This window comes from Haliotis asinina, chromosome 9 (assembly GCF_037392515.1).
Source record: "Haliotis asinina isolate JCU_RB_2024 chromosome 9, JCU_Hal_asi_v2, whole genome shotgun sequence".
Lineage (NCBI taxonomy): Eukaryota > Metazoa > Mollusca > Gastropoda > Lepetellida > Haliotidae > Haliotis > Haliotis asinina.
Window position 1 is genome coordinate 5,041,466 of NC_090288.1, and position 287,201 is coordinate 5,328,666.

General features: G+C 39.8%; 4 protein-coding genes and 1 pseudogene across 4 annotated transcripts; 3 read left to right on the forward strand and 2 right to left on the reverse strand.

Moving 5' to 3' along the window:
- Positions 1–27,015: 27,015 nt before the first annotated feature.
- Positions 27,016–33,070, reverse strand: LOC137296513 (mucin-1-like). Its single transcript, XM_067828315.1, has 6 exons — positions 33,060–33,070; positions 32,284–32,352; positions 31,334–31,441; positions 30,764–30,868; positions 29,544–29,600; positions 27,016–27,547 (listed from the first exon to the last, which is right to left on the reverse strand). The coding sequence occupies exons 1-6, from the start codon at positions 33,068–33,070 to the stop codon at positions 27,016–27,018; spliced, it is 882 nt and encodes a 293-aa protein (XP_067684416.1).
- Positions 33,071–33,475: 405 nt separating this feature from the next.
- Positions 33,476–34,453, forward strand: LOC137296515 (uncharacterized; annotated as a pseudogene).
- Positions 34,454–36,489: 2,036 nt separating this feature from the next.
- LOC137296720 (tRNA (guanine(6)-N2)-methyltransferase THUMP3-like) lies at positions 36,490–58,343 on the reverse strand. The gene is made up of 9 exons (XM_067828550.1): positions 58,124–58,343; positions 55,483–55,560; positions 52,659–53,758; positions 51,728–51,797; positions 50,525–50,640; positions 48,564–48,651; positions 47,483–47,496; positions 45,923–46,046; positions 36,490–38,683 (listed from the first exon to the last, which is right to left on the reverse strand). The coding sequence occupies exons 1-9, from the start codon at positions 58,310–58,312 to the stop codon at positions 38,396–38,398; spliced, it is 2,067 nt and encodes a 688-aa protein (XP_067684651.1). The 5' UTR covers positions 58,313–58,343; the 3' UTR covers positions 36,490–38,395.
- An 819-nt stretch (positions 58,344–59,162) lies between these two features.
- LOC137296179 (ribitol-5-phosphate xylosyltransferase 1-like) lies at positions 59,163–237,778 on the forward strand. Its single transcript, XM_067827891.1, has 6 exons — positions 59,163–59,534; positions 143,541–143,729; positions 198,507–198,606; positions 232,239–232,544; positions 233,634–233,804; positions 235,005–237,778. The coding sequence occupies exons 1-6, from the start codon at positions 59,378–59,380 to the stop codon at positions 235,417–235,419; spliced, it is 1,338 nt and encodes a 445-aa protein (XP_067683992.1). The 5' UTR covers positions 59,163–59,377; the 3' UTR covers positions 235,420–237,778.
- Positions 237,779–246,126: 8,348 nt separating this feature from the next.
- On the forward strand, positions 246,127–282,117 carry LOC137296517 (cyclic nucleotide-binding domain-containing protein 2-like). The gene is made up of 17 exons (XM_067828318.1): positions 246,127–246,174; positions 247,275–247,354; positions 251,137–251,242; positions 253,594–253,682; positions 268,481–268,554; positions 270,131–270,291; positions 270,557–270,615; positions 271,678–271,755; positions 273,067–273,127; positions 273,727–273,811; positions 274,222–274,400; positions 275,289–275,429; positions 278,926–278,962; positions 279,872–279,966; positions 280,523–280,594; positions 281,509–281,643; positions 281,903–282,117. The coding sequence occupies exons 1-17, from the start codon at positions 246,127–246,129 to the stop codon at positions 282,068–282,070; spliced, it is 1,668 nt and encodes a 555-aa protein (XP_067684419.1). The 3' UTR covers positions 282,071–282,117.
- Positions 282,118–287,201: the final 5,084 nt, after the last annotated feature.

A 287,201-nucleotide genomic window follows, 5' to 3' on the forward strand; every position in this document is an offset into this window, starting at 1 on the left:
TGCTGAAAGTCTGTCTCCGGGTACCCCTCTCCCATTTACACATTAACATAAAAAGATTTCTTTCTAACAATCTGACAGCATGTTTTTCGTTGGATACAACCTCATAGCATGTGTGGCCAGGGGCTATGATCTCAAACATTCTTTAACATTGCTTGGTTAAACGTCTCCTGTCAACCTCACCCAATGACCCTCCTTTCTCCCACCCTCCCCACTCATCGATATAGCGTTCCCTGGCTTCGTCCCCGAGTCCCTCTCCCGATCCCCTGAGTGTTTTCACCCCGTTCTGGGCCCGCCCTGACCACGGCGAGACGCTCCCTGCCCCAGTCACCATCACCTATGTCGACTATTACCCTGTCTCAAGTGACGACGACAGTGACTACTGGGTCTATGAGGACGAGGACGACGACAGCTTCGTGGAGGATATTCATCCCGTGAGGAGGGCGTTGAGGAGAGTGGCTGCCTTCTTCAGGAGAGTATTCTCGTAGATTCCTCATCCATGTGTGTATGTGTGTGAGTGTGTGCGTGCGCGGGTGCGTGTGTGTGCGTGGATAGGGGTAAACGTGTATGTGCGATTGGATGAATGTGTGCAAGAGTACATGTTGTACGATTGGGTGTGCATGTTAGAGTATGCAATTTACGTGTGTATTTGAACACAGATAAGAGAGACAGTGGTATTGATATGTGTGTGTGTGTGTGTGTGTGTGTGTGAGAGAGAGAGAGAGAGAGAGAGAGAGAGATTTGTGATTTAGTGAGAGTGTGAACGGTTCGAGATGGTGTGTTTTGCATGTATGTTCGGATGTAAGTGTGTTGTATGAGATGGTGTGTTTTGGTGCTCGTCTACTATACCATTTCCCAGTTTTGGTCTCTTTTGGCTACACCCTTTTGGTTTATTTTTGGACAACCCCTTTCGATCACGTATGTTTTGGCTCACCCTTTGGCTGACATTTCTTTCTTTTATTTCTCTACTAATAAGAGGATTGATCTTCTCTTTTGGCCCCGATTTGGAGACTTTCTTTCAGCACTTGCCATTCTATTTCTTGAGATTATATGTCAATAAATATTAATGAATGGTATACACATGAGTCTGTCTTCATTCCTCCTTTGGATCAATTCTTAGCTAGGAGACAGCAACACAGCAGGAAGGGCAGCTAAAGTAAGTCTATTTTTGAGACATCTTGAAGTTGCCATAAGAGTAAACAAAATACACTTGAAGAAATTGAGGGGTCATTTGCTGTATCCTGCTGTGTTGCTGTCTTCTAGTCGAATGCATTACACCTTTTCTGTGATGGAAATCACAAAGTCTGTAATCGTGTTTGGCCATGACTACAAACCTGTTGTCGGAAGACTGGACATTTTACGACCACTTCACTTACTATACGTCACATGCACACGACATGAATAATCGAGAGTAGTCTCCCATTGCTCAGTCTGGCTGTAGAACCGTTCCCATGCCTTATGGATGTTAATTATACAGGCTCTGAGACTGAAAGAGGTAATTTGCTTCTTGTCTGCTACTTATGTTCAATCCAGGCAATAGTCATAATAATTAGTGACTTGTATGATACTTGGACCGGGTTGGTACCCTTTACTTCCAGGATAGATGTAGGCTATAATATCTGATCAAGAAAGACAAGTAGTGTTTGATAAGAACATGAATCAGATGTACAAGAACTGCCAGTTCGACCAGGTCTAGTCTCTACCAGGCGCGTAGCCTTTCAGATGAACGGACGAACGTCCAACTTGCTCGCGGCCTGTGCACAAAGGGAGACCACTCCTGTCAGCTTATTAGCGCGCGTTTATCAGCCAGCTGTGTCCAGGCGAAGTGCGCTACCGCCATGCTTAAGGTTACACAACACCAAATTTTTATCCACCGACTTCTATTGTAACCTTACCTACATTTAGTTAGCCAGGCTAGGAACAGCCAGTCCATGTGCACGCGGGTACAGCCTGGCATTTAAACTACAATAAAACACAATTTCTGTCCAACTTGACCGACTAACGTTCCAAGCACAGAAGCTGAACAGGTCAACCCCAGTTCCGCACCAAATGTCGCCTCCTAAAAAATATCTGTACACACATAAGCATAAGTCATGGTGATGAAAATGACAGCAGTAAATGCTTAAACTTGTTGTCAGTTATAATTACTGGATGGGTGTGCTTTTAAAAACAGAAACATCTTACCCTATTTCATCCAATCACAACTGTCATATGTCTCTGTCTCTTCTGTCGTTTTACATACGCTGCTCGCTCAGGGATCATGTCATTCTGATTTAGTGTAGTGGAACCCTAAACGTACACCACGAGCTTCATACCACAAGACGGTCCCCACCTCCGGTAAATGGCCATTGCCAGCACCTACCTACATTCACCAGTTTGCCAGTTAATACTCGGGGTTCAAACAAACGCAACATGCACTTCATTTTATCGCCGAAGGGGAACCATGACGACAGCTTTCAAAGCAGGATCTGCTTCCTTTCCTTCTGTCGTTTGCTTTTAACCGTCATTTAGTCCATTGTCCATCACAAGAAGTGGTCCCCTCAAGAAATTATGTCCTCTGTATTTCAGCTTCACGCAGATGATTTTAATCCCCAAGTACATCTGTCCATTATTACAGGTACTACACGCGTATAGACTACACATTCTGTGTCCAAGATAAACATATGTGAAAAGGAGAAAAGGGGAATCGGGAGACTTGCATTATACTGACTGAAAACGGAAACTTAACCTTCCTTAAAGGTGCTAATCTTTACATGGTTTCACAGAGTTAATAATGTGTTTTCAACATCTAACGGGTGCGGCGGTTTAGTGAACTACGGTATATCCAGCGTTGGAATATTAGGCATTGATGAAAAACCTTAAAATCGTCAGGAATTTTACCCCATGAGATGCCGCTATAGCTGGCTGTTTGACCTTGCCGAAAACATTCGATGACGCCTCGTTCTGACTTTGTCTCCATGTAGTTACCGTTGTCGTTGTCAACGGTCCCCTCTGTTTCCAACAGATTCACTTTCGCTCTTGCTCTCTATCGCTCTGCATTTCGTTGACTACAGCATCGTTTTGAGATCATCTACTGACAAGATGTTTACAAGGCTGCATAGTCAAGGTATTTAAGCAGACTGTTATTGCATTCTAAAGTGTGAAGAGCGTACATAAGTATTGAAAAGGGTCGTAGTTTGACAGTAACGGTGTGGATGCCCACTGGCCGCCATTTGCAATTTTGGGGAAATTTAGAAATGTTGATAATTTCAATGTCTTTCCTACCAGTAAAGTGAGAGCTGGTGGTGTTTATGTACGACGGAGGATGTTTCTAAATTGTTGTGGATGGTTTTAGCATATCTAAAGCGTCGGTTAGGCATATATGTTTTCTTTGAACATTTTTTTTCAGTTATGCAGAGTATAATAGCATTACTGGTAGATGGAATGCATGTTAAAAGAATGATCAATGCCCATTTTAATTCCTCTAAGGGATTTTCGCTTCCTGTACTTGTCCCCAAAGACGCTCAATTTTCTCGCTATCATCTCGTCGGCTCCAAAACTCTTTGGTTCCGCTGTACGTATATTTGGTGTGTCAGTAAATGCGGTGTTTGTGTTCTTTTCAGCACGGGAAGACATGGTCCGGTATCATGTCACTCCTGCTGCTAGTCTATGGCCGTCGCTGGATGAGGAATCCGACTGTGTATGTATTTTATCTACATGCCCCTCAGATTGGGCCGAAAAGCTGCCTTCTTTTGTCCTTGTGGAATTCCTCTCATGTACACCAGTGATATTATATATTTTATGGTGTGCTGAAAGTCTGTCTCCGGGTACCCCTCTCCCATTTACACATTAACATAAAAAGATTTCTTTCTAACAATCTGACAGCATGTTTTTCGTTGGATACAACCTCATAGCATGTGTGGCCAGGGGCTATGATCTCAAACATTCTTTAACATTGCTTGGTTAAACGTCTCCTGTCAACCTCACCCAATGACCCTCCTTTCTCCCACCCTCCCCACTCATCGATATAGCGTTCCCTGGCTTCGTCCCCGAGTCCCTCTCCCGATCCCCTGAGTGTTTTCACCCCGTTCTGGGCCCGCCCTGACCACGGCGAGACGCTCCCTGCCCCAGTCACCATCACCTATGTCGACTATTACCCTGTCTCAAGTGACGACGACAGTGACTACTGGGTCTATGAGGACGAGGACGACGACAGCTTCGTGGAGGATATTCATCCCGTGAGGAGGGCGTTGAGGAGAGTGGCTGCCTTCTTCAGGAGAGTATTCTCGTAGATTCCTCATCCATGTGTGTATGTGTGTGAGTGTGTGCGTGCGCGGGTGCGTGGATAGGGGTAAACGTGTATGTGCGATTGGATGAATGTGTGCAAGAGTACATGTTGTACGATTGGGTGTGCATGTTAGAGTATGCAATTTACGTGTGTATTTGAACACAGATAAGAGAGACAGTGGTATTGATATGTGTGTGTGTGTTTGTGTGTGTGTGTGTGTGTGAGAGAGAGAGAGAGAGAGAGAGAGATTTGTGATTTAGTGAGAGTGTGAACGGTTCGAGATGGTGTGTTTTGCATGTATGTTCGGATGTAAGTGTGTTGTATGAGATGGTGTGTTTTGGTGCTCGTCTACTATACCATTTCCCAGTTTTGGTCTCTTTTGGCTACACCCTTTTGGTTTATTTTTGGACAACCCCTTTCGATCACGTATGTTTTGGCTCACCCTTTGGCTGACATTTCTTTCTTTTATTTCTCTACTAATAAGAGGATTGATCTTCCCTTTTGGCCCCGATTTGGAGACTTTCTTTCAGCACTTGCCATTCTATTTCTTGAGATTATATGTCAATAAATATTAATGAATGGTATACACATGAGTCTGTCTTCATTCCTCCTTTGGATCAATTCTTAGCTAGGAGACAGCAACACAGCAGGAAGGGCAGCTAAAGTAAGTCTATTTTTGAGACATCTTGAAGTTGCCATAAGAGTAAACAAAATACACTTGAAGAAATTGAGGGGTCATTTGCTGTATCCTGCTGTGTTGCTGTCTTCTAGTCGAATGCATTACACCTTTTCTGTGATGGAAATCACAAAGTCTGTAATCGTGTTTGGCCATGACTACAAACCTGTTGTGGGAAGACTGGACATTTTACGACCACTTCACTTACTATACGTCACATGCACACGACATGAATAATCGAGAGTAGTCTCCCATTGCTCAGTCTGGCTGTAGAACCGTTCCCATGCCTTATGGATGTTAATTATACAGGCTCTGAGACTGAAAGAGGTAATTTGCTTCTTGTCTGCTACTTATGTTCAATCCAGGCAATAGTCATAATAATTAGTGACTTGTATGATACTTGGACCGGGTTGGTACCCTTTACTTCCAGGATAGATGTAGGCTATAATATCTGATCAAGAAAGACAAGTAGTGTTTGATAAGAACATGAATCAGATGTACAAGAACTGCCAGTTCGACCAGGTCTAGTCTCTACCAGGCGCGTAGCCTTTCAGATGAACGGACGAACGTCCAACTTGCTCGCGGCCTGTGCACAAAGGGAGACCACTCCTGTCAGCTTATTAGCGCGCGTTTATCAGCCAGCTGTGTCCAGGCGAAGTGCGCTACCGCCATGCTTAAGGTTACACAACACCAAATTTTTATCCACCGACTTCTATTGTAACCTTACCTACATTTAGTTAGCCAGGCTAGGAACAGCCAGTCCATGTGCACGCGGGTACAGCCTGGCATTTAAACTACAATAAAACACAATTTCTGTCCAACTTGTCCGACTAACGTTCCAAGCACAGAAGCTGAACAGGTCAACCCCAGTTCCGCACCAAATGTCGCCTCCTAAAAAATATCTGTACACACATAAGCATAAGTCATGGTGATGAAAATGACAGCAGTAAATGCTTAAACTTGTTGTCAGTTATAATTACTGGATGGGTGTGCTTTTAAAAACAGAAACATCTTACCCTATTTCATCCAATCACAACTGTCATATGTCTCTGTCTCTTCTGTCGTTTTACATACGCTGCTCGCTCAGGGATCATGTCATTCTGATTTAGTGTAGTGGAACCCTAAACGTACACCACGAGCTTCATACCACAAGACGGTCCCCACCTCCGGTAAATGGCCATTGCCAGCACCTACCTACATTCACCAGTTTGCCAGTTAATACTCGGGGTTCAAACAAACGCAACATGCACTTCATTTTATCGCCGAAGGGGAACCATGACGACAGCTTTCAAAGCAGGATCTGCTTCCTTTCCTTCTGTCGTTTGCTTTTAACCGTCATTTAGTCCATTGTCCATCACAAGAAGTGGTCCCCTCAAGAAATTATGTCCTCTGTATTTCAGCTTCACGCAGATGATTTTAATCCCCAAGTACATCTGTCCATTATTACAGGTACTACACGCGTATAGACTACACATTCTGTGTCCAAGATAAACATATGTGAAAAGGAGAAAAGGGGAATCGGGAGACTTGCATTATACTGACTGAAAACGGAAACTTAACCTTCCTTAAAGGTGCTAATCTTTACATGGTTTCACAGAGTTAATAATGTGTTTTCAACATCTAACGGGTGCGGCGGTTTAGTGAACTACGGTATATCCAGCGTTGGAATATTAGGCATTGATGAAAAACCTTAAAATCGTCAGGAATTTTACCCCATGAGATGCCGCTATAGCTGGCTGTTTGACCTTGCCGAAAACATTCGATGACGCCTCGTTCTGACTTTGTCTCCATGTAGTTACCGTTGTCGTTGTCAACGGTCCCTCTGTTTCCAACAGATTCACTTTCGCTCTTGCTCTCTATCGCTCTGCATTTCGTTGACTACAGCATCGTTTTGAGATCATCTACTGACAAGATGTTTACAAGGCTGCATAGTCAAGGTATTTAAGCAGACTGTTATTGCATTCTAAAGTGTGAAGAGCGTACATAAGTATTGAAAAGGGTCGTAGTTTGACAGTAACGGTGTGGATGCCCACTGGCCGCCATTTGCAATTTTGGGGAAATTTAGAAATGTTGATAATTTCAATGTCTTTCCTACCAGTAAAGTGAGAGCTGGTGGTGTTTATGTACGACGGAGGATGTTTCTAAATTGTTGTGGATGGTTTTAGCATATCTAAAGCGTCGGTTAGGCATATATGTTTTCTTTGAACATTTTTTTTCAGTTATGCAGAGTATAATAGCATTACTGGTAGATGGAATGCATGTTAAAAGAATGATCAATGCCCATTTTAATTCCTCTAAGGGATTTTCGCTTCCTGTACTTGTCCCCAAAGACGCTCAATTTTCTCGCTATCATCTCGTCGGCTCCAAAACTCTTTGGTTCCGCTGTACGTATATTTGGTGTGTCAGTAAATGCGGTGTTTGTGTTCTTTTCAGCACGGGAAGACATGGTCCGGTATCATGTCACTCCTGCTGCTAGTCTATGGCCGTCGCTGGATGAGGAATCCGACTGTGTATGTATTTTATCTACATGCCCCTCAGATTGGGCCGAAAAGCTGCCTTCTTTTGTCCTTGTGGAATTCCTCTCATGTACACCAGTGATATTATATATTTTATGGTGTGCTGAAAGTCTGTCTCCGGGTACCCCTCTCCCATTTACACATTAACATAAAAAGATTTCTTTCTAACAATCTGACAGCATGTTTTTCGTTGGATACAACCTCATAGCATGTGTGGCCAGGGGCTATGATCTCAAACATTCTTTAACATTGCTTGGTTAAACGTCTCCTGTCAACCTCACCCAATGACCCTCCTTTCTCCCACCCTCCCCACTCATCGATATAGCGTTCCCTGGCTTCGTCCCCGAGTCCCTCTCCCGATCCCCTGAGTGTTTTCACCCCGTTCTGGGCCCGCCCTGACCACGGCGAGACGCTCCCTGCCCCAGTCACCATCACCTATGTCGACTATTACCCTGTCTCAAGTGACGACGACAGTGACTACTGGGTCTATGAGGACGAGGACGACGACAGCTTCGTGGAGGATATTCATCCCGTGAGGAGGGCGTTGAGGAGAGTGGCTGCCTTCTTCAGGAGAGTATTCTCGTAGATTCCTCATCCATGTGTGTATGTGTGTGAGTGTGTGCGTGCGCGGGTGCGTGTGTGTGCGTGGATAGGGGTAAACGTGTATGTGCGATTGGATGAATGTGTGCAAGAGTACATGTTGTACGATTGGGTGTGCATGTTAGAGTATGCAATTTACGTGTGTATTTGAACACAGATAAGAGAGACAGTGGTATTGATATGTGTGTGTGTGTGTGTGTGTGTGTGTGTGTGAGAGAGAGAGAGAGAGAGAGAGAGAGAGAGATTTGTGATTTAGTGAGAGTGTGAACGGTTCGAGATGGTGTGTTTTGCATGTATGTTCGGATGTAAGTGTGTTGTATGAGATGGTGTGTTTTGGTGCTCGTCTACTATACCATTTCCCAGTTTTGGTCTCTTTTGGCTACACCCTTTTGGTTTATTTTTGGACAACCCCTTTCGATCACGTATGTTTTGGCTCACCCTTTGGCTGACATTTCTTTCTTTTATTTCTCTACTAATAAGAGGATTGATCTTCTCTTTTGGCCCCGATTTGGAGACTTTCTTTCAGCACTTGCCATTCTATTTCTTGAGATTATATGTCAATAAATATTAATGAATGGTATACACATGAGTCTGTCTTCATTCCTCCTTTGGATCAATTCTTAGCTAGGAGACAGCAACACAGCAGGAAGGGCAGCTAAAGTAAGTCTATTTTTGAGACATCTTGAAGTTGCCATAAGAGTAAACAAAATACACTTGAAGAAATTGAGGGGTCATTTGCTGTATCCTGCTGTGTTGCTGTCTTCTAGTCGAATGCATTACACCTTTTCTGTGATGGAAATCACAAAGTCTGTAATCGTGTTTGGCCATGACTACAAACCTGTTGTGGGAAGACTGGACATTTTACGACCACTTCACTTACTATACGTCACATGCACACGACATGAATAATCGAGAGTAGTCTCCCATTGCTCAGTCTGGCTGTAGAACCGTTCCCATGCCTTATGGATGTTAATTATACAGGCTCTGAGACTGAAAGAGGTAATTTGCTTCTTGTCTGCTACTTATGTTCAATCCAGGCAATAGTCATAATAATTAGTGACTTGTATGATACTTGGACCGGGTTGGTACCCTTTACTTCCAGGATAGATGTAGGCTATAATATCTGATCAAGAAAGACAAGTAGTGTTTGATAAGAACATGAATCAGATGTACAAGAACTGCCAGTTCGACCAGGTCTAGTCTCTACCAGGCGCGTAGCCTTTCAGATGAACGGACGAACGTCCAACTTGCTCGCGGCCTGTGCACAAAGGGAGACCACTCCTGTCAGCTTATTAGCGCGCGTTTATCAGCCAGCTGTGTCCAGGCGAAGTGCGCTACCGCCATGCTTAAGGTTACACAACACCAAATTTTTATCCACCGACTTCTATTGTAACCTTACCTACATTTAGTTAGCCAGGCTAGGAACAGCCAGTCCATGTGCACGCGGGTACAGCCTGGCATTTAAACTACAATAAAACACAATTTCTGTCCAACTTGTCCGACTAACGTTCCAAGCACAGAAGCTGAACAGGTCAACCCCAGTTCCGCACCAAATGTCGCCTCCTAAAAAATATCTGTACACACATAAGCATAAGTCATGGTGATGAAAATGACAGCAGTAAATGCTTAAACTTGTTGTCAGTTATAATTACTGGATGGGTGTGCTTTTAAAAACAGAAACATCTTACCCTATTTCATCCAATCACAACTGTCATATGTCTCTGTCTCTTCTGTCGTTTTACATACGCTGCTCGCTCAGGGATCATGTCATTCTGATTTAGTGTAGTGGAACCCTAAACGTACACCACGAGCTTCATACCACAAGACGGTCCCCACCTCCGGTAAATGGCCATTGCCAGCACCTACCTACATTCACCAGTTTGCCAGTTAATACTCGGGGTTCAAACAAACGCAACATGCACTTCATTTTATCGCCGAAGGGGAACCATGACGACAGCTTTCAAAGCAGGATCTGCTTCCTTTCCTTCTGTCGTTTGCTTTTAACCGTCATTTAGTCCATTGTCCATCACAAGAAGTGGTCCCCTCAAGAAATTATGTCCTCTGTATTTCAGCTTCACGCAGATGATTTTAATCCCCAAGTACATCTGTCCATTATTACAGGTACTACACGCGTATAGACTACACATTCTGTGTCCAAGATAAACATATGTGAAAAGGAGAAAAGGGGAATCGGGAGACTTGCATTATACTGACTGAAAACGGAAACTTAACCTTCCTTAAAGGTGCTAATCTTTACATGGTTTCACAGAGTTAATAATGTGTTTTCAACATCTAACGGGTGCGGCGGTTTAGTGAACTACGGTATATCCAGCGTTGGAATATTAGGCATTGATGAAAAACCTTAAAATCGTCAGGAATTTTACCCCATGAGATGCCGCTATAGCTGGCTGTTTGACCTTGCCGAAAACATTCGATGACGCCTCGTTCTGACTTTGTCTCCATGTAGTTACCGTTGTCGTTGTCAACGGTCCCCTCTGTTTCCAACAGATTCACTTTCGCTCTTGCTCTCTATCGCTCTGCATTTCGTTGACTACAGCATCGTTTTGAGATCATCTACTGACAAGATGTTTACAAGGCTGCATAGTCAAGGTATTTAAGCAGACTGTTATTGCATTCTAAAGTGTGAAGAGCGTACATAAGTATTGAAAAGGGTCGTAGTTTGACAGTAACGGTGTGGATGCCCACTGGCCGCCATTTGCAATTTTGGGGAAATTTAGAAATGTTGATAATTTCAATGTCTTTCCTACCAGTAAAGTGAGAGCTGGTGGTGTTTATGTACGACGGAGGATGTTTCTAAATTGTTGTGGATGGTTTTAGCATATCTAAAGCGTCGGTTAGGCATATATGTTTTCTTTGAACATTTTTTTTCAGTTATGCAGAGTATAATAGCATTACTGGTAGATGGAATGCATGTTAAAAGAATGATCAATGCCCATTTTAATTCCTCTAAGGGATTTTCGCTTCCTGTACTTGTCCCCAAAGACGCTCAATTTTCTCGCTATCATCTCGTCGGCTCCAAAACTCTTTGGTTCCGCTGTACGTATATTTGGTGTGTCAGTAAATGCGGTGTTTGTGTTCTTTTCAGCACGGGAAGACATGGTCCGGTATCATGTCACTCCTGCTGCTAGTCTATGGCCGTCGCTGGATGAGGAATCCGACTGTGTATGTATTTTATCTACATGCCCCTCAGATTGGGCCGAAAAGCTGCCTTCTTTTGTCCTTGTGGAATTCCTCTCATGTACACCAGTGATATTATATATTTTATGGTGTGCTGAAAGTCTGTCTCCGGGTACCCCTCTCCCATTTACACATTAACATAAAAAGATTTCTTTCTAACAATCTGACAGCATGTTTTTCGTTGGATACAACCTCATAGCATGTGTGGCCAGGGGCTATGATCTCAAACATTCTTTAACATTGCTTGGTTAAACGTCTCCTGTCAACCTCACCCAATGACCCTCCTTTCTCCCACCCTCCCCACTCATCGATATAGCGTTCCCTGGCTTCGTCCCCGAGTCCCTCTCCCGATCCCCTGAGTGTTTTCACCCCGTTCTGGGCCCGCCCTGACCACGGCGAGACGCTCCCTGCCCCAGTCACCATCACCTATGTCGACTATTACCCTGTCTCAAGTGACGACGACAGTGACTACTGGGTCTATGAGGACGAGGACGACGACAGCTTCGTGGAGGATATTCATCCCGTGAGGAGGGCGTTGAGGAGAGTGGCTGCCTTCTTCAGGAGAGTATTCTCGTAGATTCCTCATCCATGTGTGTATGTGTGTGAGTGTGTGCGTGCGCGGGTGCGTGTGTGTGCGTGGATAGGGGTAAACGTGTATGTGCGATTGGATGAATGTGTGCAAGAGTACATGTTGTACGATTGGGTGTGCATGTTAGAGTATGCAATTTACGTGTGTATTTGAACACAGATAAGAGAGACAGTGGTATTGATATGTGTGTGTGTGTTTGTGTGTGTGTGTGTGTGTGTGTGAGAGAGAGAGAGAGAGAGAGATTTGTGATTTAGTGAGAGTGTGAACGGTTCGAGATGGTGTGTTTTGCATGTATGTTCGGATGTAAGTGTGTTGTATGAGATGGTGTGTTTTGGTGCTCGTCTACTATACCATTTCCCAGTTTTGGTCTCTTTTGGCTACACCCTTTTGGTTTATTTTTGGACAACCCCTTTCGATCACGTATGTTTTGGCTCACCCTTTGGCTGACATTTCTTTCTTTATTTCTCTACTAATAAGAGGATTGATGTTCCCTTTTGGCCCCGATTTGGAGACTTTCTTTCAGCACTTGCCATTCTATTTCTTGAGATTATATGTCAATAAATATTAATGAATGGTATACACATGAGTCTGTCTTCATTCCTCCTTTGGATCAATTCTTAGCTAGGAGACAGCAACACAGCAGGAAGGGCAGCTAAAGTAAGTCTATTTTTGAGACATCGTGAAGTTGCCATAAGAGTAAACAAAATACACTTGAAGAAATTGAGGGGTCATTTGCTGTATCCTGCTGTGTTGCTGTCTTCTAGTCGAATGCATTACACCTTTTCTGTGATGGAAATCACAAAGTCTGTAATCGTGTTTGGCCATGACTACAAACCTGTTGTCGGAAGACTGGACATTTTACGACCACTTCACTTACTATACGTCACATGCACACGACATGAATAATCGAGAGTAGTCTCCCATTGCTCAGTCTGGCTGTATAACCGTTCCCATGTCTTATGGATGTTAATTATACAGGCTCTGAGACTGAAAGAGGTAATTTGCTTCTTGTCTGCTACTTACGTTCAATCCAGGCAATAGTCATAATAATTAGTGACTTGTATGATACTTGGACCGGGTTGGCACCCTTTACTTCCAGGATAGATGTAGGCTATAATATTTGATCAAGAAAGACAAGTAGTGTTTGATAAGAACATGAATCAGATGTACAAGAACTGCCAGTTCGACCAGGTCTAGTCTCCACCAGGCGCGTAGCCGTTCAGATGAACGGACGAACGTCCAACTTGCTCGCGACCTGTGCACAAAGGGAGACCACTCCTGTCAGCTTATTAGCGCGCGTTTATCAGCCAGCTGTGTCCAGGCGAAGTGCGCTACCGCCATGCTTAAGGTTACACAACACCAAATTTTTATCCACCGACTTCTATTGTAACCTTACCTACATTTAGTTAGCCAGGCTATGAACAGCCAGTCCATGTGCACGTGGGTACAGCCTGGCATGTAAACTACAATAAAACACAATAACAGTCCAACTTGTCCGACTAACGTTCCGAGCACAGAAGCTGAACAGGTCAACCCCAGTTCCGCACCAAATGTCGCCTCCTAAAAAATATCTGTACACACATAAGCATAAGTCATGGTGATGAAAATGACAGCAGTAAATGCTTAAACTTGTTGTCAGTTATAATTACTGGATGGATGTGCGTTTAAAAACAGAAACATCTTACCCTATTTCATCCAATCACAACTGTCATATGTCTCTGTCTCTTCTGTCGTTTTACATACGCTGCTCGCTCAGGGATCATGTCATTCTGATTTAGTGTAGTGGAACCCTAAACGTACACCATGAGCTTCATACCACAAGACGGTCCCCACCTCCATTGCCAGCACCTACCTACATTCACCAGTTTGCCAGTTAATACTCGGGGTTCAAACAAACGCAACATGCACTTCATTTTATCGCCGAAGGGGAACCATGACAACAGCTTTCAAAGCAGGATCTGCTTCCTTTCCTTCTGTCGTTTGCTTTTAACCGTCATTTAGTCCATTGTCCATCACAAGAAGTGGTCCCCTCAAGAAATTATGTCATCTGTATTTCAGCTTCACGCAGATGATTTTAATCCCCAAGTACATCTGTCCATTATTACAGGTACTACACGCGTATAGACTACAAATTCTGTGTCCAAAATAAACATATGTGAAAAGGAGAAAAGGGGAATCGGGAGACTTGCATTATACTGACTGAAAACGGAAACTTAACCTTCCTTAAAGGTGCTAATCTTTACATGGTTTCACAGAGTTAATAATGTGTTTTCAACATCTAACGGATGCGGCGGTTTAGTGAACTACGGTATATCCAGCGTTGGAATATTAGGCATTGATGAAAAACCTTAAAATCGTCAGGAATTTTACCCCATGAGATGCCGCTATAGCTGGCTGTTTGACCTTGCCGAAAACATTCGATGACGCCTCGTTCTGACTTTGTCTCCATGTAGTTACCGTTGTCGTTGCCAACGGTCCCCTCTGTTTCCAACAGATTCACTTTCGCTCTTGCTCCCTATCGCTCTGCATTTCGTTGACTACAGCATCGTTTTGAGATCATCTACTGACAAGATGTTTACAAGGCTGCATAGTCAAGGTATTTAAGCAGACTGTTATTGCATTCTAAAGTGTGAAGAGTGTACATAAGTATTGAAACGGGTCGTAGTTTGACAGTAACGGCGTGGATGCCATTTGCAATTTTTGGGGAAATTTAGAAATGTTGATAATTTCAATGTCTTTGAACATTTGTTTCAGTTATGCAGAGTATAATGACATTACTAGTAGATGGATTGCATGGTAGTCGAATGATTATTGTCCATTTTAATTCCTCCTTATTTCGGCCTCCAAAATATTTTGGTTCCACTGTACGTATATCTGGTGTGTCAGTAAATGCGGTGTTTGTGTTATTTTCAGCACGGGAAGACATGATTCGGTGTCATGTCACTCCTGCTGCTAGTCTATGGCCGTCGCTAGATGAGGAATCCGACCGTGTATGCAGAGCCCATCTACACCTGGTTCCTATACAAGTGAATACCTTGCTTCCTTTGTCCATGAGGCAGTAATCTATTACAGTGCACTAGACATTTTTTCCCGTTCTGCTATGGTGTCCGGAAAAAACCACCCCTCATACCCTCTCTTATGTACACATGCTGGGAGTATGACTATAAGTTGGACTACCTTTCGTGCTTTGTTGAACTGTAAAACCTCCTATAACATCCTCTAAAAGTCCCTCTTTTCTCCCACCCTCCCCACTGAACATGTAGCGTCCCCAGCCGACTTCACCTACCCCTTCACATGACTCCCTGAGTGTTTTCACTCCATTCTGGGAGCACCGTGAACATGGTGAGACGCTGCCCGCCGCAGTCATCATCACCTACGTCGACCACTATCCTGCCCCTAGTGACGACGACAGTGACTACTGGGTCTATGAAGACGAGGACGAGGACAGTTTCGTGGAGGAGAGAGAGATTCATCGTGTGAGGAAGGCGCAGAGGAGAGTGGGAGCTTTCTTTAGGAGAATCTTCTTGTAGATTGGTAATCCAGTGTGCGTGCGTGCGTGCGTGCGTGCGTGCGTGCGTGCGTGCTGCGTGCAGTTTAAAGTGTATACATGTGCGAGGGTGTGTTCAGTATGAAGGTTTGAGTGTGTGCCTGTGTTAGTGGTTGTATTAAGCATAACTGGATGTGTGTGTCAGATGTGTTTTGCGTTTCTGAATTGTGCATGGTTGAGAGATGTGTTTTGTATGTAGTTTGTGCTTGTGTGAGAGAGAGACTGAGAGAGATGCATGTTTGAATACGTGTATGTGAACTGTGATTGTGTGAGAGGCGTTTCGTATTGAATTATGGGTGGATGTGTGAAACATGTGTTTTGCATGTGTGACGTTTTCGTGACTGAGTGGTAAGATGAGTTTTGTCTGATTTCCCTTTCCTTTTCGGTCTGATTTGGCTACATATACGAGCTATATCTGGACACACCGTTTCGGTCTGTTAATCAGTGTTTTGGCATACCCTTTGGTTGACATTTCTTTATTCCTCTTTTGATTGTTCTTTCCTTTCGGTCCCGATTTTGATGCTTTGTTTTTGATACATATCATTCTATTTCTTGGTGAAGCCTTAATAAATATCAGTGAATGGTATACACACGAGTCTCTTGTTCTTACTTTAGTTGATTTATTAACGATTAGGTGATAGCAACACAGTGGTCTGTAGAGGCAGCTTGCCAAAGACTGGCATCGAGTTATCTTGAAAATGCAATACAGGAGAAAGTAGTTAACAAATTAACATGTTCAGAGACATTTGTCCCCGACCGCTGTGTTGCTGTATTCTAGTCCATTCTTCACAAACTGAATGTGCAATGGAAAACGAGCAACGCGAGTTTGTAGCTAGGAATATGCTGGCTTAGATGTCTCAGGTATATCATGTGCTAAATAAACACGCAGACCAGCTGCTTCTGCCTGAAGGTTAACTGGCGTTTACATGGCATTTAAGCATGGGATGTGAATGCATAAGGTGCCCATCTACTGTGTTGCTGTCTAGAAGGGTCTTTGGACATTTCTATATTTTCCCGAATCGTCTGTCGGTCATTTTCAGTCCAGATCGACAGAGTACTAAATGACTTGTGTGATGGTCGTTTATACACTCATTAATATTTACATACATATATACATTTTGAGAAAGCAGAAAAGGTTGGGGTGCTGGTTAAGAAATATAAACCATCGTACGCGGACTGCCAGTTTAACCCGGCCCAGTCTCCCTTTGAATGTTTAAACAGACAAAATTATAATTTCCCAATGTATATGCGTGCCAAATGATGAGTGAGTGAGTATGATTTAACTCTGCTTTAAGTGTTAGCGCGACTACAGCTGGACGGGGATGGTTGAAGTAGAAACCATATAATAGATCTGTTATATGGTCTCTGGTTGAAGGAACATCGAGGTGGGATCACGAGTTTCAAGCATGAAGGTTAAAGAAGCTGAGACCTCGGTATCTAAGTCTGTGCTTCCACCACCAAGTTACCCCACTAACTCCTCACCATAAATACTGCAGGTGAACATGTAATCTTTGTTTTATGCACAGACGTCTAGAATGATATACGTTCATTGTTGTAATAAACATGTTGCCAAGGAAACGGGCTTACCACCTTCCGTCTGAAATGAAGAAGAAAGCTTCAAAAGAAAGAGAAATTTGTTGTTGATTATCCCTGATAGTGCTAACGAATTTGTGTCGCATACGTGTTTAGGTGGGTGCACTTACGTGAGTTTAGGCGCGTTTTTAATGTAGTATTATGTGTGACCGCGTGGTTTGTGTGAGAGAATGTACGTTTGTATGATCCCATGTTGTTTATGTGAAAAAATGTATGTTTGTGTGAGCGGAAGAGTGTTTTTTATAGAATGTGTGTTTGAGTGAGAGGACGTAGTTTGGGTGAAAACGAAATGTCTGTGAGAGAAGATGTGATTTGATGTTCGTGTAATAAATGATTTCTGTCGTTGGACTGTCTTGGCCACACACTTTCCACCTCCGTCTGATTTCTTAGGCTGTGAACTTTTTGTGCTCATATTTGGCCCTGCCTTTTGGCATATTATCGTGGGTGAGATTTGTTAAAGGCGACTTAGATCATGATTGTTAGCTGAATCATTGCACGGAAAGCGGAAGGAGTTTTCAAGACAAGGAATTAGGGCAAATCGTGTGTCCTACATAATGTGGGAACGCAGAGAATTACCTTAGACGACGACCCCGACCCCACAACCCCCATCGAACCAATCGGGCACCACTCACCCCGTTTGTGTCCGCCAGTTCACGTACACGGATTTATACATAACAAAATGTCAGTGTAAATCATATCATTATCGTTTATTCCACAAACTGATAAATATAAAAAAAACATATGCACAGTATGCCCAGATCCTAAAATGCACTTTGGCACATTCATTACAAGCTCAAAAGGATATCACTGCTGATATCACGTTAAAATATCTAAAACGTCGCAATGACAAGATTCATTTAAGAAACTGTGGAATAATAAATCTTTGACATCATTTGTAACGAAAACTAATTGAAAACTACAAAACCATTGTTCCTGAACCTGAACAAAAACTTTATTTTCATATTTTAAGCACGTAGCATGCAACACTATTGGATAGAAAGTTGACGTGTATTATTTCTAAAATGTGACAACAGAAATATTACATACAACAATTATTTTGAAAACTACTGTGCGTCGAGGTCAGAAGTAGCCAGGTGTGTTGATTGTCTCTGGGCAATCAATTCTGAAACTGCGGTGGGAGGAGGCAGGGCGATGTATGACTGCCTAATTATCATGGTCTCCGCGGTTTCGAAGCGGAAATAGGCAGAACATGACTTGAATAAGACTCAACAGATATAGTTATCAGACTGTGTTAAAGAGGAAATCATCTTAACACGTAAATATGATCTTGTGTGAACCTGGTACCACAGTATCAATACATCAAGTACAAAATGTCAGTCTTACCTCAAGTGTTTGGTTGAGTATTCAAAATATCCGTGAACAAAGACCTAGTCTTTGGTGTTTTAGGAAGCTGGGTTACGGGCCCGGCAAACGGTGACCTATTTATCAGATACTTCTCTTCATTAAGATCGCTCTGGGGCCTATCCACGAAGCGTTCGTAACGTTACGACAAGTCGTAACTCTCCTCTCTATCACAGACTTACGAATGTCGTAGCGCCATGAAGGCTTTGTGGATCGGATCCCACGATCTTGTACATATTGTGCAACAAATAATTTAGATATTCCATCCTTTATACGTCAGATAGAATTTTGGCTGTCCGTGATTATGTAATAAATAAATCAAAAGCTCCCTTGATTACACCAGTTGAAATATTGTATCCATAATATAATTGATTTACATGAGATTTAATTGTTTACAATTATTCACAAAGTTTACTAGAAACCAACAAGTCTCGAATTCGAGTGATTAAGTGCATATGTCCCATGATACCCATCAAATAGTTCTGGAATTTAACTGTTTAAAGATATATAAGGTGTCTAGAGGAATCTCAACATTAGTCTGTATCACACAGTTTGCCATCAATACACGCTTTAGCTTCCATATTTTGTTGTTTTCCTTTCATGATCTTCAGACCTCAGAATCTTTTTCACTCTATCTATAGATTGAACACGTTGGGATTTTAATAATGTTTTATCATTTTATTATCATTTTCAAGTATCTTACCAAATGATAAGCTTACGGACATCAAGCAAGCACACTGCTGTATGATAAATATCTTGGTTTTCTGTTAAATACACACAACTGGCACACACATTAAATATATAAGTGTGCCTTCAAAAACACAATTGACTTTCGGTTATTTATAAGTGTACAATCTTATGCATTTTCGCAGCTACCTGTAATTGTACTGACAGCCGTGCTTAGATGTAATTCTTATTTATGTTTTGTCCACTTCAGAGCACAAGATAGAAGGACATGAACAGACATCAGAAGAATTAGTAGAATTAGTAGTGAGTGAGTGAGTGAGTTTAGTTTTACGTCGCGCTTAGCAATATTCCAGCTATATGGCGACGGTCTGTAAATAATCGAGTCTGGACCAGACAATCCAGTGATCAACAACATGAGCATCGATCTGCGCAATGGGGAACCGATGACGTGTGTCAACCAAGTCAGCTAGTCTGACCACCCGATCCCGTTAGTCGCCTCTTACGACAAGCATAGTCACCTTTTATGGCAAGCATGGGTTGCTGAAGGCCTATTCTACCCCGGGACCTTCACGGGTCAGTAGAATTAGTAGAATTAGTAGAATCAGTAGAATCAGTAGAATCAGTAGAATCACTGAGTGTCAGTGTGAAACCGAAAGTTACAGCTCAAACTTTCTTCTCCTCAAAGTACTTCACACCCTTTTTGAAGGTAAAAAAATACCCTGACATTGCAACAAAACCCACATTCAGAGGTTCAATATAGTTTAGAACTAATTCAGCACCCCTGTTCATGATTATGATTGTGTTCAGTGTAAAGCATACCATAATGTATTATTTCTGTTCATGGCTAGAGATTGGGATTAATTAATTCAGTTCATGATAAAAAGTATATCATTCAATATTTCTCTTCCAGATTACACAAAATACATGTATGTCGATTTATCGTCATGATTAGAGATTAAGATTAAATACTCCACTTAATGATTGACAGGAGATAATTCAAAAGGTCTTCTAATGACAAGATAAAATGCAGCAATGTCTCTGTTCATGATTAGAAATAGTGATCAAACAGTACAGTTCATGATAGACAGGATATGATTCAATATTTCTCTCAGTGAAGAGAGAGTTATTAAATCATTTAGTTCGTGATACAAAGAACATAATTCAATATTGTCCACTATTGGACATACCGGTATCCTGTCCATGATTACAAATAGTGATTAAACACATCAGCTCATGTTTAATAGGGCATAATTCTCTCCATGATCAGACAAAATGTACTACTAGTTCTCCTCGTGATCAGAGGTTGTGGTTAAATACTCAAGTTCATGAAAGACAGGTCATAATTCAATACTTCTCTCCATGATAAGACACAATACATTAATATTTTGGCTCACGAATACATATAGGCTTTAACTGCTTCTGTTCATGATAAACAGGAAACAAGATTTAATATTTCTAATCGATGATTGTTCAGGATAAATCATTATTTCCTGTCATGATGGGAGATAGTGAATACATTCTTCAGTTCATAATAAAGATGTCTTAATATAATATTTCTCTCTGTGATTACAGAAAGTATAAGCATATGATTAGGCTTAAAGCAATTCATTAGAGAAAAGCTGATCATAAATCTTTATGGCCATGATCAGACATGAAATGACTCAATACTTCTATTCACTCTTAACAGATATTTCCACGAAAGATCATAGAATGAATTTAATTTAGCTTCACTAAAGTATATGCTTTTACATATATATATGTAACAAATATTTCCGTAAAATTTATGTTATGTACCTTACACGTTTCAAACTCAATGACTACAAAATATGTCGATATTTCTCGTCATGATTAGACATTAAGATTAAATACTCCATTTCCTGATTGACACAATCTCTTCTCACAGTGGTTACTTGTCACATTTTTCTACGTAGGAAGATATGACAAGTAACCTCTGTGGGAAGAGAATGGATTGACAGGATATAATTCAACGGCTATTCCATTTAGTTATTATTCGTTGGTGTTAATTAGCTATTAGCAGTTATGCCTAACAAATCAGTTTTATTGACATGAAATGTACAGAGTTTTGTTTTTGCAAGATATTTTGTAACAAAGCTACATTGGACATATGTTATTGTCCTGAACACAACTCTTCTTATTTAGAAAGATACATTTAGGAATGTTACGTTAATTTTTATTCAGAACTCTTTAAAATTTAATTTACTGACACCAAAGATCAACAGTTGTGATAACCAATGTGTGCATTGTTTTTCAGTTTCATAACAAACACTTCATATTATTGTGCTTTCACTGAACACAATTCGTGCAATGTTATCAGTTAATAACAGTTTATGATTTTAAGTTGTCTCTGTTGATTGTTATTTACCGACATCAAACTTAGACAGTGTTGATAGCTAGTGGGTGCATTGGTTTTCAGTTTTCACTAGATAACAAAGATCCTTTGGATATATATTATTGATATACATTATTGTGCCTTCAGTGAACATCATTCTTCTTCATCTTATTTTCCCAGATTATGTTAGGAAATGATTATAATGATTAATATTAATGCACCATATATAATTGCATTTGTGAAAGCTCTTTTGTTTCACAGACAAATGCTTTTAGATTTAAGAAATGCTTTTTCACACTGTTTCTATCAGTAGTTTATATATATCACAGAAACATTATCAAATATTATATCTAATAAAGGTTTCACGGTTAGAACAGTTTCTTCTACAAAAAATACCAATGCATATTTCTTAAATGTTTCTCTTTTCGTTTGTTACGTGTTGTTACGTTTGCCTTCGTATTGTATTAATAAATTGTTTTTCATTTAATATATATATTGATAGATCAGAAAGTTCTGGCAATCTAAAACGTGCTATGAAAATGCCAAACCGTATTTCACGCAAAAAAACAACTCACGTTCATACAAGGGTTAGGTACAAACCTGACTTGCTTTGTGACTTCCTGTCTAACAGTCGTCCTGAAAACAAGGCCATTGCCAGTCGCCACCTCGCCACACCATCCTTCCATTGTGCTTTACCCACATATCTACACACGTGGACAACCTCTGACCTCTACGCACGTGACTTAAAGAGCTAATGATAGTGTTGCTGCCGTGATGTCGTGTTTCACCAAGGGTCTTAGCTGTGGCCAAAGCAGGCTCTGAATGGCCGGAGAAAACGGGAGAATGCCTGAAAATAATGACTGAAATCAGTCGTGACTTGAAGCAAGTTTTTAAAAAACGTGCATACATTTCAGTGTCTGGCAAGGCCTTGATTGACATCATGAGTGTCTATCGACAGACCTGGGATGTGGTGATAAATATCAACCAGGGCCTAGATCCTCTAAGCTCTCTCAGCACTAGATAGTCGTAAGTGTCATGCATTACAAAGGTCACATGCAACGTAAAACACAACTTTGCAGATTCTGTCATCTTTCGGTATGTACTTACCGAAACAAATCATAAAAAAGCCAATTCAATCTATAACGTCGGGGGAAAAACGCGATGAGCAGTGAGCAGTAATCTAATATTGGTTGTGCACATATGCAAGTATATAATCTACTAGTTACATGAAAAAGTCATGTTGATTGTGATAAGCAGATTGTCACAGAAAATTCAATGTCTGTTTCACTGACACCTATATGTCTGCCTGCCTGCCTGGCTGTCTGCTAATGACAATATGCAATGAACAACTTCAATCACTGACCACATGCAATTTGAAATCAACACCTATCGGGCTTTTAAGTTTTAAACAAAGCGACGGCTAAGCGTAGCGGCAAACGAACCAGTGGCCAATCACAAGGTGTCGTTACACATGAGTGCACATCCACCGGCCGACTGGGTTCGATATCACGGCTGCTTCGTTTCAAGGGAGGTACACCGAAGTATAAAGTATTGAACTTTTGATTTGCGATTATACGCTTTTAATTTTGTTTATTTGTTTGTTTGTTTGTCACAATCACCAAAGCAGTTTATATATCATGATCAAGTGATAACTGTGCTTTAATTATGTTTGATATTTTGGTTGCATGTGAACATTAACTTACGACTATCTTACGGCTAAGAGAGCTTCGAAAATCTATTCTCAGTTGCGTCTCAAGCGTTTTGTAGTAAGGTACAAAACGCTCATGCGCAGAGTTGCTGAAGACCATTTAAAACCCGCGGACCCGTGAAGGTCCCGGGGTAGAATAGGCCTTCAGCAACCCATGCTTGCCATAAAAGGCGACTCAGCTTGTCGTAAGAGGCGACTAACGGGATCGGGTGGTCAGGCTCGCTGACTTGGTTGACGCATGTCATCGGTTCCCATTTGCGCAGATCGATGCTCATGTTGTTGATCACTGGATTGTCTGGTCCAGACTCGATTATTTACAGACCGCCGCCATATAGCTGTAATATTGCTGAATGCGGCGTAAAACTAAACTCACTCACTCACTCACTTTAAAACCCGCGTGTTCATGGGTTTGTCTCTGTCTGATTTCGGTAACTGTCAGCTGATAAACTAACACAATCAGACACTAGAAACAGACTAGAAGGCACTGTCAAACTTCGGCATTTACGTTTCAGGTATCCGAATCATCGTTTTGTTGATTCACCTTGGCTTGGTCATCATGTAAATCAAAACAAACAGAACAACCAACGGCATTGAATAAACATGATGCAATGATTACTTTAGTGGTCGAAGATAGATTATTTATTTGATGTTATTTATCAACAGCAGGTGTACCTACCCGACGAATGCGTTTGCAGATGCCTGTTGTCTCCTTTGTTGAGGATTCCACTGGAAGTAAACAGATGATATTATTGATATGTTTCCTGAAACAGTACACCTGCAGCCCCTCAATCAACCTCGGGAAACAGAACGTTATACTAGAGGATGTGAAGTCTCACACTCTGAAAATGTATAAGCTTCACAGAAACAAACAACTACAGGACGAGTTCATGTTCATAACATTATATATTACATTACACTATATTAACTACTGAAATGTGATAGAGGCCCGACTGAGACCTGAATCCGTACTAAAACAGACTTACTCCATGGAGAATTATATAGCATTAGAGTTATGACTTGGCAAAAAGGAAGTGGTATGGTTCAGGGAGTGGGAGAATGAATGGAGAGTGTTTGACAGGTAGATGTTTTAGATAATATACCTACCATCCAAACACCACTCCATACAAAAAGTTATTTGGAACCCGTGAAGGTCCCGGGGTAGAATAGGATTTCAGCAACCCATGCTTGCCATAAAAGGCGACTCAGCTTGTCGTAAGAGGCGACAAACGGGATCGGGTGGTCAGGCTCGCTGGCTTGGTTGACGCGTGTCATCGGTTCCCATTTGCGCAGATCGATGCTCATGTTGTTGATCACTGGATTGTCTGGTCCAGATTCGATTATTTACAGACCGCCGCCATATAGCTGTAATATTGCTGAGTGCGGCGTAAAACTAAACTCACTCACTCACGTTATTTGGATTGTGGATATGCTTGAAGATTTTACGAGAGCTTCCGGCTTAGTATGTCAGCTCGTTTGTAGATTCATTCATGAACTCAAATTCATTACTAAGTCAATATCGTGCAACAAACTATTTCCTCTGTACGAACGTCTTACCCGAAAATGGATGGTATGAAACACACTCTGAAATAATCATCCTTCAAGTGTTCAGTGTCTGTAATAGTTTCTGACCAACAGCGTCAACAAGTATTACAGCCATTCTCAGTTAAAATGTACAATGACCATGTTCACAAAACTGCATTACTTTTAAGTAGAGTCATTTTAGAATATATTACTGAATATTCAGCACTCAGGCACAAACAATAACGGATCTTTACACTGTTGTATCCTGAAGTTACAATGAAGTTCACGTAACGACATCCAAGTCACAAACACCAGCTGCCTTTCAAAACTGCAATACACTCATGGTATTTTCAACAGAATAAGATAGACAGTTTTATGTGTCGTTTGTGTGGAACAGCACTGTGAACATCCGGGCGTGTAGTTTAGTATTTAAGATTTTGTATACTAGGCATGAAGGGAAATGCCTGTGTTAAAGTTTATACGCTTTTTCAATGATAGCGCAAAAACCAAATTGCTGCGTTTATATTGTCACATGTCTCTGTGATACTGTATCTTATGCAATAATCACACATGCTGAATCACAGTCATCTGTGTAACACCTCATTCTATTCTTGAGTAACGTAAATTACAAGGTTTCATTAAGTTTAACACAAAATCAACAACACCACACGACAAAAGGTGCAACTCTTAAATGTTTTTATTTAGAGGAGTTTTGTATCCCCCGCCACAACGAATTTGAGGGGATATAGAAAAAGAGTTCCGTAAGTCCGTCCGTGCGTCCGCCATCTTTCTCCGAAGCATATCTCCTAAACTATTCGTGACAGCTTAACCAATCTTGGTACACATGTCAAGCATGATCCTAAGATCACTTTGGGGGTTAAATCCAGACATGATTTTGTTTATTGCGGTTTCCATGGAAACTTGACCATGGCTGTGAAACTTCCAAACTATGCATGCTCGCTTCATTAAACTTGGTACACATGTCAAGGATGATCCCTAGATGTGCCTTTAGTGGACTGGATAAAGATATGAACTATATTTTGTTGTGGTTTCCATGGAAACATGACTTATAAGCTGTGGTTTTGAGGATGTTAACAACGCTGGAAATGGTTCTGTTTACATCTCTAAATCTAAATCTCTCCCACCTAAACCCAGGTTTGCTGCTTTGTCACTTGTTAAAAAACATATTTTCCAATATGCAGCTTACTTTATCCAACGGGGATTTATACAGAAACGATTAATGTAGAAACAATGAGAAGTAATGTACCTCACAGTTTCTGTAATTTACGTTACAAGGTAATGCGTGGAAGTCAAAGAAAGGTTTTCATGAAATGTGTCTGAATTATGAAAACTACTTAACTTGATTGATCAATATATTATTGTAATGCCACAAAAATGTAACTCGGAAACATTACACATGATGTGGCTAAACGGTAGAGTCATCCTTATCATTGGAAAACATCCTTTCCAGTTCAAGAAACTCCCGTTCACCAAAGTACACATTCAAATGATGTGCAGGAGTGGCCACTGCCTCCGATACGTGATTGCATACTAGGCATTTACACTTACACGGGATTTCTGAACATCTACTGAACAAAAAAAATATATTAAAAAGTCAATTACATCCTTAGCTTGAGTGTCCAGGATGAGGCCAGCATTGTTGCGTATTTAGTGATTTAATGTTTGAAAACATACACTGTTACGTTATCAGTTTAAAAGCATCAGGGCCAGCAACGATTCCTATTAGACTTATTTTATTGTGGCCGTCTTTTCTGTCTCTTTCTCATGCTTGATTTTAAATGTTCTTAAGTATAAAAGCTCACTTTGAAATTTTATTATGCCGGTTTATAAAGTTTACCTGTCTTTGTGTCATTATCTGGAAAAGAGCCATGGACGGCAATGTCTTTCTCCGACAGCTAGTGAGTTTGTAAGTGAGTGAGTGGGTTTAGTTTTACGCCGCACTCAGCAATATTCCAGCCATATGGTGGCGGCCTGTAAATAATCGAGTCGGGACTAGACAATCCATTGACCAACAGCATGAGCATCGATTTGTGCAACTGGGAAATGATGACATGTGACAACCAAGTTAGCGAACCTGACCTCCCGATCGCGTTAGTCGCCTCTTACGACAAGCATAGTCGCCGTTTATGGCAATCATGGGTTGCTGAAGGCCTATTCTACCCCGGAACTTCACGTTCACCGACAGCTAGAAAATCTATCCAAATGTAAAGGAACAACCAGTTTCCAATATTGTCTCAAATATGTGTGAATCATAGTGTGGCTACTGCAGTTTACCATAAACTTCTATTACATTTGAGGGTTATTGATTTCCTATAAATATCTCCTTCAGTTTAAGAAAAGAGGGGACTTAGTCCGGCAGCATTTATACAATTTAGCTCATTAGCTAATCAACATCGACGCTCCCCTTACCTTCGTTTTCTGATTCTTGTGACTTGTTGTCATCTCCTGCTGGAGTTGTTGCACGTGAGTTTTGGGCATCTGTTGCTGGTGTAGGTGCACGTGAGACGTTGCCATCTGCTGCTGGTGCGCGTGAGACGCTGTCGTCTGCTGCTTGTGCACGTGAAACGCTGTCGTCTGCTGCTGGTGCATGTGAGACGCTGCCATCTACTGCTGGTATCGTTACACGTGAGGTTTGGGCATCTGCTGCTGGTGTAGGTGCACGTGAGACGCTGTCGTCTGCTGCTGGTGCACGTGAGACGCTGTCGTCTGCCTCTGGTGCACGCGAGACGCTGTCGTCGACTGCTGGCATCGTTGCACGTGAGGTTTGAGCATCTGCTACCTGTGTTGTTCCATGTGTGATGCTGGTACTTGATGTTGGCGTGGTGGCAGGTGAGGAGTGGACACCGGATGTTTGTGTGGTGGCACGTGCATCTTCACATTTCAAGTCCTCACTCACGATGGAACGAAGTGACATCCTGCAGTAGGAGAACGTATTATAGACAACGGCTATGTCGTCAGTGATATACACTGTCATTACATGTAGGTCTGGAATTAGCAATGTGGCGCACAAGGATAATATACTCATGGTCACGAACAAGGGAACACCTAGCTGAAAGTACAAGTGTTCCTTTAATCTTTTCCAGGTTTCTTCACAAGTCTTGTTTTGCACTGCATGTGAAATTATGGAAAAGAATAAAAAAACATATATACTTTCAGGTGTTCCCTCATTAATTTCCATGAGTTTATATCGTAAATATGAGTCATTACATAAAAGCGCAAACACTATTTATTTTTTTATTATTATTTATTTATTCTAATTAACATCCAATGCACACACATGTAACAGTGGAATAAGTGTTCATCTATTTACCACCTTAACAAAACTAGCCGCCTCAGTGGTGTAGTGGTTAAACGTCCACCCGGAGAGCGGTATGTAACTAAATATGGTACTTGTTGGTCCCTGGCTGGCGCTCGGCACTAATGGGTAAGACAAGGACTGGTCGGCTCGAAGCTTGAGTGGGTCTTCATTCTTAACTGGTATCTCAGTGAGCTAGCACTATATACCAGCCTAAGTATGAGCTTGTGCAAACGGCCACACAGACACAGGCATGCATGTCGTCATGTGAGCGAAATATTTTTAAGAACGACGTTAAAAATCATTTCACCTCCCCTCACCCCAACAAAACTTTGCGTTGAAATCGGCAACCAAATGACCTCTAATATATGGGGCAGGTTCGAACTGAATGTCGGATAAACACCATAAAATCTTGACAGCTTATGCCAAAAATAACATTTAAAATCGGCATGCGTCTACGAATTTCTGATATCTATTTTCGTCGTTTTACATCACACACATATGTACTTTTTAACTGCACCCAACACAAGTACCTGTCTTGGAGAGACTCTGTCATGGCGGACCTAGATTCGGCTGGTTCTGAGGTGGTGGTCTGACTATCAGAGCTTGCGCTTTAAGGAAACAAGGAAACAAACATGATTGTCCCGACTGAACATGTTATTAAATTTAATTTGAAAGCAATAATTCTAATGATGCTGTGTGCACATACTGTACAACAAATGCTAAGGACCAAACCATTGACTGAGGATGACTACTTTGACCCTTAATAACAAGACTAGTATATAACTTTTTAATAAGATGTCTTTGGGAACGAGAAAGAACAATGTCAGTGTCACTTCCATCTGTTCTAACAGAAAGGCAGCTTCAAACCTGACGTTAGTCCGTTTGGCTCGAAAAACGGACCGATGAATTGCAATGTAACTCGAAAGCTAATAAGCATAACATACTCAGTGAAACGCTGATCATAATCAAAACATCACACCAACACTGTGAGGTTTTTGCAAAATGTATGTCCTAATAATTAAAATGTTGTTTAACTAAAATATTGACACAGTTCACTGTTTATTACGAGGGAGGAGTGCAGAGAAAGGGACAGCCAAGTGTTATTTATTCATTAACCTTTGCAGTGCTGTCTCCACGCTTTCTCGCACACCTATACCATAAATGGTTGTGCTTTAGAATAGGCACAAACATGATCCTTACAATTCGGCAAGGACTAGTACCAGCAAAGTGAGTTCATCTCAATACTGCATATCTGTCTTCTTCTCCTCTTGTAGTTATCACGACAATCATACACTTACTTGGATATGTCATTTCATTTAAACATCCATTTGATATTGCGAGAACCGAAGACGACAAAGCGATTGTCTCATGTTGTCGCTTTGTCGTTTCATGAAATCGCTTTCTCGCCTCCCAATGTTAAGGCGAGAACGCGATGGCCCTAATCAGCCATCATAGAATCAAGCTCTGTCCCAATGTAGTATGTTAATCCAGAACTAAATTATGACTTCTTTGATTGACGAGTTGTGTATCCATTAAAAAAGCCTATCCTCAGTCATTATCTCACATAGTGGCGGAGGGAAGTTCATTTTTTTAATTAGTCTTAGAACACTTACGATTCATAGAACACCAGCTCATTGTCCGGGGTGGTGGCTGTTCCCGGTTTCCTTGCACTGAAACCACATACCCCATACTGTATAAACTACATACCACATACTGTATAAACTACATACCACATACTGTATAAACCACATACCCCATACTGTATAAACTACATACCCCATACTGTATAAACTACATACCACATACTGTATAAACTACATACCACATACTGTATAAACTACATACCACATACTGTATAAACCACATACCACATACTGTATAAACCACATACCCCATACTGTATAAACCACATACCCCATACTGTATAAACTACATACCCCATACTGTATAAACCACATACCCCATACTGTATAAACTACATACCACATACTGTATAAACCACATACCCCATACTGTATAAACCACATACCACATACTGTATAAACTACACATCACATACTGTATAAACTACATACCACATACTGTATAAACCACATACCCCATACTGTATAAACCACATACCCCATACTGTATAAACTACATACCACATACTGTATAAACTACCTACCCCATACTGTATAAACCACATACCCCATACTGTATAAACTACATACCACATACTGTATAAACCACATACCACATACTGTATAAACCACATACCACATACTGTATAAACCACATACCACATACTGTATAAACTTTACAGAGCACACTAGACTGCTATCCCATGATAAGGATGAGGATGTAATGATTGTTTTGTGAAATGGCTAATTTGTTTTGGCATTGTTTTCATATGTTCACTTTGTCCTTAATATACATTGACCTTCTTTTGATGTTTTCGGAACTCCGGAGTTTGGCTTTTAGATTAAAAGAAAAACACCCCCCCCCCCAAAAAAAAAAAAACAACAACAACAAACAAACAAACAAACAAAACAAAACAAAACAAACTTTAATATCCTCGAAAATGCGAAAGGTCGTCTGGTGAAAATGATAGGGGCGAGTAATTCTAAATGAAAAATTATCTGATTTTGAAAATGTAAGGATTTATCTTCCATCCAAAGTCAAGGGCGCCAACCAGAACATCGAATGGCAGCTTGATCAGCTGAAAAGGTTCTAAAGAATGCCCACGTGATTTGTCGGTGTAACGTACGTCATTGCTTTGATTTGAATATTGTCACTGACTGACGTGACATGTATGGAGTCCACCTTATCTTACATTGAGCCTTTGACTAACCTCTCTGCAGCCTTCATGGCGAGGAGAGACTCTCTGTAGAAGGCCTGGATCTCCTGCTGGTTAAGGGCGGGGAGTTCCGGGGAGCTTGGAGGCTCGGGGGACTCGCTGAAAGTGAGGGAACGTTGTGACGCCAGATTCTGGTAATCTCTTGTTTTGTACGTATTGTAAGCCATTCTGGATGATGATGGCGGTGGTGACCTCAAAAAGACGAAGTTTCCCTTCAGAATCGATTTTCTATAGGTTGCCACAAACTTACTTAATCGTTACTTCCGACCCCGAAATTGAGCTAAACGTCATGCAAAATTCAGGCCACAAAAAGACACACACCCGTCCATGTCACACACCATGACGTCCATCCTTCAAACGGAATCCTTCTCACTCCAACCACCCCTCTCACAGACTATGACGCTCAATCTTCAAACAGACCACAGCTAGTCTTCACCCAAACCTATCATAGACCATGAGAGACACTACCCACCTTTTAAACAGACCACAGCTACTCTCCACCTACCCCCTTCACAGACCACCACGACCGTCCACCATTCAAACAGACAACCATACTCCACTCACCCCTGTTTCTCTGGGAGTGGCTCCGACGCACTGGCCCCTCCGCTGTGGGTGTCCTCTGGGGAGCTCACCGTCTCCACTGGGGGAAGCCCTGTCCCCGAGTAGTTTATTCTACACCAATGGACGTGTGAACGTGTGAACAACGGTTAAGCAGATGGGGATAGATCCATTACGCGTTCGTAGCACTCATCATTCGTAAGTCTAATATGAAGTATTTACCGATGATAGCTCGTAACATTACACACACTTTGTGAATTCCTACCATGCTGTTTGGGAAATTTAGAGACCCACCCCACCCACACATAGAAAGGGAATAAGAAATAATAATAACAACTTTTAAAAATCCATAAATCCTAAAAATCCTAACAGAATGTAAAAATATGTTTCGATTCAGTAATATTTTAGTCCTTAAACAACCTAGCCAAATATTTCAAATATTCAGTGCCCTAAAAATGTAATTAAAGGAGGAGCCAAAACATGAAATTTGTAGTCAAATAGTTCTCTTTGTACCAGTACAAATGATTTAAAACACTATACTGTCACTCGTTCTGGCATTTGGTGCATTTTCGTTTTTTTCAATGACAGGTTCGTAAGCAGATATTGACACCTTTTACTTCAATTACAATTTACAATTGTCACTTGAGTTTCAAATAAATATAATATAGTATAAAATGTCAAAAGGAGTGATAATTACAGCAGTCATCGGTGCATGTAAGGTTAAATATCTGCACTTGTAATAAGTTCAAGAAGGAAGTTCATGCATACGCATCAAAGAAAGTCAAGGAACACCCCAATATCCAATATCTATGTACTATATGAATCATAATATGAACTATCAAATGCATTAATATTGGAAGGTCTTACCGTTTTTGTTGGGAATATTTAGTGTTTCTTTGTCAGAAAGATAATTAAATCTTTACCCAACCCTTGGCAAGTAAACCAAGCACCCCTACCTCCTGATGCCGATGACCCTCCTGGGGTTGCCACGCCCATCCCTTGTAGGGGGCGGGGATCCGTCTTGTCTGTAGGTAAAACAATGTCAATCAGACCCTAATTATAAGTTGTCAAGTACATGTCATCAGTTTGTTCTTCATGTTGTATTCTGTATCAAGTGGACAAAATAAACAACGTGCAATTATCCAGTCAAGTGACGAATACAACGTGAAGACACCTACATTCTCCAGCTGGCGTCTTTATATTAGTCTGTACAACTGTATAATGAGTACTGAAGTTGTGTATGTATTTGAATATATACAATCAGGTGCGTAAATACATAAACAGGGACAGCAGTTATTTGATCTGGGTAAATATACTATATACATACGAATATACTTATCGTATGCAGGGTTGTGAAGTTGTCATTTGATCAGAAATATATTGGATCTGCCAGTTAAAGAGGTACACAGCAGTGCTGTGGATTTTAAGGGCATTTAACACTTCTTATAATGTTTGGTTCCAAGTAAAGTTTACCAAACGGAGGGACCTCAGTCCTGATCCACCAAACGGTGGTAGAGCTACGGCATTAGTGAGTCTTTGATAAACTATAGAGTCCCGACAGATAGTAACGTTACGAAAGCTTTGTGGATCTCCACTCAGCAGAGTTTCATGCCGATCAACTAGACATTAGCAACTGTATCTGTCAGAAATTTGTTTTTGTTAATAAGTAGTCATTGTTTACAGACGCTACAAACGAACCAGTTTGTATTTTTTAGGAAAAAAAATAACATACCCGTTATCCATTCCGTGGAATACAATTCCTCCTCGTCTTGTTGAATCTTTACTGGAAACAAACTCTACCCTCCAAGCGCTGTCTGCGTGAAGCAGAAAATGCTGTGAGTCTTCTGTGACGTCACAACTGTGTAATGCGTCACGGCATTTGTGATGACGTCATAGTCGTGTAAACGTCACATAATAAACTTATTCGGGTCTTCGCGATTTGCATTTGGCTGTCTCTAATCTAAGTGGCCTAACGAGTCACTTGGGTGAAATTTATTTAATCAGTTAGGCCTAGGGGTTGTTCGGGCGTTGACTAAGCCACTTGGCAGTGTCACGTGAATTATTTGAAATTTTTTGAAAATACATGTTTATTTGCTCTTGTGCATTTATATTTAGAAGTTATTACAGATTTTAGATTCCAGTTTGCTAATGTGTTTGTCCTCGTGCCGTGTTCATTTCCGGTCTTCTACCAAAGTTATACCTTTCAAGCACACATCTCCCGAAGAGGCTTTGACGGGCGAGATCAACTGTCCTCGTGAGCTGTACTATGCAAAGTGTCAGGTGAGACAAACCGCACCCCGTCTCTTAAGGGAGGAGATTCTTCAACAGCTAAAAGACGAGGGCTTGGTCGTCGACCGTCAGTCCAGCGAAGGAGTGGCTTTCTCTGTCCCTGAGGGGAGGGGGTTGGTGTTGTGGTTGGGGGTGATGGCTGGGGTTGGTACGTAGTTGTTCCCCGTGGCAAAGCGACCCGTGAAGGTCCCGGGGTGGAATAGACCTTCAGCAACCCATGCTTGCCATAAAAGGCGACTATGCTTGTCGTAAGAGGCGACTAACGGGATCGAGTGGTCAGACTCGCTAACTTGGTTGACACATGTCATCGGTTCCCAATTGCGCAGATCGATGCTCTCGTTGTTGATCACTGGACTGTCTGGTCCCGACTCGATTATTTACAGACCGCCACCATATGACTGGAATATTGCCGAGAGCGGCATAAAACTAAACTCACTCACTCCGTGGGGAAGCTCCCCGACGTCTGGAGCATAACCCAGTGCGATGCTTCTACACAGCTGAGAAGGGACAGAAGGCTGATCTTTTTCGACTGGACAGGTGAAATTTGAAAGAGGGGTCTAGCTTCATATCTCTTATTTACTTCAATTAAGGTTTGTCCAGCAAATCCAGAGGCTTTGTGTTGAGTTTATGTTATTTCCTTACAACACGTTTATTTCACACATGTGTGAGGAGACAACTGGACAGAGCAATGAAGCACAAACCTGTTAAGAACGAGAAGAAACGTCCCGATTCATGAAGAAGATGAGGGCGGAACATCAGCTCCAGATGAGGGAGGAGAAACTGAAGAAGCTGGAGGAAGAGAGGGGGGCGAGGAGGAAGAAGCCATTCACAAATTAGATCAGCCAGCCTGATAAACAAAGCGGTAGATGTTTGCATGTAGAGAACAGTGGTTGATGAAAATATGTCAAGAGCATTAACTACAAAAACGATAAGGGGTACAAAGCATAAGCAGCTGACCAAGCGATGCAAGAAGCCAGAAGAGGAAATAGGTTCCAATATACCTCATACGTTTGCAGTGTTTATATCATAAGAATATTTTAGTTTTTGCCAAATTGTGTCTGTAGACTGAACGTATGGAAATCATAAATGAACACCATGCAAAAATATGTATTTATATAATTTACCAACGGTGTACAATTTCTGCATAGCTGTAATTGCTGTCTTCTGAAAGTTTGTAATAAAATGGTTGAAAGTTCATATCGTGTCTGGTTATAATCTTTTGCACTTTTGACATGTGTTGTTTAAAGCTGCATCGCACGTACGCTTGACATCCCTTGCACGGAGTGAATGTTTTCGTTTTAGATATAAGGGGCGAGTAAGCCCGGTTTTACTCCGCTTTCAGCAATATACTCCAGCAACATAACGGTAGGGGAGAACAGTGCTGTAATGCACATATTGTACCCATGTGGGAATCGAACCCAGGTTTCATACACGTATTTGAACTTAGCATCACGCTCTTAATGACTGTTCGGGTCAAATCCTGTTGTGCTAACGTTTTAATGACGCCGTGTTCTAACTAGCGCGTCATTAACTTAATGAAAGTTCATGGGTATCATTAATGTGTCGCCAGCTCCCGTGGAAAAGTGACGGTGGCCACAGAATTTCGTTTGGATTTTCATTCTGAAGCCAAACGGTTCGACCTGTAATAAAATTAAATCTTTTAACAAGTATGTTACACAATGAGTGAAAAACAAACATCATTTTGATGATGTTGATTATGTTAGTTATATAATTATTTTCGCTCGCTGGCTTTCTTGCTCGTTGAACCCATGAAGACGGGGGTTACCAATGGTCTTCAGTAATCCATCCCTTACTGTAGTACAGGGCGATTAACAGGATCCGGTGGGCAGGCTCTCTCACTTGGTCGACGCGTCATCGAATCCTTCTTGGATAGATTGATTCTCATGCTGTAGATCACTGGATTGTTTGTTCCAGACTCGATTATATATAAGTCATATAGCTGGAATATTGCCGAGAACACCGTTAAACAACCAACAAACCAACTTTTGACGTCTTGGACGAGAAACGCACGACAAATGGCCTCACAAGTTGAGAATCTCAGTTCTCTTGACTCAAGAGATTGAAATCACGAAATACCTCTTGATGTGAGTTCTGCATAATAAATAGTGTAATCTAATCTTTACCGATTCCTGACACAGTTTCAGTATCATGTGCCTCATTTGCGTGTGATTTACTTTTTCTAACACGCGTGACTATACATTTTAGGAAAGTGTAAATAAGGATCAAAACATAAAATTTGTTTTCAGATTAACGTAAATTTCTGCAAAACGATGCAACACGTGCGTTGTTTGTTTACTAGCCATCACACTTTGTAACGTTAACACATCGTCTAAGAAAACAAAAATCATCGATTTGCAGAAATCAGTGTCACTGATTGACATTATAGTTTACAGCAATGAAAGCAATTAAACAGAGCAAGACGCCATAAAAGTTTTTGTCCACAACCAAACAACAACCTTTTTTCTGTTCGGAGATTTCACATCGCAAAAGACAGGAAGATGAATTTGGAATGTGTCATTATTTTTGAAAAATAATTGCACGCCACAGCTATGGAAGCAATTAAAGTTACAGAAATGCAGTTCACCGTGTAAGATCAGAAGTTCCTTTTTCCATCGTTTTCAGGACTTCATCGACCTATGGGCATTATTCGATTGGTACAAGGGAATTCAAATGTTTGAAGACATGTATGCGTTTGCATTAACATTTTGGACTGTAACTCTCCCAATGTCTTATCGTTATCGTGCAATTCACAGGTGGCTGAGGCATGGGGATAGTTTAGGTTTCTCACTTACAATTTTAAAACTCTAATTTCTTCAGAGGCCATATACACAAGGCTAAACTCTTCTGAGGTCACATACACAGGCGTTTATTCAGTGTCCATATATACAAGGCCAAACTTCTCTGAGGCCAAATACACTGACTATTATTTTTGAGAGTCCATGTACACAAGGCTACATTTTTCCCTGCAACTATCCAGCTTGCCGAATCACTGTAGAGTGAGCTGGAATCCTCTTTAACATATTTTCTTGGGTCTTAGAGACAGACTACATATAGTAGGTGTAGTAAAGCACTGAGTTCAAAGGTTAACCTTTGACATCACCAGGCTCCTCTCTTGGGCAGATAACATCTACACTGCTGAGGAGTTGCCAATGGGAGAGAAATTGAAAGCCCACAGATTTTTTTTGAAGTCTGCACTCTGGCTTTGAAGTGAGTCAAAACTTGTGATGGCAAGTATATATTAGTGACATGAAGCATTGGATTTGACAGGATTTCATTACAGTAAGCACGGTACATTGTGTTCTAAAAGGATCATGGTTGGAAACAACAGAATATTATGTAGAATGCCTATCAATAAGGATATTCTAAAGTCCCAAAGCAATTTTCGAAAATGACAGAGTATTGTGGAAATATAGGTATACCTGATATACTTTGACAGACTTTGTAAAATAATAATATGAATAACTAAGTAAGAATAAAGATTCAAAGGAACAAGTAGCAGAAATAACCTTTAATTTACGCTCTTTTTTTTAATTTTAAACATTCTGTCCACAAAGTAACATGCTCAAGAAAACAAAGCAGGCAAAATCAACTAACTGAAATGATTTCAATATATGTGACTATTCCAAACCTGGCGTCTTGAAACTAAAAATACTTGCAACAGAACATGTATGGTCAAATACAAATTAGACATGAAAAAACTTTCATATCTTCCCTGACAAACTACTTTGAGTGGCATAAAAGAAGTTGGGAAGTGCACTACTGACCAATTTTAGGGATAACAACTTCACTAATTTCTTGAGTTTGACCTTCTGATACAGTTTCTTGTACGAACTTCTTTTATTTTGTTATGGTGTCATATGTTCATGAATCTGTATCAAAACATCACACTAGTGAAATAAATGAAGTTGTTCTCCATAACATTTGTCAGTGTTGTATTTCCCTGACAATGTTCTGGATTCTTTCTTTTTCAGGTTAAATCAAATCATGCTTCAACTCCCCTGATAACAGCAGGCTGATTTCATGATGAACCACCAGGAAAATAACTTGTATTACACATCAGAATTACAGAAACACCAACAACCTATCAGAGTTATAATTACACAGCTGTCATTCATTCACAATGGACACAATCTGTCATTCAGTGTTTAGACTATGTTATACAGTGAGTGAGTGAGTGACACATGCTGTACCCATGTGGGGATACAAACCCACATCAAAAGTATCATGAGCAAACGCTTGCTATTCTATACAGAGTACGCAGAACACTGAAGTTTACAGATGGAAAATGAAGAAAAACCTTAGAAATGTGAAACCCTGTTGTTCAGGTCAGGGAATGATGTCAGTCTGTGATGTCATGAACACTGGATTATGTCATGTCATGTTTGCATGTGTGACACATGACATTAAAGGATCAATCACTACTGCAAATCATTAAAATACAAATGTATTGCAGATCATTACACTCTACCGTTCTTCCTTCATGGGTAATATGATACACCAAATTTATTGCTTGCTATTCCTTTAGACTAGTTGCAAATAGATGCAAAATTGATGATGCAGCTCAAAGCAACAAATACTCACTCACTCACTCACTCACTCATACTTCAGACATGGACAGAAGACACAGATCATACTATGAGTAGCACTGAGGGTAAAATACAGAAAACTTTCTTCCACACAGATTCATACAGTGTTATTGCCTGGTGTTTTACTTCAACATTTCCATAAGTGTGCATGCTGTTTGTCTTCACTGCCAATCTAATTAGCATCTGTGGTTTCAGCATCTTTAGGACTGTTTGCCTCCTTCAGAGAGCTGAATGTGTGTCGTACGACTGTGAATCCTTGACCTGAGCGGGGGTGAGTGGGCATGGCTGAACGGAAGTCCCTGCACTCCGCTGTCACCTCTTGGGTTGTGGAAGGAGTTGTCTCCCCCTTGACCACTGGGTTGAGTGTTCTGTTAAGAAGGTACACCCCTGCTGCCAGGCCACCCAGGTTGATGCTTAGAATCATGCGCCGTTGCCAGTAGTGACTAAGAGACTGGATTACCTGGAAAACATGGTCTCATTAGAATGCAGAGATTAGTACTTATAGCATAGTATTATATATTGAGCAAGTCACACTATATTTTCTTTCAAAATCGAAAAGTTTAATCAAGAATTGTCTGTTCATATACATATCCTATCTATGAATGAAAAACCATGTGAACTTATCTTGGTCTCCAGTCTCCATGTTGTACTCCTTCCTGGACATCTCGCAGTCCACCTGACTGTAGATGATTTGACCAATGTTCTGTTGCCAGAATTGCTGCTTTGAATTGCTCATTGATGTGCTGGGTCTGTGCTACGAATGACCACTGCCCTGCCACCTGATGATAGCGCAGATATAGGGAGGCATCTACGAATAAGTAATGCGTCATACTAATGACTGCAAAGAGACTCCTCTGCAAACATTCTGTTGTTTCAGCCACAATTGCAGGCAATGGTGGAGTGATGGTGGAAGTTGAACCAATACATTGGTATCTTCAGCATGTAGGTATGGTCATAGAAAATGTTGAATTGGGTAGAGTTGTAGTTGACCACTAAAAGTGAGTGAATGAGCTGATGTGAGAAGGCCCTGTAGCTCCTGCTATTGGCAAAGAGAACTCCCTTGAGATAATGCTTGGGGAACCCATCATTATATCTTCAACCATCTGTCCTGGCGCACAAACAATTTGCACTGCTCTGTGTTGAATATTGCTCCTATAAACTGCAGTCTCTCAACTGGTGTTAGTTACAACTTCTTTTTGTTCACTAACCATTATGATTATTATGAAGATAATGTCTAGAACATAACCCCAAAATGTAATTTTCTGAATAAAATTGATATTTTATACTTATCCTGACTCATGCTTAATTGCTTATCTCCTCTTCCTGGTGAAGGTAGTGGAACACCTGAAATCCCTTGAAGTTCTCTTCTAAAAGAAGTGGATGTAAAATTCACACTCATCCATGTATTACCTCCCTTGCCCTCCACATGGTCAGCTGACCGTCATGATACTTCACTCTCTCCTTTAATTGCCCGACACAAGAATACAAGAATTCAGCGTGTCTGTGAGGGGCAGCTGTGAGGGCTTTCGCCACGAGTCAGGATAAGTATAAAATATCAATTTTATTCAGAAAATTACATATTTTTACTTATCCTGACTCATGCTTAATTGCTTACAGAATCCGACGGAAACAGAGAGGGTTCAGATTCTGTTATCTGTTCCAAATTACGTCCAATAATTTCCCACCAAACGGGAACTTGTAACAGCGATAATTCGGTCCTGTTCTTCTCCTAGTCATTGTAGATTTTGGGGGGAATCACATCCAGTCGAACTTGTCTTCCATAGAAGACTATGTTGACTGGCACGTGATGACATCAAAAGTAACTAGTGTCCTGCTAGTTTCTGATGCAACTAAATGTCAAGATATAGCAATCAAGACTAGTTGCGACCCCTCTTCGTGTACAAGTATCTTCATTATGAGTACAGGGTCAAAATCACTCATGTTAGTCTGTTTAAGACGTGTGCATTGACTTTCCACCAAAATACTCCGCAGAGCGTCTGGCTTCCACAAGTCACGTGATAAATTGGGTGAGTTAAGTCAGCATCGTCGGGAAACTGTCAGTTGCTGAGCAACGACAAGTGGCCCAAACTGATGAATGCCAGAGACGTCCTCTGTGGCTATGTCTCGTAGATAATGGTTGGTAAACACCCTGTTTGACTTCCAAAAGCAGCCCTCCATTATAGTTCATAGAGAGCAATTCCCATGTAGCGCTAGTGTAGAGACCAAGGCTCTGACTTCGAGTGGGTTGGAGGCTCATGGTGGATCCAATCCTGCTGCTTTATATGCTCTAAGTATAACAGTTCTAATTCACACTGAGATAAAGTTGCAGGATACTTCCGTGAGTGTCTCAGTAGATATAGGGATAAACAGGCGCTGAACCATTGTCTTCCAGACTTGGTACATGCAATGTATATTTTCAATGCTCTGACTGGACATAATGATAAATCTTGTGTATCGTGAGGTCCTATGATTGAAGACAAGGCCAGTATACGAAACTGTCTGTCCGGTTAGCCTGGTAGTTGAAATCCCATCTTAGACTCAAATGAGCTATTTCTTGGTGACTTCTTTCAAACTTTGTTCGACTAAAGTCTTGAGCATGAATTTCTGACATTCTTGCAGCTGTAGCCTTCCGAATGTCATCTGTCTTGAAAGATCGTTGCGGCGTGTCCTGATGATCTTGTTGTTGAAACTTGGATGCTGACTTGAATGCCATAGATAACTTGTCAGAAAAGGTAGAGCTTGCGTGCGTGCATGCACCTCCTCTTCATCGTCAGATGTGAGTGCAGGTCTAGATGAATGCTCTTGCTGAGTGCAATCGTCTTTCCTCTTCCAATCGTCGCTAAATAAGTTCATCATCTGTCTTGTGAACTGTTGTATGAAAGCGCCTGCATGGAATACATGTGGTGCATGCATTGACGACTGTGTTCAAGAGTTGTCTACGATGCCCGAGATTGCAGTCAACATGCGACTGATGTCTTCACTCCGTATCATCAGCGGAGACTCGTAAACAAATTGACGTTCTTCCAAGGGCACTATCTCCTATCTGAATGATTTCTTTATCAACAAGGGATGATTCTGCGATGATCTTACAGATGAAGACTTCGAATTCGATGACTTCGTTTTCTTGGCCTGTGACGGCCCTGCCTCAACAGATGGTTTCTTCTGAGTTTTGGGAGGGGACTCGTCGACCCTGGACACAACCTCGGAGATACGGCTGGCATCTCGCTGGAATGAATCTCAGCATCAATAATTAAACAGTTACCCGATTAATTCACCAGATTAGGCATGGATAATGTGAGCCGACGTTGCTTATCTCTAGCACGTCTGTGAACAGACCATAAATATAATAAGAATTCTGCCTCAGACATATTTATGAAAACTTAAAAATGAGTATATGCAGAACATAAAGATTTACACGCCGTCCAGAGAACATGCAGGTCAACCGCCAACAGCCTTAACCTGCACTGAAAACACGATTTTATCAACTGAGACTAAGTCTCAGTTGATGAAATGCGTGTTAGAAAAAGGCACAATAATCACAAGTTTATGTAATGATAATAAACACATACAAGTCAAAAACTGCATACAACACAAATTTAGTTAGAAAAACCAAAAGAATGAAAAACTTATCACCGTATACGGGACCCCAGGTGCCTCCAGCCGCACGCATCAGGCAACCATGTGGAGGGCAAGAGAGGTAATACATGGGTGAGTGAATTTTACGTCCGCTTCTTTTAGAAAGGAACTTCAAGGGATTTCAGGTGTTCCACTTCCTTCGCCAGGAAGAAGAGATAAGCAATTATGTACATGCCTCACGCTGGTTGAGAATCTTGGCAGACACGTCAGTCCATGTACATGCCCCATGCTGGTTGAGAATCTTGGCAAGACACGTCAGTCCATGTACAAAACCCATGCTGGTTGAGAATCTTGGCAGACACGTCAGTCCATGAACATGCCTCATGCTGGTTGAAAATCTTGGCAAGACACGTCAGTCCATGTACATGCCTCATGCTGGTTGAGAATCTTGGCAAGACACGTCAGTCCATGTACATGCCCCATGCTGGTTGAGAATCTTGGCAAGACACGTCAGTCCATGTACATGCCTCATGCTGGTTGAGAATCTTGGCAAGACACGTTAGTCCATGTACATGCCCCACGCTGGTTGAGAATCTTGGCAAGACACGTCAGTCCATGTACATAACCCATGCTGGTTGAGAATCTTGGCAAGACACGTCAGTCCATGTACATAACCCATGCTGGTTGAGAATCTTGGCAGACATGTCAGTCCATGTACATGCCTCACGCTGGTTGAGAATCTTGGCAGACACGTCAGTCCATGAACATGCCTCATGCTGGTTGAGAATCTTGGCAAGACACGTCAGTCCATGTACATGCCTCACGCTGGTTGAGAATCTTGGCAGACACGTCAGTCCATGTACATGCCTCACGCTGGTTGAGAATCTTGGCAAGACACGTCAGTCCATGTACATGCCTCACGCTGGTTGAGAATCTTGGCAAGACACGTCAGTCCATGTACATGCCTCACGCTGGTTGAGAATCTTGGCAGACACGTCAGTCCATGTACATGCCTCACGCTGGTTTAGAATCTTGGCAGACACGTCAGTCCATGAACATGCCTCATGCTGGTTGAGAATCTTGGCAAGACACGTCAGTCCATGTACATGCCTCACGCTGGTTGAGAATCTTGGCAGACACGTCAGTCCATGTACATGCCTCACGCTGGTTGAGAATCTTGGCAGACACGTCAGTCCATGTACATGCCTCACGCTGGTTGAGAATCTTGGCAAGACACGTCAGTCCATGTACATGCCTCACGCTGGTTGAGAATCTTGGAAAGACACGTCAGTCCATGTACATGCCTCACGCTGGTTGAGAATCTTGGCAAGACACGTCAGTCCATGTACATGCCTCACGCTGGTTGAGAATCTTGGCAAGACATGTCAGACCATGTACATGCCTCACGCTGGTTGAGAATCTTGGCAGACACGTCAGTCCATGTACATGCCTCACGCTGGTTGAGAATCTTGGCAAGACACGTCATTCCATGTACATGCCTCACGCTGGTTAAGAATCTTGGCAAGACACGTCAGTCCATGTACATGCCTCACGCTGGTTGAGAATCTTGGCAGACACGTCAGTCCATGTACATGCCTCACGCTGGTTGAGAATCTTGGCAAGACACGTCAGTCCATGTACATGCCTCATGCTCGTTGAGAATCTTGGCAAGACACGTCAGTCCATGTACATAACCCATGCTGGTTGAGAATCTTGGCAAGACACGTCAGTCCATGTACATGCCCCATGCTGGTTGAGAATCTTGGCAGACACGTCAGTCCATGTACATGCCCCATGCTGGTTGAGAATCTTGGCAAGACACATCAGTCCATGTACATGCCTCACGCTGGTTGAGAATCTTGGAAAGACACGTCAGTCCATGTACATGCCTCACGCTGGTTGAGAATCTTGGCAGACACATCAGACCATGTACATGCCTCACGCTGGTTGAGAATCTTGGCAGACACGTCAGCCCATGTACATGCCTCACGCTAGTTGAGAATCTTGGCAAGACACGTCAGTCCATGTACATGCCTCACGCTGGTTGAGAATCTTGGCAAGACACATCAGTCCATGTACATGCCTCACGCTGGTTGAGAATCTTGGCAAGACACGTCAGTCCATGTACATAACCCATGCTGGTTGAGAATCTTGGCAAGACACATCAGTCCATGTACATGCCTCACGCTGGTTGAGAATCTTGGCAGACACGTCAGTCCATGTACATGCCTCACGCTGGTTGAGAATCTTGGCAAGACATGTCAGTCCATGTACATGCCTCACGCTCGTTGAGAATCTTGGCAAGACACGTCAGTCCATGTACATAACCCATGCTGGTTGAGAATCTTGGCAGACACGTCAGTCCATGTACATGCCTCACGCTGGTTGAGAATCTTAGCAAGACACGTCAGTCCATGTACATGCCTCACGCTGGTTGAGATTCTTGGCAAGACACGTCAGTCCATGTACATAACCCACGCTGGTTGAGAATCTTGGCAGACATGTCAGTCCATGTACATGCCTCACGCTGGTTGAGAATCTTCATGCAGTGAACCCAACACAAACGCGCTAAAGATTCTTGATGGCCATGAGTACCCAAATCCATATTCCTAGGCTGTCAGGATCTGAGGTGCTCAAAACTGTAGAAGATTGTTGGAGGTTTGTCACATAAGCATTCGCATGACATGAGTCCTAATGATGTGAATTTGAGGAATGGTGATGGCTCGAATCTGAACGAATGGCAAACATTTGTCGATCCTCCATAGATGAAAATCCCTTCAAATACGAAATATATTACTTTTAGGCTTCTGGTAGTCTGTCGTGCAGACCCTGAAGCAAATATATCCAAGAAACTGAAGAAAGCCCATGCAAGTTTAGAAAATGTGGCAAGACTAGATTCCCTTAGATTCAGAAAATGAAGAAAGTCTCGGCTCTGTTTCATTATGTTATTATTTCTTAACCATGAACTTTTATCAGTAAAATATGTTCATTTTAGAGACTAGTTCTTAGTCTAGAACATCTACATCTTCACTCCCCAATAAAAGGCAAAGATTTTCTTGTAAATAGGAGTTTGAAGAAGCATCCAGAAAATCACGCTGTTGCATTCAACTTTCTTCCATTCAGTGACAACGTCCTCAGTCAATGGCTTACAGCAGGAACAATGATTATCCTAGGAACAAAATCCCTGACAATCCACACATACTGTATAGGGATCAGCAACAAAAAAGATAGTCCTACACTTATCACAAACTCTCCTCTTCTTAGAGGAAGATGTTTCTTTCTTTCTCATCTTCTTGTCTGGAAAATTAGTTAACGAATTAGTGTCTGCACAACAAGAAGGAGAATAACCACTAAGAGATGGTCATCTGACTAGGCAGTGGAGCGTGATGCATGCCTCACGTGAGAAATGGCGAGATGCGTAGGAAGGAGGACAACATAGAGGGTGGGAGCTTGTACTCGAAGCTAAAAAAGTTTACAGATTTTTTCGTTTCCACTCATTTGTCGAATTAAAGAGAGAGAGAGTACAATACGTGAGACAGCATAAGTTAAAAAATAAAAAGATAATTATGAGTAAAACATGCAATGTCTTAAAGGTACAGGTCAATTGTTTAAATTTTTATTTCTATATTATACTTGCAACCACATTTGTATTTGTATGAGTAAGTGAGAGTCAGAAATGGTGTAAATATACCACCATTTAATATTTGATATTATTTAAGTGGTATTATCCAGTGCCAGGCTTAATCTTCAATACTGATTTGTCAGTTTTCGGGTTATGTCTTAGCATTTTGATTGATATGTAAGGAAAGCCCAAAGTTTACACAATAAATACCCTGGGGATTTCACGGTGATCAGACAAAATAACTCGGCAGGCCAGAGTTGTCTACCCTGTTTTCTAATGTTTTTAGCATTGACTTCAGTCCCATGTCTGATTTAAGTGGCATTTAGATGCTGGCATGATGGACAAGAACATCTGCCTGGATGGACAACTTCTCAGTTGCCAAAGATGCAGTGTTTATTGTGTAGATGCTAACACTGCTGTCAAGCATGATCAGTTTCCTGATAATAGTGTTAGCATCTACACCGAAACGTTGCATCTATTGCATTAAATAACATGTGTTACCCTGATCATGCACTTCTTGTCCTGGGTGAGGAGACATGCTCTACCATTCCCGGGACGACACACCCGGGCCATCTCAGTCAGGGCTTCTGGGTACAGCTTTGTGTTGTTGAATCTTGAACCCATCCTGAAACAGTCACACTGTATGTAGTCCAATGAAACATTTCCTGATACAGAGACAGAGAGACTGGGAAGGAGAGGAAAAGTGAGAAAGAGCAATGGATATTCTTGTGAACAATTTAATGCATGTTAGCAACATAACACTTGACAAGATGCTCAATGACATCACAGAACTATCAAAAACCTTGCACTAATCATGAAAGGGGATCTCTGAGCCAAATGATTGAATCTGATATTCGAAACTCCTTTCCAACTTTAAACTGAACAAAACCTACATCAGCAATCAAACAATGTGAAGTGACAGGCCTGAATCATACTTGACAGGACTGAAAAGTTTGAGCATCTTAAAAACATCATACACTGATTTCACGTTGTTTGTAGGTCTTGATTGATATCTCAAAAGAAATGACATGCTATATCTGAGGCTGGTCTTGGTGAAACTATTATTATCATACCACTCTGGAAGAATCAAAGAAGACAACGTCAGAAGCTTACGACCCACGCTCTCCGTTATATACTCATCTAGAAAAGTAGGGGAACTGTACTTTCAATGTACGATTGTCGAAATTGGGGGATATGTGGGATTGAATCAATGTTGATCCAATAATAATGGATGTTTTGAGAATGCATCCCCACATGGATTTCAAAGCAAAGCTCATCCCCCTTGTTAGGTGAGTGGAGTATGACATGAAAATTTCAGGTATACAATTTTCAGTCAGTAATTTGTGATTTGACCCTGAAAACCCTGACCATGCACAGATGCAAGAAAATTATTGGAAAAATGGTCTACAATATCAACCAGCTTATCTACTTATCAACCTGCCTGAAAAATGTGAAGATTAATAATGACACCCCTGCACATGTAGGAAGCTCCCACGTTCTGCATGTCCTTCCCATGCGTTGTGTTTGTGTGTGGTGATAACGAGAAATGATGCTGCATTGCACAAGATGAATGTCATTGTAACGTTCCTCAATGGGTTTTCTTTCTACCAGACTTCAAAGTTCAGGTTCCTCTACTTGTTTTGAAGAGTATACATCGAACTGAGCTACACTCATAATCACCAAACCATTCAATTTCATCAGCACTGTAAGCAGTAATTACATGCACTGATCTAAAAACACCAGTGGTGTTTCTTAGTGGTCTTTCTCACAAAAGTAAACAATATGCAGTAATCTATACCACCAATCCTGACATTTTCAACTACACACAACAATCTGACTGAAAGCACTGTGAAGCGAAAAAGGAGCAATCCAGTAAGATAAAGTAATTATTTTCTAGCTTTTATTAAAGCTATGGCAATCTAGAAAATTGCCATTTGATGCCATCTCACATTTAAAAAAACTATGCTGATATTTTTCTTTCTTCGATTCATGAACATCCATCTTGGCAGTTTACCAAGGCTGATAAAAGCGTCTTGAAAAGAACAAAAATTTTCAACTCACCTTTTGCCGAAGGGCTGCAAAAGAGAAAACAAGATAGAAGCTCAAATCAATGTGATTACTGTGCGACTTGAAGAGCGCCCCAAGCCAAAAAAACTCCTCACTAAAATCAATGGAAAGAAAAATTACCCTTTCGATTTAAATTCTAAAATGAACTCCGGAAGGGTAATTCCTTAATCAATAACAATTTGGTTTGGGTTGTATTCAATCATCCCGTGGAAATTTGAGATTTCTTATCTGGTAACTGCTCAGCCAGGACAGCAGCCTGTCTAATTATCTCGGCAATGATTAAGCAGGTCGGTAATTTCGTGTGTATGATGCCACTGAATCACTTGTCATCATTCATTTGGTATTGGTTATATTAACGAGGGTCTCAGTGTGATGATAAGGCCTCTACAGGACAAAACCTGCTGCCAATATGGCCATGATGAAACTCATCTCTAGTGCAGGGGGTTAATAATGTCTTGTGGCATGTATTGATTTTCAAAATCAAATTAGGCCTAAATCCATGTTTTGTTATGCATCTCTTTCACAGGTAAGAAAGTGTTGAATAACTATGCCATGACCAGTGGATATAGTGTGTTGGGATTTATAAAGTCAGAGTACAGTCACACACAGTGAGCCGGGTGGAAGCTGTGAGTAGTCTCCCTTGGCAGTTGCTCATCCATACAACAAAATCCCAACTGACAGTGTGCAAAAATCTGAAAAACACTTGAACTAACTACCCTCCCCTAGTGCTAGCTATTTTTTTATGATCCTCCCCATATCCTACTTGTTTCACTAAATGCAAATGTACTTCATGTTTTATAACAAAATGTGCATATTCTCATGACCCTAATAAATAACAGTCTTAGAAAAAACAAAGGACTGTACTAAAACCTTTATAGTAGAACAGACAACTACAGGTATTCCAGCAATTAATCCAATATTTGCTAGTACTTAGTCAAAAGACGTGGACTCTGTAAGTTTAGTAGCCCTACGAACTTTTTACTTGACACTGGAATTGGGCTAGTACTTAAAGTCACAGTCTGTTTCTATCTCTATTCATGGCTATAGCTATCTCACTGAAGAATGAACTTCCTACCAAGTCAGTTATGAAAACATCCACGCTGCCCTCTTTGAAGGGGAGGTAAGTCACATCCCAGTATCCAGCATCAACTGCAATTTGCTGTCTAAAAACCACAAACAGAAAATAAAAAACACATTTTCACATACGAATATGAATTTTGTATTTTTAACATCACTTGAATATTAACCACATTAAAAGTCTTGAAGTTTGCATAAACCTGAAGTTGAAAATCTTGTTCCATCCCTGAGTGCAATGGTGGGTGACAATAGACATCAGTTTCACTCACTGTACCCATGTGGAGAATTGAACCTGGGTCTTTGGCATCATGAGCAAAACGCTTTAACCACCGGACTACCCAGTGGCACATAACACTACTAACAGACAAGATACCAACAAGTGATAAAGTGATAAGAGGGACTAATAATGATAACTAATGATATTAATAGTTTATATAGCATCTAGTGTCCATCTGACCAGCTGCTCACTGGATGCTGCCTGCTAGGTGCTAGAGGGTTACAGTCACATGACTTTATCCCACCAGGTACCCATTTTCTGCAGTGTGAACAGAGGCATTATTGAACCAACTCTCCTGCTGAAGGTGAGACCTCATGTATCAAATGTCCTTCATTGTGGGGCAGACCAGAGTTTTGTCTGTGACAGAAGCTGCATGTCACAATCAACAAGTTTTCTTTCTGTTTCCATAGACATGAATTAAAACATTTCTCTTTTCAAGCTGAGGAATTGTTAACAATGCAATTAATATTTCTCATGCTACACTTTCTTGAAAACTTTGCTTGCACATCAGCAGGTATGAAATTGTCCGGATAAGCGAATTTTCGGATATCTGAACCAGGGGCCATATGTTAAAAAAAAAACCAAACACAGTAGGCATCAGACATAATCTTTATTGATTACATGTTAACAAATATCAGAGCATACATAAAATGTCTCATACCTTGTTCATGCAGTTATGCTCGCTTGAAGAAATCAGTCATAGCTTTTTGCACTACCGGCACAAGATCATCGACAGTAACAGCCACAGTTGCAACTTGTGCATAGGATCGTAGTGCATCGCGAAGTTCCGACAAGGCCATGTCTTTTTGTGGGTCCTCATATGATTGGATAATATTCACATGACAGTTAGCAACTGTTTTTTAGCTCACAGCTGTCCAGGCTTGCTTGATCATCCAGATTAATTAATTATAGTGACCAACAAATTGACACGCCTCAAATTAACTCTGTGTAACCTTGCTACTTAGAGGTAGTTAATCTTCTCACGCTTCAAAGACTGCCGACTTCTTTCATGTTACTGCACGCGAGGCCCTCGGTAAACGCGTGTGTAAACATACAGGTGGTCAGCCATCCAGATATACAAGACAAAAAATGCACATAATTTAGTGTTTTGTATGTGAAAATGACCGAACGGTTACAGAAACCAGATTTCCAGATAGGTGAATAATTTTACAACATTGTGGATTCGTTTTAAGGAATCTTTTCGTTCGGAAGGCGAGTTTTCCAGACATTTGAGGTTCGGATAAACAAGCATGACTGCATTTTTATTACTGCAGACCCAAGATGCTTGTAATCACAAGAAACATCTCTTGTTCTACCTCAGTGATGATCCTCACATGCATCACATGCTGTGTATTTTTTACCGAGTCGCCTTCCTCGGTTCAAGCTGTGCAAACCTCACAGGCTATGAGCACAGTGCAGCACAGGGAAACATAGTGAATCTTTTGAACTCTGATTTTACATTTTATTTATAATTGTGTTATTTTTCAACTTTATAAGTTGAATTTGCATCTTTGAGGATTTGTTACTGTAAATCCATACCCAAAGGAATCAGAAACTGCAAAGTTGTGTTTTGTGTGCATGTGACCTCTAACTTGAACTTGAGGATTAATGAGGACAAGTACCCCAGTACACTGTATATTTCCTGCTAAAACACAATGGACAATGTGCAAGTGCTTTCTTACTGATTGTCAGAGCTCAGTTCCTTGTTGAGAGCTGCCACATTCTGCACAGTGCGGTCGACAGCCAATGGGAATCTCTCCCCACTCAGATGGAACGCTTCAGGCCATCCTCGAGCAGCCTGTGATATAAACAGGACAACGCCACAATCAGCACAATGTGTCATTTAAAATCTATTTGAGATCATGGTCTGAGTACAGAGGTTGATAATTTCACAAAAAAATGGAACATATGTTTTGATAGTTCAGTGGGAGTCAACATTTGAAAAAACAAAATCTGAACAGGTGTTGAACCCCACTACTCTACAGACACACCAAATTTTTGGAAACGAAATTGTTAAGTAATCACCATAACAAGTTTCAGTTTTTAGTCATGTTGTACCACAAAGACGAAAATTTAAATAGCACAAAACAAAGAATATTTAGGCTAGGTCCACTAATTACATCACAAGCATCAAATTCAGTTATATTGCAAAGCCAGACCAATTGTATGTCTTGTTTTATGGATTTGTGTCCTCAGAAAACCTAAATGAAGGATGTAAAACAAAAATAAAACTAAAGTCACTAGTTCTTCTAAATACTAAGAGTATTTTACTTTTGGCAACTGGTGACATGTAAATGAGGCAAAAAAAAAACAATCAAAAACATTTTCTTGCAAGAAAAAAAAAAAAACCCAGAGGAATTCAGTTTCTGCGCAGACCATCAGATCTGTACAACAAGAAACAAAATTAATCTGGCCTTATATGGCTGTGAAAGAGTTCCTTTGGCTGCGATGACAACCATAATGAAAATAGGATTTCAACCTGTTCAACAAAGTGAGTGACATGGCTGTAGTTTTCAGTTTCATTGGTTCAATAAATTCTAAAGCGAGGGACAACAGATGACACACAATGAACATGGGAACCAGATACAATAATGACTGGGCAACATCATGAACATTATTTCAAACATGGCTGCTGTAGCAGCCATATTGAAAACAATTTGTACAAACTGGACTGTGTCCATGATTGTGACCATCTCAAATATCAATATTTCAGGCCTAAGGCCAAAATGTTGGGATGATATACTGAAATTCCAATGTCATATTCAATGCATGGCATCTGTGATGTCATAGACAATGCTATTGAGAGAATCAACATTTCAATCACAATGGATAAGAAATTTGTATCTCTATGGACACAACTATAAAGTGAATGTATTTCTACTTACCTGTATGGGGATACTGCCGCTGCCACACATTGGGTCACACACCACATCTCCAGGCTGGATCTTACACAGTCTGTAATACAGGATACAGTTAGGTCATTGGTTGACACATTTTAAATATTCAGGCCCAAGTGATAGTTTCCATTACTGAAATGGAACTGACACCTAAAGACTCTTTACGGGTATCTCATGAACATGAAATATATACATTTGAAACTGAAAACTGTACTTTGTGATTAAGTGTACATCTTCATGTCTTTTTGACGGAGTGGAGTGGAGTGTTTTGCTGTTTAACACAGCTCTCAGCAACATTCCAGTCATATGAAGGCAGTCTGTCTTACTACCTGATCCCATTAGTCACCTCTTACAAGAACGGGTTACAGAGGACCAATTTGGAGAGGTTTGGATAGGTTCAGAGAAGTTTGGATAGGTTCGGAGAGGTTCGGAGAGGTTTCGAGAGTCTTTTCACCGGACAAAATTGTTGGGACATGTTTATGCCCTGTTTGGAAGAAAACATGACCTAAAAAATTGTGTTGCTGACACAAGTTTGAGGAATGAAACCATGGAATAAGGGAATACTTATCTGGTACATTTGGTGGCAAGTTTTACTGACAGATGGCTTTCTACATTTGACATGAGGTTAGTTAATATGATGGTCTGGGCTGAACATTAGCAGGATTATGAAACATAGTCAATCAGACAATTTTTCCTTTCACTAATGAGTTTGGTTTTATACTGCTTTTAGCAATATTCCAGCAATATTACAATGGGGAACACCAGAAATGGGCTTCACATATTATACCTAAGTGGGGATTTACATCTGGGTCTTCCAAGTGATGAGCAAACACTTTAACCATTAAACTACCGCTTCCGCTGTATGATCGATTCCTGTGATGTGTGTATGTGTAAAGACAAGTGTTACAAACACCTCTACCTGAGCATGTTACAGGCGATGGTGGGTCTGAGAGTGGTGGCGCCAAATACTGTGATGTTCCTGTGATGGAGACTCCCCTTGGTGAGGCCTATACACACTGACATGTCCGTCCACTCAATATTCAGAATCACCTCCACATCAAAGTTCTTCATGTCAACGTTCCATCCGAAGTAGTTCTGCACAGCGCCACCGAAGTTGGCAGCAGCGCACATGGAGTCAAAGGTGTGACCCTCACCAGCCCGGTTACATGTCACACGGAATGATGGCATGAGTGGATTGTGGGGCACCAACTTTTCTCTGGGTTTCTTGGGGCTTGAGGTTTCGGGAGGTGTTTTCTGAGGACTAGATGGTGGGGAAGATGGCTTTTGGGCACTTGATTGAGGGGAAGATGGTTTTTGACCATCTACTTGTTCCTTCGTGCTGGGTGACAGGTTCTGATCAGAAGAGGATGAGGTAGCCTCACAAGACTGTACAGTTTTATCATCCACATCCTGTGTTTTCTTGTCACCTGATTCCACAGAAGGATCACAGGCTTTCATGTCATCACACACATCATTACTTTCCTTCTCCATACTATTTTCGCTAGACTTAGTATTCTTGTTTCCCAGGTTCATTTCGGAAACTCCTGAACTCAGATCTGCTTCTTGTACCGTTTTCACAACTATTTGTGACTGAGTACTCAACTCATTGATCCCAGACTTTTCAGTGTCTGAATCGGCATCATCAAACTGGCCATCTATTACTCCTTGAGTATGGCCGCCTTGACCGTCAACATACTGACCTTCATTGCTGATAAACTGAAGGTCGGGAGGTTTTCCAGCATCACCAGACTCCCCATTCTGCCTTTCGTCCTTCTTTCTCCAGTCTTTTCCTTTCTTTCCAAACTTGTCCTTCTTTCCAAACTTCCCACCCTTCTTCTTGGGCTGTTTCTTTGGCAGGTTTTCTCTGGAGGTGAGGTAGGGTTCCCCCATGTCTACAGTATCGCTGACAGGGGTGGACAGGATGGGATGCTGGAATGTATACACCTGCTTCCACACCTTCAGTCCCTGGTCCCAGTCCACGTCCCGTACCAACTCGCGCAACTTCCTCATACACTCCAGCTGCAACATAACAACATGTAACATGGACTACTTCCAGCTGAATTGATATCAGTTAGGACCATCCTGCCCCTATCAGCAATACAATAATTCAATATGTTTAATTCAATGTTATCGTACAAGTCATGTGGAACATGACATGTCATCGTATCTCAGTTGTAGCTCATGACGTTAATCAATGGACCATCTGGTCCAGACTTTATTGGGTGAGTGAGTCAGTTTTATGGTTATTTTAGCAATATTCCTGCAATATCACGGCGGTGGACATCAGAAAAGAGCTTCACTTATTGTACTCATGTCGGGAACTGAACATGCGTCCTCTGCATGGATAGTCATTAAACTATTAAACCAGTAGGTTACCTCACCACATCTCCAAATTCTATTGTTTACAGAAAGCTGTCACACAGCTGAAATACTGCTGCATGCAGCATTAAAGAAAAAACCCAAACAAACAAGCAAGCAAGCAAGCAAAAAGACCAACAAGAGTAATTTGCCTCATGATCCACCTATGCTGTAGATGACAATGAGACACACACATTCCTATTTATTATTCGTTTAAAAATACCAGATAATAAAACCTTTTGATATAACGATCAGAAGTAATATGTGAAATAATCTAATATTGGTATTTTTAGCTACAGCTTTCAAAACATGTTGAATGTACTTGTAACCTAGGGGCTAAGAGTAACACTTAGGTATATTAACATATCATTTTCACATATAGTAGTCGCAGCTGAGGGTTTCAAAGGTAATCCATTATGACACCAAAAAATGTCAAACTAAAGCAAATTTGATTTTCAACACGTCATATTATGGCATTTATTAAACATATTGTCAGCATTGGTAATCTAATCATACTTGAAGGAATTAACGATGGAATCAGCTGACAGCTCATTCACCCTTTTTGTCAAAATCAATATAAACATTACTGAAGAAAATTAGACTATAATGACGAAAACAGAATCTCAGATTGCAAACACAAGTTCATACATACTAGGAACAGATTTTATCACCAGACAAAGTAACAGCATCATCACTTCAGGAAATTCACCAGAGATTTTCTAGGTTAGATGATAAGATTACAAGTGTTTAAGGTGAGGAAGATCAAAATCATAGGAACAATTGATTATTTTGTTCAAGCAAATTCATAATGACACGGAACAACTGTAGTTTCCTTTGTAATTTGGCACAGCTGTATTTGCTGCAGAATTGATGTTACAGTTTGAAATTCAAGAAATAGATTTTAAAGAATAAAAAACAAATTTCATCTGCAATAATGTTTTACGTTGCCTCAAATTTATAGACCATTCCAGTTATCAATGGCCCACAGAGTGAAATTTATGGAACATGGAGCGAAAATTATGGTCTAGACTTGCCAAAAATGGACCATAAAAGTGCAGCTATGGGGCCAAAGGCTCTTGAGGAATAGTTCCTTCCTAATCACTGCTGACAAAGCAGCATGCATTCACATGTGTGGCTGTTTTTACCTGTTGTTTGCCAAATATTACAGTTTCATAGTGCTAGCTCTATGGGATACAAGCTACAATTTAACATGGACATCCCACTTGGACAAAGAGCACTGATGCCAAGCAGACCTGACCTTGTCTAATGTCAGACAGAATAATATGAAGTTAACCATGTGAATCCTGATGCAGCCAGGGGCTGATCCACCAATTTTCTGTTCAAGGTTTAATAAATACCATGCAGGAATGTCATGCCACACCCACCTTGTCCTCAGGAAAGTCAACATTCTTCCAGGTAGACATAAGCACTCTGATGTTGTCCACACACCCTAGTTCCAAACACTGCGAACAAACCAGATGTCAGTTTTCTATGATTCTAAAGTCCGCTTGAGTTCAAATAAGAACTATAAATAACTAAATAAATTGAACTAGGGATAAGTACACAAAACATAGATAAGACACATGGTCCTGAAACCTCTGTATCCAACCGGATACGAAATTTGACGTTTTATGATCCACTATGGAAAATGTTGTTTAAGAAGCCATCATGCCATATTGTTACACTTTCATGCTTCACACTAAGTGGTGACAATAGTCTGGTGGAAAGCTGAGCATCTCATCAGATATATTCACACATGTTCTATCATCGTGTTCAATGCAATAATGTAAACCTTCAGCCTCTTCCTCTCTACTGGTATTGTTTTTAGTGACATACAAGCTGCCTCACCATGCCATCACATCAATTCAAACCAACTTTATATTCATGCTTCTCCGCTAGCAGGAGACTACTAAGTTCTGCCTGGGACAAGTGATAAATGCTGAATCAATTCTCTATGTTTTAATTTTCTTGAAATGTTTCAACTGAAAATATAAAATGACACAAATTAAAGAGTGAGTGAGTGAGAGTGTTTTTACGCTGCTTTTACCAATATACCAGCAATATCATGGTGGGGAACTCCAGATATGGGCTTCAGACATTGCACCCATGTGCAGAGTATTCAGTGTGATGAGTGAACGGCTTAACCAGCATAAAGTGAACGAGACTCAGAACCAGACTTAATGACCAGTATGGGTAAGGCCTTAAAACTAACATCAGGGAAAGACATTAATCATGTTCAAGATAGCTTCTAATTTCCCTTCAAATTCATTATGGCAGGACTCAGAAACAAGAGATTTTACTATAGCATCAATCAACTTGAATTTCCATCTTTTCAAGCTTTTCCCTTCAGGAGACATGTTCTCTTGAATTGACTACTGTCTTTGAAAAGATAAATCAGCATCTTTTTCACTGTCAGGCTGATATCCATTCCCTGTGATCCAAACTTTCATTGTCTATCATAGAAACAATATATTGTGATAAGTATAGTATTTGGAGATCTCCAATATTGATCAGTGCCAAGAACTTGTGCTGTCAAATACTATGAACATGTTGATCTCATAATGATAGACATCATGGTGTCACGGCTTATCTGGGCATGCTCAGAGACTGATGATTGGCACCATGTCTGTGGCGAACGTCAACAAAAATTCCCAACTTGCAATTAAAACTGTCCATATGCATCAATTTATAACCACTGTTGTAGCTCTGTAAAGACAACTTGTATCTCAATGATAGCATAACCTAAAAAAAGCAGAAGAGGTACTGTTGCATTTGATACAATGTTTTAATAAATCTGAATCATGAGAAATTAGGACATTAACAAATTTCCAACTCGGCTTACTATTGATTTTCTCCAAGGGAACTCAGATTAGATTCCAAGATTTGTTTTTTAAATTAACCAGTTTAATACCATACTAGTGTACAAAAGAATAGGGTGAGTGAGTAACTAATCATTTAAGCTGCATCAGCAATTTTTAAGCTTGGAAGATTAGAGTAGGTTTTACGCCACTGTTAGCAATATTCCATCAAAATCACAGTGACGACACCAGACAGGAGCTTCACACATTGTACCCATGTGGAAAATCAAACCTGGACCTTCAGTATGACGAGCGACTGATTAAATCTCTGGGCTACCCAACCATCGTGAAACAAGCTTAGAGACATTAAGAAATGATTCAGATTTATGTAATAGCCACCTGTCAATGTGCAACTCATGTCCTCACATCAAAACTACATCAAATAAGAACTGCAGCTGAAAACAACACATTCTTGTCCAATGCACAGATTAGCTACATGCTGTCACCTGCATCTACTAATGGATTTGCCCAACAGAAAAGAAATTAATATCATTTATTTATGTTCTACAGTTGTAATTTTAAGCATACAGTTCTCCTGAAAGAACTGATGGGCTGTGCCCATTACATGCCATGGGGGTGCCTCCACACAGGTAACTTATCTCTAATTTGTTAATTTGTGATGTAGTTAAATGAAATGAAGTTCTTATGACAGTTAACCCAAGGAGCCTACTTTATTCATTCTGCCAGACCAATTTACAGCAATTAATTTGATTGACATCAATTAGCATATTGAAGTACAACTTGCCATTGATAGTTTGTATGTGTTCCTGATAACCATTTCCTGATACACTGCAAAATTTTGATAATTCACTGACTTGGGTCACTTACTAGTTACTGGTCAATGATGTAAACAACCGTTAAGTATCACACATCGGCGACCTCGGCTGAAAATGTGTTTACCACGAGAATAGGAAACCCGCGAGAATAGGAGACGGCCCTATAGAAAACAAAATTCAGTGCTCATGCCTTTGATGAACAATATAGCCAAATAGATTTGGACCTTCCAGTTCCATACGTAAATGGTCATATGCTGATGTGTGGCAGACAACGTCGGCTGATAACAATGTGACCTGTAAGACCTTCAAAACTTCAGAGTGTCACTCGTCGTCTGCTATATGACATTTTTCGTAAAGTTTTGCATGTGACCAAGGCAAACATAAAATCTCACTTTCTTGACATCATTCACTGGTACTATGGCCATGACTTTCCCTCTTGCAGCTCTTGCTGTTATTCCGAACTTTTCCTCCACTTCCTCTTTAGCTATTTGTTCGAAACCAGTTGCAACTGTCGCTTCTATTTCGCACATGTCAATGTTTTCATTTGCTCCCTCAATCACGTTTCCTATGGGGGCTGCCATCTTGTTGTCAGCCAGTTGTGGTAATTTCGTTACCACTGATTTCAATAGAAACGACCCCGAGACCATGTGAAATACTATTTGTACTTTTTGGACACGTACATTCCGTTTTGTAAGGCAGGATATTGTCAACTGAACAAGTCAGTCTTCTTTCTGTGCAGTGACGAATCTCTGTAATTCAAACAATCTAACATTCGTTGTATATTTTTTTCTTCTTGCTGCCGATAGTTAAGAGGTGGAACAGAAAATAATAATTAAACCAACAGATTATTAAATAATGGAGCATAGTCATTAAATGGTATGATGAAAATATATGACATATTTTTATAGAACGTTCTGTGAAAATTTATACATATCTTTCATATCAAATATCAGACATTTAATATTTAATATTAATATTAATATGATATACCTGTCATGAGCATATGTATACAAACGAAAATGGTAGACAAGGTTTTTAACAGCTCTTTTACAATTTGTAATTTTGTTTTCTGTATGTATATTCTCATGAAATCGTGAGCTGTAATATTTGTATACACTACTGTTCTGTTCAAGGGTGCATGTGAACTTCAAAGCATAATTATCTGCATTTCAATATTTGTAGACACTTTTAACCTAATGGCAAGTCTTTCGCCTAAGCCTCTGTGAAATGATTGTGAGATTAAATATTATGTATCGTAACACCTCACTGTAACCAGTACATACCCTGTTGTTTTCAATTAATTGATCATGGGGAACTTTTTATTTAACAACAGCATTATTACTGTCCAGCAGAAGCTCGTTCAAAGAGTAAGATTGAATGTTGTCACGCAAGTAGCTTCCGGTGGATCTCGCATCTGGTCATGTGACTTTCACGTTGTGTGTGTTTTGATGTGTAGGAGGATTGCTTCCGCCGAGTGCGACATGATCGGTCGATAGTTCGTGAGATTGGCAGAAGAAGGAAGCTTCATACACGAACTATGCCTGCCTGAGAGGTATATCATAAGTCAAGGCGCGAAATCAGGAATGTTTGAAAGTCAGGGGCCTACCTGGATTCTGTGAAAGTGTTCATGTGTACAATATGGCGTCATGAGATTTACGTTCAGAAAGATAGCGTATGCCGTTTTGGGGCTGTATTTTTTGGTAACGTGTTACACCGGATTTGTCCTATTTCGACGGAGACTATATGCAGCTTACACAAATAACAAGGAGCGGATTATTCTCGAAAAGATCCAGAGTTTGAGAGGTAAGACATATCATTATGTTGCCTGTCAAAATCATTTTTCAAATTTTAAATTAAATGCATGTTGTTTATGTCACTTTAACAGCGTTGACAGGTCGTTACGAACGACAGATGAGCCGCCCCATGTGATGACAGTACCAAATTTAGGCAATCATGATTAAATTTCAGATTTGATCGTCCTCCATGCTGTGATAATAGAGGCCTCAGACAGACTCTGTTATGAAAGACCCTAGACAGCCTCTAAGTACTGACGACACATTCCCATAGAGCACTGATTGCCCATCCCGCCTCCTCTTCTCTGACAGTTACACATTTCTTTTCATGCCTCACTGATTTCCTTTGTGGGTGACATTTCACAGTGTTAACTGACCATGTTATACGATAACTCAATATGCAAGTAATCCTTTACACTACAGTTTATGCCTGCCTCCCCATTGAAACTACTATACACAACATGTTTAGCATACAGATGTCGTAAAAGGATTTGTTACAAAGAAGTTGTAGGAAAAAGTGAACAGACACTTTTCTCATTGACTGCTGGAAGACTTGTTTATCAGATGTGACATGCATCCATGTTGTAATTAAGACTCACATGCTTATATCTTATGAAGGTTTTATATGGACACAGTTCTAAGTGCAAGGAATGTATGGCATAAGGAACAGTGTAACAAATATCCTCTTATCTATACAGAAATGTTTTAATGGGGTGTATCTTATCGCCTACATCTTTGCATGGTATGTCTTTCTTATTTATTTAATCTAATCAAGCAACTGGAGGCTTTGGGAGATATTTTTCTTTCTCTTTTTGAAACAGTTTAACGTTTATCATCTGTGAAGAAAGTTTTAGAAAGATGAGCTTATATATTGGATATGTGTGTAGGAGGTGACATGAATAGCACAGAACATCCATTTGCTGGATTTAGGAAATACTGCGTGAATCACAACTTCCTGTCTGTTTGGAGGGGTTTGTCATTGCAAGTCAGTTATGAGCATGTGTTTTTGAAATTATGAGAACAGAAACCAGACAACTGGCTTTGTTGAATCCAATGCATCAACAGGAATGATTACCTGAAGACAGATACTAGTCAGTTTTAACAAACAGCTTCCTCCTTCCAAGTTACTTGACCCTTTGCAGTGCAAGCACTTTACCAGGATTGCGTGCTGCTTTTTAGATAAGTGTAGGAACATACAAGCAACAGGAGGAAATCTAATCAGTGAAAGTTTCCATTACTGTTTACCTGCTAAATGGTTGTAACAATTCCTAATACTAATTGCTGGCCATTCATTATTCAGCAGATGTTTCTTTTCTCAAGTGAAGAAACAGTAAGCATGGTTATAACAAATTCAAAATTTTAGTTTGTTACAACCATACTTCATTCTCCACATTTTGAATCAAATATGAGGTCGTAGTCAAAATGGCCATTAAAAAAGTTAAAATGGTCACAATGCCCTAGTCAAAATGGCCATAGCAAAAAGTCAAAATGGTTCCACAAAAATGTTTCAGCAATCCCAGTCCAAGAAAGCAGATTATTATACCAGTCATCAGACTGTTTGTTATGCTTTAAAATTTAGTGTAATTATTCAATATTTGACTTTCAGTACCTGTTATTTCTATTCTTACAATGCGTATCAATTTATGGAACTGGTTTTAGTTGTGAATAGTCAGTGGCTATGTTGAATGAATGGCCAGTGCATTGATGACAAACTTGAATGTTGATGATTCATACTGACAGTGTGTTGTCCATAGCTTTGACATGTGTGAAATTGAGGCTGCCACCACCTCAAGTTGTACAAACTATACTTATCCAACTGTATCCTATTTGCAAAGATGTGAATCTCTATTCAGATCTCTTTCTTAATTTAGTGTCAGTCTCTGATCAACTAATACCACCACTAATCTACTGGACCATGGAAAATGGGTTTTGTATAAGGCCTTTATGTCAATAAACATATCAAGGAAAGTCAGGGGGTCTAAACTGTGGCTAAGGCAAGATACGAATGATACTGTTACAGACTTGTAGGTTGTTATAGTCCTTATTACATGGTGCTACTGATTTTGGCATGTATTGTTAAAGTTTGAAATATGCAAAGGGATAGAAGTTCACCTTGGACCTGTTTCACAAAGACAGACAGTATTTATTCAGGAAAGAGACCCTTGCCTATAATACAGTCAGATTGATGCGATGTTCAGTCGGCTCAAGCAGATTATACCCATCCCATTTTCAGCTCAGACATATTATGTTGATCCTTTCTCAGGGTGAACTGCATTATGTCATTGCTTTCTCATCTTTAACATTGTACAGTTGACATCCGATATTGCTCAGGGAGGGATGTCAGTTTAGAGGGAGTTTCTCGAAATTCAATCCGAAATTAAACTACACACAAAACAATTAACAAACACAGTAAGATGTATGTTTATATCAAATACCACCTGTGTTATAACAAATGATAACATTTCTAATAACATTTTAAAAAAAGTCAATCTTGGTGGTTTGGCAGGTGGTCGGAAGTTCTTGCTTTGGCAATGCTCCTGCTGAAATGAGATTTTCTCATTGTACTGTATTGTCTTCCTATTCCTAGTTCTAACACTGAATACTGGCCATGTTAGCTCTAGCATTATGGAGTCATCCCATTCTCAGTTCACACAGTTTATACTCATTTCATCCTCACCTCTGGCCTGAAATGAAGAAACTTGAGGTTTCCTGCATGCTTATGGCATTATATTACTTATCTTATAGAAAACTCTGTATTCTGAACTGTCGTCTAATGTAGTATCTAATTTGTTCAGTATTCTGTGACCTCAAGAATCCTGTACACATGCTTAATCTAATGGGCTACAAATAGTATTAATTCACCAATTTCAGTACTTGGATTGGCTCAGTATTAGAATTGTTAAATGCACGCAGTAGTCACCCAAACTGTCTGTTATACTACTGTTGTTATGATAACTGTTATGGATGTTTTACACTCATTCTTTGTCGTGTGATTCCATGGTTTTCAAAAAGCACATGTTCAATTCAGTCTTGAGCTTGCTGTGGCTTAGGCTAAAAGCTTTTAGTGTTTAAACTAACACCTGCATCTGAAATGTGTTCTTTGCAGCTAACACTCATGGATCTGACTGGCTTTAGGACCCGATTTAAAATGCGTGATCAGGGCTGGGTTGTCATTTTCTTTGTGACCTTACCAAGGATACCATGATGTTGCCATGATACACACTATGTAAGATATTCATTGGAAGAGTCTCTTCTTGATAAGTAGAAAATTGGCTATTAGCATTATATTCCTTGTATTAAAGCATATACTACCCGTCAAAAGTTTAGACTCACTTAGAGCACTCGTATGTTAAGTATATATATATGGTTACATCAAAGATGAATTTCTCCGCTAACTTTGGGGAACCAACAGCACACCTTAAGCCGATGATTGTATGACGATCGTGCATCAAATTGTCGAAGAGCATGTGCAGATATCATCCATGTGAACTGAACAGCTGCATTTTGGTGTAAAGTTTTGTTAAGAAATCACCAATTTTCGTCATGTATTGAATTCATGACAATAATCGTTTCAACATTACAAATTTGTTTTACTATGCATCAGTCCATGTGTAAACTGTACCGTAAAACAGTATAGAATATTTTCCAAAATCTAGTTTCGAACAGGTAACTTAATTGAGTGGCAGCATTTACACTAGTGAGTTGAAACTTTTGTTGGATAGTATGTATTTTGTTCACTTTGTTTAACTAATATCTGAACAATGCATCACCTTTCTTCTTTCCATCTCTTGTCCATTCTCCTTGTGCGTGACTCTCTCCCCTTCTTTTTCTCACACACACACTCTCTCTCTCAGTGGATTATTATTACCGTATTTGGTGAATAATTATTTTGCAAAGAATGGGTATGCCATATATTGATTGAAATGTGCAGGGAATCAAACCTGATCCATGGGCCTCATGAGCAAGTGCTTGTAGCAACAGCCTACACACTCTGTTCCATTTACCCAGCCTCAGTGGTAGGATCCTTCTGTGTTTATAGGGCTGTCACAGATTTCAAGTTGGTAAATGTCCATGTCCTGTTACTTTTTCCACCCATTCATCTGTCATGCTTATTTGAAATCGTATTAAATAACTGTTCCAAACACCATAAATCCCAGTGAGATCATTCATGTGGAACTAGCTGTCTGAAAATATAAAACAAACATTGCTTTGCGTACTCAAATCATTGAAAGTTTGTTTTCACGTCACAAGATTAAATTTGAAAGTTACTAAGTTTTCTATAATGTTCGAAAAAACATGCACGCTTGCAGCTGTTTACGTCATGCATCATGTATATTATCTAGAAGTGATGATGTTACTATTTCCAGAGCTTGGATCTCGGCACTTGGCAAATGTTATCAGGTGTACTTTCTGCTGCAGCATTTTAAGTCAAACATGCTGTGGGACCGATAAAATTTAATGACGTTGGCTGAAAACTGCCTTTCATGGAGAGGATATTGTGGGTTCTTAGGCAATGGTTGGCTTTTAATGAGAATAGGAAATAATTGAAATAATTGTTCAATACGAAGGTCACCTGAGAAGCTGGATATGTTTTTCTGAGCCAATTTTGGATTTGAGTGGCCAGATATTTTTACACAAGGTAATACAAGGAGACATCTGTTCACAGGGAGAGAAAATGTATTGAAGTTTCAGCGATGTTAGAACATCCACCTGAGTCAATATGGAACAGGTTTCTGTCTCTTGTAGAACCAGTTACAAGGGGCCGTAAGAACAACAAGAAATATTTACAGTATATTCCTGAAATAAGAATTCAGTTGACCTTTTTGGTGCAATTTCCAATCCTGTTTCAAACTTTCATATTTGACAGCTGAATGATAGATGTAGATCAGTAGAAAGTAGAATGAGTTAATCAGGCTATGCTGATTTTCTTTTCACCCCTGAGATTGAAGTGAAGGATTCTCATACAGATCCATATTTTACTCAGGTTATAGCACATTTCCCTACCATCTTTCTCACACAGCTGTAAGTTAATAAGTATGTTTCAATGTTCTAATAATAGTTTTTGCAGAAATGAAGGTGTGAAAGTAACAATTCATTCTGTACCTGTTAACAATGCACACTATCTGTTTCTACAAGTGAACAAAACTCCAGTCAGCAGTAACAATATATTGTAAGCTATGGTTGTGGTGAATAGGAATGGTTCACTCAAATAACTCATTGCAACTAAAATATGCAGTAAGTTCCTGTGTTCAATCTGGAATTTTCTGTTAAGCATGCGCTCAAATAACTCATTTGAAGTAAAATATAGTGCAAGTTGCTGTGTTAAATCTGGAATTTATTACTAAACGTGCACATTATAAACATAGTATACTGAATATGTACAAGAGTGGTGAAAGTTGCAAGAGGTGCCTTTGTGTGAGTCCATTTCACAAGACATTTCAACTAAAATGTTTAGCAAGTGACTAGGTTATATCTGGCATTTTGTCTTAAGCATGCTCATTAAAAAGCTGTGTACTGTAGTACCTGTGTGTGAGACTAATTTCGTGTGATCCTAAGGTTGAGCATGTGTACTGTAGTACCTGTGTGTGAGACTAATTTCGTGTGATCCTAAGGTTGAGCATGTGTACTGTAGTACCTGTGTGTGAGACTAATTTCGTGTGATCCTAAGGTTGAGCATGTGTACTGTAGTACCTGTGTGTGAGACTAATTTCGTGTGATCCTAAGGTTGAGCATGTGTACTGTAGTACCTGTGTGTGAGACTAATTTAGTGTGATCCTAAGGTTGAGCATGTGTACTGTAGTACCTGTGTGTGAGACTAATTTAGTGTGATCCTAAGGTTGAGCATGTGTATGCCCAGACATGAATTGTCACATGACAAATAGTGTTGTGCCTGTGTCAACATTTAAACAGCATTTGTAACCATTAAAACAATTGCTCAACTTTTTGTCCTATATTTCTTAGTTTGGAGCAGTTAAATGACTAGCTTCAAAGTGAGTCACACTTTGAAAGCTGTAACAATTGATGATAGTGCTATAAAACTTCTGTCTATTACCTGCCAAAACATTTTGTCATGAATTTGGACTGTCTGTGTAAATGACAGATGCTCAGACTGCCTTTATAGACAAATCCCTGTCTTTGCATTCTGTAGTTCATTAGTTGTCAGTTATGTGGTCATCTGACTTGTTTTCTGTGTTATCCCGAAGGGATTGTGGACTAGAATTGTTCTCTGTTCCTTGGCTGAACAACCTTTGCATGACATCAAAGTCAACTTGACAGGTCAGCCAGGGTGAATTGGTTGATGGTGTGTCTTCGTGCCATGTTCTTCTCCTTTTTTAAGCCCTGCACTTAGCAGTATTCCAACTATACGGTGGCTGTTGGTAAATAATCAAGTCTAGACCATACATTCCAGTGATCAAACATCATGAGCTGTGATTTATGTACTTGGGATTCAATGACATGTTTCAACCAAGTCATGAGGCCTGACCACCCTATCCTGTTAATGACCTCTTTCGACAAGCATCGGTTGCTGAAGACCAATTTTTTGTGCAGCAGCTTAGTATAGCCTGACAATATCAATCATTGGATTGTCTGATCCTGATTATTTGCTGTCACATATCTGGAATATTGCTGAATGTATCATTACACAACAAATGCATGCATACAATTGTTGAATGCGATAGAAGGGCCTGGATGTTCAAAGAACTTCAGGCTTTCATTTCAAACTTCACCCCGCAATATCTTTCTCACCAGACGATGGTGCTTTCGCTTGGTGTATGAATCTTGTCATGCACCCAGTGTTCGGATTTCTTAGATGAAGAAATATGTATGGTAATATTCTAGGGAGGAGAGCATCAGGCTACTTGGCAGCTTTACAATTATATTGGTCTTGAACATTGGTAGCAGATGTTTGTAAGGGCTGCTAAGTCTATAAACCATTACTCGGAAATTGAATATTAGCATTACTGCTGATCAGAACATTCAGACTCGAAGGCTGTGTACTTTAAGGCATGCAGCAATATGGTGCTAATGCCTCTCTGGGTCCTCACTTAAGGAATTAATTAATCAGCCAAAATGGCCAGTAGGTTAGTTCACTGTGCTTTGATGTTGAATTGTATCTTACGTCTGCTCATAGTCTGCACGGCCAGAGTTTCATGGCAGCACACAAGCTAGTGGCTGCCATGAAGAGGTAGTTTAAACTTTAAAGATATCTGTGCAATGTACAGGTGAACAGGGTCATGTTTCAACTGTGTTTATACGGCGTGCAGTTATGTTGGTGGACATGGAGTTAGTTCAGTAATGATCAGCCATACGTCTCTACCTCTCTGCAATGTTTCAACTGCATGACAGCAGCCATTGCAAATAATGGTGTCTAGATGAAACAAAAGTTGTTACCTTGTTGCAATGTGATGACTCTGTAGGATGCAGTCAAGGATGTAGCTTGGACTAGAATTTAAGGAAAATTGTACATTTTAGAAAGAATGTGATCACCATCATCATGAACGTAAAGCAGTTTTGAATTTGTCTTAAAAGAACATATGTTGTGAAATATTTTGTAAAATCTGTTGACATAGTGAGGGCCTTTTTCTGATTTATTTTAAAGTGTGAATAATCGCAGTAGTTAATGGCTGTATCTGGCTTAGTAGAATGGGCACTTTCCTTTCCTTCCTATATCGGAAAAGTAAATCTCTAAGAAATTATATGTCCAAGAACCAGTCCTTTAGTACAGAGCAGAAGATACCTTTAACAAAGAACACCCAACATCTTTGACATTTTATTTAAAACATGTTAAATATTTTGCCTGGTAAAATGAAGACATAGCTGGGACTTATCTGGACCATTTCAGAGTCTGCAACATGCTGTTATTAGTTTGCAGCAAATATGTGCTAAATACACACATTGGAATTGATAATATTCCCAGGTTGATACAGTAGTTTTCAATTTGATGCTCAGTCAGGTCAACTTGCAGTGATTGTGAGATCAGAAACTATGCATAGTCTTGAATGTTCTGTCACAGATAATTAAAGGTAATTGTTAGTATAAAATGTTAAAGCCATCTGAATATAGGAAACAGGTCTCAAATTTTAAACAAAATTACCAAATTTCCTTATCAAGGGCATTTACTTTAGAATTTCAGATAAATCTCAACCTTTGGTTGATCTGATATTTCTGCTGCCGTTTCACCTTTCTTATAATGAACAAATGTATCTAAGATATACATGAATGACATAATGATCTGATCAAGCAATTTCTTAGATAATCACTAGATGTTTCTTTGAAGGTTTAGTAAAGTTGTATCTGTTAATGGTTCCAGATAAATCTCAACCTTTTGGGTAATTTGATATTTCAACTCAATCATTAAGAACAATTATATGGAAGATGCACATGAAAGTTATATTGATCTTAAGCGAGGAGCGGTTTCTTAGATAATTACTTTGTTTAAGAGGTTGAAAAACCTGTATCTATTTTATTAATTATTCATCTTTCCTACTATTTGAGTACCCAGATAACTTCTGTCAATCAAGTGATAATTTAAAAACCTACTCAATGCACCTGGAACCTGGATGGAGCTAAACTAGTGCCAGTTAACCATTTTGCATTCTTGCATAATTTAATCAGGTACAATCGATCACCTGTGTGATCCAATGCTTCTGAACCACAGTCATGAACTTACAATGTGTGAAGCCCATTTCTGGTGTCACCCACTTGATATTGCTGGAATATTGCCAAAGCAGTGTAAAACTAAGCTCAGTCACTCATTTTCTTCACTTCCAGTTCAAGAGCAGATACACAATTTATTGTTTGAATTCAACAAAAGTCTTTGCGTCCAAGGAGTAGTGGCGTAGCCATAGGGTTAAAGTGTTTGCTGCTCATGCCAAAGACCCTTTTTGATTCCCTATATAGGTACATTGGGTAAAGTCAGATTGGGTGTCATTTGCTGTGATAATGCTGGAATATTGCCTTAAAATCTTACTCACTCATTTTGAATTCAAAACCAATAGAATTCAGGAAGGACATATTTTTATGGAAAATAGCAACCGCAAGGCTACCGCACTTCACTTAGTCAGTAAGCTTTTGCAATGCCAAGCTGTCCCACGCACCTCTTTATTTTGCAGTGATTCTGCTCACTGCTGACTGATCACTGATGAAAAAACACCAAATTTAGATTTTTTATGGGATCTATTTCCGTCTTCTTTTCTGCACAAAACCTGTCACATATCCTTCAAATATTGTTCAAACTGCAAGTTTGGGTTTTTTAACCTTTAACAGACTTTTTCGGACTTGACAACCCCATAGTGAGCAATTCATGACAGGGTTTGATAAAACTGCAATATCAGCAATATTTGCACCACATTTACTATAATCTTATGTTGATATTTTTTTAGGTTGAATTGGCGTCAAACTTATGGATATTTGAGTTTTCTTATGATTGTCAAGGAATTTTTAGTTTAGGTTACAGAAACACAGTCATTGCCCAAAACTTGTAAGTCTGTTAGTCCAATCTTGTCATTTGACATTATCTTATCGTATGGATTTTATTTGCAATGCTTACTGGACCAAAAGATATTTTCCAGACTGGACTGCATACCAGTTATCAAAGACACAGACTGGATTCACATATTTCTGACAAACAAGAAATCAATTTGTTGTGGCATGGGCGAACATTCCTATTGTCAAGTTCTATCGTAGTGCATTAGTATTGAGTTTATCTAGTCCTTTGTTGTGTTTTTTATTGAAGTTCATGCGAACATGTGTCACTTTTTGTAGACTGGGGACCGTGAGAATGTTGCGAAGATTTGTAATTATGTTTCTAATTGATTAATCAGGTGTAGAAAATTGATCATTTGTAGGGCAATCAGTTGTGCTAATGTACTCAAACAGAAATGTTGGATGTAGACACATGGTCATCAAGTTCACTACAGGGGAAGTCAATATTCACTGAATGGACGTCTGCCCAACACTGCTCACTTCTTTGGTGAAAGGCAGACACGCTCAGTACTCACTGACATTGTTATTTGTAAGGAAACTGTGGGATTATTTCCAACTACTATATATTTATGTACATCTGTTTCCTGGATATAATAATAATTGCACAAAACAGTTCGTGATTTCCAAATGAGTTGCATGCAACATCAAATCTAATACACCATCTTTTCCACAGATGATTACCAAAATAGATTAAATTACCGAACCAAAACTCCATGAGAGATTATGAATAGTTTGAGGTATATGTTTATTAAAAGGTCAGTCATGACTTTGAAAATATGCTGGATTGCTCTTTTGTGAGACAGTGTATTGGTTCTTTACTTCAAGGATGTGTAACATGTAACTCAACTACAAGACTGTTTGTTCAGAAATATGTTTTAGGTGTAGTAATCTTTGTGAATAAACCATACATGATGCTAGCAGAGTCATCTCTTTTACACAGGCTGGGTATGGGTCACAAACCTTCAGGTAACATTAGGATACACTGATAAGTTCGTTCGGCCATGATATGTAGGTAACTTTAAGCTTAACCACTAACCAAGGCTGCCTTATTTATCAGTAGAGGATGTAATATGTCCATGACACTATGCTCCAAAAGGCGACTATGCTTGTTATAAGAATCAAGTAACGAGATTAAGAGGTCAGGCTCGCAGCCTTGTTTGACATTGGTCATTGGTTTCCTGTTGTGCATTTCCATATTCATACTGTTGATCACTGGCTTGTTTGGTCCAGTCACTCGATTACAGACCGCTGCCATATAACTGGAATATTGCAGAGTGCTGCGTAAAGCTAAACTCACTCACTCACTCACTCTGAGATAAGGTCGCTTGTGTATGTGACAGTGAGTCCTAATTTTGCAACAGACATACAGTAAAACTTAGTATTACCTGGTACATACAGTTATTTTTGGTTTTGAAAGTCATGAAAATATTTTTTTGTGACATTATTTTATTGGTCAAATTTGGAGAAATCCATTTGCTGAATTCTGGGTACAATTACATTTTATATGCTGCAAATTTTTTCTACATAAAAACAGTCACAAAAACATTTCTGAATGCTGTTCATTGTACATTAAAATATTTGTATGTGTGGTATTTTTTGAGAGTCCTACAAATACAACATGAACTACTAATATCCTCAGATACCTGAGACAGAACATGGGCTTGAGTAACTCGCATTGTGAATTGCATTCCTTAATTTCAGACATATTAGTGTCAAAAGTGATATCTGATGTAATTTCCTATTTTAATTTTATCATAAATTTCGGATATTTTTCAAATGATAACTGATTAGCCCTTGTTTTCCTTGTGAGGGGTGTTGGGGCAGGGTACGCTCACCTTTTCATCACGCTCATGATGAAGCTGGAATTGTAAAAGTAACTCTGTCTTTTACATAGATTTAATTAGCTTGGTTTTGGTTTTGGGGGGTTAAACTACTGATTATGTGTTAAGAATGCCATGATAATGTTTGCACCATCTGTATTCACAACGATGGATATCAGTGAATGAGTGAGTGTGTGACTGAGTATAGTTTTACACCGTGTTAAGCAATATTCCAGCTGAAAGGACACCAGAAATGGACTTCACACATTGTACCTATGTGGAGAATCAAACCCTTGTGTTCACCATGAGGAGCAAACGCTTTAACCGCTAAGCTACTCCAGCGCCCTAAAGTGATGTCAAACATCTACATCACTTCTGGCTTTCGCCCCACATCAAGCTGACTCATAAAATATCATTTAGTCTGAAAAGAGATCTTATGTGAATGTAGAGGGTGACAGGTGCTGTTACTGAAACGCTGTTCAAAGAGGTGTTAAGCCAACTCATACAGTCAGCACCATCTTGACAGTACTTTAATCCGAACAGGTCTGTATGCAAGAAGGTGTGTTTAGGTATATGGTAGATTAATGGGGAACAAGCTGACAGTGCTGACTTTTATTGTGACGGCTTTGTTCCACTAGTTGTCCTTTTATTTGGGAATGTTCTGCCTCAAGTGATTTCTTACCATGTGGAGTTTGGACATGCTGTAGAATCCTAACCATGACAGAGTTGCAGCAGCTGGAGCGTATTGACTAGCTCCATCTTGTACAGCCTCCCAATCTTCATCAATAATAACTTGAATTTTATTAGTACCAAGATGGTTGTAAATCACGGGTAGAGATATAAAGCTGTCGATCAAGTCACCTGTGAGTAACGAGTATCATGGATTAGCTGACAGTGGGCTTTGTGAACATGTCAAGGTATTTCTGACCTGTCATTAATTTGAATTTTCAATCGAAATATTGTAACTGCTGTAAATGAAGGCAGGTTATTGAGTTCTGCATTGACACTTTCATTGGGGACATTCCAAATCTCTATGTTTTTCTGTCAATGTTATGACGAAGTTCTGTGATTATGGTTGCACAGAGTTATTTATATTTGTCCTATGTTTTAATTTCAAGATTAAAAACATAAGTCAAGGGATTATTGTTACAATGCTGATATGAAATCTTAAGGATCAAGGAGTCCTTTGATTCCAATACCACAGATGGAAACCTCAAAGAGTTACTTCAAAACACTGATACAGATACCCTGTAAAAAAATAATGATTTCATCATGGCCACAGTGGCAGCCATATTGAATATCTTGCGTGAATTTGCTTTTCCTTCCTATCATAACTGTTTAGTATTTACTGAAACTGAAATCACATGGATTGAAGCCACAAATGGTATGGAAGAAGACTTTTCACATTGCCATTCCACATCTTTGCATGGTGACCATAGTAGGAATGTCCTTGTGTCCTTTACTCCAATCATGCTGATTACATCCTCACAAGAGAGGGTAAATTTATGATGAGGGAAAAGCATGTTTTAGGAGGAGGTGCAAGGGTGGGTCCTGTGTTCAGTATGTGACTTATTTATGTGATTCCTTGTCATGTTATATGCTGGAAACATGCCAAATATTAACAATTTTGGCAAGTCCCCAAGTGCCAATATCTGACGCTATTTATTTTCTTTCTTTTATAGATTCTTTTTCAGAAACACTCGAGCTCTGTGATGCTGATACTTTGGAAATGCGATATCTGCAATGTGGTGTTATCAACACCTGCTTTGAGGTATTGGGTGCATTGAAAATGATAGCCTCTTACAGTGTGCTGTGGAGGCTGAGCACTTATGAAAGTATGCTTGCTTAAATCGTTATTTAGGTTTATTCAAAATTTGATTTTTGTTGCTGCAAAAAATACCCCCAAAATAAATCGAGTGAACTCCAGACCCTCAACACTGTGTTGCATTTTGTTTGATGCTCATCAAGGTTGTTACATGATTGATTAGGAATGTGGGTCCATTGCCCTCAATGGGTAACTTCAAAGAAATAGTAATTTGTTCCTCTGGCGTACTGTGGGATGAAATTATCGCGATATGTTCACCTCAAGGACTATTGGCATGGTGCTTGCAGAATGTAGTATTCTGACAAAAGTGCTCTTTCAGGGATTCACTAGCAGGGCAGTGTTACCATATCAGGCCTTTACCCTGCACTGCAAACATACAGGTACAGAGGAATCCCAAATACTTGTGTCTGTAAACTACAGGAGACTTGAACATCTTTTAAGTAGTGAAATAGTATACTGTCCCTGCACTACAAACATACGGGTACAGAAGAACCCCAAATACTATTGTCTGTATGCTACAGGAGCTCTTGAACATCTTGTAAAGTAATGAAATAGTATACTGTCATTGCACTACAAAAGTATAGGTACACAGGAGCTCCAGATACTACTTTTGTCATGCCAAGGATTTGCAGGAATAAAAATTGACAATATACTCAATGAAATAGATTAGCAGATCCACAGCAATACAGAAAATGTGCAAGTACATTTTTTTTATAAAGGCTGATAGTTATCTTGGTCTGCTACTATGATATCATTTGCTGTTTAAGTACTGTGATGATCATGATACACAAAACAATAGCAGTAACTGAACTGCAATAATATTATATAGTATTAATAATAGTTACGTTTTGGGGACCATCATGTTGTAGTGCAGGACCCCTGAAAATTTAGAGTAAGACTCCTAGAGATCCTCAAATACAGGACTCGGGGTAAATCCCTCTTATGCTACAGGAGTGGAACATCTTGTGAAGTATTGAAAAAGTATGGTCAGGGACCCTCATTTGAGGTCTCTGGGACTCATATTCCTAATTTTCAGGGGTCCTGGATTACAAAATGCAGTTTCCCAGATACTTAAACATCATTATTAATACGATGCTGTGGTATCATTGTAATTCGGTTACTGTTGTTGTACTGTGTATCATAACCATCACAATGCTACAGGAACTAAATTGCAAATGATATGAAAACCAGGCTAGTGCTGATGTATTGCTTCATTATCAAATTTTGTTACAAAAAGTATTTGTACATTTTCTGTGTCCATTTGGTGAGACTAATAAATTTTGTTGCGTCCACTATCAATGTTTCTGCATGCAGGACCAGGAATTACGTTGCATAACTCCCTGTATAGTGTTCTGTATGTGAAGCTGTAACATTTAGAACAGGAACATTATATTTCTTGAGAAATATCAAACTTGGTTCCGTGAATTTCTGCAATATATGCTTAATGTTATCATGCATAGTGCATACTGGATGCATGTAATGTTATATTTGGGGTATGCTGTCCGGGAGGAGTTAATGCATGTAATAACAGAACCAGAGTATTCTTTTTTTGATATGTACCTGGGAACATCCGTGTTAGAATTTATCTTCAGCAACCACTGCCCATTGCAAGAGGCAACTAACATAATTGCTGACACATGTCATCATATCCCAAATGTGTAGATCAGTGCTCATGCTGTTGGTCACTGGATTGTCTTGTCTAGCCTCGATTATTTAGACCGTGTGATATAGCTGGAATATTAATGAGTGTTGTGTTCAACAACAAATCAACCAACCAATTTGAAATATACTTCACATACTTCACAAACTGTCCTATAACGATGATAAGATTTGATTTGATTTACTCTGGAATTCTGGAAGAGCATTTTTTTGCAATGATTGATAGAGAATGTCTTATTGGGCATTATTATAATAACATTGTGATAAGACAACATGGTGAAGAAAAAGTATTGATGCATGGCATTAATCCTGGCTCTTCTGTAAGGCAAATAAATCCACTGAGGAATTCCTTTCTCGTTACTGACATGTTTTCATATGTTTTTGTCTATCCAGTTATTGCCATTAAGTTCTTATCGTGACAACAGGAATGTCCACATGGGGAGTTGAAGAAAGCACACTGACAAATCCTACTGTGTTTTCTCCTGTCTAATCTGTTGGCTAAGTTCCCGGCTCCTTCATCTAATAACTCTGCCTCACTACCATGACTCTGCTGGCTATGTTGGGGAAGTCAGGGATGGAGATCCACAACATTAATGGTCAACAACATGACCTATATATATTGATGGTGTTGGACAGAGTTTAAAATATTCTTTATCGACACAGCTTGTGGCCCATATTGAGGTCCTGTAGTCTCTGAGTGTTCTGCCTGATATATTTGAATCAGGTGACTTCTATAACTTTCAGCATAATCCATGCTTATTCCTGATCTTGATTACGGGTAGAGGTTTTGGTTTTGTGTGGTCTTGTCCATAAAACTTAGGTCACAAATGAAGTTAAGCACCTTTTATCAAGGAGAATCCTCAGATGGGAGGTTGCTTAGTAGCTTGACCCCTGAGAGTTTCCAAGAGGTTTACCTGTAACTTATCTAGACCTGACAAGAGTCCAATATATTTTTTGTCAGTTTTCGGGTTATGTCTTAGGATTTTGATTGATATGTAAGGAAAGCCCAAAGTTTACACAATAAATACCCTGGGGATTTCACGGTGATCAGACAAAATAACTCGGCAGGCCAGAGTTGTCTACCCTGTTTTCTAATGTTTTTAGCATTGACTTTAGTCCCATATCTGATTTAAGTGGCATTTAGATGCTGGCATGGTGGACAAGAACATCTGCCAGGATGGACAACTTCTCAGTTGCCAAAGATGCAGTGTTTATTGTGTAGATGCTAACACTGCTGTCAAGCATGATCAGTTTCCTGATAATAGTGTTAGCATCTACACCGAAACGTTGCATCTATTGCATTAAATAACATGTGTTACCCTGATCATGCACTTCTTGTCCTGGGTGAGGAGACATGCTCTACCATTCCCGGGACGACACACCCGGGCCATCTCAGTCAGGGCTTCTGGGTACAGCTTTGTGTTGTTGAATCTTGAACCCATCCTGAAACAGTCACACTGTATGTAGTCCAATGAAACATTTCCTGATACAGAGACAGAGAGACTGGGAAGGAGAGAAAAAGTGAGAAAGAGCAATGGATATTCTTGTGAACAATTTAATGCATGTTAGCAACATAACACTTGACAAGATGCTCAATGACATCACAGAACTATCAAAAACCTTGCACTAATCATGAAAGGGGATCTCTGAGCCAAATGATTGAATCTGATATTCGAAACTCCTTTCCAACTTTAAACTGAACAAAACCTACATCAGCAATCAAACAATGTGAAGTGACAGGCCTGAATCATACTTGACAGGACTGAAAAGTTTGAGCATCTTAAAAACATCATACACTGATTTCACGTTGTTTGTAGGTCTTGATTGATATCTCAAAAGAAATGACATGCTATATCTGAGGCTGGTCTTGGTGAAACTATTATTATCATACCACTCTGGAAGAATCAAAGAAGACAACGTCAGAAGCTTACGACCCACGCTCTCCGTTATATACTCATCTAGAAAAGTAGTTGATCAACTAATATTTTATGAACTAGGGCACACTTTCCCAATAAGATCACATTGTTAGGAATCCTGGATTAATTGCAGTGTATATCTACAGGGGAAAGTATAAACATTGTTTTACAAAATATGTATTTGAGACTTCATTGGTATAAGCAAATCACAAACATGTATGTGATATTAACATTTTATTCCCTGACAAGACGTTAAGAAACTGTCAACATATATGATCACATGGTTTTGGCTGTTCAAGCAGTGATAATGTGCAATTCTATACAAGGCTCAAGTGTGTTAGAAGATGGATTTAGCAGCTCAGACTGCACACTGACGCTCCTATTTGTAAAGTTTCAGAGGTCGAGGTTGCTGGCTATAAATATTATGGTATTTATGTATGAAAGTAATGTCCTGCCACCATCATGCCAAGTGTGTCATCACAGTCATGTAACTTAAAGAATTCCTTTGTTGCACTGACTGCCTATCATGGCGTTGCCTGACAACTTTGTCAACTCAGCAACTTCAAGCCCAGCGTGTCTATCCCTGCTCTTCACGATTTTGTGTAGATGATACGGTATACTGCTTAATTGTCCATACCACTTTCTGGGCTTGTGGTGGTATTGTGTGGATGGTATGCAAAACTGTTTTATTGTGCATATTATGTGAGCTCACAAAGAGGAAAGTGTGCTGTGGCAGAAGATTCAGTCGTGCTTGATGTCAGACTCACTGTGCTCTCGGTGTATGGTAATTCTGATGAATCAGCTGGAGTTTTTTTATCAGAAAATTAAAATCAATTCAGCATTAAGTTCTACTTAATAATATCATCTGCAAGTTATTATACTGCAGCTTTTTTTTAATTATAAATCAGATGATTATTTCTGTCTCATCCGAAAAAGTTGAGGTGTAATAAAAGATTATTCTGTACTTAGCTGACCTTTTTCGTGTAAATGTATGTGCTGACCTACTTATTTCAAACCACTTGAAGAAATTAATAATATCTATTCACATAAATCAATTCTGCTGTTGATAGCATTCCCATTAGCATGTGCAAGAAATATGATTGACGTTGCCGTAATATGAGAATATTTATGAATATGAGTTAGTGAGTTTACTTTATGCTGCTTTTACCAATATTCCAACAACAACACTATGTGCGCACCAGAAATAGCTTCACATATTGTACCCATGTGGGGAATCAAACCTGGATCTTCAGTGTAATGAGAGACCGCTTTAACCTCTAAGCTACCCAACTGCCCCTTATGAATATAAACATGGAATAATAGACATACATGAGTCATGTTTATTGTCCTTCTCAACACCTATTGTGACATTACACATGATGTCTCATGAGCACAGACACTGTTGTCAACTGTTTTCTCTTCGGTAATCAGATCATGCTTAAAATACATCAAAATGAGAACGATCGACATTGATTGAATTGTACAAAAGTGATTACTGTGGTAACAGATTACAGAACCATTAACCTTCTGGTCATGTTCTGTTGCTGATGCAGATTTGATTGTGGCATATTTCTGCTGATGAGGTGATGTGATGCTTGCTGGGCCTGTGAAGTTGATCTTGTTTGACCTTATCAAAGTCAAACGGGAGGCTTCTTTGTAGAGAGGCAATACTTGACATTTCCACACTTAGGTTGGCCAGTGTTGTCACCTTGTGATTTCCACAATATGGTGTAAGGTGTCTTCAGTCAAAAGAAGCCCTGACATTTAGATAGTTTTGTGGCCCTAATTGGTTGGTATTTGACACACATGAGGACCTAACATTCTAAATGTCTGTCTAGATGCTTGTAAAGTTTTAAGTATTTCAAGGTAGCAAAAAAAATGTATGTTGTTTTGTGACGAGGAGCATTTCTACTTTATCACTATGTGGTTGAAGGGTGATGAGGTGGCCTTGTGCCTAAAGCATAAGCTTATCACACCTACAGACTGAATTTGATTTCCCCCCATGGGTACATTGTGCGAAGCCTATATCTGGCATCCTCCAGTGATACAGCTGGAATGTTACTAGTGGCATAAACCCCAAATCACTCACTCACTGTATGGTTGAAGGGCTTTACTCTACCTGGGGAGCAGTGGGGTGGCACAGTGGTTAGAGTAGTAGCTCATTTGGCCAAAGGCTCTGTATCGATTCCCCATATGCATGCTGTGTAAAGCCCATTTGTGGTGTGATATTGATGGATTAATGATAGAAGTGGCATAAAGCCTTACTCATTTACTATGCAGAGTTGTGCCCCTTTGCATTACCATGATCTGCTGATTCAAAGTTTGAATACTGGAATGAGCTTGATTGTAGTCATCAAGTTTGTATATAGAGCTTTAGCCAGGGATTGCTGTGAGAGAGTACAGCATCATCTTGTTTATATTCCATCTTCATTATCATGGCATGCCAAGGTTAAGCACAAATTCCTTCCACATGTTCCTTGAGGTGCTTCACATCCTTTGGTTGGCTTTTAGTCATAATGAACTGATAATCTTATCCTGAGACTGAAGTTGGGTTATTGAGGGGTATCAGTTTGGCTTTTTTATGAGTGTTATGCTTCACAATATTGTTTTTGTAATGTGGATAAGCATTGCCCCTGATGGTAGTCGGATGTTAGTGCAAGCTGGGAAGAGTGATCAGCAAGTTTGAGGTGCCTAGCCAGAAAATATATGAACTTGATCAGCTGACTCAGTGATCAATAGTCTGAGTTCTTTATCCTTAATTTTTAAGTTAGGTCCAGTTTCCACATTGAGATAGATTGGTTTGGCCATCGTTGGTGATGAAGATTTTTGGCCATAGGGTGGGTGAGGTTTTCTTCAGTTTCATCACTGTATAAGCAATATCACGCTTGAGACATCAAGAACAGGCCTCAGACATTCTGGTGCCAGATTTTGTCAAAACTGGAAAGGGTTATGTTGGATTCCCAACCAAATGCCCTTTGCGTTCAAACTCATTTTCTTCAAAATTGTTATTTTTTTTAAAACTTTTATTTTGTAATACATCAGAGGTATATTAACATTGAATAAATGAAAAATGTGCAGACAAAAATGAAAACTTGTTTTCGTTGCTCTTCTTATAAGTTAAATACCAGTCCCATCTGGAAAATAATATTATTGAGTTCTGATTAATTTAACAAGAATTGCGAAACATTCAACTTTTTTTTTTTTGTGAAGATTTCACTGACATTTGTTGGGGACTTAGGGATCAGATGAACCCCTGAACATGTCGAGATGTCAACCACCACGTGCAGATGATTGAGCTTGTTAGTAACATTTTAATTGTTTTGTTTGATGGAGTTTGCCTCAGACAGTAAGATAACAATCAATATGGATACATTGTACCAGGATAAGGATTCCCACAACGGGGACGGCTTCTGATGTTAAGCTACACCATCACTCTTCATGTCAGATTCAGGTTAGGTAATGTTCTCCCAGAGACTACATCTACTAATGATGAATGGCTTCTAAATGGCCAAGGACAGTACTACAGGAACATTATTTATACTGAACCTCCAGAATACTTGAAATCCTATGCTTGGCATTAAGGTGAAAACCAGTTCAAAGATGTGTTTTCATATGGATGTGGATGAGTGGATCTTATGAAAGTTTTTCGATTGTATAGGCTTCCCTCTTTTTGTTTAATCTGAAGTGTAGCAGCTTGCAGTTGCTTTAGACAATATTTCAGTTATTAGGCAGAGTGCAAGTTTCAAGAGCAATGAAATGACATGGAAATTTTGTCATATCTATCTGCATAGTAATCCAGGTCATCTGCACAATGCTGTCTGGATTGTTCTGTCTTCAAGTTGTGGAAAATATGGAAATCATTGTCAAATCTGATGATTATGATATGGAGGAGTTCCTAATTCACATGGGATGGTGAGGTAGTGTGGTGGTTAATGCATTTGCTCGTCACAGAAGAAGAGGGTTTTGATTACACATAGGGTACAATGTGTAAGGTCCATTTCTGGTGTCTGTCATCATCATGTTGCTCAAAGTATGCTAAAAGCTGTGTAAAACCATACTGTCTGTAATTCAGAGTCATCTATTGAAGCCATCGTGTCATCAGATGTTAGTTCATTGTCAAGGTAGAATATACCAGCAACTTTGTATTGTGACCTTTTGTTGTTTAGCCTTGATCTTTACAAACTGTAGGAGACATGCATGATATTGGACGTATATACATCTGACCTTTGGTTCCCTGCCACTTGGACTCTTCTTGAATCCCCTAAAACCAAAGATGGTACCCTTGAGGAGGAGATGAAAGACAGGAGCATCTCTCCCTCAAGCAGAGACCATGTTCTCATGCATGCTTAGAGTTTGTGCTTCCAGTTGGAGATACTTGATGACAGTGAATATCCATTATATGTATTTTGTCCATTTTAGTGACCAATGACAAATTATACTGAGTGGTTGTGTATGTTCATATACAGGTACTGCACTGATATACAAAATACCAACAGTTAAGGAATACTTTCCATCCTTAGTTATTAGGCTCAGAACTTTCAGTGATCAGTGTATCCTACCAAGGCAAAGGGAAGCAACTCAGAAATGAACTTTTACCAATGTCACATACCCAACAACATTGTGAGAATGCAGGAAATTGTGACATGAAATCTTACACCATCCTTCTGGAGCTCTTATGTATTACCACACCCAGATAATGCGTAATATTTGTTAAAAGTATGGTTATAAGCCGCTTTGACAGCACTCATAAGAGATGTCCAATATGGTCTTCCCACATCTCACCCGTGAGGGAAATGGAACTTTTGTGGGGAGTTATTATCATTTAACCAACTTTTTGATACTTATCAATACATTTTGTAACAAAATCAAATCTTGTTAGAACGAATGAACTGGGAAGACCTAATCATGCAGCTTAATGGTTCTTCATCCTCTCTTAGGAGCTGTTTAAGTCATCCAGTGTTGCAGAGTTTGACTTTGTTGCAGCCAAGTTACATCTTCAGCCGACATCTTCAAAGAAAGTTTCTTACTTCAGATCTCACTGAAATTGTTTTCATAATTTGTTTTCATAATTGCATTTCCTGAACGTTTTAACCTTCAAATATTGACACCAACTTCTGATTTTGTACAGACCTTCAGATTTCATATCGAGGTAGTCAGCTTGTCTGGGATATGTTAGTTTGGTAAATATCAATTGTTTTTACATTTTTCCAATTACAAATACATCCTTTTGCAGATGTATGGCGACAATTTTTAATTTTTGATTTTAGATTGTTTAGGGCATGATTATAGTACCATGATGAATTCCACCTCAGTCTGTGTTGTCTGGATAGAGAACAAAGTCTGGGTTTTTTTAGAACTTAATCTGTTTTCTGTTTTTTTGTATTGAAGTTCTGATAAGATTTTATGCTCAGGTTTCCTGTTTGTATTAAAGTCCAAAACTGTTTTTGATCATATAAGTTTTTCCCACATTGAAAACATGTAACTGTGATTACACACTGGTTTCAACTTTCTTTGCAACACCAAGTTCAACATGTTATGTCTGAACGGATTACTATGTGATTGGTCAACATGTTTCGTTTGAATGTATCACTTTGTCATTGTCGAGTTTCAGAGAATTGTATCCTCTCTTTGCCATGATCTTGGCCTGTATGTAGAGTGTATAGAGCTCCTGTTCTGAAAGGTCAGGGTTCCAACCCAGATAAGTATATCTGGAGACATGAGAAGATGGCACTTGTTATTGACCTTAATGGTATAAAACACGGGCTTCGAGCCCATATGCTATGTCAGAGTGGGGTATCCATGTTGAACTGTGGTATGGTGTTTCATTGGATTTGTAATAGATTAGTTCTTGAACAGTACAAGCAGACACATAAACATTCATGCTCACAAGTGCAGGTGCATCATAAATTCAGTAATCTTGGAACTGAATGTTTAGTTCTCTCCCACCTCACCTCCTTACAAGTTGGTGAGTGAGTTAGTATAGTTTTATGCCACTTTTAGCAATATTCCAGCAATATCAGGAAGGGAACACCACAAATGTGCTTCACAGCACAAGTTGGTGACTTGGCCAAGTGGTTAATCCTTAGTTCAAGTCGCTTGTTGGTACAAAGCATCCAGCCCATATTTGTTGGCCGTTATCTTGTAATGATACTTTAACCATTCACTCTGTCAGGACTCCTTTCACAAAGCACATAGGTTTATGAATGTTAAAGAATGGGAGTTAAGGTTAACCATACTAAATATTGCTTCGTGAAAGAGACCCAGTATTGGAAGTCAAGAATGAAAGTCAGTTTTACTTTTACACTCCCAGTAGTCTCTCGTACAGACCCTGAAGCAAATATAACCAAGAAAGCCCATGCACGTCTAGAAAATGTGGCAAGTCTAGATTTCCACAGCTTGAAGAAGAAAGTCTCAGGGCTCCTTTTTATTTCATTTTAGTTTCTTTCACTATGGACATTTTTCAGTACAGTATGTTCATTTCAGAGACTATTTCCTTGTCTAGGCTCCTAGGATCCGTTTTACAAGTGTTCGTTTGGTAATTGTAACTCCCATTCTAAAAGGAAGACTGTCATGCTGTGATCACTTTGTAAAGCTGCCCCCTGGTCATGTCTCTGTATATGACAATCATGGTGTATTAACAGATTGTTTTTGTCCATATTCTATCGACACATTTATAGATACTGGCATGAATTAAGTACTCAAAAACTTTACAGCTGTTAAGATTACCATGGTAACGATGAAGAAAGAAATGCATTAAATGATCAGTCTGTTTTGTATTAAGCTCTGTGGATGAATTGCAGTATCATGCAGTATTTTTTTTATCTGTGCACATTCAGAAGAACTAATTTTGCTGTTAAATGACAGATAGATATCCTAGTGTTGTTGTGAAACTATAGACAGGACATAACAAGACACAGCTCACAGCTGAAATGTTTCTATTCCAGGAAAATTTGTAATCAAGAACTGACTCCTAGCTAAGAATAACTTCAAGCATCCCAGAACTCATCTTGATTGCAAAAACTGCTTACATACATTAACAGTTGAAGTATTTCTCTACATTTTGAACAATACCCTCTCCAATAAATAGCAGTGTTGACACTACCAGCTGACAACGACTCATTCTAACGAACAATGATTTTCGATCCCTGTAGATCTGACTCCTGTTAAATTGTGTTTTCCATTACTTCATAATGCAGATACCATGGCTGACTAAACCTGCCCTTGACTCTAATGCCTTCTGATTGTTATTGCGTGTTCAGAGCAGATCGGATAACATTCCTCAATGTCATTATCATTTTGATTAAATGCAATAAATTATTCAATATAAAAATCCCTCAATCTCTGATTGTGAAAATTTGAACCTGTATTGATCTTCACTCATGAGGTCAGGATGTTACACCGCTATTGAAATGAAAAGAATGAATGTTGCACTTCAACAGGACTTTGTAATTAATCTATCAATAAAACCCTGCTTTGATAATTATCATGCATATATGGATTTTGGTATTATATATTGCATGAAGCGAAGGCAATATTCTTCAAGAACGTTCTGATTGCTATATCACTGGTAATGATGGTAATTACATGGTGACAGGAATGTGGTTTGACAAAAACAGATGAATCAAGAATTATTGTGTACAATAGTACCGTTGAATGAGCTAGTCAATACACATTAGCTTGAATAATGACAAGGTATTGGAGAATGGGTGCAAAAAGTACCTTGTATCCTTTCAAAATTGGTTTTATGATGCATTACAATGTTGTTTTATTTGTCCTAACTTGGAAATGCATGAGCACAAACTTGGTGAACTCCCAATAATAGCAATGTTTCATCCAACAAAATAAAATGCAAAGTGCTCCGGCAACACATCCATAGAGAATCGATACATATTCTTGGTTACAAAATATCATACCCATAAATATCTCTTATAATATGACACGAAACAGATTATTAGTGTTGATATAGACAGCTAGACACTTACACTTCAAAGTTGAAAGGTGAAAAAAATTGATTTTTGTTGTTTTTCTGTGTTGGTGGTTTGTTTTTTGGCAGTAAAAGGCTCAATATTTATAGGTTCAATACTTGAAGGTTGAGTGAGTTCATCCTCTTCCAGTCTTAGCTATGTGTCCATAAAGTGTGCAGTATGTGTTAAATAGGTGTTTGTAGTGCTGGTACAGCATATGTAATACCTATATTGTAATGATAAAAATAATAATCTAATTTTTGCAGTGACAATCCAACTCTATACTGCTCTCTGCATATAGCATGTCCATATAGATCCGTACATCTGCCTCTCAGGTACCCATTTTAAACAGCTTGGTGGACTGAGAGAAGTGTGGAAGAAGTCTGTTGCACAGGGTATGAGTATGAACACAGTATGAGAACCAGGCTAGAAGTTGTTGGTATCTCCACTGGGATTCAAACCCAGGCCTTTGGCATGAAAGGCTAGCACGCTAAGCACTATACTACTGTGCTACACAATTAATGACATCTATGTGTAGTTGATCAGTGAAATAAGGAAATTTTGAATTGTCAGGAATTGGATATAATTATTAGTAATTCATCGCTGTGTTTTTGTCACATGCAGTTTATCTATTTATGGCTTGCATATAAATGTTCATGTAAATGTAGCTTGTTATGAATATTTAAGTATGCTATTGTAATGATGACATTTGTTGCTTGAAAGTTATATTCCGGGAAAAAATGCAATATTCACTTCATACACATTGAGCGTGACTTTGGGCTCTTTTCACTCTTGTGATAAGATTGTAAAAGTCAATTTTTGTGAATTATTGCAGAAGAATGGCAATAACATTAAACCACCTTGAAGGACTGATAATTAAGCTAATGTATAATCTATATACTCAAGTAAAAGTCAGCCATCTTTTCACTCTGCGTTTGCTCAAAAGAAAGGAAAATAACTCTATCTTCTTGTAATCCCTGCTTTAGTCCGTTTGGCTCAAAAGCGAACCAGTGAATTGCAGTCCAACGCCAGAACTAGTAAACATAAAATACTCGATGAAATGCTGATCATAATCAATACATCATACCAACTATGTGAGGGTTTTGCAGAATTTTTGTTTTTGTTTTTTGTTGTTAAAATATTGACGCAGTTTGCAGTTTGTTGTGATGGAGTGCAGAGACAGGGACAGCCAGAAAGGGTGAAGATGACACAGCTCAGGTTTATGATTAATAATATGTCGGCACTTGTGCTTCTCAGTCACCTGGCGGTCTGCTTTTGAGCCAAACAGCCAATCAACACAAGACCGTTGGTTCATGTGGAAGTAAGAACTGAGTTATCTAATGCATAGACCAACAGTTAGTCTCTGAAATGAACATATTTTACCGAAAAACGTTCATAGTGAAAAGTGGAAAAAAATAATATCATGAAATGGAGCCCAGACTAACAGCTGAAGCTAAGGAAATCTAGACATGCCACATTTTCTAGACTTGCATGGGCTTTCTTGGACGTGTGTACTTCAGGGTCTGTACGACAGACTGTCTAATGCAAAACTGTTTTTATCTATCACCAATGATTGATATTTAGAAATTACTACCACAGTCAAAACGATTGTAATACTTCAGTAGGTTGATGTATTATTGCTCCATTATTAATTCCCTTTCTTTCTTCCTACATTAACGTGTCAGGGTGTAGCTGGAATGCCAGGCACCTCTAAAACCATCTCTTTCACCTAATCAAGGTAGAACTGAACTGACAAATGACCAACAAATGAATGAGTTCAATAAAACATGTTCAAAATGGCAATGAAGGAAACAGGCCTATTAAAGAAAATGTGAGATTGGTAGACTGACAACTAGACACAGATATGATATCTAAAAAAAAATCTCATAGTTAAAACATACACTATAATGAAGAGGAGCCCTGAGACCTTCATTCTAAGCTGGAAATCTAGACTGGCCATGTCTTTTAGAAGTGTAAGTTTTCTGGGATATTTTCTTCATGGTCTGTATGACAGATTATGTGGTTCTATAATATTCAGTATTAAGGAGCCAGCATGTATGCTTGTTGCTTCATGTTTTCTGCAGTAGTATTTCATCATGCCTATGTTAGGACCAGAGAATAATGTGACCATTACTGTTTGTTGTTAGTTCCTTATTTCAAACTCTGCCCATTTCTGGTGTCTCCTGCCATGATATTGCTAGAATATTGCTAAAAGCGGGGTAAAACGTAACTTATTCACTATTATAAGCTCTGTGTAATGAATACCGTTTCACATTCTCTCATGATCTAGATGATGTGATAAGTGAAGTTCAGACTGTGGGTCCCCAGGTTCCGGATAAGTTGTACCAGATCGTCTGAACCGTACCCCCATCCTGCTGATCTGATACAGTATCTCACCACTGCAAGCCTTTCACTTGTGCTGAGAGAACCCTTTGGAGATATGCTCAAATGTTTCAAATAATTTTCCTTTTAGTAAGCGACCCTTGGGTTTGTGGACTTGGTTGTTGTCAGTGTGTCTTGTTCCCAGCCTGAGATAAAGTTACAACCAAGGACGGTCACATCCCCTGCAACCCAGGCTTATATGTTGAGTAGCTGGACTATTTCAATATTTATTCTATTTGCTGAGCTGCTATCTTGAACAGAACATGTCTGAGTGTCGCATTTCTGCCGACATCCATAAATTACACCATGCTTGATAGTGAGTAGGGTATCATTACACCTGCACCAAGTGGCGACTGGGCTTATCTTCCTCAGAGACCTATTGATTCCCTCCTGGTTCTTTACATACAATAATGTGTCTCTCGTCCTGTTGTTCCTAGATTATCTGTCCTCATGTCCTCTTTAAGTCCCCATTCATGTCCTCATGTAACGCTGTCACTTGTTAATGCATGCTGGGAAACATGTCCCCATCATGTAAGACAAGACTTTTCAATTTGATGTAAATCTGTAAAAATATGGAACACATGCATTTACTGGGTCGTCCAGTAATGGCAAACAGTGATAGGTGTGATTTTAATATGATCAAAGGGAGAATCTTGGGACTCAGTCACAGTGGGCGGGATGGAGAGAAGGAGGGCCTCCCCACCATCTTAGTCTCTGCAGCTGCTGTGATCTACAGGCTGTTTTATGGGAAGTGTGACTGATGTGGTCTGTTCTGATAGGTTTATGGGATGTTATTAAGTAATTCTCCAAAAACCGTTGGTAAGATGATGTTTCAATTTGCAAGGACCCAGTCAGTGTTAAAGGCAGCCACTGAAGTCGCTATAGTTCTAATGAAGATTGTAAAATGTCAAAGTGTGTTGATGTAAACTGATTGGCTGAAAATTGTTGGACTAGAGGTCAGAGAACTTGCAGTACAAATGAGTATTTTTCTAAAAGAATTTTCATATATTATGGCATCATATCAGATCAGCTGATGCATGCAAGTACTTTTCTTATTTGAAACTTCTGCTCACACTCGTTTCAACAAAAGTCCTAGAGACCTATACTTGTCCTAGCTGACCTATGAAGATTTGGGTCAGAACTGATCTTCAGGAACCATGCTTGTCATTAGAAGCGACTAACAGGATTGGGTGGTCAGATTCATTGACTTGGTTGACACATGTCAACGCTCATGCTGTTGATCACTGGATTGTCTGGTCCAGCTGGGTGAAAGAGACACAGTATTGGAAGTCAAGAATGAAACCTAGAGATGCTTATGCCATCAATCATTAGTTTGTTTGGTTTTGATTATTTACAGAACAAATAAGATCAAGTTGTTGAAGAACAAAGATCAAGTTGGAATACTGCTAACAGTTGTTAAGCAAGACATGAAACAAATTCAGTATTGCAGCGATATTTGATAGCTTAGTTACTCTGCAAAAAACCCATGAACATCTGTCTAAGAATAGGCCTTCAGCAACCCATGCTTGCCATAAAAGGCAACTATGCTTGTTGTAAGAGGCGACTAACAACATCTTCTGGTCAGACTCTCTGACTTGATTGACACATGTCAACGGTTCCCAATTGATTGATGCTCATGCTGTTGATCACTAGATTGTCTGGTCCAGACCCGATTATTTATATACTGCCACCATATAGCTGGAATATTGCTGGAAAACTAAACTCATTCACTTATTTCTATGCAAACTGCCTTTTCGCACTGATTGGTATTTAGTGTTGAGAAAGAGATAGTGTTACACTAGGTATCATGCTGGCCAGAAATGTTCATTATTTTTGTATCGCTGAGGCCAGTGTCTGCATCATGTTACATCCCTGGTGGTGCTGTCTGCCTGGATGGTATTTCAGTTCATACAAGCTTATTGTGACTTCTCATCTGACAGTGTTGTTTGTTAAACCTTCCTGACATCTTGAAACTGCCAGTTTGCTTAGCAAATATCTCGCCCTCTGGCCATTGTGTCTTACAGATATTTTAAGTCTGATAAACAAATGATTGAAGATGTAAAGGAAGATAACATTCTTTGGAATTGACTCAAATATTTTTTATTAAGTGTAGTTTTTCAGCATTTGTAACAATACTGAAAATGCAATATCACTCCAGGGGACACCTGAAACACGTATCCATGTGGAAATTGAACAAGGCACTTTGTTTGGTTGGTTGGTTTGTTGTTAAAGACTTGCAGACAGTGAATATTTTAGGCTGTAAAGATATATTTATGTATTTTTCAAATGTAACAACGATGATAAATGTCAGGATGGTTTGTCTGATAAATGTAAGACAGTTTTATAACATGTAACAGTTGTGACACTGCGTCCTCATCAGGGCCCACTTGTACAAAGCAGCCTTAGCACTACAATGATTGTAACTCCCATTCTCCAACATAGGCTTAAGATAGTTGTAGCGTTAAGATTGCTTTGTGCAAGTGGGCCCTGCTCATCTGTTAAAACAGGCCCCCTCACCCCGACTCCCTTGCACCGTTTTTTTGTGCCAAGCACCTGCTAAAAGAAACGTGTCGTAAGGATCCCTACTTGACTAAATCTATGTAAAACATAGTACCATCAGACGTTCATGTGTCCTTAATCACATATTTAGACAGTTTAACAAGTGCTGATGCCTTGGTGTTGCTTGTGATGTGAAGTAGTTTGTCTTATGATGGCTCCACACTCATGTCTCTGTGAGTCATGTATTTCTCACATTGATGTCTGCCTGGAAACCTCACAGTTAGCTATCATTTGTCACACATCATTGTGACCAACAGCAGACAATTGTCTAGAGTTGTATCATATGCTTATCATATGATTTTGTACGTTCCAGATTATGGGAACCATGCAGTCATTTCTTGTGCTAGATGCATTTGTTTGTCATAAGGGTATCTATAGGGGCAGGCAAGATAGTTCAACATCCTAATTGCTACAAGCAGACATTTATGACTTCCGAAATATGATTTGTCATATTGTCAGACTTTTAGATAAATGTTGGTTTTGCTTAATAGTTTTTGTGACCCATGATTATTATAAAGCAGGAAGTTGTCAGGGCTTGTTGAAGAGCTTCAACCGCAGAAAATAGTGGGAGATGCTGTCAGGATGCTTACTACTCTCGCTGTATCGTATGCCTGCTCTTTTGATGACTACTCTCACTATGTGTTATATTTACTCTTGGGATGCTTATTATCTTGATGTTATGGTCACTGTCCACATGCCTCTCACTTGATGTCATGGCCGTAACTGTCCACATGCCTCTCACTTGATGTTATGGCCACTGTCCACATGCCTCTCACTTGATGTTATGGCCACTGTCCACATGCCTCTCACTTGATGCTATGGCCACTGTCGACTTGCCTCTCACTTGATGTCATGGCCACTGTCGACTTGCCTCTCACTTGATGTTATGGCCACTGTCGACTTGCCTCTCACTTGACGTTATGGCCACTGTCGACTTGCCTCTCACTTGATGTTATGGCCACTGTCGACTTGCTTCTCACTTGATGTTATGGCCACTGTCGACTTGCCTCTCACTTGACGTTATGGCCACTGTCCACATGCCTCTCACTTGATGTTATGGCCACTGTCGACTTGCCTCTCACTTGATGTTATGGTCACTGTCCACATGCCTCTCACTTGATGTCATGGTCACTGTCCACATGCCTCTCACTTGATGTTATGGCCACTGTCGACTTGCCTCTCACTTGATGTTATGGCCACTGTCGACTTGCTTCTCACTTGATGTTATGGTCACTGTCCACATGCCTCTCACTTGATGTCATGGTCACTGTCCACATGCCTCTCACTTGATGTTATGGCCACTGTCCACATGCCTCTCACTTGATCTTATGGCCACTGTCGACTTGCTTCTCACTTGATGTTATGGTCACTGTCGACTTGCCTCTCACTTGATGTTATGGCCACTGTCGACTTGCCTCTCACTTGATGTTATGGCCACTGTCGACTTGCCTCTCACTTGACGTTATGGCCACTGTCGACTTGCCTCTCACTTGATGTTATGGCCACTGTCGACTTGCTTCTCACTTGATGTTATGGTCACTGTCCACATGCCTCTCACTTGATGTCATGGTCACTGTCCACATTCCTCTCACTTGATGTTATGGCCACTGTCCACATGCCTCTCACTTGATGTTATGGCCACTGTCCACATGCCTCTCACTTGATCTTATGGCCACTGTCGACTTGCCTCTCACTTGATGTCATGGCCACTGTCGACTTGACTCTCACTTGATGTTATGGCCACTGTCGACTTGCTTCTCACTTGATGTTGTGGTCACTGTCCACATGCCTCTCACTTGATGTCATGGTCACTGTCCACATGCCTCTCACTTGATGTTATGGCCACTGTCCACATGCCTCTCACTTGATGTTATGGCCACTGTCGACTTGCCTCTCACTTGATGTCATGGCCGCTGTCGACTTGCCTCTCATTTGATGTTATGGCCACTGTCGACTTGCTTCTCACTTGATGTTATGGTCACTGTCCACATGCCTCTCACTTGATGTCATGGCCACTGTCCACATGCCTCTCACTTGATGTCATGGTCACTGTCCACATTCCTCTCACTTGATGTCATGGTCACTGTGCACATGCCTCTCACTTGATGTTATGGCCACTGTCCACATGCCTCTCACTTGATCTTATGGCCACTGTCGACTTGCCTCTCACTTGATGTCATGGCCACTGTCGACTTGCCTCTCACTTGATGTTATGGCCACTGTCGACTTGCTTCTCACTTGATGTTGTGGTCACTGTCCACATGCCTCTCACTTGATGTCATGGTCACTGTCCACATGCCTCTCACTTGATGTTATGGCCACTGTCCACATGCCTCTCACTTGATCTTATGGCCACTGTCGACTTGCCTCTCACTTGATGTCATGGCCGCTGTCGACTTGCCTCTCACTTGATGTTATGGCCACTGTCGACTTGCTTCTCACTTGATGTTATGGTCACTGTCCACATGCCTCTCACTTGATGTTATGGCCACTGTCCACATGCCTCTCACTTGATGTTATGGTCACTGTCCACATGCCTCTCACTTGATGTTATGGCCACTGTCGACTTGCCTCTCACTTGATGTTATGGCCACTGTCTACTTGCCTCTCACTTGATGTCATGGTCACTGTGCACATGCCTCTCACTTGATGTTATGGCCACTGTCGACTTGCCTCTCACTTGATGTTATGGCCACTGTCGACTTGCCTCTCACTTGATGTTATGGCCACCGTCGACTTGCCTCTCACTTGATGTTATGGCCACTGTCGACTTGCCTCTCACTTGATGTTATGGCCACTGTTGACTTGCCTCTCACTTGATGTCATGGTCACTGTCCACATGCCTCTCACTTGATGTTATGGCCACTGTCGACTTGCCTCTCACTTGATGTTATGGCCACTGTCCACATGCCTCTCACTTGATGTTATGGCCACCGTCGACTTGCCTCTCACTTGATGTTATGGCCACTGTTGACTTGCCTCTCACTTGATGTCATGGCCACTGTCCACATGCCTCTCACTTGATGTTATGGCCACTGTTGACTTGCCTCTCACTTGATGTCATGGTCACTGTCCACATGCCTCTCACTTGATGTTATGGCCACTGTCGACTTGCCTCTCACTTGATGTTATGGCCACTGTCGACTTGCCTCTCACTTGATGTTATGGCCACCGTCGACTTGCCTCTCACTTGATGTTATGGCCACTGTCGACTTGCCTCTCACTTGATGTTATGGCCACTGTCTACTTGCCTCTCACTTGATGTCATGGTCACTGTCCACATGCCTCTCACTTGATGTTATGGCCACTGTCGACTTGCCTCTCACTTGATGTTATGGCCACTGTTGACTTGCCTCTCACTTGATGTTATGGCCACTGTCCACATGCCTCTCACTTGATGTTATGGCCACTGTCCACATGCCTCTCACTTGATGTCATGGTCACTGTCCACATGCCTCTCACTTGATGTCATGGTCACTGTCCACATGCCTCTCACTTGATGTTATGGTCACTGTCCACATGCCTCTCACTTGATGTTATGGCCACTGTCCACTTGCCTCTCACTTGATGTCATGGTCACTGTCCACTTGCCTCTCACTTGATGTTATGGCCACTGTCGACTTGCCTCTCACTTGATGTTATGGTCACTGTCCACATGCCTCTCACTTGATGTTATGGTCACTGTCGACTTGCCTCTCACTTGATGTTATGGTCACTGTCCACATGCCTCTCACTTGATGTTATGGTCACTGTCCACATGCCTCTCACTTGATGTTATGGCCACTGTCCACTTGCCTCTCACTTGATGTTATGGCCACTGTCGACTTGCCACTCACTTGATGTTATGGTCACTGTCCACATGCCTCTCACTTGATGTCATGGCCACTGTCCACATGCCTCTCACTTGATGTTATGGCCACTGTCCACATGCCTCTCACTTGATGTCATGGTCACTGTCCACATGCCTCTCACTTGATGTTATGGTCACTGTCCACATGCCTCTCACTTGATGTCATGGTCACTGTCCACATGCCTCTCACTTGATGTTATGGCCACTGTCCACTTGCCTCTCACTTGATGTTATGGCCACTGTCGACTTGCCACTCACTTGATGTTATGGTCACTGTCCACATGCCTCTCACTTGATGTCATGGCCACTGTCCACATGCCTCTCACTTGATGTTATGGCCACTGTCCACATGCCTCTCACTTGATGTCATGGTCACTGTCCACATGCCTCTCACTTGATGTCATGGTCACTGTCCACATGCCTCTCACTTGATGTTATGGCCACTGTCCACATGCCTCTCACTTGATGTCATGGTCACTGTCCACATGCCTCTCACTTGATGTCATGGCCACTGTCCACATGCCTCTCACTTGATGTTATGGCCACTGTCCACATGCCTCTCACTTGATGTCATGGTCACTGTCCACATGCCTCTCACTTGATGTTATGGTCACTGTCCACATGCCTCTCACTTGATGTTATGGCCACTGTCCACATGCCTCTCACTTGATGTCATGGTCACTGTCCACATGCCTCTCACTTGATGTTATGGCCACTGTCGACTTGCCTCTCACTTGATGTTATGGCCACTGTCCACATGCCTCTCACTTGATGTTATGGCCACTGTCGACTTGCCTCTCACTTGATGTTATGGCCACCGTCCACATGCCTCTCACTTGATGTCATGGTCACTGTCCACATGCCTCTCACTTGGTGTTATGGTCACTGTCGACTTGCCTCTCACTTGATGTTATGGCCACTGTCCACATGCCTCTCACTTGATGTCATGGCCACTGTCGACATGCCTCTCACTTGATGTTATGGCCACTGTCGACTTGCCTCTCACTTGATGTTATGGTCACTGTCCACATGCCTCTCACTTGATGTTATGGCCACTGTCCACATGCCTCTCACTTGATGTCATGGTCACTGTCCACATGCCTCTCACTTGGTGTTATGGTCACTGTCCACATGCCTCTCACTTGATGTTATGGCCACTGTCCACATGCCTCTCACTTGATGTCATGGTCACTGTCCACATGCCTCTCACTTGGTCTAATGGTCACTGTCCACATGCCTCTCACTTGATGTCATGGTCACTGTCCACATGCCTCTCACTTGATGTTATGGCCACTGTCGACTTGCCTCTCACTTGATGTTATGGCCACTGTCTACTTGCCTCTCACTTGATGTCATGGTCACTGTCCACATGCCTCTCACTTGAGGTTATGGTCACTGTCCACATGCCTCTCACTTGATGTCATGGCCACTGTCGACTTGCCTCTCACTTGATGTCATGGCCACTGTCGACATGCCTCTCACTTGATGTCATGGTCACTGTCCACATGCCTCTCACTTGATGTTATGGCCACTGTCCACATGCCTCTCACTTGATGTCATGGCCACTGTCGACTTGCCTCTCACTTGATGTCATGGCCACTGTCGACATGCCTCTCACTTGATGTCATGGTCACTGTCCACATGCCTCTCACTTGATGTTATGGCCACTGTCCACATGCCTCTCACTTGATGTCATGGTCACTGTCCACATGCCTCTCACTTGGTCTAATGGTCACTGTCCACATGCCTCTCACTTGATGTCATGGTCACTGTCCACATGCCTCTCACTTGATGTTATGGCCACTGTCGACTTGCCTCTCACTTGATGTTATGGCCACTGTCTACTTGCCTCTCACTTGATGTCATGGTCACTGTCCACATGCCTCTCACTTGAGGTTATGGTCACTGTCCACATGCCTCTCACTTGATGTCATGGCCACTGTCGACTTGCCTCTCACTTGATGTCATGGCCACTGTCGACATGCCTCTCACTTGATGTCATGGTCACTGTCCACATGCCTCTCACTTGATGTTATGGCCACTGTCCACATGCCTCTCACTTGATGTCATGGCCACTGTCGACTTGCCTCTCACTTGATGTCATGGCCACTGTCGACATGCCTCTCACTTGATGTCATGGTCACTGTCCACATGCCTCTCACTTGATGTCATGGTCACTGTCCACATGCCTCTCACTTGATGTCATGGTCACTGTCCACATGCCTCTCACTTGATGCCATGGTCACTGTCCACATGCCTCTCACTTGATGTCATGGTCACTGTCCACATGCCTCTCACTTGATGTCATGGTCACTGTCCACATGCCTCTCACTTGATGTTATGGCCACTGTCGACTTGCCTCTCACTTGATGTTATGGCCACTGTCTACTTGCCTCTCACTTGATGTCATGGTCACTGTCCACATGCCTCTCACTTGAGGTTATGGTCACTGTCCACATGCCTCTCACTTGATGTCATGGCCACTGTCGACTTGCCTCTCACTTGATGTCATGGCCACTGTCGACATGCCTCTCACTTGATGTCATGGTCACTGTCCACATGCCTCTCACTTGATGTTATGGCCACTGTCCACATGCCTCTCACTTGATGTCATGGCCACTGTCGACTTGCCTCTCACTTGATGTCATGGCCACTGTCGACATGCCTCTCACTTGATGTCATGGTCACTGTCCACATGCCTCTCACTTGATGTCATGGTCACTGTCCACATGCCTCTCACTTGATGTCATGGTCACTGTCCACATGCCTCTCACTTGATGTCATGGTCACTGTCCACATGCCTCTAACTTGGTGTTATTGCTACTATCTACATGCCTCTCACTTGATGTCATGGCCACTCTCAACATGCCTCTCACTATGTTATACTCACTGTCTGCATGCCTTGTACGTTGTGACAAGTGTACTCTCACTGTATGTTATGCCTACAATTGTTGTATATTATGCCTGATAGTGTTAAACCATATTTAACATGTGACAGAAAAGACTGAAGTACTGTTTGCAGATACACCTCCACTATTTGATAACATTCACAAGTGTTCGGTGAAAGGTGATGCAGTGTTATATTGTGTCAAGAATGGCATGATAAGATGGTTACATGTAGTGCATTATCAACTCAGAAAAGTGCCGCTATGTTAGGATTATCACATGCGTTATCAGTAAGGTCCTTGCCCAGTATACAGTTTCCACGGACGCAGCAGACTGGGATCCCCTTATGTTAGCATCGTGAGCTGATTGAAACTAAGAGGAGTCACAGCTTGTGAAGAAAGAAGAACCTTTTTGCAGCTCTCACATCTCATATCCATCAGATCACATAATGGACAGGATAATACTTTCCTCCACTAAGCAGGAGATAACTGCATTCATTATGGACTCAAGAGACTGGTCACTGTGTTCCAGGAAAGGTCAAAGAATGTGACTCTCAACATTCGCTGTTTGATGTCTTCCGGGATTGTCATCTCATGGACAGATGCAAATATCAAAATATATTTCTATTCTATTGACAATGTTGAATAGATGTAACATTGTGAAACCATAGACGATAATGTTTTTTTCTTTTCATGTTTTGAAGTTGATGGTGTATGAACCACAGTCTAAGAGCTGTGTCTTTGAAGAAATTGATATTTGATGAGGTCGATAAAGTCTGTCTGATTTCCTTTTTTGTCTTATTGTTTTTCAAGAAGGATATTATTTTCTCATGAGTTATGAAAATTCTATTATCCTTTAAGTTCCATTTTCATTATATTTGCATAATGATTTCTTTGAGTTTGGTACTTTTGGTTGATAATGGGAAATAAATTATTCTGCCAATATCTCTGTTTGGTTTTTCAGATGGTGAAAAGGTATACATGTGTGCTTACTGAATAAAAGAGCAAACACAATATGGTTGTGGTGACACTACATGAAAGTTTCCTCATAAAGTGAAGTAGAACTGAACTCATTCTCTTTTCCAAAGCATATACAAGAAATAGCAAGCCATTGTTAACTTATACGATCCTTGGTTTTGAATGATTATGCAGGCATGCAGATAACAAGGCGAGAACAAAATATGGGTCAGGTTGCAGAAAGCAGATTGTTTGTGTTCAATTTATCATGATAAGCATGTCTCATCGTCTGTATGGGTTTTTGTGGGTGCAGGTGCAGGATGTTGAACTGTTTGTTTTTGTGGGTGCAGGTGCAGGATGTTGAACTGTTTGTTTTTGTGGGTGCAGGTGCAGGATGTTGAACTGTTTGTTTTTGTGGGTGCAGGTGCAGGATGTTGAACTGTTTGTTTTTGTGGGTGCAGGTGCAGGATGTTGAACTGTTTGTTTTTGTGGGTGCAGGTGCAGGATGTTGAACTGTTTGTTTTTGTGGGTGCAGGTGCAGGATGTTGAACTGTTTGTTTTTGTGGGTGCAGGTGCAGGATGTTGAACTGTTTGTTTTTGTGGGTGCAGGTGCAGGATGTTGAACTGTTTGTTTTTGTGGGTGCAGGTGCAGGATGTTGAACTGTTTGTTTGGAGTGCAGGGTGGTGGAACCATATGGTGTCAGTTGTGAAGGAATAGCTGATCTGCTGTCCTATCTGTGAAGGGACATGGATCTCATCATCAAGTTCATGGTCACATGGAGTGGAAGGATCTGTTGAAGAGGTTTCAGAAATGTGAAGATGGGCTGCTTCTTGAAATGCTTTATGGACAAAGGAGATATCTTTGTAGTCAGTGTCATAAATGTTTGACCCCCCATGTAGGAACTTGACTGAGCATCATCTTCAGGAAAGTTCAGTGCTGTAGTGGACTATTGTTAGCTCAGTTTGCTGGAGTGCGTTTAGTTTACACACCAATATTCCTGCTATATTGAGGACGTCTGTAAATAGCTGAGTCTGGAATAGACAACCCAGTGATCAACAGCACGAACATTGATCTGCACAGTGGGAACCAATGACGTGTTAACCAAGTCATGACCCTGACCACCTGATCCTGTTAAGATGCCTCTTATGACAAGCATTGTCACATTTTGTAGCAAGCATGTGTTGCAGAAGACTTATTCTGCCCCGCATCTTCACATGTCTGCTAGATTAAGACTGTGGCTAGACGCAGACTTTGGACTAGCAGCAGACATCACACACTTTGTAAAGCTGTCAAGATTAACAGCAGGGAAAGGTTTGGTTTGTGAACTTTGTTTACACTTAATTCATGGTTCTAAATTCTACTTGGTTTAATTTTGTTGATGGCTTTCTGGTGTCATGTTATTGGTGCAAAAGCCATTGTGTGTCAGAGTTATGGCAAGAGATTTGAACATTTGTTTGCGGAAAGTCCCTGATCTATTTCAGATGTGAAAGACATCGAGTCTTGATGACAACTTAAATAGAAACATGGAAGGTTTGGCGTTTGATAAAGTTTGACCTTGGGTCTTGAAAAACGATGAACAAATTGTACAACGTTATCAGCCATCATATTGCTCCTCAACCTTGATAGGTCTCACACTGAGTTGAGAGGTGCATCTAGCATGTTCAGTCCTGAGAGGAGCTGTGAAGAGTTTGGGATCTCAATCACTTTCAGAACTAACTCCAGGCTGTGTGAGCAGTTGGACGATCACTTTCAAGTTGACAAAGGGAGATAAGTAGCAGCAGGGTGAATGAGTTTGACACATGTTGCACAGATACTGTGTTTTGCCTTATCTCTCATGTGCAGGTTTTGCTGGTTAACATTTATGAGCATTTCAGAAATCTTTGTCCTATTCCACAGTGATGATAGTGTTGTAAATGTGCTTCATTGTTGTGATTGTTTTTCACGTGTGTGCGTCTGTCCTGACGGGTGGTGTGATAAATATTCATGTTCGAACAGATAACATTGCTGAATGCAATAAACAAGATGTCCTTATCCATAAAGTTGTTTGTTTTCATATTTTTGAATTGATATGGTTTAAGATAGCCTTCTGTGTATTGTCCTTTATCAGACAAGGAGATTGTGGAGTATGTTCCAGATGTGATGGTCCTAAGAGATGACCATGTGTTATGAGTAGACAAACCCTCATCAACAGGTTCATTGTTAACAGTACTGATCACTAGATTGCCTATTCCAGACGTAATTATTTAGCTGAGAGTGTGATTATATACAGACACAAAATTTCTAACTTTTGCCTTTTGCCATCCTAAGTCTTTGTTGACACGTGCCATCCCAAGTCTTTGTTGACACGTGATTGTGGCCCACACCCAAATATTTAGCTGGAATATTGCTGAGTATGTCATTAAATAACAACCTACCAAACCTGTATTTCTTAAATACCGTATATTACCATGCATAAGCCGACCCCCTAACTTGACCTCCCAAATCAGTGTCAAAATGGTATGTTTCGTGCTTAAGCCAACCCCCCAGCATCAGACTTCTGCTAGTTACAGTCTTGGATGTGAAACGTAAGTATGGTCACGGTCAATCCACACCACAAGATATCTCGCAGTTACAGTCTTGGATGTAGAACGTAAGTATGCAAAGTGAGAATAATATCTAATAAAGATTACACTGACCACTATTCTAAAAATCTGTGTTTGTTTTCCGTTCAGTATCCGCAGAAATACCTTAAACCCGACAGAATTAGAATTATAAACTATTTTTCCCTATTATATTGGAAAAAATTCTGGTACATGTGCATCATCAACGGGTCCATATCATCAAGATGTCAAAGAGCAAAGTAACGATGTTTTGAGGAGATAATCAAGGTGAATAAACTGAAGACTACAATCAACAACAGTACTCATAGAAGTTGTCAAATGAACATTATAACTTACTATGTCCATCTTTTTTGAGCGATTGTGTGCCATTCTTCAAGTGACATCCCACCTTTCGACGCCTTGAACTTGATGCTCAGACACGATGTTTAATGATAAGAAATTTTTTGGTCAAAGGTCATACATAACCTAGCACGATATAAGCACTAAGGTCCGTAATGTATGTGCAGGTGTTGGTATCTGGTTTAACACGTTCAGAATAGGATGATTTTACTCAAAACTTTCATCTGAATCTATAAGTTTACAAAGGACATTATCCATTGCTGTTACCTGATTGGCTGCCATAGGTCATGTGTTTGATTTTGACCATTCATGTTCCTTATAGCAGACTGTGGCAAATAAGTTTCATTAGAAACTAGTTTTTATCCAATAAGATTGCTTCTTACAAATTGGGAAATACTCTTGGGAAGGTTGATGTTCAGAGCTTTCGAACGATACCCGTCATCAAGCGAATTTCCACCTCACATGTTGTTTGTACGGAATTTCAAAAACGGAGGTATTTGACCCAGTTGTATCCCGTTACCGAGCGGAATACCATGGATATTAGGCAAAAGATGACCATAGATATTATTTGAGAAATCTATAGTAGTAATTTTCCTATTACGTAAAAAAATGAAAGGGTGAAGGGAAACTTAGAAGTATCACATCGTGGCTCTCAGCTGGGGGATATAATGACATGTTACAAATGAATAGCTCTACTCCAATAATCGCCGACTTCTTGAAAGTGTTTTTGCAAACAACAAAACAACAACAATTGGCCCCCTATCACAACAACAGGAAGCAATCACCGTATGTGAAGTGACAGGGAACAGCTGATCCGCTTGGCACGTCAAATGGCAACCGGAGAGGATTAAGACTTTTTAAAAGTTAATATTGTGTGTAAATAGGTAGGTATGGAACTTAATAATGACTAAGGGCAAAATAATTTGAAATAATGAAATCTGTATACTTTGATCTGTATTTACTGATCATTTATAACAAAGTGGCTGTAATCGTCGTAAACTTCCTAGCAGGTGTACCACTAACCTGTAAGATCGTCCTCACAGGGCACTGACGACCAGAAAAATACTTTCATGAAATTGTGCCTCATAGATAAGCCAACCCCCTTCTACAGACAACATTCTTTTGTCCTCAAAATTCAGCTTAAACATACATAAGGTATATCTAACATAATCTTCTATGTCTGGCAGTAAAATGTACTCTTTTTGACATCTCTATGTGATACTTCAAACCCAGTGTTAGCATGACTTGCAATCCCGATGGTGTGACACAGACTTACGACAGTGTTGGACTGGGTTGACATTGCTGGAACCCAGTCCAGCATCACCCAGATAATTGTCACTTCAGTCCTTTAAACCAGATGGCTGAAATATTGTACAATTAGGCCATACCAATTTTATTTTTTGTTTTATGGATTTTTGTCCTCAGAAAACCTAAAGGCAAGAGGGAAAGCAAATAGAATAAAATCCCCAATCAAAGTAATATTTCTTTTAAATATTTAAAGTATTTTACCTTTTGCAATTTATGAAGAGTATATGGGGCAAAAACAAGTTTTCTTGTAAGTTTACTCTTTTGGCCATTAAAAACATAGGATGTTATACTCTGAGCGAGGAAAATAATTATATTTTTACTTATTCTTGAAAAATATGACTGATAGATCTGTAAAACAAGAAACGTGCAAGCATGTGAAGTTTCCATGACAGGTTTTCTGCAAGACAATGTATTGAAGGATAGTTTACAAATCAGTTTGAAATCATAACAATTAAATCATCAGATACATCTCAGTCATTGGGCCGATGGGGTAGCTTAGTGATTAAGTGTTCGTTCATCATGTCGAAAACCTGGATTTGATTCCCTGCATGGGTACAATGTGTGAAGCCCATTTCTTGTGTCAAGTGCCATGATATTGGTAGATTATTGCTAAAAGCAGCATGAAATCACTCACTCACTCACTCACTCACTCACTCACTCACTCACTCACTCACTCACTCACTCATCTCACTCATCTCACTCAGATTCCAGTATCTAGGACCTGTGAACATCTCGGTTAGAATTGGTCTTCAGCAACCCATGCTTATCGTAAGAGGTGACTTACAGGATTGGGTGGTCGGGCTCGCTGACTTGATTGGCACACATCCTTATATCCATCTTCTGTTGATCGATGTTTATGATGTTGATCACTGGATTTTCTGGTGCAAACTTTGATTATTTACCGCCATAAACAATCTCATTGTCTAGGCACCAGGCCTTTCACAGCCCTAGGACGGGAGGGTGTACCTTGATGTAGACTCTAGAGACGGCTGGCTACCACGACTACCACAGCTACCACAACAAGAGAAGCATGTGGATCATGGTATACTTGCCCAGAATGCATCTGGGTGCCAGGTCACCTCTGAGTTCACACTGTTTCACATGCATAACATAGAAAAGGCCAGGGATTAATAAAACAAATTATTTTTAAGGTGCTGTATATGTTTTGGTGATATTTGGATGAACCTATCTGGTGGAACGCCTGGTCTTAGACCATCTGTTATTATTTTGTACATATATAAGTAAGATCTCTGGGTTTCGATTCTTATAGCTTGTGTTTTGGGGAACAATGTCGTGATGGAGAATGGTGTTTTACTCATTCACAGGTGTGAATTTATAGCTGCCTTGTATAGCACAATTATGTGTAAATATAAGTAACTTGCATGTTTCAAAACCATGTATATTTATTGGTTGACAAAGTCTCTAAAAGAGACATGCATGAATTAGCAAGTTGAAAATACCTATTCATTCCGTGTTAGAAAAAAAATGAGACAATCTGTGACCAGCTTCTGTAAACAGTGTCTGATATGATTATATTGTTACTATGGCAACAAGCCATTTAGGTAATTTGTATTTAGTTATGACAAATCACCTTGAACATATGCATACAACATACAGTGGTATATATTCATGAAATTCATTGCAAAACAAAAGTTAAAGATTCATTCATCATCATTAAAATATAATATTCGCTACAAAACTGGAAGGGATAGGGCAGCTTAACGGTTAAAGTATATGCTTGTCATGCTGACGACTTGTGTTTGATTCCCCACATGGGTACATTGTGAGTCCATTGCCGTAATATTGCTGGAATATTGGTGAAAGTCATGTACAACCATACTCACAATTTCAAGGTTTGTTTTGGAGGCATTTAGCCAAGGAATGTTTTGGCATTTAAGATGAAGGCTGTACCGTTTTTTGAGGATGATATATTTAAGTAATAACTTCCAAGGAATTAAGGAATCATCCCTTAAATATTATGTTTCAGTTCCTGGTAAGCAACTTACAATATTAAGTCACTTAGGAGATATCGTCCATAACTGCCAGTGTCAAGGGGATTGTGGCCTGTATCATCCAGAGGGAAGTACAGTTGATTCATTAAATAAAACCTCCTTTGCCAAGACATAAAAATCTAGTTTTGAGATGTTACAGTTGCCAAAAGTGTCTCTCTGTCAAGTTGTGAAACAATTGTTCTGAAATCCTGTAGAAAACCTTCAACAAACAAGAAGTCCCAGTGAGCGATTGAAAACGTGAGCTCTGATATTGGTGGATATCGTCTGCACATTTACTGTTCACGTTGATCTATGTTTCCAATTGGATTAACATTTACTGATGTATTTGCATGCGTTAGGTACCATCATCTGACAGGACCGTTTAATTTTTTTCCAATATTTCAGTATTTTTTGGTAAGTGCGTCAAAACATACAGTTTTGTAGCAGTAGAAGCAGACCAATTTCTTCTCCTTCCATCCAGAAAATGATTTACTTTTATAGTAGCATCAACTGCAAGTTACTTTTTCCAGACATTCTGGAAACAATTTATGTAGGTGCATGTGTATATAGTTTTTATGTTTTTAAAATATGAAAGTTTCTTAGCGGAAACCTATTTTGTGTGAATACTACAGATGGAGCACACTTTTTCACACAGAACTGAAGATCTGTTTTATTTGTATATAGAGAGTAGGCAAGCTGCATAAAAAAGAAACTTAATGAAAGTGAAACCCAAACGCAGTGTTGATATGGTAACTATGACAGTTACCATACTTAATCATCTCACCCAAATTTGACTTAAAGTCATGACCTGTGACAACCCGTTACATCCAGTTATCTGTGTGCATTGTACAGAAATGACAAACACAGCATATCCGGCTTTACCCATCAAATTTGAGGCTGACTAAAACAATGAATTGTCTGCATTTGTTAGAATAAGTCTGAAATAGTCCAGAGCGTGACACTGTCTGGGTTTCATTTTAATTACTACTTTATCTCATTATATAAGTGTTCCATAGAGTGGTGGGAGTAGAAGAGTAAATCTACAAGCAAATGATGACGTCCTACATTTCACAACATTGCAGTCATACAGTGACTGTGGATGGGTAGGTGGTCCTCTTGTCTTTGGTGCCAGGTTTTGCTATGCAAAGTTGCTTCCTTTGGGCATGATTGAAACGTTTGACCTTTGGTGCAAATCCCTGTATGCCTACATTAAGCCCACCCACTCACTCACTCAGTCACTCACTCACCAACTCACTCACTGACCCATCCTGACTCACTCCGACACCACTGTGACTTTGTCATGACATTGACCACAAGTATGCCTAGCCCTTCCTCCATAAGTGTGCACAGATACAGCAAGAGCCAGTTGCCCAAGGATTATTTTGAAGTTACAATGGAGACTTGGAGAATATTGACTGTCAGTCAGTCTTTTTCTATGAAGCAATAACTTGAAAAACCAACAAGAGTTGTGAGGAGAGTGTCAGGATCGATTGTTGCCAGCGACTCAAGATGTAACTCTTATGTCATACTTCATTCTTAAATATGTGGTCTTCTGTGTCCTTTAGAAAGTTAAGACGAGTAAACAAGCCCATCAATCACAGTGGAAGACTTTTGATCCAAGTTAAAACTTGCACTCATGATGAATTGTTTCATATTCCCTGAACAGCGAACAGTTCACTGAGAGTACTTTATGAGTTCAAACATGCATAATTTTGCTTGAAAAGTCAAATTATTTTGTGAGTTAATTGTTCACTGCTTCAGTTCTGTTTGAATCTGCAATTTAGTGATGTTGGTGGGATATTTTGTTGACTTGGAGGTTATTTGGTTAGCCTTATGGTACAAGTGTTTGCTCGTTGCCTCAAAAGCAGAGGTTTGATTCAAGTGTTTTGTGAAGTTCATTCTTTTGTCATCTTTATGATATGGCTAGAATGTAGCTGGATGGCTCAAAGCAATAAATAATAAGCAATCATTCTCACTTTCAAATGTTTGACTTGAAGGTGATTTTTCTATTCTTCAGCATGTTATCACAGCAAGTCAGTGACATAAGGTTTACTATAATCCTCAGGACATGATAAAAATATTCATTTCTAATCCTGTTCCAGCTTGGTTACTCAAGCATTATGTATATTCCTTGTTTGGGTTGACGTCTGCTCTGTCCTGCAGCCAGCTATATCCAGAGCAGACAATCATTCCCCTCTTGGTTTGACTAGGAAAGGAACATACCATCCAACAGGTCTCTTGTAGAATGATTTACCTATGTCTGGTCTAGCATTATGCCAGCATCGTGTACATAACCTATTGGTCTGAAACTGGGAGTACCACAGAATCACACATGGGTTGTTCAGATTTGATAATATTGTCAATTGTGAGAGCTTGTGGAGTCTGGGAGGTTTATCTGTAACGATTCATAGCAACAGCCAAAGCAAGCCATGGCGACTCTTGATGTAATGTTATAATTCCGAGTCCAGCTTTCAGACAGGATATTTTGGTTGATAGATAACGTGGATGAATTTGAAACCTATGAGGCAGAAGGTAGAGGGATTTGTTTGTGTAGGGATTGTACAAGGTTGTCTTTATCCCTGCTAGCCATGCAGGGATGTAACCTTAATGGGATTTGGAAGGATCCTGATACGACACTGATATGGATAGAGCTGGGCTGTTGGTATTACCTGATCTGCTGGACGCGAGGAGAAGATACTGTATTTATGCTGGACTATACATACTTAGCGATAGATACTACAGCAAGGGCAATTTGTTAAATGACTGAGGAAGGTTGGAGACCTTATTGCAAGCTGGAACCTGAGCTGATTGCAAGCTGGAGACTGAGTTATTGAGGGTGGCTCCCGTATTATGTACAGACTTGCTCAGTGATTGAATAAAGCTTACTGCATCGTAGTTAATGTTGAGGTAATTATTTGAAAGGGTTGTATCAGAATGGGTTTTGTTTTGGACAGTGAATTGAAATGTCTTTTGTGCCCTGGTGAAGACATGTAGGATGAGATGTGGTTTATTATTGAACTGAAAACTACATTGAAAAGTATGAGATACAAAGTTTAGGAAAGAATGAAATTGATTACATAAACTTCAGTTTGAAAAGGATTTTTTGCCGAGTCAGTAGATTTTACACTCAGTTAATCTTCTGACAGGGTGAAATAAATATTGTTATATGATGGGTCCCTTTTCACAAATGATGGACACCACAATATTATATGCCAATAGATCATGACAGTTTTAGCAGAACGTTGGATCTGTAAAATGTCATGATGAAAAGTTAGCGTAGCCAAAATCATATCCCAGCCACCCCTTTCCCAGGCTTTCTTGTCACTAAGATGATTGTTAATCTTGTGTTGTTTCATTATGACAATCTTAGTACTAAGATGATTGTTAATCTTGTGTTGTTTCATTATGACAATCTAAGCACTAATATGGTTGTAGGTATAGTGTTGTTTTATCATAACAATCTTAGCACAAAGATGATTGTTAATCTAGTGTTGTTTCATTATGACAATCTTAGTACTAAGATGATTGTAAATATAGTGTAATTTTTTTGTAATAATCTTAGCACAAACGTGATTGTTAATCTAGTGTTGCTTTATTGTGACAATCTTAGCATGAAGGTAATCTTAACTCTAGAGTTATTTTATTGTAGCACCAAGATGATCATATAAATGTATCCCAATATTCTTTTCTTGTATAACGACAATGACAGCTTCAAGGTAATTGTAGGTCCAGTGTTATTTAATGTATAATGACAGCACAGAGATAACTGGAGGCCCAGCATTGATATTATTTAATGCATAATGACAATCACAGCACTAAGATGATTGTAGGCCCAGCATTACGTTAGTTGATTAGAACGAGTTAAGTGCTAAGTTGATATAAAGCTTGATATCATTTTGTGGGATTGTGACAAGCTGACAACAGAGGTGGGTCTGTGAGACATAAATTTGAATGGTTATTGCTGGATCAGACTCCCATGACACCAAATTACAGTCCAGCGTTAACAGAATGAACCCAATGGGGCTGGACATCCTTCCACACCATTACATGTCCACCTGACATATCTGTGATACTGGTAATCTTTAAGCATTGGATTTTTTCAGGTCCATTGATAGCAGTTCCTAAAATTACAGACCCGTGTAGGTTCGGGTTAGAATTGGTCTTCAGCGACCCCTGCTTGTCATGAGAGGCAACCAACAGAATCAGGTGGTCAGACTTTGTTGACACCTGACTTTGTATCCCAGTTGTTTAGATCGATGGTCTTGCTGTTGATCACTGGGTTGTATGTTGAAATAAACAAATGGTTTCAGTTGCATGACTTCTGCTTTGTAATCCCGAACACACAGTTACAGAGTTGAAGGTAAAATTTGAAGCATATGTATATCCATCTTGTTCATATTTCCTGAAAATTGTATGATTTGTGTTTGCAATATTTTGGGGATATTATCTCCGTGACTCCTGTTGCAGTGTTGGCACTTTGCTGTTGGTCAGTTTCCCAGAAGGATATTTCATTTACTGCCATGACTCTTCTTTTTATGTTATGTTATGTTATGTTTAGCATGTTGAATAATAGCTACAAACTGTTACACCTAGTGAAATAAGGTTTATTCTGATTATCACTGTTCCAGCATATGTGAGCGTATATTTATGTTTGTTCCATGTTTGGGGTGACGTCTGCTCTGTTCTTCAGCAGACTATATCCAAAGCAGACAATCATTTCCCTCTTTGTTTGATTAGAAAAGGAACATACCATCCAACAGGTCTCATGTAGAATGATTTATTTATGTCTGGTCTTACTATACATTATGACAGTATAATTCATACATAGTGAAAATTGGTTTTGTGTTTGTAGCTTCTTTTAAATATACTCTCCGTGACTGTTGTTTTAGGGTTAACACACAGATGTCGATAGACTTCCTACACGGATATTTCTTTTACTGACATTGCTCTTCTTTTTATGTTCTGTATATCAAATAATGTAATTCTATAAGGGCTCCATTGAAAAAAGTTGCATGACTGCTCTTCTTTTCATGATATATTCTGTATATTGAATAATTTAATTCTATTTATCATCCAGTGAAAAAAGTGACCTGACTCTTCTTTCTGTGTGATGTTTTGTATATCGATTAATTAATTTCAGTAAGACCTCAAGTGAAAACAGTAAGTATCTCTCCAAATCCTTCCCTAAACAAATTACTTCAGAATCCCAAGAACTTGAGAGTTGAGCCAGTTGTGTTTTTAAAGGAATATAATACCCAAGAAAAATCCAACAATCATCAATATGTGTAAAGCATGTTTGCTTTTGTTTTTCTTTTGGTTTTTAATATGAAACTTCTTTGCACAAACATTGAATTGATGCATAAGGGGAATATCTATCTGTATATCACAGCAAAGAATCATAGATACAAGGCCAGAGAAGCACTGCAAACACTGTGCTCAGCTCCTGTCTGGAGTATAATCACAACATCCATTACAGCAAAAAAATAATAAAATCATGCACTCTGGCATTTTGGCATGCATTATGCAAGTGATGAGCAAAACAATTTCGTACCCAGGAGAGATAGAGCTGAATAAATAATGTTGTATAAAATACTGACTTCAAAGGATTGATGTGCGTTCTAAGCATGAAACAGTAAATCGGACCCAACAAAACTAAGTCTTAACTTTGATACCAAAATGGGACAAAGCATACACAACATTGGGATAACGGTCATAGTCAAACACCTTAAGGATGGGATAAGCCAAATACCACAACTCTGGGACAAATCAAACTGAGAAATAAATCAAACACCTCATCAGTGGGATAAGCCAAATACTACAACAGTGGGATAAGTAAAATACCACATCAGTGGGATAAGCCAAATACCACATTAGTGGGATAAGTCAAATGCCACAGCACATGGACAAATCAACACCACAACAGCTGGAAAAGTCAAATACCCTAACAGTGGAATAAGCCAAACACCACAACAGTAAAATGCGTCAAAGGCCCCAACAGGTGGACAAGTCAACACCCAAACAGTGGGATAAGCCAAACATTACAACAGTTTGATGCATCAGATGCCACAACAGTGGGATAAGCCAAACACCACAACAGTGGGATAAGCCAAATGCCATAGCACTGGGCTAAATAAAACACCACAACAGCAGAATGTCAACCATCACAATAGTAGGACAAGACATTAAGAGAACCTAGCCACTGCATTGTAATACGTAGATAATGGCTAACCTATTATACCATCACTGTAATGGCTAACCTATTGTACCATCACTGTTGCTATATGTTTGCTCCTCCATAGATTTGACAAAATGTCAGTTTAATACCCAACTATTAATTATTGCATCCTCTTAGAGTCCAGATTGTTAAATATCATAATATACAACTTGTGCACAGATATTCAGTTTGTAATTGAGTCAGGTAAATTTTCACAAATGTACAGAATATATTTTAAGCAGTTATATCAAGCAGCCCTATGGTGAAGGATTGTGACGAATAATGTTAATTTATGATTGCATTGTTTGAATAATGAATTACACGGGAAACTAGTATTGATCCTATATCATCAGATAGCTATGGTCCATTAAGCTAAACTAATAATTAAACAAAAAATATTCATATACTTCATGCTGAATTAATTATTTTATCTTTGGATGTATTCATTTTGTGAGAAGCTGTTACATATATAACTGGCTTACTGGAACAGCAGAGACATTAGTCAATATTATCAGTGTTTGTAACATTTGTACTACTTGCATCTATTCCTTTTATATACTGAACATTCTACAATGATGTGCAAAAAAGCTTTCTAAGGTAATATGGTGAAAGGTGAATGGATTCTGCCTGTTTCTATGGATGAGAGTTATTTTATGCAGTTAATAGAAAATATTGACTCCTCATTTGTGTTGAGCAGTCCTGTGGAGATTTCAATATTTTTTGTATGTATTCGATCAGTTTGCTTAAAAGTGTTAGAAATAATGAGGCTACTTTCTCACGTAGTCCCAGGCTGAGCACCACATTTCTCTGAAAGAAAAAGGGACTTTGCTGTGGGGAAAGAGAACTTGTAATGGACTTGTTTCTGGTTTGCATGTAATGCAAACACTTTTCTACTTTCTTTTATTTTGTTTCCAATTAAAGTGTGAATACTAACAAGCAAAACTGTTCTTAGTCGGATGAAGGAGGTATTTCCAGAGGAGACTTGCACATTAAAGACGTTAAGGCGTCTTAAAGAGAATTTTGTTTTCGTGTGTGGGCTTACTAGTCTTTCAACAAGTATATTCAAGTTTGACTGCACCAAACACCATCTCATATCTGTTTCATTTGAATTTTTCAGTATTTAAAAAAAAATGTGTATGCCTTTGTGAAAACAGATCTTAGTTTGAAGTGAGATGCTGGATGACAATTCTACACCATGATCACGAGCACCAGCAGATTTCCCAATGAGACTTATCTTGTCACCACAGCATCAAAGGAGCTTGAAAACAAGCTTTTTTCACAACATATACCAGTGAATTTTTTAAAGTCTGCCTTATCTTACTCTTCTATATTGTATTCCTTCCTATTGAATATTCAATTATTAGGCACATAATTGAGATTAGTTGATCAGAATAGCTCACAACACCTTCATATATTAATGTCTACAATATTTGAGTGTGTATTGTGCACACTTCCCCAAAACCTATCTCTGAAGAAGGAAGTGCATTATACATACAGTATATGAACTGTGGTATAATTTCTCCCATTGCTGTCATCATCATATACACATACAGTGCTCCCGGTGGTTTTGAAAATTGCCGGTGGCTTATGCCAACAAAGTCTGAAAATTCTGGCTGAACCAGTTTTTATCTGAAGAGAAAGTAATCAGTTTTTATAACGAAATACTGTCAATGAATGTGTTGCAGGGTGTTCTGTGTGTTGCTTGTTGTTTGAGAATATGTTCATTAGACCTATATTAAATATACAATTATTGATTCGATGCCATGCTGAGGCAATCACTGAATCAGAAAATGATTTCAAGCGGTCCAACTACATTCAATAAATGTGTTCAGAACGTCATTAAATAAATTGAATAAACTGATGAATAAAATCAACAACAGCATTCATAAAATTTGTCAAATGTACATAAAAATTACTCAGTCCATCCTTTTGTGCAATTGTGTTATGTAAGGCTAGTCACTGACAAGTGACATCTCCGCTTTCGCCACCTCAGTCTTTACGCTTAGACATGATGTTTAATGAAGAAAACGTGCATGAAGTATATTTGTCACAGGTCATAATGCAGCATGATACGTCCAGTAGGTTCCATAATTTACATATTGATAGCGATTTCTTGCATAATGTGTTCAAAATGCCATTATTTTACACAAAACGTTCGTCTAAATCTAAAAGTTTTCGTTTACGTGGACTGCGTTATACAGTAGTATGATTGGCTGCCTTAGGTCACGTCCCTGATATCGGCCAGTCACAGTCCCAATAGCAGACTGTGTCGAAAACTCGTCATTAGAAACCAATTTTTATCCAATAAAATCGCTTCTTCTGTGAAAATACTCTCGCCAAGGGTACAGTCATATAGTTGATAATTGCAGATTTCGAACGATACCCGCCATCAAGCGAATTGCCTTGCATGGTAATTCATATGAAGCTGAGGTATTTCCACTATTGTGTCATGTTAGTGAGTGGAAAGCTTCTGATAATGGAAAATGGGCAACTATATATACTATTTATGATATCTTTTAATGATAATTTTCTGATTATGTAAATATGACAAAACAAAAGAAAAGACACAGGGATGTTATGACATGTCACAACTGGAAAAAACATTGACATATTTTTCCATACCCTTAACCACTGGATTAGATGGTTGACTTTTATTTTGCATCTTAATTTTTCCGGAAAAGAACCCTCTCAGTGTCCGCTGTTCCTTTTCAGTCCTGGAAGCCATTTTTTTCTCTACGCAAGCAATGATCTCCACTTGCTACGGCTAAAAATGATAACGGGGCGTGGCAGTGTGCAACTGTCTGTATCAGCCAATCACATGGCATGTCTTGATCTGCATATGCGCAATGAGCTAAAGTCTATATCCAGATGTGCCAAGATCTCAATTTTTATCGGTAAAAAAAACCAGGTAGTTACCAGAGAACGGGAACACTACACATGACACTGGAATTGCCATGCCAGCAAATCAAATTATATGTACTGCTTACTCATTTAGTGTCACTATCTGATTGTAAAAAGTGTTCATTGTATACCTTGATGTATTTTATTAATCTTTTTTAATACGTTTATGCAAAATGTCAATCAATATGGCTAACATAGTCTGCAATCATTTGTCTAGATTCCCTAAGGTCTGAGAACAGTTTTGGATTATATGTTTTATTTTGTATTCATGTATTTGACAGGGATCGAAATTATTAGTGCCATCCCACTGATGGCGCATCTAAAATTGAAGAGGCACAGTTAAATTCTTACCAGCGTGCCTTTATGACATACTTGATGTTTTCGAAAGTGCATTAAAGCATGCTTTCACCATATTGTCTTTTCATGGTTTAAAGTGACATTATGAACAATGACTTATGATAAATATACAGGTCAGCCAGCCAGCAAATGATCAATGTCTTTTCAAAGTTTGAGGTCAATAAACAAACAAAAATACCTACCTACTATTGTTTTATTACTCATGATTTATTAGTGAATATTACAACTTCAAACTACAAATTTCATTCCCAGATATATTTGAGAAAAGGTAGCTCTATTTCTGGGTCTAAATGTTAGTCTAGGTGATAGTCTAGTACTGAATGAAACATTCACGTTTGACAGCAAGAACTGAATTATAAAATGTCTTGTGTAAACTGATCATTTCGTCATGTGGGGCTGTTTGGTATAAAGCAATATACTCAAAATTGCATACTTTGCACTCAAAATAAAACCAATAAGCTGGAGAAGTGTTTTCTTGTGATTTCATGTGTGTGTAAATTGGTGCAATAGTATGAGAACAGGAGTTCTTGTTTCATCAAACCACCATCAGGACCTGTCAACGATTTCAATACCGTTGTCAGTGGGAGTGATATCCCATCAAACACCCCCAGTAACTAGAGGAAGGAGAATTTTGTCACACTAAACTGCTTCAATAAGGGATGTAATGACTTCTTGGTCACAGAAGGCGACATCATTAGGATAGCAAATCCAGTTTTCATGAGCTCACACTGCTTCAACCTCATTAATACCTGCACTACCTGACTGTATGAGAGCCAGATGAGGGCTTAATGATACATACACCTGATATGCTGGTGTTGTATCATGATACAAGAGTTGTCACATCATATATATTATGGTGGTTGGATGGTGGTTTTATTGCATTCGTGTTGCAGCTTCATGCTGGAGAAAGACTGAAGTTAGGCAGATATGGAAGAGTTTCTGTCCTTGGAAAGACGCTAGCAGTCTTTCAGGGATATACTGTCAAGTATAGGCCTTCAGTTAGGTGCTTAGTCCACTTTGTGATGATGGTGAGGTAGCCTAATGGTTAAGGCATCTGTTCTTCATGCCAAAGACTTGGGTTCAGTTCACCACATCCGTACAGTGTGTGAAGCCCATCTCTGGTGTCCCCCTTCCATGATATTTGCTGGAGTATTGCTGAAAGCAGCAGAAAATAAAAACTCGCACACTTTGTGACTTTGCATCATTTATATGTATTAGTTACTAGGGCTGTTAAGATATACTCACATATTTGATGAATCAAACTATAGCCCTTCATGAATACAATTTGTTATTCGTGGTCACCAGAAACGAAGATGAATTAATACTTACAATTGTTTATCTGAGCATGTTTTACTTGAATGCTATTACAAAGAAACATGCAAGAATGGAATATATAATAGCTTTGCAGTAGTGCAAGTCATGTTAGTTTGCAATGGCTGCACATGGTTCTGTGGACTACAACTATTAGTCTACTGTATACCAAATTTGATGTCAGATCACTGGTTATTACTATGACAAATTAACATTCAACATGGGGTTCCATATTGTGCGTCAATCACTTAACTGCAATATGATATTCATGAATTATTATTCGTATTCATTACCCAATATTTGTGATTCACGTCATATTCACTGCATTGTGTATTCGGTGCAGCCCTAGCAGTAACTGAGTTTGAATCCCAGATCTGTTCTAATTATATATCTGGGTTTGTCAGCACCGTACCTGTCCTTGTGGGTTTCACCAGTGTGGTAATCATCACCTGCATCACTTTCCTTCTGCATCATTCATATTCACTGGGAAATAACTGAAATACCATTCAGGTGATGGATAGTGATTTAGTGACCAGTATGTGATAATGAAGTACCACAGGCCCAAATGACATGTCTCTTTGTGATTTAATATGGTGACAACTTAACTTCTAATAAAGAATACCATTTAGGTGTGTTAAGGTAGCCAATTTGTTAAACTGTTCGCTTGTCACACATGATACCCCAGTTGGATTCCCCACATGGATGCAATATGTGAAGCCCATTTTCCTGTGTCCCTCCTTATTGCTGGAAAATTGCTAAAAGTGGTATTTAAGGATACTCACTAATATTCCAGTGAAAAGTGGTAACCTTTATGAATAGGATACTATCATATACAGCTTGCCTGGTACATAGACATATAAAACTGACTTTGATATCATACCATTTAGAAAACATAGAAAGTTGTATTTGAAGATCCCGTCTCAAACTGGCTACAACCATTTTCTATAGACGACTGTTCCCTATCAACTATTGAACACAACTGCTAATTTCTGGAGACCAGTGCACCATTAGCTATTGATCAGAGCAGGCACACAGTGTCTTGACTCGTTCTTTGTAACTTTTTTAGCTTGAGCAAACCTATTTGAAATGTCTGTTAGTCAAAAGATCATGAATATTTAATGGCAGTCGTCAAAAGTTTAGCCTGAGAGACATTCTGTTATGACTACTTTTGAGGCAATTCACTTGTTCAGATATTGTGAACGCCATCCCATACAATGTATTTCTGTCCAAGTCTTTAGTTTCCACTTATGATACAGAATCATACGAGGCAATACTGCTCCCAGTTTCCCAAGAGTGGTGTTGTCTGGACCGTCTATTGCTAACAGACCCCACTGTTACCAAACAAGGACATCTAGTATTGAATGGATTGAGTCCACAGACAGATTAGCACTATTGATGGGCACAAAAAAGGACCATTTGGAACAATCTGATGGATGAAACACACTTCGAGATGAAGCAGTTTGTATGCAGGTGAAGATTAACGGACAACTAGGGATGTCGGAAAGAAATGTTAAAAAATGTTAATACCTCAAAATTAAACGACAATACCTTTTTGGGAGGTATTTTTGAATTGTGTTGAAGAAGAAGCATTATGGAGGGGTTAGTTTCTCAGTTTTGAAGTATTCTGAATGTTTTCTTGAAATGCAAACACCAGCACTGTTAATATATAAATATTTCAAGGAGGAATTTCTGGCATTATTGTCCCCGCTGAATAGCAATGTTATTACCTACGTTCGTTTGGATTCTTGTTAATGTGATACCTCATGAACTGTTGTACCCAATGTTTTCAGATTTGATGACAGCCAATGTTGGGAGATTACACAGGCACCTGTTGATTTGGGTGACCCTGACCTTATTTTCAAGGTTACAACAATTTTTTGAACACTTTTCAAACTCTTTTCATCCTGATATCTCATGCACTGTTGTACCCAGTGTCTTCAATTTTGTGAACAGCCTACATTTCAGGCATCTTGTGAGTGACTAAGCTGTGAATAGCTTGTTCTTTAGTGGCAGAGGACATTGCCATATTAAAGGCAAACACTTGTTCTGTGTTCAGATGAATGTTGTTACCAGACAATGGCTTAGTAATGTATGAACTTGCAAACCTAAGGTGGAAATTGTATTATGTGGAGATAAGTTATGAAAAGCAAAAAGATACATTACATGATGTACCGGTATGTTAGTTTCTGCCTTTAAGTTAACTCAAAGAGTGAAAAACCTATCTGCAGTTGTACCAAGGCACATATGAAGCCAAGGTATCTTGGTGCTACAATGTTTGCTGATTAGTCTCCATTTGACTTTACAGGAGCCTTGTTTTGAAGGCTGTGTTTCAAGGGTTGTCACCACCATACATAGGCCGGTTGACACTTGGGATGGTAAATGTCTGAGACAAGACTAAGGCTTAGTCTCTGAATATATATGATTTTTATTGTAGCAAATAAACCCACACAAACTAAAAAGGATCCCCAGATAGACCAGAGATTCAACAGTGAGCACCTGAGAAATGTGGACTTGCTTCTTGGGCTTTACCATTGCATGGAGGGCTTGTCTATAGTGGAAATACTGCAGTTCTGAAGCCATGAGACAGACTAGTCTCAGATTTGCTTTACTTACTGATGTCCTGTCATGATAAACCAAAGTTTTGGACATAACTGGAATACTATTCAAAAATGGCTTAAACCTGCTCAGTCATCTGTTGCCTACTACTGCTGTCATGACTTATCATGTCAGTACAGTCCAAAAATAAAACTTTTTTGGAGCCTTGGCAATCTTGCTTGTGTCAGACTTACATCAATCTGAAACATACCTTTAGAAAAAGGTGCTTAAAAGACCAAATTCAAATGGCTTTTCCCGCATTCGTAACAAATCAAAGCTCTGACATGTCACTAAATCTCTCGGCCTGATTTCTGAAGACATCTTAATGAGTTTCCAACCACAAAGGTACTTAACTTGGAGAAGTATTTACACATTGAATACTTTGGAAAAGTTTTAAATGTCATCTGTCTCTGTAACTCTATTCTCTGCTACGGTGCCCATAATGGAAGACCAGCAGTGGATGAGTGTTTGACAAACTCACAGCAGATGGAGATGTTTCCGAAGGCTGATGACAATGACAGAAGGCAAATCTCACTGAAAGCAGGAAGATTTATCTAGGATCCAGGATTGGTTTGGAACAATATCGACAATATGTGCCAAGTCCATCACCAGTCTGATCTGAAGGTTGGAATGAGTTTATTTTAAGAAGTGGGATGTAGCATTATCTGCCAAGAAAATTACGTCCTTGTTGTAGATCAGATGTGTAACTTCACTTCTATTGTTGCTAGTGATTAGGGAGCATGTATGTCTATTTTTCCAAAATTGCATGGACGATTAGTTTCATTCTGTCACAGTATTTTGGAAACAGTTTGAACATATTTTACAGAAGTCCAGAATTTTAGTGTACATTTATGAACAGGGTTCAGTTTAAACAATTTCTTTTTGTGTGTGTAATGCCACACTGAACAATTTTCATGAATGTTACTGCAGGCTGTAAATATTAGAGTCTGACCCAGGCATCAAGTGAGTGATACTGAAAGCAATGAGATCAGACAAGTAATCAGCATTGTCACTGAACCCGACCATTAGAGCCAATGGTCGCCTCTCATGACCATGTAGGTTGTTGGGGACCGAATATAGAATACCAGGGTGCTGGTGAGAGCCAGGAAGACATGTAATCCTCATCTGAAGAGAAGCAATGGCGTAATAGAAGAACCTCTGCTTGCCTAAGCTGCTTTTCATTATGTAACTGTATAATGTATCACACTAGGATAATTGGTAAACTCATGAAGACATTCTGCTGTGCCCTTAGGAGTTAAGTTACATTAAGATAAGGGAGTTGTGTGTGTAATATTGTAGCCATCTGTGCCTTTGTATGAACTGAGATCAGTCACTCACTCACTCACTCAGTCACTCCAATCTACAAATTCATTCCATCATTGTCCCACTCAACCACATAGATTATCTTTGACTAACATGTTTGATTGCATGTTGCTCTGATCCAAGCCATGTAGTGTTGTGCATGATATTGACCACAAGTGTTCCTTACCCTACCTCCATTATATAAAGTCTGCACAGATACAGCAAGAGCCATTGCTTGATCAGCAAGATTCGTTAACTCAGCGGAATATTTTTCATCTCTTAAAAAGCCCTTCAACATAAAAGCTTCAAGAAGAAGTAAGGTCATATATTTCCAGACAGTGAAATACATAGATGATATTTTGTGGATTCGGTCTTTTTTCTGAGCTATGGTAGTCATGTTGTGTGCCAACCCTGGCTTCATTCATTGGGTTTCTGCTCATCACTGACATCTTTAATTCATTTTGTGGCTGTTGGGGAGACAGGTACTCTCAACCTTATGAAATTAGGTGTACTCCTTGCCCAGGAAAAAATCTGGGTTAACCATAGTAGATTTGATCAGGACATATTTGGGCTGCTAATCTGGGAGATAGCTTTGGAGGATGGCTGCAGATTAATACTCAGCAACTTAACTTCAGGATGAATTATGTTATGGCCTGTTGGTATGTTACAGGTTATGCATATGTACAAATAGACTAATGCTTACTCTCTGAAAGAATATAATTTTGATAGTAACAAACAAACCCATTTTAATTGAAAAGGATCCCCAGGGAGACCAGAGTCTCAGAAATCTAGACTTCCTTCATTTAAGGTTTCAGCATTGCAGAGACAGCTAGACAGTAGGCAAAATAATGTGGTTCAGGAACTGTGAGATATGTTACTGACTATGGTTATGTAACAGTCTTAGTTCTGTTACAGACTGTTGATATATTACACACTGTGGGTATGTTACACACTATCAGTATGTTACACTGTGGATATATTATACTCTGTGGATATGTTACACACTGGAGATATGTTACACACTAGATATCTTACGCACTATGGGTATGTTATACCCTGTTGTTATGTTACACACTGTAGATAAGCTTCACACTGGGTATGTTACACTGTAAATATATTACACACTGGGTATGTTACACCCTGTTGATATGTTACACACTGAGTATGTTACACACTGTTGATATGTTACACACTGTGAGTATATATGTTACACACCTTAGATATGTAAGACACCATGGTTATGTTACAGGCTGTTGATATGTTACACACTGTGAGTATGTTACTCACTGCGGGCATGTTACACACTGCAGGTATTTTACACACAGGGTATTTTACACACTGTAGATAGGTTGCACACTGTAGACGTATTACACATTGTTGATATGTGAAGCAGTTTAGATCTGTTACACACTGTGGTTGTGTAACACACAGTGGGTATGTTACACTCTGTTGATATTTTACACACTGTGGGTATGTTACTGGTTTTGATATGTTACTAACCATGGGTATGTTCCTGACTGTACAGTCTGTGAAGAGACTTAGTGCACAGCTGTTCTGCAGTAGCTTTGACCCTATAGGTTGATATTAAGGAAACCACTGCCCAAACAGTGTTGTTAGTGTTTATCAATGATAGTGGCCCCTCTGTATACTTAAGTATACATGTAGTTCAGTTATTTCTGTAAATCACCAGAATATGAATAAAATATGCAGTTGTTAAAAATACAACTTTCAGTTTACATGACTTCTGAAATAGATGTCTTAATGACACCATGTGGTCTTAAAATGAGTTATTCTAGATTTACCCTGCTTTTGTTATATTTCAGCAATATCATGGTGGGGACACCAGGTGTTCGCACATTGTACCCATTTGGGATATTGAACCTGGGTCTTCAGCATCATGAACAAACACTTTAACCACTGGGCTATGTAGGTCTGAGATATCAGTGATGTAAAGTGATATCACATGCATGTCTTTGGCGTTTCACAAACTGTTTATCCTCAAAGAGATCATCTTTGATATGGTAGATCAATGTTGCCAGGTACTCAATGATTTTAACGATTCTTTAAAACTGTCATTTCTGAAACCAGCTGTAAATAAATGTATTATGAGACAAAATATTCTGTTTTCCCAAATATTTAAAGAAGAAGCTTGTATCAATATGGATTATAATGTCAATATCCTACTTTCAAAGACATTATAAAAACTTGCACAAAGTTCCATAGCAAGCATAAAATTTCTGATGAAAATGATTAAGATGAAAACATAATGGGTTTGGTTCAATAGTCAATGTAAATATTAAAGACATGTACGATAAAAGTTTGTAATGAAGACAAATGAATTTCACAGAGTTTAAGGACAACTATTTGTTTTTTGATCATAACAAGTTGTTGATGGTCATTCCTCTGTCTTAAATGAGATGGCGGTGGGGTAGTGTCGTGGTCAAACCATGCACTCATCACACTGAATACCCAGGTTTAATTACCCACATAGGAACAATGTGTGAAGCCAATTTTTGATGTACTCTGGAACAACAAATAAGCTGAACTATGTTACTCCATCTTCACTTCTGTTAGGATTTCAAGAAAAATTACATAATGATAGATCCCATTTAACTATTTGTCATTTTACTGTGTACTATTGACATATGAAGGGTTACAGTTGTGACACCAGCTGGTGTATGCGTCATGGATTTTCAGTCATCTGTATGTAACGCCAGCAACCATTTGCTGTTTTAAGAAATATGTATCTCAATTATTTTGCAATTATTTGTAAAACATTTGGTAACATTTTAAAAAACATCAACAGAAACATAATCAAAATGTATTGCCTTTATTGCCAAATGTTATGTTTTTGAGCTTTTAGAGCTATTCTATTTTGACAGAAAACCATGCCTGTATCATCCATTGTATATTTTGTGTAATACAGTATCATCACCTGTAGGAAATGAAAAAAGTACAATAATACTATTCTACATACCTCTGGCCTGGAATAAACTTTGTTCCTGTCTATAATAGGGTTGGACAGTGTGGTGGTTGAGACATTGGCTTGTCATGCTGAAGGTCAGGTTTGACTCCCCACGTGAGTTCAATATGTGAAGCCCATTTCTGGTGTTTCCCACCATGATATTGCTGGAGTATTGCTAATAGCATTGTAAAACTAAACACACTCATACTTTCGTAAGTACCCTTACAATGCTGTACACTTGTATAGAAGCAAGAACTAACATTGCCCTAAGCTATTGTTTGTTTAGAGAATTCTAGGGGGATATGTTTTGTTTCAGTTTTGTTTCAGTTTATGGATTTGACTGACTGACTGAAAATATAAATGACCTGTGATGTTTCAATCATGGTTTATCATTGTATACAGTTTCCTGTTACTGAAGACCTGTATATGAATGAATGAGTATAGTTTCACACAATCTCGATATCGCCATAGTATATGTTCTGATAAATTGACACTGTACCTTTGATGTATCTATATCTTTGCCAGATAATTTTATTACCTCCCGTGGCTGGTGTTTTGTCCAATCAGGTGTCAGTGCTGGGAAGTTGAACGTACCAATCACATGCCAAAACAGTTTCCTACAAAAATAACATTTTTAAGGTACACAAATTCGGTTTCATTTTGAAGTATCGGTTGTATCAAACTGTAAGTCTTAAATGTGTGGTGTCAAACAAAGGGTATTAAGATGTAAATCTGCTTTTGTTTAACCATCAAAGCCACAGAACAGATAAATAACCCTGTCCACTCAGGTTTAAAAAATGAAACTGTTTATAATAAAATGATTGAACCCCATTTAAATGGATCTTTTTCAGTAAAACTTGAATGTGAAACTTTTAGTTAAAGTATTTGAGCCAACAATAGACAATGGGCCTTGTTTAAAACATTAAATTCTTTTATCCTAGCAATCAACCCCAGTAAACTAAGGAAACTTTGAACATGGAACATTTTATTGTGATGCTGACTGAAGAGTGAAAGGTCTGTACAATCCATTAAGACCATCTCACAGTGGATTTTTCAGATTTTTCAATACTCATGGAGGTAAGCCATCGTTGTAAGATAAGGCACCCAACAGTTAGGAAGTCGGTCAGTACCAGTGTCACTCTTTAGTGGATTAATAACCATGCCACTCAGCACTCAGTGACTGACACTCACTTACAATGGACAGCTGTGTTCTGGAGATTAAGGCCACTGAGGCGTTCTGCATTTGGGGTTCTAGTAGAACCACAACCTTTTCAATCATGGAATGCTTCGTCCTGTCTTTGCAGCCCTGGCAGCTGAAAGATTGTGCCAATCATGATTAAATATTTGCATTGCTCTTTCTCAGAGATCAGTCATTCCCAAAATGAGTGAAAATGTGCATTTCTTTTCACAAATTGTTGGTGTAGTTGTCACGTTATGGCGTTGTCTGAAATATAACCAAAGATTCCTCATTAGAAGAGGTAATCACTGATTCTTCTTAGCATGAAGATTTGGACGTTTAATGAAAACGACCGTTTACTCCCCCAAACTTGATTTCTTTTCAAAGGCCCTTGGCAGGACGCCTGTTTGCCGATGAGAGTTTAGATCAACTGTCACCCTGGTCGGTTATGCTTTCTTGATTAAGAACCTGATTGAACGTACCAGATTTAGAGACATCCTTTGAAAAGGCCCCGTAGTGCTGGGATGTTTGTAGTGGGAACAATCACATCAAACCGTGGCTGACAATCGATTCAGACTATGTGCCCTACACATATTATACAAGTTGTTTATACGGGTCTGCATGAGCCAAAAGCTAGGGAAAAGAAGTTGAATGTAAACATTTCAAATTGCACTGTATTGATAGAGAGTCAGTCCGAGAAATTGGAAAGGTTGTTAGGATGACTGTGCTTAACAGCTACTATTAAAAACTTTCCAACTTTGTTTTACTGTCAACATACATGCTCTACCAGTCTTCTCATCTGTCAGTTTCTTCAAAATGGACTGACGTATTTGTAAGACAATTTATGTTTTCTTAAATCTGGTTTTCCCCAATAATCATGAATTGTAGCTTGGAAGATAGAGGACTGAGTTCAGTTTTACAATACAATATATCAGTTCTGTTAATTTGGGAAACACAATTTACCCAAATGTCAGACAAACCTGGACCTTTGTTGTGACAAGCAAACACTGTAATTTGTTGTTTATATTTGCCCCTGTAACCCATAGGTAAGCAGACCCATTCTTCAGACTGCTTTTTGGGTCTTCACAGTTCGGCATATCTGTGGTTATAAGTGGCAGCTATCTCAGACAGAGTCAGAATACAGTATATTCTCCGTAATTCCTATTTGGATTTATTGGATACTTTAGGAATTATGTTTTCCACAACTAGACCCAGATGTAAAATGGTCTGTTTGTCAGGCATCTGCTGGTGACACCTGTAAGACTCTTAACCTTTGACCCAGATGTTTTACATATGCAAGCTTTGTTATTCTTTCCCACACATGCTTTCAGGATCATTGCAGATCCATAATTATTCCTATTTGGATTTAATGTTTTGCACAACCAGACCAACATGGAATATTGTCTGACATCTACTGGTGATCTGTCATTATGATGTTATATTGTCATCTGTTCCTTCAGCTTGTGATGGGATCGGAAATGATCTGAAAACGTTATGTGGGAAAGAATAAAGTGGGTTAAATCCACAAAATATCTTGGCTGTCATAACAACTTCTACATGCAGCTAAAAGACACTTATGAACCTGTTTTGAGACACGCTTCTGGTTTCCCTGATGTCAGTGTTGTGGTTAAATTGCCTCCCTCACTCATGTATGCAGCTATACTTGTTTAGTCATATACTGCCATATTGACTTGTAACAACGGTAATTTGGATAAAATTGCAGTAGTCATAGATCTATTCCGCCTGAAGACTTATACTTGCATAGAGACTTGACAACACCCTTCTGTAGCCATGGTGGCTGATTATTGCTAATGACTACCAGTAAACACCATACACTTACTTCAGTTTTTGGAAGAATCAGAAATAATTGATGCTTTACTGAACGTGTTAGAACATTGATGATGAATTAGAATCATAGCTTTTAGCCAATTGTGAAAGAGAAGTTTAAGTTATTCTGGAAAGAAAGTATTTGACTGTTAGAAAGAGTTACTGGTAGATGAAGGGAGGCCATGACCTTTCTTGTTGTTGCTTGGTGGGTTGGATCCTAAATGCTGATCCGTGAGTCTCGGCTTCATCAAGTTCCAACAGCAGTTGCCAAATTAGAATTTGAATTTTTTATGACCGCTATTCATATGCATGTACAGATATGATCATCTGCCTGTTGCCATCTGATGCTTTGCACAAATGTTGCTGTGAAATATGCAGGAGCCTCGAACCAGTGAAGTTGAAACACCATAGTTGGCAGCCTATGACATCATCAACCAAACAGGGTTGCCTGGCAACATGTTTTCCAGTATCTGACTTACTATGAGCATGCATATTCAGATGATATAATTATTACATTTTGAAGGTTTTTCCGTGATAGTGAGTGAGTTGAGTTTTACACCACACAGAACATTCCAGCTATATGCGGGCGATCTGTAAATATTTGATCCTGAACCAGATTATCCAGTGATCAACAGCATGATCATCAATCTTGCTCTGTTTGGAACCATAGAAGTGTGTCAACCTAGTCAGCAAGTCTGACCACCCACTCCCGTTAATCACCTCTTGGATTACTGAAGATCAGTTCTAACGCGGACCACCCACTCCCGTTAATCACCTCTTGGATTACTGAAGATCAGTTCTAACGCGGATCTTCACAGGCCTGTGGTAGTGGTAGATACTTTACAGATAAATGGTATGTTGATTCTATGGTAGTGAGGTAGGATAAATATTCCTGTGTTTGTGATAGGTATGATAAAACTCTGTGTGCTTGTCATACTTGTGGTTGTGATAGACTGGCTGGTGACTTTGTACTTCAAGGTTTCTATACAAGTTTCCTTCCACAGACAGTAGTTTCACTTGATGAAATATCAGGAGAATGTTAGATGATACTGTATTGGACCGAATATTGTGTTCCTCTAATGAAAAGGATCACTCATTTAACCTGAGATGGGATGTTCAATTATTTTCGTGATATTTGCCATAGAATATTGTATGACTGATCTGATTTGTTGGGAAGGATCAAGCACAGGGACACTGTTGTGATGGAGCAGTATATCACAGATTGACACACAGACAGTAATATGAGTTTGAGGTTGAGGAGGTGTGGTTCCTTGATTCAGCTGTAAGTACTAAAGAACATGTTTACAACAGGAGCGCTGGATTCAGAGACAAGGTCTTCCAACTTCAATTTCTCCTCCTTGATCTGAACCAGTAAAAGAATTTTAAAATGTTTATTGGAAAATAACACTGAAGGTGATCGAGATAAGTTTTACGCCTCACTGAGCAATATTCCAGTATCTGTAAATATTCGAGCCTGGAACAGACAATCCAGTGATCAACAGCATGATCACCTATCTTTGCAATTTGGAACCGATGACATGGGTCCACCAATGGGTCCCTCGCAGTCCAATCCTCTTAGTCGCCTCTTACAACATACCTAGCATGTCTTCCTGGAGACCAATACTTTAACTTTGACCTTCACTGGTCAACGCTGATGGCGAGACCTGCAAAATGTTGGTATTGGAACAAACAACTGTTTAATGTCTTGTGACAACTTAGTAAAGCGTGTATCAAATAACATTTAAGTAATATACCCTACAAAAGAAGTTAAGTAGAAATGTAAATCATTACAGTTTAATATTGATTGCTTTCATTAATTTACAAAGTTAGAAAGTCTTGACTTTCCAAGTAATTTAATGGGAAGAATACTATAAATATGATTAGTTTTTGTTGCAACATGTAGAAGATTTCCAGGCCCATGGTTGCAGTACATGTTGAGTTTTAAAGGAAGAGCAAATAAAACTGAAAGCAATCCATTTGGTTTAAATGTCTGGCCCTATATCAGTAAAACACTTTGAAGGTACTCTGAGGAATGCGTGATGGTGGCTCTCTGAGGAATACACTCCTCCTTCGTTGGCGAAGTACTTGATGGAGTATTCCCTCTCTGCAGGAACTCTTGCATCATGGAGAATCAAGATTGCACACGAAAAAAAAATACCGTCCAGATAATCTGGCGCCGAAATGATCGCCCTGTGATTTGGCATGTGATGAAAATTTGCCAGGATGCACAATGCAGTGGGGATGTTTGGGAGACGCAGTCTGATGGTTTAAACACATGCACATTTGCAGGTACCAGCTGTTTTCATGCAGAAGAGCTGCTAACGGAGTGATGTTGGTTTTAGCTATTTTACACCCATTGCAGAAAGGTTGATGGAACGTGAGATATGATGAACAGGTTTTGATGTGTATCAGATGGAGAATTGCATGCTTATCTTCAACTTCAGGATTGTTAGTGAATTTTGTAAATGAAACGAGAATGATTATAGTTTTTTGTTTCTGAAGGAAAATGATTTTTAAGTGGGAGAATGAGTAGGAAACAAGTATTGATTCATGAGTTATGGGGAATGTTTTTTTAGAAAGTTTGACGGTTTTGACATTTTTAGTGGATGATTGTTGCTGTCTCCTATGCCATTATTGTCTGTTGTTTCTGATATATATTGTCCAAATGGACTGAATGGGAAATAAAGTGTTGTGATAACAGGTTGTGTCAAATGGAATGTTGGAATATTAAGCACCTTGGTTGGTATAAGATTTTATCAAGCAGCATGAGATGGTAAGACAATAGCAGTCTTATGGGAAAAAAAATGAATACAAGTGCCTTGAGTAAGCAATAGTTGTGTAGATACATGCACGATATAGTTATTCTGTTATAATGATGTGAATGCTATGTGTTTACATTTAAGACATTGCAGTGACTTTATCATTCATCTAAAGTCGTGTATACAGAACGAAACTTTTGTATTTTTCCTACACTTCCTACTCTTCGCCTTACCCCTTGTAGGTGAAGGGACAGTGGACTAGCCAGAGCCTAAATCTTTGAACCTCTCTTGGCGCTAAGATATTCATAAGTGCTCTGCATTAAAATTATGACTATCTTAAGAGAGCTTTGAAAATCTAGGCCCTGGTTGGTTTAGGTGTTCGTTTCCCCACATGGGCACAGTGTGAGCAAAGGTCATTTCTGGTGTCCCCAGCTGTGATATTGCTGGAATATTGCTAAAAGCGTAATAAAAACTAAACTAACTCACTCACTCACTCACTCACTCACTCACTCACTCACTCACTCACTCACTCGTCTTTTGAAGCATCACTCAGTGTAACATTCCACTGGCATCAGAACTGCAGGCTCAGGGAAAACAAATGTATGGATAGGTTTTGTGTGTCAAGGAATTTAATAACCATCATCCCAGTACCCGTTTGCATTTAAACCGTGTTTCTCGAAGTCAACACTTGGTTGCTTCTTCATGCCCCATCATCATCATCTGGTTTGTTTGGTTCTAGGTGCATATCTCTTTGGATTCAGTGAGATAATGTTCTGTTATTATGATGATGTTGCTTCAGAAATGATTTCTGTTAGGATTTTTGCATATTCAAACAGCATTGAAACATTATCTGTAGAAGAAATGTACCTGGTAGTTTTGGAAGATTATGAAAGTGATTTCCAGTGATGATGATGATGATGATGATGATGATGATGATGATGATGACGACTGAGTTGACGGAAGTGATGATATTCCACTTTTGTGCATCAAGATTATATAATTGTGCAAGGCATTTATCAGTTGATCTGTTCCTTGTGAGACTTCCCATGGGGATTGTCGTCTGAACACATTCCCAGTGCACTCTGGTGGTGGTAACTGTGAACTAATGAGCAGCAAGTACTTACAGTGGGTCGTCGCTTGACTGATTGAGTGTCATTGTGCCCAGTCTCTGGAAACCATTCACTGCCAGACAAATACTTGCTGTGCTATTTCATGCTGCTTTAGTGTTCATTGTAACGTAATACAGACAACCAAAACCTTTCCACTTTCGTAAGACATCTGTGTTAAAGTTAACTGTACAGTTGTGACTGTATCATAAGTGCGTGTGTTTGATGCTGCATTCAGTAGTGTTACACCTGTATGACATGGTCTGCATACAATCAAATCTGGGCCAGACAATCCACTGATTGACATTTTGAGATATGATGACTGAGCTTATGTTTATGAATCAGTATCAGATATTGATGATACCAGGTATTTGTGAACAGTATTCCAGTAATTGATTGAATAAACATGTTTTTCTCTAACTTGTTATTTTTTTCCTTCTGTTTTTGCAAGCCAGTTTAGAGTGTATATTGGTTGGGTGTTACCACAAATTTACCAGTGTTTCAACTGTATGACTGCAGCCTGCATATAAGTTTGAGTTTCGATCAAACCAGTGTCTGATATCATGAGAAAACCCTACCTTAAGTTTCTGTAAAATTATCTTTTGCAATATGCAAAATATTTTGTTTTCCATGTACTGATGGACGTAAGCCATTCTGATAGGGATAGTCGACATGATGGCCTCAAGTTTAATTGAGTAAACAATATGTCAAAATTAATATAAATAGCCTACCTACCTACCTTATATTTCAGAGAATTTGAAACCAAAACAGTTCTTTTTATTTGCCCTTATCTGACAAGATTGGTGAACGTTTTCATTGGTCATGTGCATTTAAGCATAATTTTGGCAACTCTTTCACATAATTTCTCTGGTGTATACTACACCAAGACCTCAGTGAAACTTGTAAAAGTTTTTTTGAGGTAGACATACTGATGTCAAATTTGACACATAAATGGCAAAAAAGGAAGTTGTTCATCACTATTCACTGCTTTTAATCAATTTGATCTGCTATTTTAGGTGAAAAATTGACATGCCTGTGTTTGTAACTGTTGCCACAGGTAGTAAGATTAGATTCAGCTCTCCACTGACAGTTGGCATCATCCATTCAACATTGAGTCATAGAGGTATGCTTATGGACAGAATCATTTAGTGAATTCTGAGTTGAGAAGACGATTCCAATGATTTGGAAATAGTTTTTGTTACTTTCATAATTATCACTCATGTATTCAGTTGAATTATCACAGGACAGTTTTAATTTCATGTAATTTGAAGCCTACATAAGTAAGCCCAGTAGTCTTTGCCAGCTTGCAATGATTAAAATCTTGCAAATTGTTCTCATGTGTGTACTTAGGAATATATTTAGATTTAAGCATCAGCCTGAAGCAGCAGCTGTCAAATAAATAATCTCTGGTCCACATTTTACTGGATTTGAAGAGGGATTTTGAGGGGGATACTGTAAAATTGTTATTTTTGGACCCTCACAATTTTATGGTCACCATATGAATTTAGTGAAGGAAATATAAGAGATTTGTCCAGAGGGAACAAGTTCCTTGTTTGTAAGGGAATCAAGGATAAAATCTTACAGCCTTGGGTAAAATGTTTTTGAACTTTTCTCACAAATTTTCATTGATTTACCCCATTTTGTAAGAGAAATATTAAATCAAATTTGGCTTTGTGACATTTTTGTTCATGTGGAATTTGTTTTTGGAAAAGGATAACTGAGTTATTTGAGTCAACTTTTTAATCACTGATCCAGTTCATTATAATTTCCAGTTCCAATTATCATTGGAAATGGATTATCAGTCCATTATTAACTTACTGTTTTTTTCTATTTGAGCATTTATAGCTATTTCATATGTAAATAGTTTTCCATGCTGAATCATGAATATATTCATCTCACAATTTTGTAGGATGTCCTTGTCTTAGAATTTTTTTAATATTTATTAAAATAATGGATGAAAAATGAGGACTTTAGGAATGCTTGCTGGTATTTCTTGGTGTGAACTGAACAATTCTATTTCAGGTGTTGTTTAACAATGTGTAGGTCAGTCTCTCATTGATACTAAGCAGAGTTTAGTTTTACACTGCACTCAGTAATATTCCAGCTATAAGGCAGCATTCTGTTCAAATTAGAATCTGGACCCAACAATCCAATGATCAACAGCATAAGCATCAATCTACACAAGAAGGATACAATGATTTACGACAACCAAGTGAGGAAGCCTGACCATGCAATCCCATGAGTTACCTATTACAACAAACATGGGTTGCAAGCTAAAAGTCATTGATTTGTAAAATCATTACTATATATTTCCTGCTGACAGGTCAGATTGTTGCATGCATAAAAACTATCCAGCAACACAGATACTATATTTTCCAGACAACTAAATCGTAATTCATTTCTTTGTTATTTGGTGCGAATGAAATCACCAGTAGATCATTTCAAAACTGACTGCTATTTCCGGTGCTGTATATGAGACAAATACTCATGGTAGTTTTAATCCCTCCATGTAAGACAATGCCTAGCAAAAATTAAAACTGAAAGGCAAATAATCTTGTCTGTGATGTTTAATTGCAAATTTGACATTCATTACTGACAAAGTTGTCTGCTCTTGTTCGTTCACATGAAGTTGTATAATGCTTTGTTCTTACCTAGTGACAAAATGTTTGATGAAAGTGTAATTCACAGATAAGCAGACCCCCTTCCAGCAGACTGCCTTTTTGGGTCCTCAAAATTTGGCTTATTTACAGTGATGTATGGTAGCACTAATTTGTAATTATTGTTTTCTGATAGATCACATCATCAGTAAATCTGTAAATTAAATGTTATCTTGTTCAGCAGTCGCCAAAGTAGAGAATTTATTGCAGTGCAACAGGAAGAGAAGAATTGTAAAAATTATACTTTTGTGCTAATATGACACGATGACGAGTGATTTCGTTAATGGCCATATAAAGCATATATTTTCCTCTGTAGATAATAAAGCTCAAGCTGAGTAGAATGCAAAGAACCCACTTAATTTTGCAACAGGAATGTTAGATATTTTTAGAAGATGCATCATTATATCAATCTCAGAGAAAGTGACATGCTGTAAATGTTGACAAAAGACATCTTATAGCCATTAACTTGTCATACAAAATGTCTGTCAGCTCGTAATGTGCCATGTACATCTCCAGTTAATTCTGCCTTATATAATGGTATTTGATTTGGTTTTAGAACTGCTTAACAGTTACCATGTAGAGATCCAGCTAGGCTGTCGGATATGGAGATATCAACTGTTGGTGCTCCCAAATGAGACTTGCATCTTGAGCACACCCATGAAGATCCGGCAAAGAATTAATCTTGAGTAACTTGTGCTTGTCTTTAGAGGTGACTAACGGGATCTGGTGGTCAGGCTTGCTGACTTTGTTGACACATGTCATCAGTTTCCAGTTGTGCAGATAGATGCTCATACAGTTGATCACTGGATTGTCTGGTTCAGACTTGATTATTTACAGACTGCTGTCATATAAGTAGAACATTGCTCAGTGTGGCATAAATGCACTTTCCCACAGTATCAGAGATAACATAGTAAGCACTAATCATTGTATTGTTCAGAGGTATCTGTCTTCAAAGTAAAATATTCCAATTGCTCTCCTGGAATTCATGATAATGCATGATCTTCCTAGATCTTCAAGTAGTGAGGTCATAAACATGCTAACAGTGTACAAGTGATAAGCTCCAAACAGCCCATTTAATGCTTGTTCTTTCCTTCAAGGAACTTTGAGTTGTGACTAGCCAATTTCGACTGGCTGATTGAGTAACTTACCACATCCGTTCATCAGAAATGCTCTGGTTCTGTTCAAGTCACTGGTCCAAGACTGACAATCAGCGATTGAAATTTCATTTTGAACTAAGCTTTTGCTCATCACAGCGAAAACCCAGGTTCGATCCCCCACATTGGTATAATGTATGAAGCCCATTTTTGGTGACTCCACTGCTGTGATATTTTCTTGGAATATTGCTAAAAGTGCTTGAAAACCTCACTCACCCACTCTGTCAATGTAGATGTGCTTGGTTAAGTTAGAGTACAGTGGTCATTGCCTGCTTTTAATGTTTGTCTTCAGTGTGGATTTAGGTTGATGGCAGACGTTTCCCTCATTACTGCTTACTGAAGCAGCTCCAACTGTGACTTCCACTCTGAATTAGATTACAGTATGTCTTCAGTCTGATTTTAGTCTTTGGAGACCATTAAACAGAGTATGCAGGCTTGTAGAGAACACAATTGGTCTGTCATACAACCGGATAGTGATGTCCAGACTGTTGAATAATATCCAGTCATCTTTCATAGACAAATCGATGTTTCTTATACCTCATCTGAATATTGTTGTGCTGTAAGTGTCGTCAGTTGTGGCATGGAAGATTCACACTGTGCATATAGCTTGCGATGTGTTTGTTAGACAATGTCCATGTTTTATTCCTGAACATAGTGTACATATAGCATGATGTGTGGCTTTTGTCTGCTTGTTATGAAGACATGGGTTTAATATCCCACATGGGTACTATATATGAAGCCCATTCCTGGTGTTCCCGCCGTAATACTGCTGGAATGTGGCTTTTGGTGGCGTAAAATCATACTCACATACTCTTGTGCAATGACATTGAAAGCTGTCTCTTGGACGATGCACATGAAGCTTTATATAGAACAACAGACAATTTTCAACAGCTACACATTGCGACAGTGTCCAATCAGTGATTGGGAGAGGTGATATTTGACAGTTAGACATTGTGACAATGTCCAATCAGTGATTGGGAGAAGGTGATATTTGACAGTTACACATTGTGACAATGTCCAATCAGTGGCTGATAAATCAAAGATATTTGACAGGTACTCATACTGACAAGATGTAAAGAGTGACTAGAATATGGTGATATTTGACAGTTACTCAACATGACGTTGTCCTATCACTAACATTTATATGACAATATCATTTGACAGTTGCACAATGACAGTGTCAAATCACTGACTTTTGCATGGCAATATTATTTGACAGTTACACACGCTGATGCGCTTATCAATCTGTCCTTCCTGATCTTTCGTTTAGACATCTCTAATCTCCATGTTTCTTGGAGCCGCTAATGGTCAACAGGCCTTGTAGGTATTGATTGTCACTTCTGCCTCACTAACTGTCTGATATGACCTGATTTGGCCACTCTGGACATACTAACCTGGTCGTCAGCGGTCAATGAAACAGGCGTGCAACATTCACCTATAATTGTATTGTGTTTTGCAAATTGAACTGGACTGGTCCAAAAGCAAGATTGATGCCTCTGTGCCTTGCTGATTGAAAATCAAGGAATTCATTCCGTCACCCACTGCCTTGTTAGTTTTTCCTTCAGGAACATTGATTTTGAGTTTGCTCGTGTTTAGAGATTTCATCAAACCTGGAGCGTTTTTCACAAGTTTCGGAGGTCATGAACGGTCATTACAGAAGATGCGGGAATGATGTTGGGATGTTTCAGGCAGTGCCAGTTGGAGACACGGCACACAAAGTCTTTATGTTTTCTACATCTGCTAATTTCCAACTTGCAGAAAGGAAAATTCTTTTTTTCTGGTATGCTCATTAATTAATTGAGAAGCCATGCATTGTAATCCTCTGTGCGAAAACTTCTCAATTTTATTCATGAGTTGGTACTCAGGGTATTAATTTGTCAGGAAAGTTGTCATGCTGAAAAGGATATGTTTGTTTAATGAAAATCAATACTTACTTTTTTACTGCTGATAACAAACTTCTCAGAGTTTCATAGTAGGTTTTATGCTGTTCTAGCTGTCATTAATACGGTTTACAGTCTCCTAAGACTTGTACAATCGCTGCCAACCTGAGTATGAGGCTGCAAGAAATCTGAACACTTGCAGAAGGCTAAGAGTCTTTTCGAATCGTTTTTCTTGCTGAAATCTTCCAGATCAGAATCAAACTTGTACAAGCTATACTTTACTTAATGGACTGGTGGTATAAGAAGAAAGGTTTAATAGTGGGAGAACAGCAATAAATGCTGCTCATGGATGTGTTTCATGTTTGCCTCTGATATGTCTTCAGTACACCTCATGCCATGGACGCTTCAATGTAATGATTTGAAATGATGTTATGAATTACTAAATTTTCGAACATGTATGTTGCTCTTTGTAACCATGTGGTCCCTTGTGAGTTCCCCATTTTATATAAGTATGTTTTATCTGAAAATGAAGAAGTGTGTTTACCTCTTCTTCCAGCTGATATAAAATTTAATCCTTTAACAGTAAGAGTAATAACTTCTTTTTTTAAGAAAGGAAAGGAAGAAAGAAAACAAAAATTCATAGTGTCATTTTGGGCTTTCTTGTTTGGTTTGTAGAAATATTTTGTTTGTGTTCCCAACTTCAAATGAACAGCAGATATCCAAAAACTTTTTATTCCCACTCACTCACTCACTCACTCACTCACTCACTCACTCACTCACTCACTCACTCACTCACTCACTCACTCACTCACCAGTTTAGGAACTCAATGCAATTGGGATGATGATAGCCTTGTTTTAGAAAATGAGCTTATGGTTTAGAAAAAAAAATAGGATTAATTTCTTGCTTCATCAGGTTATGTGATATGAGAAAGGTTGATTAAAGAGTAAATAGTGTTATGTATGTGATTACTGGCATCTAGTAAGAACCCACGAAGATGGTGTGTCAGTGCTGGCACCAGGCATTGATTATGGGGAAATGTAGCACGACCCCTGGCTCTCCTGATGACCACACTAAAGGCCAAAGGTATCCAACAAATGATCTTGCAATCAAGCAGTTGGGGATCTGTGGCTGATGATGGTGGGATGGGCCATGTTTAATATGCTGCAAGTACTCTGGTAGTTGCAATCTGATACTCTGGTAGTTGCAGTCTGGTAGGACAGTAGTTGTTTCCAAAACACATTAAGTACTTAGGGGTACAGAAGGTCTTCGTTATGTTACAAGTACAAGGGTAGAGTAGGTCTCTGATACGCTACAAGTACAAAGTTACAAGGATACTTGGTGTAGAGTAAGTATAATTGAATAGAGTAGGTATACTTGGGGTAGATTAGGTATACTCAGGGTAGAGTAAGCATACTTTGGGTAGAGAAGGTATACTTGGGGTTGAGTAGGTTTCTGTGGTAGGTGCTTCTTTCTAGCTGACATTGTGACAAGTTTAACAAAGACAGATGAGCAGTGCAAATTATCACAGATTGTCTAAATAGTTGAAGGGATGTATCACCTACAAGCTGATATGTTGTATGCTACTTCCAGGAAGCTTTACTTTTATTATTCTCTATGACAATTCATAAATTGCGTCAACAATTTAATAAAGAGTCAAGAAGGCAAATTGTGTTCATTATGATACAGCTGACTTATCCAGTTCAGTGACAACGAATGAGTCATGATGATTTGGCTGAACTTTCTTGGTATCATCAAGTGTTCAGCATTACAGCAGTGTCCATTTTGTGCTGATTAGAAAATCAAAGAAATGATTTGTTCATATATGTTGCTTCTATTCAAATTTAGTGATATTGTCAAGGACACATTGATTAGCTTCATAGGCAGGATACAGAGAAGGAAAGAAACTAGGGCATGCTGGAGCCTTTGCTTCCAGATTACGCGTGATCCGTGATGGTGTAATACCTTTACAAGACCACGAATCTCACTAATGAAATTGTATCATCAATTCAATCTGCGTGTCGGTAGAGCTCCTTGCAGAGTCGTTAGTCAAGTGGAAAATGGGAGAAATTAAGGAGCTCATTACTGCTTGAATGGACAATCCACCATTTTAACCCATTTTTTTCATTGTCATCAGTCTGAGGTGGCCATCTTCCTCGGCAGTGACAATGGGACGGAAATGTAAAATTGAAAATGTGCTGGAATCTTGATTTTTATTTGAATTCAATATTCATGTAAAGTTTGAAACTGCATAAAATGTACGGCTTCTGGTTTTAACAGCTATCGTATTTTTTCTGAATCAATACTGTTAAACTTTAAATGTTCCACTGATGCTTCCCTGCAACTATTGATCATCATTCCCATAGAAAATGAAAGCGTTTCATGGATGATCAGTTTTTCTTTGAATGGTCTGAGCAGTTTTCCATCGAAAGTTGACTTGAAAGCTTCAGAATTAATTTTGTCTATTGTCGCACAATATAGTGAGTGTGTTTACCAAATTGAATCCTAAGTAGCAGTGAAGGCTTAGAATCCTCTCATCCAAGACTGATAAGGTTTGAAATATATAAACTTTCATGACTTTTGCAAATATGCAATTCAGTGCCAGAGACTAAGCAATCTCGATTGTGAGATAAAGCCAATTCTATTGCGCGCAAGGCCAAATAGCTGTGAAAATGATATGAATGGAATCAGTGATGACACCTTGTGTTCCCGAGAGATTGAGCATGTACTGGTCTTATAGTAACACCTGTCACCCACCTTTTGATTTTATAAAGTATGTGTTGGTGGTTTTGAGGGCTCTTTTTCAACTAGGTGTTTGCTATTTTATGTTGCCATGGATACAAACAATACACAAACAATAACTTTTTCTGCACAGTCAGATTGCAATTTGCAGGGTGTGAAAAGTGTTGGCTGATGTATTTCATCCAAGGATCAAGGTGGTGTGTCCTTTTTAAGATGTATGAAGCCCACTTCTGGTGTCCCCCAAAGTGATATTGCTGGAATAGGTTGCATACTCACTCCACTCCGCTCCACTCCTCTCCACACCGCTTTGCTCCACTCCACTCCACTCCATTCTGCTCCTCACCACTCCGCTCCACTCCTCTCCTCTCCACTCCGCTCCTCTCCTCTCCACTCCGCTCCACACCGCTCAACTCACTCCCTCACTCCCTCACTTGCTTACTTACTTACTTACTTATTTCCCTTTATCAGATAAGAGCCTAAGAAAGGATCCCCTGATTTTCAACCTGTGTTTGGAACACTTTAATGTTCAAGGTTGCTGATGTTTATGAGTGTGTCAGTGGTTAGGTACTTGAAATGTGAAGTAGGAAATGACAAAAGTTAACTGTGAATACTGTCATTTACTTCATTTCAACTAACAATCACATTAAAGCCGAAAACAATCTTTAACTGATGTAAAACTTTATAACCATTTTGAAATTTGTATTTCACGTTTTGAAAATTAATTTTTTAAAACATCCTCTTCTGATTGTTGCAAGGGGGACTTAAGTTAGAACAGTACCTATGACTTCGTACTCTGCTATGCCTTGCAGTCATGGTCAGTAGAATGAAAGGCTGGACTGACCTTAAAGAGATATTGAAAGGTTATATGAGAAATAAAGAACCAAAAGCAGAGTGAAGATTTTGGTAGGTTGATGGTTGGTAATGAAATGATCCTCAGAAAGGGAGATTGGAGCATAAATTAACCATCAGGAAGATCAAAGAATTATTTTTTTGCAGAAATTGATTATGTTTGTATTTGAGCACAGTGTGGACTGTCTGATTGATTTCTTAGATCACCTGAACATTTGTGGATGAAAAAGGTTAGCACCAATAAAGTGTGGAAAATTGCTTGATTTTTTCAAAAAGTTGGTTTGTTTTTGTTTAACATGGGTCAATAGAGATGTTTGTTCCTGTGTTGCTGCAATATGTGATGATTATGATGCCTTTCAATAATGTGCTGCATATTTTGCATATCTGTATATATTTTATACCACAGTTCAAAGATTAATGGGAGAAGTAAATGATTTACTTTGGCTGTTTCTTTGGAAATGAAGAGAAAAGACATGGAAAGCAAAGCGTAAAATGTACGTTTTGCACTCCAACAGAATATTTCTGGCTGAAGTAAATGGTACATATTCTTTGACAAAACCTGTCATCAGTTGCCATGGTAACCTTTGATCATAGCATTAGTGGCATGAGAGCTCATTTTCTGTATGTTTGGGAATATGGAGAATTGGTTGAAAGGGGAGCCTGGTTATTCTGTCCACAGTGAGCTCAATTTCCGTTTATCACCACGGAAGGTGATATTTTGAGGTGAATAATTCACATTAAAGAAATGTTTAAGGGCTACATATGGCTGCAGGATGATTTCATAATCGAGTTCAGATTATAGGTCATTAGATACTGTTCTGCTCACACACCTCATGATTGCAATATCATACAGTTATTTTCCATTGCCATTGAAGTGGGTACAAGTGTTCCATTATCAAGGACACTGCGGTTTGCCTTGCAGAGTTGTGCTCCTTCCATATGCCAGGTTACTGTTGTATAAAGTGATCATAATGCTAAGCTGACTGTAACTCCCATACCTTAGCATAAGCATATTCAGGTTGGTTGGGTAGCCTAGTAGTGAAAGTGTTTCTCTTATGCCGAACACCTGGGTTCAATTCCTCACATGGGTACGATGTGTGACACCCTTTTCTGGTGTCCCCTGCGGTGATATTGCTGGAATATTATTAAATGTGGCGTAAAACCACACTCGCTCACTCAGAGCAGTCCTAGCACTAAGGTGGCCCTAATGTCCTTACCTTAGCCTTAAGTCTTTGGTAGTCCCAGCGCTGAAGCTGTTTTGTACAGTGGCATCCAGGCATCTAGTTATGGGTTCATATCTTGGTTTGACAAATTTGTCAGATTCACATAAGTTGTAACTGTGTCAGACCTTCATTACTCCAGGCTTTCCTCCCATATCAAGCTGGTGAAACGTAACATACATGGAATGCTGTTGAAATGGTGTTAAATCTAGACTTCCAGTTGTTAGATATCCTTTATTGTGGAAGCTGTGTGGGCAAGTTGGATTGGACTGTTGATGTTGTGTGCTGGTTTCCACACTCATACAGTGTGGGTTTGAATCCCTGATTGGACCCATCTCCAAGTACAAAAATCTCTACCTTATAGAGAAAGTTGAATCTTAAATGTGACATATGTAGTTTTGGTAATGTGTTTCACAACCATATACGTAAGTGTTGAAATAAATTTTGAGGTATGAAATCAAAGAGTTGGAAGTGTTGATTGGAGCACAGGACACACATATGTTTCTGTTTGGACCTATTGCATGACATCCAACACAACAGATGAGATGGCTTTTTGATGGAAATAACTTCAAATCTGAGAATGTTTATCTGTAATTGTGTCAGACTGAAGATGTTTAAATCATATGTAAGAATTATTTCATCGCTATCTAGCTGGAGACTGCAAGGTGCCTTGCCTAGGTGTTTGGTTCATCTCCAGTTTGGTCTTGAGAACATTGAGAGAGAAAGAGAGAGAATGGTCAATAGACATTTCCAGTTCATATGTAGTATTGCTTACGTGTGTGTTAAGGGAATGTTAAATCTATATGGTTCCAGCATTACTGGCAATGATGAAGTTAGTTATTGCTGTGAAGGTACTTTCCCAGCCATTATGTGTCCCTCTGGCTAGATTGCAGCCCACAATCTTCTGTGAACACCAGAATGTGCAGGATACATTGTTTAGATGACCTTTCCAGTGATGATCATTGCTGATACAGATGATTAGACACCTGACGACACAACTGTCTGGATGGAGAAGTGGTAATGTTGAAAATTTATATGGTTCACTTCATTCAGAAGAAGAAAATTTGGTGGACAAATTAGCTGTCTTCACTGAAAAAAATCTATTCTAAGTTTAGTAACAGGTTAGATTAGCGCACGTGGTCTTGTAGACACAAGTAAAATGGGCATTGATCAAAAAGGACGTCTGGTAAGATGTAGGGTCCTTGCCATCCGTCTGCTTCAGGAGGGTAGGAGGCCACGTGGAAAGATGACAGTGTTTGCCGATTATTGGAACGGAAATCTAACTTAATTGATTAGAGATATTGAGAAGATCAATAGATTTTCAGTCACACTCATTCAAGTGAATAATGCAAATTAACTTCTATTACTGTCAAGCAATTGCAGTAAAAGCATTGATTCTTGTTCAGGGTATGCAGCATTAGTTTCCTTTACACCTTTCCAATTGAGGCCCCACAATTTGCCTTTGTGATGAGGCCTTGTGTTTGCTCAGGGATGGATTAAGAAGACGCTATTCATGGCTGTTGACGACAGGATTAATTTGTTGCCGACTGCTCAAGATAGCTCTTCAGCTGAAGCGTTGTGGACGTCAGGCTCTATTCTGTAAATGTGGCTGAGTTTCTGGAAGGCACAACAGCAGAATGAGCTGCCCTCTTGTAATGGAATTAACTTGCCCTAAAGCTGGCTACTATTTCCTTGCTTTGGATTTTCACCCATAAAAGTTCATTAAACACTGCCTTTAGTTTTTCTGGCTTCTGTCTACAGTTACTTCTGTGAGCCATCAGCTGTTTGGCTGCATTGAGGCTGGTGTCTGATACTTGGACTTGTCAAACTTTTGAAGGAGCTCAAGTGAAATGCTATTGGGCACATTCACAAGAAAATCTGTAAGTTCAGGGATCACCATCGGGTGAGGCAGGAATTGATTCTTGACAGAACCAATCAAATTGCAGTTACATGCTCTCGGCTTATTGTTTTTCCCTTTCTAGTTCAGTTTCATCTTTCATGAGTCGTGAGATTCTACACAATAACATATGCTATTATCATGTTATTTCAACTTACGTGACATGCCCTAAGGGTTCCGTAACAAAGATGTGATATTTTTTCTAACCTTGTCAAGGTGTACAAACAAAACTCTGGGAGCTATTTCAGAGAGGCCTATTGGGCATCCATTGACTTCCTCATCTGAAACAACGGAGTGACAGAAATCCATTAGATCCTATCATTGTTTCCTTCTGTAGGTGTACGAGGTCAGGCTGTGCTTTAGGCACATCCTTTAACTTTACGCCATGGTCGCAGTCAATAACTGAGACTGATATTTATCACTGCATTGTCGTGAAATGTTGGGAAGTGTATCGATGCTTGAAGGCCTGTTTTGTTGGGATAAAGCATATTGATACACTGTCGGGAGAAACTTCACAGAAAACACTTCAGATCCCTATCTTCTTATGTTCGTGTGTCAGATTGTTGTGTTGTCCTCATCATGATTTTAATGTCAACATGTCCTGTGTTTCATCAATGATTTATGACTTTCCTGGTGTCAGGGATAATATCTTCACTTATGCTCCATGAGGAATCAATCTGATAGGTCCCTCTGCTTGTGGAAAGGTTTGCTATAATGATGAGAATAGATCGGGATTGGTGACAAGGAACAAGTCATAGTTGCTGTCACTAGTATGGCCAAAGGAGACAATTTAGGACCGTCATCACCAGGTAGTCACCCAAGGAAGACAACTCACCACTGTGTGACTACATAAGGGAGGCAACTCACAGTTTACAATCAAGTGTATGACTACCCAAGGGAGGCAACTCACCACTGTCATCAACTTTGTGACCACATAAGGGAGGGGACTCACAGTTTGCCCTCATCTCTGAGCAGCAACCCCCACGTCACTCACAGCTGTCATCGCTGAGCAGCAACCCCAAGGGAGGCAACATAAGGGAGGCAACTCACAGTTTACAATCAAGTGTATGACTACCCAAGGGAGGCAACTCACCACTGTCATCAACTTTGTGACCACATAAGGGAGGGGACTCACAGTTTGCCCTCATCTCTGAGCAGCAACCAAGTCACCAAAGTCACATCTGTCATTGCCTGGCCCAAACACCTAATAAAAACAGTTGTGTGGTATCAGATGTCGTGGCAACTCGTGCTGTTACATGCTGTCCTCACCTTCCAGTAGACAGTTGGTCATTTCAATCACCTACATTGGTACAATGTGTGAAGCCCATTTCTGGTGATATTGCTGGAAAATTGTTAAAAATTGGTGTAAAACCATACACACTCACTAAATGCCAGTCTTAAAACTGTCTTCATTTGTTTTACCACATATTGAACTCTCTGTTTTAAGTATCATATTATCTTTTGTCAGAGAGGCATGCATAAAAATTCCCTGTTCTTGGTTCCCCACCAAGGGAACTTCCCATTGGATAATTCTTTATCTGGGCCTAGATTTTCAAAGCTCTCTCACTGCTAAGACAGTTGTAAGTGCCATGCATTAACATGAACTTAAGCCTGTCTTAGTGTTTAAGGCTTCGAAAATCTAGGCCAAGGAACATACCGCACACTGACAGTTCCTAACAATGACACCTACCCTGATCTTCTTTGACAAAAAAATATTATCTGGCTGAGTGCCTTCCTTCCATCTACATAGATCTGGCATTTCATTCTGTTGTTTGGCTTTTTGGGTTCTTTTTGGGTTCTTTTTGCTCCAGTCCAAAGGTTAAGTGAACACCTTAGAAAAGTTGAAAGAAAGACATGTTTCTTTACAAGTAACAAGTTCCAATTTCTTTTTATAAGAAACTGGTACATTTACTGTGACTGGTACATTTACTGTCATGAAGCATCACAGCCCTACTCAGCATGTTCAATGGGCAGCTGTCACACGTGGTGACACCCAGTGATTGTTACTATCATAAAATATTTCTAATATCCCCTTATAACTCCTGATATCCTGAAAAGAATTTGATTGTGTTAAATAGACAACTATAAGTACATGTGTGGAAATGTCTAAATAGCCATCTGCTCTGCGCAGGTAGATACATTCAATCGATGTGTTGACAAATTGCAAGCAAACTTCTTGTCATTGCTGAGAAATTGCAAGCTATTGAGTATTGCTTTAGGGACCTTGTCAAACCCTGGAATTGTTGTTTAACAACAGCCTTGTGTGACACAATATAAAGATGTTACCATGGTGATCATTTTCAACCAGATTGTCAAATGTAGTGTATGAATGGCTTTAATCAAACTTGCTAGGACTGGTATTTTTAGTATTGAGTTTCTGCTCAGTGGCCCTATTTAAATGGAGCCAAAGACCGCTGCAAGTTGTCTGAATCCTGTGTCTTGCAAACTGTCCCTAGGGAAGCTTTAGTTACCTCTGCCCACATATTCAAAAGAGTTAAATTAACAGAAATTAATGCTGGTGGGTAGTTCCTTAGGTTCGAACATTTTTTGCACAAGCTTTGAGGGAAATATAGCAGACTGTGTTGTGTGATGATGACTTCTTTCACTCTCAAGCTGAAATGGTACTCTATCAAAGTGAACTTACAGTTAAGTGTTGACAAGATTGTACTGTCGATTGTACAATGTATTAAAATTTTGTTTCTTGGGTAATGTGTTACGAATCTGAGTAAACAAAATAGCTTGACATGTTTTCTTGCACCTGTACTGAAAATTAACATTCATCCTTCTTCATGTACATGTATAATATATTATAACAGTGTATGACAATAGTGCTTGTCTATTGAAAGTTGATATTCCATTGTATTTCCCCAATAGATTTTTTTGTTGTTTGCCAATTGTTTTATGCTGCTTTGGTCACAAAGCAGGCATAATATACATATTATATACTGAAAGTTAGATGCAAATAGTTGCATTTTTTTTTAAACCACAGGAATCAGTTGATAATTCCTGCATTTTATCAATTTATTCACATTCATTAGAATTTCATACCATGGAATACCAGAAAATGGACATTTAATCTGACCCTTCCTGATCGTGCATGTTGTGAAACTTGAGGTTGGAATTGTTTTTCAGTAACCCATACTTGTTGTAAGAGGCGATTATCGGAATCCAGTTTTCAGGCTTGCTGACTTGGTTGGCACATGTCATTGCATCTCCATCACAAAGATCAGTGCACATGTCGTTGATCACTGGATTGTTTGGGCCACACTTGATTATTTAGAAACTGCCACCATAGAGCTGGATCATTGCTGAGTGCAGTGTTAAACAGCCATCCAGTCTCAATAATGTTCAACTGAGGTTTGTTATTTTATGGAGTTGGCAATGAGTTATTGCTTCGTTTAACCTGACATGCGATGTTGTGAAGCTTGAGTCAGTGTAGAAGCAATATGTTGTTTTCCGGAGAGGATGGAGCCTTGCAATTACAACACTCTTGTATGAGAATTATTACAGGTCATTTTGACTCTGAATCACACTAATAATTATGTCTATTTTTGTCTTTTCAGATATTTCTGATGATGAAAATTGGAATCCATGGGGTGAAGAGTTTGAAAATGAAAACAGTTTTATTCAACACCATGAACCCCCTAAAATTTTGTGGGAGATGGAGCATTCTCTTGGCCGGAGTCCTTTAGACAGCAAAGACAACAGCACGGAAGAGTTCATTGTTGAAGTATGGGGTAAAGCAGCAATTGGTGAGTTGGGTCAAGTTGAGTATTGGCTTGGATGGTTCATGTAAGCTTGAACGATTTTGAGTCTTGTTCGTTGTAGGCCATTTACAGTTTTTACATGTCTTGGGAGTATAAGGCCATAATGATGTCTTTGAATTGGATTTCTGACTCAGACCTAATATCTATGTGTAGATCATATACACTTCAGCATGAATCTGTATTATATCCTGGGTGAACTTTGACCAACCAATGAAATTGAAGATGGTTTCATGCATTTTGAACTGAGACTGCTTCAAATTCCCAATTTACATTCTTTTGTACAAACACCCCTTTGGGTGACCTGAGAACCAACAAAACATATATGTTATCCATGATATAATGGCACAGCTTTATTATTTGTCATTTAGAGCTTCCTGATGATGTTTGTTTTTGAGAAGAACTTCAGATATTCTTACTTGAATTCTCTACTCTCTAAACTGAAATTTTCCAAACCATGATGCTGATTACATAGCTTGAAAGTTCACTGACCCCAAAAGGAGCTGTCACATATCATCATGCAGTGGTCACAAGTAGCCATGCATTGCTGCAGTATTGCTGATGCAGCTTAAATCAACATTTGCTCACTCACTCCTAGATACAGGTGAGCTATGCAGCCAAGCGTCACCCTTTTTCTTTCCCGCCCTTAATACATGATGTACATATTCCTGATACATCCACAAACTGTATATGCAATGGGATGAGATGTATGCAAGGCTTCTTGTGCAAGTTAAAGATTATATCAACTTTATGCACAGCCTTTAGTTGTGTATGCAGACAAGATTATAGGCTTTTGAAGGCAACTTTCTCCATTTCTGTTCTTAGAAGATGTGACAGATGAAAAAGTGAGTTACACTGTGATATACATTGTTTGTTTGATGTTGGATTGTTCAATATCCTTGCTCAAACATTTGTTTGCTCAGTGGATATGAAATAATCCAGCTAGGTTTTGTCAATTGATACATTCTACATTTATGCATCAAAGGAATGATGACTTGCTTGGGGATGTGTGAAAACTATCTCCATTGGCGTTGACATCTACATTGTAGAAATTTAGAAAATTGGTAAGGTAGTGAAATACAAAGGTTCTCATTGGGAATGATTTTTGGGATGATGGTGTGATTCTGCAATGGAATATTGCATGTCCATGTATGTCACAAGTGACACAAGTTTCATAGATGGTGACACAGCCCAGTCATATCAGGTGCAGAGTTGTCTCCCTTGTATGTGTTTTGATTCCAGTTTGACGACGTCCGCTGGTGATGTCATCAGTAGCATACCCCAGCATACCAAAGTTTCAGTTAGCCATGCATGAAATTTTGCAAATGCTTTAAGCACTAGGCTACTCCACCATCCTATTGTGATGGATAACCATAAGTCACTTGGTTATTCCGTCAAACCAGTGTTTGACCAAACTGTTTAAAGTGAGTGAGCGTAGCTTTACACCACATTCAGCAGTATTAGAGCTATGTTGCATCTGATGGTAAATAATCAAGTCTGGACCAGAGAGTTAGTGATCAACAGCATCAGCCTTGATCTATGCAGTTGGGAGACAATGACATTTGTCAACCAAGTCAGAGAACCTGACCACCCGGTCATTTTAGTCATCTCTTACACAAAACATGGGTTACTGAGGACCAATTCTAACCTGGATGTTCATTGGTCGCTATGACTATAAGACTCATTTCCATCTCACCCTTTTCACTGCATGTGCTGTTAACTAGAAAGGCTGCCAGCCGCTTCAATATGATGATAGTCATGGTGACCCAATCTCTCCCATCTTGGTTACCTGCCGTCCAGGATATAATTGAAAGAACATCATTACTAAGACGGATATCCCCATGCATGGCATTTTCCATCTGATGTAATCTGTTTGAAAGATGACATATCATTTTTGACTCTCTTTCAAGAATAAGAACATTCAAGTCAGCTAGTTATTGGAAATTCTCCATAATTTAAAGCATCCAAGATTTTTTGTATATTTGCCATTTGATACCTGTTCTTTTAATTAATTTTGTGGTTACTGAGTGCACCATTTACAGTAATTACAGTATTTCATTAATTGACCAAAAAGTACATGACTTTCTAATTTCATGCTTCATTGGAACTATTTTGAACAAAGCTTCCATTCAATCAGAAGAAGTATGTTTTCAGATCATTTTGTCTTTTTCTAACTGATCAGCAGGATGATTTAATTTTCTGAGCAAATAAGTCATTATTGCTTTGACTTCTTTGCTTCATATCAAATTCTGAGCATCAAGTTGAGACAGATGTTCGAAGTCAGGGCAGTATTTTCAGAAGAGTGGCTTCGGTAATTGAAAGTTTTCCAGGTTAGATTTATCATTCCATTTAAAAGATCAAATTCATTATATCTTTCTGTTTGGAACAAGTAGGTCAATAGCAACAGATTGTTCCAGGAGTAATTGAGAAAAGACCTTCAGACCTAAAAGGCTTCAAACAAAATGAAAATATTGAACAAGAGGTTATTTATCTGTCTGTCGAGTCAGCAGGTCTGGAGAAAAAGAACTAGTTCAGAATATCATTCAGTTTGGTTCTTGGAGGATGTATGTTTGAGGTTTAATTAAATCTATTGGCATCCTTAACTGGCATGTGGTTCATCTTGGGGTGGACTGAACAGAAGGCCTGAAGCCAGACAGACATACAGTTGGTCATTTTAAAGGCGGCTTTGTACCAAATGAATTATTCCATCTTATGCAGGGAGACTTTGGGGTTTTCACTGCCCGACTGCCTCAATGGGGCAACAGGGCGCAGAACTCAAGAAAGAAACAAATCTATAGGAGAAAATGTTATGGGTTTTTATTCTTTTTTTCATATCGAGGGTAATGTCAGATCTGAAACGTGTTGAATGGTGGAGGCAAAGTTTGCTGAACTAGATGATAGATATCAGGTGACAAAATGGCTTGTGAATAATGAATTAAGAAATATTTGGTTGCTATTACTTATTCTGTTCCTCTTGGTAAGGTCTTGATTTACATAACGTATATCAGATGACAGTCATTGTTTGGAGAACCCCATCAGGCCCTGCATGAATGACATAGTTTTAAGTTTGAACTCGAAACAAATGAAGGATATATTAATGAACAGACACAAGTACTACTGTAAGAGTTCCTCCCGTTCACCCATCCCAAATAATGTCTGCAAATTAATATATTCTTAATGAAATCTAACACAACATTTACTGGAGAACTCACAAAAATACCTATAAACCAAAACATTAATTACAATATATAGGGTCAAACCACATAGCGGTACCTCTGTTACTCTGCATGCAGTAGCAAGAAATGGAACAGAAGGAACTGTTTTGCAGTATTACACCTACAGTCAACTCATTGTTGAGTAAAGCAACTCTGCTTGGCCAAGGAGTGTTTCTGCTTGAAGTTTGCTATACATCTAAAAATTGAGTCCCTCTGTGGTTCAGTAGATAGAGCATTTGCCCGGAGATGGCCAGAAGTTGTGGGGTTCAACTGAGTCATGTCAATTAATTTGGCAGTCAGTATGCTGAGTCTGAGCTGAATTCCCTGTTAGAATTGTCGAGGGGTATCACTGACACAAAGACACACGTTTGCATGCAGGGCACACCCACACACAGGCATGCACGCTCCCGCAGGCACACACAAATGCACACATGCACAAATTCACAATAACATGCATATCACTTTATCTGTCATCACAAAGCCTAAAAAATTTTGGGGGTAGTGGGTTCTATTCCCCACATGGGGTCATTGTGTGAAGCCCATTTCTTGTGTTCCCTGCCATGATATTGCTGGAATATTGCTAAAAGCTGAGTAAAATCAACCTCACTCACTAAAACTTTTGTGTCTACCAGCACAGACTTGACTTTTGACACTGTTTTCAGTATATTTTACAGACATTGATTAACTAGCTTATTAGTCTGCAAAGACTTTTACAAAACTCTGGACTCAGGCTAGTGACTGAAGTTGAAGACTACTATATTAACGAAATAAACTTGGACGTCATTTCAGTCTGACTTTCAAAACATAGTCCCACCAGTTCCTCAATTCGGACCCACTTATTGTGGTTTCAAAACCACTAGTATTGTGTTTGAAGTGTAAATAACAAGCGCCACACTCACCACAAATAGCTTGTCCAAGATGTTACCTAGGTGTAGCCTCCCGAGACTAAGCCTTGATCATTGCTGCTTGGAATCTATCAGACCAAGACAGACCTGCTTCAGAGATCTCCACTCGATACCCTCACCCTGAGAGGAAAAGTCAGCTAAGGGGTCACACCACCAATGAATTTGTCTTTAAGGGATCCTTTAATTTGGTGGATTTGTTAGAAATGGTTGTGACGCCTAGAGTCTTCTCTGAGGAGAGTGTCTGTGAATGTAATCACATCTCGGAATGGTTGCTACAAGGGACGACAGATTTAACTCATGTCGACATTCCCAATATGCAGCTCAAAATTGGTTCATGTAAAAGTCGGGTGGCAGCGGTTGTCCTCTTCAAAGTACACAGTATATAGGAAGGTTTTAGGGAATGTTTCACATAGCCCGGTGGATCTTGATCTATCTAGTGATTTAGCTTGGCAAGTCTGAGCCTTAATTGATTGTCCTCACTTGACCCATATGTTCAGAAGAACACTTGAAGCCCGATTTAAGTTAAATTGCGAACAGCAAGCGACTCAAATATGTTTAAAATCTAGAAAGGTAGTTTGAATAGAAGCTGTTCATGAATGTAGTTCTCTTAACAAAGTTTCTGATAAAAAAAATTTCAGCTTTCAAACATGATAAAACAGGTGAGGTGGCATATATATGTTTTTGTTGAATTTAAAGAAGAAAAAAAAAAGATAAAAAAATGTGAAATGTATTCAGTGCTATATGCCATAAAAAAATTTCTTAAGGTTTAAAGCATGAACATGATTAAGCTTGAAAACCAAAGTTCAATAATCATGGCAGAGTGCACTGGAACATAACTGCTGAAAGGATGTGTCAGATTTCTACTAGACACGGTATCAAGTCTCTGTCATAGACACTGTGGATGCCTCAAAAACAGAAATCCCATCCATCTTGTGTATTTATGCTGGTGATAAGTAGGTGGAAAATTCAAATCAATGTTTAGAATCCATAAGAAAACTATACATTACTGTTATGCTGATCCATCAGACCATGTACAAGATGTTGACGTCAAATCAAACAAACGCAGTGTGATTGACACTTATGTTATTTTTCAGTTGATGGCTGACAATGTCAGACCACAAAAGCTGAAGTGCCCACTTAATGTGAATTTACCATACTCAGGAATTTGGAGTAGTCAGGATCAGGAAATCCGTCAACCAATCATTTTAAATTAAATAAAAGTGCATCCAATGAACACTGCCTGTAAATTTTGTAAATGGCTAGGCATAGCTGGTCAGGTGGCCACTCCAAATGGAGTGGTTTAATCTGGGTTAATATTAGTCTTGCATGTCAGATACATCCATCTTGACTGGTCTATCATGTAAGCGACAGCTCCGATGTTCTTCATAGCAGCCCCTTGGAGATACTTGGTCCAAATGAGTCTAGCAATTAGTTATATTCCCTTCTGGCAAGCCCCAATTAGGCTGGTAGTTATAGAATCTGGCCTTCCATTCAAGGAGATTGATAATGGTTGTTTTTTTTGTCATGCAGAACTGGCTATCACTATTAGGAGAAGTGGAAGTAGGGGATATAATCAGATCTTAAGATGATTGCATACCCCAAGGCAATTTTGTGACCCTCAGTTTCAGAGGTGGGTCTTACAACTTGTACATGAAATAATCATGGGCCAAAGAGTCTTATTTTATGGAGTGGAGCTTGAATGCTCATATAAACAGTTAATTATCTCCTTATGGCACATGCTATTAGAATGAAGTCATGTTATATATAGAAAACAAGAAACTGTTTTTTTACTGTTTTGCACAGGGATTATGTTGGGGTGTTGAGAGCTTCTAATTTGGTCACCATTGTTTAGATTGGTTGTCTATTGCACAATTGGTTGTGAAATTTGTAAAATGTTGATTTGTTGTATTTTGGTTTCCAGTTGTTTCTTGTGTTTAATGCCAACTCCACAGTTTTCCAGCTATATGACCAGACAATCCAGTGATCAACAGCATGTGTCAACCAAGTCAGTGAGTATGACCACCTGTTCCTTTATGACAAGCATGGGTTGCTGAAGACTGAAGGATTGCAAGGATTGCTTCTAAGGATTGCATTTTTGTACAGAATGGCAAATCGTCATGGCTTGGCAGCTTCTTCAACTAGTATAATCATAGGTATTAATCAGCAAACCTAATCAAACCCTTAGATGAATGGAAATGTTTTTGTAGAGATGTCTTGATCTGAGATCTTTTCTACATAGGATGACTTCGTTGGGATGGCCTAGTGATTAATGTGTTTGCTGATAGATAGTGGATAGATCATCTGCTGGGAAAGAAATCATGCTGACACATGTACGTCGTCATGCAATAAGAGACTAAACCCTCTTTCATCTCATCATTGGGGTGGTGGGGTAGCATTGTGGTTAGTGCCCTTGCTCGTCATGCTGAAGACCTGGGTTTGATTCTTCTCATAGACACAATGTGTGCAGCATATTTTCTGGGGTCCACTACTGTGATATTGCTGGAATAGTAATAAAAGCGGTGTAAAACTATAGTCAATCAATCAAGAAAAGTATGGTCACAGGATGTCTGTGTTGTCAACCATTTTCAACATGGAGGCTTCAAGTGGTGCTGGAAGAAGTCACTTTTGTGTGGTCTGCTGTCGCTGCTTCATTACAAAGCATTATGATCACATATTTGCTAGGATCGCTTGAACCTAACCCGAAACTTTGCTGGAACAATACACCGAAGCTATCTCTTCAGAGAGAATTGAATGTCAGTAACAATCCAATGTTTTACTACTTGTGGCAGAAAACTTTAAATTTTGTATGTGTGTAATGCTGACTGAAGAGTGAGTGAGTGAGTGAATTTTGCTTTATGCTGCACTCAGTAATATTCGAACTTTTGTAACTCTCCCAGATTTTCGAAGCTCTCTTAGCACAAAGATAGTCGTAAGTGTCGTATATTAACATTAATGTACAACTGTCTTAACCCTAGGAGACCTTGGAAATTCTAGGCTCATGTCTTCACAGGTATGCAGTCCGAAGAATCAGTTGAGGATTAAAGAACAGATGGATGATTCATGGTGTCTACTAGAGTAGACAACAATGAGATTGTTTGGCTCGTTATTTTCCAGTATTGAAGCATCCGAACAGATATGAAGTTATGGCAACTTCTTTAACATGAACCTCTTGTACTTCTTGATGGATCTTACTCCATATTCTCTGATGATGGAAGGTGACATTCATAAATTTAGACCTTACTTGTGTCACATCTAAATGCCATTCAAAAACTTTATATGACCTTGAAGTATTGTGTTTTTTGCAAATCAGTGAGGAAGATGATATTGCATCTGTAACCAATGATGTGTTGATGAGTGAAATGAGTTTCAAGAAAGTTCAATTACCACATTTTGTTTGGTTTTTCATTGCCATCAAAATATTCACTTCTCAATCAGAATTCTGAACATTCAACCACTGAAAAGAATACTCTTGTTGAGATATTCCCAAGAATAAAGTAAAATATTAATATTATTTTTAAAAAATAATGTTTCATACATAACTTGAAGTTTACTTTGATGTCCTGGTGAAATGAAATTAAAGTAGGAAGAGAAATAATTTGTACTGATGTCAAATCGTGTGTGGTCATAATATCATTGTAATGATGTTTGCTTGTTTCTAGGGTTGACAAAGACATTTATCACAGCCATTCATGATATCTTCCAGATGTGTTTATCTGTCAGTATTTAAATCTTTTAGGAATGCTATAGATTTCTCTTTTAATCTCTTGAGATTGATAGCGTATTTATGTACTCAGGAAATATTGACAGCAACTGATATACTATTTTCAGGAAGACTAATTGTAAATGAGCATCAGACATTGGTTCCCAAATGACGTATGATATTGATTGTGCAGTTTTAATTTATTGTCATTTATCGTTGGTAAGTGCGTGTTGCAAGAAGCAGAGTTAGGTTGTTTGGTTGCAGACTAGAATGTGCCAGACAGGTGGGCAGAGGGGATACAAGGTTCTCACATGGCCTGGCCGAAACAGTAGGGTTTATAATCCCGGTCATATGTCCAGATTAAACAAACAGTCAAGCTCAAGTGTTTTGCCAAAACAAATACTGCGTGTATCAAGGGTCATGTTCCTAGTAGTGATAGACCAGTGACATTTGGCAGGCTTGGGTCTTGTTCTGTTGAATGTGATGAAGGAGTCATGCTCAAGGTGATGACAAATGACCATGAAATTACCATTGTGTTTTTATTTCACAGAAAATATATATCTCTGATTTTACTTCATGAGTGGTTTGCCAAATATGCCAATACTTTTGGGACAGCAAAGCATGTTCATGTTCTCAGGAGCACAATCAGATAACCTAGTGGTTGAAGTGTTTGTTCATGAGATGGAAGATCTGGGTTCAGTCCCAGTCACTCACTCACTCTGTCATTGACTCACTCCATCCAACCATCAATTAGTTCATTCTCTCTTATTCAGCCAATAACATTATCTTTGACAAGCGTGTTTGATCACATGTTGCTCCCGATCCAACCCATTCAGTGTTGTTCATGATATTGACCACTAATATGCCATGTCCTTACTCACTCACTCATCTCACTCATCAAATAACATACCAGTGCCTGTTACTTGTTACTTCTGACATGTTTTTATATTCAGAACAATGGAATATCAACCCATACAGACCACTATGCCGCTTGTTTAAGGAAATGGCCACAACTGATGCAGGCCAGGTGCCAAACCAGCATTTATTTCACGCCACGGACAGAATGCAGATAATGTTGGACCTTCTTTTGTGACTTCATAGAACAATGCTATGACATCATCAGCTTACATATTCCAACCATGTTTCCCCCAAGAGTTTTTTAGCGTGATTGTCTGCAGCATTATAGCTTGCGGAACAAAAACAGTTCTGTGAAAGAAACAAGTTGTTCCCTGAATATTGAGATGGCCTTGAGAAGGTCAAACCGTGTCTCAACACAGTGGGCTGGAAGACTAGTGCAAATTGAAATAGATGGTGGTGTTCCCATATCACAACAGAGTTGCCCAGCACCTGTGTCAAGACTCATTCACTAACCACTTCCTTACAGTTAGTTTCTCATCTCTGTGTGTGCCTACCACTGCTTTTCAGCTGTACCAGTTTGCTGTGTTTGATGGGCTTAAAATGTTTTCTTCGGTCCTTGGATTTTGCTGTTGCATTGAACTGAATATAATCTTATTTAAGGAGTACACCTCTTGATGAGTTTCTTTGTATTACATTCCCCAGTTTTCTTTTCTTTCTCTCTGGTGGGATAGATGCCACATAATTTGTTCATCTTGTCATGAGCCTAATTTGGAATTTTTGCGTCTTCAATTTCATTTTCACAGTCTGGTGATTGACATCATGAGCTTCAATCTACACAACATGCATCAACTTAGCTGGTTTGACCACCTGTACTCCCCAATTACGACAAGCGCATGTGACTGAATACTCATTCTTCCTTGGTTCGTCTTGTGTTGGAAGATCTAGAATTGACCATCCACAATCCAGAGATTGATGTCTAGGGCTGCAACGATCCCCCCAGATCTCCATTGTATTTGATTTTGATATTGTATTTGATATTGGACTCTCAATTCCATCATTTCCTGTTCCATTCTTCATACAAGTGAAAACATCAGGCTTCGTTTAACTCTCAGAGTTTAAGTGGACCAGCCTTTTTGGCAGGAAATTTATCATCAGAGTCATGATGTCTACTAATGGCAATGCTCATTGGATAATTATGTTTTGCCTTATTTTAGCACTTGAAACTGCTTGAGCTTGATTAAAAATGATGTTCTGGTGCTGAAATAGATATTCAAACATCAAAATAGTGATAATGGTTATTAAAATTCGTAAATTAAGATGTCAGATTCAGTTGTTGATGAACCAAATCAATTCATTCCAGCCCTATCAATATCCTGAGCATCGATCATTGTGTGCCATCCAGTCAACAGTATTACTGAAAATGACAACCCAATACACATAATAGGTGTTTCTAACAATTAGCAACTAACATTTCCCTTCTGTTTTCATTTCTGTAATCTGAATTACTGATTCTTTAGGAGAAGATGCATCTTTTCCATTTTCAAAACCAAACAAACTTGTTCTGACAGTTTACATCCCGATACTTTTGGGCTTGTGTTTTTCACTCATGGTTAGTGGTACTATCAACTGTCTGAGGTTTGCCATATTAGGCAGTTTTTATACAGTATTCTGGGCACTACATCTCACCAACAGCTACGAACAAGACATTAATGATTCACCTGTCACTGAAAAATGTAAAGGGAAAACAAAGCCAGATAACTAATGACAACAGGGACTTCATGTGGAAATAAAGGTGTTTGCGTAACAGTTTCCGTTTTGTTGATAGCCATGAAAAAAAACATCTTACTCCTAAAGTATTAGACATTTTGCAGGGAGAAGATGAAAGAGGAGGGGGCATTAGGTGAAATAATGAATAATTATTCTCCCATTTTTTTTAACAAGGGATGGTCGCAGGGCAGCATGCTTTCTCTGCGAATGACCCCCAAATGCCAGCGATGTTGGTGTAAGTCGTTTTCCAGAACGGCCAATTGTTCCATTTTGTTGGTCTAGACAGACATAGCATGAGATGCCAACATAACTGATAGCTATTGTCAGTGGTGCATTGTTCTCACTGCACTGCATTTGACTGTGGCATTAATTTTGTAAACAAAACTCAATTCTGCTTAGCCAGATTAGGGAAAAAAAATAATTTAAAGGCAGACAGATTATGAGAGTAAAAAAATTTGCAATTTATGTTCTATTCTTTGAATGTAATTTATCTGCTGTTTCCTGGCCATCCAGGTGATAAATTTATTAACCGAAGATGTATTGAAGTTTCTGTTGATTATGCTGTTTATTGGTTACACCCTTGAGAATGCTCTTGAAAATAAGTCATTCTCAGGATCAATATTTTGGAGTCACTCATTATACAAGAGGAAAGTTAGTAAAATATATTGAATATTCAACTTCCAAGAGTGCAGTTCATTTGCATCTGAAATAAACCATTCCAGCCCATAACATGTTGGTTGACTCATATTTGCCATTTTCTCTAAATAAAACACCTAAATGTGTCTCCTAGGTGTTTAGCTATTTTTTTAAAAAATTTTTTTGACTCATCACAAGTGTAAGAAAAAGAAAAAATCCCAAGCCATTTTAATGAAGTTGTCATGATTGTAAAGAAAGCTGTATTTCATTGTTGCCTGATGCAGTACATGATCTCCATGTTTCAGTGTCAGATTTCTGTGGACATATTTGTTGTCCTGCCTTCCCACTTTATCTTCAGCAGCCTTGCTCAGGTTGCAATATGACCTTGTCACAAGTGACAGTTTCTCAGTGGATCAAGATTTTGAACTCACCCTGATATAGAAAAACACCTCATTATAAAACCTCCACCCTTACAATAGGATTGAACTTTTGCCCCTCCCGAACAATTTGTCAAGGACAATCTCCTATCAGTTTGTTCCAATTGCTGTAAATTGTCCACACACCCCTATTTTAATAGTCTGGTATCGTTGACCATTATTTCTGCATTAATCAATCTAATCAAGTCTCACTACGAATATTTCTCTGAACTTTTGACCACACCTCAAAAGACTTGGTGTTTGTCTTGGCCAAGATGAGGATAGGGATCAGGGGGTATTTAGTGGAAAACCTCTTAAAATAAAAATTAATTACACTTTATTGACAATGTTTCAAAGAATTCAGGTTTCATGGTCTTGAAGCAATTACAAAATTTGGTGATAACGCTGGTTTCAAAGCCAGTCTCAAATCAACTTTCAAGATTAACCATTTAAGATAGGGAGTATCAGAAAGATGGACACCCCCATCTTGAACCTCGACTATTGTTTGTATTTTGGTTGAGGGATCCTATTCACCTCAACAAAGGTCAGTTGTCCTCATGTTGTCTTCACTTAATTCTTCCTGGGATAAAAAGAGAAATCTTGCTTTGATGTGGCGAGTAATAAAACAACTCAGACAAAGTTTATGAGTCTCTGTAACTTGGCTGCCCTTTATGTAGACAGTAGACATGGGGTTAAGATGATGAGGAGCCTCTGGTCGTCATACTGCTGTTGTTTTACAGGGAAGGTGAATGGTAGAATGATAGGTTGTCCAGGCAACAGCTTCTAAGTTGCACATTAACCTGTAATCAGTGTTGAAATAGTACCACAGTCTGATACACAAGTCAGGGCGGTGCTCTTTGCCACCTTCTTTTACTGATATGTTGCTTCTTGATGAAGCATGAAATTGTCCCGCCTGTGTATTTGGCTTTGCTAGGATCTACCGGTATGTTAATGGAACTTAGCAATACCAAAATGACTTTGCTTGATAAGTATAAATATGTATGGCCGTGGGTGTTTTTGTCATATGTGTAGAAATGAAGCAAAAATCATGTTAAAACAACTCACTGATTTTCTGTCTTAGTGAAGGTATGAAGTGTAAATGATATTTAAACCACCGATCGTGTTTCTGTCTAATGTAAAGTATGAATGATGATTAAATAACTGGTTTTAAGTTGTCATTTTATTATTATAGGATATTTTTATAGCTCACATATCCATACAATTAGTACATGCTCAAGACGCTGGGTTATTTTTTTCAAGTATTATTATATGAGGTGTAAATATATGTTATATTGATTTATGTTCCATCTGAATATATGAGGCTGGTTTTGTTTCTGTCATAACTGTAGAAGTCAAGAGTATACACAACAGGCTGTCTAAGTGTAGATTTTAGTTGTAAATGATGTTTATATGGCTGGTTGGGATGTAGTCTTAAGTGTACATGTTCAGTGTAAATGTCATTTAAGTGACTGCTTGTGCTTCTGTCTCAAGTCCGAATGTTGTGCATAAATGATGTGAATATGGGTGGTGGTTGTCTTAAGTCGTCGTTGTCGTTGTCGTCGTCAGCGTCATCGTCGTTGCCGTCATCATCATCTCCTGCATTGGGAGGTTGTTGTTGTGATATTTACAAATATGGACAGTGGATGCACATTTACATGTTTTCAAAAAAGACTCATTAGTGATTAAAGAGTGTGTTTGATTATTAATTACATAACAGAGGGAAACATGTATATGTGACCATGAATATGTTCATATGTTTATGGCATCTGCATAATGATTTACACTGTTCATGATTGTGAATTGAAAGATAAGGACATAACCCTGCACAGCTATTTGTTGTACCTGACAACTTAGAGACATCCATGGCCCTTGGTCATATAAGAGAAGACAGTGAGTGTAATGACATCAAAGATGTGTAAAAGCTCCAAGCCCCTCACTCCAGTGCTAGACTAACAATAGCAATCATTGGCCTCTCTCTCGGTTATCAGATAAATGTTTCTCTTCCACATTTCTGTAGCATCACACAGGCAATGGCCCACCTAATGTTCATTCTCAATTATGAAAAATAAGACAATTTTAGAACTATCTGATATCCTAGACCATAACCAAGCCAACGTTATTAGCATCGGCCAAGATAATATCAGCATAGTCTCCATTACGTCTTTGTTATTATTGGTACAAACTGTAAATATCCTGTAAGTTCCACACAGTCAACTGTAGATATCATCCAAATGTGATAGATGGAGAAGATCCCTCAGAACTCCAGGATTAATGGCTTTTGTCCGTATTCCAGTATTTTCATATTGCATCTCCCTTTATCATGTATCTTTTATTTCTTATGTCAGCTGTAAAAATGTTCTTGATTCTTCTTTTCATCACAAACCAGGACAAGATAAAATTGAAATTGACAAAATAATGCAATTCTCTTCTGTTTTGAAATCTGAGAGTGTTGAGGAAATTCGCCATGGATTTCTTCAAAGAAACACTTTGTGGATATGTTGGCTAAAAGAGACTGATGTCAGATTTCAACTTTGAACAACTTTCCTGGGATTAGGTTATTTGTAAAAGCTTCATCACTTTGACGGAGACAGTTTGCATCCAAATAAAGCAGTTACAAACTCCTAGGGTCTGGGGAATACTAAATGGAATGTTCTGTCTTTAAGCATGTGGAACCATGAGTCTACTACGTAGGCTATTGGATAGAGCACCTGCCTGGAAAGGGGATCATTGGTAGTTTGATGCCTGTCATCCAAAAAGATTTTGTTTGATGGATTTTCTTATTGCCTTGACTGGCATTAAAGGGGAGAAATCAAGGACTGATTGGGTAAGTGTACCTGTGGGTGACATATCTCTGTGGGCAGTCTGGACTAATGACAGTCATCAACAAGCACACACACGTGACTGTTTATGTCCAATAATCTCAAACGTGATGTTATATCCCATTTCACCTCTCCTGTATGCATGTGACATTTAATAATTTGTCAGTATGATTCAGATTTATCATGTGAATGAATAGAAAGTAAAACTCCAGACGTCTGCTTTCCTCTATCCATGGAAGCGAAAGATGTGTCCAGAATCTCTGATTTCATCTGACTGTCTTGTCTTGTGGACTTGTGGCCCTATAGACATCATCAATATGAAGCCAAAATTCATCAATATTATCTATATGAAGTGTTGCTTTGATTGCTAAATGCTTGTCTGGGAGAGTATCCGTCCTATGAGCTTGTAGTGGATATGGATGTAAGCCAATCACAACTTGAGAGACTTTGAAGTGAGGACAAGATAGAGGGTGCTGTAGCCATGGAGTGAGGATATATGACGCTCTTTTTTTTTTTGATTACATCTTCTTTAGTCTTTGTAGTCTTCACCATGAGGGTTTTAGTGATACTTTGTCTTCAGTAACCAGTGGTTGTCGTATATTGGCGACTAACAGGATCGGATGGTCAGGCTTGCTGACTTGGTTGTTCCCAGATGCATAGATCGATGTTCATGATGTCAGTGACTAGATTGACTGGTCCAAGATTTGATTATTTATAGGCCATGGATATGGAGCTGCGGCTTGTTTCACAAGCTCGTGAGCCTAATATCTTGTACGTTTTCTCATTTGTACCTTATATACTGTAAGATAGGAGGTATGAATGCAATGAGAAATGTTACGAGATGTTAGGCTTATGAGAGCTTTGTGAATCAGAGCCTTGGAATATTGCTGAGTGTGGTGTTGAACAATAAACTTTAGTGTTTAAAGATGTTTGAGAGCCATTTGTTGACCATTTGTCAGCTGCATACTAAGCAAGTGCATAGAGTTAATATATATCTGCGCTGACGTGAAAGGGTAACATGAGGATAAAGTGGGATTAATGAGAGAGACGTCAATTAAGTACAGTAAGGTTGTACTGAATGGGCTGGATGTGTTCACAAGGCTGACTGTAGTAACACCAATGATAAGGCAATCAACCTGTCCATTCACAGCTAATGATGAGATTACACCATTGTAGAACACAGGCAGGGTGAGAGAGCAAGTGCAAGTGTCACATACAGTCAGCAGACTGCACAGGCAAACAAATTCTCATTGGATGAGTTTTATATTTAAATGTACATAGTCATTGCTTTGTTTCATACTGTTTTATAATGGACCCAATATTATTTTCTTGATCATTTTACCTACAAATAGGTACAGACTTCTCTCAGTGTCTTCCATATCCTGCAATTACCTGAAGTCCCAAGACATATATATATGTGGCTGAAATTTGAAAAGTAGCTTTCTGTTACCAATTTCTGATTCAAACTTTTGCACAATTGAAAAACAAGTGCTGTCAGCCTCAGAATTCCAATAAACAACGGTCATATGTGTGAAAATGTGTTTTTGTTATAAGCTTTATGACTACATTCTTTAGCATGTGGCAGTGCTTAAAATGCATTTATTTATATCTGTCAGTTCATTATGAGCAAATGGTAGGGGGACCTTCTTGTTAAGGCATCATCAAGCCCATAGTGTTTCCCACTATGTTATATAATTATTTCTGGAATACTGCTTGAAACGACACTCACTCACTCATTCACTCACTCACTCACTCACTCACTCACTCACTCACTCACTCACTCACTCACTCACTCACTCACTCACTCACTATGAACGTAGTTCACAGTATGTCCACAGCTAAGACATTGGCAAACAGTAATCCTTGTGATTCACTGAGTGACTAAATGTTAACTCAAGCCCATAGTTGTAAAGTAAGCTGTGGGGATATGTTGTTCAGTGTTCAATAGTACACGACAGTGTAACTCATCTGGCTGTAGGCATTCTTAGTGATGACATTTTGAAATAATAACCACACAAGATATTGATTGGAAGATGGTATAATTGGAAAAAAGATACAATATCTTTATAATATGACAACGGATGAGCAGAGTTTGAAATTCAGTCCACCAGGTCTAGACTGATTGTATGGCAGGCTGCAGTTTTTTTATCACTGGGGTGAAAAACAAGATCGCGTGATTAGCATGTACTTCCATCTGCAGCTGTTTTCAGTTTCAACAGCAGAACTTGTTAACTGTTACATATTTCTTGATGAAATTAGGTATGCAGATGGTGTACAGGTATACAGGCACATTGGTGCCTCTTAGTGCTCATTCTCATTTGGAACTCCAAAACTATTGGTTAAATCTGGATTAAATTTGCCATACAGATCAGTCAAGTTGTAAATTGATACACTGTTTCCTTCACTGAACTAAAGGCAACAAATGGCAGTCAACCAACAGTGGGATATAACTGGCTATAACATGTATGAATTGCAGGATAGTGAGGGGGATTTGTCAGGTATTTTACTTGTGTTACACTACCTTTGTTACCAGCTCCTGGCACCTGTTGGGTATTCAGCAGTATTAAAGCTTTATAGCAGTGGTCTGTAAATATTACAATCTGGACCAGACAATCTGCTGATTGACATCAGGAGCATCAATCTGTGCTTTAGTCGGTTGGTTTGCTGCCCTCAGCAATATTTCAGCTATATGGCAACAGTATGTAAATAATCAAGTCAGGATCAGACAGTACAGTGATCAACTGCATGAGCTTTGATCTGCACAAGTGGGAACCAGTGACATGTCATTCAAGTCAGTGAGTCTGACCACTGAACCCTAATAGTTGCTTCTTACAACAAGCATAGTCGCCTTTTGTGGCAAGCATGGGTTTCTGAAGACCCATTCTACTGGACGCATATTCACAGGGTGCATTGGTTTACCGAATGGAGGGTTACTCAGAGATCCCTTCTCTGTCAACTGGTCGTGCAGTGAACAATCAAGTGCTGCATTCCATGATAAACTACTTGCATCTTGCTCTGCTGAGTGGGAAGGTAGATACATTCATCATCAGATATATTTATTCATTTTCCTTCATATTTCATTTACTACTGACTTCATCAATAATTAAAATAGATATTGATTTTCTGTTACCACTCTGTGTAAAATAATTGATTATGATATGGAATATCTGATTAAGAGGACATCAAGTCGGGAATGCAATCACACCTTGTGTTGACTTTCTGTGTTCAGTGGCTATTTTCTCACAGGAGCTGTCAATTCTTACCTGGCCAATTCCTCATCTTCTATTGACATTCTGGAGGCACCTCACATCTCTTATGTTGCCTGATTTCAAAGAACCTTTTGATAGATTGCTGTTTAAGTGTTAGCAGTGACAGCCATTAAATGATGAAGTGACTTGCACCTTACCAACATAAGCTAATTTATCGATCATAATCACATGTACGACTCAATGTTGATTTCTCTATTGAGCCTCCACATCAAAGGATCAACTTTAGCCAGCATTTGATCATGATCTTATTGGCAACTTGAGTATTTCTCACTGCCACTGGCTTATCGCTTAATGCTTTCCAAATTTTTTTTAACACCTACACCACATTTTCTAATTCAGCATGTCCTCTGGGATCACTTTCACAGTAGTCAAGATTGGTTTTCCTTTTAAGTGTTGCTTAACCTTGCCTTTAAAAATACAAGAAGATGTGAAACATTGTGAGATTGGTGAATTATTCAGAAAGGTAACAAAATCTGGATTAGGTGATAGAAAATTGCATCTGCATATGTTTGCATGTTTTTTGTTGTTTAAGATATTGGAATTTGCTGTGAAGGACCTCCTCTGGGGTGTGACTTTGCCTTCATTACCTATAACCATCAGAATTGTGAAACATTAGTCAGAACATTAGCAATTCCTGTAAATTTCCATTAAATATGTATTTGACATTTTCGAAATGTAATTTTAAAGTTCTCAGAGGGGCTGGCTCACAGCCAACAGATAAGATGTTGCTTCTGAAAGCCTGAGTTTGATGCGTCAATTTTCGGGATTCTTTGCTTTTGTAACATCAACAAGATTTAAAAGCAAGTTTGTGAAATATTGTAACACCTTATTAGATGGAAGTTTCTGAAAGATGCAGCAAGATCATTACTAAATAATCAGCATGAGAAATGTCATTTGTATTCATGATTAGAGCAGTAAAGTTGCAATACTACCCTGGAGGACAGCCAACTGGCCCAGATTGTGGACCTTTAGCGATGGTCATTACTGATGGAAGAAATACAGTGTATGATTATCTCACATATTAAACACCCTTTAGACTTTCATAAAGGTACTAGGCTGCTTCTGCAATAGTTAATTTGAATAATTAACTCTTAACCATTCTATATGAGTTCCAGTTACCATTCCTGATGGGAATTCAAACCAGAAGACAAGGGGACATGAATTCCACTTTCCTGATGAACGACTAATCTTTCGTTCCGAACTGTTTCTTATGAGACTGTTTTTCATCTCATGAATGGATATATTTTTACATCCAGCAGAAAATGGAAATATCAAAGTCTCAAACCAAACTAATATTTGGATGTTAGCTCATTATGAAAAATATAAAAGTATGCTTCTTTGAAATGATGACTTGGCTCCTGTTGTTAAAACACAGTAAGTGTGCTGATGAATATTTGCTGATTATGGGGTGATGTTGTCTCTCATTTATCATTTCTAGAATATTCTTAACTTATGTTAATGTTGATGTTCTGAAGTATTTGGCATACATTTGAATTCTTGCCCTGAAATGTTTGAATCAATTACTAGATGTTTGCTGACAGCTTTTATGGGTTTGACATTAAAAGTCTTGGAAGAACTTTGTGATATGCTGGAGTCATATTCAGAATCTGGAACCTGATGTTTTTGGTGTTTGTTAGCTTTGTTGTCCTGTGCTGCCACATTAACTGCATAGTAGCTAGTTGTCTGGAAACTATTATTGCTGGGTATATAATGTACAGCGTTATGAAGTGGCCATCACACGTGGGTACATGTCCCAACTAGTTGTCAGAAAATGTTGCATATGGGCATACATCCAGCAAGTTGTCAGGAACCGTTACGGATAGGTATATATTCCTGCATGCTAGAAGGAAACTATTATGAATGGAGGTATACCCAACTAGTTATCAGGAGGCCATTACAGATGGATATATACCCAACTAATTATCAGGAAGCGATTACAGATGGATATATATCCAACTAGTGTCACGAAGCTATTACAGATGTGTATATATTTCAGTATGTTGTGAGGAAGCCTTCACAGATAGGTATATTTTCCGATTTGTTGTGAGGAAGCTGTTACAAATAGATATATATTCCAGTGTGTTGTGAGGAATCCATTCCGGATAGGTATATATTCCAATATGTTGTCAGGAAGTCATCACAGCTTTTTGTAAATTTCTGCTGGATGTCTGGAAGCAGTTAAGGCTGGGTATATAATCCAGTTTGTTGCCTATTAGCCATCCCATGCGGACATATCAAGCTGTGATGACTTCAGGACAACTAGCTGTAATATGTACCTGTAAATATATATAAGTGAATGAAAAATAGGTTGAGGTTTTGATGTTTTCTCAAATTTGCCAAGATTGACTTTGGACTATGCAGGTAAAGTCTTAGAGTCCAGTGAACACTTCAGATGTTACAGGCATCTGTGAATATCTGAGTGTGATTAGACTTTTGTGATGGTCAGATTTGATTGGAATGTTGCACAAGGATGTATCACTGGGATCAATAGTTGATAGGATGATAGTATTAGTTGTTGAATGCTTATTGGGTATTGCCACTTTTGTTTTGCTATCAGTGGTTTATGGGACAAATTAAGGTTGTGATCAATGGTTCATTTGTCATTACTTGCGCTGTTTCCAAGCTATCATCATTTTTCGACCTTTTTCTGATAAATCTCATCACACATTCTGGTAAGATTCACTTCCATTAGTCTTTACCTTTCAGATTTCTGGTTTGGGACATGTTTGGTAAAGTAGGAGGGTTAGAAATTAATTGTCATTTTCTCTAATCCATGAAATAATCATTGAGGTAGATGTTATGTATGAAATGGACAAGGTGGTAGTCACCTTGTATTATCTGAGTGAGTGAGTATGGTTTTTGCACCAACTTTGTGAAATTCCACCAATATCATGGCAGGCGACACCAGTTATGGGCTAAACACATTGTACCCATGCAGGGAATCAAACTCGGGCCTTTGGTGTAACAAGCGAACACCGTAGTATCCACTCACTCACTCACTCATGCACTCTCACTCACTCACTCACTCATTCACTCATGTCATCATGTCCTAATTGCGTAGATCGATGCTCATGATGCTGACCACGAGACTGTCTGCGCCAGGTTCTGTTATTTACAGGCTACCTCCATATAGCAGGAATATTGTCAAGTATGGTGTCAACAACAAGTCAACCAAGCAGTCAGTCAGTTACAACTGCCTAAATACACCATTATATTTCTGGTGCCTTATGTTATTAATATATTTATTAACTGGTGAATATTCTTCACTGTATTCCCGCGGGCTCCCTTGAAAGAGACATTCCCTTTGGGAACATATTCCTGTCTCTGTGTGATACACTGGTACAGTAAACAGGAAACCACAAATAGAAAACTGATTAATCGGCAAACACTATGATCTCAATAATTAATTTGAGAGATTAATCAAAAAGCAACTGCCAGCAAGGTCATGCATGAAATTCATGTCTGCTGACAGAGGGGTCTCCGAAGCTGAAAATTAATTTTGTTTACTGTTTGGACAGTGTAGACATGAGCCAAAAACTGACCTGCTGATGGATTGTGAGCTGAACAGCCACAGATCTCATTCTGCACCTCCTTCAAGGAATGATTTCTAATTGCTTTTTGTAACGACATCACCATTTTGTCATTTCTGTATTTCGTGAGCAGTTACTTGTGTGCATTTACATCTGTAGTTTAATTAATTTTACTTATGTGCTGTGTTTACGCTTAGTTAAATATTTAGATTGAAGCCTTTGTCTTCAGTGATGAAGAAATTGAAGTTGTTATGAATGATAAGAAAGCTGAAAATGAGGAATGATTTATGAGATGAATAACAAAGTAGCATCACAAGAAACTTTTACCTGACATTTAACTGATTCTGAAGACTGTAACCATTCTCCAATCACGCTAGACAGTGTTTTAAGTGTACCAGTGATTCATGAATAAAATTGCCTCATCAAAATCCCCCATTCCATGATTCCAGATAGATGAATATGTTTCAGAAGTTCCTATAATAAATGTAGCCGTTGGATCTGCCGTGGAATCATGTTTTGAGAAGCCATTTTTAAACCTAAGACTGATTGGCAATGTAGCACCATGTAATTTGATTGCTTTCTAATGTCATTCCCAACATTTGATATCCATCCACATCTAGAATCTCATTTGTCAGGGTTGAGGAAATACCACGTGTTACTCGCTTTCCCCGCTGTATTTATTATGATGCCATACATGCAGATTTTTTTCATTCTGTACTTGTAAATAATCTGAATATATTTTTATTATTGATATAATTGGAGAATACTTTCCACTTGGAAATGATAGAGCATCACCCATACACTTACCTACATATATCAGTACTTATCCAGAGTTACTCATGCTTACCCACACTTAACCATGCTTGCCCACTCTCATCCATGCTTACCCACACTCATCCATGCTTACCCACACTTAAGCTTGCCCACTCTCATCCATGCTTACCCACACTTAAGCTTGCCCACTCTCATCCATGCTTACCCACACTTAAGCTTGCCCACTCTCACCCATGCTTAGCCACACTTAACCATGCTTGCCCACTCTCATCCATGCTTACCCACACTTAAGCTTGCCCACTCTCATCCATGCTTACCCACACTTAACCATGCTTACCCACTCTCACCCATGCTTACCCACACTTAACCATGCTTACCCACTCTCACCCATGCTTACCCACACTTAACCATGCTTACCCACTCTCACCCATGCTTAGCCACACTTAACCATGCTTGCCCACTCTCACCCATGCTTACCCACACTTAACCATGCTTACCCACTCTCACCCATGCTTACCCACACTTAACCATGCTTACCCACTCTCACCCATGCTTACCCACACTTAACCATGCTTGCCCACTCTCACCCATGCTTACCCACACTTAACCATGCTTGCCCACTCTCACCCATGCTTACCCACACTTAACCATGCTTACCTACTCTCACCCATGCTTACCCACACTTAACCATGCTTGCCCACTCTCACCCATGCTTACCCACACTTAACCATGCTTACCCACTCTCACCCATGCTTACCCACACTTAACCATGCTTACCCACTCTCACCCATGCTTACCCACACTTAACCATGCTTGCCCACTCTCACCCATGCTTACCCACACTTAAGCTTGCCCACACTCGGCCATGCTTACCTACTCTCAACCATGCTTACCCACTCACCCGCGCTTGCTTACCCACTCTCAACCATGCTAACCTTACACTCAGCCATGCTTATCCACGCTCAACTAAGCTTACCCACACTCAACCAAGCTTACCCACACTCAACCATGCTTACCCACACTCAACCAAGCCTACCCACACTCAACTAAGCTTCCCCACAATCAGTCATGCTTACCCACTTTCAACCATGTTTACTAATACTCACTTGCACTTGTTCATGCATACCTGGTCTTATCTACATTAGCTTACACTCTCCCATCCACACTGAACTACACTTACCTAGAAATTAGTTATCCATGCCTACCAACTTACCAACTTTCATACACTCTCACCTATGCTTTGAGATATACCCATGTTTACAGATAACTCATGCATACATACGTGAACCTGTTTACCCTTATGCTCTCCTATCCACACACGTCCATGTTTACCCTCCAACATGGACCAACACTCATTTGTCTCACCAGGATTTATCCCTGCTCCCCCACTCCATCCCTCTCTCAACCCAGCACTCGCAATACATCTGTGACCAATCACCTGTCCACAATGAGAGGCACCAAGATAGATGAGACACAGGTACAACACATATTAACTTCAATCTATAATGGGAACATTTCAGTAAATGTCCTCTCTTCAGAACCAATACATTACTGTGGACATGATCTTGTTATTCTGACAGTCCATGGTGTCTATTCAGTTGCTCAAAATAAACAGTGGTAGCAATATTTCCCTATTGTTTTGACAGTTGTTTCGTTATGATGTATAAATCACTGGCTATATTTCCTAGGACCTGACTGTTAACAACACCATGTCTGGCCCAATGATACTTCCTTGCATTTCACGTGTGCCAGTCGTTTCTCAAGAGCATTGATCACCATGGCCTTTATAACCATAATTATTGGTAGTTATTATAGCGTGTGATATGGTTGAGCATTGCAATTCCTCCATGGACGTGTTGCGTATTAGCCTTCCTGTGGACTACATATCTACTTCATCACCTTATTCGGCCATCTTACTTTGGCTGGGATTCTGCTGCAGAATTTGTTCGTCTGACGGGCTAAAATAAACTTACTGTCAATATTGGGGGACATATGTCTGTAGAGATGTCATGCAGACATTCATAATTCAGCTGGTGTATAAATATTGAGATAAAATTACTGCTGACATTTATGATATTGTAGACAATTTATGTGAAGAATTGTACTGTAGACATGTAATTTAGGTTTAAGAGACGATGTAGATTCAATTTCTGTGAACATTTGTAATTTATGTATTTACTTATACCTAAATGCAGTCAAACCCTATTGAAGGTTGTCTCAATGTAAAAGCTTGGTCCTTGCGTATTACTGGTATTTATTTTGCAGTCAATCTCTATTGTTATGTGGACGTCATCATAAACATGTTTGTGTCAGCAGGTTACAGACCATGTAAGGGTTTGAATTAGTCTTCAGCAGCTAATGCTTATTGTAAGATGAGATTAACAAGATCGCTTGGTCAAGCTTACTGTCTTCCTTCATACATGTCATCGTATTGTGTGCATTTACATCTGTAGTTTAATTAATTTTACTTATGTGCTGTGTTTACGCTTAGTTAAATATTTAGATTGAAGCCTTTGTCTTCAGTGATGAAGAAATTGAAGTTGTTATGAATGATAAGAAAGCTGAAAATGAGGAATGATTTATGAGATGAATAACAAAGTAGCATCACAAGAAACTTTTACCTGACATTTAACTGATTCTGAAGACTGTAACCATTCTCCAATCACGCTAGACAGTGTTTTAAGTGTACCAGTGATTCATGAATAAAATTGCCTCATCAAAATCCCCCATTCCATGATTCCAGATAGATGAATATGTTTCAGAAGTTCCTATAATAAATGTAGCCGTTGGATCTGCCGTGGAATCATGTTTTGAGAAGCCATTTTTAAACCTAAGACTGATTGGCAATGTAGCACCATGTAATTTGATTGCTTTCTAATGTCATTCCCAACATTTGATATCCATCCACATCTAGAATCTCATTTGTCAGGGTTGAGGAAATACCACGTGTTACTCGCTTTCCCCGCTGTATTTATTATGATGCCATACATGCAGATTTTTTTCATTCTGTACTTGTAAATAATCTGAATATATTTTTATTATTGATATAATTGGAGAATACTTTCCACTTGGAAATGATAGAGCATCACCCATACACTTACCTACATATATCAGTACTTATCCAGAGTTACTCATGCTTACCCACACTTAACCATGCTTGCCCACTCTCATCCATGCTTACCCACACTCATCCATGCTTACCCACACTTAAGCTTGCCCACTCTCATCCATGCTTACCCACACTTAAGCTTGCCCACTCTCATCCATGCTTACCCACACTTAAGCTTGCCCACTCTCACCCATGCTTAGCCACACTTAACCATGCTTGCCCACTCTCATCCATGCTTACCCACACTTAAGCTTGCCCACTCTCATCCATGCTTACCCACACTTAACCATGCTTACCCACTCTCACCCATGCTTACCCACACTTAACCATGCTTACCCACTCTCACCCATGCTTACCCACACTTAACCATGCTTACCCACTCTCACCCATGCTTAGCCACACTTAACCATGCTTGCCCACTCTCACCCATGCTTACCCACACTTAACCATGCTTGCCCACTCTCACCCATGCTTACCCACACTTAACCATGCTTACCCACTCTCACCCATGCTTACCCACACTTAACCATGCTTGCCCACTCTCACCCATGCTTACCCACACTTAACCATGCTTGCCCACTCTCACCCATGCTTACCCACACTTAACCATGCTTACCTACTCTCACCCATGCTTACCCACACTTAACCATGCTTGCCCACTCTCACCCATGCTTACCCACACTTAACCATGCTTACCCACTCTCACCCATGCTTACCCACACTTAACCATGCTTACCCACTCTCACCCATGCTTACCCACACTTAACCATGCTTGCCCACTCTCACCCATGCTTACCCACACTTAAGCTTGCCCACACTCGGCCATGCTTACCTACTCTCAACCATGCTTACCCACTCACCCGCGCTTGCTTACCCACTCTCAACCATGCTAACCTTACACTCAGCCATGCTTATCCACGCTCAACTAAGCTTACCCACACTCAACCAAGCTTACCCACACTCAACCATGCTTACCCACACTCAACCAAGCCTACCCACACTCAACTAAGCTTCCCCACAATCAGTCATGCTTACCCACTTTCAACCATGTTTACTAATACTCACTTGCACTTGTTCATGCATACCTGGTCTTATCTACATTAGCTTACACTCTCCCATCCACACTGAACTACACTTACCTAGAAATTAGTTATCCATGCCTACCAACTTACCAACTTTCATACACTCTCACCTATGCTTTGAGATATACCCATGTTTACAGATAACTCATGCATACATACGTGAACCTGTTTACCCTTATGCTCTCCTATCCACACACGTCCATGTTTACCCTCCAACATGGACCAACACTCATTTGTCTCACCAGGATTTATCCCTGCTCCCCCACTCCATCCCTCTCTCAACCCAGCACTCGCAATACATCTGTGACCAATCACCTGTCCACAATGAGAGGCACCAAGATAGATGAGACACAGGTACAACACATATTAACTTCAATCTATAATGGGAACATTTCAGTAAATGTCCTCTCTTCAGAACCAATACATTACTGTGGACATGATCTTGTTATTCTGACAGTCCATGGTGTCTATTCAGTTGCTCAAAATAAACAGTGGTAGCAATATTTCCCTATTGTTTTGACAGTTGTTTCGTTATGATGTATAAATCACTGGCTATATTTCCTAGGACCTGACTGTTAACAACACCATGTCTGGCCCAATGATACTTCCTTGCATTTCACGTGTGCCAGTCATTTCTCAAGAGCATTGATCACCATGGCCTTTATAACCATAATTATTGGTAGTTATTATAGCGTGTGATATGGTTGAGCATTGCAATTCCTCCATGGACGTGTTGCGTATTAGCCTTCCTGTGGACTACATATCTACTTCATCACCTTATTCGGCCATCTTACTTTGGCTGGGATTCTGCTGCAGAATTTGTTCGTCTGACGGGCTAAAATAAACTTACTGTCAATATTGGGGGACATATGTCTGTAGAGATGTCATGCAGACATTCATAATTCAGCTGGTGTATAAATATTGAGATAAAATTACTGCTGACATTTATGATATTGTAGACAATTTATGTGAAGAATTGTACTGTAGACATGTAATTTAGGTTTAAGAGACGATGTAGATTCAATTTCTGTGAACATTTGTAATTTATGTATTTACTTATACCTAAATGCAGTCAAACCCTATTGAAGGTTGTCTCAATGTAAAAGCTTGGTCCTTGCGTATTACTGGTATTTATTTTGCAGTCAATCTCTATTGTTATGTGGACGTCATCATAAACATGTTTGTGTCAGCAGGTTACAGACCATGTAAGGGTTTGAATTAGTCTTCAGCAGCTAATGCTTATTGTAAGATGAGATTAACAAGATCGCTTGGTCAAGCTTACTGTCTTCCTTCATACATGTCATCGTATCCAAGTTGCGCAGATCAATGCTCATGTCGTTGATTACTGGATTGTCTGGTCAAGATTCAGTTATTTACAGACGACCACCACATAGATGCAATATTGTTGAGTGTGGCTGGAAACTAAACTCACTTACACACTCACCCACTCACCTACTCTCACTCACTCACTCACTCACTCGCATGAGAAAGTGAGAAAAAGAGATACAGTGTAAAACTTTCTCATAGTGCTACACTTGCACAGATATGATTATACTCGAGCTATAATCATTTCAGACATCTGATATTTGTGTACAGGATATATTATCTGGATGGATATTGAGTAAGTAAATGAGGAAGAAGTCAGTGGTTAAGGATTTACGTGTCATGCAGCTGACATTCTTGTGTACGATCACCAGACTTTTCAACCAGGTGTTCCACAGAATGGCCCATGATGACAGTTCTGTCATGTTGATAGTTGGATATTTGGGCAGTGGGTGAGCCTAGTGGTTAAACTGTTCACTTGTCTCACTGAAGACCTGGGTTTGATTCCTCTCATGGGTACCATTTCTGGTGTCCCCCATTGGAATATTGCTGTAAGCGCTGTAAAACCGAACTCAGTCAGTCAGTAGGCCACTCATGTCACGGGTGTCAAAATGACCTTCACTAATTTCCAGACTTTTGTACATGAGTTAGTATTACCTAAGTATTCACTGACTAAGGCTGCTTAGCTCTGCAAGCCCACTCATATACAACAGGTATACATGGATACCTCACGTACATATAGTGTCACAGAGACTCCAAGCAGTCGACCCCCAGAATAGTCACAATGTCTACACATTGTCTTCCACATCATGCCCTCATGCTCTCATGCTCTCATGCTCCCATGCCCTCATGATGAAGCATAATAGTCTCTGCTAATTGTTCTTTACCCTCTACTTCCCTATTCTCATCGTGGGCATCAGTGCACACAAACTGGTACAGTCGACTTGTGTGCAGGTAAGCGTATCACTGTCAAAACAAACTTCTATTATTCCTTGTAGATATTTTTCCCTGTAGGCATTAGTAGACCAAACCATCGTATGTGACGGCTGATGTTGCTGACTTTGTAAATGAGTGTTTTCCTGCCACTGTTAATTGACTGTTTCTTTAGAACGCATCATCTTTGGCTGTTTGAAAAGCTCATCCGTCATTTTGAAAATGTAGTTTGGAAAGATTCAGTTTCAGACTCCTTAAATATTATGAAAGCAAAATGCCTGCATTGAAGCAAGATATGGAAGCGGTTATACAGGATGTGAAATACATTGAATACTTGTGTTTGTTGACTAGAATCCTCCTCCGGGGATGAGCACTGTGTAGCCCCGCCATCTTGTTCCAGTTGTGTGTTGCAGCTGCAGTGCAGGTTCTTCATCCTGGTAGTCCTTCCATTCATCCATCTGTCAGCAAGTCATACTCCTCACTTAGCACATATTCAATCTTGAAATCTTAGAAATTGCAGCATTTATTCTGTCATAAAAAAGTCAGAAAATGTAAGAAAAATTACAATTTTGCATAAACGCTGTATTTGATGTAACTGTAGTGAACATCCAACCGAAAGTTTGATGTCTGCTTTAAGAAGTTACAAATAGTCATGAGAAATTCAGAGAAGTGTTTATTCATTATGGTGGCTGAAATAGAAGCTTGTCCTTGACCACCCCCTACAAAAATATTTGTTGCATGTAGTCACATTGCAGAACCTTGATCCCTCATCCATGGGCAAATATTTACAGGCTCCTTCTTTAATGTTTTTGTACATTTCTATTTATGTTCCTATTTTTCTGTGTATGAATCCAACTGCCATGATTTTATCATTAGGCAAATTCACCAGGTGAGAATGAATACCCAGTGCCAGTTTCGAAAGTCATGAAATATAGCATGTTATGTTTGGGATTACACTTTCTCAGTGAAGTGTAGATTCTAGTAATTTTCGTGGGTTGAGTCCCTTCTGGGATTCAAGCCCACACATACTAATCACCAGCACACAAAACTTGCTGTTTTTCCCACCGTGGTTTCCACCATGAGGTGAAAGGTAACAAGCCTGATGAAACCAAATTCATATGTTACCAAGTAGGATTATATTTAGTTACAAGGTCCAGAAATATAGTAGTATTTTCACTATCCCCCTTTGATCATTTTAGCATATGAGGTATAATGGTCATAGCAGTATGGAACCTTCTTCCCTATTCCACAAAGACATCTTTAGAAGTTTGTTCTCTTTTGTAAGTCTATAGCATCTGGAGTTTCAATGGTTTAGATTCAAGGGTCATTGAACTTATTATCAGCAGTTCTTATAATGTGTCTGTTTATTCTGCCATTGCAATGAAAAACTGAAAAATTAGATTCTTTTTTATCAAAATGAGCTATCTAATTATGTTAGTTACTTCAGAATTGACATCCCTAGTCACACAAAAACCTGTCTCAGAAAAAGTGATCAATCAGCATCCTACCATCACTTCTTGCAACAATGGCTAGCGATAACCCATGGGAACAAGTACATTTCAAACTGAAATAAGAGGTATCAAATCTACAATGAGTACCTCAACTTTGTAGGTTTGTCTCCTAATTCAAAGATATTGCTGGGTCTGTCCTCTGTCCAGCTGGTACTCACAGTTTCCAAATTATGGACATTGGTATTGACTGCCCAATCTGGAAGCTATAATAGATAGACTTTAACTTTTAAAATACCAAATTACTATCAGCCAAATGCAGCTAATTGCTTACTTTTATTGGCCAACAAAATAAATAAAAAACACCAAATGGCTTGTTTCCATGTGTTTTTACAAGAAAAAAATTCTACACCAACAAAATCTTGGAAATGTAATTTAGACTGCCTGTAGCAATTTTTTCTCTGCCGGGATGGAATAAAACCGTAACATGTGGAACAACGCCACTTTCTTTGATGTAATTTGTTTGGCATTTCACAACACAAAAACTTTCTTCCTTCATTTCCTGACAGTTTGTGTGATCTTCAAGCCAAATTCTCTGCCAACACAAACTGTGTATTCCCCAGGGGTTCCTGGTGAGAACTCTTAGCATATATTGGGTGTATTCATATGCATCCGATGTGTGCAGCAGGAAATTAGCCCTGAATTATTAATGTATCAATTTTCAAACCTTGTATGTATCAGTTTGAAATGGAACTGAAATTGTAAGCTATAGATTTGCCCAAACAAATAACAGTCTCTCTGGGGAGAATTGCATTTTTGATATATAAGCATTTTCTTTTTTGTTTTGCATGGGAATAATTTTGTAGCTATTTGTTAGATTTGAAGATGAAGGGTTGCATTGTGCATATGTGTTTGGGTTATGTCTGTGCAGATATAACTGCCACTGCAATATCATAGATAGAATTATTTGTAACTCCACTGAGAAAAGCCTTCATTCTGCCAAAGATGTAATCAAGTGTGCCTCTTGTTGATCACCATATTTGGGCCCCATTACACAGAGCCTGGTTGCAAGGAGTCTCTGACAACCTTAGGGAATGACCTTGTGAATGGAGTATGTCACTGGGGGCCTGTTGAGGCCAATCAGTTTTGGAAATTTATTTAATTTGGGGAATTTGATGTAATGACTTTGCCATGTCCTTTTACCTTTTCTGGCAGGATTCAATAACTTGAAGACAAGCATACACACATGGCAGTCCACAGAAGCAGAGACTGGCCAGAAACAGCAATCAATGGCGGTAAATGCGTCATTTTGTGACCAAATTGTCAAAACCTGAAATTGTGTTTATAGTGAATCAGGAAAAATTATTCCAGCAATTAGAGACAGGGTCATATGTCTCTGATGAGAAGAAATTAAATGAATTCCTGCTGTCAGATCACATTTGACATTCCTCTGGTTGTTTAGCCAGTTTGGCTTTTGATGCACTCAACGGGAACGTATTAAACAATGTCCTTGAGTGTATATTCTATGTTTATATTATATGTTCAGATTTTTTAATCGTTCATTCCTTCTTTCTGTGTTATCTTTATGGTTATGATTATTATCAGCTTTGTTTTCATTTATATGAAAGGTCAAGGTCAACTTTGTTGAAAAAGTTTATGGCACACAAGGAAGGTCTAAGGTCAATTTTACCAGAAAACTAATCTCACTTGAAAGCTTGTTACACTTGATGAAAATGTAAGAATGCATGTGTCTGCACAAATCTGAACTTGTATAGAGTAGGTCAAGTAGGTCAAAGGTCATGGTCAGCTTTCAACCTATGTAAATCATTGTTCATTATCTCTGTCAGTTTCTGAGGCATAGTTATATATTTATTTGTCTTGCAAAGGTCAAGGTCATTCTTGATATTGTGTAACAACCTGTGAGGGTCTGGATTAGAATATTGGCCTTCAGTAAGCCAGGTCTTCAGATGCGACTAATGGGATTGGCTGGTTTCGCTGGCTGCCTTGGTAGACACATGTCATCAGTCCCCATTTGTGCAGATTGATGCTGATGCTGTTGACCACTGGTTTATCTGGTCCAGACTCAATAATTTACAGACCAGTGCTATATAGCTGGAATGTTGCTGAGTGTGGCATAAAGTTTACTCTCTCATTGTGTAAAATGGTTGTGCCATTTATGACCAGTTGCACTGTGTGACCCGTACTTGGTAATGTGGAGAAGTTGTCCTGATCAATGCAGAGTGGAAGTAACGTTTCTGGACTGGAAGAACATGGTGGTACATTAAGACTTTAAGCTTTGAAGAAATGGTGGAGACAAGCCAGCAGCAGTTTTTGTTACCTCCATTGCTTAGCTGATAAAGCATCTACTCTTTGAACAGAAGGTGGCTGGTTTAAAAAGGCAATAAAGCAAGAATTCATCAGCTTGGTGTCACTCTCTTTCTGAAATTGGTATCCATATAGCATGTAGCATGGTAACTCATTGCGCTAGCTCTGTAAAACCACCAATATTCCTGATTAGTACAAGCATATGCTATGTGTAAACATAATGACACATGAGGTATGGTGGGGTAGCAGAGCAGTCTAAGTGAACTTAGTCCCAGTATATTTCGTTACACTACACCACTGAGTCTAACAAAACCTAGTAGAAGGTTGCGTCAGGTAACCTTTGAGCTACATATAACCGTCCAATCAAACACGAGACGGTTAAATAGATTTAACCAATCAGACAACGGCTACCATTTAGGGATCGGAGGGATTTTCAAAATATTCAGGTTACCGACACAGATCTCTCCACAAACAAAAATCTGTTTTTAACACAGTTGTTTGACCAGCTGTATATACGCTTTGGGGATTCTGTTGACATGGTTACCATTAGCCAATATTTCCGCAATATGACATCCTTGAATATTGCCAAAAACACTATTTTCAGGGACTGTTTACTCACTGTTGTCATGGTTGTAACGTGCGCCGTGTGCATCACTCGGAAGGGATCGTACACTAAATAGCATTCGGAATCGTTCGGGTACGAACCTTTTCGATATAAAAATTTCAAAAGGTATGTGCGAATGTACACTTTCGTGATTTGATAAGCTGTGTTCTCATAGGCCAATCTCAAAGGTTACCTGACGTGACCTCCCATAAGGTTTTGTTAGACTCAGTGGTGGAGTGTAACGAAAAGTACTGAGGATAAGTTTACTTAGACTGGGTAGCAGAGGGGCAAAATCGTTTGCTGGTCATGCTGAAGATCTGGGTTCGATTGCTTAGATGGGTACATTGTGTGAAGTCCATATCAGGTGTACAGAGCTGTGATATTGCTGGAATATTGAGTAATGTAATTAAAGAAGAAAAGGTGACATTTCCTTGTGGACTATCACGTTGACCATTACATAGACTCACTCACTTACGAATGAATGAATGAATGAATGAATCAATCAATCAATCAATGTATCAATGAATCAATGAATATATGAATGAATGTCGCTATAACTCTCAAAAGTACCATATAACCTTAGCACCTCACCTCACATCAGCCCTGGACACAAGCCAGTGAGATCAGTGAAAACATCCCATCTCCACTGAGACACATTCTGTACAAATATTCAAACTTATCTGCAAGAAAATATGCTGGGTGTATGAACCATGAATCATATATTTGTAATGAGCCCTTGGAGACACATGTGAATATTATGGATATATCAAATTGGCTACGTACATAAAACTGCCAGGTTGGGAGGTCAGTCAGATTGCCTGAAACACAATACACCAGTGCTGTCACATAACTTTAGTTATAAATCTTTTACATTTATAGACCCAAATCTGCAATTAAAATTTCATAATGCTAGAATATACTGTAAATCATGAAATTAATGCGTCATGAATTTAATGCGAGTCCAAAGGTCTTGTCTAAAATGCGTCATGAAATTAATGCGAGCTCAGGAAGCTGTGTTGATCAGAAAATGCGACACCCTGATTCTTTGTTGTTCATTTTCTTTTCATTTCTTATTACCACACACTAGATACCTGAATTGAACTTGTTAAGCATTGAATGGAATGGAGCTGACGATGTTTTGATTACGCTGCCATGTTTGATCACGTGATTGCTTGCTACTACTTGTCTTATGACAACAATTGATGGTGAATTCAAGGTGGCCATGAAGAACCAATTTATTAATTGGTATGCCAACAAAGTGTCAGACAATTTCACAGGTTCCAAAAAGGACTTGTGGATTTACGAATAAGTGTGATGAAGCCTCTACATGCCAAATGGATGGAGGCCGCGATTGCAAAGGTGAGCAAAGATCGCTAAATGATCCTGCGTGGCTGGAGAATGTCCGGTCTGGCTGATGTGCCTCAATGACTTTGAACAATTGACAGTGATTATTGTAACCAGTGATAACTGACTTGCGATACCCGTAATGAGGAAGTGACCTGTGTTGTCTGGTGTAGTGTCAACACTTCTGCTTAGTGACAAAATTTGCCGATGAATAATTTCAATAGGTATTAAGTAGTGTCAATGAAAGGAAGAGCTTTCCATTTATTCAAAAGTACACCCCCAGACTGAAATGCGTCATTTTAATAATGCGACACATGTACAGACACATTTTTCGCATTAATAAAATGTTCGCATTAATTTCATGATTTACAGTATTTCTTTTGGTTAAATAATGGTTTCCAATACATGTACTATATTTTCTGATCATTTCATGAAAATTCATGTGTTGGTGAATGGGTTTGTTTAACTAAATCACATTCAGATGACTGGGAAACATATGCACAGCTGATTGCTATTTCCATCTCTGTATACGAGAGAAACACACATGGTAATCTTAATTGCTGCATATAATACAGTATCTCCTACAGACAGTTTTGGTCCACACAATTCAGCTCATCTATGGCAATATACACGACTAGCATGAGATACTGTTCGGGTCATTATAGCTGTGGAGAGGTGCAGGGAGGGCTGATGTGTTCCACACAACTGATATGAGACATTGTGTGGTTCTGCAGTGGTCAGTGAAGCTGTATGTAGATCTGATAAGGGGTACTGTGAGGTCCTGCAGAAGTCGTTAAAGTTGTAGAGATCTGTAGAAGTGTAGAGAAGGCTGATGCTGTCAGAACATCTGATAACAGATATCACAAGGGATTTCAGTGGTCATTGGAGCTTTACGTACGGCTGTTGAGGTTCAGAGAAAGCTGATGTGTTCTAAACAACTGATAACAGACATCATAAGGGATTTTAGAGGCTGTATGTGGCCAATATTTGATGCTCTTGGCACCAATGAGATTTGAACTGTGGTCTCACCGTCTCTCAGTATTCCCAAATGCAGTGCTGGTTAGCTTCACTTTGTTGTAATTATTACACAGCAGAGAAACTTGCAGTAATCCATGTGTCTTAACAGCTTAACAGTACAGACAACGTTGCAGAAAAAATCTAAAAACTCTGGCAAACTGACATTTATTACAATTTAGCATCATACAGAGAAATATACCGTCTAGCATTCTTCAGTGGGCACAATATTCATTTATACAGTTAGGAACACGACTCAGACTGAAAGGTTAAAATTACTTTAACATTTTGTGGTGTTAGTGTCTTGTAGAGCAAGATACCTTCTGACATTAACTACCATATATTACCACAGATGAGATGAATTTTAAGGACCAAGCAACCTGTAGACAGGGGTCTGCTTATCTACTGGTTACATGTTTGTTGAAATTAGTTTCAGGTGGTAAAATCACATTATATCGCTTGACACAAATGATAGGAGAAAATATGTTTGTCAGTGAAAACGTCATATATGCAATTAAACACCAGTAGACATGATTATGTCCCTTTTAGGAGGGAAGGAGTCAGTGGGGAAACCTACTGGTTAAACATTTGGCATATGGATTCATGTCTACACTTTCAGTTTTACAAGTCTTGCATGGCTTATAGAATCTGACAAAGCATCTTTCATTTTGATGAAAGTTCATGGTTGTGTAGCCTAGTGGTTTATGCTTTTGATTCTCCATGTGAGTACAATGTGTGAAGCTCATTTCTGGTGTCTCCTGACATGATATTGCTAAATGCAACATAAAACTAAACTCTTTGAGTCATTACCAATGTTGGAAAGACAACTACTTCTTGTACACGAAAAGGCACTCTGATGATGAGTGAGTGAGGCTTTATGAAGTTTCTCCTACACAGAGCAGATGAATGCACAAGTCAAGGGACCAATTTCTTTAGTCTAGCTCCAGAGAGCACATGTTTCGAATAAAGGGATTATTCATCAAAGCAATCTGAACCCTAAACACCATTACTCTTTGCCAAAACATCAGTGTGTATGAGATGACGTTGAGCAAGAGTCCTGCTCTGCAGCCGTCTAAGGCATCAGGCATCCAAACTATGTGCAGGGGTGTTCAATGTCTTGTAAACTCTAAACATTTGGATGTTTTAAATATTTTTACTCATTTTTTTTTTAAATATAATTAAATTTGTACAAAATAAGTATACTATGGTAGTGGAATTGTACACATTACGTGTCCATTTACGCCTTTAGGGTGCAGCTCTCCAAACATGTATGTAGTAATTTCAACTAACCGTGGGAAACAAATAGGGGAACTCATTATCTTCAGAATTGGGATTATTATTTCTTAAATCATATGTTCTTAAAAAGAGGTAAATTTTTATGGATATACAACTTGTTTATTCTGTATAGGCAACATTTCAACAAAGGCTCTGGAGATGATGTCGAGCAAGTTCTGTATATTACCATGCATAAGCTGAATTTTGAGGACCAAAAAATGCTGTCTGTAATTTCACCAAAGTATTTTTCCGGTCGTCAGTGCCCTGTCAGGACAATCTTACAGGTTAGCGGTACCTGCTAGGAAGTTTATGACGATTACAGCCACTTAGTTATAAATGATCAATAAAATACAAATCGAAGGATACAGCTTTCATTATTTCAAATTATTTTGCCCTTAGTCAGTATTAAGTTCCGTACCTACCTATTTACTCACAATGTTAATTTTAAGAAGTTATAACCCTGTCACCATATGACACCATAGTATGCCTCAGCCCTTCTTGACATGAGAATCTGTGTCAGAATGTCACCTATGTAGAATACAGTAGTTATATATCCATAGAAAGTTCCTGATTCTTCATCCCTCAACGTCAAGAATGCCAATCAAAGAACTTAATTTTCGTAATTTCAGAGATGTTTTATCATTGAATTGTGACATGGCAGTCAATGCATTAATGTCTAACTTAAACTGTTTTATCCTTTTACCGTATTCAGGTCCTGTTGTCAGTGAAATAAGGCTTGATTTACAAAACCCTCACATTTATTAAAGCTATTTTCTTAAGAATGAGGACGATTTTTATGGATATGCAACTTCTTTATTCTGTAAAGGAGACATTTCAACTAAGATTCTTAACTTGTCAAGCAAGTAGTATGACATCATAAATAAAGACACACTTAACTCCAGTTTTGGAATTTGTTACTGACTGTTGCTGCAGACATAGGTCAAATATTGGCTTCTCAACAGATTGACATCAATCCCTGTAATCCCATAATTCTGTTTGTATTCCTCATTGTTTGATGTTCTGCCTGCAGACAAACTACACATGAATAAGATATTCTCTTGTATTCACAAAGTAATCATGCACCGATAATAGGTCATGTTGTGGTGTTTTTAATACAGACAAGTTGCTTTCCTATTCTCTTTTGTTGCAGTTAGTTGATAGGAATCCATGACTTCTTCAGTAATAATGCTTCCCTTGCCACTATTATTTCTGTATATGATTCAATATAATTGAAAACCTCTCCCTGTTTCGTTTGCCTTTGGCAGCATAGATCTTGTGACTATGGTGTTTGGATATTTTTAAGAGGGTAAATGTACAGCATTCTTGTCCTGTCATTTAGACTGAGATTTGCTTTATTAATTTCCTGTTTCATGTAAACATTCATTTCTTGCAGCAGCTATCAAAGGAAGATGATGCATCTGCTGCCATTTATCTGCTGTTCTCCTTACAACTAGCTGAAGTTATTGCTGATAACAATTCCAACTACAAATTACCTAATTTCAATACTGTAGATACGCAAATCTTTGAGGAACATCAGACAATGAAATGTTAGCACTGTTCATGAGAAACAGTGTTTGTTTAGCTTCTTCTCAAGGATAATTTGAATCCTTGGTCAGAACTGGAGAGGCAAGTAATAGAATGTAAAAACAAGTCTAGAACTGTTTTTGATAAATGGACACAAAATTTTCCCTGATTGTAAGAAATCTTGGCCAAGAGCACAGTCCTTAGACAGTTCGGAATTGCAGCCAACATTGCAAATATCCCACGTCTAAGGATGATGTTCATCAAACTGTTTCCCAATTCAGTGACTGATGTAAGTGCGGTTTGCTTCCCGCTATATAGTCCCTTGTGATTTGTACATATCACTTTGACATCATGGTTTGGTTCATGAGATGCTGTCCCCATTTCGCATCTCCCGAAATCATTTATTTTGATGATGGAGTCAAAATAATTAATAACTGTCACTGATAGTGTCGTCAACAAAGTGATGTGTCCCAATACATGACTCACACAGCTCTTTACTGACCCAAGTGGTGATGGCTATTGCTGATGCTCCTCATTTGGCTGTTATTGGTGCTTTTGTTGTTGTTCATGTCGTTGCTCCTATCCTCTGCTTATGTGTAGCTTATTAACAATAAATACTTTCAGTAGATCCTCCTTTCGATCAGGATTCTACTGTTGATATGTACCATCTTGCATATTCAGAGGTAACATTGCATCCATGAGCAACTGTGGACAACCAGACTTATATGACAGTGCAACAAGGAGTCTCAGATATCTTTCAGCAAATTTCTGCAATATATTGTGTTGGTAGTTTAGGTGATACTTTCCACATGGTTGCTATTGATTTGGATTCAAAACCTGCACTTCTTTACATTCTTGTCTCAATGAAAACAAAACGGTTCCATCATCTTTTCCTAAGAGGGTAACAAACGTCTTGTTAGGTGATGATCTGACAAGTGATGTCAAGTGATGTTTATAAACCAACTTTGGATGTAATTAATCCAGAACAATAATCAGTTTGTTAGTTCATTTAATGCAACAATGTGATTTTGTTTTACTCCAGTTGCACATTTAGCCGCTAACTCACTCATTCTTTCTGTTTCTCATTTACTCACGCACTCATTCACCCATCCAGTGACCCAACCAAAAAATCAGTCAGTCACTTACCCACCCACGCCACTGAAGCTTATGTTATACCTAGGTGTAAAAGAACCCAACAATGGATTATCACAGGAACACTACATTTAAAGATCAGATTTCCAGTGGGAGCCATAACTGGGTTTATAATGATGCATGATCCTTTCACTGCACCAATTGTATGCTGAGTCCATCCTTTCACTGCACCAATTGTATGCCGAGTCCATCCTTTCACAACTTCTTCATGTTCTGCTTTTTCTCATCCAGTTTGGATTCCTGACATAACTTCACCTTTGTGATAAATATTTACAGGTCATATGAATTATGATGTATCACACAGAATAGAAACATGTGTTTGTATTTTGATGCGAATTTGCTTGCTAACACTGATACATACAGTGGCTGCTTCGTGTTGTAAGACAAACACCTCGAGTATCCCACAGAATACCATGATATATTCAACGCACTACCATGATATATCCAACACATTGCCATGATTTATCCCAGAATACCATCATATATCTTAATTACCATGAAATATCCCACACAATGCATTATATTTCCCATACAACAAAATTATATATCCCACACAATACCATGATATATCCCATGTATCACCATGACATATGCCCAATACAATACTGTGATATATCCCACAGAATACCATGATAATCCCACACATTATCATGATATATCCTTCAATATCACCATGATATATCCAACACAATACCATGATATATCTCACACAAAACCATGATATTTCCCACAGAATACAATGATATGTCTCATATATCACCATGAAGACATTATAGACATTTGCCCTCTCTCCCAGTCCTAGTTGTCAAACAAATGCTCTGTGAAGGAACAGGGTCCAAGCTGAGGCTGATATTTTTTGCTCCACTATTGATTCCCAACTTGAGAACATTCTCTTGTGGCAATGCAAGGAGATTCAAGAACTGATTTGGGTGGTTTTAGGTGAATTTGTATTCTTAAGGATTTGTCATTGATAGTGTTGAAATCCTCTCAGTTTTTGTTATATTCTGTGGATTTGTGTCGGTAATTTTCAGTTCTAGACAAGATCCTGGTGACCAGCTATTATGTTTTGTCATTAGTGTGTCAGGTGGGATTGATGACTTCTTTGTGTTTGTGAACATGTTAATTCACTTATCGTATAGATGTTAACAGACAAGCAAAGATTTGAGGCATGGTGAGTTCAGGTTTTATGTGGTCATGTTTCGGTTTAAGTGTTACAAACATCCTTAGATACGTTACAACATGAGAGCAGGCAAAACCAAGGGAGCAGTGAAACCATTGGTTGTTATCATGGGAGCTGAACCTGAGTAACCAGGTGGTACCTCAAGCAGAATCTTTGTTTTGTGATTTTGCTATAGCTCTTAGTCAGTTTTGGTCATTGTTAGTGATGACAAGCACTTGAACTGAATTGTCTTCATGAGTTTAAGTATAAAACACTCTGTAAGAAAGGATTCTCTGTAAACACTATCGATACTTAGTGACAAAAATCAAACATAAAACACTATGAGGGTGCCTAGGAGAAAGTATTCTCTGTTAGCTTTGTGCCTCTTTGTACTGGGGGTGGTGGGGTAGCCTAGAGGTTGAAGTATTCTCTGTTAGCTTTGTGCCTCTTTGTACTGGGGGTGGTGGGGTAGCCTAGGGGTTGAAGTATTCTCTGTTAGCTTTGTGCCTCTTTGTACTGGGGGTGGTGGGGTAGCCTAGAGGTTGAAGTATTCTCTGTTAGCTTTGTGCCTCTTTGTACTGGGGGTGGTGGGGTAGCCTAGAGGTTGAAGTATTCTCTGTTAGCTTTGTGCCTCTTTGTACTGGGGGTGGTGGGGTAGCCTAGAGGTTAAAGTATTCTCTGTTAGCTTTGTGCCTCTTTGTACTGGGGGTGGTGGGGTAGCCTAGAGGTTGAAGTATTCTCTGTTAGCTTTGTGCCTCTTTGTACTGGGGGTGGTGGGGTAGCCTAGAGGTTGAAGTATTCTCTGTTAGCTTTGTGCCTCTTTGTACTGGGGGTGGTGGGGTAGCCTAGAGGTTGAAGTATTCTCTGTTAGCTTTGTGCCTCTTTGTACTGGGGGTGGTGGGGTAGCCTAGAGGTTGAAGTATTCTCTGTTAGCTTTGTGCCTCTTTGTACTGGGGGTGGTGGGGTAGCCTAGAGGTTGAAGTATTCTCTGTTAGCTTTGTGCCTCTTTGTACTGGGGGTGGTGGGGTAGCCTAGAGGTTGAAGTATTCTCTGTTAGCTTTGTGCCTCTTTGTACTGGGGGTGGTGGGGTAGCCTAGAGGTTGAAGTATTCACTCATCACGCTGAAGACCACATGGTTGCAGTGCGGGAAGCCCATTTCTTGTGTCCCTCCATGTTATTGCAGGAAAAATTCTAAAAGTTATTCTAAAATAGAAAGTCTGTTTTGATAAGTACTCCACTTCATAGTATGCACAAAGTGTTTAAGCAAGAAAGTCATTTTGTAGACATTGAGGAAAGATATCTATGCATATGCATTGAAATATGGTTACAGTAACTGAATGGGTGTTGCTTTAATGATTGAACTCTGAAATAGTAGAAATATAAGACAAGACCTTTCAAGATATTTGATTACCAACTTCAACAGATTCAAATAAATGACTAAAATATGTTTTCAAGACACAAACAGTTTAAAACTTATATTATTTCACAACGTTATATTTTTATGAGAAAAGGTTTGATGTTGTCCAGAGGAGATGTACATGTCTCTTCCTCAGATGTGTTAGCTTCCATTTGAATGTAATGTATGTGTAAATTGAATTTGTCCAGCCAGAAGGTGTAGGGATGACAAGGTGTTGGCGATGGGGCCTTTCATGTTGACAGGACCAAGTCGGAGTGCTCAAGGAGTGTTAGTGTAATGACATGTACTTCCATTCGCATTACAAAAACACAATCGCAACAAACCACACCATGCATTTAAATCTGTCATTAAACATTCATTCGGTTCTAACAGGCATGGGAGCTTTTATTTGCCAAATGCATCTTCATCTTGGGAGTGTTATACTATGATATATTGATTCATGGCTCTTTGGCTTTTTGTGGAAGCACAATCAGAGGCTGGGTGGATGTGCTATCACCTCTCGTTCGTTCTTCTTGTACTTAATAGTGGCAGATTGCTGCTTCAAAGAGTCAGAAATCACAAGTGGGGACATTAAAGTTTTCTCTCATGAAATCCGGAGCTGTTGAGCTGCTTTGAATTAGAAGTCTGTGACGGAAAGTCACCAAGGTGTCATTGTAAGAGCATTTGATGGATGCACTCTGCATGGTTTGGAGCTGTGTCATGGAGCCTGATGTGGAGTTGTGATATGGAGCCCCAATGTGGAGCTCTGATATGGAGCCATAGTATGGACCTGTGACATGGAGCCCCAGTGTGGAGCTATGATATGGAGCCATAGTATGGACCTGTGACATGGAGCCCCAGTATGGAGCTATGATATGGAGCCGTTGTATGTACCTGTGACTTGGAGCCCCAATGTGACATGGAACCCCGCTTTTCCATATGTGCTGCATGAAGTGTCATCAGCATTAAAACAGTATGCAGAGTTTGATCCATGACGTTCAGTTCAGGCTGTTTATTGCTCTGATTTTGCATTTGTCTGAAGGATTTTATGAAACTGCATTCTGACCAACATATAAATTAAGAAATCAAGTTCTTTGGAATTGAGATTAAGCTGATGAGTAAAGTATTGTCTACAAATTACAAGTGAATAGAGCTAACAAACAAGAATGTGATCATGCATGTAATAGTTACTATGTTTATCATATTTATAGTTTCATATACAGTCATCAATACACAGTTGTCTTTTGTGTATGCAAGGATGTCCTTCCTGTACATCTGTGTACATGTGCAGATGTGTTGCCATGGTAATCTTACTCACCTTACAATAAGCAGTCTTAAGTTTTTCTGAGTTATTCATTTTAGGAATCGTATAAGTGTAGGTTTGTATGTAGTTTTAAAGTGCATCACCCACACTGACGTGGAGGAAGTCATCTTCATATATTGTGTGTAGTGTCTTCTGTGTAGTGTACCATCCAGTCGGTAAAGATAATGACCTCAATCAAGTCTGGTTTAATGGACAGCCTGTATAGACCTTTCATCTGCATGTAATTGTCTTCAAGTATATTGTATACAGGTGACCTTAATGGCCATGTCCCAGCAAGTATGTAATGTATGACGATGTGTACTTTAAGTATACTGTATAGAGGTGTCCTTATTTACAGCCTAACAGCCTCTCTATAATATATGATGACTTTTAGCAAGTCTGATTTAATGGGCAGCCTGTCTTGACCTTTCATCTACATATCAGTTTCTTTTTCTATATTGTAGTGAAGTTTCCTCAATTACAGCCTAACAGCCTCTCTGTAATATATGATGACAAGTAGGAAGTGTGGTTTGCACCATCACAGGAACATGTAACTGCCATCCAATCTGTTTTAGACAACATGATGGATTTTGATGACAGGTGCTCTCTGTCAGGCAAATGTATAAGAGAGAACTGATTTACGTTTACACTTTCAGTTATTTGAATCTTGCATTGAATACAGAATCTGAAAAGGCATCTTTTATTTATAAAATTCACACTGGGGAGGTAGGATAGCCTTGTGGTTAAATTATCTGCTTGTTTCGCTGAAGACCTGGGTTTGATTCCCCTCGTGGGTACAATATGTGAAGCCCGTTTCTAGGGTCCCCTGCAGGAATATTGCTAAACTCACTAAACTAAACTCACAATAAAAGTTCATAACTTTTATTGATGTTCGTAACTTTTATTGAAGTCTAATATTTATGATATGAGACATGAAGTATGAGTATGAAGACTGATCACATGTAGGTAAAAAGTGACATATAGTCGACTTTGATACTTTATCCCCTCTACACGCATACAAAGGATTTGTTCAGTCAGGTCACTTCTAATATGATTCTTCTTTTGTTATATAGTTAGTCTGTAAAGGCAAAACATTTTGAGTGTACTGCTTGTCAAAATTAACTAGTGTATGGATCAGATATATCAACATCATAATTATGGTTTTAAAAAAGACCATGGTTGATGAAAACACATCTTTCCAAAAAGTATCAACTTTATATTTGAGCATGATGATAAATTAGACTGCAGTGTTGACCCAAATAACTGCACATGATAAGGCGCGTGTCATGGAGATCTGAGCAGAAGTGTGGTTTAACATGCAATCCTTCCACTTGAGATTGACAGTGTCATAATTCCTTCACTGGCCTTCGCCGCCAGCTGTCTTCAGAATATCTCCAAGGGAAAGAAGGAACGCTGAATGTCCACGGATGCTGGTATTGTGTCATTGTATTTTCAGCTTTCGCAGTTCTCCTGTTCATCTCCAGAAACCCTGGTGGATTCTATTCTCCACATGGGCACAATGGATGATTCTCCACATGGGCACAATGGATGAAGACCAGGCCTGGTGTCCTCGCCCTGATATTGCTGGAATATTGCTAAAAGTGCTGTTAAACTCACTCATCACCAGAAACACTTTAAAAACAGTTACATGGAAATGAACTATGAATTTGACGTATGGTATCAGTTAAGGTCATCAAGTTTCTGATATGGGCTTTGTTGTCACATCTAACATGGATGGCAATTTTCCGCGAATCCACAGAAATCTGCAGGTGTAAATGCAAATCAGTTGATCCTGGACCCGGTTGGGGGCCTACAGCCCCATGACCCTTAGCTAATTTTCAGCAGAAATCGTTTATCTTCATGTGAGTTGGGTGGGCTAAGTGTTCTATAGGGTTACGGTTGTCTTCCGTTCATTATTTAATCTACTATGAACAGATCTGTTTAAAAATGGTGCTTGATACACTGCTGGATTGACAATCACTAATGCATTCATTAGAGGAATTCCTGGTACCTGTTGCCAATGACCAGTGGTGGTCCTCAGAGGTCCCTTTATGGATTCGGTCGTCAGTTTCTGTCACCTGGTCATGGATTGCTGTGTGTTTCTGATATTAGTGTTGTGACTGGTCCAGACAATATATTTTACAAGCTATCAGCAAGCAGCTGGAGTTTGCTGAATGAGTTATTATGTCATGCACATGTGACACATGTCTGGGATTTGGTTTAAGAGTGACTTGAGGTGCCTCTCCTATCAACAGAAAGCCTGAAATAAGCACAAGTGGAAGGGTTGCCAAGTGGTTGAAACATTCACTTGTCACACTGTAAACCAGGTTCAGTTCCTAATATGGGTGCAATGTGGGAAAAACATTTCTGTTGTGTCCAGCTTGGTGTGGCTAGAATATTGCGAAAAGTATCACAAAAGCGTACTCACTAACTCACACCTCCAGCAAATTGGCTGGTGTTCGTTTCTTCTTTCAGTCAATCTTCCTCCAGGAACTTTGGCTGAACTGCCACTAGCATCTTTGTAACCAATAGTCTGAGTTCAGGGTGACTCAGCTGCAGTATTGGAGTGTTTGTTTTCCACTGCTCTTATTGCAGTGTTGCTCTTCTCTGCCCTGTGGGAGGTTGAGCCACCACGGCAGGACATTACCTTCCACACAGGTATCTTCTCTTAAGCAAATATCACAATTTCCTGTCATTACTTGCTCTAGTGCTATTTCCACCCAACTCTCAGATTCTGTGTGACTCCAATTTCAGTTTCAAATGCGGTGTGGTTCTTGCGCACTTCACAAAGGCCAGATTGATCCAGAAATAACGATGGTATAACAACTGATCTTTTTATGTGACCACTTTTCCCGAAAGTAGCTATTACAGTTCCTCACCTTCAGGAGTAATTAGTGTGTTCATGAGTATTACGTATACACTGCTTTTAGCAATATTCCTGCAATAATGTGGCAGGGAACGCCAGAAATGGGATCACACATTGTACCCATGTGGGAATGGAACATGGATCTTCCGCATGACGAGGGAACGCTATAACCACAAGGCTACCCACTGACCCCCAAGGAGTAATTAATCCAGGACCTGCTCTGTCCCTCCCATTGTTCATGAACCCACATGCCCAATGAGACTTTCTTGTTAAAGAACTCCACTTCCCTCTTCCCTCATCACAAACCTGCGTTACTTCTAATGGATGATCAAGTACAGTTTGTGTGGCATCTGTAGAGGTTTGTAGTTTAATGGTTCCGAAATTGACTTCCCTTTTGATTCAGCAGAGCCATGAGATGAATTTTCCTTCATTTCTACCTGGGTGTTTTACATAACCTTTGTCATTTGTGGTAAGCACCCTGGTTCCTAAAGGAAGATAATTTGCCTGCAGGGCCAGGGAGGGAGCTACTCTAACTGCGTCATGACTTATTGATGCCAACTTGGTCAGTTTTTAGGGCCAGGGACTCAAGTTGGAGGACCCAATGGCTTCCTTCTCCTTTGATCTTGTTATTAGCTTTCGCCACTGATTTCTCAAGCCTGGTCATCAAGTGACAATTTGTCAGATTTCGGAGTTGCTTCAGGGCAGAAAGGGTTGTGTTCACCTACTGACCTTTTGAGCCAACAACATTTTCTTTGCCTTAACTGATTTGGATGAATTCCTTTTACTTCCCTCGGGTCATTGCAGTCAGGAAGGGCCCATCACTGCACATATGTATGATAAGTACACATGAAATGAGCTACTCCTATTCTAGCTCTAGCTCCTGTTCAATAATACAATGCTGAATTAATTCTGAAAGAAAATTCAGTGGATAACATGATGTAGATGGTGACATTTATGTCATAATCTGAAAATAATTGCAAGAAGTAGAAACAAGCCTCAGTTATGGAAATGTCATGGTGGTCCACTGGTTAATGTTGTCATGCAGAAGGTCAGTGTTTGATATTGCTGGAATATTGCTATAAGTTGCAGAAACCCCAGCTGCAACTGACACTTGAAGATAGAAACTTGTATCAAGTTAAAGTAAAGTCAAGTTTCTTTCACTCAGTATTTCCATTACAGGAAAACAAAGATGGATGAGAAATAACCAGTATCACAAGTGTCTTTTTAGGCTTACAACATGTAGGGCATGTTCCTGTTTTGGACAGTACTATCATATGTAGTCAGTTGAACACTACATGCCTTGCCTGGGCATGTTTTATTTGACATTCAACTTTCACAAACTGCTGTTTCTGTCAAAAGTTGATAATGTTTCCTTGCACATGCTGACTGACTTATCCAGATTGTGCAAATGTTTCTTTTATTTAAGAGGGCAGTGGACTGTAGCCTAATTGTCAAAGCATTCACATGTAATACCTAAGACCTGGGTTCGATTCCCACCTGGGTACACTGTGTGAAGCCCATTTCTGATGCCCATGCTGTGATATTGCTTGAATATTACTAAAAGCAGTACAAAACTCGCTCACTCACTCACTCTTTTTATTAGAGATTTTCTATGATTATTGTTTTGCAGTTTTTTGTCCTCTAAAGCCTCATTAAGATTTCATTTTGTGGCTAGATGTCAAATTAGTCTTGTAGAGGGTTTTACAAGGATGTATGACACTGCATGTAAGGCGGGTTGAGAATGAACCTTCTTTATCACCAATTTTGAAAAGAAATGTCTTGAATGAAAGAATTCTGATTGATTTATTCGTGTTAAAAGGACCTCCTTACCACTTAACAAATTGAATTTTGTCATGCACCAAAATATTCAAGGCTTCAAGTAATGTGTTAAAAATGTGGATCTTGAGAAAAATGTATTTTGTGAGTTACATAGTCATGTTTATTTGCTGTGTCAATCGTCAGCCATGCTCAAGAGTTCTTTTCCCAGTGGGACCAGCAGCAGAATTCCGACATTGATTCCAGGGTATCATACACCGGCTCCCAGTAATGAAGAAGTAAGACAAATCTGTATGTTTACTCTAGCACCGGCTTCCAGTAGACAGTCTGACCATAAGTAAAACGCAAACAACTTTTAATCGTTACAGTAGTGTCACCACAGAGAAATGGTCTACAAGATATTGGATGAAGTGGAGACAATTACCGACAGTTTGGGAATCTAGTGCTTGCGCATTGAGCATCAATATTTGTCAGAGGTTTTAAAGGGAAGGATCAACATAGTAGACATTTCCTGATTGGACGGACATTCTGCAACCAGCGTTGAGTAACAGTCAGATATGAATGGAGGAGGGTGTCATCAGTGTTATGAGTAAGAGACTGAATTTAGATGCATTAACGCAGAGTTGAGGTGCTGATGTGTTTCTGTGTTTGGTATTGCCGCTGTGTTAAGGTCTGATGAGTTGAGGTCAATAAGAGAACTATACACTTATCACAGCACTGTAAGCACTCATGGTAGGTTTTGCTTAAAAGGTTTTCGGTATTGCCAACTTATGATTTATGGATTTGGAAATAATAGTTCCCAGAAGCAAGTTGTGGAAGAGAGTGACAGAGCGATTCTTGTCAAACATGCTCGAGATCTTTCTGTAGTCTTCATGTTGTTAGTCTGATATTGTCTATCTTATGCAAGCTGTACATATTTGCCAGATCAACATGTAGTAAGTCTGTAACATTCTATGTTAAGTGATGATGATCTGATAGATCTGGTTTGTGGTTGCGCTGTGCTTCTGTTTCTTGTCACATAGCAAAATATAGTGGTTATCAGACAGTTGTGCTTGTTTCAGCTGAGTCTGCAATGTGTGGTACCAGTAAAGATACTGGTAAGAATATGTCATCAGCAACCTATGCTTATTGTGAGAGGCAACTGATGGGATCAGGTGGTGAGACTCGATGACTTGATTGACACATGTCGTTGTGTCAAGATTAGATTATTTACAGACCGCAGTAGTTGGAATATTGCTTATTGTGACATAAAACAGCACACCAACCAACCAGCTGATATGCACAGGTCATCACTAATGTTTGCTTGACACTGCAGGTCTCTTATACTATGACTGGCATTGTTTCGTAGCGGTGTAGTCATAACCCTTCCCTATTACAATAAACACCCTGGTCCTATTCCTCATAGGAAGAAATGTCAGAAGACTGTTATGTATCACCTACCCCACCACCCCTTTAGTATAGATAAGTAAAAACTTTGTGTGGGTTTAGTGCTCACCCAGAAACCATGCATCTGAATTAGTCACAGGAAGCTCCAATTAAACTTCGGATCAAAACATTCATGAAAGAACATTTAAGGAAATAACATGCATTTAGTTTTTAACACAATGATAGTTGAAAAAGATTTCTCTCAATCAACTGAGTATTAATGCTTAGACAAATGTTGTGTGGACAGTCACGGTTTCCAAGTCTTTAACCCACTTTTTGCCAGGTGAGCTTCAGGTCCTAAGCCCACTTTTACGTGTGACTAAAACCAGATTTGATCAGGATTCAATGCAGCATCACTTGAAGTAATCCCTCTCCGTATTCTTCACTCAAGGTGGGGCAGGCTTGGGCAGATGGCATCTGCTCATTACCATGGCAACATAATTCTTTAAAGCTTCCTTTTGGATAGAAGCACATCTTGAGCCTGTGATAAAGAAAAGCCTTTGAGAATGACTTTACAAGTACTGTCTTCTGTGAAAACCGAATTAGATCAACTTGATTCATCAAAACTGTAACTACTCATGCAATGAAACTGGGCATTATTGCAAGTGATTCTTCCATCTGTGGACTAACAGCAAACTCCCAAGGTTATCTAAACAGCAGTTGGAAATGATTCATATTTTCTGCATAGGAGAGAAAAGATCCATTTAAGTGTGAAATGTGTACTCGAAAAGGCTCAGCATGATCGAAGACCTTGTCAGATGGTATTTGACATTCTACAGTTGAATGAGATATAAACCCGTCAGGGACATAATTTGTGCAAAAACATGCTTCAGGGTTTAAACCCTTCAAATGATGGCATTGTTTGGTTGCGAATTACGAAGAGAAATTGGTAGTTTTGTTGCCCTTGCCATAGCTTGACAAGAAACATCTTGTTAAGTGTGTCATCACTTGACAAACATGAGCTTGTTAGGTGTTTCGTTTGCCAAGTATTGTCTTTTTTGTCATCACTTGGCAAGTATTGTTTTGTTTGTTTGTCATCACTTGCCAGGTATGTATTGTCTTGTTTGTCATGTGCGAAGTATTGTCCTGTTTGTTTGTCATCACTTGCCCAGTAATGTCTTGTTTGTCGTCACATACCAAGTATTGTCCTGTTTGTTTGTTATCACGCACCAACTATTGTTTTGTTCATTATCACTTGACAAGTATTGTCTTCTTTGTCTGAATACTTGCCTAAGTATTGTCTTGTTTGCTATCACTTGCCAAGTATTGTCTTGTTTGTTTGTCATCACATGCCAAGTAGGTCTTGTTTGCTGTGGTATCACTAAGTAAGGATGATGCAAGTATGATCTTGTCACCTGTGGCATCGCTGTGGAGGTGCCCTTACTTACCAAACAAGACAATGTTTTTCTTTAATGTCATTTCTGGACAAGTATCAGGTCTTGTTTCCTGTTATGACCTGAAAAAGAACATTAATTCACTGTGTCAATTTCCATGAGATATCAACTAAGGCCATACTGGAAACAGTTCCAAAATATGTTCATTGCTGGAGACAGTAGATCATGATGGTCTAAAGGTCTGAAATTATTTGATTGTAAACACTGTATAGTCCTGGTGCTAATGGAGACAGTCAGTAGGCAAGGGTAGGGATTGAGGCATCAAGTACAAAGATTGAACCATTTGTATGAAAGATTTCCAAATTGTGAAACTGAAGGCAATTAGTTTGTGAGCCAGAGATACCTTAATCTTGTCAATGTTGACATGATGCTTGCATGTCCTGAAAGCAAGAAATATGACAGTCTGTTTGCTTTAGAGCAGCTGCATTTTTGTATGGATATCGAAAAAATGCTTCCATAAGAAAATATTTAACAGTAGTGTTCTTCAGTAGTGTTCAAGTGTTACAATTCAAATTAAATATCTATCATCAGTTAATGAGCGGGTATGGTTTTACACCTCTTTGAGTAATATTTCAGAATTATCATGGAAGGGGACACAGACAGAAATTGGTTTCACACATTGTATCCATGTAGGGAATTGAACCTTAGACTTTGGTGTGATTAGCGAATGCTTTCGCAACTCGGCCACCTCACTGCCCCTCTGTCATCAGTGGTAGTGCAGTGTTGGAACTAAAAGCAAGGACACACAAAGGAAGCTTGAAAGAGACAGTGACCTGCATGTTTTAGTTTATAAAGAATTGTCTTGAGAAACAAAAAAACAAAACAATTGTGGTTGAATTAAAATGTGCTGGAATGTCATAATTCATGCAGACTTGGCTCCAGAATCTGACAGCATTTATATTTATAGCTATATGTATAAGACATGCTACATTTGTGAGCTGAATGTCTCATGTGTGTCGCTGTTGCCTGAGAGTCCCAGTCTCTGGCTATTGATTGGAGGGCAAATAAAACAACAGTGATGTAGAACAAAGACAGTAAATGGCCTGCGTTGGCATTATTACACAGACTACTGTGGCATAAATGTGATAATAATGTTCCTAATTCCATGTCAACATCCAGAGTAGGTTCCACACCAACAACACAGGGAACAGCGGATTTAGAATGTGTTGACATGGACACAGACAGTAGGGCAAGAGGGGATGCAGTACATGGAGACAGGGGTGGGGCAATAGATGATGCAGTATATGGAGACGAGGGTGGGGCAATGGGGAATTCAGGAGTTGGGGCAATAGACGATGCAGTATATAGTGACAGTGATAGTACCGGATGCAATACATGTTGTCATGGAAACAGGGTGGGCACGCAGTACTTAGAGTACTTGGAGATGAGTGGGGCAGAGGAAGATGCAGTACATTGAGGTTGGGGAAGAATATGTTGCAATATATGGAAGCCGGAGTTGGAAGAATCATCACTTCTTTCTTCTCCTGACCTTTTTACTACACAACATTTTCAGGCTGAATGTATTTGGTGATAGGCAGTCAATAGAAGGGGTCTATTAGACACCATGTCTTTTGAGGTGAGCAGTTATGGGTCATTTTATGGGATGCTGGATCAATTGTGGCTCCGTTCGTAAGTGTTTATTGCATAAGAGTGGCGTGATGTGCTGAAACACTTCACCTATCCATTAGATTCAAAGTACACCTAATATTTGATCAAAGTGGCGAGTGTTAATAGCCTCATTACTTCTTCCTGTTTCTTTCCCAGAGTCCAGAGAGACTGGAGCTAAATCAAGTGCAGAGTCATGTCACTGTCAGCTCCAAATCATTCGCTGAAAAGTCAGCTAAATTTGTCGCTACTCTCTTCTTATTTGATTGCATCCTTCAAAGATCTCTGTTTGACTTTCTTTGACTGACGTTATTTCCTTGTGAATTTACAGCACAGTATTGAAGACTGTGTCTTGAACAGTTCTATTTATAACTTCTCCCTGGAGTGAATGCTTCCTAATTAAAAGAATATGTTATAATTCTTCTTTGATTGGCTCTGTCTTTTCTTTGATGCCTCGGACATGGAAGGACAATAATGATCTTAAAATGATTGTGCCCTCTGTCTCCTTTCTGTGATGCAATATCTGCAAGAAAACCACCGATTTAAGATCAAAGATAGTTGAGCACAATGTAGCAGGCGTCCAGAACACTTTTTATTCATTACATGAAACATCTCTGTTATAATACTACCAATGGCATGAACATTTCCCTAAGTTTTCAATGAGCATTGTCAACTTCTAAGACATGATGAATCTGGTTTATTTCAGGGAATGAACTTTCGAAATCATCAAAAACATTTTGTTCTATCTCTTTTATAAGAAATCTCTCTTGGTATTCATTTTCAAACATCTGATTGATCATCTAGGTATGTTAAATTGAATTTGAAATCCAACATTAATGTGAATGTCTTTACAGAGATAAATGCAGTTTGTTCTGTTTTTCTGTTTGACTAGATTAAAGACTATGCATTTCATAAAAGCAACTTTCTTTTTCTTTTGGCTTCTTTGCCAGATTTTATGTCTAATGATTGATATTTTGATGATTATCTGATGTTAGATCTAAGAAACACAATGCAGCATGCTGTTAGAGGGAAAGAAATGCATTGTACCAATTTTACAATATTCGAGAAAAACAAAATTTAACATGTAGTGTGTGATTTTCAAGCATTTTTCTCAGTAATACTATTAGCCCTCAGGAAAGCTACCATATATTTTATTCGTTTTATTATGTATTTAGATTATAATGTTAAATTAAAAGGTTTGACTCAAATTGTTACATTAAGTCAATTCTCGCACCCTGTACCGACCCAACATTATTTCAAACAAACCCATAAAATTGGATCACTTGTAATGCTTTTGACATTCTTCTTGTGATTGAAACTAGTTTAGTAAACAATTGTTTACATTCCATATCAGTGTTCTCTGCTTGAAGCTGTTTACCATGAAGTTTCAATATATCAGTTTCTAGTGATGCAAGTCATAAGGGACAATAAGTCTTTTTATTGCATCAACAGGAAGGTAAACTGATTGCATATGTGCCACTGTATATGATAATTAGACCAACATATTGTCATAAATGTGTGACATTGTGTCCTATTATTAACATGTTTTTGTGCTGTGGAACAGCATGGTGGCTGTGACCCCATGTACCTCCTCTTGCTCTGTGTAAACAGCATGGTGGCTGTGACCCCATGTACCTCCTCTTGCACTGTGTAAACAGCATGGTGGCTATGACATGTACCTCCTCTTGCACGGTGTAAACAGCATGGTGGCTATGACATGTACCTCCTCTTGCACTGTGTAAACAGCATGGTGGCTATGACCCCATGTACCTGGGACCTCTTGCTCTGTGTAAACAGCATGATGGCTGTGACCCCATGTACCTCCTCTTGCACTGTGTAAACAGCATAGTGGCTATGACCCCATGTACCTCCTCTTGCACAGTGTAAACAGCATGATGGCTGTTACCTCATGTACCTCTTCTTGCACAGTGTAAACAGCATGGTGGCTGTGACCTCATGTACCTCTTCTTGCACGGTGTAAACAGCATGATGGCTATAACCCCATGTACCTCCTCTTGCTCTGTGTAAACAGCATGGTGGCTATGACCTCATGTACCTCCTCTTGTACTGTGTAAACAGCATTCCTGGAGGTGTGTTTGTGATGTTATATTTATATCCTACTACATCTATGCCAGCCAATATACTTCGGGTGCTTAAATGTGTTAGTGAACTGATACAACACAATAGATCTTGGTAAACTTTGATTCTTTACAAATCACAGTATCAACAAGAAGCAAAGTTGATATTCTGATGTTGTTAGGTTCGGCTCGGTATATAAATTGTGGCTTAGGGCTCTTTTCATAGCTGGATTGTGGAGCCAGATGGACCCATTGTTTGTGACATATATAAGGGCTCCATTCATAGCTGGATTGTGGAACCAGATGGAACCATTGTTTGTGACATATATAAGGTCTCCATTCATAGCTGGATTGTGGAACCAGATGGACCCATTGTTTGTGTCACAGGGTTTCTTTCATAGCTGGAAAGTGATTCCAACAGGACCTCTGGTTGTGACTTTGGACACCATAGCTGTATTATGAATTCTGAATGACCCATTGATCCACTAGGCCCATTAGCTACGACATAGGAATCATTTCATACCTTGATTATGGATCCATTTGGGCATAGTGGTTTTGATTTAGAACTCCTTTAATGTCATGATTCTATCCAGTGGGTTGGTTTTGACTTAAAGTGCATTCAAATCTTGACTGTGGGTCCAGCAGGACCCTGTGGTTGTGACTTTGGACTCGTTTGATACTTTGACTTGAGATCCGTCTGGACCCAGTGCTTGTGACTAACGACATGTATCTGTGTTGCAGGCATCTACCTGTGGGAACACATCCTGGGAGGACTCATTGAGAAGAAGATGGGAGGAGTATGGAGCTATGGAGTCAAAAAGATTCACAGCATCAAGTTCAGGTAAGACTGCCCAAATCAGTACAATATCAGGTGGAATTGTGATTGGAGATTTCACAGATTTGGACTGTGGTATATCCCGCCATCTGCCCAGGTCAGAGAGGGACTTTTGGTCGCAACATACAGTAAAACTTGGCAGTCTCCCTCATTTGTCTTTCTGTGGTTGAATTTGTTTTGAATGTGTTTGTCTGTGTTTGGAGTAACCTACCTGATTTGTCATGTTGGTTCCTTCAACTTAATTCAACACTCCTGTGTATAGTCCCTTTACAAAATACATATTCTGTGAGTTAGTTCAACAGAATTATTCACAAAGATTCCTGAATTTCCTCAGTCATTAAACAGAATTCAACTAAAACTTTCTTGGAAACAACCTTGTTACCATTCCATCTTTTATCTGTTGGTTCAACACAATTTGACACAAAGACTGTGGAATAAGTCCATGATTTTCTTAAGTCAGTTCAACAGAATTAAACTCCAAGCATCTTCATAACCCTTCAAAAAGTCCAAATATTTTCATTCAGCTAAACAGAATTCCACACACACAAAGGCTGTTGAATACAACCACTGAAACCTAGCCCCTCTTAGGTCAGCCACTTCTACACAATTCCTCACACAGACTCTCAACGTCTCCTGGTGTTACCTAGCCCATGCTGTGTCAGATAGTTCTACACAATTCCTCACACAGACTGTCCACGTCTCCTGGTGTTACCTAGCCCATGTTGTGTCAGATAGTTCTACACATTTCCTCACACAGACTGTCCACGTCTACTGGTGTTACTTAGCCCATGTTGTGTCAGATAGTTCTACATAATTCCTCACACAGATTGTCCACGTCTCCTGGTGTTACCTAGCCCATGTTGTGTCAGATAGTTCTACACAATTCCTCACACAGACTGTCCACGTCTCCTGGTGTTACCTAGCCCATGTTGTGTCAGATAGTTCTACACAATTCCTCACACAGACTGTCCGCGTCTCCTGGTGTTACCTAGCCCATGTTGTGTCAGATAGTTCTACACAATTCCTCACACAGACTGTCCGCGTCTCCTGGTGTTACCTAGCCCATGTTGTGTCAGATAGTTCTACACAATTCCTCACACAGATTGTCCACGTCTCCTGGTGTTACCTAGCCCATGTTGTGTCAGATAGTTCAACCCCAAGTCACTGTTGCATGTGTAATAAATTGTTCGTTGAGGAATATCATAATGAAGACGGATCATGTTCATTGAGTATGGAATTCATCTTTCGGCTACAACAGCCAGGGGAATATTATCTTCAGGATTTGCAACTCATGAATCTCTAAGTTGAGGCAGCTTAGTAATGTTTTTGTTGAACCTCAATATATCTTACATAATTCCTGGGTGAGAACAATATGAATGGCCATCGATGGAGTAACAGGTTAACACAAGAACGTTATTTCAGATGATGAATGCTTCTGCCTGTCCATGGCATAATCAAATAAAGATAAATCTCTGCTTGATTACTGCGCTCCACCGAGAAATTGATTCATTAGCAGACGATTTGCAAGTCATGAGATGATCACCTGGAATGCCAATTATCAAATATGTCAGCATTTTCATTTTTGGCTTCCCTTCTCTGGATCAGTAGTGAAATGAACAGGAGCGAGTGAGTGACAAATGAGAATGATATGTACAAGACGAGGCCAGACACGCGACATCAATCACCAACTGAAACAAACCTATTTTGGAAAGCTGAGATTGGTGCTCTTCAGGTCAGAACAAGGGTTTGACAAGGAAACGTACTTAATTTGACATCAGTACCAATCGCGATGTTGATTGAATAATCTTCTTAAAGGTGATTAAGGCTACCATCTCTGCCCAATTTGTAAGTATTTAGAAATAGATTTAATTACAGATACGTTTGTAGCAAACACCCCAATTATGGTAAAGATATTGGATAAAAAAAAGACTGGAATATGCTAACCTTGTAATTGCTTTTTTGGCTTTTGGGCGAGGCTGAATAGAGATTAAAAACATGTTTTTATGGAAGGGACCATAGAGAGACAAGAAAAGTTTTTATTATGTTTTCTAACATTACAGATTTTATGGTATTTTTTCACAAAAGTGATTTTGGTCAAATTTCAAGTAGGGCAATGTTGAGTTTTTGACAAATGAATGTGTGTAAAATTGAATTGTAATAATATATGTTATGACTTTCTTATGAATATACAAAATGGATAAGAATTCCTGTTAGTTATGTTTTGACCATCACTGACGTCTTGTTGATACAGTTTCTGCCTTGAGAACACAAGGTTTGTGGTTCAGTTCGAGGTTGCATTATACCAAAAGACATTAAAGATGGTATTAGCTGAAACCCTACCTGTTGCAAGGTATAAAGATGATAAAACATGTAGCTGACTTAGAGTCAGAATGGGATATCTATGTTAAACTGTGGCATGGCACTTCAAAGGAACCCATTATAGAATTGGCCATAGTTCAAGCTGATACAAACAGCCACACATTTCGCCACTACCCATATTTCATAATGTCAGTAATGGTTATCATAAAATAAACCTGGAAAAGGAATGGACCAGGAATATTTCGTTTAAATTATTGTGTGAAATCAACTTCTTATTTTACGCAACAACATAACCCAGAAACATCCATAATCCTTGACTATTTTTGTGCAGCATATTTGTAGTGAAAGACATTGGAAACATGTCTGTTTAGCAAAGTCCATAAGAAATGAGGAGAATCTGCCAACAGGTGCTTGATTAAATATGGTTTCCTGGTAGCATCAACAGTGTCTTGAACACTGCATGTTATTGCAGCGTTAAATAAGGCTTGACAAAACATTATCGAAATGTCGTGTAAATACACCTCCTGAAGGTGTTTTTATAAAAGTCTTGGCAGTCCTCCTAAACTTACTGTAATTTAAATAAATAGATGATAATGGCGTACACAAAAAAAGTCAAGTGTCAAGTTTCTCATTTACTTCTTTATTGTCTTGGGAAAAAAATGCAACTGTCTGATTTCTGTATTCCCTGCTGAAATAAAAACCATGCTTGAAGTGAATAGTGATCGTGGCAGAATGTATTATGAAGATGGTGCAGTCTAGATAAGAATTCTAAGATTATTTGAAGGGTGACTTTGAAAAACCTCACATGATGATTCAAGTAATGGACATGAATTTGATCGATTCTGAGGAAATACATTCATCACTTGTCAGACTGTTAGCATGTCACAGATAGAAAAAGTTGTATTTTTTGTGTAGGATATGAAAAATGACATAAGAATGTAAATATCAAAGAATATTATAGGTAGGATCTTCATCATGTTCTTTTGGTCAGCTCCATGCAAGAGGAACAATATCCTTGGCTGATGCTCTCTTCCTCTCATTAGGAAAGTTGTAATGCAGTCAGTCGCTGTTGTTATTATCAGGAAAACAAGAGAAAGTGTCAACATTGTAACATTATCAGACACTATTTTTGTGAATCTATGACTCTATGAACATGGTGCTATAGTCAAAATTAAAATACTGCCAGACATCATGATCATGATCACAAGAACAGTGAAGAATCATCAAAATGTAATATCAGACACTTATCATTTTTGTGAATCCTTGGTGATAAGAACAGGGAACAATTGTTGGAAAATTAAAACATCATTTGACACTTTTTCTCTGATTTCATGATCACAATGAATATTGTTTTATGCCACTTTTAGCCATATTCCAGCAAAATCACAACAGGTGACACCAGAAATGGCCAGATTGTGCATGTATGGGAAATCAAAAGTGAACATGTGGTTTGACAAGGCATTGAAGGCTGCCCCATCCCCCCTATCACAGAATGATGAAGTAATGGTTGCTGAAAACAGTAGTCTGGACTTGGCAATGACTCTTCTTGTAACTGAAAGAACTAGAACAGAAGTAAAAGTTAAAAGTATTGCTGTCTCCAAATTGCTGTTGCAAGTTATCATCAAATAAAAGTTCTTGATTTAAAAACATGTTCCAGCACTAATATACTTCAGGAATCTAGCAACAATTATGGAAATCATTGTTTGAAGATGTTGAAATAAGTGTATGGAACGTGACAAGGTCTTGCAACCATTTCTTCACCTAAGGCTCTGAGTTGCTCATACTTTCAACCACTGGTTTGTCATCACTTCTGGTTTAATCATCAAGATTGCTGCAACTACACCAAGTCCACTAGATGACCCAACTGTACCTTTTGTCTTCCATTGCCTGAGTAGCCACAATGTTGTAATAACAGCAGCATTAAGACCTGAACAGTTGAGAAGTGAATGATGTTTTTAATGCCAAGCTGCAAACTTCCATTTTGGCTCGTCTTTATTTAATACACTGGCATCACTATTACATCACCAAGCCAAAAGTTCGCTGTCTGTAGCACTTTGAGGCAGTTTCATCTCATTATGAAGGAAAACCTGGCAAGGTTCACTTCTTGTTGGATGACTGTTTCAGATCACGATTGCACCTCAACCACGTAATGAACATGGCTTTCATCAAGATGAGGCCAGTTTTATTGTTTTAAACCCAAACTGATGCAAAACAGGATAAAAATTCAATCATCTTTCACACTTGAATATCTCATCTACTGGGAAACAGGTTCAACACAGTAAACGTTCAAGATTCAAGGACCCATCACAAGAACATTTTTAAGTATGGTTTGTAGTGATTCAATCTTGGCTGTGCGGATAACCCTTCCCCTTAAAGTGAACACCCGATGTCATCACTGAGTGAGTGACTTTAATTTTATGCCATTTTTGGCAATAATCCAGCAATATCACAGCAGCCGACACCAGAAATGAGCTTCACAGATGGTACCAGTGTGGGGGATTGAACCCGGGTCTTCAGAGTGATTAGCGGACACTTTAGCCACTAGGCTACCCCTCCACCCTGTGTCATCACAGATGGTAGCAGTGTGGGGGATTGAACCCGGGTCTTCAGAGTGATTAGCGGACACTTTAACCACTAGGCTACCCCTCCACCCTGTGTCATCACAGATGGTAGCAGTGTGGGGGATTGAACCCGGGTCTTCAGAGTGATTAGCGGACACTTTAACCACTAGGCTACCCCTCCACCCTGTGTCATCACAGATGGTAGCAGTGTGGGGGATTGAACCCGGGTCTTCAGAGTGAGGGGATTGAACCCGGGTTTTCAGAATGATTAGCGGACACTTTAGACTGGTACAGCCTGGTATTGACATTCTATTTTATCTCATATCTGAATAACATCTCAAAGGTGCCTTGAGAGAATAAGACTTCTTTTGCTTATCTTCCCATTAATGAAGATAGTGAATAGAGAGCATATAAATCATAGATAATATTCTGTTCACCAAAATGCTATTCTGTTTCTGGGCCGTTCAGGTGAGTGGCATAGGTTTGCTGTGGATTAGATGTCCACAATGGCAGTTATGTATGGACAGTATGGGCAGAGCATAAGGAACCCTCTGGAAGCAGCATTTTCTTTGTGCATTGGAGCTGGTAGAGTCATTTCAATATTAGAGGTAGTACTGTTGACATCTTTCTATCTGATGTCCATCTTTACAGTCTGTGACTAAATCTGTTGACTGATTGACAGTTACCTACATTTATAGTGCACACAAGAAAAATTTATGGTTGTAATCAGCTGGTTTTGTTTGGACTCGGACACTTGTACAAAGGGATATAAAAAAAAATGTTTAATTATTGCCATGAATTTATTGAGAAATTGTGTTTAAAATTACAGTGTAACATCAGTGGTCCTTATCTAGTCAATGAACCAGAAACTACTTACTTCACTTTATTCACTCTTCTGGTAGCTGATCCTAAACACGAGTAACCCCAGGCTTGCAGAAAATTGAGCCATGCAGTGTTATCAAGTTTATGCAATGGAAGGGTTGCACTGCCCAACAGAGTCAAGAGGAGATGAAATCTGTTTATTGGGAAGATAGCCCATCTTATGATACCTTTGTAAGATGGAAAAGGAATTTTCAAACCAATCATACGTCCCTGACAGATGAGCCAATATGTGGACTCCCATTTTGACAATACTAGTGAGGTTATTGAGGAGGTAGAGTGTTGGTTTTCCATGAAATTAGGGGGGTTAGTTTAAAGGTCTGCACACGGCCAAGGAATGTTGGGAGAAACGTGTCACTCTGGATGGTGTTTATGTAGAGAAGTCTTAAGGACAAGAAATCCAACTAAAGTTTCTACCCTGAAAACTTCTTGGTGATAATTAGAACTTTTTGATACCTCCATGTATATTTTAGTCTAAATGTGTGTAATGAACTACACTTACTGAACTAATTACAATCTGGAACAGAAATCATAGACTCTACCTTGTTGATTTAGCCATAAAAATCTGGGAAAAAATTTAACCGTCTTTTGCGTGAGACTATGGTGTGTGTACACAGCTAAGACCATGAACAGGCTGTCTCTCTCTGTCCTCAAAGTCAGTTGCCATTTCCAGGTACAGTTTGTTTAGAACATTTTGGAGACTGCACACAAAACAGTCTGTCTCAAGGCTGGTTATTGGCATGAGGAACATGACATGAAGATCAGGACAATGGTGACCCGTCCCCACTTGCACTGTCCGTCTGCTGGAGGACACTTGCACGATGTTCTCATAACAATAACTCATGATGATGCTTTGTCTGCTGCACCTACTTTCTGTTCATGAAATGTTCTTCATCGGAAGAGATGATTTCTGCAGAGGAAAAGACTCAATATTTTCTTTATAACAAGAAATGATCAGTCTGCTCTAATTGTCAGTGGATCTGTGTAAATCTTTCCTGGGCACACACTGTCTGGAGCAAGATAGAGTGGGAGCTGTCAGTTTTGTCTCCGGGGCTGGTCAGGAGTAGTTTCTGACTGAACGAAGGAGGATGTCGACTGGTCAATACAGACTATCCCTAAGTGTACAGGGTGAGCAGTCACAGGTGTTGTGGTAGCGTCAACTCATGTCACGCGCATTTCCTTCACGATTGCTTTAAATTGCCAGCCTCAACTTCCGTCCTAAGTGAATTGACAGCTTCTCAGACTGATTTTTTATGCTGATTTAAAACGTAAAATACCTATGTTTTCTTACAGACTTTGGGTGTTATTTCTCAATCATAAATGATTTTGAGTTTAGTTTTATGCAGCTTTCAGTATTTCAGTATTCTTCCATAAAGCTGACACCAGAAATGTGTTTTGCACATTGTACCCATGTGGAAAATAGAACCCAGGTGTTTGGTATGATAAGCAAGTGTTATAACCATTAGGCCACCCCACCACCCCTTTTTGAATCTGAAGGTATTTTCTTGTGACTTTAAATCACTGAGTTTTGTTCAAATGATATTGGGTCAGCTTTCTACTTTGCAAAAGTTGACAAGCAAGGGACTTGTAAATACAAGTGTAGAAAAGTACCTATACAATGTCTCTCACAGTTTTTAAGCATGTTTTTTTTTAACCGTCTTCAGTTCACTAATCAAGTTTATTGTGTGTATAATAAGGATTGAAGTGAGAGAAAAAATGTTTCAGATTCGTAATTCCACTTTCCTACTAGCAGTGTTTTCAACGTCAGAAATGTTGCTCACATGTAAAGAGGAATCAGCCTAAAGTAGCTGCATCTTGTAACACAGATTAAATAGAATTGAGGAAGAAAATCTTTAAAATCTGGATGTGAAGGGTGAACATTTGTCACATAGCGTGGATGCTATATCCAGCATAAAACCTACATTCTCGTCTCCTTCAGATGAAAATGTGACAATCATGTTAGTTGTGGTGGCTCTCTGAATTTAGATACGTCCCAGTGTCAAGCTTTAATTCCCTTGCTTTTTTTAAACCATTCTTTTTCATTATTGTGGCCACATTATCATGATGGATCCCGATGACTGTCAATGTTAGCAGAACCTACTGGTTCTATGGCTGTCGAGTAAATTGGAAACGTCAAACTTACTGCCGATTGCCAAGTCTGGCCCTTCTATTTGATGGTCCCATTTGGAGAAAATATTCAGTGTCAGCTCATGAATGTTATTAGGAAACACTTGTAGTGGATGTATGTATTAATTTTTTGCATGACATGTTCGAGAATATTCTGTTTATTTTTGTCTGTCATGTCATCTTCGTCCACACAAGAAGTGTAGCAGAGTTGTACAATTTACTGCTTTTGAATTTGGTCATGTCTGCATTTGGAGTGTTGATATTGAATTTTGGATTGAAGTGGAAAAATGTCAATGTGAGGCGTAGATGGACCTTAAGTGACTGGTCTGATGATGTACAGATTTGTTAATCAACTGTTATAATGTGTGACTGAGTGATTCAGAGCTCAACTGAAACATAGTACAACTTAATACAACATATGTAACAAGTACAACAAAAACTTGAACAGTATAGAACATCATAACATAATGCAACACAGTACAACAACAAAAAATAGTACAACACAGTACAACAAGACTGAGTAATACAGTGCAGTGCAACAAAGCTTAATACAACACAACACAGTGCAACAAGACTTAATACAGAACAGTGCAGTGCAACAAAGCTTAATACAATACAACACAGTGCAACAAGACTTCATACAGTGCAGTGCAACAAAGCCTACTGCAGCACAACACAGTACAACAAAATATAGTACAACACAGTACAACAAAACAAGATGTAGCATGATAAAACAGTACACCGAAACATAATACAACACAATTACACCCAGTAGAAATACAGGTGTGTAACAAAACCATAAACTAGAACACAGTAAGAGCACAAAAGCTAAGGGCTCAGCAACACAGTAAGACAAAATAGTGCTCAGGACAGAACAACCCATCACAATACAAAGAGTATAAAGAGTATTATCTAGCTTCATGTAAGAATGTCGAGTTTTGATTGGTCCGCGTGACTCTGATAAAATACCATGTACATCCATCACGATCCTCGAGCGGGAGTATGAAAGTCGTGTACTCCCGCTACAAAAGTCATATCACCCCGCTACGCCTCAGTGACGACGCAAAGTGAGGAAAGCGTGCATCGACAAGCCTTTAGTAACGTGCGGTGCATTGAGGTCAAACGATCAGCTGGTGTCAACATGGCAGCAAGTCGATTTGATGAGTGTTGTTTTGTTTTGATTTAGTGAAAACATTCAGCTAGATAAATGCGTTATCACATCATGTCTCGGGAAATACGGGATTTTATCCAACCTTATACAACCTTACTTGGGACCGATAAAACCCTGTATTTCCCTCGACGCGATGTGATATCTTATAGTACAACACAACACAGAGCACAGTGAAAGGACACCTGGTCAACACTACACAAACACGAGAATGATAGTAGAACACAAGATAGTAGAAAGTACAGCACAAGACAGTAGAAAGACAGTACAATACAAGACAGTAGAAATACTGCAGAACACAAGACAGTATCATGCAAGACAGTAGAGAAGAGTACAACTCAGGATAGTAAAAGGCACTAGAGAGTAAAAAGACAGCATAATGATGACAACAATATGGAACACTACAGTACAACACCAGGACGTTCAAGATGGGGAATTTATTGAAGCCTTTGCACAGTCTCACAGTGACAGGATGCAGGTGTGAGAACATCATGGCCTTGTATCTGTGATGGTTTTGCAACCTGAACTCACGTACAAACAGGATCAGGTTAGTTCTTTCTTATCATAGGTATCACAGTCATGTTTTATGGGTCAGAATTATTTTAGGTTTACAAATACAGAGCTGTAAGAAGAAGACTTTTTAACACTTCTTCTGAACGTGTTTTCTGTTTGAATTGCTGTCGTAAATAATACTAACATGCTATAGCTCAGATTTGGTTCTTTTTGTGAGCAGAGACTGAATGGACTGGCACTGGGCCCTGAATCTGTTAACATCCAGATTTATGGTGTGATAAAGTTTAGCAATTGTGGTTTTTATGGCAAAGAATGCCAATCTTGTGTGTTTCAACATCACTTGTGTATCAGTCTTGGAGATGTTTAGCTGTGTAATAGCCACTTCAGGCCTTCATGTCCAGTGACGTTTTAGCCTGATAAATCACAGCGTAATTCTCAGCAAGGCTGTTTCAGCTGATTCTGCGAAGAATTCCTGTTACCATGTCAAATTTACACTCTTGGTGACTTATTATATCTGACTTGCTTATAAGCTATGTACTTAAGTATGTTTCAGAAGAAAAACCATTGCAGGAACAGTAATATCAGAATTCCGTTTTTTGTCCTAATCAATACTGAAGACATTGTGCTCTAGACAATGCATCAAAGTAACGTGTCTCGGCTTCTTTGTAAATTTGTCATCCAAATTGAGCCCATTATCATTCATAACGGTGCTTTATCAACACTAACTGACAATTGGGGGAAGAAATGTACAGGAACATCAAATAGCATGGCCACTTATGAATTGAATCATGTGATGCCGTGTTGGAAGATGGTAATACGTTTGTAAGAACCTGATAAATTCTAATTTAAGAAAGCATCAGCTGAAAAAACGCTTCACAGACTGAAAGGCGGATTATCATCAAAGAAGTAGTTGATAAGGGAGTTTAATGATGGGGTTTCCATAACCCAGGAAGACTTTGGTGTGAGGAAGTATTATGCCACAGGGTAGGGTTGGTTTCATCAGCTTAATCGCTCCGTCAGTGACAGTGATAGGTGATGACTTAACATTCATCTCATCATGTACCAGAGATTGATAGCAGCATCCCAAGGCATCAAGGCCTCGGGCGAATGTCAGCCATTGCTGTTTAGTTTAACACCGTTTCGTTGGTGAGGTTTATCATCTAAAGGCCAGGTTTATCACTTACCATTGATCACACAAAGGGCTCCAGTGGGGTGTGCATGTGACATAAAAAGCATATCTTCATCAACCTGATGGTCACACCGAGGTTCCAGTAGGCAGAGATGAAAGAAGCATGTCTTCACCAATCTGATGGTCACACCGAGGTTCCAGTAGGCAGAGATGGAAGAAATATCTCTTCACCTATCTGATGGTCACACCGAGGTTCCAGTAGGCAGAGATGAAAGAAGCATGTCTTCACCAATCTGATGGTCACACCGAGGTTCCAGTAGGCAGAGATGGAAGAAATATCTCTTCACCAATCTGATGGTCACACCGAGGTTCCAGTAGGCAGAGATGGAAGAAATATCTCTTCACCAATCTGATGGTCATATAGAGGTTCCAGTAGGCAGAGATGAAAGAAGCATGTCTTCACCAATCTGATGGTCACACCGAGGTTCCAGTAGGCAGAGATGAAAGAAGCATGTCTTCACCAATCTGATGGTCACACCGAGGTTCCAGTAGGCAGAGACGGAAGAAACATGTCTTCACCAATCTGATGGTCATATAGAGGTTCCAGTAGGCAGAGATGAAAGAAGCATGTCTTCACCAATCTGATGGTCACACCGAGGTTCCAGTAGGCAGATATGGAAGAAGCGTGTCTTCACCAATCCGATGGTCACACAGAGGTTCCAGTAGGCAGAGACGGAAGAAACATGTCTTCACCAATCTGATGGTCATATAGAGGTTCCAGTAGGCAGAGATGAAAGAAGCATGTCTTCACCAATCTGATGGTCACACCGAGGTTCCAGTAGGCAGATATGGAAGAAGCGTGTCTTCACCAATCCGATGGTCACACAGAGGTTCCAGTAGGCAGAGACGGAAGAAACATGTCTTCACCAATCTGATGGTCATATAGAGGTTCCAGTAGGCAGAGATGGAAGAAGCATGTCTTCACCAATCTGATGGTCACATAGAGGTTCCAGTAGGCAGAGATGGAAGAAACATCTCCTCACCAATCTGATGGTCACACCAATGTTATAGCCAAGTGTGAAGAGAAAGTCCATAAAAACGTAATATCTCCATATGGGTTCCATAAAGGAGAGAAGTAAGATGAAAGTCTAATTGACCAAATGATCACACAGGAGTTGAAGAGGTTCGGGGTGATTAGGAAATATAACTATCATGTCAGATCTTTGTTGGCTGTGAAGGTGGCTATGAGGAGATAAAGCTGGTATTTGAAGCAATTAGTCACACTGGGGATTTGCTGTGTAAGGTCAAGTTATGAACATACTGTTTGATTGATGATGATGACTTGTTCCCCATTGTAGGCCAAGTCATCAGTCTGTACTCTTTGTGCAACAACCATGATGATGTTTGTAAAGGCAAATTCTATATGCATGCACAGGGTGACCTGCACAGGTATGGATGTACCAACCAATGTTATCTCCACAGGCATGTTACAGATGCATCTCCCAATGTGTGATCACAACAGGCATGCACCAGGTTAACCTCTCAATGTGTGATCGCCACCGGCTTGTTACAGATGCACGTCACAATGTATGATCACCACAGGCATGTTTCAGATGCACCTCCCAATACGTTATCACCACAGGCATGCTACAATCAGGTGCATGTCTTAATGTGTGATCTCTTCAGGCATGCACAAGATGCACTTCCCAATGTATGATCACAACAGGCATGTTACAGGTGCACCACACAATGTGTGATTGCCACAGGTACAGATCCTCTAGCTAGCCAGTATCGACTTCCTGTAAGGAAAGCCTTGTGTGAAATTGATACTGTCTTTATTATATTAGTATAATCAGACCATTGCAGTTTAATGGATGAGTATTATGGTCTTTGAATGACTTTATTCAATTTAACAGGACTGTATTTTCGGCTGACGAGACAAGCATTTATAACGTTGGGTTAATTGGACGATCATTGTATCAGCTTATGATATTTCCATCTGATTTATTTTCATCTGAAACAAACACTGTCCAAATTAAGTTCCAAGATGAGTTTGCATCTGTTTTAACGATATTTATCAATTAAGGTTTGGGACTAAGATTGAAGTAATTGGAAACTTTTCAGCAGAGGAAGTAAGTGAATATAATAGATTGAAGTCATTCGATGTGTCTGTTCAGTACAGCTTCAATGAATTGACTATGAGGCAAATGCAAAATATTTTACAAATATGGGGCGATGAGATAGCCTAATGGTTAAATCATTTGCTCATGACAGTGAAGGCTGGGTTTGATTCCCCATTGTGTGAAGGCCATTTCTGAATGATTATGAATATACAGTAACAAATATCAAATATATGATTTTTTTTATCAATACTTTTTTTTAATCTCAAGAAATTAAAATAACAGCCATGGAATGTAATTGATTAAGTTGAAGCATTAAAACAATGTTTACCATGAAGTAAAAAGAGCAATACACTGGAAACAATGCCACGTACATGCCTGAAGGACCCTAGGCAAAAAAGTACAAGTGACACTTTTTTGTGGCTTGGATATATTCCATTTTGTCTATCTCACTGTGATAAACAACAAACTAGTTCCATATTAGCTCTCTCATTATAAAACAGGTGGACACAAATATTTGATTCTAGTGACTATGAGTATTGAATTGAATTTGTGAAAGGTTACAGTTCAGTTTACTGAATATGCGAGTGACTTGTAACAGTACAAGTGATAGTCCTACAAAACACTGCCTCTGTCTTCTGTCAGCATTTCAGGCTAGATTATGGCAGGCAGATCTTACGCTGCTATCCACTGGAGGGATTTACCTGGAACAGATCTGAGAAGAATTCCCCTTGCAAGCCAAGAGTCCAAATCACCAATTATGACATTCACTGCCAAGTCTATCATGGGAGATTGAAATTCATGACATTCTGCTTTTTATGTTGATAGAGAGTCAAGTTTGATGTGCTTCTAACTTGCTTGTGTTTAATGGTATGATCAGATATGGAATAAAACTGTATATTTCCAGCTCAAGTACTGTTCAGCATTTACAGGTATGTATATAAGTGTAATAGGAAAACATTACAATGAAAAATGCACATGATTCTGATCTATATTTAGTCATGCAATTCAGGGGATAGGAGTTTTGCTGATGTGACATTGTTGATGTGAAATTGTTCGTATCGACCAGGAAGCCTAATTTTGTTTTGGATTATTGCAGCTTTCCAACAGGGAAATATCAGTAAGTAAGTAGGTAAAAGAAATCAGACATATTTTCTCAGAAAGTCATCCGTCTTACTGATTCCATCAGTGGCGTCATGGATCTTGTCTGATTTATAGAATGGATGATATTAGCCTGATGAAAGGGTCAAGTAGATCGACACACAGGACATTGTGTCACTGCAGTTCTCAGAGCAGTTCCAGGATAAATTTTGGGGTCAATTCAATTCAGAGGTCTGTTATGTGTAGTGTCATAGAAACAACTAGAATGGGGATTTGGTGGCCACAATGGTACATAAACTGACATTGAGTTTTCATCTTAAAAGTTACCAAACTCATTTAGAGTCAGACAGACAGTACCCTAGTGGAAATGGTTGCCATTGTGTTCAAGGTCATTAATCCTGTTGCAGACGGCTATGATGTTGCTGTGACATTGCTAACTGTCTGTAAGGCTGTTAATCGTGTTGCTGACCACTGTGATATGGCAGTGTTATGGACAGTTCGTGTAGGTCTCATTCACTCAGAGGCCTTGGTCTTCTGTTTGGCTGTTCAAGGTCATGATGTTGCCAACCACTGTGATATGGCAGAGATATTGATAACTGGTGTAGAACTCATTTACTCACTGGTTTAACTTGTTCCTCTCCTCCATGGCAGAGCAATACAAGAACACAACAAGGCTATTAACAGTGTTATTGTTCTCAGAACAATCAAACCTTGTATGATAATTTGTATCAGTTCATCTCAAAATCTCTCCTGTCACAGAACACTTCTGATATACAGTTGGAATGAATCAAACTGGATAGGGTCCTGCTGTTACGTTTTCGCACATAGAAATTGAATCTCGTCACCCAAAATATTTTCTTAATTTGAAATCTTGGTTGTTACGTGATGACAGGGTATTTAAAGCATGGAGTCTGATTCCAGAAAGCAGTTTTAGTAATACAGTCTATGTTAAAGTATGGCTGCTAGCACTGAGCTCACTTCATGAAACAGGACCCAAGAGATAAAACAGTGACATCTTAAATTATTCTGCAGTGCCTTTCCTACTGAGGATTATGATTCATGAAACCACCCATTATGTGACATTAACATACCCTTTCTTTTGCTGGACTGTGTTCAACATTTAGTGCTGTACACCTTATCTTTAACACATAAAGTGTTGTATGATTTCAGCTGTCACAGGTGTGTCTACATGTAAAGATTCAGGTTAGAACGGGTCTTCAGGAACCTTGGCTTGTTTCCCATTCACCCACCATGTGAAGATCCAGGTTAGAACTGGTCTTCAGGAACCTTGGCTTGTTTCCCATTCACCCACCATTTGAAGATCCAGGTTAGGACTGGTCTTCAGCAACCCATGCTTGTCATAAAAGAGCACTGGTGTGATCTGGTCAGAATGGCATGCTTGGCTTATGTATGTAATTGTTCCTTTGCTCATTTGCTCATCATTGGATTATCTGGTCTGAACTTATTTATTATTTATAGACTGTTGTCATGTAGATGAAATTTGCTGGTTGAGGGATGAAACAAGGAAACAAACTAACTTCCTGATATTGTCACCAGGTAAATAACTGAGAACGTGTTCTAGTCTCATGTCATCTTTCTCATATCATTTTACATTGTATGTGCGAAGGTGTGATGGATATCTCAACCACATATATCAGATTATCTCTGGTCACTTATGTGTAAGGCTGTTTTCTGATGAATGTCCGAATCGATATCTTCTCGGTAAGAAGACTACAGCCTGCAAGCATGTATAACATGAATCAGATTAAAATAGTGGACTTGTTGAATCGAAGGACTGTGCACACAATATGATCTATATATCCTTGCAGTAAACATTATTTTCCCTGTCTTGGAAACAGAGACATTCTAGTTATGAATAAAATCCAATTAATAATTTGCAAGAAAGTTACATACAAGATAACAGAAAAGTGAAGAGGGTGGCAAAAACTAAGTACTCACTCACTCACAGATGCAGGATCTGCTAACAGAATAGTGAAGAGGGTGGCAAAAACTAAGTACTCACTCCATTCCCGAGAGAAGGATCAGCTAAGTGAGGAGGGATCACATGGCACATGTGCCTCAGACTCTCTTCCAAGGCCAACACAATCCTATTGTTCTTAACAACATCCCCATGTGTGTAATGTTGAATTTGTTTGAGCAATGACATGAATATTTACCACTTGTTATGGCTCAAGTTATTCAGTGGCTGCAGTCTCAAGTAGGTGAGATCCAATAATGGGTGCAGTTAAGCAGATGAATGATGCTCTCTACACTCGGGCCAGGGCTTTCACTCCCATGTCCTCCATTGATTCATAGATTTGCACCCAGCTACATGCCCTTGAGGCACCCGGACTTGTCTGCAGGATATTTCGGACAGACAAATTGTTTTAGGCACCTGCACGTTGATGGAATATGAAAATATTATTCATTAGACTAATGCTCCTGGAGTTATAATGCCAGCTGAAGCATTTTGGGTAATCAGGATGTTCGTCAGTTTGTATGTCATTGAGGTTGTTTTCCAGGTGCTATAATGTTAGCGAAGGTATTATGGGTAATCTGACGACCATTGCATCAGTATGTGAGAGTGGTCGTGCTCTCCAGGTGCTGTTATTCTCACTAAAGGATTATGGGTAATCTTGTCTGTGGGGGGTCAGATGTCAATGAGGACATGTTCTCCAGGTGCTGTGATACTTACTGAAGCATTGTGGGAAGTCTCTGTATCTGCGCTATTGTACCCTCCAGGTGCAATTAAGTCCCAGGTTGACCATAGATAATAACCATGTTCAGACTGCCCCAATAATAGTTTGAAAGGGTTACCTTGCTGGGAAAGATACCAGAGGTCTGTGTTGGATCTGATCGCCCACCTTTGAGCATTTAACATATCTGACTGTCACAGCTGGAGCCTGGCTGCTGCGAGTAGGCAGGCTGCTTATTATAGGTGCTTGTGTACTTAGTAACTCAAAGTTGCTGCAGTTCACCTCTTTAAACTGTAATATGTCAAAGTGTGTCCTTCTGTTGATAATGAACAATATTGCATGAAAATAAGTTCCAAGGCCTAGATTTTCCAAGATAGTTGAATGTGCCATATATGAGCATAAACATAAGAGAACTTTGAAAATCTAGGCCCATGTCTCTTCTCATTTGCCGCACTATGCCAACAACTGACATGACCAATAATCATTCATGTCACTCATTGAAATAACACTATCTGACCAAAACTGAGTTGTCAAAAATCACAAAGAAAGTCTTTGTCCAAAACAACACCAGTAGTAGATGTTGTGGTCAGCAGGCTGCCACCATTGTCTCATGCTTCCAGTATTTGTAGGACAAGGAGAGTGGTTCCAGTTCTGATCTGCCTGGTCCCACACCAAATGGCTACTGAGTCCTCTACAAAGTGGTCATGTTCCACAACACATCCTGTTTCAATGAGCCTGCAGGTCTTGTCAGGTTCAGGAGTGGTGGGGAGGCCAAGTGGTTAAAACATTTGCTTGTCACACTGAAGACACAGGTTCGAGTCCCAACATTTGTACAGTATATAAGGTCTGTTCCACCGTGATATTTCTTGAATATTGCTGAAAAGAGCAAAAAACCAAAGTCGATGATCATGTCATGTCAGACCAGGGTTGCAAATGCATGTCCTCCGTCTGAGGAAGTTTATGCACCCAGCAGAAATATTAATACATTTCTGAGTTCAGTGGCAGCCATTGACTGATAGTGTCATGTCAAGACAACTATGTCTTCCTTCTGTGTGGCAGTATGGTGTCTGGTACCTTCATGTCACTAGGTAGCGGCTCCAAACGTCTGGTATCGATTCCAGACCCTGCTGATCACACTTTGACTGACACGTCAGACATGACAGTGTGTTGATTCAGCGTCAAGCATGCCTGTGCATCTGCCTAATTCTTTGGTAATCAAACGATGTCTTTGATGTTAAGTGTGATCAGCGGTTGTGGTCCTCTGTGTCAAATATTGTTCTTCTCTCTGATAATGATCTGCCATTATTCTCTCCAGATACATCAAGACAGTTTTTCAAGCTGTCTGCACTTCGTTCCCATAGCTGCATGCCTGTCCATCCATCGTGCATGTGTACCTACGTGTTTTAGTCATAATTTGTTGGTGGATTTACATAAAAGTAGCCTTACGTTTACGTTAATCACTTGAGTATTACAGTCACAATTGTGTGACGTCCTCTAGTTTTTAATTTTGTGTTGAATGACAAGGGATTACAGAGTGTGTTGGATGACAAGGGATTACAGAGTCATACCTCCCACATATGCTTGGGAACCATTAAGCTTGCCATTATGGTTGTGTCATAGCCTTCCGTAGCCCTAACCCTACCCCCACACATACTTGCCACCCACCTTTTCATTACCATTGTGTCATTCCACTCTGCAGCTTAGTATCACCACCACTATCACCATCCCCGCCCTCACCACATACCTATGCTACCCCACGTTACAATTGCTGTTGTCATCCTCGTACATGCACCATGCCTTCACTCATGCCACCATAAATCTGGAATATTGCTGAGTGCAGTGTAAAACTAAACTCACTCACTCACCCACTCTCTCAAACAGACAAAGAGTAAGAGACAAAAGAGATGAAAAGTAGAAAGACAAAACCTCAATCCATGTGATCCAGTGGTTTGTAGAGATATTTCAGTGCAGAGTCTGTTCTACCACCACCCCAACAACCATACCCTAGACTAATCTCATAACCACACACATCTACCACAACCCTGTGTTCCACTCATCATACCACCTTACCAATCTTACAACTCCCAGACAGGTTCATGAGTAACATAAAGCACTTAGTTACAAAAAGATACTGTTGCCAGGATCACCAAGTCCATCAGAAATTGCCGAACTTAAATCCTGATCAGCCCCATTAATCTGCTTCTTCCTGTTCTAGCCCCAGGCAAGGCCCACCACTAGCTCCGAGCCAAGTCTAGCTGCAAATTAGGAGAATCTTGTTAGCATGGGGTCAGGCTGGACGTCCAGAGTGTATCAATAATATCACATTAGTCAGGAAGAAAAATGAGATATGAATTGTCTGCTACGGAGTGTCCGTGAGGGGTATGGGTGAAGATCAGGCTGATATTTAATGAACTGCTTACCTCAATTTTAGCAAGCATTGAATTGGGCAGGCCTCAAGATTATGGGGTTCATTATGAAGACATGATTTGAGAAGGGTCAGGAAATTAAAGGGGAAAGTGGAACTGCAAGATTATTGCATCTGGATGGAAGAAATCACTGGTGCAATTTGTGGGAGGCTTGAAACCGCTGGCTAGTTACAATTGCTGTTGAGAAAGAATAAATAGAAGTGATTTTCTTGTCGACACTGTGGGAGTGAAAATTCTAAATTTTGTTGTGTTAATTGATTATAGTTCTGAGTAAATGATTAAACAGACAGATTTTTTCTCTGGTCTCTTAAACCATTTGTGAAAATGCCCATACAGGTTTCTTTTTTCCCATAATGGCACTCAGAAAAAGGAATCCTTTCGTTGGCATAGATTGAATGGTTTCATCTCGTCCTGAAGGTTTAATTGGCTAACACTAGTTATTGTTGAAAACAGATTACGCTTTTCATAACAAAGATTCACTGTGGATCCATGGGCTAGAACTCATTGGCAGAATTTTTCTCATTGTAGCTTTCGTATGTGATTCTATTACAGGGGCATTAGATTGCAGTTCCTCAATAGCTGGGGTTCATCAGTTGCAAACTTGATATGATGAATCTGGGCTGGTCATTGTTCCGGAAGTGAGGCATGTATTCATCTTCCATGTTACTGGTTACAGGTACCTCTTTAGTAGTTGTTGGGAAGGTACTACTGCAGCTCAACTGGTTACGCATGAGTAGACTCACACCATGCTATTGAAGTCTTAAAAGTTTGTCCATGGATATCAAGTTGATATGTTTTGTGGGTTTACCAAAATTTGTTACTGATGCGTTGAATGTCAATCATTCAAAATGGTAACCATGTTTGGTACCTAGTAAAACCGAACTATACTGTGTTGTTTTCAATGGTAGAAACCAAACTGGTTTAATTTTTATGAAAGTAATAAAAAATGAATTTGATAATTTACTTCACAGGTTTATATCCTGAACACATAGGATTAAAAAAAATTCCCATTAAACTTCAGACATTTTTTAAGAATCAGGTCTTAAAATGGTAGTCTATCAAAAATAATATAGTCCAATATTGAGATATTTCTATTGCAGATTTTAATAAAGTTGTTTAAAATAAACTCAGTTTGGAACAGCTGATTGTTATGGTTGCATGTTTTTAATGTACAGAGCTATCTGACAAGTCTCTGTGAAAGCAGCTCACGATTGTGTAAACATTCGGTTGATGTATTGTTACAATTTGACTAGGAGCTGTCAGATGATCTTTATGACCTATGTATCCATGTCAACTCAACTTTATTTCAGACCCGTGAAGGTCCCGGGGTAGAATAGGCCTTCAGCAACCCATGCTTGCCATAAAAGGTGACTATGCTTGTCGTAAGAGGCGACTAATGGGATCGGGTGGTCAGACTAGCTGACTTGGTTGACACATGTCATCGGTTCCCCATTGCGCAGATCGATGCTCATGTTGTTGATCACTGGATTGTCTGGTCCAGACTCGATTATTTACAGACCATCGCCATATAGCTGGAATATAGCTAAGTGTGACGTAAAACTTTATTTCAAGGCATCAGTGGGAGTAATCAGACTGTGGCTGCTATAAATAGTGGTGAACTGCACTGCTGATATCTTCACTGATGTTTTCGATGACGTTAATGAAAACAATATTTATTAAAAATTATGTTTATGATTTTATGATTTTATTAAAGATTAACACCAGAAGCCAAGACAATCTTACAATCTTACCTCTTTATGATGCTTATGACTGGTAATAGATACGGATGATATCAATCTTTGAATTCTCTCAAGTTTGATTAATTTTAGCAATATGTCAAGTGGATAAGAATTCAGTCTTGTCTTAAATAACAAAACAACAAAGTCTTCTTTCAAACTCCATGTAGCCATACGTCGTGGACCATTATGAGATGGAAGGATATAGGTAGCAAACAATGCATTAAATCAAATGTTTGTAACAGAGACATATTTCGTGCTAATATGTCAGAGAACCGTTCTGACATTAATTTGTTGAAACATTATCTTTTCAATACATTGTAAATCTGGTTTTATCAATTGGCATCCCTGACTGGCAAATGTCATCCGGCCTTCCCTTGCATCAAGTTTCTCAGAATATTGATTGCCCATCCCTGACAGGCTCCAATGTCACTGTGTGAGGATGATCTGTGCATTCTGTGATAAACCTGGGCGTTTTATTATCACTGGGTAATAAAATATGTATTGCATTTGAAAGTTTGACTAGCCAGAAGGTAGTTCTGTGATATGTCTTAATAATTCAGTGAAGCGCAATGTGATAATGTGAATACAAGATTGTCTTCGAGTGCTATATGATAATAAGAATATATGTTTGTCTTTAAGTGTTATTTGATTATAAGGCCAAAATTAGTAATATGTTTCTCTAAGTTTGATTAAAATCAAAATGATATGACATAAATATAGATCTTTTGAAAAACTAGTCTTGATTCACAGCCAGTGACCAGAGCATAAGCTATGTTTGTATGTGTATTTGGTGGAAAGCTGGTTTCAGTTACCTCCCCTTGGTTAGAAGCAGGGGCCTAGATTTTCTAAGGTCTTAAGCAGTAAGATAAGTGCCAAACATTAACATTAACTTATGACCATCTTAGCGCTAAGAGACCTGTGAAAATCAAGACCCAGACACTTATTGTTTGAAAATGATGCACACAGGATGAGAGGCCTGTTGTGTCGAGGAGCTGAGTGCGACATGCTGATATTGTATTATTCACATTGTGCAAAACAAGTTTGAGAGTCTGACAGTTTATGACAGTTGTTTGAAAGTTATTCAGCATATATTTGACAAGGCACTCATGTCAGTGTCATTCAGGACAACTAAATCAAGGAATATATTTTAAGTAGATACCAAAGTCAAGGTCATTCAACAAGCTTTTTGTGAATCATTCATCAATTAATTTTTTATTAAATTGATACAGTTCATTCATTGCGCTGTGATCCGGGGTTGAAAAGGCCTTCAGCAGCCCATGCTTGCCACAAAAAGCGACTATGCTTGTCATGAAAGGTGACGAACGGAATCGGGTGGTCAGGTTCGCTGACTTGGTTAACACATGTCATTGCACATGTTCTCAATTGCAGTTGATCACTGGATTGTCTGGTCCAGATTTGATTATTAAAACTAATCTCACTCACTCACTCATGACACTGAGGTGATGCTTTGTTAATCAGATTACCTTGTTCTACCCATGTTCTAGTCGTCCACATTTAGCTTACTGTTCCTGTTTTTTTTAACAATATCAAAACCTTAACCTGGTAAAAGACATGACAGACACCAAGGCCTTGGTCAGATATCCACAGCTGGGACATTCATGTACATCTGGTCAGTTAATCAATAGTGTAGGTTATTTAACATTCCGTTACTTGCTTTATGTATCAAAATGCTTATGAAACTGAATATCTCGGGACAATAGTCTTCTCCTGTGATTGCCTAAAGGCATGAGATGGGTTTGGCACTGTTTAAGCTATATTCCTATATCGGGTGGCACCTAACTGTGGGAGGATTATATTGCTTAGAGTGGTACACACCCTGAACATTTACTACAGTGGTGTAGTGCAGTGGTAAGGTGTCTGCCTATCACACAGAAGGCCTGGGTTCCATCCTTGGTGGAGGCATGTAAGATCAGGTTACGAGGTGGTATATCTTTGCCCTCACCTCCAGGTTATTAGGGCCCCAAAACAATGGGAAAGGCATGGGAGCATCCTATTGTATAAAAATATTCTAGCACATCAGATGTCATTATTACCAGTGGGGTTGTGTGTGGTTTAGTGATACCATTTCAAAAAGTAAGTAAGACACCAAGAATAACATTTAGTATGAACTGTAAACACGCTTTCTGGAAAATAGCATCTGGAAACTGACCTCCAGATACAGACTAGCTGACTTGGTTGACACATGTCATCGGTTCCCAATTGCGCAGATTGATGCTCATGTTGTTGATCACTGGATTGTCTGGTCCAGACTCGATTATTTACAGACCGTCGCCATATAGCTGGAATATTGCTAAGTGTGACGTAAAACTAAACTCACTCACTCTTGTATGTTTTGTTTACGTGAGTGAATTTAGATTTACGCCGCACTGAGCACTATTCCAGCTATATGGTGGCTGACTGTAAATAATCAAGTCTGGACCAGACAATCCAGTGATCAACATGAGCATCAATCCGTGCATTTGGGAACAGATGACATGTGTCAACCATGTCAGCGAGCCTGAGCACCCGATCCTGTTAGTTGCCTCTTAAAACAAGCATAGTCGCCTTTAATGGCAAGCATGGGTTGCTGAAGGCCTATTCTACCCCGGGACCTTCAGGGGTCTTTGTTTACTTCAGAGAATAGGACTGCTGATAACATCTTTAATAGTAAGCAATGAAATTGCATGAAAATAAAGACATGGCCTTTAACTTGAAGGTCTCTTTGTTGCTGACAGTCTGTTTAAACATTAGTCCAAATAACAATGATTTGCTTCTAAATTGCTCTTGTGCAAAAGAATCCCCAGTTACTACTGTTGTGTGGTAGGAATACATTGTTTGGTTTTCACATTCCAAATAAGTAACATATGCTCACAAGGCTGAAAACAATAACTGACATCCATACATTGATAAGAATCGCATTCTTAAGGGACTGCCATTATGATATGGATATCAGGATGGGGATATGGTGTTATCTGTCCCAGACTTGCAGACAGAATAATACCATTGTCATGGATTTGACCATTAACAGATTTGTTTTGGCACTGACCGACTTGAATCACCAGATAAGTCTGGTTCAATGGCCTCAGCACATCCCAAAGTCCTACCCAAGATAAGGAATCTGGCTGTGTGTATGGTCTGCAGTTCAAACAGTTCATCTGTTTCAGTCATCGTATTCTGGTTACAATGGTCCAACATCTGCTGTACTGTAAGGATGTCTTCAGTATTTTCTGTGTTTCAGAATATTATCTTCCAACCACCTTGAATCTTCAGTCTCAGTTAGCATAATATAAACATTTTTTTACTAGATTTTCTCCACGCCAAAAATCAAGGTTTGATTCCCCATATGGGTACAATCTGTGAAACCCATTTCTGTTGTCTAGCAATATTCTGTTGCTAGAATATAGATAAAAGTGGCCTAAAACTATATTCACTAATCACTCACTCATTAACTGACTTACTCCAAAGCAAATCTTCAAGTCAGAAAATAATTTTCTTCGTCCAGAGATATGGCATAAAACCATACTGACTCACTCCCATGTCAGCTTGATTACTTTTCATCCTATGTAAAAATAATATGTTCCTTTGCCAAGCAATTTAGATCTACATCATACATTGTCTTAAAGACTATTAGTGACTTAGTGAAACATGTTATATATTTATTAATTGATTGTGTTTTCTTGCTCACCTGCTCTATTTCTGGTTGAGGATGGAGATGAGACAGTCTACTGGTTGGATGTTGTTTAGTGCCCCACTCACCATAATTCACCAGCTCACCAGCTATATGGCATTGGCCTGTAAATAACGACAATCCAGACAATGTGGTGGCCTGTAAATAACGACAATCCAGACAATGTGGTGGCCTGTAAATAACGACAATCCAGACAATGTGGTGGCCTGTAAATAACGACAATCCAGACAATGTGGTGGCCTGTAAATAACGACAATCCAGACAATGTGGTGGCCTGTAAATAACGACAATCCAGACAATGTGGTGGCCAGCATCATGAAGATCATTCCAATCAATTTTGATGCGATACAATTTGTTTTTCATGCATAGAGTTATAATTGTGTTGTAAGGGAGTGATAATTGTAATATCCTCCAGGAATGGGCTTCAACATTGCACTCGGTCTGGAATCAAGGGCCTTTGTCATACGAGCAAGCGCTTTAGCCACTAGGCTACCCAAACACCACATATCCTGAACTTGTCAAATATAACACCAGCAAAATATATAGGTAGTGACGAAGCCATACATGTATGTAAAATTCAATTCCGGCATCTGCATCAATATCTGCTGTATACACGCACATGTTGATAGCATCACTTCAGATGTGCCCATTGAGGACGAGTCATGGGACTGTACCATCAGTCTGTATGCCTCCTAACATCAGAGATTGTCGGTGATGACCTGGACCTCCTTTCCCAAAGCACTAATGTGATCGTTAGTCACTAAGGTAACCTTAGTGCAATGTTAAAGAAAGGTGGTTAAGGTTAACCTTACTAAAGGTTGCTTCATGAAAGGAGCCCCAGACCACAGTGTCACCATGGTGTGACTTTAGCATCTTGCAATCCAACTTTCAGTAGATTGTTTTTATTGTTCAGTGGACTGAAATGTTTTGACAGCATACCTTTTCCAATTAAATATCAAACTAATACTGTAACCAAATCATTTTTTCACATGTAATACTGCTCCACACCACAATATCATTATCGTCATAGTGACCATAGTCTACAATTGTTGCCCTGCAGTTTTGCTCATGGCATCTTTAGAACATTTTGTGCCATCTGTGGATCAGTGGCAAGAAACGTTCATTAATCTGTAATCATGGTGGAACACCATTGGACCACCATCAATTCACTGGTGTCGAGTAGCCCACCCCGATCCTAGCCACCATTGGTGAGTTGTTAGGGCCACAACCTTCACAGGTTGCCTTCATTTCAGTGGCAGCATGGAGCCAGTACTAAGCTGTAGAGTTGAAATTGGTGTGAATGTTACTCAGAAATATCGCTGCAAGGTTTCTCATGCAGTATTAAGTGTTATTCACTCTTTGTAATTTTGCAGTATACTTTTAGATTGTTGGTAATCCATAAGTATAAACCGTAGTATATTTCTTAAATGAACATAGTCAGTGTTATTGTTAGATTGTTGAGCTGTTTTTTAGAAAGAAGAGTGGAACTGATGTTTCTCTGACCCACTCAGGGCATCAGTGTCACTTAAAATACTATTATCATTTTACCATTCTCCAAACTTGTCAAATTTAGAAATTAAAGGTTTGAAATCAGAAGATAAAGGAATCAGTGTCAGTATGCATTCCTCTTCATCCAGTTCTATGACAGGCATTCAGCTCACTGAGCTGAATTAATTGTCCATGGATGCTATGTCGTCTTGGAGCTGTGTCTAGACCAGCCATCCTACATGTTGTTCCCCAGGACCAGGAGAGCATACTGTAGCTGCCCGACTTCCATTATATCATATTATGTTGCCTCAAGCAATTTACTTGGTGGAGAATGCTACAAATTAGGCGCTGATGAAACACAGACTATCTGATTACTTCTTGAATACTGACGCAATGGAGTCTAATTCCAACATGGCATCTCGCAACAGATCAGACTTGCAAATTGGTCTCATTGAGAGGTTAGTGGCGGCCTGCAAATGAGACATTATTTCAGGTCCAGATTGAAGATCTGTCAATGGGGACATGGTGCCTGGTACGAAGAGAATGTGACTACAACTAGGAGCTTGTCATCAATTGTCCCTCTTAGACAGAGCATAGTGTACCTTTAACTCAGTCACTCTAAGTTATTGCACAGATTCAGAAGAGCAGTGGAGAGGTGAAAATTATGTATTGAATCTCGTCACGATTCCTTCAGGAAGTCCAGTGCTCATCCAGCTTAGATTCAAGACTTCAGTGGTTGTTCCCAACTTTTTGAATTGCCTACTTCCTGCACTGGCATTGTTTTTTGCCAGTAAACAGTTTCAAATTGCGGTTGGATCATTTCAGCTGAGCCGCTGTATAGAAAGTTCCTGTGAAAACAGCCCCATCCCCGCCATCTGTTCCCGATGCTCTATACTTAGCCCATGTCCCCAGGGGCCCTGTGATTTGATTATGTGCAGGTATTAAGGGCTCAGACAGCCCTTCATGTTCATCCCAGTGGTGATGCCTCCATTACCGTAGTGCCAGTAGCATTGAGAGCAGGGTCATCTTGAACGGTACAAAACATGCTGGAATCCATCAGGAGGACTCGATAGGGCATTGTCAAATTACTGACCCAGAATGGATGTTGAATTCTGTCTATGTCTGCCTTTGTTTGGAGAATCTTGGGCTGCACATGGATGTGGATGTATTCAGTCTGACCTTCTGTATACTTCAGGAAATGGTGCTGCAGTGAAAGGGATCAGCTGTCTGATGTTTAACTGGTTGTTGTGGCAGTTATGACTTACAATTGTGTTATGTTCTTGGTTTACAAAGGCAGTTTATCAATTGAACACTGTGCTAAAACGCCTCCTTCTGTTTTGTGTCAGTGGGGTAGCTTACTGGGTAAAGTGTTTGCTTGTCATGATGAAGTCCCAGGTTTGATTTCCAACATGGCTACAATTTGTGAAGCCCATTTCTGGTGTCTCCTGCTGTGACATTGCTAGAATATTGCTGTAAGTGGCATAAAACTACAGTACTCTTTATGATGCAAGAGAGTAGAAGGCCGGATCTATCCCTGGTTGCAGCAAACCAAGAGATGCTTGTTGTTTCTCTGCTTCTTTTTGAACTTTTAGACATTGAGTCCGTATGTGTTATCTAAGATTGGTACTGCTCGGTTGTGAAGCTGTTACATTTCAGTGGGCAATAATGGAATTGGCATTTATCCAGACTAGTGCAAGCAGCCATGATCACATACATGTGCTCATTAATTGCTAGTAATCTTGCATACTATAGAGTAGTGTAGGCATTGAATTACTCCCCATTTCAGCTCATCTCACCTCTTTTATGTAGGTTTGTTTCGTTCGAAACTTATAACAGAACAAGTGACCTGCCATAATCAGTTTGATTCGAACCGAGATGAAAAGCCTTGGCATTGAGTATGTTGTTCAATAACCTTTATGGATGGCCATCTGTACACTCGTTATCACACCAAGTGTTCACTGTACATGTACAGTTCTCACCATTCAGTCGCAGGTTTCAAACAAGAAAGTCAGTATCTATTATCAGCTCAACTTCTCAGACGTGCTGACAGCGTTACTGTTCTTTGAAGTCAAACGAGGTATCCCGATACTGCCATCCTGTAGACATCATGAAAGTCAAAAGAGGATCCCATTTTCTTGCAAACCCAAGTCATAGGTTAGAAACTCCAGGACTTGCAAATAGAAAGTCTCATTCTGTTTAGCGAAATTAGCCTACACCCTGTTAATCGAGAAACTCCCACCTTCATGATGACTGCCTGCAAACATCAATGTGAATAGAAAGATGTTGCTCCATAATTCATGATTCGCTGATCCAGATGATTTTGTTGCAGTGTCTAGATTAATGCTGTGTCAGAGTTGTAAGTGAAAGTAGTCGTAAAGAAAATATTATGTATGTGTGCCTTTCTACAGTATTAGCTAATTCAAGTAACCCTGATTGATTCTGGTCAGGCAAATTGGGTCAGTGATCCCTTTTACATAGCCAGTGACCAGCATTCAGCCTGTCCCCTGTAAACCTAATTGGGTTACCAGGAATATTATTAACTCAATGTCACCTTAGTCTTTGAGGTTAAGAATTCATGGATGTTTGTCCATCCTCAGACACACACTACTCATCATGCTGGTAAATGACACACAGTTTTCATTGGTTGCAGTGATGGAGCATTAGGGTATGGTCAGTAATGAGGAAGTGCTCGGTCAATCAACATTACAGAAGCCTGACTGGCTACCATCAAGTTAAAAGGTTCACAAAAAATGGGCCTGATGAGCTTATATCCAATATCCATTTGTATCCTCCAGCTTGTGCAGCCTTGACTAGTCTTCACATGTTATGTTTTTGGCCAATGCTAAGATAATAGGTCTTTTCAGGTCATGTTCTAGGAAAATGTCATGGTTTGTAATCTCATTTGAAAAGGTCCTCTTGAAAAATGTTTTGAGTGTCTACCTTGAAAGCCACGAAAGTGTTTAGTTTACATGTTTTTCTTATTTTGTGAAAAATTAAAGTAATCAAGTTAAGCAGAAATAGTTGTCATGGATATGTATTGCTGTGGCATATCTAAACTAGATTTGCCAAAGACTTTCAGGAATTCAGGCCAAACATAATTAATTTTTTGTTGGTTGAGACTTCCAACTAAAATGTGTTGCATGTTGAATTTAAATAGTTATGAACTAAGCATAATACTCCAGTTTCACAATAAAAACACTTTACAGTTGAAAGTTTTGATAAAAGCTTTGAATTTTAGAGTACCATGTCTATGGGAACCTTGTCATTTCTGTCTTTGTTCTTAATACTCTTTTGTTTTTCACCAGGCCTGAGAATAGTCCTGATGAGATTATAACAAGCATTAGGAATATGTTATTTTTGTTCTACTGAATTAAATATATACCTTGGATCTCAAACATTTATCTCAAGGTCTTTGTCTTTGTAACAGCAGGGATTCTCTGATGAAATTGTTTTTAAATGACAGTTTGTCAAGTCAGAATTAAAAAAACTTAACAACTGGGGATTACTTAACTGAAAAAAAAAGATCAAGAAATAAGAATAGGTTTAATGTTTATACCAGGTTTTACAGGGTGCTTTTTATATATGTAATGCCAAGTGCAGCACGCTTTCAAATAAGCATACCCAGAATCGAAATAACATTGAAAGCTAAATCTGAATGTAAGCTGCGAAACTGTTCCTTTGAGTTCGTACCAGAAGTTCTTGAAGTGGTTGCAGCAGAAAACTACATGATGATAAATAAGTTCAGTGGTGTATTTCACTATTTCACTATGTTCAAGTTTGTTTTGTGGGAATGTATCAGTAACTATAAATTTTTTGAAAGTTTAGTAAAATCCTGCTATATAATGTTAATATCAGAGGTACTCTAAGATTATGCAAACTTTAAAAAAAACCCAAAACAAACACTATTTTTGAACAGAACAACAATTTAATTCTCAATCTGACTGCCGGGGGCACTTAGTTTGGAATCCTTGATAAGTCTGTGAAAAATGATGATAATCATAAATCAGTCCTTGCTTAAGGATTGTTCTTCATATGTAATGATAATCTAGGCCTTTGAGTGCCATATATTGCTGTCTTCATATATTGATGATGTAGGTCTTTGCCTGCTTTTGAGACAAATATTTCATGCCTTAAAATGCAGCAATTTAAAGTAGAGGTTGTCATATGCACGAGGTAGATCTCACATATTTCTCTTTATCGAATGACATCTTTCAGAGATGACCTTGCTTTAACCATGAATTTCAGAATCCTAGGTACTGTTCAGAAGAACCTTGTAATCTGACCTTTGCGTATGTGTTAGGGTCGGTTATGGAGTGGTGGGGTTACACTTGTCATGCCGAAGACCTGGGTTCGATTCCCCACATGGGTACAATGTGTGGAATCGATTACTGTGCCCACTACCATGATATCGCTGGAATAGTGCTAGAACTGGCGTAAAACTGAACTCACTAACTGCACCCAAATTTTTCAAATGACTGTTCTTTAAATTCGTTTTAATAGTATTCTAGAGTAGATATTTTTAGCAGTGAGTGAGTTTAGTTTTACGCCGCACTCAGCAATATTACAGCTATATGGCGGCGGTCTGTAAATAATCGAGTCTGGACCAGACAATCCAGTGATCAACAACATGAGCATCAATCTGCGCAATTGGGAACCGATGACACGCGTCAACCAAGTCAGCGAGCCTGACCACCCGATCCCGTTAGTCACCTCTTACGACAAGCTGAGTTGCCTTTTATGGCAAGCATGGGTTGCTGAAGGCCTATTCTACCCCGGGACCTTCACGGGTAATAACACCCAGAAAACCGCTAGACAGAAAATTATTCGTATTATTCATGTGCAGCAATCTGGTGAGACTCTTGCTCTCGGTGAAGCAGCTGGACATGAAACGAATAGGACTACGTTATGCTTTTAAGGTCTTCTTTGATAAATGAAATGGGGTATGCACCCCTGGAACATACTGGGTCCCTAAGTATCATATGGGATTAATTTGGAAAAAGAATGTTGCAAAGTTTTCTCATCGACACTTTGCCATTAGGTGTAAATTGGATGATCCAAGATGGCGATAGTTGATGGACAACTCCCCATGATGACTTAGACGTCAGGGCTACTTGCGGAGGAGGAAGCGTTCTCTCCTTACCGTTTCTGATTAGTTTTTGGTAACTTGCAATATAAGGCAGACACAGTAATGTCATACATATCCTTGTTACAACATCACTCATACAATATTGGGAACGTTGATATAGCAGGGGCTGCCATAGACAGTGAGAACTATTAAAAACATTGCAGAGCTCCAGAAAATGGTGCCGACTGCTGATTTGTATGAAAAAAATTGACACCCCAATGGCTGGATAGTATGTGTCACAACAGAGTTAAGTTGAAGTGACCTACATTAATGTTTCAAGATATTTGAGCTTTGACACAAATAATATATGAATGGAGGATGCATACAAGGGGCTAAGTAACAGCAAATCGCTGTACGAGATTTTTACAATAGGGTGTTTGTATTGAGAATATTGATGTGTTAGGAAAGATATTTTGGGTTTATGTTCTTGACTTTTGGAATAGATAACACCTGGTGTCATGATTAACCAATTCACAAAAATAATAATAATATTGATGGAATCATACATCTGATATACTCTTACATAATTTCTTAATTTTTAACCAACAGGCGTGTTGCCAGGCTCCTTATGTGCATTAACTTATGTTGTCCAACAAACAGTACTTCCTTTAATTATAGTTTATAGTTTATGGTGTATGGAGTATGCTTGTAGTCCAAAACCAGATCGTATTTTTAACAGAATAGGATTTGAGGATCAGAGATATGTTTTCGATCCCACTTGATACACGGGCATCTGTCTGCAAGAAGACATCAGTGTCAGTTTAAGCTAGAGATCTATTTGAAGAAGAAACATCAGCGATAATATGATTTTACTTCAAACTTTAAAGAAGACCAACTTTCGATAAAACTTCTGTCCCTGCTGTCATGCTGACTAAATTCTCTGCAGCAAACAAAAAGCCAGCATTATTTAACATAGGAGAAATTTTCCTACTACTTTCCCCAAAGAGGTAATTCTGTACAGCCATTGCCTGTATTTTGAGACGGATGAATGACATGGCAGGAAAGGTGATACTGATAAACTTGTAAACTGCAGTCAAGTCTTTGATGGAACAACATTATCATGACATGGTCATTTGTGAGCTGTAATCAGACAAGCTGCTGATCTTGTGGAAAACCGTTTTCTAAGTGCCAGCAAGCTCAGTCAAGTACACTGAAGTGTTTCAACAAATCTCAGGATTTGAGCCAAGTTACATCACCATGGGTTAGTCATTCAGCTCATGAAGAATGTAGACAATCAACGTTTTTTAAAGCGGATTCAGAAAAAGCAATTTCTTTAAATTCTTTCAGACATGTGCAGCAAATCGCAGATTAATCTGACTTTGATAAGGTTTAGATGATTTCACAGCAAACTAATTTCTTGAAGGTGATTTTGAAAATATTTGTATGAATCTGTATTGATCAGTCGTCCACCAAGAAGCCGCCCCCCCGCCAGATTGCCACACTCCACGGATAATGGACGTGTATAGAGCTAATAACACTGGGGACCAAAATCAAATTGATGCCCACAAAATTTACGTCTTAGATCCTCTCAAATTCTCAAGGATCTGATTTCCAGTTTGAGCATGAGAAATGTGCATGTATATTGTATGCTGAGTGTGGATGGGGAGCCAGATAAATGTCGTTAAAAGAACACTTTTATAAAACTTCCTGCAGAGACTCCGACGAAGCATCAAAATTAGATTTAAGTCATAAAGTAGTCGCCGATTTACGAGAGGCTCTCGCTATGTGTTATATCCCTTTATAAAATTGTGGACAGTTTTAATTCTTCTTGCAGCATCCTGTAGTGAGCAGATTGTACTAAATAATCTTTATGTGTTTTCTTCAGACAATATTTGAAGATGTTATGCCTTGTTGTCACCGAGATAAATTCTTAAAGTGCAAGGGTGTGTCAGCCTCTGCTAAACACATGTTGAAGATGATGCGTCTTTTCAACATGGCTAGTAATCAATCAGCTCATCAATACAGAGTATACAAAAATCAAAGCTGCTGAGGCAAGATTTAAATCATTGATAAAAAAACTCTGTAAAATGTCAGAGTGAGGTTTTGAAATAATACAGTGAAAATTGATCAAATAACTGAATTAGCAAAATGTCAGTTGCCTCGTAAAAACTTTCAAAGTTAGTTATATAGCCCAGGTATGGTAATTTGTGGAAGTGTTTCATGAAACATAAGTATGTATTATGGGAGAACATGCATTGTTGCTATGCAACTTGTGAATGCGCCCTTGTAAATACGTACAGTACCCCGAGTGCTTTTGATTTTGTCTGGTCCTATATTGTGTTGCTATGCAACACGGCAACTCATCCTTGTCACAGCATAAATATCCCGTTCCCAGATTCCATCTTGTCTTACAGCACACAGTGTGGCTGTGGGAATGTTTGTACAAAGTTGATTCTATAATAAATGGTATGTCATATGACTGGCAGATTTTACACTCACATGCCGAAGTCAGGTTTTGAGATTTTATGGCACTTGAATCATAAGTATACCAGCTCTGTGTGAGGATGCTAGCTGACTCTGGTGTGACAGGAATTATATGCTGTACATTTACATTGACAGGCTGAGGACCGGCCCAGGTGTGATTCCCAGCAAGGTGCCACGGAACACAGAGAATCTCCTGCTGGTTCTTAATGGACGCGAACCTTCCAAGACAGACTTTGCTAAACTCTGGCTAGACTTCCTGCCAGCCTTACCTTATCTGAAAAACGTTGCTGTGGTAATACTGGGAAACGAGCAGTGTAATAACGATTGGCTCAAGTCCTACATGCAGATTAGAGGAGGACCAATTAAATTTGCATTCCTCGTGTACGACAGCCCTGACATCGACAACGTCAACTTCTACCAGTGGCCTCTTGGGGTTGCAACGTAAGTAAGCAGCATGGGTAGTGCTGTCATGGATCAACACCCATTAGACCCTCACATATTTGTCATTGATCAGATAAGGGACAAAGTCTGTTAAGATTGTAAAATTTTTTCAATAATGATATGTCCGCCATTGTAGTCCCCAAGGTTAGGTATGTGGGTGTAACTTTCAGGCAAGGAAATGATATATCATGTTAAGTTCATTGTAGTGCATTGAGATAACAATGTTTCCTTTGGGTCTGTATTTGCCATTTCAATTTGTATATTTCGGTTCAATAGTTGGACCCAGGATGGTGATCTGTAGATAGCTGTGTGGGTTGTAGAACTGTAGCCTTTTGATGGGTCGGTGGTCTGTGATAAATGCACTGAAGTCTAGGTGAGATAGCTGCATGTGCAAAATCTTTGATATTTGAGCAAGATCAGTCCTCATTTGGCAATGGAAGTTGGTATAAGTGACAATGAGGAACAACTTTGACATGACAGCTTGCTTGTCATTAGTCAGAGTGTTGGGGTAGCCTAGTGGTTAAAGCATTCACTCATCACAACAGATTCAATTCCTAGTATGGGTACAATGTATGAAGAAATTTTCTGGTGTCCTCCGGCTGGACTGTTGTTGGAATGTTGCTAACAGCGGCATAACTTGTATCCCTATCAGTGCCAGGGGTGAAAAAAATGTTTACATTGTGGAAACACTCTTGTGGAACTAGACTGGAATTGTGGAGTTATATTTTGGCCTGAATGACTAGTCTATGCAAGTCCAATTAAAATCACAAAATCAAACCAGCATTGTGTGCGTGAACAGTGCCACAGCATTGCTTGGTTTCAGTTTATAAGCAGAGCATTTGTACGACCAGCTTGGCACAGACAGATTTATTTCAAATCTTTTCAAGTGACCTGATTTCCTCTGAGAGGTAAGACTAGTTTTACTGCAATAGAGATCGTGATTTGTGTGCACTGGGTGCTGCCATTTCATTTGAAGCAAATACTAGTAATGTTAGATGGATGTTTCCTGCAGGTGTATCCCTAATCTGATGACACAGGTGTTGACTGTTATGTTTGCAATGCAGTATTTCATGTTACTGTTTGTTGCAGGTATCGAGACTTCCCTAAAGTGGATACTGCCCACCTACCTCTAACGATGCACAGGAAATACTTGTGCAACTTTATGGGGACAATATACAGAAACTCCAGTCGGGAAATCCTGATGAATATCCTGGAGAAAAATAACTTACTGTCATCGTGCTATGTGAAGCCCAGGAAGGAGTAAGTACTCCTACCATTCATTAATGATGCTTTACAATGTTAACGTTGTTCTAGGAAAGGGGGTGGTGGGGTGGCCTATTGGTTAAAGCGTTCGTTCATCATGCTGAAGACCCTGGTTCACTTCCCTACATGGGTACATTGTGTGAAGCCCATTTCTCGTGTTCCCCGATGTTATTTATGTTTTAAATATTGCCAGTGGTGTCAGAAAACCAAATTCACTCTCTTATTCTTGGGAACAGGTCCATGTGCCTCAAAGCAGTGTTAGTGCTATGATCTCTTTGTGAAATAGGGCCCTTCATTTTGGAGACTATTTATTAACAATCCTTGGAGAATATGTCAAAAGCTACTAGTGCTTGCTCTGAGACCCAGTACCCATGAAGATCCCGCTTAGAAGTGATCATCAATAACCCATTTTTATGGTTAGAGACAACAAACAGGATTGGGTGGTCAGGCTTGTTGACTTGGCTGACATGTTATTGAAGATCAATGCTTATGCTGTTGATCACTGGATTGTTTGGTCCACACTCATTTTACAGTCCACTGCCATATAGCTGGAATATTGTGATGTTAAGCAACAATTACACAAACACTAAGATTTCCTGAAGAAAGAAGTTGTCAAATGACTGATTTTGGCATAGACTGATCATGCAGGCCATCTGTGGTAGTGCCTGCACCATAGTTCTTTGTAGTGAATGTAAGGTGCTGCATCTGGAATATATAGAGTGAGAGTTTTAGCTTTATGCCACTTTTTGCAATATTCCAGCAATGTCATAGTAGCGACACCTGAAGCCAGGTGTTCAGTGTGACAAGCTATTGCTTTAATGACTAGGCTTCCTCGCTGCCCTGGAATTGATAGAAATGACACTTTTGCAAAATGTTGATTTTGAAACTTGTTTCGTAAAATTTAAAATAAAAAAATGTATATATCCATGTCTTTCACCTTTGGTACTTATGGACAGTAATATCAAGGCAACTGTTCATAGACAACTCATGCAATTTTCCTTCAGTAAACTGTAATGGGGTATCAAAATATCACTATATGTATGCCAGTATGAATAGAGTACAAAGTGCCAGTCTCAGAACATTGAGAGCTGTAACTCTTGTGCCCAGCAGATGATGCCATGGAATGACCTGATGATGTATGCCTTCACAAACTCCAGTTATATTGTGAGCGTTAATCAGTTACCGACCTCCTTTCAGATGGATGCCCCAGGAGACGGACACAAGTCGGGAGGAATACATGCGAGCCCTGGCCCAGAGCGATCTCACCCTCAACCCGGTCGGGGTCAACACGGAATGTTACCGCATTTACGAGGCGTTATCCTATGGTTCACTTCCTGTTGTGGAGGATGTGATGACCCCAGGGAATTGTGGGTCGTCCAGTGCTTCCCTCGTTGCTCCTCTGCGTTTGCTCAAAGAGTATAATGCACCCATTGTCTATATGAAAGACTGGAATCAGATAGTAGATATTTTAGACCAAGAGGCTAAAATGCCTCATGAAGATAAAGTTAAAAGACGACAAAAACTGATTCAGTGGTATGAAAATTTCAAATCTCTTATGAGAGAACGACTTGTACGAATATTAGAAGAAAGATTTTTCAATATCAAACGGTAACAATTACAGTGCCATAAGACCTAGAATTTTATCAAATTGTAGATAGAGTGTTGAACAGCAATACCAAAGTCTTTCAGTATTCATCCCTCGATGAGTTTTATTTCAGATGTGGATTGTCTGCCATTGGCCTGTTCTGTTTTCAAAATTTAATATTCATGAAAAGTTACAGATTGGCACATCTGTTTGTATCAATAACAGAAATGCTATCTTCCTTAGGAACATCTTGCAGGTTGAAACCGCATAGAAGTACATTAAAGCTGGACAACATTCAAAACATGATGAATACATTGCTTAGGGACTGGTCATTTGTTAAGGGTAGGTGGCGTATAAGGAATTAAAAGATCCTGAGGGTCCAGTTGGTTATCATATCCTGATTGCATAGATCACAGCATATGTCAGTCACTGGATTGTGTGGTCTAAACAGGGATATTAATTTGAGTAGTATTAGACAAGAAAAACTGAACAGGGAAAATAAGGGTTATTATGAGAGTCATCAAAACAATTTTTGATTAATGCATAAACTGCATGTGGATTTTGCCCTTTCACTTTCAGTGAGGGTTATGAAGAGAATGCACAAGGTCAGGGGAAGATCATCTAAAATGTGACAAGCATTTTCAGTAAATTAGTGCGTCAAGAACCTGTGGGTGGTGATTTCACTCACCACTGCATGCATCATTAAACAAGTGACCAGAACCCAAATCAAGCATTTTTTTCTCAAATAGATGATGTTGAAATATTTTTCTTCAGCTGCTGGAAGTTAAGGTATTACAATGTAACATCCATGTTGTTTTGGAAGGTGTTTCGCTGAACAAGTCGTTTCCATCATTACATATCAAGGGAGATAACAACTGGACTTTGTTCTCACACTAACTGTGTCTCATTACTTGTTGATCAAATCATATAGATAGAACTAAGGTGCTATGTGTAACTAAATGCCAAATGCTGAAGAAATTGTGAGGATGAGATAGAAATCTCTTCATCTATGTTATGTCTATCACTCAGTCTTGTTATATACATTCACTGTTAGCTGTACATGGATCTATTAACACTGTTGAAGGAAATATGGTGTTATGAATGCCTGTTTACTTATTTTGTGTTTATTACATGTTTATGAAGCTCCTTGTTGTTGGACAGGCAGATACTGGAGGGATTATGTGCAGGATGGATTCAGTTTCCATGTTACAATTCAGTGGTTGTACTTAGGGGCCGTTGCTCATAGCACAGTGTCACTGTAGTCTGTCGGTGGCTTTCCTGCTGATATGATCCCAGAGCGATTAAGGGTGCAAATATGCCTTGTCATAAATGAGTGAGTGAGTGAGTTTAGTTTAGTTTTACGCTGCACTCAGCAATATTCCAGCTATATGGTGGCGGTCTGTAAATAATCGAGTCTGGACTGGACAACCCAGTGATCAACAACATGATCATCGATCTGCGCAGTTGGGAACCGATGACATGTGGCAACCAAGTCAGCGAGCCTGACCACCCGATCCCGTTAGTCGCCTTTTATGGCAAGCATGGGTTGCTGAAGGCCTATTCTACCCCGGGACCTTCACGGGTCCTTGTCATGAAGGTCCCAACAGCTGTTAATTTGAAACAATTCAAATACTACAATTACCTAAACATTTACAATTTTTTATGGTGCAGGATGTCCATAAAACAATACTTTTCTTGAAATTAAAATTTTGGTGTTTCTTTTTTGGCTCAAATCTAATACAAGTCGTGTTTAATATTTGTAAAACAGGAATATCAGTATTGACAGGAAAGCAGAACCAGCTGTAAAGATGTTTCCCTGCAGACTAATCTGCTTTGTGTACAGATGATTGCACTTTGCAGATTCCACTTAATGGTCTCTTCATGTCTGTTTTCACAGACTATGCTGAAAAAATATTGATAACCGACTTAACTGACTTGATAACTGACCTCAATCAGAAAATATATGACTAATGGCTGAAATACTGTACAACATTCAGCTCCACATTCTACAGTTTATCATCAGAGGAAGGATGTTTTGAAAATATTCATATTTGGAATTTTGGAGTTGAAATGATCCATGCAAAAATTTTGGGTATTAAATTTCAAAACAATACTCAACACACACCTGATATGGGGCCATTTTAAGGGAGAGAGGGTAATTGTTTGTCCACTGCATCTGTCACATTGAAGAACACTGAAGCAGGTGCCCTCTAAGTTCTAACTTGAGACAGGTGCAAGTTGACTTCATGGGAAAACTATTTTGTGTTTGTGTGTGTCACATGCACAAATCAGATATATATTTCAATTTTATGAATGCTGTAAAAATAATCATCATATATACATAGAAGAAATATTGAACTGTTTCAGGTACATATCAAAAAAGAAATCAGAGGAAATATCGGGAATACAGAAAGTCTATATTTTAATATTTTAAATCTTCCTTATTGGTCTTAAGCCAGTGATAGTGTGAAAATGGTTTGTGACCAGGATAAATTGGAATTGTTGCTGAACATATCGTAAAATGAAAGGTGAGAATCTCAAGTTTACACAAGTCTGTTTGACAATTACACATCTGACATTCTATGTTCGTTGTTAAAGATGAGAATATTTTAGTGAATCCTGCAGGGCACTTCACCAAGGAATGTTGTTAAGGTTTAATGTATTGTGACAGGACATCACATCTCCAGGGTCATTTTTTTTATCTGCTCTCTTCAAGATTGTTAATGCTCTAGAACTTCTGTTTATTATTGGATCGGCAGCAAGGTTTTCGTTTATTGTTATTTAATTAACTGAGTTGTTGAGCTGGGACAACATAGTATCTGTAAGATTTCTTAACCTTATCATTGTTTGACACTGGACATACCTTGTTAAAAGTCTGCATTTCATCTTGTCCTTTGGGGTTTCTGAAGTCTCTGCTGGTCCCATTGGCGAAGGAAGGCTTGTTCAGGTCCAGTTGGAGATTTGGGGCCTGTGCTGGACATCTGGGGCGTGTATTGATCCTACTGTAGATCTCAAGGGTTCATTACTTCCTAGTAATGATAAATGAAAACAACTCCCATGCAAAGTAATTGTGGGGGCTGATGGTACCAGGAGTTTGCACCTGAGGTTTGTTGGAAATTAAATAAATGCAGCAAAATAGCAATTATTAGATGGACAAATACTTCACTCCAAGGTTCTTGAATATATGTCAGACAGAAGTCAAGGTACCAGCAGTGTGTACAACAGTGGTCAAATGGTTTCCATTGCTTATGGCATCTAACTGTTCAGACTTGGTTGTGTGTAGTCTCTTGGATGTTTGCTGCATGATAAGTGGTCTTTTGAAGATATTGTACAGGTATTGCCTAGTGGTTTATCCATATTGTAAGAAGGTGTTGGAGGTTTGTTGCCAGTGTCAGCAACCATGCCTCCATATTACCATTCATCCAACAGAACCCTGGGTTTTACAGCTGTACTGCCTCTAGGTGTACACCTATGTATGTTAGTATGAAGTCATCGGGGTTTGTGCAGATTATGGACAAGGGGAAAGAACTCTTACCTTTAATTCACAGTAAACACACTAGCTTGATTGAATTTATTATATATTATTAAAGATGGACATTTGTTTAAGGATGAAGAGCATGTACTGAATCTAAACGACATACAATCTTTAGTCATTCCTTTCAAAGATGGGTGACATGCTGAGGGTGGGTGGATGGGTGCTGTTGATTTAGACAACCATAGCCATACTGCTGGTAGAAGTCTATGCTAATGAATGGGACTTACAGCCAACTTACCACCAAGATCCCATTTGTACAGTGACTCTTGATCTCAAAGACATGTTTGTGTCTAAGTTCCCATCCCCACTTCGCCCTACTGCCCTGTCTCTGTTTTCAGTGATACTATCCCAGTCAGTTTCACCTTTGGAAACATTAAGCAAGATTCATACATACAGACTTGGTCATGAATGACTGTTTGTTTGTTTCAGTCCAACAAACATCTAATGTTTTCTTTGTTGTGATTTTGTTTGCCTATGTTACAAGATTTTGTATATATCTATGTATTTAAGAATATACAGATTTTACCTATAGTTACACCTATTTACTCATTTTAGACTTACAGCTGTATAGTCTCTATGTAGTTTGATTTTGCTGTTTCAGATTCGAATCAAATGAATGTAATCAGTTCTCATATTCCCTGATCAAAGTGATTATTTCAGCTTCTATTAAGTAAGTGACATCATTTCCTAAACAGATTGTATTAGTGAACCTGTTGTCCTATGTTAGCTGTGTCTCTGGATCAGTTGACTGATCAGGCTGGAGTTGCTGAATTCGGCAGAAGGTTCATGATAAATGTTCAGTCCTCTTGGGATAACTTGTGTTGGGATATGTAATTTCATGCGGTAAGTAAAATTGTAAATATTCTGTTCGGTGCATCTGAGTGAGGACAGTCACCAAGTGTCAATATATGTTGCTCAACTTAGGGATACAGATGTGCCCTGTTTATCTGAACCTCAGATATCCGGGAAAATTCACCTTCCAAACGAAAATTCCTTGAAACGAATTCACAATGTTGTAAAATTACTCACCTATCTGGAAATCCGGTTTCCGTAACCGTACTGTCATTTTCACATACAAAGCACTAAACTATGTGCATTTTTTGTCTCGTATCTCCGGATGGCTGATTCCTTATAAAAATGTTTGTGTTTCTGATTTGATATTTATATAAAGTCATAACTGAAAGCAGACTGGCAGCAAATGAAGAATATGCCTGAAGAATATGCCTGAAGATTGGATTTGGTAAATTTTGAATTGTCTGAAATTGCCAGCAAAACCCAGTTGACTTAGGTCCCAAACACAACTATGATAATTGTATCACCATTTTATAAACTTTCCTTCTCGTGTCATGTTTGGATGCCATCAAACATTGGTGCATACATTTTTGACAAGGCAGTTTAACAAGTTTGCATCTCAAATTATACTGATTATACTTTGGTGAGGGGATTACTGGGGATAGTCTTCACTGATACCTGGTCCACATGACAACCTGTGATAACTGACCAGATCTTATTGATGACATCTGGTTTAACTGCAAAAATACTGCTGATTCAGCACTCGCGCACTATTTGTTTGTTTCAGTTCATGACAAGTGATGTGGATAAATAGCTTCCTTGTTGTGGCAGGGAAGATAAGCTGCAACAAAGCTGTTATCCATTCTGCTCACAGCTTACCTGTGGTACAGGGAAGAGTGGTTGCCAGGTGATTAAAGCAGCTGAAAATATGAGCATACCATCTATGTCAGGGCAGTATGGTGGTCCAGTGGTTAAAGCAACTGGACATTGGTTCTGTCCCCCAAAACTTGGTGTACCCTGCTACAATATTACTTTATTATTGCTTACATCAGCATACAGTTATGCATACTCTCAACTATAGTTAGAAACTAGACTCAGCATTAATGCTGGCAGCAGCTTAAAGCATGTTAGTCATAATGATGTTATGTTCGATATTGCCTATAAACTTTATACCATATTCAAACTGGTAAGCTCAGAATTATCTGGACAAGGAAGTGATTCTGTGTCCACCTCAGGAATGGAGTCCATGGTATGAAGTTTGTGTGAGTGTTGAGGTGAGAATGTCTGTAGCTGCACTTGTAGTCCTTATAAAGCAGAAACCAGTTTGGTAGCTCCATGGAGATATATATTTATAGGATCAGATCACACTGGATCCTAGAGATATGACCTGAAGATAGTCTTTAGCACCATGGTGAAGCCAGGATCCTAGATCTACATCTAGGACCAGATCACACCGGTTCCTAGAACCAGATCACACCGGATCCTAGAGCTGTGACTGAAATTTCAAAATATAACAATATTATCAACTTAATAGCAAGGGCTATTTACTAGCTTGAAGAAATGTCACATGATTCCACTACATTTGGTTGTCTTGTATTGGTTCAGTCAATGTAATGTCAGAAAGCCAACAAATTCTACAGCTTTATTGAATGCTTTCATCTTTTTCTCCTTGAGACGGTAGGTTTGTTGTTTTATAATGGGCATTTCAAAAGGAAAAATCTAGCTGTTATAGAAAAACACAGTATTGCTGTGGGTCCTAAGTAGGGCTGAAACGGTTCCAGATTATCTGCCCAGGTACCCCACCCCACATTAAACAACCCTATCCAGTATGTTGATTCCTGACATCAAATTTGTAAGAAATGGCAATATATTTTCCAGCTCTAAAAAGTTCATTCAAGTTTTTCAATATCTTAATCATGTATTATATTCAAAACATGTGACTGTAAATAATGGCTAAATCCTTAAAGACAATACAAACTTCTGATCATAAAAGAATATCATATTACACTGTTAAAACTATTTATGGTCGAGTATCCAATGTCCCAGCCCTTGTGCCAAGCTACATTGAGTCAGGTGTTGCCACTGGCTGCACGTCTCACTGTTCTACGTGGATGCTACCAGGTGGTGTGTGGTGTTTTAAGGAAATTAACATATGATGAACAGCTGCAAAAGTGTATTAAGTATTTTGTTGTCATGGGAATAAAATTGTTTCTTTTAAAGCTGTGTTTTTCTTTATTACACCCTACGAGTAGACGCCCCCCTTTTTAATTCTACAGATTCAAGCTGTCTGGCAAGACAATCTAGTGATCAACATCATGAGCATTGATCTATGTAACTAGGATACAATGACATGTGTTAACCAAGTCATTGAGCCCGGCCACTCAATACTGTTTGTTGCCTCTTAACACAAATGGCCATGGTTAGTAAAGACTAAATTCTCCCAGAAATTTTTATGAATTTAATACCACAAGTGATTGAGTTGGGGTCAGCTCTGCCAGTGATGTTGGAGAACAGTGACAGTTGTTGCTACAGGACGTTTGTACAATGATACATAACGCATAAATCCACGTCACAAATGAAAATGGTTCACCTGCTAACTTAAGTTTCGCGGTACAAAGTAAGTGAAGCGGACATAAAATATTCCTGAGTAAGTGGTCGTTGGCGGCTCGAGATTCACCTTGATGATTGAACAAGGAGCTTCCTATTTGCCATTTTATTCAGGAATAAAAAGTCAGCTCCAGTGTTTTTCAGTTTTGTTACAGTACCATGCATCGTACATATGTAAACTTAACCAATCCAAGATTTATTATTTTTTTTATCACATGGTTTGACAATTGGGGGTAAAGCTGTCAGTACTTAACACCTTGCATCTATATTTGAATTAAGGACCCTGATACAATGTTCAGTTCAAGTTAATCAGATCAGTAAGCGATTACTACAGTTCTAGAACTCCTGTGTAAATGATGTATATATTTGTGTATAGTTCTACTCGAGATCAAAAGCGAAGTTAGAAACAATTCTTACCCTGCCCGCTGGGCGTTTGCATGGAACGTCTTGAGTTATGGCCAGTTTGCAGTTATTTTGTCTGCAAGTTAACGTGATTGAGTGTGTTTAGTTTTATTCTGTTTTTAGCAATATCACAACAGGTTTACAACAGAAACAAGCTTCCAGATTGTGCCGATGTGGGAATCGAACCCAGGTCTTCCCCATGACGAAGGAACGCTTTAGCCTTGTACCGCCACTAACGGTATTTAAGATGTTGAAGAAAGAGGATCATGAATCTTTGAGGATATATTTTTTATGGAATTGTGTGCTCAATCTTCACTTCATAGAATGAGTGAATGAATCAATCAGTCAATATCCCAAACAGTGTCCAGGAACACTAAATATTCCAGCTTTATGACAGCAGTCAGTAACGACTGGAATTTGGACCAGTCAATCCAGTGATTGATCAGCTTCATAACCTTCGATCCACGCAATGTCATCCGATCGCGAGTCAGCGAGCCCAACCACCCGATCCCGCTAGTCGCATAATATACACCTGGAAATTAATCAAGCAACACCCCAATTTTTTCTATTGGAGCAACTTTGAAGTGTTCTGACAATCAAAATATGCCGGGTTGATATAGTTTGACACTTTTTTATTCAACAGACGATCTCTGACAAACAACTTAAAGGGAAAAAGTATCAAGACTTTGCTTTATTGCAACGAAATCCAAATTCTTAAAACTGTCTTAAATTCATGAAAAAATGGACACAATTTACTATTCATCCACAGACGTTGTTGTCAGGTGTATTAACACAAATGTCACATGGAAAGAAAGAACAGTCATCTGAGAGTCTGCACACCGACTTTCATCAATATCTAGTGTGTCCTCCCTGCGCACGCACAACCGATTCCAGACGCCTCCTCATTCCTTGGATGAGTCTCCGGATCTGATTCTGGGGGATCCTGTTCCACTCCTCATGCAGGGCAGCCGTCAATTCGTTGAGATTATGGACTGGTGGGTCTCTCTGCCTCACACGACGGCCAATAAAGTCCCACAAATGTTCAATGGGGTTGAGGTCAGGGCTCATGGCAGGCCATGGAATTCTGTCAATTGCATTTTGCCGCAAAAAATCATTTACAGCATGCGCCCTGTGAGGTCTAGCATTGTCGTCCATAAATATGGGTCTCGTTGCCAGAGGATGGTTCTCAAAATGAGGTACCACAGCCCTGTCAAGAACCTCCTGTTGGTAACGAACACCGTTAAGGTTGCCACGGATGGTAATGATATCCAACTTGCAGTTCATGGAAATGCACCCCCATACCATAACGGAACCTCCCCCAAAGGCCACAGTCTCCTGGATGTTCCGTGGAGCCATTGCTGTGTTCCTCTGCCTCCAGACCCGAGTACGACCGTCCACCATGTGCAGCAAGAACCGGCTCTCATCTGAGAAATGGACCTTCCTCCAAGAGGCAATGTTCCAGTGCAAACGGTCATTACACCAGGCCAGTCGGGCTGCCTTATGGGCTGGAGACAGTCTGGGTCGCTTGATTGGCCTCCTTGCCCGGTATCCTGCAGCTTTCAGACGATTCCGAACAGTCCTGTTCGAGATGGGTCTCCCTGGAAGCCACTCCTGTCTCAACCGAGAGCTCGAGTCGAAGGACCTGCGCCGTACAAGTCTCAGTAAAGCTCTGTCCTCCCGGACTGTGGTCTTCCTGGGTCTTCCTGGTCTAGGCAGGTCTTTAACTTCATTAGTGGCCCGGTATTTTTTCAAAAGTTTTGAAATTATGGAATGATGTCGTCCGATTTGAGTCCCGATTTGTCTTAGAGACATACCAGCATTCCTCATGCCGATTATTTGCCAACGAGTGGCCTCTGATAATTTCCTACGTGCCATGACATTGAAATGAATGAAAAACCGAATGCAATCGACAACCTGCGCTTGTAAACACCCCAGGGAAAAAGTGCATTTTTCGAAAGTTGAGGTTAAAGCAATGCACGTGCGCTGTGCAAGCTTCACGCGCGTCATATCAACCCATGAAAAGCTCATGCTGTATGTCAATACATCAAAATTGAATAATCAATCATCAAAATTACTTCGTTAAACTTTGTTAAGTTTTTATGTGTCTTTGAATTTGGTGTTGCTTAATTAATTTCCATATGTATATAATATATTGATAATATTGCTTGAATATAGTTGAGTACGGAATTTAAAAAAGGCATATGCACTATCCTTTGAAACTCTTGCACATTTAATTCACAACCGGAATAAAAAATAATTTGTTCAGTTATGGGATGGGGATACTGCTAAGTGAGACGTTGGTCAGGAAACATTCAGACAGGATCTCAATTTTCAAAAACGGGTATAATATAAAATGTGGTGCTTAATGCTCGTCATGCTGTAGACCCAGCACGTCTGGAATATTGCTGAAGGGGGCGTAAAACCACACTCACCCACCCATGCACCCGTTACTCCCGAGATTGTTGAAAGATAAGGAAGACGAAAATTAATATTGTTCTGATAATAAATGTGCTGTGTGTATAGCGTCGTGGATATACATTTTCTGTTGCGCGTTAACAGCGATAACAGACGTGACACATTAGCCTTTTGTGTAGTCATTCGGTAACAAGCCCAATGGTCCACCCAAAGTTGAAAGATTCGGTTAATGGTAATGGGTATTTATCAACAATCAGGCATGGAACAACAAAAGAATTGTTACAATATCATTCAGTACCTCCGGAATGACCGTGAATCTATACCGATAACAGGTGCGCGGTGGGCGTGACGCTTTTATTGCATAGAAAAAATTAAACCAAGCCTCGATGTTGAAGCACAGATGTCTATGTTAGGGCGTTCAGGCATAAAAGCTCATCACGTATGTATTCTCTTCTAAACTCTGGGTTTGTGTCATTCTATTGGACAGATCCCACCCTTATGTCCTCCTAAAGACTGGCTTGATCTCGTCTGACTGTGGGTACATAATATCTTGTATGTCACTGGGACATTTGACACTTCGCCTGACTAATGAAATATTTGACACACTAACTTGGCCCTAGGCCATTTCGTACCTCGTCTGACCACTGGGACAGTTGGTACCACGTGTGACCGTTGGGATATTTCATACCTCGTCTGACCGTGAGACATTTGACAGTTCGCCTGAGCACTGAGATATTTGACAGGTTCTCTAGCTCCTGTGATTATGTAAACCTAACTGCTGAGACATCCGACGCCAATACCAATATGAGACCTTCTCCAACTTACTGAACAAGTGATACTGGCCGAGGAAAACACAAAGCTACTAACATGATGATATCAACCTGTCTGTGATGGCATATATCAGAGATTAACGGTTTTTGTGAAAGTTCTCAAACAATACACACCGAGTGATACGAGGCACACCAGACTACAACGCGTCAACTATGTCTGAACACAAGACTGTACGTTGGAAGGGATTGTCAGCCTACAAGGTAAAGCACCCATGTATATATTTAAAAATCGAGCTATTAACTAACTTATAAGGGTGTACCCTTGTCTGTCTGTCGGGAGAACCCGTACTGACAGACTATTTAAACAATATGCTTCCATTTTCCTCAACCGAATCCTGAGTCTTCATAAGGATGTTAGATATAATTCAGATTGAATTGTATGTTACAAAACATACCAAAACATATCGAAACACGAATCTCATTAACCTATTCAGACAATGACCTACCTTTCAGCCGATCCGAATTTTCTCCTATGAAAGTGAAAATACACACTACAAACAACTCTGGTTACAGTGAATTCGAATTCCTTGTTTCTTAAGAAAATATTGTTTACAAATGAACTTTATTTTTAAACTTTAATAACATCGTATTTCTCTGTTATATGTCGGAGTTTAGGAAGCATACCTTGACTAAGAAATCACCGAAAGCCTCTGTTTGATGAGGTCGTAAAATATATATAATTAACAATGCATCTAGCTCACTGGTTACACCTGTTATGTGTTTTTTGCGTTTATTCTGCGTAGTTCTGTAACGCACAATGAGATTGATATAATATCAATTCTGTACCAGACCACCAAAGGTTTCTACCAGCAGAGCCTCGTATTGAGATTTCCACGATTTCCGGGTTTCCGTTTGTCAGAGCTCGCTGTGCGACGTGTTTTCAATGATTAGAAGGAGCGTAGTGTTACAATGTACAAGTGCTTAGGCGTATCACTTCATACAGATTAATATCTATGTATCAACGTTAAATGAATTAGTCTACAAAAAATCAGGACTGGTTATCACACTAAGCTGCGGAAAAGGACGGAACCAAGTAAACAGAAAAAGACTGTTCAGTCAGCAATCAGTGTTTTGACTTGAAAGAAAACAGCTGAATATGTGCGGACGATTTGAGATTGTAACCACAAAGGGCGATCTACGTCGCCTGAAACCACTTACCCTCCTGTGCTCCCATCCAGATAACCATAAATGTAAATTTTTTCAACAATGTAAGCGGCTTACTTTGCTATGTCTGTCAAAGTCAACCTCCTGCGGACGCGCCAACTTATTACGTTATGAGTTTCATATGGACATTGTTTCAGACAAAGCACAAGCCTCGGTTCAAGAAGCTGTGCCGGTTCATCGTCTTGTTGTTCCGAACATGGCGCATACACTCGCACAAGTAAGTGTTGCAAGCTTGCTCAGAACCATGACGAGCTATCAGCTGAAGCATCACAGAATTCCGTATAGCCAAAGGGCCAGACGGAACCCTCACGCGAAGTGATTGTATCTGTGTTTGGAATACTAGTAACCGAATTATGATCATTGTGTTTACAATACACAAAACCATCTACTGTAGCATAACCAGGTTTCTAATCATTCTGATTAACGTTCTGTGTTCACGGAATGATTAAATCAAAGTGGGTTAGTATTACTGATTCTATACACTTTAATAAAACTGGGTTAGTAGTATCCCTTGCACACATTTTGATCAACTGGGACTCGGTTGAATAAGGCCTATTCAATACAGTTTTATTAAGCTTTGACTATCAAGTAGATAAGGCCATAAATAAACAGGGAGACGGTGGGTGGATCTAAAATACAGAAAACGGCAGTACATATTTCGGAGCATATTCAGCAGCCAAAATAGCTGGATATCTGTTATTGTTGCTAAAACTGACATCAGGTTATTTGTCATGGTTTTCTGTTGGCTATTTCGATTAGCAGCTAAACGGTTGTGTAAGCCACTGTTGGTTGACGGAGCCAGTAGTTCAACCATATGACTAATCAGCCTTGTGAGTCACATCATGGGTATTGATGTACGCAGTTTGGGATACCATACCATGAATGAACCAAGCTAGCTAAACCTTTATGAAAGACTTCGTACATCGATGTTCAGTCACTGTATTGTCTGGTCCAGATTCCATTATCTACAGACCATAGAGTTCGGCGTTAAGCAATACACACACCATTTCTAATCTTTACTGTACCCATCAGCCTCTATATTTTCCAATAGTTAAGCAGCAGGATGGTATGCTAAATACAAACACAACGATAACAGTACTACATCCACAAAACAAATCAGTAACATCCACCCACCCACAGCTGCTTCATTTGAAGCAGATCAGACGAAGAGTCTCGAGATAAACAATTGAACATTTTGAACCAATAATTTGGCATTGGCAGCCAAGCTAACTCCAAAACCTTCTGCGCATCTCCGACCAAATAATGCAGAGATGTACAATCAAGATTGTATTTGCAAATATCATAACTTTCAAACTACCCATTTTGTCACTATGTTAATAATTACAGCAAGCGTTCAATCGATATATAAAGATTTTCATAATTACACCATTAACAAAAGTAGGGGACATTCCATTTTACGAGCATATGTGCCAAGGCATATGTGAAAAAGTAATACATATTCACACGGATGAAACATTTCTAAATAAATGGAATAAACAGTAACATTTTCCATTAATTTCTCTTCATCTGTTTCCTCCTTGACTTCATTATTTGCATTTTATCAATCTTGTAAAGCCAATATCCCCGATTTTTTTAATGGTATATACGTTACACTCAGTCTGTATCAGTTGTCATATCACAAAATGAACAGATCTCTTGTTCATTACACGAAATGGGCAATGACACGAATGTACATGTTTTAAATCTTATTCTCACTGCTGTTGCTACAGACAGATGTATTAAACAATGCTAACGATTATACCCATATTGCAGATCTGGGATTAAATATATTTGGAAAAATAAATACAAATACATTTTTTCAACTATTCCAAAAGTAACATTGAGATTAAATGTTTAAACCAAGTTGTCAAAATCAAGTAACAGGACGTTTCATTTCCCTTCCCTGGAATATTTATACTTACGGTATTGTGAAGCTGTTGAACTCCCCAGCTGCAGTTACAGATTTCGACATCACGTTTGAAGAGCGAAAGTGGTTGAATTAAATGCATTTTCAGTGAGACCTTCACGTTCTCACCTGATAACGTGAAATTATACGCAGTCCAGTCTTACGATATTACAATCAGGTTTCACGTTTTTACAGTCCAATCTTACGTTATTACAATCAGGTTTCACGTTTTTACAGTCCAGTCTTACGTTATTACAATCAGGTTTCACGTTTTTACAGTCCAGTCTTACGTTATTACAATCAGATTTTACGTTTTTACAGTCCAGTCTTACGTTATTACAATCAGGTTTCACGTTTTTGCAGTCAAGTCTTACGTTTTTAGGTCGCACGCGCACTGACATATAGCTAGTTCTTGTGTGTGCTGTACTGTCATATGCCTAATACTACTTGAAAATGTCCAACATATTATGCCTGCAACCCTGTAAATGAACTATTCTAACCATCCACGACTGACTGGCCATGTAGTTTTAGATCTGTTTTATACGACACGTGACAACTATTTTCCGCTTTATCATGGCCGTGTTTGTGATAATACTGTGAGCCTAGCAGGTACTTGCCACGTGGAGTGCAAGTACACCCGGATTACTACAGCAACAATGATATTTAGGTACGGCAAATATGTAGCGTTGATGTATCATGGAATAGATAAAGAAAAATAAACAGTATCTATAGTGAGTGTCGCAGGCAAGACTGGAGATTACCATCTCAATGCAGCTTCCCCAACACGAACTTAATGAAGCGCCACTACAATACCCATATACGGCATGCCACGTTGACCTATCACAACATAATAACCTTGAACTTATAGCAACCCTTTTGCGGTTTTCATGTGGCCTAGGATAATTATAATACCTAGAATTGTTGTCGGAGAATTAGCTAGGGATCGCTCACCTTCAACATAACCAAGAGAAGCATCGATTAGTGGCCAGTCTTTATTCGGTGCGTTTCATGAGTCATCACATAATAAAACATTAGCAGTATTTCAAGCTTGTACAAATAATACATGTGAAAGCCATGTGAGTTAATTACATTAACGTTACTGACAAAATACCTTACAATAAACAATTGCAAGGATTACACAGAAGTGAGGACAGCACAGCTGAGAACCTGAATAACCATACTGACATTACTTTACGTCTGGACATGTAGTCTTAACGATTGGTGCATAACGCTTATCAAGTAAACTTCGTTATTAGGACGAGCGCATATCTCACTGACGGATTATATACTTGGAACGGACCATTCATGCAGTCTTAAAGCTTAACACACAATGCTAATTATTTTACAACTTGGAAAATGAAGATCACCAATAACAGATACAGCGTTCAGTATTCTCGTTTGAGTAAAATATACAAAATGGGCCGTTTGGTTCTATTCTATAAACTCAGAAATATCTATGTAAGACCGTATTTGGCGTATTTTAGAACTATGATAACAACATAACAGGCGTTGACGTATATGGTGACGAGCTTGAATCTCTAATAGGCTTAGCGCTGAGATCGTCGTACGCGAGTGTAGAACGTGAGGTATGTCACTTATGACAGTCTTAGCGCTAGGAGAGATCAGAAATTCTAGGCCCTGGCATCCTGACATATCCAAAACAACAAATTATATCACTGTTGCAGTCCATTAAGAGCGCTCACTCCAGAGTATTCCTATCTATGTATATATGGCTGTCCAAGTAAAACAGTAGCCATGAAGCTACCAAAAGGAATACCTGGGATTCGGAACTTCATGTCTCTGAACATCAGCAGGGGCTCCCTTCACGAAGCAGTCTTTACCCGTTAACCTCAACTCCCATCTTTAACATGACACTACGTTTACATAAGACTTACAATCACCTTGGTGCTTCGTGAAATGAGGCCCAGGGCACTCTTAAAAAGTGACTAGAAGGGCATGAACAATCTTTGCCCAAACACCTTTTCATCTGTTGGAAATTGTCTCATCACTATAAACATGATTGTTGACAGTTGGCGCGGAGGGGCGTACCTGGAGATTACACAAACAAATTAACACTGTTATTCATTTTTCAGAGTGAAGGAAGTGTTGAACTTTTATCAGACGTTGAATCTTATAGCAGACTCTTCAGTAAAGAAAAACCTGCTGTTTGACATCACAGAGTACAGGTCAACGAAAGAGGTAAACAGTCATACAGTGAGGGAGGGAGCTCGTTTTTTCGCCGTTTTTAGCAACATTCCAGCAATACCATGGCGGGAGTCTTCAGAAAGGGGGCCCACATTGTGCCCACGTGGGGAATCCAACCCGGGTCAGCGGCGTGACGAGCGGACGCTATAACCATAAGACGACTCCACCGCTCTATTCATACAATGAGACCCCTCTGAAGTATTAGTGTGTCCTGCCAGTGTCATCTCCAACCCCAAGACGTTAGGAATGGTTAAAAGAGGGCATATAAATTATAAAGCCAAATGCGTGTTTCCAACAGAATAGCTAGATTATTCATTTGGGGTTGGACCAGACAATCCAGTGATCGACATAAAGAGCGTCGATCTATGCAGCTGGGATACCATGATACGTGTTCATCAAATCAGGGAACTTGACCACCCAACCTCGTTGGTCGCCTCGTACGACAAGCATAGATTGCCAAAGATCAATTCCAGTTTGATCTTGGGGGGTTAGTAGAGACATAATCTATTGGGAGATGTAATCCCTGGTATACATTGCACAGGTTCAACTTTGTGTGGATTTCAATTTGTTGATTACCTGTTTCCTAATGTGGGTGGGCAAGGAATGAAGCTGAATCGATTCAGAAAGCTGACATCATTGGTCCATGAGCACAAACATTCATTACGCTTGTGCGGTCCGTGGTTTTACTGACGAGACCCACTTTGAATCTGTTCGGAGATTTGATAGCAGAGGGGTATGGTCTGGAAGCAAAGAGTTTGTTTTAACGAGATTGATCTGGACTCCTGGTCGTAAGATATGTGACGCTACTGTCTAGAGGACGAAATTAAGCCTGCTGTCGTACCAGAGTCGCAACTGTCACGAACAGCTTGCATGGGACGTTCTTAACACCACGAGTGATACACGTAAACAGTTTACGACACGGTACACACTGCTCAGGGGCCTTGTACAAATCTCGAAGCTTTCAGTGAGTGAACATTGTTTTATGCTGCTTTTAGCAATATTCAAGCAATATCACGGCGAGGGACCCCAGAAATGTGCTTCACGCATGGCCCCCATGTAGGGGATCGAAAGCGGGTCTTGTGCGTGACTTGCGAACATTTTAACCATAAGGCCACCGCTCCGCCCCTGAAAGGGGGGGGGGGGGGGGGGGGAATGGGAGCCTAATGTATTCAAATGCTGTTCGCGCTGTCGACCTCAGGTTTGTTTTGTCCACTGTGGTTTGATGATGATGATGATGATGACTACGATCCATCTGTATCGTAAGTCGATACATGGATCACTCGTGAGTGTGCTTTGGTCATGATATCGACCTGGGACCCGGTTCCAGAAAATGATCGTAAGTGTTGAGGCGATCGTAACTGGCATTCTTCAGCACAGATTTAGGACTGTCGTAGCGCTTCGATCGCTTTCTCGAACGAGCCCTGTTGAAGGACATGCCAGCTAATGCCCTATGGCCTTATTCTTGTTACGATGTAGCTCCCAGGACTTGTCCATTGGCTTAAAGTTCGGTGTGGTAGTGGAAAGGAGCACGAGGATAGTTCGGTGTTAAGGTGGGCTACTATGTCATCGTTATTGCGATATCGTCATGTAATACTTCACAAGTGTCAGGTCATAAATCACCACAGGGTAATTACTTCAATATCTTTATATTACAGGCGAAAACATCCTCGGAGGTGAGGCGCATATTGCAAAAGCGAGTCGGAGAGAGGACGACAGATGAACTGCACTTTGTAGGTTCATGGCACCGTTCTCTTGAACAATTTTCCTCTCTGTCTGTGTGCGTGCGTGCGTGCGTGTGTGCGTGCGTGCGCGCAGGGGCCGGACAGGGTGATAAAGATTAGGGTGACATGATGGTTACTGATGGGTGAGTGGGGAAGTATGACGGGTGACGGTTACGGTAAGTAGCTATTGTTTATTGTCGGTGTGATCGGAGAATAGATGATTAGGTAAATTGGAGGTACTGGAGATATTGATGAATGGATGGCGAAAAAGGGTTGTAAACTCGTGATGATGTGACTGGGAAACGCGCGTGTGCTTGCGCGTACCAACATATCATGTAGTGGATGAGCAGGTCCCACCAGTAGCGTCTGTGGAAAGATTGCTGCCCCCTCTGGTATAATGTACGTCACCTGAAACTCGTTTACACAATGTGTTCCTGTACAGATTCCCCAATAATATCTGCTTAACCATTGCTGAGAAACGCTGTCTGGAACATAGATCTAGTTGAATTGCAAATCACAAGGAAGTCGGATAAATACCTTTCGAGAACGTATTCGAGTACTTTTCAAAACTCCACACGTTCTATGTTAAATCAAGTTGTAACTGATAGGGATATATTATTTCAGGTGGAGATTGCCCTCAGGAAGTACAAGTCTCTAGCAGAGTACCCGGTCCGCATGCAGAGGGGCATCGCATGTAGGGCATGGTATCAGAGGTAGGTCTGTAGCAGAGGGTCGTCGCCTGAAGGGCGTCGTATTAGAGGCAGGTCTGTGGCATACCACCAGTTGAGGGGTCGCCTCAAGGGCGTGGTATCAGGGGTCTTTTGTCTACAATATCCCCATTATGCCTAATTTCATACACTGCCTGTTTTGTAGATAAAAAGGTTTCTTTGAGTACCAGTAAGGTCGTGTTTTGTGAGCATCACATCAATCACCAGTTGTTTAAGGCAGCGCCATTCATGGGCACTACAGAAACTGATCATATACTTTAAAAAAAAGTAGGGGAACCTGAACTTTGAAGTCTGGTAGAAAGAAACCCCATAGAAGAACATTATATTGGCATTCATCTTGTGGATGCAGCATTATTTCACGTCATCACCACACGCCACCACAATGCATATGAAGTACATCCACAAAGCGGGAGCCTCCTACACGTGCATGGGGTGTCATTATGAATCTTGATGTTTTTCAGGCAGGTCGATAAATCACCGTAGACCCTATTTTCCAATATTTTTCTTCCAGCTGTGCATTGTCAGGGTTTCCAGGGTCAAATCACACACAACTGACTGAAATTTGTAAACCTGAAATTTTCATGTCATACTCCAGTCACCTAGCAAGAGTGACAACTGAACGAACAGCTTTGCTTTGAATGAAATTCATGGGGTGATGCATTCTCAAAGCATCCATTATTATTATTGATATGATATAGGATATTTATATAGCGCACATATCCACACACTAGTGCATGGTCAAGGCGCTGGTATTTTCCCCCTCGATCACTGGATGTCAATTTCAACAGCACATCGTATTTCAATCTCAATTCCCTGGGGAGTATACAACTTTTGCTGCCACTAGGCGCACCGAGTGTGGCTCTCTCATCCTAACGAGGTACCCAATTGACAGCTGGGTGGACTGGGACACATAGTCACAGCACTTTGTCCAGGTTAACTGCACGTTGCTGTACCCGCAACTAGGTGTATGCACGTGTTCATGTGGCCACCAGTGCACAGGGTTGTGTACTGTACACTAGGGGTTGTGACAACACTGAAAGAGTCTTCACACAAAGTTGACTCCAAGGTTTTTCCACCCGGTCACAGGTGGGCTCGATCCCGAAACCTCAACCTCGCTGGATCAGTAGCCTGGCGCCTTAGCCAGCTCGCCCACATTGATTCAATCCCATATATCTCCAAATTTCGACATTCGTACATTGGAAGTACAGTTCCCGTACATTTATACCGAGTCCTGGGTTCCTCCAAAGTGGTAAACGCCCAGGAATCTCTTTAGACTTGCCTTCCACTCTAAACTGACAAGGGGGCGGTGGATGTAGCCCAATGGTTAAAGCCTGGTTCGATCCCCAACATGGGTACAATGTGTGAAACCCACTTGTACTGTCCCCATGATATTGCTTAGATAAAACCACCTGACTCACACAAGTTGACACGGTGTGGTGTAATTGTTTAAAGGGAAATTAAACCCGACCTACTTGCTCACTAACTGTAGTAAATGCATCATCGATATCTCCAGGGTATACGTTACGATAAATCTCCACTATACCCTGCACGCATCTACGGCACGGCCCGATAATTTTTTTTACCTTCCTTTGCTGGCTCCGCATTCTCATAATCGCCAAACAGCTAGGCCGCAGTTGTAACCGAGCTTACCGGTGTCTACAAAGGTAGCAGTCGCGATGGTTTGCTCACAGTGTGTCTCATATTTTTGGGAAATCATACAGACAAATTTATAGGTCCGAAACTTTAAAAAAAAATATATGCAAAAACCTTTTTTACCTCTTTCAGAGGACCTTTTCATGGTTTGTTTTGCCAAGTTTAATCAGTTACATAATTTGAAAAGCGAAAGCGAGTTGTGAATGGTTCGCTCAACTTCCTAGCGTAGACACCCGATCGAATGAAAAGCCAGCCAAGGGAGGTAATAAATTTACCAGGCTGAGCCGTAGATGCAACCCGGGTATAGTAGAGACTTGTGGGAACGCATAACCTGGAGGTATCGAGGATGCAGTAAATGTAGCTTAGTACAATGTGACAGCTCTCTTTCTGGGAATCCTAGTCATCTGTGGAGCCTTACGAAGAAATCTTTACATATTCATTATAAAAACAAGCATTTTTACATGTTTGAAAAATACATCCCAATTATGTGACCTTTATACATCATATTAATTTACCAAATCAATTCGTGAACGATCTACATTGCACACTTAAAGCTTGTGACTATCTCGACAGTGCATCACATCGAAGTCTTGCTATTTCGTGGTTTAATAAAGACCCCGATCTTAAGCGCCTAAACAGTTCCTCGTGATAAAACAAAATAGCCGACTAATCAATAATCAACCTCGGGTCTGCGGGAGTATTTTCTAACCAAATATGTAAATATCTACGTGGAACGATGCCCCGAAATGACTTTGTGGTCAATACAGAATACGGAGCTCCGTTTGATACGAGTTTAATAAAGAATGATATCCTTCGCTGCATCTGGAATGGCGGGACAGTCCTCCTCGCACTTCACACCAATTGGAGGAACTGCATAAGAGTATGCGAGAATGGATTTGGGCGACATATTCTGTCTAGGATCACGCAGCTAACGGGGTTATTGAACATGCTGCCTGTCAGCAGCGTTATTGGGTTTCTGCCCAACGTCATGCGCTTCGGGAACAACCTCATCCCGGTCCCTTCTGGGGCTTAGGGGGCCTCGCAGACTTACTGCCTTTTCATGTCGGTCGTAAAGCATAGGAAACGCCCCTTAAACGGTCTTAGTAGCGATCTGGGGGATTTCAGAGTGGTAGTTGTTTCGCTGTAACTGCTGGAAATGTCTTAATGAATATCTGATTAAAACTAATTCGTTACACGGTGGAAAGGTTCAGTACGTGATGCGAATTTATCGGAAAAATCAGCTGTCTCTCTTTCGGGTATAAATGACCAGAAACTTACATAGCTTATCGTTCTGATGACATTTGTAACCAGAGAGCAACAGGTGTTTATATTTTCAGAGATGAAACAGCAAGATACCATGATTATACGTGTGATGAAAGAAACACTTAATTTAGTTAACACCACCCTCCCACCGCGACACTCGGCATCCTTCTCAGTTTCAAGGCAGTTCCTCCGCCGATAACAGCTAAACTCCCGTATGGGGGACATGTGGTTAAGGCCGCGATGAACAAACCTAACACGGCTTTCACACGGGTTCTTTTTCCAGCTAATGTGTTTATCCCGATTAAGAAATTCAAAGCAAGTAATCACCTTCGACCCACTGAGACTGGCCGCTTAGTGGGAATGACGAGAATAAAAAAGATTATTGCCTCCGTCTATGTGATTGCCACAAAGGGCTCGGGATCGGATGGTCAGGATGGTCTTGGCCGACACATGTCATTGGTTCCCAATAGCGGAGATCGATGCTCATGTTGTTGGTCACTGGATTGTCTGGTCCAGACTCGATTATTTACAGACCGCCGCCATATGGCTATACTATTGCTGGGCGCGGCGTGAAACTCACTCACTCACTCGTCTATGTGACTCAGTACTTTGGTACAACCGCTGGGTGGTTGAAGTAGAATAAAGAAATTGAAGGAAAGTGAATGTACCAAAGCCCAACACGTCATTGTAAGGATGTAGAGCATAGGCGCAAAATCTGGAACCAAAATCGAATAAGTCACTGCTAGGATCGACGGCGTGGCCGAGATACCTAGTACCACTACCCAACGTGTGATTGTACGGACAGGGTGTGGCCGAGATACCTGGTACAAACGGTCAGTGTGTTATTGTGCATGTCACGACAAGGTAACGAGCAGAACCCAGCATGTCATTGGTCGGACCGACAGCGATACCTGGTATGAAAAACCAGCCAGTTAACCCAAAACGAAGTCATCAGTATGTGATAACTTAGAGATCTATTTCAGATAACGGAAAAGTTTTGTTGAAAGATATTTCCTCGGTTTCAGCTAAGTCTAACTTGTATCATGGAACCATGGCAAAACACATATTGTGAAAGAGTCCTAAAGAGCAAAAGGCACAACTTCATTCCTTGGTTAATACATGTATCAGGTTTGACAGAAAACTCTTTCATGTTCTGCTGCGGAAACGAACTCCACCGAAAGTGACGAAAAAACGTGTATGACAAAAATCAGTAAATGGCAAAAGTCATCACTTTAGGGTCTGTTTCATATACCTCCCAATATTTGTTGAAAAATGTTGACGGTTTTGTGTCATGCTCGGGAAACGAAATGATTATAAACGGACGGACAGAGAGAGGCGAGATGCTGACCAAACAAGATTGAGAACTATTTTGCCTGACTTTTACTAGCATAATAGTACTTGACTGGACGTGAATATTACTGATTTCGGAGTTCACTCACACCAACATCAATGCATGCGGCAGGGGCTATAACGGTGACAGGCGTTAACGGCAGTTGAGCTTCCAACACACTCTGCCTGAAACCCAACGTTGTGTGATGTCACGGCAATGTCATAGTGAGCTAAAACAGACGTGGCAGACGACCATCCTTGCTGATAATAATCTGTAATTATGGATTCGGCCCAGGCAGACGACACACTCAAGCTCGGCTTTGGTGATGCCTATCGATATACGAGGATTTACCAAACTAGACAACGTCAAAATTCAGTCAGAATCTGAAAAATCGTTTAACGTAATAACCTTGCGTCAATTCTATAACGAATCATATGCGTGTTTCGCGTCAAGCGTTCCCCTTTACATATACTTAAACTTGTAAGAAGTGTGCAATTCGATTGGAACCTTCCGCAAACCTTGTCACCTTCTCGCGAGCCTTCGACAAGACGACGAACAAATCTAAACATAACCTGTAATTAGATCGTTTACACAAGAACTGGCTTTACACATTATAATCAAATTTGAAATTAAACTTGATCTTGAGATGGAAGCGAATGCCTGAACTACAGTACATATACTACTCATAACCCTGCCATCGTTAAAGTCAAAGCACAACAGACAACGCTGTGCGAACTATCGGGTGCAGGATTGGCATGCTTCGCGAATGAGGCGACTAACAGGATGGGGCGGTCAGACTCGCTGACTACGTGTACATCATATCCCTTGTGCGCAGTGCGATAGTCAAGATGGACCCCTGAGGTCACAGGGTGGAACAGGTCTTAGATCAGCAACCCATGCCTACCACGCAATTGCGCAGATCGATGCTCATGTTTTTGATCACTGTATTGTCTGGACCAGACTCGATTATTAATAGACCATGCGCCTTAACGGGTGGTCAGTCTCGCTAACTTGGTTGACACATGTCATCGATTCCAACTGCGCACATTGATGCTGGTACTGTTGATCACTGGATTGTCTGGTCCAGACTCGATTATGCACAGACCGCCGCCATGTAGCTGGGATATTTCTGAGTGCGGCGTAAAGCAACAGGCCACCCAACATGCAGTTCTGGGGCAGCAGAACGTTATCCAGTGAAGGCCCACCTGACTGAACATGCCCTGATAACCAAGTTTATGGCTCACCATCTTCTTCGTTGGCATTCGGGACACACCGATTGAACGTGATTGTCTGAATGCAGCGCTTACTCGTACCGACAACAAAAGGTTCCTCAAAGCTGATTGGCTGATAAAAACAGTTCAAGTCACGCGACATCAAAATAGCAAGGCCGTACGTCGTGGAAAGTTCGCTGTCCTAACGGAACAACACACTCAAAGACTTCAGTGCAACAGCTGTGGATGACTGAATTTCAATGCCATCATCAGAGGAATTTCGTTAACAGTGAGGTAGTAATGACCCAATTCACAACGCGAATATCAACCATTTGCGTTGCCAGTGGCGAGACTGAGAAAATGAAGACAAGAGATGAGAGAAACCAACCTGGTGGAAGTTTTCAAATGCCAATATAACACTGTCCAGGTATTCTTACTGCTCGGCTCTGGTCCTGTCGTACGAGTTGTTCCAATCCTTCCAGACATGTTCCAAAGGGGGACTGAAAAACTGGCATATCATCACGTCGAGCGATATGGTCTCGGTAGCGTACGCCAATCAAATTTATTTACCTATTTTCGGATTATCTGCACCGAGTAAATGTGTCTTTCTCATCCTCACGAGGTACCCACTCACAACTAGGTGGACTGGGTCACAAAGTCACAGTTTAGCTGCACCTAGTTGGATACCTGAATACGCTCTCCAGATGAAACCAGGACTCTCCCCTGAAAATTCCAATAACATTTTTTCGAATCCGAGATGTTGACTTCAGTTTTCGGTAGTCCTCGACCGGCTCTGACACTGTTAGTTGTCAGCCCAGGATAAGTCTCGATAGTGGACCAACCGAATATGCTTGCCTTGCTGATGTGACGCCATACTTAATTACGACCAGCCAGAGGCTAGTCATGAGTTGTAGTATTGATGATACAGATTGTAAAAATGTTTCTGTGTATGTATTTTAACTTCGCTTTATATCATTCCTGTTTGCAGTACATCGACGGAGACTTCATGTTGATTCCAAGCAAGCCATGACATTGTATGTGCCTTATTTTCGGTCTTGACAGCAAACGAACAGTAACACACTCCAAACAAACATTTAGACATCCAAACTGAGCGGCACGCATGAATATGCACGTACAATTTGCATTGTGAATCACGAATCGAGTTTTCTTCGTTAAATGTATTGAAAGATGCATAATGAGTGAGTTTAGTTTTACGCCGCACTCAGCAATATTCCAGCTATATGGTGGCGGTCTGTAAATAATCGAGTCTGGACCAGACAATCCAGTAATCAACAAAATGAGTATCGATCTGCGCAATTGGGAACCGATGACATGTGTCAACCAAGTCAGCGAGCCTGACCACCCGATCCCGTTAGTCGCCTTTTATGGCAAGACTGGGTTGCAGAAGGCCTATTCTACCCCGGGACCTTCTCGGGTCAGATGCATAATGTATTTCAGAATAAACTGTATGTCAAACTATATATCATGAAGCGCAGATGTTTCCGTTAATGTTGAATAAAGTCAACCGTCATGAACTCAATTATACAGATATGATTATGTAAAACATTTGCCTTGAACAAGTCAGCTCAAGATTTGTTTCGTGAGTTATGCTTCTCGAATGGTCCATCATATGATTATGTGAAAGACTGATGTTAAAGAGCCTGTATAATGCATGAAGTTCTTTCTGTTAAGTAACAGAAACAATCGTGTTTTACGAAACACCAACTGCTGATTTAGAAGTACAATTCAAGAACCCACCCCAATCATTTCTGCTCCAAACTGACTGTACACCTTATCGCCAATCAATTAATTCTACTGAGCACCCATCTCAGTACTCCATGTACGTATTCGAAGGGTGAGACTTCTGCCCGTATCCTCTCTGAGGTTTTGCGATGGGGAAACATTTCTTTGTTCTGGCACTTTTTAGAAGTTGAATATGTCAGTTTCAGAATGTTCGGATACAATTTAAACAATCATATTAAAATTTATCATTATCAGATAAGAAATATACATTCTGGTGATATGATCTGAACAGAAGCAAATATAGGGGTGGTATAAGGGAGGAAGTCTTTCCCACAATCCAGCATTTACTGAAGTCATGGTTCTGTCTGTTGAATTGTTGGTATATGCAGTGTTTAAAACACAACAAATTTCAAGCCAGAGAGCCGGACTGGTAACATTAAAAAAATTACCAGTCCGGATACAAACTTGCCTGTCCCCATTGCTTCACGATCAATATCAGAGGTCTAGAATTGTCAGCATTATAACTGTCATGGACATCATCAGCTGGATACTGACTGTCCACCGGACAGGCTACTCCTGAAAATCTGATCGTCAGAGGTGAAAATAGATCGTTTCGGACGGTGGGGCAGGCGGGAATTTTAAACGCTGGTATATGACATTGATTCGTCAGACTCGGCGAAATAAATCATGGACCGCCAATCCAGCTCAGGAAAACATGGCTGCTTAGCTGGCCAATCGATGTCTCTATGAAATGGTCACGGGACCTAATCGTACTAAACTTTGAATGAACTGAAAAATTCGATATAGGTTTTCACGACCTGAGAATCAAAACAATGTGTGAATCACAATATAGATAACTGATAAGCTAATGGGAATCGAAAAGCTAGAAGTGGTTCTTAATTCAAGTCGAAAGGAAACATTTCTTACCTTCAACATGGCGATGTGTGAGGATGGTGTCTAAATTTCACGTCCACCATATGTTGAGTTTTTGATCTATACACGTTGTTGACATTTATCTTGATAATCCCGACTTGCAATGTGTCTCAGCACACCTGTCGACCTGCTTTGAATGAGTCCGTTCACCCATTTATACCTGTACGAATTCTCGTCTGCTCTGAAACGTGTCACGCGCTCGAGAAGCACGTGAATCTCGTTCAGACCGTGTGGGGCGTTGGGTTCAGTTGCACCTGCGGATGTTGACGGTTGCGTCAGGATTTACAGGTGATGGTTTTGTAGGTAATGTGTCAACATGTTGATTGGAGTCGTAAAAATAGTAACAGTCTCGGTAAATTTCTTGTCCTAAATTAAAAACTGAAACTGGGCGTAATGAAAATATTGATAGACAGAAAAGATGTTGTAAAAACATGTAAATGTAATTGAAGATGAATACAATTTCGTTTCAATTTGTCAAAACATTCAGTAGATCTACATTGAAAAGAGCTTATTAAACCAAGTTTGTTGAAATTGTTACAAATGTCAACAAGCCCATTCAAAGATAGTATTGCAAATTATGTAGATATATTAAGTTACGCATGTAAATATCAAATGTTTTGTCCAGCTTTCTTTTGTATGTATATTTCAATGAATAACCATATTCTATCCTGTTATACAGTGTAAAATAATGACGAGAGGCATATATCCCAAGTCTGTGCTGAATAAATAATCCCAGTTGTGTTGACAGATGTTCATGTTGTTGATCACCGGATTGTGTGGTCCAGACTCGATTATTTACAGACCGCCGCCGTATACTATAGCTGGAGTACTTATGAGTGCGGCATAACACTAAACTGACGCTGGTAACTATGGGTTTGAATCCTGGTCCCCTCCGATTGTGTTTCGATACTTGCCATCACTACAGCGCTCGAAGGTTTATCGAAGCGGCACGCGTGTACGACTACTGGCAAACAAGGATAAGTTGAGCAACAATCTGATGATTGACCTGTACTAGCATGTATGAGCCACCCACTATTAGCATGCCACCCACTGGCATATACCACTGTGAGCGAAGGGGCCCCAGATTGTCCTCGATCAAGTGTAGTCCGATGGGAGAAGCACGTGGCCTGTCTCAGCTACGCGCGGAATCAGTTTCTTTAGTATGTACTGCACGTGCATTAGCCTACTTCTGCATTCCTTTTCACACACCAAATGGATTTGCTCGTTGCCGTGCACTATCACCTTCTCATAAACGCGTTCAATGCGCCGATCCAACTTATCCTTGTTTGCCATCCCTCATCAAATTGAACGGGCGGGGGATTAGCCTAATGGTTAAAGCTTCCTCTGGTTACCATGGAGAATTAGGACCGATGTCCTCACATGGTTACAATGTGTGAAGCTTATTTCTGGCGTCTCCCGCCTTGACGTTGCTGGACTATTGGCAAAAGCGGCGCAAAATCATCAAGCTGACATCCTGTTGTATAACTGGGATACACTTGAAAGATGTGTTAAACTCACTCACTGTTGTCCTTAGGTCCTCCTATGAACCTGCTGAAAGCATAGGCTGCAATGTTGCTAGCGTGCTAAAATGGCGAGAGTAGACAAATGGACACAGTCGATAGCAGGTATTTCGTTTGAAGAGCGTATTCACGTCAAGTTGTTTTTTCTAGGACACTATACCGTATTTCCTCTAATCAGCGCTTGTTTTTTTTTCAACGGACCTCCAGACCCGGCGCTTATTAGGGGACCAGTGCTTATAAACATACTGATTGACACGTGCATGATTTGTGCTATGTGGATGTCAGGAAGCTATGATTTAAGGAACCATTTGCAAATATATAATATTATATTTTTAGACCAAGGGAGAATACACTTGCAAAAAAGTACAAAAGCGTCCTACCCGGTGCATATTAGAGACCCGTTTATTATAGGTCCGGCGCATATTTCTTAAATCACGGCTTTGTACCAGGCGCTTAATACTGATCCGGCGCTTACTAGAGGAAATACGGTATGTTTGAACTGCGTCTTGGTTTACTTGTCTTTAAAAAGAAATTGTACCATACTTTAAACCAACTCATAGGTGTCATACGTTTATTGTAAATTGCAATCTGAGTACGGTAATGGATTGACTGGATTTGCAGAGTTAAATAGATGTTAGCAGGGGACATCATTTGCTGATCACAGCAGTTCTCAATAATCTGAAAATATTTTCTTCTCAGTTATAAATATAAATGTGCAATATATAGGATATCATATTATTAATGAATTCATTTATTTTCAGGCAGTAACCCACGTAAATGATATTAAAATTAAAATTCTTTCAAAATTCTGTTGCAGAGATTTGTTTTACATAAAAGCAAAACGGGAATCACCAACACTCGATTTTCAGAAAGTGGGATGGGTTTTTTCCCTAAGAAACGTGGAATAGAGGAGTATAACATGTTCAACACTGACATCAAGGGCAAGGTACACACCGAACGTGAAAAAGCAAGCCCCGGGAGCAGAATAAGCTTGAGAAATAATCTTTTAGTTTCATCAAAACTCAATCTTTCAACTGTCTCTTGTCCTTGTCCGAGATCAATTTGAAGACATTATTCTAAGCGAGTTACAAATTGAGGAAAATTATGACCCGCGAATGTCAAGACACGTTGTCGAATGAGTTTTCTTACTCTTTACTATCAAATTAATAATCAGCGTTGTGTTATCCCGACGAGGGGCCGGGAAAAGATACCCGGATGTACATAAGGATCAACCCAATAAAGAAGGGAGCATAAAGTTTGACATGCCCAAAAACCGGACAGGAATTCAAAACATTGCAGAGACTAATCAATTCTCCGAGACTATTTTCCTAAAGGCAGCTGCAGTTCAAATATCTATTTATTAACACGTTCACAGCCGGCTTCAATATCATTCCAGTTTTTTGTAGTAATCTCTGATCATATGGTCGTCAATTTAAGACTTTCTGCCATCTCGAAAAGTATTAACGCGCGGTTGTCTTGATTTCCACCGGTGAGGATCGAAGGGAGCGAAAAGAAAAGAGATTGATCGTCGCGGACAGCGAAACGTGTAAAAAATCAAATCAGCGACATCGGGAAATTTGGAAAAGATTAAAATCTTTGAGCGACTCTGACTCGAGAAGACTTCTCAAACGTTTAGCCACCATTAGTGGCCATTGATTATGGAGTCAATTAAGACGGAGGGAAATGTCTTCGCCAGCTGTTGGTAGAATTATGTCGATCAAAGCTTGGAGATCCAATATCTTTCTGTGTCTCATTGAACGTGCCAAACGATCGACTGCCGGGTATTGACCACTCTGCCTCCTCGTCCGTTTCACGACCGCTCCGCCGCTCAGGACAGTTTGATTGTCGCGCGGAAAGTAGCACGGATAATGCCCCCATGTGTGCAATGCGTTCTTTAAATTGATTGGTTATAAAGTTACGTAATTTCTATAATAAAGACGTGTGTCTTTTTTCATCTTCTTCAGATGAACTGCCAATTTCGCGAAATGATGCAAAAGCACACAAAAACACATCTGCTCGAGTCGGAGTTTAAAAGAACAAATTACAAGAATCTATTTTCTTTCACGAGCCTCTGTTTCAAAGAGTTGGAAATGCGCTTAGCTGGAGGAACCAAATGTCGTCGTTTCGTAATATCATCAAATATTTAATTTGTTATAGCAGAAATTGGGTTTAAATTCAATAAAGTGTTCAAATTGATTTATGAAAAAGATATCTTTTCGCAAAAATTATTACGATCGCTATTGATGAGGGTTGGTACAAAAATGAAGACTCGCTGCAGAAATACGGATTCGTTTACAGGACGTGGCTGTGTAGAAATCTAGGACCAGTGCAGCAGACGTAAGCGCAGTAATTGGTTGTTTTCGCTACTTTAAATGTTGTTCGAAAGAAGAGTCACAGGAAATGGGGACTGGGTTACGAGCATAATCGAGTCTGGACCAGACAATCCGGTGGTCAACAGCATGAGCATCGGTGTGGGAACTGATGACGTGTGTCAACCAAGCCAGCGAATCTGACCCCCCGATCCCGTTAGTCGCGTTTTGTGGCAGGCATGGGTTGCTGAAGGCCTATTCTACCCCGGACCTTCACGGGTATCGGGTAAACGATCAGACGAGAACATACTTCGTTAATAACCCGTGAAATCTGAGGTACAGTGGACACAATAATTTACCATTCATAGTATACACAACAAATTTAATGATGCACCCCCTTATATTTTTGCCATAAGTTTCCAACACGTACATAAATCTTCCCGATGTTGAAACATGACTTTTTCCGACCTGTATGATCCTTTGACTCATACAAACGATTGGAATCAGTGTTGATTTTATGATGATAGTAGAAAAAGTAATGAGTTTCATACAAAATCACGTCATACGTAAAATTTATCCGACAGAAGCAAGAAATTATACTAAAGTTGCTACGGCAGACCCCATTTTAACTCCCCCACACCATTCGGCGTCGAGGGCTCTACTGTTCGAACGTTCGCTCGTCATGCCGAAGACCCGGTGCGATTCCCCACACGGGTATAATGTGTAAAACCCAATTCTAGTTTTCCCCCGTATCATTACTGGAATAACAAATTGTCACAGACGGCGTAAAAGCTCACTCACTGAATGCCAAAAGTAGCAATTCGTCCTGGTGCGACCCGTGAAGGTCCGGGATGAAGGCCTCCAGCACCTCATGCTTTTGACAAAAGGCGACTATGCTTGTCGTAACAGGATCGGGTGGTCAAGCTCGCTGACTTGGTTGACACATGCCCCCGCTTCCCTATTGCGCAGATCAATGCTCATGATGATCACTGGATTGTATGGTCCAGACTGGATCATTTACAGATCGCCGCCACATAGCTGGAATATTGCTGAGTGCGGCGTAAAACTGAACTCATTCAGTCATCCTGATGGTCACATAGCAACCTTTCTCAGCCTTCGATTCTCCGATCGATCATCAGGTTTCGGGTTACGGAAAGCAACGAGTAGTTACGAATGATCTATACGTATGTCGTGGACTCACACAGCGAGATTAGCGCTAAACACAAGTAAAACCTGTCAGAAATATAGTCCATAATCGGCAAACCGATCCATATTTCGATGCTTTCAAAGTTTCAGCTTTGTTTCCCTTCAAGAAATTAAACTCGGCTCTCGCGTATTTTGCATGTGTTTATGCGACATACGCGACCCTAGGATAAACACATTAAACCAAATATCGAAATAAATAAATTTTAGCGATTTTTTGGTTAATAAATTCAATAAACATGATCTTACAATTCAAGAAACCTCGTACCGGAAGAACGCATTATCCAGCAAAATCTCAGAGCGTCAACCCGATGGTACCTTGTGGCAAAAAAAGATGTTTTCCTCTGAACTAGTGGTAACGATTAGACAACACAGGCGGCGTCTGATGTAAGAGCGACTATAAAGGCTTAATTGAAAGAACAGGTAATATCCGATCTATAGGCTATCCCTGTGGTCTGACAGAGGAGCGGAGTGTTTGATGGGAGTCTGAGAGAGCGAGACAAACACGTCCCAAGTGGGGATGGGAATTACTGGCCATGAACCAGGCGGAGAAGAGTCTCGCCGCTACTTGACAGTGCGGGTTTGATATCAATATGGCATATTTCAGAGAGTAAGAAGATGAAGATGGTAAAAGCGTTTATCAGAAATTAAAGAGTTTGGATTTATTTCACTGTATTTATAGGAATTTTCCGTAACCATTTTTCCAGAACATTATTGTCTCTCGGAAATAGTCGCTTGTATACATTGAACGAATCCTGATGCGCATCCGGCCAACACCCGGATAAAAATGAGCGGTTTCAAAAAGTTTCGAAGTATATATGCTTCGGTCTTGTCCAGAAACATCCCGAGAGATAAGAAATTTGTATTATGCGCAACATAACAAAGGCACGATCTGAACTTTAATCGATTCTAATCATTGACTGTTTCGTCGCAGATCGATTAATTGTGACTCAAACACTTTCTCCCCAGTGCTCACTGAGAGTGAGCGTACTGTAGTTTTGTGGAAGTTTTACAGAGGCAGCAACGGACGAAGGTCGTAGGCCGTAGACGCTAAAAACATAAATTTTCGGATAAATAAAATGTATGAATGATGTTACCTTTGTATAATTGAGCAAGCAACCGGTCTGTGTGGAGTAATAAACGTTGCATAAGTTGTCGGATATATTAATTTGGAAAGGTTCATCAGGACTGCATATGGCTTCTTTTCAAGGAAGGGTCGAATTTCATATTGTTTCGGCTTTACAAAAGGGGCATCATACTGCCTCATCTTCAGGAACGGTAGAATTTAATATTGCCTTGTTTTTACAAAAGAGGCGAACTGTATATTACCTTATTTTCAGGAAGGGGCGAACTTCTTGCCGCCTAGGTTTTACGAAAGGGCCAACTGCATATTGCTTCATTTTCAGGAAGGGGCGAAATTCATGTCACCTTGGTTTCAGGAAGGGGCGAATTGTATGTTGCAATTGCTTTGGTTTCAATGTCAGGCGAGCTTCATTTTGTCTTGAATTTAGAAAGGCATGAACTGGAAGTTGCTTTGGGTTTGGAAAGGCATGAACAGCGTTCGGCCATGATTTCGGAAAGGTTCGAGTGAATTCAACTAAGTCTTGCTATCTTGCAGGTTCGACGCCAAACGTGTGATTATACGGGAAGGTCACGTGCCAATGATGTTTTACTTCATCCTGTCCGGTTCAGGTGAGAAACCGTCGTTTGTACGTGCGTGCATGTATGTGTTTGCGGTATGCTTATGTTACAAAATTACCTGCCTGAGGACCCACTCGTGTGTTGCTCTCAAGAGGACAACCTGATAAGAATCCACACATGCACGCCTGCGTGACATGTCGGTGTACAGAGTGGCGCCCGTCAGACGTTGCCAGAAGCCTGTGATTGTGCAGGCCCGATTAGTTACTTGACTTGTCAGTGTCGGACACCTGACAGGGAAGCCCGCTGATGCAGGATTCGAATCCACGAATTAACAAAGTCGTGAGTGAATTTAGTTACGAAGATGTCATCTTAATAATCTAGTCTGGACCAGACAATCCAGTGATCATTATCGTAAGCGTAGGTCAACAGGGATACGATGGCATGTGTCACGCAGGACAGCGATTCCTTTATTCGCCTCTTAAAATAAGCATGGGTTACTGGGCCTAGATTTTCGAAACTCTCTTAGCGCTAAGTTAGTCGTAAGTGCCATACATTAGCATTACCTTAAGACTATCTCAGCTCTAAGAGAGCTTCGTAAATCTGGGCACTGAGGACCAATGCTAACCCGGATTTTCACGGGTTGACCAAAGTCCGTGAAATGGAAGTGGTTTGCGCCGCCGCATTCACCATATTCCTGCCACATTGAGCCGTCCTGCACCTATCCATCTTCACGGTTGTTATAATCAACAATTACCATTATTTTCCCTTACACGTGAATGTCGCTTTCCGATTGGCTAAGCGCTGTTCTATTATTTTCAATGTACCCCGCTGGGAATTCCGAACTCTTCTGGTGCTTCATGGTAGTACTTCTTTGCCTCGAATACCATTGAATCACGCATGAAGCACGGAAATCACCGATGTTTTGCGATTGAAAATCGATGGAAGGGAGATCACTCTAAATCTGTTTACCTTGTGTTGTCTGCAAAATGGCGATTCGCCTCGCGTTCAACAGAAGAGCTTCAAACAGTTCAAAATTAAAATTCAGGTGTTCGGTAAGATAAATACGTTGTTCACTGGTCCCTCGAAGTCCATGGACTCATGTACCCTCGAGGTTTGTTCATGTTCCCGAGCCCCCATGGCCCCCTCGCGACCAGTGAACAACTTATAATACCATACGATCCACATGCAGTTGACCTACATTCTTAATGAGGGTCGCTCATTCGACAAACTGACCTTTGCATGGGTGTGAGTTTGGTTTTGCGCCGCTTTTAGCAAAATTTCAGCAACATCACGCTGTGTCACCAGAAATGGGCTTCACACATTGTACCCATGTGGGTCTTCAGCGTGAAGAGCTGACACTTCAATTACTAGGCTACCCCACGGTCCCTGGACAATGTTAAACGTAACGTGTACTGAAGGGCGACATGCAGGGTAGATGAGTACTTAAAGTTTTGGCTCGTCATGTCGAAGACACGAGTTCGATTCTCCTCAAAGGAACCATATGAAGCCCATTTCTTGTGTCCACCGCTGTAATATGGATGGAAAGTGCTAAGAGCAGCGCAAAACCACTCAATCAGTTACTATCAGCTGAGTCATGCCATTTTAATCTGGTTGCTGCCCCTCTCAGTGGTCGTGACGGTCATGGACGTGGAGTCGAACCAGGAACGGACTGTCCTGTTCCTTGGTCGGGGGGACAGTTTCGGGGACGAAGCCATCATCAACAAATGTCATCGGTGTGCCACCATCATCTCCAAAGAGGTCATCGAGCTGTTGGTGCTTACTGATGAGGTAAAACGGAATCTTTATTTCGGGCGTATTTATTGATTTCAAGGAGAACATTTACATACGGTTGCGATAATTATATCAAATCATTTCGCAAGATACCTGACTGCTAACATGTTTCCTACAACTATTGTGACGCAACAAGGATGGCAGTTCTTTGCGATAGCAATTTAATGTAGCTGCTGTATTCTGACGTCACTGATATGCTTTATGACGTCATAATTACTTTCGTACAAAGTCTGCACTGGCGCGACGCATGTTTTGCTTGCAGGACTTTGTGGATATCTTCATGTCGGGCGGTCTGTCTAATCTCACCGAGGTATTCCTTAAGTGAGTACCATAAGACATTCTAGTTTCTTCTATTAGAATTTCATACACTAATTTTACTGTTTTATCATACTCTCGGTGGGTTAATCGAGAAATTCGGGGTTGTTTTGCGTGTAATACCAGTTTCGCTACCCGTCAGTCCCTTATCTCCTTCGCTAGTTTAAGATATTCCAAAATGTGCATGTTCCTGGTGCTAAATTTGGGTGTAACATTATCTTCGGCTTCTTGAGGTAAAACAGTTTAGCTGTAAAACAAACCACCTAAAATATAAAACAAATTTCATCAGATTCTTTATGACAATTTAAAACTAAGCCACAGATCACCAGCAGGTACAGCCAGACCACCTCACTGGGAATCACGGGGTGCCTCTGCTTCCTGGTCTGGTTCCCAACAGTAATTGCGCTATCACTTTGTATAGTGTAGTGCTAACGAATACTTTAAAAAAACCAAATACTATTTCGTTAATATAAATCTCGGACTCAGAATGACTCACGTGTCACTCTCAAGAGGACAATACTTTTACGCTACCTTAAAATTAAATCTTTGAGTTGCATCGCCTCCACTAAACTCAGTTGGTGATAATTAACATCATACTTATATAAAGTTCAATTCAATTAATCAACATTTAACAAATAATCCTTTTTCTTTACAATATAGAAACTTAGCCAAAACTCAGTCTAAACCTTTCTTTCAATTTTCTATTGAATTAGTAGTCGGTATACCTTCTCTTGTCCGTACATTAGCCTGTCTAAACAGAAATGACATTGTCAACTAAAATTATATGATCATTTCAGAATAATTCAATGCTGCATTTCATTTTTATGAAATGATTATATCTTTTAGGAAAGAATATTCTAAAGTATTTCAGTTTTCTTAAAACAGTATTTTAATAATATCAACTTTAAACTGCCTTCACGACTTACTTATTTGAAAACGACTATATTTCAAGTTCCAACAAAAGCTGTTATGAAATCCTTAAAGGGACATTGTCGCATTCTAGCATTCCATACTTGTGTTTCGTATGGTTGTCATGCCATGCCATTTCAATATCCTTGTGTTATCAAGGGGGATACCCTGTCTAGACGGATGGCCACAAGAACGTCTCCATGACAGTCCCAACAAAGCAATCCTCAACTATTTCAAGTGAGTAATGTTGTAAATGTTGAAACATGTCAGCTCCAGCGCAGCCAACTGTATAACATTCCATCGCCAGTCCTATTTTAGATAAAAGAGTCTTTGTTGTTGAGGTTGTTTTTCTTTTGTTTGTTGCTTCACGCTGCCGTGATTCAGCACAATTCCAGCTGCATGGCGGCGGTCTGTAAATAATCGAGTCAGGACTATACAAACAAATGGCTGACATCATGAGCATCGATCGAAGAATATATTCTACGATGACGTGCATGTACCATGTCTGCGTGCCTGACCATCTGAGCCCTAACATGGGTTACTCAAGACCCCTTCCATTCAAGGTCTATACGAGTTTTTGATGCTGTAATAACCCCGCATAGAGAGTACTCACAGATGACAATAAGGGTGGTAGTTAAATCGTTGGCTCGTTACGCCAAATGTCCTGGTTCGATTCCCTACATGTCTACAATGTGTGAATCCAAGTTCTGATGTTCCTCGCACTGATACTCTTCTAACTTTGCTAACAGCGGTGTAAAAACATATTCACTCCCAAATAGCAATATTTGTAAATGTTTTGACTACTATAAAAACATTACTTATTTCCATGAATGCATCTTTCGCTGTCAGAATGTATATTAAATGGTGCTTTAACTGCACATCTGTCAGCAAGCAAGCAAGCATTTTACAGCAAACGAAGACACCGGCAATTAATTGCCAAGTGTAATCCACATCATTTCCCCCACTGCCTAGTCTTCCCTACAGTGCTAAAGCCTTCATTGAAGCAAGTCTAGATTCCCTCAGGTTCAGGAGTGACTCTGCTTGTCGTAAGAGGCGACTGACGGGATCGAGTGGTCAGATTCGCTGACTTGGTTTTCATATGTCATCAGTTCCCAGACCGATGCTCAAGCTGTTGATCACTGGATTGTCTGGTCCAGACTCGATTATTTACAAGGTGTATTTGTTACTATCTGGACTGGATTGTCTGGTCCAGACTCGATTATTTACAAGGTGTATTTGTTACTATCAAAACTATATGTATTAAGGGACTTGGTGTTAGTCTAGAATATTGTATTGTTACACCCATGGATGGTACAGTATATAGAACGTTTTTACCCAGTTTCATCAGGAGGGGAAGCACCTGGACGAGCACCACTCCACACAAGTCATTTCAGGGTCTTCAGGGTCATGTTTTGGAGGTCTTGGCTATAAGTCACGTTTCGATTCCGCACATGAGTGCAGCGAGAAGAAATTGCTAAAATAGATTTAAAACAACCACTCGCTTATTTGTGTTTTCGAAAGCGACTACGTTGTTTCTTGTGTTTCCAGGAGAGGAACGGTAATCGTGAAGAACAGTAAGGACAGTGAATGGATCATCATCGTGAAGTCGGTGAGTACAGGAAGCTTTGAAGGTGGTGGAACGTTACTGTTGATTTCAGTACGGACTATGCGTCGTCAGATACCATGCAGTTTCTAACTCACTCACTAACTCTGTCACTCAAAGATCCGGTTTAGAATTGATCTCCATCAATCCATGCTACAGAATCAGGTGGTCAGGCTGGCTGAAATGGTAGACACATGTCATTGTATCCCTAAGGCGTAGATCGATGCTCATGCTGTTGGTCACTAGATTGTCTAGTGCAGACTTGATTATTTACAGACGTCCGATACACAGCTGAAATATTGTTGTGTGGAGCGTAAAACAACAAACCAACCACACCATCAACCTATGCTTGTCAGGCCTCTAACGGGATCGGTCGATCAGGCTTGCGGACTTGGTTTATGCATGTCATCGTATCAAATTGCGTAGATCCGTGCACATAATATTGATCAGCGGATTATCTGGTCGAAAATGGTCCTAAATTCGGGTTAGAAAAAGACCTCGAACACACTTCCCATTATTTCACTCAGTCTCTTGCATGCACTTCCTTATCTCATTCACTCTTTCTTTCTCTCATCCCTTCACTCCATCTCTGCGTGTCGGTGTAGGGAAGCTGCAACCTGCTCAAGAAGTTGCGGAGGGTCAACCCACGGAAAAGAATCACAGCCACCATCGAGGACTGGCGGGAGAAGAGTAGGTGATTATTCTCCTTGAATTTAGAAAATCATATCACAAGGCAGCCAGAGACATACGTTGATTGGGCGCCTAGCACTATGAGTGAACATGCTCGATGACCAACCTCCTGACTGCTCGTTATTGAATGCTTCCAGTCACCAGATTGTCTGACATTTGAACAAGTACATGCCAGGTGTAAGGTTGAAACACTGCTGACACTGGCGATAGGCTGCGCCAGATCGCAACCCGGCAACTCCCCTCCTTATCTCTGGATCCGCCTATGAAACTTAAGCATACCATATCGCATGGAACTGCTTAAAAAGTTTCCATCTCAGCTAGCAATGTAAACTTTGTATTGTTTTTGGCTTTCGTCAAGTATCCACGACCTCGCCCTGCTGAAAACACATCTAAACCACTCTGCACTTCAGGGGTCACAGACCTGCGCAGTGAGGCCTATCTCAGCCACGAGGAGAGACTACAAATCTCATACCAGCAGCAAATCCAACACCTGCAGCAGATCAATCAGCGCATGCGTTTCAACGCACTTCCGGAGATAAACGTTGCCTCCAGCGAAGAGTACAAGGAGATGAAGAAGCTGTATGCAAATGTAAGATTGACAGGCCTTTAAAGACGAACCTATATATACAAACGTAATGTGTCACAGTTTTAGCTCACCTGACCAGAGGTCACGTGACATGAGCTGTCATCATGGCCCGTTTGCAAGGTGTGGGTCGATGAAGCTGAAACATAAATTATTTGTTCCCATGGAATAATGAGACTTACATTACTTTTCACGGAGTGAGATCCGATTTTCAAATTGACAAAATGTTATGACATTTGGTATTTGAATCGTTAGTTGTGTGAGGCAACTTATTTGTTCCGGCTGTAGCTAGCTGTATTTAGGTGTTCAGCTTATTTCTGCCGTGCTCTTAAATGTCATCAAAATGCACGCTTAACATTCTAATCCTCGGGTCTTCTTATTTTGTTGAATTTTGAATACTTTATCAGTTAGGAAGAATTATATGTTGCTGAACTTTTTGTGAGGAGTAGATAAATATGAGAGCCTCATAAAGATCCAGTTTAGAATTGGGCTTTGGCAACACATGTTTGTCGTAAGAAGGTACTAGCGGTATCGGATGGTCAGACTCGCTGACTTGGTTGACACATCTCATCGTACCTCATGTGAGTAGATCGATGCTCGTGCTCTTGATCTTTAGATTGTCTGGTCGAATATTCCATAAATCAGACATATTGTAGAGTGCAGCCGTAAACAACAAACAAAATACAAAACGCAAATAGAATCTCGGTTCAATGCTTGTTTGCGGCAATCGCATGCCCTGGTCTTCGAGTAAACTTCATGTACATGTATTTGTTTTACCTACTTTCAGGGTTTATGAATGCTGTCTGCTAATGCAGGTTACCACACCTTTTAAAGGGAAACGTTTCAAGGGCCCCGTTTTTAACCACGTACATTAAACATATTAATGTTTTGCAGGATCGTCTTGACGGCGTCACCGACGAACAGCTGACGTTCCTGACCACGGCCGACCCGAGTCTCCCGCAGCCGGACAGAAGGAGCACCTCCTGGACTTCAGCGGAGACAGAGAGAGCTCTTCCCGGGGCTCTCAAGAAGAAGGTATAAACATTCCTGTTTATGTTTAACAACTTACAACAGATTACGTGTTTAACTTGCCGGCTGTGAGTATGATTGCCCCTTGTTTCGTTTTTGTCAAAAACGGTTTTACATATTAATTTTATTAAAATAAAATTCTGTAAGCAGGTAAATATTCATAAAACAGCATTAGTTACATCTTTGTTTATAGAGGGTGTGATAAGCGCTAAGGTCTCTGCGTGATGACAGATCTGAAAACGTTGTTAAAAGCGACGTAACCTCGCCAGTTTGTTGTGAATGTTTGGAAGTGGCGCCTTTGTCTCAGCTTCTTGGCAAGAAATGTTTTTTGTTCATGTGTGAAATATTTATTGACATTGACTTTGACGGCAGTTTCCAGTTTATTTCACTTCGCTAATTCTTGATATACACTGTCATTCTCTACAAAACATTGTTAAAAGGGGGGTGGTAATCATGCAGTCAAAATATGTGGAAAATCTTTACGCGTAGTTTTAAGTACCCGTGAAGATCGGGGTTAGGATTGATCTTCAGTACCCCATGCTTGTCTTAAGGCTCGCTGACTTGACTGACACATATCATCGTATCCCAGTTGCGAGGAATTGTGCTCATGTAGTTGATCACTAGACTGTCTGGCCCAGACTCAGTTATTTGCAGACCACCCCCATACAACTGGAATATTGCTGAGTGCGGCGTAAAGCAGGACTGACTCATTCAGGTTTTAATTTAAGGTTCTTTGATTTAACTGTTCCCTCCACACTAAGCCTTCGTGTCACAGCAGATGTGTTGCATCAAACTGACATGCCATGTCCAAGGTCACATTCAGATTCAGTGAAGTTCGCTTTGGTGTCGGACAGTCAGTGGGGAATGTCGAGAGTGATAAACGATTAAGGTCAAGGTCAAAGTGAAGGTCAATCTTAAGTACGTATGTTAATTTCAATAAATACTCACGTTTGCAGAAGCCGCTAAAGTCTGATGCATGAAGAAGTATTTGAATACACGTTTATGACAGTGATGACCTACCTCCAATGCCATGTTCGTTGTCAGATTTCATACCTGTTTGTGAGACAGTTCACACCTCATTTGGTACATGGTACTTGCCACATGTTCTTGGCGATTCGGGGGAAACAGAAGGGGATAGGGTTTCATTTTGTGGCACGCAGTGGAAACATTTTTTAATAATATAATTTTTATGAAGTAAAGTGCATTTGTCCATCGTTATTTGAAATATTCAATCTTACCAATGGTTGACAAAAGTAACCTGAATGCATCTTCTTTACAAAACAGAAGAGAATCAGTCATATTTCTTAGACAGTCATGTCTCCATAGACACTATGCAAGGTGTGTGTTTTTAACCTCGGTTTATATAGCATCAGGCCTGTCATATTAGAATAACATGTAAGTGACCCACATAAACAATGATAGTCTTATATCAGTAAGTAAGCAATATCTTGTATATTTGATATTTTACATATTACCTTATTCCTAGACGTAGTATTCGTGTGAAGTATTATTTGGAGCTTCTTTAACCATGGACGTAAAACGTTATATTTTGGAGTGATGACACAACTAACTCTTTGGAGGGACACAATACAAGTTTGGGAACATCGCGCATGTTCAGTGTAAGAATTTGTTTTAGAAAACCTGAAGGCATTGCGTCTCAAGCACTTTTGGGAAAAGACAGTTTTTTTATTTAACACCAACACTTACAGTAACAATCTTAACTCAGCGAAAACATTTACACAAGTCCCGCCCATTCTGTAACAGAAACACGTGTCTCTAAGTGGGCGTGGCCTATTTGTCAGTTTATTGACACATAAACGCAAACATTAGCTGGTAAAGCAACCCAAATGACACTGGATCCATTTTAATGTATTTGCTATTGTTATTGCTTTTGGATAATTATACAGCGCAGACATCCACGCAACAGCTCTGGTCCCCCATCGTCACACAGTATTATCAATCTCAACTCCCCGGGGAACATGCAACACTTCCAGCCAATGTACTAATAAAGCTAAAGCCACTGCTTCAAATGAATCAGATTACAGTATCATGGCCTCTGCCCACAGCCTTTAACAAATGTCTTTATGTGGGGGTGTCCTGCAATTGGCCCTATCGGATATCTGTAACCTATATATATACAACTAGGCTAAAACTAAACCCTGGCGGAAATGAGCACACTGAACAATAATTTGTCTTCATCACCCAAAAAGATCACGATGTCATTCTGATACCAATAATGTCCCCCGCTTCACTTTCTTCACGAAATTTAATCATAAATGAGACACTTAAAGCTGGTGTTGTTTGTCCACCAATCACAGCCTGGCCTTCATTACAACTTGATGCGGGCAATTGTTTTGATATTTACCCAAGCCGTCACCAAATTCCTCTCAAATGTCACTGGTTTCGACAAAGACATTAATATACATCATACCCTAGTTCCAAACTACCATTAATTGCGGCAGTACTTCCCTCGGCCGGCTGACCTGTATTTTCACATGAGAATTTCTACGACAATTGGCCTATCGCCTTTCAACCGCACGTGCAACAGGATACCACAAACACAGATTGCCAACTTGCTGTGGGTTTAATGTCGCAAGTTGCATAAAGTAGACGGCCTACACTTGCGCTCATACAAAATAACAAATTACATGTTAAGAACGTTCCCGCTTGTCTGTTTTCCTGACCACGTAAGGCGGTGTTGCCATGACCGAATAAATGAAGTTTTATGATCAATATTTGCAGCGATTAACTAATACTGAGTTATTATTGAGAAAAATAGTTAATGATCGATATTATTCTTTTGAGTATGAGTCTTTAGTTGCATGTTACGTCAATACAATATCTAAAGATCAATATTTAAATGAAAAGATCATTAACATCGTTATAGAACTGTGATTATAGAACCACCAGTTAATGTAATATTATTGATCGATGTGATAATGGAACTATTGGGGAATAATACGGTTATATATAGGTCAAGGGATAGATGACCTCATACACCAAGTAATCAATATTCCACCCTTCGATAAAAGATGACATCATAGCTACATCTATAGATCAATAATTCTCTCGTCGATAAAGCTGACACCATAGCTACACACATTCCACTCTTCAATAAAAGACGACATCATAGCTACATCTATAGATCAATAATTCTCTCGTCGATAAAGCTGACACCATAGCTACACACATTCCACTCTTCAATAAAAGATGAAATCATAGCTAAATATTTGAATTTCTAAATTTTAACCTGTTTATGCTATAACACATGCACATTCTATAATGAATAAACATGGTTACACATTGGGGGTGTTGTGTTAATGTTGAGTTAAGGCTATCCGACGATGGGTTTAGACAAAACATACCCATTCTGTTTAAGAATTAAATCAATCCTAAACATGCTTAGCAGGTGTTTACATTGTAAACACATTTTACTGTGTATGATTCGTTTACATGTGTATAACGTTATTATTCTAATAATGTTGCCGTTTTTGTTTTCCAGACGTCCGTGGCTTCCCACTCAAAACCTAACTCCAGAGGTCGGTGCGATTTCAAAACATACGTGTGAAATTAATTAAGTTCCAAATGCTTAACGCAGTGATATTGAACAGCTTGTCGGATTATCGGTCGATCAGTCGCCACGTTCAGTGCAAGCTCGGCACAGTGCTTGCAGTTATCATTATCGGTAACTGACGGTGGGTCGATGATGTAAGGAGTTTAATCTGATTGCCCCAGTCGAGGAATTATGAAACAAACGATCGCCTGGGATTTCAGTCTTGTAAACACACAACGTGCGTGTGTCCCGGACTCAGCATTAGGTGTTGCGGGAGGGGGGAACAGGTTAGTGCGGGAAGGGGAAGGAGGCCTCCATTACTGGAGATCGTGGAGAACAACCCGGGGCGGTGGGGTAGCCTTGCGGTTGAAACGTTGGCTCGTCACACTTAAGACCCTGGTTCGATTCACCACAATGTACGATGCACATTTTTGGTGTTTTCCACCAAGTGATGTTGCTGGAATATTGCTAAAAGCGTCGTAAAACCATACTCACTCACATATGACCGACACGACTCTCAGATCAGTTAATATGTGTCAAATTCCATTGACCAAGTGGAATGCCTTATTTGGATCTCGACAGAGCATTGTCAATTGATCAGCGCACTCGTTCACTCTCATCTCCTTGGGGAGGATACTGTCCATGCTACATGTGAACCTCTAGAAACATTTATCTCATTCTACCGGGTACCCCTTTGCTGCAGTTAACAGAAGCTCATTAACAACAAATTCACTTTTCGAAGGTGACAGTCCTCAAATAGCTGAAAGATTGCTGAACACGCATTAGAACAATTAGCAAACTGCCTCAAGTATTTTGACTCGGAGGTGTTCACGATTATTTAGAAGTCGGTTGTTAATCATATGTCGCCCATACACACCTGTTCATTTATCTCCAGGTAAAAGGGGTCGAAGTGATCACAGAGCTTGGACAGCCCAGCCACGTGCACAGCGACAATCATCTGTTAATTTCCCCGATGCTCAGGGCTTACAGGTATTTAGGAATGCTTGCATCTCGAACATAGCGTGGTTACATAGAAACTCTAATGTTGTAGTTCTATATAAACCATATAAGAGACATGCTTACTGAAAGGCAGATATACAGCGTCCAGTTATAGTATTCAAACATGACACATATCGTCACTGTAATCGTCGCCATCATTATCGTCGTCGTATTGACAATCACCATCGTCATCATTACCACCACCATATTATCATCATAATCAACGTAGCCGTCGTCGTCGTCATCTTTATCATCGTCGTCGTCGTCGTCGTTCAGGGGCCCATGGCACCATCCAGTGGATAACTGGGTCATTCACAAAAACACCTATTATTACCCTCACGTTACAAAACTGGCCTGACTCGGCACCAGCACCAGCAGTTGCGTAGACATACGTACGCACACACATGCACGTTACGAAAATGAATTGGTCGTGAAAGTGTTCTAAAACCCAGTTCATATCATCTCTATTGCTCAGGGTGCAGTTGACCCGTGATTGTCCAGTGCAACATGTTCCGTTCTTATAACCACTATGTCCTGTCTGTCCCAGGGACGGAGCAGCTCAGCTGGGGACGCGTACGTGTTCATCAACGTCCAGACTCTCACCAAGGGATCTGTATTTGTGAGTAGACGTCGCGGTGCTGTCGCTAATACTCCCCGCAATGTGCTCCATGCATTGCATAGTAGATTAGCGAATGGTGATATGAGAAATGCAAGTGTGTTTTTTCCAAACCTGACTAGGGGTCTCAGTACAGTGTGCGTTGTTAGGGACCTGACTACACTGGGGGTTGTTAGGCGTCTCATCACTTGCTTCTTCAGAAGCAGCTAGGTACTTACTGCTTTTACTATATTTTTTCAAAGTCAGATTAGTTTCTATTGACAACGTTTCCTTTAAAGCTTCCTTGTCACTAATGTCAGCGCTTCATGATTATTTTGTTTCTTCTTATGTTTTTCGTATTACTTGTGTACACGTGGACACGTTGAGATCAGGCACCCATACACACAAACATACACTTTCAGGCACACAGACAGACACGCTGAGCCTATCGTCCGATCCCTATTTTGAAATTTAGAGCCTTCAATGTAAACCTTCCGATCAAAACCAGCAGATGGCAAAACATACCGAGAGAAGAAAGATTATGTAAACAATGTAATTTAGTTGGTGACAAATTCCATTGTCTCTTTAAATGTACATTACTTAATTGCTACAGGAAATCATATATCCCCTGAAAATATCACAAATTGGGACAGTTTATCATCTCTTAACAAGGTCATGTCGCCTGTCAGTTGAACACTTAGCAAATGTCTAACTCTTTTTATCTCTCACTTGTATTAAATGTCGCATGTTTATGCACATTTCTAAATATTGTATATTTTTGCTGTTGTGCCACTGATGGTGATATTATGAGAATAAAGAACCTGCAGTTGATATACGATTAATAGCTCGTCTCACCACTGATTCCTGAGTTTCCTGTCTGTCGATAATGAACGGCGTAAATTATCATTCTCTACAACTACAATGACGTGCCGTTCCAGGGCATATCCGATCTTTTCTACAAGGACCAGCCAAGCTTCGCCTTGACCAGCAATGGCGTGGAGTGTCTGTTGATCAACAAGAAGTTCTTCCTGGACAATGCATCAGACGGATTTATGGTTAAGCTCAGGGACCAAGTAAGGCCTGGTTTAATCCCCCCTTGTTTTAAACATACTTTATTGTACAAAAGACAAAGAGATTCAAACTCAAAAGAATCTATAATATTCACCAACACCTTGGACCAGAATATGGTGGAAAGGCCTATAGAGTTGTAGTATCATGTAGTAGTTCTCAAAACTTTGTTTAAATCGAGCATACCACAGCGTGGTTGGACTGGAAAATTGATCAATGAGATTTTAGCCTAAACCAGTTATTATATGAACCTTCCTATTGCAGACACTGCCTTATCCAAGCGAAGAAGATTTACAGCGCCATCTAGAGGAGCGTGTTATCTGGGAGCACCACAAAAGGCAGACGGTATCTCGTGTACTCCGCGAGATTCACGCGAGACGACCAGGGAGGTACTTCCAACATGTGGACAAAAAAGCCGGTTTTACATACTAGAGTGAAGGAAGTTACACCAAGATCAATAAAACTATATTGTACGTACACTAATTTGTTTTGCTTATGTTTGGTGATAGGAGGTTATTTGAAAGAGTGGGTGCATGATTTTCTACGTCACCTCTGGGCGTCCAGTAAACAATACAGTTTGGACAAGGCAAACCAGAGGTTGATGCTGCTGTGTGTGGACCAGTGTTTGAGAGCATGGAGAACGATCCATGTCAGTGGATTAGGGAGGCACCAAATCAACCCCGTCAACAAGCTCGACCAGTATTTAGTGTCCTCCTAAGACCAGCTGTGTCGTCACCAGGAATCTCCAGGGGGACAAGACCATTCGCTCCAAAATGCCCACCAGGCATGAAATGTGACGAAGATATTTTCCTGTTCATCACCCCTAACTTGAGTTACAAAAGACTGAGTTCTTAGAAATATGGAAGTCCGCTAAAGGTGAATCCTGTGTGTGACCTTCACCTTGTGTACATCTAGGGTACATGTGGCATGGATGTGAAGACAATCTGATCACCTCGTCAGTGCGAGGGCCGATGTAAGCCGAATGTCCAACACGCTAAGCCCTCTGTGCTCGCATTGGTCGACAAGTTCCGTCTAGCCAGCCAATCAATGTAGCGCGCTGGTTAGGCCGAGAAGTGAGGTGGAGGAAGCGGTCTCAAGTTTGTTATATAGTTGTATAAAAATCCATGAAATGCAATAAAATGGACTTAAAACACCCGTATCTAGTTAATCAGGATAAACTGGGTAATAAAAGCTCACACAAGTCTGCTCTATGGGCAGGATTCATGAACAAGATCGCGTTGCCAAGCGGTGTGAAGTCGTTACGTGCACCGGAAATATCAATAAACATGATTAGAGAATTATGGGATGGTAATGAGCGTTAATCGCCCATCGCCAAGCTCTTCTGGCCATTATTTCAATGAACCCTATTTGTACGATTGGCATGAGTGTGAAGCTCTATTTTGATTCATACAGACATTGAAAACAAATAGGAGTTAGTTTCTGACCGTATTCTGTTGAATAGTGATGCGTTTGTTTGCAGGTGTAATTTCTTCATGGTCTTTTTCTGCAGTATCCTCTGTACAATTCACATGTTTGCAAATGAAATTTCATTTCTTCTTTGCAAGTGTGACGATCATTGCGCGATTGCATGTCTATAAGTGTGGTGATTATTGCAGAATTATCTGTCTTCGGCTGTGATTATCATCGCATATCTGGCTTGTCTGCAAGCTCAGTGTTTAATGCACATCCCACGTGTGCTGACGCAATGATGCAATCGTGCAACATCTGGGTTTTTATATACACCCACACACGCATGCACACTGACATTAAAATATCCACACTATCAGTCTTCACGATAGGCAGTCGCGCAAGCGTGTCAGTATGTTCGATTCTCCCTGTGGATACAATGTGTGAAGCTAATATTGCTGGAGTGTTGTTAAAAAGATGCTTAACATCCGAGTAGTCCCTCAGCCACTGTGTTAATCGCCTTTTACGACAAGCATAATCGCCTTTCATAGCAAGCATGGATTGCTGCAGGCCTATTCTACCCCGGAACTTACGGGTCGAAAGGACTGAGAAAAATGTGGAGACGTCATCACATCATACCTGTGGCATAGGTACAAGACTGACCAGAAGGAGCTCTGGTAGGATACGGCTGTCGACTTACATTGCTATTTACAAGATGGCGACTAGCCCAGTCAAGAAAAATGTCCATGTACTTGTTTGGTTTTTAAAAAACAAAAAAAAAAAACTCCCAAAAACCCACAGAAACGATCATTACCTATTTTGAAAAAGGCCAGATTATGGCAGAATTTCTGCAGCTTCTGTCAGTGTGCATGTTCTGACAGAATTAAGGACACACTATTCGTGCCGTACCTTAGGTAGGCAGGTGGTCGTGAAACGGATGACCGAAGTGAAGTCAGGCTTAAGATCGAAGATCCGGGCTAGAATTGTTCTTCGGCAGCCTCTACTTGCCGTAGGAGGCCACTGACAGGATCGGGTGGTCACGCTCGCAGACTTGGCTGACACGTCATCGCATCCAAGTTGTGTAGATCAATGTACACATGCTGTTGATCACTGAATTGTTTGATTTAGAGTCGATTATTTAAAGACCACCTCCATATAGGTGGAATACTGCTGAGTGCAGCAACCAATCTATTTACACAGCAACATGCGTGCGTGCATGATGTCGGTGTTAGTGTTGGTACAGGCCTTGGGGCTGGGGTAGCTGGATACCCTACTTTGTCATATTACCCATTTCAAATCAACTAATCTCTATTTAACCACCTAAGCTCTGCGCCAGGGTAACAACAAATACCTTCTACGAACGTATATTGGACACGCAGCCATCGACCTTCTGTTGTCCAGAAACACCTCCTCCCCATCATACGGAGATGCAATATAGGTGGTATACGATAAGTATAAGATGGAATCACCAAGTGTTTTTTTTTCAATTAACCCGAATTTGGTACTTATTAAACAGAATGCATACAAGAATTGTCAATTTGAAGAGTGAGATTGGTAGGTTAGCAGTCCACGATGTACAACTGTGGGCTAAAAAGTGTTTCATACATTAAACCAATGTCGGAATCGAACCCATGTCTTGTTCTAAGGATTAACGCTTCAAATAGAGATTCAGTCTCCATCGGTTCTTAAAACAACAATGAATACCACTACTACTATGCTGGGAACATTGCCTGAGACGGTATTAACCCATAAACACTCTCCCCGTTTAAAAATTGATAGAAACATAGGGCCTTATATGTTCGGTGTGGATTTCATAAATGACCGAATTATTTGCCGCTAGAAGTGAATGAGTGAGTGATATTTTACTCCATATTTGGCAGTATTCCAGTTCTGACACGGCGGGGTACAGCAGGTCTGAGCTACACTCACCAATCCGTGTAGGGAATCGTTCCTGAACGTGTGAATATGGAGGATGAAATAGTTTTGGAGCACAGACAACATTTTCCCTTGGCAGATATCTCATAAACCGATGACATAGCAATGATTGGATTTTATTGATTTCAGATTTAAGGGTTTTACCTTCTGCCCAAAGAATCGGTTGTGATCTACACCTTCTTGTCGACCGTTTCCTTCGCAATGTACAGAGCAGTCCGTATCGCATTGAGAGCATTAAAGAACAAATTAACTAAAAATACGGAATACTCTATTAAATGCCTACCTGGGAATGAATACTCCCTGATCAAGAATATGTGCAGGCTGATATTTTCATGTCCATTACTTGAAAAGGTTGTTTCAGAAACTGTCATCACCTGTGTACGAGTGGAAATCTGTAATGGAGCACACAGCGACAAGAGGAGCAGCCTAATGGTTTAAATCTTTATTAAGTTTTCTTATGTTAAATAGAATGAATGAGTAAACGAGTGAGTGAGGATGGTTTTGACAACGTTCAACAGAGAAGGGTTTCTTACATTATATCCATGTGGACCCCATTGTCTAGTAAGTGCTTTAACCATAAGGTGACTTGTGTCTAGGTACGGTCCGGTGATTGACATCATGAGCACTTCGGACACGATGACATGCATCTTCCCGTTAGTCGCCTCTTACTACAGGATGGGTTGCTGAACACCAATTCCGGCGATTGACATCATCAGTGCCGATTTGAGAACTTAGGACACGATGGCATGCATCTTCCCGTTAGTCGCCTTCTAGGACAGGAAGGTTTGCTGAAGACCAATTCTAACCAGGAGCTTCACGGACATGTGCCTCAGTTGAAGTGACTTTGTTCTCAATGCTGAAGTAGTCGAATTCAGCTCGTGGGGAAAGTGGTCCTTCTTTGTTTTAGTGTTAGTTTTTGAAAAAAGCCAAACTGACTGAATGCCATTTAGATGAAGTGCGCGAGAAACATTTTTTAGTTAGCCTAAACAAACGAGACAGACATTATATACAGTGATGAAAAGTGTGGACAATAATCTCGTTCGTGAAGGCTCGGAGGAATTATGAATCGTTGGAAGAAGGTATGCATCAAGTGAAGAAGATGCTTCCTATAAGGAATGCGTTAATATTATTCAAAATGACGAACGACGTAGTGGACAATTCAATGCTCTAACACATTCATGGTCATTAGCCAATATTCTGCTCCTAAATTGACGTCCATCAACGTGAGGAGAGCACGCACGCATGTACGTACGTACGTACGCACATAGACCTGGATTAGGCTGAAGGTAGTCGCCTGGATACTCATCATCCAGCTGAGGCAGTTAAAGATGAACACTCAGAATACTCAGTACTTGATTGTACTTTGTGTTTCCCTGCCTCGCGCTCTATCCCTCTAATGTTAAGCGCGAGGCAGGGAAACACAAAGTACAATCTTTAAACGCATTGTCGTATGACGTGACTGGTCATCGAGCCCTCTACCTTCTACTCTGCGGACAGACACCGTTTCTTAAGGTCCATTATTATAAGTATTGCTATGTAAATTTATCCGACAAGGTGAGTGGGTGATTTGGATTTTAGGTCGCTTTTAGCAACATTCCAGCACTGTCACGACGGAGACACAAGAAATGGGCTGCACACACTTAACCCATGTGAGGATCGAACCCGGATCTTCGGCGTGACGAGCGAACACTTGAACCACTAGGCTACCTCACAGCCGCTTAAGGTATAAGGTTAATCAAGAAATCAAGCCACCTTTCCTCAAAATTAGAGTTTATTGGTATGTTTTCAACTGATGGAATTTTCACTTCTCGACTGCAATGTAAATATGTAAGAAAAGGATGCAATTAAATAAAAAAAAACTGGGAATAAAAACAGACACATGCACAAGTTGCTTGCGGTACGTGGTCAGGACAAATTGAGAAATCATGATTACAAAAACACAGTAAAGCAAAAGTCTATACTAAGTATCTTGGGAAACTCTCATCTAATACACAGGCGCAGCATTATCTTCACGGCTCCGCGAGCATTCTTCGAAACCTATCTGATCTTGAAAATTTATTGTCTGCGCATACTTGAAACCCATTGACCAGGTGGAAGAGGAGAGGCTTAATGACAGATAGTTCCATGGAAGACTAACGGACAAGACAAAAACACTACCGTGAGTCAAAGTGCACCCTACCACCGCCGTTCTCTAGGTTGATAAGCCTAGAAGCCCCGACCT

Excerpts from the sequence above, each read along its gene's own strand:
- LOC137296517 (XM_067828318.1), top strand. The coding sequence starts at position 246,127 with ATGTCTGAACACAAGACTGTACGTTGGAAGGGATTGTCAGCCTACAAG. Across the intron at positions 268,555-270,130 it reads CTTCATCCTGTCCGGTTCAG|TGGTCGTGACGGTCATGGAC; the intron begins GTGAGAAACCGT and ends TGCCCCTCTCAG. Across the intron at positions 274,401-275,288 it reads TGAAGAAGCTGTATGCAAAT|GATCGTCTTGACGGCGTCAC; the intron begins GTAAGATTGACA and ends AATGTTTTGCAG.
- LOC137296179 (XM_067827891.1), top strand. The coding sequence starts at position 59,378 with ATGAGATTTACGTTCAGAAAGATAGCGTATGCCGTTTTGGGGCTGTAT. Across the intron at positions 198,607-232,238 it reads ATTCACAGCATCAAGTTCAG|GCTGAGGACCGGCCCAGGTG; the intron begins GTAAGACTGCCC and ends TTACATTGACAG. Across the intron at positions 233,805-235,004 it reads TATGTGAAGCCCAGGAAGGA|ATGGATGCCCCAGGAGACGG; the intron begins GTAAGTACTCCT and ends ACCTCCTTTCAG.
- LOC137296720 (XM_067828550.1), bottom strand. The coding sequence starts at position 58,312 with ATGGCAGCCCCCATAGGAAACGTGATTGAGGGAGCAAATGAAAACATT. Across the intron at positions 53,759-55,482 it reads TTGACTTTCCTGAGGACAAG|CTGGAGTGTATGAGGAAGTT; the intron begins GTGGGTGTGGCA and ends GTTATGTTGCAG. Across the intron at positions 38,684-45,922 it reads ACAAGAAGTGCATGATCAGG|GTAATCCAGTCTCTTAGTCA; the intron begins GTAACACATGTT and ends CATGTTTTCCAG.
- LOC137296513 (XM_067828315.1), bottom strand. Across the intron at positions 30,869-31,333 it reads CCACTCCCAGAGAAACAGGG|CGAGTCCCCCGAGCCTCCAA; the intron begins GTGAGTGGAGTA and ends CCTCACTTTCAG. Across the intron at positions 27,548-29,543 it reads GAGCTGGTGTTCTATGAATC|GATGTCACTTCGTTCCATCG; the intron begins GTAAGTGTTCTA and ends CTCCTACTGCAG.